Raw genomic sequence first — 288,358 nt, forward strand, 5'->3', positions numbered from 1 at the left:
CAGATGAGATCAACAAGCACTGGTGGGGCACTCACAAGGTAAAGCACCATTTAACAACAGTATTAAGTTTGTACCTAAGCAGGAGACCACAAGAAAGTAAAGTTCTTGTCATGGTCATTACCTCCTCAGCTGAAGTGAGAATGAAATTTATTTTGAACTCTACAGTGATAACCCATGACCATTTTCATCATTCAATTCCAAGCCAAACACAACCTAATTAATATAAAGCCTGGAAGGAATCCTAAAACCTAACAAAATTCTACAGATAATCCTACGCCAGGTTGCAGTAGGTGAGGCTTATCATCTAACAGGCTGAAGTTTTACAAAAGATAATGAACACAAATGCTTGGATTCAAAGTGGAAAAGAGAGGGATATGCCATTTCCTGCTAAAAATGTTTTGTCTGACTCATTTGCTGAGAGTCATCTGCAGGACTTGCTGCACTCACCGCTCCGTGTTTCAAACAATGCAGATCTCCCTTTTCTTAGGGAGGAAGTGGAAACAGGTGGCTTCAGTTACTTTTGTGGGTTACATTAGATGAATTGCTGCATTCTGCAAAAATCTAAGTATTGTATGTATGTTATAACATAACATACAATGTATACAATACAATACATACATACATACAATACAACAATGATGTATTCTAAAAATATAAGCTTTTCTTTCTGTTCTTTTTTTTAAAATAAACACTCAGCAAGTGCTGGATGACAAGAACATGGTATTTTTCCAATGTAGCTTAATTACTCTGAATTCTGAGAGAACAAGGAATCTCCTTTTCTCCTGTAATTTCAGCAATTTCTTGTCTCACTGAGCAGACACACCTACCATGGCTTTGCCTAGTTGTAAGTGCAGGAGAGGAGCATATCCTAAGAAGAAAGTAATTTCCTGCTCTGATTTGGTATAAGCAATGAGTCTCTAACACTTCACAGGTGGTTTTTATTGGTTGAACTATTCCTAAAGCTCCCCTGAAAGCAGCTTTGCAATACAGAGGTCTATTTCTGACTGAAAATGCCTGTGTGGGTAGGGGCCATTTATGGGGTTTGGCTGACTCATCCAGGGCCTTGTGAGGAAAAGTTCCACTTGCCATGAGTGAGGAGTGGGCAGACTTGGAGCATGTGGAGAACAGGGATGTGCTTCTCCCACCACCTTTACCCAGCCAGAGGTCAAAGTGGCTCCTACCAGAATTTATAACAGCACACAGGTTACTTCCAACTCAGCAGGGCAGGACCTGCTAAGTAAGTAATGGTCATGTTTCTAATTAAGGAACAAACTTCTCCTGCTGCTATGCTGTATTAATCCAGTTTTGGTGGTTCCTGTGCAAAGGGAATCACTGTCTGCCCTGATGGATAAGTCAACACCCGCTTGTCCTGACCTGAGTGCAACACAGACAACAGAAGTGCCTAGAGCTTCTGAACCCAAGGTTTTGGTTTTGAGTGAGGTCACAAACAGCCAGGTGAAGATTTCTCAGACTCAGCTGCTGTGCACAGATAAAGCTGGCTTGAGGTCCCCATGGGTCAATGGCAAACACAAGTGCTGATCCAGAGCCAACACATGTATACTGAGGAGTCCCTGGGCACCTCTTGACCCTTTCAAACAGCCCTGGCAGGGTGGCTGTGGGCTGTGGCAGTGGGCAGCTCATCACACAGTGCACCCAAGATATTGTAAACTGGATAGGACAGCAACATTTCAATCCTTTTTGGAGAGACTTGATAGAGGAACAGGTAATTCCTAAATAGTCCTAAAAGCCATCACTCCTGGACACCACAGATTTTGTAGACACAAAGCTGAACAAAGAAAATTCATACTTTTTATTTAGAAGACTTGGAAGATATTAAGCAGGTGTTATCAAAAATACGAAATAATTTAATTGCAACATATAGGTCTGATCCCAAAAGATACTCAAGGCATTTATCATCTTGTCATAAACTATCCTATTGTAATTACATTTTTTGTTGGTTTTGGAGAAACTACTAATCTGGCCCAGAAAGCAGATTCTCAGAGACAATTATTACCATTGATAATTGAATAGAAAATTATTTCATTAATAATAATGGAAAATTATTAATACAGTTTACTGAATTGAGAGACATAACCAATATAACAATAGAATTTTATATTGAAGATATACTCCTTGCATGAGAAGCTTCACCCTGGAGAAATGGCATGTTATTTATTAATAACATAGCACAACACTAAAACTACTTTACAGCTGATGTGATTTGGGATTAATTATCATTGCTATGAACCATAAAACTTCTGCAAGCATAAATTTTTATCAATGTGATAAAATAGGTGTTATAAAATATGTCTGTCAGTTGCCTGAGGGACATTCAGTGTCAGAAAAACATTTTCCAATTAAAAAAGGACACATTTTTCTGATTTTTTTCCTTGGTGAAACTGCAATGCAGATCTGCCTTGAAAAATGTGTGCTAAGCCTCATTTGTATCCTCAGTCTGTGGTAATCTGCATTCAAAATGGTGCAGTACTTCAGAGCCAGCCTTGATTTCCATCATGGCATACCCATTTCAATAACATTTCTGCTAATTCAAGCCAAATTAAGCCTCCCTGCAGGACAAAAGACTATTAATTCCTACACCAGGAGGGACTGACTTTGTTTGCTGAGTGATATTGTTTTCTCAGCTTCACTGGGGATATAATAGTCTGACTTTGCATTAAGTCTCCTGACACATCCAGAACAAGAATAATCATCAAGGTAGCAGCATTTTCTTCACAAGGCGTACTAGCTTTTGTATTCAGAATTATTATCTGTGTTTTACTTGGGCAGCTGCTTCATAAATATTTCTAGTTGCAATTTTACTCAGCAGACACCCAGGCTTTGGTAAAGGTATATAAACATGTTGCCAGCCCCACTCAGTAATGCTTACCTCTTGAGGAGAAATCTGCAGTCATAATAAACAACTTGGGATATCTGTGTGGAGCACCTACTGTGGACTGGCACCATACCAAGAGATTTTCAGCCACCCCAGCCCAGTGCAATGCTCTGGAAGGAGCTTTCTGAGAGGCATTTGGCACCAGCAGGCCCAGGGATGCAGCTACCAGTGTAACCCAAATTACTGCTCCCCTCACACTCAGTCCTTATTTGCGAGAACTTCCCACGTGAGGGACTAGCTTATAAAGGTGTTTTGCTTTTTCTTACATGTGAGCAAGCAAACCCATCTGCTATTCAATTTATCCCTCTGTTTAGCCTGTACTCTTGTGTATCTTTGGAGTTGAGATTTCTCTTTGCGAGAGAGCCAGAATAAATAAAGTTTTATCTGTTATGCTATTGTCCAATTAGCTAATTCAAGTATTCAGACAGAATGCATTTATTTTTCTTCTCTTTTGATCTTTTGTTCCTTTCTGAAAGCTCATTCTCTTCAATACAAGGAGTGGTACCCACCCAATGACTAGGGTATTCTCCTTGCAAGACACCTCTTTAGAACTTTGGCAGAAAAGTTTCTGTTTTCACCCATTCCTTTTCAGTGCTCTGTTGCACCCATTTCAGTGCTCTAAGGTCTCAGCCATGGTCCAGTTAAAAACCCTGGGTAAGGCTCCCACTGACTCACAGCAATGGCAACTCCTGACTTACAGAGATACCCCCAGTGACAGGGTTGGCTGACTAGTTCCATCCCTTCAGGGGTGTTGAATTGCTGCGGATCATCCCAGTTTTTACTGGCAAAGGGAAGCATCCCATCCCTCTCTTTAGACACCAGCAGAAGTGAGGTAAAACAACACTAAGTGTAGGAATAAAGTAAGCAGCAAGCAAAGGCCTTTGGACTGCTGTGGTCTGAGGAAGGAGACTGGCAGCAGATAAAACCAAGAAGGGAGAGGAGAGAAATGCAGCAGGTGGCGAAGGGAGGGGCAGAGAAAGCCAAGGAGTTAGCCAGAACAAAAGGATCCTCAGGATCAGTTAATCAGTATAACCTGCCATCTCCAAAATCTGTTCTGTGTCGGAAGGCATTCTTGAACTTCTCTCTGCCTGCATGCACAACTTAAATAATTAGCTAAATGTTTGTCACTCGCTTTGAAACTGGAGAAGGCTATGTAATTTTGATAACTTAAGCTGTGTTTGCAGCTGGAGAAGAATAATATTTTCATTTGTCTGGTTTCATTGATTTCCACTACAATATCAATTCTGAAAATCAGTTCCTACTCTAAACACTAATCCCTGTCTCTAGAGCTTTTAGGTGGGAAAATATGTTGTGACTCCTCCTAGTACTAGAAACAAGTGTTCTAGAAAATTGTTTATGACTTGCCACCACGAGATACATCCTAGCTGTGGAAGAATGAGAAGTTAAAGAAGTTTTTTGAAGTTAATCATTTCTTAACAGGTCCTCATAAGAAAAGTTGGCTCTGTGAAGAAGAAAGAATATTTTATCCTGCTGTTATTGCCATCCCCTAAAAAGTTTTGGTTTTTCTTAGAATTGGTACTTTTTAGGTAAAATAAAGAGAAAAAAATTTAAATTTCATTTGGAAAAAAAGAAGAGATTGAGACAATATGCATTCATCATGTTGCATTTTATAATTTTCTGTTAATCTATTCTGTTCTTGCTGTGGGTATACAGCAGCACTAATTCCCTGAATAAGAGTCTGTCTAAATTCCAGTTATGGTCATACAACCAAACCTCATATAATCAAAAACAACTTTTTCTCCCTGCCTGTTATTTTCCTTGACTTCTGGCCAAAATTGCAGCTGCCTGTCCTCACAAAGTTTACATTAATTTTGAGATTTGTTTGAACTGATGTGTGTTATGCTCCACACTCCAAAGCCTGGAGTTGTTTCATCATTTTGGACACTTCACACTGGGGATTTTGAGTATTTCTCCCACTTCTGTAGTGATACAAATTTCACAGAAGCACTAGAAAGCACAAAAGCACTATGATTCCTGTGCTCACTAGAAATGTTTGGTTTGCACCAGATACCACTGAGTTCATCCAAAGCCCAGGCTGCCACAGGCCTGTCAGGTTCTCCAGAGCAAGTCAGATAACCTACCGATGCCTTGAATGACTATGGGTGGCCGCTTCACGCATTAAATTCCCTAACTAAGGTCAATGCTTTTAATTCCTGAGTCTGGCCATCAAATTCAATGAGAGGCACCAGAGACATTCCACCCTCTGCATGAAGAGATGTGCTCTCCTACCTCACACTGGGATAACACTGCCCAGGCCAGTTCATTAAGTACAGGCCTGCACAAAGGATAAAGCTCAATGAAGAAAACGATTCAAAAATCGCACAAATAATTTACAGGAAGGCTACATCTAGAACTCAGGAATCTCATCTCTGTCTGCACTCCACCATGGATTTGTTTATGGATATGCTATCTGAACATCCTATGCTTTAAAAAAGGTACTTCAAAGGTGGACCTGGAAAAACTCAGAGCAATCTTTGTTGAAATCTCGCAGAATGCAACTGACTGATGCCTTGGTGTGCTGCCATTACACACATTGGTCATCTGTCCTTGCTGACAGGTGTCAGTCAAGAAGCTCTGGAGACATGTTCCACAGCTCTTCCTGGGGAAGAGCTAAAGTAAAATGTCAGTGTGCTACTGGAGTGACTTTGGTGGCAAGGGCCTGTTCATTCCATTTCACTGGTGCCACCTTTACCTTATATTCTGGGCTATCCTGGTTTTCAGAAGGTTCTGTATTTTATTCTACATGTCATCACATCTATTTTTTCCTATAGTCCTATTCAGTTTTAAAAAAAAGTATTGTTGAAGCTCACCTAGTTTGGATGCTTTGGCAAAAATCTTTTGCTTGCTTCTTATTCATAGAGAATAGTGGGATTAAAAGTGATATTAGCAGTGACAAAACTCACCAGTGAATGTCTCCCACAACTTCTTATTTTAAGAAATTCCCATAATCTCTTCCTTCAACCTGCTGCTAGGAATTGTAAGAGGATTAAGGCTTTCCTGTATTTTCTTAAATACAGTTGTCATGCTTATTTTGCAGAATTATGACTTTTCTCCTCCTTCTTTATACTTGTAAATACAAGGACTCAAGAAGTGTTGCCTGCCCATTGTTTTACTGGTAAACTCAGAAGCCCGTGATCCTGTGATAAAATCCCTGCCTATTCCAAAGAGCAGTGAAACCTTTTGTCCCAGCATGAGTATTTCCTGGAACCATTTTTAAGTTCAGAAATAAACAAATTTCCCATGAAAGTTTATTCAACTGCTATTCAAAGAACACTAACTCATATGGCTGCATCTTTCCAGTACTATGCTTCTAACTCATATAAACACTGTGTTCTTACTTCATATTGAGGGAAGTCCAAATATTATTACAATACAGAATGCAAGCCAAAATGGAGCATGTACCTCCACTGGTGATGCTTTCCCTGGTAAATATCAGACTATTTTCAGAGTAATAGCAGATAACTCTTCAGAAGTACTACAAATTCTTGTTTATATAATTCTTTGAAAGCTGGCAGGTTTTTAAATTGCTGTTAACAGACACATAAGTTTACAGGATTTGAAACACATGCTCTGATATAGCTAAACTCAACAACCATGGATGTTTCCCGTGTAAGTGTGAGATGTAGAACAGGGGTCAGCATCTTTTCAAGTGCACTGTGCCAGACTAGTTTTTTTCTCCAACTAGAGGCTAAGTGCACTTGAAGAAGCTCAGTGGCAGCTAGAAAATACTGCATCTGAAGGGATGACCTCTCCCCCACTTCTGTCACTTTATGTTGTTGACCCTTGCCTTAGATGGAAACATTTCAGCCACATGCAGGCCTCTCTCTGCAGTGAACCCTCCAGGCTGATGCTGAACCCTCTCCTATTAAATTTAAACCCATCAGTTACAGACTGAGATTATTCATAACCTTAAAATGAAACAAGTAACAGAAAACTAACCTCGCCTTTCTTCAGGTAACAAGTGTGGTAACTGCCTGGTCTATACATACTCCAGCACCTAATTTCCTCTTTGCTAATCTCTTACTTTTTCCAACCACAAAATCATAAAAAATGAAATGAAAGGAGAAGTACACTAGACTGTGACCTTCACAAAACCATACTTTTTTTTTTTTTTTTGCTGACCCTGTACATTTTCACAAGGTTTTGGGAAGAAATAGGTAGAATTTAATTGACTGTAGTGTACGGTGAAGGGTCTTGTACAAAACACTCCTATACTGCCCCTAATGAATCCCCAGCTTTCATCAACTCATCTGGCTCATGTGGTGCCAAGTTGCAGACTGATCAGAAAAGTGGTTCCATTAGTTTCAGTGCTCTGACAATCCTGGGAGCTCCAGATGAACCAGCAAGAATTCTGCAAAGGTCCCAGGTGTTTCTTGCCACCTCATTGCTGTGCCTTGTGTTCTGCAGAAAACATACAACTGTAGACAGCAGGAGTAACTTGTGATATAGCTGACTGGCAGAGGAGAAGACTGAAGAACAGTGAGAGAGCAACGGTTATGCTTTAATAATCTCTGTTTCTACACATGAGTAATGACATAAATATATTTGATTTTTAGAGAAAGATCATGAGCCTTTAAAAATATAAAAGTAATACTTATAAGGAAGGTTTTCATCACTCTGTCAAGTTAAATGTGCATTTGTGCCTTGTACCTTGACTATCATATCACATGAGAGATATGTAAGTTATATATATGAAAGACTATTTTTCTTCTTGACATATTATTTTTCAAAGAAAAGATAAAACTCTGTTCCTCTGTTATTTTCTGAATAGCCTAGAAATCCATGATCTAGTTTTGTAGTTTAACTTGTAGTAACATTGTGTACAAATCTGTAATCCACAAGCCTACAAACTAAGCTTGCTACATGATTCCAGTAAATTCATTCCATTAAAGGCAGCAGAACTATTGATTTGAATGAAAATGGAGCGTAAATATAAGAATTCATAGAAAAATGGGATCTAGCTGAGATGGAGGAATGGACTGACAGTGCCTTATGAAACTCAAAAATGACAAGCCCAAATTGCTGCCCTTTGGAAGGAAGATCCTCTTGGAGTGACACCATCTGGGGACTGAAAGCTGGAGAGCAACTCTGTGTTCAAAAGCCCTGGGGTCCAGTGGGCAGTGGGATGAATGTGAGCCAGCAGTGCCCTGGCAGCAGAGATGGCCAGCAGCCTTTTGGATGCATTAGAAGGAGCAGAGCCACTAGATCAAGGACTCACAGCAGTGCATGGCAAAAGGGCAAGAAACAGCAGGTGTAAGTTGGAACACTGCAGGTTCAACCTGGACACACAGATGAACATTTTGCCTGTGAGAGCAGCTGCCAAAAGAGGATGTGCAGTCTACATCCTTATGGGCTTTCAAAAGTGGGTGAGGAAACTACTCAGCTCTCGCAGCAACCCTGCCTCAGCACTTGTTTGGATGAGAAACAACCTGGAGTACCTTCAAGCCTGAATTTCCCCGTTTTTAAGATTGTATTATACTGACAAGATCTTGGTTTGCTGTGCTTTTGGAAAAGCAGCAGTGTAGGTTTATTCGGCAAATATGTGGCCTATTCAACACTTTTACTTAAGTACAACGAGGCCCATATAATTAAGGGCTCACATTTTCAGCCCCTCACCTCAGTACAGTAACTCTGAGGCAGGAACCTCCTGAGCCATCCCATGTAACCTATTCTGGGAAGCTTAAGAGTACCCTCTGCTGGCTTAACACTGAAATTGTGAAAATCTGCAGCACAACATACTGAAACGGCATGGCAGAGAGAAACTCCTTTCTCTGAGCAGCACAGCTGTGCATCTCTGCATGGGACAAACAGCCGTGCTGTAGCATTTATCACCTACAAAGGGAATGCCTGAAGCAACACTGCACCACAGGCCACAGAGCTCTTTCCCAAACAACTGGAATTCCAGAACTGTCCCATTAGAATGACTGTCTCGTTAAAGAGCCTGTAAAGTGCCATCTGTGTGAAAAGCTTTAGCCTAAACCAAAACTTATTCTAGGGACACTCTGTTTTGAACATGAACAGTGTGCAATTAATTGATAACAGAATTATGTCCTAAAAGACACAACAGCTTGTGTCTTAATGATTCATCTTTTCTCTCTTGCAAGCTCATGGGAAGAGTTTATCCAGTTTCTACAAGCCACACTGCAATAAAATTTCTTGTTGCAAAAGTTGACATCAGGCAGGAAGAATTTATTTTAATTGCTGCATATCTTATGATGCATAATGAAAATAAATTTAAAAGCTATGAAGTACTTCAACTGGCAGTTGTTTATCTATGGAACACAAGTCTATATATACCTTCCTATGAAAGTGTTTCTTTATGAACATAAGCATTTCAATGTAAGATGAGTAAATGAAAAACGGGAGTAGAGACAATTCTTTATTTCCTAACCTAAATACTAAGAGGCTGCTGCTTCAGTCAAGGCTCTTGGCCCCATTATTAAAGAGCTCCAAGAGATTGTAACTGAAGGTGGATACCTCACCATCCCTTTCTGGTGGTAGTTTCTGATCTTCTTTGCTTTAGTGCTTAAAAATGTGACACTGCTTATTCCAGAAACAAAACAAACAAAAAAACCCTTGAAAAACAACTAAAAGACTGCATGTTTTTTATGCTAAAAGTCAAAGATGAGTCTCAGTTCCCTGAACAGGTTCCTCTTCCACCTTTTGCAAAGGACTATCCTTTGTGTCTCTGCATTACCTCAAACAAATGAGGCATAATCACAGCTGCATGTGGAAGAGTTCTTCTTTACTGTGCTAGTAATTAAAAATAATTACTATCAAATGATAATATATTCTGATAGATAAAATAATGTGGAATGATAGAAAATACATTACCTCAGCAAATTTTTAATTAGATACTGCATTTCCAAATGGCACAGAGAGAATAATTCCACACTGGCGAGGGAAGAGCAAGATGACCCACAAGGTCTTGCTTGTTAGAATACTGACTAATTGATTCACATACCCCTTTTTTGGGCAGCCATTTTTATATATGAAGAAAGAAACAAATAACAAAACAAAACAAAAACAACTCAAAGAACAAAAATCCAAACCAAACCAAACCAACGTCCCCTTCCCCAAATAAGTAGGACACTTTATTTCTTAGTTTTAAAGTATGTATTCCATCTTCCTCCATATCATTAAAAAAACAAAAATAAATAATTTTTTTTTTAACTAAGAAATACTAAAGAAAATCAATGTTTGTTTGGTTTCTATTTACAGAGAATTTCTTACAGGTATGCAGCATGGGAAAGAATAAAAAGAACTGGACCAAATTCCTAGAAGCCACTGAAAAAACTAGTTTGAACCAGAACTGATTTTATTTAAGGAACTTTTTCTTTTTCCTCAAGAAGATAAATTTGTCTAGTCGAAGTATGATATCTATCAAAACTCCTCCAGAGATACAGAAGGATTTATGAAGTTACGAAATACACAATCTACCAAAATCATACACTATGCAGACATCACAATTTGCAAAACATGAAGCACCACCACCAAAGTATCCATAATTTTTCAATATGCTTAAAGACACTGACATAGCAGCCCCAATAAGTATTTAAAGATCAAACTGTTTTCTTTTTTTTTTTTTTTTTTCCTTTTGGTTTTTCTGTGCACTGTGAATACAGAACTCAGAAACAGAAACACATTTTTCTAGCTGCACAACTTTCCAGCTACTGCTCATGCAGTTTCTGCACTGGTGGATGCAATGCTAGATGTGAATCCTACACATCAAATGCTGTGATGCAAACTGGGGGACAAGATAGGGCATATCTCAACATAAAAAAAGATAACCCTTAGTCCCAAAGAGCCTACAGTGACCCCACTGACTAATACTCAATAAGAAGGGCTGGGTTCAACAAAAAAGCACCACTAAGTAGAGAGACAACATTTTTACCTCAGCAGTAGATCAAGAAATGTAATCAAGTACTATTTTGCCTTCCAAGCAGTAGCAGGAGTGCTTTACCATAACCCTTGATATCAGAATGGTAGACATGGGCAGTTCAGGCATCAGTATGAGAGAAAAGCTAAGGCAGACAGCCCTAGACAGAAGAGTCCAAGGCAGTTGGCTGATTTTCAGTGATCACTTTCCATGATCCTGATGTGTGGGAAATCAAGCAAAGGTGGCAGGAAGCTGACAAGAATGAACAATGAGCTCCTGCCTAAAGCCATAGAAAGGAACATACAAGGTGGAAACCGTGGCAAGTGACCCAGAAGGAATCAAGAAAGTCAAAGTCTGCTTGGAGAAGAACCAGCAAGGAACTTGAAGAGTATTAAGGGCAGCTATAGGTATGCCTGCAGCAAATGAAACCATGAAATTAGACAAGGTGTGAAGCTGCTGAAAGGGATGAGAAAAATTCCATTTTGATGCATGGAAAGGGGAAAAGAAAAGCACAGGCAGTTGCTTTGAATAATCTCATTAGATTCCTTTCAGAGCAGATAAAATACAGTCTTAGGCAACAATCCATAGCAGTGTGGTAGACAGAGGGCAGGGAGGGGTATCAGGAGGTCAGCTAGGACCATTATGGACAACTGTCCTCCATATTATTTCTACATGTGATCCAAAACTTCTTGGATTTATTAAGTCTTTTTTTGTTGTTGTTGTTGCTGGATGTTTTGTTGTTTATTTTTCTCTCGACACATTTTTTTCAGTTGGTCACTCGTTAAGGCAAATTTGAATTATTTGTGTGCCTGACTTTGTGCAGTATTAAGGATGGTCTGAAAGTAACCTGAAGGGCAGGGTGTACCCTGATCATCAGTGAGAATTGTCTCCATATATCCACATAGTGCCATATACACCAAGAACTAGAAGTATGATTTGGTGATTTTCACATTCTTGGTGCTTTGGAAGTTGCAAATGTCATTGTTTGACTCTTGAACTGACAACTGCCTGACTGTATGTTTTGTAGGGAACACCACTCTGATTGATGGTTCTGCTGTGGTAATGGAAAGCTGCAAGCATTTTTCTCCAGAACTGAAAAACAGTCTGGTTGTATCAGACTACTCATTACTTTTGCAGGTCAGGCAAGCAAGAATTTCTCCTCTTTATCACCACAGAAAAACAAAATCTTGAAATTTTTAGTTTTTATCAGTTCATCTCAGTTGGGCTTAACTAAGACAATTTAGTTAAGGCTTTCTATCCAAAGCTTTGGCAGGCAGGAAGCAAATGCTTCCACAATGTAGTTAAGAACCTCATCAGGTATCCCCAGAGCCCCAAGTAAGTTGAAAGGTATTTAAGAGTAGCAAATTCTTCTTCATAGGGAAGCATTATTTCAGGCTTGGAACACCAATAGAAGAGTTTGCATTGGACAGACAATTCCCTTGAGTATGAGCTGATGGTAGTTTCTAAAGCAACATTTCCTGTTATGATTAACGACCATTCATAGCACAACCTGCAACACCTGGGAGTTAAATGTGAGTGAGTAACACAGAGAAGCTACACTCCTGCAGGATCCTTAGGGCCTAATACTACTGTAACTGGCTACATCTGTACTAAAACTCCCTAAAGATCCTTGAGTTGTATTCCATGTGCTTCCCAAACTGCCTATTTTTCCTTCCTTTGATTTAGTACTCATTAAATACAATGCCTACCCTTCAACTTGCAAGATTTTGTAGCAAATAGGCCCATCTTAGACAATTACAGCTGAGAAAGCACTGAAGATTTCATACTCTGACTGGCAAGTTAAGAAACATCTAGACAAAACAGTTAAAGAAAACTGTTACAGATACTTTAATACCACTAGGTATTTAAACTACCATGCACAAGATCAGCTTAGACAGCTTTTAACCTAGGAACCTAACAGAATTGGATTTTGTACAATATTCACCTAGGTGAATCTATCTATCACACACACAAATCCTCCATGCACTGTTCACAAACTGAACTGAGACTCAGCTTGAACAAGTCCTCAGAAGTATATAGAAGATGTCTGACCTTTACTGCTCAACAGAGTAGGTCAATGCTATTCATAGCCTTTTTATGTCCCCTTACCTCAGAGTTTGTAACCTCTGCATAGTCAAGCCTAAACTGTGCTCTTCTTAGCTGTATTCTACAACCCCTTGTATCTACCACCACAATGTATTCTAAATTTTACTCACTTCCACCAGAGACTGTTCATGGATGGTCCTTATTTTAGTTACAACTGTAAATAAAAACAGTCCTACAGGATATATCCATTTTAGCTCTTATACTTGCCTTTAGGCTTAGAGACAACACATAGTAAGTTGTGTCTATGCTATGCTTATAAGCTTTCCCTCTGAAATGGCACAAGAGACAAGATGAAAAATTTATTGTAGTATGCTTGCTCTGCAGCAGACAGGAAGCTATTACACACAGCAGTAGGTTGTAGTCAAAGTCCTGAATTCATCAATCCCAGACAGCACTCACATAATAACTATGAGCTATTGCAGGCATGTGTTAGCCAAACCCATTTTTCATCACTTTCTAAACTAGTTTACATAGTTGATGCAAATATCTGTCAGAAAGACCTGTTTACCTGCCTTTGAAAAGTTGACATAATTCTTCCTTTAGAGGAAAGTGTGTGTGGGAGAAAGGGTGTTGTTGGGTTGGGGTTTTTATTTCATGTATATTCCAATACAATTGTTTGAATTCAGTGCTGAACTGAAATATGGTTTACACAGTTCAGTAGTTTTGTTTTTCTGGGGGCTGCTTGGGTTGCTTTTGTGGTTTTGGTGTTTTTTCACTGACTTAAAAGAAAAATAGGCATGACAACACATCAAGGTATTAACATCTTAAAAATTTTAAGGCACATTCCAACAAAATACACTTTTATTGAATGCAATATTAGGCATTCTATTTTGTTTAAGGGAACAGTGCTTCCCTCCCCCCCATAGAGATTCCCTTTGACAATTTCCAAAAGTTGTATTTCAATTACAGAAATATTTCTCATGATTAGAAACAACAAACTTCAGTCTAAATTTTCCTTAAATTATGAAGTGCAACTAAATTCTTCCAGCAGATAACAGTTTTCAGTAGGCACTAGAATGAGAAGCCTGCAAGTTGTTTACAGTTGCTGGGTACAGTGTTATGTTCAGTCAAATTTTATACTAACACATCTAGAGTGTTGTTTTTGAAAAATGATATAAAAAGTGGGATTTAAGAATAAAGAAATGCAGCTTAAAGAGCAGGTTGTCACCATTTACAAAAAAAGTCTTAATGGCAACCTGTGTATTTCATACCACTTCCACAGTATGTCAGCTAGCAGAGGCTTAGTCCAATAATTTAAAACTTCAGATAGGAATGTCTTTTGGTTCTGAATGCAGATCATAAGTCAACGTGTTCAGTATGTGAAGGCTCAGCTGTTTCACTCTCTACTTCCTCTCCTGTGAAGTTAAATAGCACAGTTAGAATCTACAGATCTACTATCAATTATACATGTATAATTAATTATATATTTTTAATTCTAATTTTGGAAATTAGGATTTTTTAAAAATAGAAACCCAAATTAACATATTTATCAAGACCAGAGAAGCAATTAAGTCATATATATATAACACCTATTTGCACCATTCTCCTAACCTAAGCCTGTATTTTTTTTTTACTATATGAAAACAAAAATTTTCAAATAAATTGGTATTATACTATTAGTGGAAGGGAAAAAAAAAATCAGCACAGGCACTTCTAGGCTTTTGTTTTCAGCTATTCACAGTGAATTTCCTCCTTTCCACACAACCTGTCAAGAGCAGTTTTGGTATTTGAAAAAGTAGGGCAAGTCTTATTCAAAATTGTTTTTATACTACAAACTGCTCAGTTCAAATGTTAAAAAAACTTTTAAAAAAGCAGAGCAATTTTATTATATTGGGAAAAGCATTATCTAAACAAAAAAACCTAAGTCAATTTGTCTACCTTTTATTTTACTTTTAGTTTAAAAATGTCAGACCACATTAACAAAGGTAACTTATACCCTGCACATCTATATTAGAGAAGATTCTAAAAAACTTATAATGGTGAGCACTGAGAGTAAAAGGAATGAACTGAGTGGCCTTGAGCAGCAATACAACATCCATCATTACACCTTTTTAGTACAAGATGAAAAATCAGCCTTGGGGATGGAAATGGGGGGGTAAAAAAAACACCCAAAGAAGCTAAGAAGTAGAAAGAAAAAGTATGAAATTAGGTGTCTCTCATCTATTCCCCTACCACTCCTGCAAAATAATCTCATCTTTCTCTTTGGAATTGTAAAAGAGGCCTAGATGGAGTAATGGAACATTTAATGTATGTAGTTCTGTCCATATGGCTCAACACATCCTAGAAAAAATGATAGTTTAATTTTTTTTGACAAAGTTATAATTTAAGTGAAGCTGAACAGTTCCCTATGACTGACAGATGAATGTCTTCCCCATTTTCCTCTTAACACCAGCTCTGGCATTTACATGATCACAAAATAAACAAATTCAGCATTTTTATCCAGCAAAAAGAATTTGTAATTCTTTTTTCAATTTGTAATTTTCAGAGATTTCAATGAATTGAAGATTGCATGCAATCAGATAAACCCTTAAGTCACTATAATTAATGATAAAGGAAAGAAGTGGGGAGGACATATTCATTTTTATGACATCAGAAATTTGCTACCTCATTTTATGTAACAAAGCCAAACTCTTAAGTGACTTAAAAACATAACCTTGACTTGAGCAAAAATGTAGCAACACAAGAACAGAATGTTTAAAAACAAACTATCTTTAGGCAAAAAACACACATCAGAGTGTGGCCTGCACTATAAACTATTGATACAGACCACAGCTGTGTGAAGATGAGAAATAATATAGAGGGATTTACAAGTAACTAGATCCTTAGACTTATACAAAACTTCAAGCTGTTGATACGGCATATTTTTTTAAATTGTCACTGAAAAGCTACTTACCTGATTTTACAGTTTGAACACATGTTCCATCCTTATCTTCAAACCCTTCTGAACATACACACTTGTAACTACCTGACGTATTAACACAATCTTGATTCTCTTCTGTGCAGACCTTTTCAGGAAGGCTACATTCATCTATATCTAGAGACAGCACAGGGAAAGAAAGAGTCCACTGCTGTTATTTTGTTATAAACCTTATTTGTGCTCAGTCATATAAACCAAACTCTATTCAAATATGAAAAACACTGAGGAGCAGAATGCTGCTGCAACAAATGTAACATCTGTTAAAATAATCTAATTGTTAATATTTGGACTGTTTCAAAGTTATTCAGATAACACCCAGTACTGCTGTTTTATAATGTTTTCCAAGTCCCTGTACAGAGAAATGTATTAAGTAGTTATGTTTGTCACAATTAGGCAATTTGTCTGAACCTACTGAACATTTCCCCCACAGTCATTTTCTATTTATGCCATCAAAGTATAGCTAAAGGGAACAGAGCTTGTAAACACTACACCATCACAGTTAATAGCTACTTCAGATTATGCATATGTCTTGTGCTTTTCCACAGAGGAAGTCTAATTTCACATTTTAATTCACTAAGAATGAATATAATTTGAACTTGGACATTGATGGATTATCACAATGCCTGCCTTTCTGCTACAAAATGAATAGAAACACAGATCTGATGAAATGGTAAGTAACTGACAAAGACTCATGTAGCTGTTTCCTGAAGTTACTATAAAATACCTTGTTCCTTCATACCAGTGATTCACTTTATGTCCTGTCAAGCATATCAGCTCAGTAATATAAAGTAATTTATTGAGAATGTCTTTGCAGCTAATATCAGAATGACTGGGCTCACTTTGACAGGCATGAAAGCTGAAGCACACAAATGTGAATGCACCCATGAGCTCCTCAGCATGGCTAACCATGAGTGAGCTGACCAGCGTTTTACCAGGTACTGCTAAATCCACCAACCTGTACACTTCTCATCTTCCTTCGCGTATCCAGATGCGCAGGTCTTACATTTTTCAGAACCTTCTCCTGTGCAACCTACACAGCTGGCATCACATGCTAAAGATAAAATATTTTATGCATTAAAAAAATTGTCTATCTGGGGTTTAAAATACCACCCTAAAGTCAGACAGCTTACCCACACAAGGAATCATAGAATGGCTTGGGCTGGATGTTGACCTTAAAGATCATCTAGTTCCAAACCCCCTGCCACAGGTTGGACACCTTTCACTACACCAGGTAGATCAGGGTTCCATCCAACTGGTCTTTGAACACATTCAGGGACAGGGCATTCATAACTTCTCAGGTTCAGTGCCTCAATACCCTCACGGTAAAGATTTTCTTCCTAATATATAATCTAATCTATTTCAGCTTGAATACATTCCCCCTTGTCTTGCCCACTACATGCCCTCGTAAAAAGTCCTTCTCCACCTTTGTTGTAGAACTCTTTAGGTACTGAAAGGCTCTGGAGCCTTCTCTTGTTCAGAATGGACAATGCCAGCTCTCTCAGCCTGTCCTCACTGGGAAGGTGACCCTCTTGATCAAGACTTTCACAGCTGTCCTCTGCACCCACTCAGGCAGGTCCATGCCTGCCTTACCCTGGAGGCCCCAGAGCTGGAGGGTCTCACAAAAGCCAAGCAGAAATAACCAGAAATCTCTTTATTTGCTCATACAATAGGTCTAAAGCCTCATCCCATGCCCAGTGAGGATCAGACCACACTGTACCAAATACCTATCAAGCACTTTCTAAGCATTACCTCTAGCATTAGTTTAGGATTCTAGACAGTAAAATACAACAGAAGATTGAAAAGAAACCTTTGCATGAGAAAGATCCATCTGTGTTCAAACAATATTGGTGATCTTTGCAAGGAGAAGCAACACATTCATCTAAATCTGAAAGATAAAAGGTGACAGGTTACCTAAAATAATAGTTATGATTAAATAGACAGATTAATACTTGAATGCTATAAACTGACTGCACTGAGAATAGTTGTTGCAATGAGTTTGGGGTCAGGTGCAACATGGGAAACACAGAACTAGCATGGTAACAGACACAGTTTTGTTCAGCTTAAACCTGTATTAGAAAATCTAAACTGATCCTCATACACTTTGTGATGACAATAAGAGATGTATCAGAAATTCAAGAGGTCAAATTAAATAAACTTTCAGGATACCTGCAATCCCTGCCATTTTCAAGTCATGCATTTATGCAGATATCATAACAAACAAGCAGACACACTATTGTTCTGGAACACTATTTTCTTCTGTACTCCTACACTACCAAGTTACAGAGCTTTTTATATGACTAAAAAATGTGTACTATTGCACATACATGCACCTCTTAGTATTCTACAGAAAGCAAACTGGAACAAACCAAGTTATGATTAGGACCAGTCAAGCTGAAAACCAATTCTACTGCAGAGTTAAAACATGCAAGCCTTATGATTTTGAGGAAAGGGTGCAACAGTATTTCATTAAAAAATTCAAACACAGAAAGGCTATTTTAGTCCCTCTCTTCCTGTCATTGCTGTCACTCTCCTCCTGTTGCTGCACCCATCATTCCTACTGATTACTCAATTGATTAATAGTTCATTAGTGGCAATAACTATCTGTAAAAACCTCAGCTGTACAGAAGACAGTACCAGAGCATCTTAAAACTGCCCTGGGAGTGCTCAGTAGTTGCCTAAGCAGGTATTGCAAGAGCTGTAATTTAAAACCAGCTCTCACTGGAACTTTGAAAAGGAAGCAGTGTTCACATAATTTCTAAGACACTGTTTCCGGGCATTATGTTAGAGTTCTTTAAAGGGTCAAATTTAACCACTTAAACATGCTACTCTCCCCTAGTGCATTCCTGCATTGGGAGTATTTTTAGTGTTTGAATTTTTCCTGAAGTATTTCACACTTATCTCCTCATAACCCAACTTAATTGCTAAGACAGAAACAGGTAAGAAATTAACAGAACCACTGATCTTGATGTCTCCTGGTATTTCTGTCCAACAACAGGAAAAGTCAGCATGCATGGCTTTTAGTGAAGTGTTTCAACTCTATTAGGGTTGAGCATTTATGACAGTTATGTGAAGGTAAATGTGCAATTAGTACAAAATATGTAATAAAGTCTATATGAATCTTCTACTAATTGACAAAAGAGCTTAAGTCAGAAGCAGGATATTGTTTAGCATACAAATAAACACCAAGAAAACTCAGGTCTGAAAAGAAACACCCCACTTGCTGCTCTATGAATCCCATTAAACTAAAAAGACATGCAGAACAGTATGATAAAGGTAACTATCATCACCAGGCAATCACTGGTGAGAAAATACTGCTTTCCTGCAATATGAAATAAGTGAGGAAGAGAGAGACTAATAAAACTGTAGAAATCTAAACTGACAGCTCATTTCCATAAAATACAATAAAACTTGGACGTGATGCCATCTAATCTTACTAGCCAGTGTTACTACAAAACCTGTTTGAAGTCTGCCAAGCATTACTCACCCACACAAGCTCCATCTTCATTTTTAATCCAGCCTTCTTTACAATCTTGGCAGTCCTTGTTACTTGAACCAGTACAAGTCTTACAGGCAGCATGGCAGGCTGAGAGGAGAAAACTTCAACCTGAGTTTTGTTGAGATCCCAAGACAAGTTTGGGCACACAAACTCTCACAGAAAACTTTATTTAGGATTCAGTGGAAGCCATCATTTTTTAGGAGCTTGAAACTCCCGTTCACAGGCAGTATACCTCCATAAGATCAAGATTTAATTTAGAAACATGCAGCTATCTCACCAAAACAACTGCCAAATCCCAAAAGACCACTGGAAACCAAACCTAGCAATTACAGTTATTTGCACCACTGAAAACACTGCCATGAAATTCTAGTGACTAGAAGTGGCAGGTCCAATTTCGAAAATATTTGGAAAAAGGAGATCAGAAAGGCAAACTTAGCTCAGCCCCTCAAGGTTGGGACATGAGTTTAAACATCAAACTCTGAACTTCTCCACCAAATGAATCCTCACACAACTTATATTTGCAACTAGCTATGAGAGCAATGTGTGAAGTGATTTAATTTTGAAGAATTCAGATGGAACTATACTAGAAATCCAGCTGCATATTGTATACATATATATAATATACCTATGTAACATTTGTATGTTATATATTCTCATCTAATACAAATCATAGAGAAGAATTACTACACAACCAGATTAAGAAAACCAAAAAACCCCAACAATATAGACTATATAAAAATAATCTTATTAGACCCCAGGGTCAGGAGGCAGCTGTTGCAGAATCTCATCAAGGGTCTAAGAAGAATTGAAAATCTGACCAATACATAATTTTATTCCTATGATCTGACTTTGTTTCAAAACTAAACTTAGGCATATCTAACTGGAATCTAAGTAGTCTGCAGTACAGATCAACTGTTTCCATTTATTCCATTTAAGCTTATCTGAGACATGAGGAAAATCTAGCTTTTAAAGCACTCCAGTATGTAGTAATTTCAGCTCAAAATTTCAGCAGTACTTTGGAAGCAGAGAAGCAGAGATATTTATAAATTCTTCTTAAAGCAGAAAAAAACAATTTAAAAATCAAAGGCAGTGTGGAAAGATGACTTGACAAAATCTTAGAATTGTCACTAAAGTGACTGTCAAAGCAAAAAAGTCTTTTATGCTTAAAGCTGGCCAAATTGTGTTTTGTTTCTGCATTTGTTAGTTTCAAATGTTTCTAGTTTTGCTTGCAAAAACTGAAGCAGTAACACAAAGATTTAAGCATGTGTTAAGACTTCGTTACCTGTACAAACAGAATGCGTCTCGTTTCTCAAGGAGCTGAAGTAACCACTAGAACAGTCCAAACAAAACTGTCCTGTGTACTCCTTCTTACAGCTGCATGAGCCATCCCCACCTCGGGTACCATCGCCATCACAGTGGCCATTTCCATGGCAAGGTCTTTCTGATCCACCGCGACAAGCTAAAAAAGGATCAAAGGTATTTTTAAATCAGATGTTTAAGGAAATAACTTTCTACTCTCAGACACAAGCACCCAAAGTCCCTCCCTCTTCACAGAAAATAAAATAAGAATTAATTTTAAATTGTCACACTAAAGTAAGATATAATTTCCAAGAGTCTTTTTCACCCTTGAGAATAACTAAAAGTTTTGCAGTAAGGCAATGCTTAATAATATATTCAAGCATAAGGGAAACTCAAAGCAATCTCCAGGAAAGTTCAGTTATCAAATTGATTTTGGATAAAGACCATGGCTCAAAATTTTATTTATTTTCTGAGTTTCCTGGAAAAAATTGGTATCTTTATTTTTTCTGTATCTCTGAGAAGGCTCATATTACATTTGTAAAAATCTACCAGCTATCGTTTAGATCAATATAGGGAATGGAGACTTAACTTTTACCAATATATTAAGTGGCCAAAATCAATCTCTTAATAAGGTGTGAAGTTTCAGAGATTTATAAATTTTACCAGCTTCAGAGGCCAAGATATCTCTCATCACTTTTGCAAAGACCTTACTTTCATCTCCCACCAACTTTTACCCAATTTTTCTCATTGCATTTTTAACTGATCCTCAGTTGCAAGTTCATTTAAACCCCAGCAGCATTTGGGTTGTTTTACTCTGAAACTGGCCAAGGATTCTTGTCTACACAGATTCTGCAAGGCCACCTTAATGACAGACTTCATTCAGAGAGCCTTTAAGGATGGGTCAGGTGCGGATATTAGCATCAGACTGATTGTTTCTGCACATCTTGGTACCCCTGACAGCTCAGTACATTACTACATGCCCAGAAGACTTTTATTCAGGCAGGATATTCCCAAGGCAGCCAAACAACCATGAGGCAGCAAGCAGGTACATACTACACAGCAGCCCATGTCTCATGCAAAATATCATACATCATGTGTTTGTCTGTGACAGTAAAGACTGAAACAAACAGGTAAAAAAACTGTATCTGCTACTGAATTTTTCAAAAGAAAAATTACCGAGACAATCAGGTCCAAAAGTTCCAGCAGGGCAGCAAACTTCTATTGTTTCAATGCAAAACCACTTAAACAAATCTGGATACTTCTTCTTTCTGTATATGAAAGATATTCATTCACAAACAAAAAGAACAAAGATTCTTTAAAAGCCAGCTCACACAACTGACCCAGCACAACACAGGAGAGAAACCTATTGCACATGACAGATTAGAAATCCAATCCTTCTGAAGATTTCAGGAATTAATTTCTAGAAGAAGACCTCCAATTTGAAAATGTCACTTTTAAAATACAATAATATTAACAAGCTCTACTCAAATTTTATAAATTATATTTAGGAAGAAAATGAAATAAGAGCAACAAATAAAATCAGTTCTTCTTCATACACACACACCCATCTTTTTTTAAACACCTTACTTTTAGGGAAGGTTTAGATACAGTTTATACAGTCTGAATTAAGTCTTTCTCTTATAAATACTTGCTGTATTTTTATCTCAAGTATACAGAAGACTACTTGGCTACTTGATGACTGGGTTAAAATTTCTCCTGTTTTTAGCATTGATTGAGTACTATTTTAGAAGACATTTTTAAAATTAAGAAGTTAGTTATGTGCTACTTGAGCACCAGCATACAGCCCCAATTAATTGAGTCCAGCTCCCTGCTCCTCACAGGACTTCCTACACTGACTGTGTGAGTAAGAGTGCCCTCCAGATGATTCCTGAACTCTGACAGGCTTGGTGCTGTGGGGAACCTGTTCCAGTGATTGATCACCCTCTATGGAACAACTTGTAAAAATGCCTAAGGTATTCATGGGTAAAGAAACTGTCTTTGGAAACTACCACAGAAACTGAATGACATTTGGATACTGCAGGTTAAAGAAAGGAAGGCAAACAATCAATTACATACACTCAAATGGTCTATTAAATACAGACACTTTCCAAAACCCAATGTATTTTATTAATAGTTTTTTTATTATTTTAGGAAGTTTACTATGCCAGATTTTCTAGTTAAGTTCTGCAAATTTTAGCCCAATTAAAGTCTCTGGGTTGCATAGTTTACCTTTGTGGGAGGCATGTCCTATGAGGAGCACCTAAGGACTCTGTGCTTGTCTAGGAGGAGGTGGAGGGGGTGGCCTCATTGCCCTCTGCAGCTTCCTGAGGAGGGAAAGGGGAGAAGGAGGTGCCGATCTCTGCTGTGTTTGATGACAGGACACAGGGGAAGGTTCACAGCTGCACCAGGAGAGGTTCAGACTGGACATCAGGAAACATTTCTTTACCAAGGGGGTGATCAAACACTGGGACAGGTTCCCCAGAGAGGTGGTGGAGGCCCCAAGCCTATCAGTGCTTTAGGAGTGGTTACACAATGACCTTAACAAGATGCTTTAACTTTTTCACTGACAGCCCTGAAGCAGTCAGGCAGTGGGACTAAGTGATCATTTTAGGTTCCTTCCAACTGAAATATTCTATTTCCTGCTCTGCTATTCTACTCTATTCCCTTCACTACGTGTTAACACATATACAATCCTGTATAGTTAGGTAAACGGCTAAAGCAGTCATTTAGAAGAAAGCAGAGCATCAAAAAGCCTTATCCAGTTATGAAACATTATAATGGCAGTTTACCCTGTTGAATTCTAGCTAATTAGGAGTGCTGACAGTTTAAATTAGTGAAAAATACTTAGAAGAAATATGATTTTAAACTAAAAACCCCAAACATTAAGAAATCTAAATGTTACACTGCCATTCATGAACTAATTATATTTAAGACTGGTATACAAAAAGCTTAGCTATAACACAAATTCCAGTCTAGCTTAAATTGCAGGTAGAAAAGTCAGCTGCTACTCCACCATCTGCAAGGGATTCAACTTCTACCCTGATTAGCACCAACTATTCTTTTGATTGCCAGGGGAACAAAATTGTAGTTTCAGGGAAAAAAAAAGCAAGCAAACAAAAAACCCACAAGAACCAGAGCCCTTTGCAGTTTTGTGACAAAGGAAAACATAAGGAACTAAACTTCAAAATTTTCCAATGTTAGTTTGCCTTGACACCCTACTGTCTACTACTAAGTGGACAGTGTAAAAGAAACAAGTGTAGATGCTTTGGTGCAGCACTGCTGGAACTGAAAATCAACAAGAGCACAGGACAGCAGCACATGATACTAAAAGTTAGCCTGAAACCAGCTCTACCCAATGGCAACTCTTGAAAGACAATGAATATATTACCCATACTGCTATTGTTCAGGCACAAGAGTTAACATTATTAGGTCATCCTCTTAGATAATTTATTCACACAAAGATCTCCACCAAGAAAATGATACTTACAATTTGAACCACCATTTCTCTATCAGCTCTTCATGTTCTTCTACCATGTTGTTACATTCAAAGTTACTACTGTCACACAGATTCTCTATGATCTCCACAAGACGAATTTCACTACAAGCAGAGAAGGAAAACTGTAAATTTAATTTAAATGTTCAATACAACTCAAGACCTGACAGAGCAGCCAGACTTCAGTGAGAATATTTCATCAGTTTATGGGGTGGCATGAATTAGTTTCAAAACATCAGAGTAAAGAACTAATAAACATTACTTCGGTCAAAAAAGAAACCCAGACCCAGAATAATGATCACAAGAATGTTGTGTCTTGCTTGCATTTACTACATTTCTAGATTGTAGGTTTGATAGATTTTTAGCTTTCCAGAAAATTGAAGTGCAGTACTTCAATGTTCAACAACAAATTTAATGTATTTTTATTTAACACAAGCCTGTGAATCTCACAGCAACATCTCAGTGCTCCAACTAAGATTAAAAAATGAATTTGAAATGCAGGAGAAAGGTATCAGGTTACTTTTCTCCATGGTTAACCAGCTATATGTATAGTAATCTGCCTTCTCTTTGGCAGTGCAACACTGACAACTCTAGGGAGAAGATACCGCCTTCAATTCTAAATCAAGTATTTCAGTACTCTGTACCTTTATGGCTAGCAATAAAATATTGACCATTATTAGATTCATTATTTTATGACTTGAATAGGTAAATAGAAAAAATCCTACTATAACTAATAACATGTGGAGGGACAGACGGTAAGAAAATAAAGATGGTGCAGAAGGCAGTCTCACCCCTGAGGAGTTGCAGCTGTACCAATCACCAAAGATTAGGAACAGGCCTGCCCTTAACAGGCCACAGCTGTGTCCAATAAGAAAACAAGTGCTACAAAAAGAGTGGGTTAGCTGGGTGAGGAGAGAGCTGGAGTTTGTTTGCTGTGCAGAGATGTCCATGAGAAATCACTGAGAATGTATGGCAGCTTTGCAATAAGATGACAACAACAACAGAATTAACTTTTGTAGTTTTCAGAAACAAGATGAACAGAGGCAATAATAAGGCATCGAGTTTTTACTATAATCTTTAGATTACAATGTTATATAACACTATAATCGTTAAGAATTTAAGGTCTGGACAAGAGAAATCTTAGCTGCCAAGTTCAATACTTAGTTCCAAACAAACACTGCTACAGTGAAGTTACACACAGTGAACACAAAAAGCAGCTAAATGAAAAGTACTGAGACAGCTCACCTGGACTCGTACTTTGACAGCGTCTTCTCTTCCCAAGCAGTGTTTCCACCACCAAAGTTTTTTTTAGCTGTGTCTGCTAAACCCTACAAATAAAAGATACCAGGAATTACATAGGGCTTGTTTCTAACAAAAAATAAGGGCAATAACAAATGCTTATATAGAAATTATGAAAAGTGCCGTGCATAAACTACAGTACAGCTCTCAAGCTGCAGCTCAAATTCCTGAGTGAAAGCAACAGCTAATGACAACATGAGAAGTGAGAAAGCGTATGTTATAGGATAACATGATTAAATTTTCCTAATGTATAAACAAAGCCATGTTACAGTCTTTATTTACAAAAAAAAAGCCCCACACATGTGAAACTTTACACCCTACTTCCTCAAGTCCTCAGGAAATTTATTATTTGTTATCATTGGAACAGAACCTCTACTTCATTCAGTTTTGATAACAGCCCGGTCTGCACCAAGTTGTAAGTTAAGCACACAACCGTACAAGAGGGCGATCAGCACAGCTGTCCCCAGTCACAGCCGATGCCACCAGACGACACCTGGCAGCACACCCCACGGTTCAAGTGCCGCGGCGAGCCTGCGGCAGTCGACACGCGTGTGGAGAGCACAAAGCACCGCTCTCCAGGGGCAGCAGCCCTCGCTGCCGGCGCACAATTTACTCTGCCACACGTAAGGCTGCTGCAAGTGGCAACAAATAGTGAATGTTTGGGAACGAAGCTTTCCACCAGCACTTCCTATGGAGCTGGACACGCTGCAGCGGAGCCAGCCTTTTGACACAAAAACATCTTTGGCGGCAGAGATGAAGGAGCTCTGCCGCCCATCCGCCTCAGCACCGCGACCGCTGCCGGAGCGGGACCCGCCGCTGCCCCATCACCGGGCCGGGCGCCGCCCGAACGCGGCTCCGGCGGAGGCGCTCCCGTAGCGCGGCCTCTGGGCACGGAGCCGGCCGGCGCTGCCCAGCTATAGGGCCAGCAATGGCCCTCGGCGCCGCAGGCGCGGAACCACCTACGCCGCTGCTCGACCCCACCGGGAGCCCCCGCGAACCCCAGACCCACCGCGGAGCTGTCTGCCCGCACCCCGCGGCCCACCTGGTTAAACCTGTCCACGACGCCCCGGCAGGTGGAGCATGCTAAGCGCCGCCGCTCGCCGGCGCCGCTCACAGGCAGCGACAGCAACACGGCGGCACAGAGCAGCACGGCCAAGGCCGCGCGTGTCGGTCGTGGCGCGGGACCCGGTGGCGGAGAGGGGCCGGGCCCCATGGCGAGGCCGCGGGACCCCTGGACGCGGAGCGGGGCCGCCCCAGCCGAGCCCCCTCAGCAGCGGCGGCCGCGCTGGCCCCGCCCCGGCCCCGCCGGCCCGCGAGCTCCATTCAGATTTCCGCGTCAGCCCCACGCGCGCACCGGCCGCGGGCGCTCGTTGGTCGAGGCGGAGGAGCGAAGGGACGTGGTCCAATCAGCGCCCGCCACGCTCCGGACCAATGGGAGCCCCCCGCGTGCCCTGAGAGCTGGGCGGGGGGCGGGGCAGAGCTGTCAGAGAGAGCGCCGCCGCCATCATGAGAAAGGGCAAGCACGGGCTCCGTAGAGGCTTCAGAGCCGCCCGCCATTTGTATTCGGCAGCCGCCTCGGAGACCTTCTGCTGCCGGGGGCGTGCCCTGCCCTCACCCAAGATGGCCGGCGGGGGAGGCGGTCACGTGCTCGCGGGGCTGGCGCTGCCGCTCCCGCGCTGCCGGCGCCCTCTGCGGGGCGGCCACGTGGGCGCGCGCGCGGTGAGTGCGGGAGCGGCGGCCGGCGCTGCCCGGGCCGGCGGGGCGGGCGGGCGGGCGGGGAGGGAGGGACGGGGCAGCGGGAGAGCCGCCAGCTGCCCGTGCCTCTGCTGCAGCCCGGCCAGAGGGCGTTCCCGGGAGCGCCGCCGGGCGCTGCTGGCCGGCCGCCCCAGCTCTCCGCCTCCCGGGCGCGGGAGCTGTAGCGCGGCGGGAGGGACGGAGCGCGGCCGGGCAGGGCAGGGCAGGGCAGCCGCCTCCTGAGGGTGTGCGCGGGGCGCGGTGCCTGCCCTGCCGCTGGGGCCCGGCGGCTGCAGGAGCGGCGCGTGGTGTTGGGCTCGGCCCGGAGCCCTCATGGAGCCCCCTCACAGGAGCGACCGGACACGGGCGGCGCTTCAAACCCGCCCCAGTGCTCACCTGTGGGGCTGGGCTGGGCTGAGCCGGGCTGATCGGGTGGGGGTCCGGGTGCCCCTGCTGGGACCGGGAGCGATGGCGGCGCGGGGAGGGTGGCCGGGTTGGATTTGGAGAGGTTTCACTCGAGAGCATTCTGCAGGTTTCTTCCCCGGCCCCAAGAGTGCCATTTCTTTCTCTATCGCCTCGTCGTAGCTTTGTGTCTGGTAGCGTCCCACACTGTATTTCCTGCCTCAGCCTTCTCTTCTGTTTTTCCCCTCTTAGTTTTTTGTGGTTTTGTTTTTCCTTGTTTTTGTTTTTTTTTTTAATCTAATCTCGAAACTCATGTGGACGTGTATATAAGAATAGTAACTGCAGTTTTTTCCCAATACAAGGAAGAGCAGTCCCAGCAACTAAAAGGTTTAAATCTGACCTCATTGATGTATCAGTTCTAGATCAAACTTGGAAGAGCTATTAAGACATAGGAAAAAAAAGCCATGGAAATTTAGGATAATACAAAATGGGTTTTGCCGAAGCTAGATCGAGCCCAAGAGGGAAGAGCTTGTGCTGGGGTGCGCTTGGTGGTTCTGCTTAGATTCCTCTGTGTGAGGAAGTGAAATCACTCTGCAGACAGATTTAACACACAATTTGACTGCCAGACTCTATCACATCTCTTCTGAAGCATATGTGAAAAATGTAAGTGAGCTAAATGTGGTAGGTTTTTCACGGGAAGAGTAAAAAATCTATGTGAACTAATGATACTTCCATTGAAAAAGTATAAAACAGCAACAAACCATTTTTGATGGAAGTTCCTCAGCTTTTTTTTTTTTTTTTAAATGAAAATCCAAATTTTTTCCCACCCAGTTTAGTTCCAGGAAGAGATGAATCCTTTGTGTTAAAGACCCCTGCTCTTGTATGATTCAGTCTTGATGTAGATTCCTGGAGGGAGTCAATGTGACTGTGTTTTAGAGGCCTGAGGAAGATTCTTCTGAAGTTTCCAGAATGTAATCAGTGGACAAACCTATGTGTATTGCTTATGATTATCTTCTAAGCTTCATTATTAAATTATTTTTATTAAGTGAAAAGCTGTTTCTGTGGTTTTGGCGTTTAAAAAAATAAAAAAAATGTAATTGCAAGTATATGCCTTTATATAGCAAATTTATTTTAATAATCAAATTCAGTGTCTACCTGTCTTGGTAAATTCCACTTGAATTTTGATGCTTGTCAGCATCAATTTTCAACAGAGCAAATTATCTTGATTCTTGACAAGACCACTGAATTTATTAGGCTTTATCTCAGAAACCTGGGTGTTGTCTTCATGCTTTGGTTTTTTATCTTCTAGCATGTTTCCCTTCAGGGAATTTCAGTATTTATAATGCATATAATTATCTCCAGGATATACAAGTCGTGCTTACTTGTTTCAGACATACAAAAGGATTGGAGTCAACAAGATGTAAAAAAAAAAAAAAAAAAAAAAAAAAAAAGCTTGTGATAAACTGTGTGTGGGCTCTGTAACTTCACTTCCATTCTGGTTTAGGAAGCTGGGGACTGATTACTCATGTGGTTATCAGCTAAAGATACCAGGAGCAGGCTGTGTTGTAGATCGGTCAGAGGATAATGAGTGCAGTATTTATAGGTGATGGTAACAGCTCATTGTTATGCAGATGATGTAGTTAAAAATGAATAAAAATAGAGCTTCTTGGCACTTGGGTTCTTTTATAAGGATTTATTGGGTCCTAAAATACCTGCAGCGTTTAGAAGCTGAGAATTTGGAGTCAGGAGTGCCTACCTTGCAGGTCACTATGCTGCTGTTTCACCTGATGCTTGAGCTGCTCAAGTGCTGTGTTGCTGTGTGCAGCTGTGGATTGACCCTGCAGTGTCTTCACTTTTCTCTTCAGTTAAGTTTGACCAGAATAATGAAATTCTTCTGCATTTATTGGGAGAATTCAGAGAGAATTTGTGTAACATAAATTGCCCTGTGCAGGGACTTTATTCCTGCCAGACACTTTTTGAGGTGTCAGTCCCATGCCTCTTTTCCTGCTCCTGTGGGATGAGGATTCTCTGCAGCACAAACCACAGTTATCCATTCTTATAAAGAAGTAATATTAGGCACAGGTTAAAAAGGCTGTTCCTACTTCCAGAGGTGAAGGGTTTGTTTAGGCTCTCTATCTGTCTTTGAGCTCAGGCTTAGAGCTTCAGTTGCAGCCTGCAGCAGAAGCAATCTTGAGAAAAAGAAATGCAGTCAGTGAGGTGTTTAAAATAATATGCAGATACATGCAATTTACAGGGAGTACCCAAATTTCAGCATTTATTGGTGCTCATTGTGAATACAAGGAACATGAGCTCACTTATTTTTACTAATGAGCAGCACAAACATCAGTTCAGGAAAAGGTAGCTCTAGGAGGCAGTTGCTAAGTGATCCCAGGAAATCTGTCAACTATCTTACATCTGTTTGATGGACATATTTAGACCAAAAACACAGGAGAAAACACCTCTAACCAAAACCCCAGCTGGATCTTAAAAGTGATGGTTTAGAATTTTTTTTTTCTGTGAAAACAGAGCAAGAAAAAACAAAATCTCTTGTCTTTTATTAAATTGTAAACTTAAAAAAAATGGGAAGCTTAAATTGAAAGAACACAAAGTAGATTTGCTCTGGCATCACCTGGACACATGATTTTATTGTAATGATAAAATACAACATAAATACTTCCATAAGAATGGCTCAGCAACGTTGTGAAGTGAAGCACCAGGGAGAGGGGCCCTTCATTTCTGGGTGGAAGTGTGGAGCAGGGGCACAGAATGTCTCCTGCCATGGTGACACGTGTGGGTGCCAGGGGGGATTTGTCCTTCTCTGGCCAAGTCCAGCCCGAGCTGCTGGCAAACTCGGGAGATCAGAGTTCTCTGTTCTCAACAATTTCTCATCCTCCTGGATCCTCTCCCACTGGTTTTGGAGCCCTGAACAAACAAGAGAGTGTTCTAGAGACCATCTGTAAATCCAGTGTGCAGTTCAAGTGAGGGGGGATGACAAGGCTGTCCCACTAATCACGGACACAACTGAGGTGACACTCAGCAGCGGGGCAGTATGGAATGCAAAGGGTTGTACTTTCTTAAATAGGGTCTATGTTGTCTTGAGGTTTTGTAGGTGAAAATTAAAATCATTATGTATACAGATGGTGGCATAGATTCTGAAATGCTTCTGAATATATTTTTGACCTTAATTCATTGAATGTAGTAAAAAATTTCCTGGACTTTTTGACTTACTAGTCTTTGTTAGAACTTTTTGACTGCTGTAGTACATTTTCCTTGCATCATCAATCTTTTTTTCTGGTGCTACACTTCATGCCATGTTATTTATGTAATTTGTTTTTTATTTTCTTTTTAATGATAATAGAATATATCTGAATTTCAAACCCAAGATGGCTCAGAAGAGGAGCTCAAGTGGGCGGTCATTCCCATTGCTGCTGCTGCTGATTGTGGTGGCCTTTGTTCATTTAACTGTCTGTCCTTTTACAAAAGTGGAGGAAAGCTTTAACCTACAAGCTATCCATGATGTGGTGTACCACCAGCTGGACTTGGATAAGGTAAATTGAAAATAGTAACTCAATTTTTGGACAGTGTTAAAGATGGCAGTTCCCTGCAGTAGCTGTATAAATGCGGTGTGAAAATGATTTATTTTCCCTTGTTTCTAATTTGCTTATTTTAAGTAGATTCTCCTTTTTGCAGTATGACCATCATGAATTTCCTGGAGTTGTCCCAAGAACGTTCCTTGGACCAATTTTTATTGCTGCTCTTTCCAGCCCGGCTATCTACATACTCTCTGTGCTAAGAATGTCCAAGTTTTATTCCCAGCTGATAGGTATGAGAACTTTGAATCCTCAGAGATGTCACCCATTAGAGCACCCGTTAAAACATAGTTGCTACATTTGGACCAATAGTTAAATTGTGATATTCTTTTGCTCAGTGAAGGAAAACCCACGCTGTGGTACTTGGGGCCAGCATGTCCATTCAGCTCCCTCTTTGGGAGTAACTAACAGCACCCAGAAAGGCTTTGCTAACAAATGTCAGGCAGTGTAGAAAAAACAAGTGTCTCAAGTCTCTTCAGAGAGTTCCCCCCCATGTACACTTCAGAAAGGGTTGTTAACTTTGGCATGGAAGCATTGACCTTTGTGCAGAACTACCAGAAGAGTTAAAAGTGGATTAGAACAGATAAACTAAATGGATTTTTTTTTGGCTTTTTGTTTCTTTGAAGGTAGTTAAATTGTGGTATCTTAAGTGTTAATCTTCAGAATGTCTTTCATTACATTATATAACATGGCTGTTCATCAGTGATCCATCTGATACTACTCTTTGATTCCTGTTTTTATTCTCCTGATAGTCCGAGGAAGTTTGGGGCTCAGTGTGATTTACACCTTATGGAGGCTGCAGAAAGAAGTTAGAAAACAGTTTGGAGCAACTACAGCATCAATCTTCTGTCTCATCACTGTTACTCAGTTTCATTTGATGTTTTACTGTACAAGAACTCTCCCTAATGTGTTTGCACTTCCATTTGGTAGGTATTTCATAGGAAAAAATTTAAAATTTAAAACTTCTTTTCAAATGTATCAGTAGTTAAAGCACAGGAAAAGTGTGGTCAGACCAAAGTGACATATCTACTTGATTGATTTGTGTGATAACAAGACTGAAAAGCTTGAGATTTCATTCTCTATTTTCCATCTATGCTTACGGTGTGTGTTCAATCAAGTTTTATTGAATCTGAGTACATGTAGGTTTTGTCAGATGGCTTTGATTAGCTAGAGGATTGGGTTCACATGTCTAATGCATGAAGCATAGAGCTATGAAAGGGGATGAGGTATACCTGCAGTTCAAAGAAACCCTGTGAACTTCATCTGCATAGGAAAGGACTTTCAAATGGGATTGTAGAAGAAACTCCTACTGCACCATCTTCACTTTCCTCTTCTGAAGCTGTGTACAAATTCAGCAATTTCTATACTTACATTTAAAAAAAACCTAAAAAACCAATGTCAAGCCCTTCTTTACATACACAGTTTTCCCCCAGAGCTGATGAAGAGGAAGATTAATCACATGTGACAGATATTTACTGAGTCACTAAATGCTTCAGTGCAAGTTGTTCAGCTAATAACATTGTGAGGTTGATGTAAGAACCTGTACGGATGAGAAATGATAAATAAAAGCAGATTAATTGTCAGATAAAGTGTCTGAATTGTCAGATAAAGTGTCTAGTAATGTCTCAGATAATTTTTGCATATTAAGAAATACAAGTTGTTTCATGATTTTGTACTTTAGTATTTCACGTTTTCCTTAGAATCCTGAGCACGTTACTATGTCGAGCTTTAAGCTAAAGGAGACAACTTCATCTGTAGAGATAGGTTGTGTCCCACCTAATCATGTGAATGAATTTATAGATCTTTCTCCCTCAGCAGTAGTCTGTAGTCTCATTTATGTGTTTGAAATGGGTTTGTGTTATCATGAATATAGAATATACTTAGCCAAGAGAATGAACTAAACTGCCCAGCTGATATTGAGCAATAATAATTATGAATCGTAGTTTGAGAAGCTTTTAGTACTCCCTTAAGATTTGTTTTTCTCCCCCCCCGCCCCCAACAGCTATTAAATACACTGCCTAGAAGGAGTTTCCATTTGTTCCTTCTGTGGTTACACTTTTCCTAATTACTTTAGCATCAACAGTATAAAGCTGTGCATTATTCCAAATTACATTTCTCTAACAAAGGAAGAATTTCTGGGCTAGAAATGCTAGGAAGACCAAGAGAGGCTTGCTGGGAAGTTAGAGGAACAAGAAGATAGCATTGATTGTTACCCTTTAGGAAATAAATAGTTCAGTATGTTGAGTGATGTGTTTTGGGGTTTTTTTGTTTGTTTTGTTGTTTTTTTTGCAGTGCTCCTGGCATTGACATTTTGGATACAGCAGAAGCAAAGGCCATTCATTTGGTTCTCAGCTTTGGCAATTATAGTCTTCAGATCAGAGCTCTGCATATTCTTGGGCCTCATGCTCCTGGTGACATTATTAACTAAAAGAATCTCCATTTTCAAGGTGCTTTCCCATGCTGTTCCTGCTGGAATGTTTTGGTTGGGTAAGTGTTTGCTTGGAAGAAAGCAAATGGCATTAAGTTCAAGAGAAGACTGGAGTTTTCACAGATTCATCTGTTGAGAGGCCCTTAAGGGGTTTTTATGTGAGGGATGGCAGTGGAGAGAGGGCTAGTGGGATGTTGTGAGTTGTTATTGTTTTAGTTTGATTCTATTCACTAATAATATGACGAGATTTTCTATTTCTTTGGAAGTTTTGGTGTGAGGAAATAGAAGTGTGCAGAGCAGAGAAAGCTACTGTGGCCTCTGTTTTTAAATGCTCACAGTATAATGTCCTGATCTTAAAGAGGCTGAGATATGCAAGTTGACTTCAGTACAATTGGCACCTGGCTGTAGCTACTTGTGCATATTATCACTTGTAGTATCTATTGCCATGGTGTTAAGCTGAGTCCCAGGGTAAAATACAACTATGTGACAGAGATACCAAGCAGGAGGGTTGTGGGGAGAGTTGCACTTCAACTCTATTCCATTGTTAAATTAAATTTAATAGCTTAAGTGATCTCCATGCTGGAGAGGTTGCAAACTTCCCTTGTCTCTACCAATCCATGGAAGACCCATGTGTATATGCACATAAATACTCTAAGCTGCTCCACCAGCCTCCCTAATTAAAAATGCTGTTGTCAGATATGTGATGATGGCCCCTGGCAGCGTGCTGTCCCTTGCACAGAGTGCACAATAGAAACACTAAACAGTTATGCCAGGTGCATTTGGAGGCACCTCATGATGTAAGAGTTGGGAGATCCAATGGGAATTAATCACTGGCACTCCCCTTTCCTATTTGAGCAAAATCCTTAAATACTAGAGCAGTTTGCACAGAGCCGAGTGGAGGAGATAGGGCTGACAGTTTTGCTGCTTTCTTTTTGCCTTTCATCCCTAATTCTCATTCTCCCTCCACTAGTAGCAAACTTTGTGATTGTTTTTTTAACTTAGCAAAAAACAATTGTAGCTTTACAATAAAAATTTATTTAGTACTATTTGAAGTTAACACAAACTTCTTATCGTTTGTTACATTTAACGCTCTTAGTACTTTTCTAAAACAAACCTCAATTAAAGGGTTTTTTTTCAAATCTGGGGTTGGAGTGGGGTGAATCTTAATTGGATTCATGTCTAACATGCTTCTTTAAAGGCATCTGTTCAGAAGTGCCTCCCTTCTCTGCACAACAGACATATTCAGCCTTCTCTGTGGTTTTGGGTGAGGCTTAGAATGCGTGTTTCAGTTTATGTTGGTCTCAATGTGCTGTATGTGTTCTATTTGGATGTGTTAGTTTGCTTTTCCCTGGTTTTTAGTTCATGCAGATTTGTATCTCTTTAAATCTTTTAGGGCTAACAGTTGCTGTGGATTCTCTGTTTTGGAGGCAGCTTGTGTGGCCTGAGGGAAAAGTGCTCTGGTATAACACAGTTTTAAACAAAAGTTCCAACTGGGGAGTATCCTTTGAAACATCCAGAGAAAAAGAACACTACCAGCCAAAGCAAAGTCTTGATGTGACTTACTCCTGAGACTCAGGGTGTTAGATTCTACTTTTCACTATTTAAAACTTATGAGACAGTGTCTGTCCCTTAGGTGTTTCTGCAAATTGTAAGTCTCCTCTGCTTTTTCTTGCCTCTTTGTGTTCTACCAGTATAAAGCCAGGTTTCTTCCCCTTGGTGTTTCATGTTGCCCATCATTAGTGCCATTTGATGTGTCTCTGTTGGGTAATGGGAATGTAATTAAGCAACTGCTTTTAGTTCTCCAAAGATGAGACAGAAAATGAAAGGCTGGAAGAATGTGTACACAAAAACTATACTTCATATTTGCAAAATTTGTGAGTACTAATGTTACTTAAGAATACTAAAGAATAGTTACTTTACTTGTTAGCAGTGAAAGTATCCTTAACTCTTTTCACCTTGAAGACCTCTCCCTTCCTGTGGTATTTCTATTCAGCCCTGCCTCGTGCTTTGGGGTGCAGCATAATATTTGTACCTTTAGGGGTAACAGAGAAGAGAACTCGGATTTTACTTTTGCCAGCACTGGGCTTTATTTTCTTGTACTCGTTTCTCCCACACAAGGAGCTGCGTTTCATCATCTACACTTTCCCTGTTTTCAACATAGTGGCTGCTAAAATGTGCTCACGAATGTAAGTTCAAAATCCTGTTTGTTGGTTTTTCCCCTCTGAAAATGCAAAAGGAAAACTATTAGTACTATTTTTATGCACTTTTTTCATCTTGACCTCTGGATCATACTGAAATATTCATGTGCTGTAGAAAGGCGTTTGAGGTCTTTGTACCCATTTGACTGCAGAGAGAAGTGGAAACACAGAAAAGCAAATGCTTTGGTGGGACTATTTGGGAAGTCTGGAGGAGAATTGAGAGTAGAGCCCTAATTTTACTGTTAGGTTATTACAATGCACTTTATTTACCAGAAAAGAAGACATATTCCAGTACTCCTGAGCTGTTAGCACAGTTTACTTCAGGAGTTGGTTCAATACACAAGTGAGGCTTGTGAAACATGGAGTTAAATATTTCTGTTTGGGTATATTGAGTAAACAAATTAAAGTTCGGAGTTAAACTTCTTTAAAAGAGAATATATTCATAGCTGAAGTTTTTAAACACAGAAATACTTAGGTGTATTGATAAGTTTGTCTTAGTTTTATTAATGAGAATATTCTAATTTAAATGTCACTAGAAGTTGATCTTCTAGAAATTGGTAATAAATATATGCCATACAGAGTTAATAAAATTTCTATTAATCTTTATTATCTAGAAGTGGAGTTTCTGTAACAATTGTGTCACAGTAGTCAGTGACCAGTGTGAAAGAAAATAACAGTTTATTCTTCCTTGTTTTTCTCTTCCTCAACAGTCTGAATAACTACCGGAGATCCTGGCTGTACAAACTTGGATCATTCTTTATTGTAATCCATCTTCTACTCAATGCTGTTTATTCAGGAACATCTTTATATGTTTCACATTTCAATTATCCTGGAGGAGTGGCAATTCAAAAGTTGCATGAGCTGGTACCTTCAACAGCAGGTATGTAAAGCTGGCTTTGAGGTATGTTCACCTAATCTTAATTTCAGTATATCTTTTCATGTATTGCATACTACTTCTTCAAACTAGGCACACACATCATCTTTTTTAATATTTTGTTAATTTATTATTAATCAGAGTGTACTTGGAAGAATTTTGAAACTGTATTCTATTTTCTTTATGTAGATGTCTCTGTTCACATTGATGTGGCTGCAGCACAAACGGGAGTTTCTCGGTTTCTAGAAATCAATTCTGATTGGAGGTATGTCCTGAATTTTCATCTGAGGCCAGTAGCCTGCTTTTTCTTTTTTTGCATATGCACAGGGACAAGTATTGCAAACACAATTTCTGGTACAGCATATTTATTAAACCAGTTTAAGAACAGTATTAATCTTCAGGGAATTTTTGATGTCTGCAGTGCTGCCATTTCAGAAATAAAGCACTGCAGGGTTTTTTCATTGTTTTGGTTGATTCTGATTTGCCTGTATAGCATAGAACATTTTGAAGGACAGGAGGAAATGGCCTCAAGTTGTGCCAGGTGAGGTTTAGGTGTGGTACTGAGAAAAAATCCTTCATGGCAAGGGTTGTCAAGCATTGGAATATGCTGCCCAGGGAAGTGGTGGAGTCACCATCCCTGGAAGTGTTAAAAGTTTGGATATGGCTCTTGGGGCCATGGTTTAATGGTGAATGTGGTGATGGTGCTAAGGTGACAATTTGGCTTGATGCTCTTAGACATCTTTTCCAACCTTAGTAATTCTGGTATTCTAAAGACATCAGAAACAGCACAAAAATTGTTAGCTTACCAAACTTTATGCCAATATGTTTAATGCAGCTAAGTCTGATACCCCACTAGACCTTGTGAAACAGAGCTTTCTTGGCAGAACAGTGTGCATAATTATTTGTCTGAATGATGTATGGCAATGGGAGGCTTGTGTACACTTTAATATTGAAAGTCTGGTTTTATGTGGAGCACCCCTCATGTAGATGGCATTGAAGCTGCTGCTGTGAACACATTCATTAGCTCTGAGGGAAGGCTGTTGAGTGCTTTGTTACTATGACCAGCAGTGATATATGGACACTTTGTAAAAAGAGTTAGAATATTGGAATGAATAGTAGGAGACATTGTGATGTGGCATCATGTGCTTTTCAGGATGAAAACCAAAAAGTAGGCACCTTTCTGATTTTTAAGCCTACCTCTTCAGCTGAAGCATAAGGTTTTAATTCAAATGAAAATTAACTTAATGAAAATGATTCATTAGAAGGTGACACAAAGCCTCCCTTCATACTGCACAAAACAAAAGCAGCACAAACAGATTTTGATTTAAGAAGTATTCTGAGCATAGAGTTCTTTTGGCCCAGTCATAGTGTTCAGGATCAGATGAACATAATTTAATTACTGGTATGATTAGAGATAAAAGTACTTTGGAAGTGAAGCAGAAGAAGGGGAGAATGCTTCCAGGGGAATTAGAAAAATCATCGATCTTGCTATGCCTTTTTATTTCCAAGCACTCTCATGATGATGGTACAGACTGTTAAAAGCCTTCACAATTACCTATCCACTGTTTATTTCAAATTGGTTTTTTGTATGCTGAATCTAGAGGAAGTCTTAAACCATTAATTGGGAGGAGACATTAAGCTGCTAGAGTACAAGGGATAGAATGTGCATGCTAGCTAAAATGTTTCAATATTCAGGGTTAAAATGTACTTAAATACACACACTACTCTAAATACAACTCTCCTCTCTCAGTAGTGCTTCATTCCAATGAGCTTTTTGAGTTGGTGAGTGTTGGATTGCTTTGGGTTTTTAAGGCCTGGTGGGATTGGAAGGTGAACGAATAATATCCCTGTCACTGATAAATGTTTTATGGTGTTACAGCTACAGAGCAGTTTCTCTCTCACTTCTAACTGTACTCAGCAAATCAAAGGCTAAAGAGAGGGCTGATTCAGCATAATGTTTCATATTAAAAAAGTCAGGCAAAATCCACAACTGAGCATCATACACAGGACTGCCATTTGGTCTGACAGTACAGTAGTGCAAAGTTTATTGGCACCAACTGTCCATTTTCTCATTGTCCAAGAAACTGACATCCTTTCAGATGGATGGAAACTAACTTAACCTCTTCATTGACAGTATATGTCAGGTGGAAACAGATTAGGGATGGGGTGGCTGTAAAGGCTGATGATTCATCAGTTAACTGCAGTCCATAAATAAAAGTGTCTTAAAGTTATCAGCTTTCAGTAGTGTGCTCAGATTAGATCTATTTGCCTCAAGAAAAATGCAAGCAATCTATTATTTTTCTTCAAAGGGTGATTGAAAGGAGCTTGATGCAGGTTCTTACATGGTACAGGTGTTACAATCTCGTCTTCAATTAGTGCAGTCTCTTTGAACCCTGAATAAATATGCTGTGTAAGCTTAAAGTATTTAAAAATAATAAAATTTAGAAATGCATGGAGCCAGATGAAAGGCCTTTTACTTGCTGATGAAGAAAATGTGAAATTAGTAGTTGGTAAGGTTGTTACACAGTAATGCTGTTCCTTCTGCCAGTTTGGATGTATCTACCAACCTAAGGGGTATTGTGATATTTTTGGAAATAGCAGGTGAAATTAGCATGCAATTCTTTCAAAAGTAGAAAACACCTGTTCAGTGTGCAGTCTAATTCTGCATTATATAGTGAATATAGTGACACATATGAAGTCTGTCAGCCTGGGGTCCTTCCGGAGTTGCCAAAATTTTAGTTAACAATTCACAAAAAACCTCTGCTTATCTGTAAAGTACTTCCTTCAAATAGTTTAAATGTTAATGGCTTCCCTGTCAGGCAGCATTATAAAAATATCAGCAGATCAGTAGACATTTTTTTCAGGGAATTCAGGCCAATGAGAGGCCAGGCCTGCAAAGATGCAGGGTGGATTTAATCCTGGTGCATTTAAGGGTATGTAGGGCTGGGACTGCACTGCTTCCTAACCTGTGTCCACATTTGCAAGGAAAGTCACAGCCTGAGTAAGATGCCTTTGAAATGTATGGAAGGATTCAGGGGCCTAAGAATGGGAACTCCAAGTGCTGGAGCTCTTGGAGCTCCCAGGAGTTCACAGAACAGAAAAGGTGAAGAAGGGGCACTGCTCTTCACTGAGGTTACAGAGCCTAACAGTGCTTTATGGAGTGTTTTAGAATGAACTTACCTCTTTCCTCTCCTGTCAAGTTGGTGGATCGAGGACTCAAACAGGCTGCCATGTCCAGTATGAATATCCTAAGCTTTAAGCTATAAATTGCACCTGACTCTCCTCAGTGAGTGAACAAATAACTATTGCAAAGTAGAACCATGTCCTCATGAGACAGTGAGGGAGACCTGTCTCAATTCCTAGAAGATTAAAGGGGCTCATACAGCTCTTAAGAGATAATGAACTTCAGTTTTGGGCTTAGATCAGATGACAACTGGCTGAAACTAGATCTTTCACATCACTGCCAAAAGCTAGATTGAACATAAATCCTTTTAAGAAATAACCCTAAATGTACATAATAAATAGTCCTAGAACTCAGTACTTTTTTTAAATTACATATATAATTTATATGTATTTTTGTACTTTAACAGTTTATAAAAGCTGACCCAAAGTGACCTGCCCAAACATGTAGTAGATCAGGGAACTGAACTTAGAAATAACAAGTGCCAAATTAGTACTGTAATTGCCAGGCTCCTCCTTTCCTCCAGCGTTCAAGGAGGTCTTCTCCCTGCTATTCTCTGAGGCTCCTACTCTAATGTATGACTACCAGAAGAAAAGGGTTTCTGCTTAAGTACCACATAAGGTATTTTTTAGAATTACTAATAAACCCCACAAACAAATAAAAAGCAGCAAAAAACTCAAACCAAAACAAAACCACCTCCACGTTTCTCCAAATGCATTTCTTGTAGAGTAAAACTTAAAAATTGGTCCAGTTTCGTACAATCTTAGGCTTTGGAGTCCTTGCCCCACTGAATTCAAATAGAGAACTAGTAAGAAATTTTCTAGGAGTCGTGATTTATATCACAATAGCAGCAGAAAGACTTGCATGGAATGACTGAGTCCCTACATTCTTCAAAAATACTATTTCCTTCTCTAGTACTATTTAATCAGGAGATGTAACTGAGGATGTTAGTTCATTTTTGTGTTTCATCTTGGATGCCTGTGCAATAATAGCCATCTTTAAAGGTAAAGCAAGGAATAAAAATAAATCTTCTTTGTTCTTTACAGGTATGACAAAAGAGAAGATGTTAAACCAGGAGACCAGTTGATGTTTTCTTACACACACATACTGATGGAAACAAATCCTCTTCAAATATCACATTACAAGACAACCCACAGGCCACTGGCAAATATACCCGGCATCAGTAAAATTGGGTTGAACCTTACTGCACTACCTCCTTTTACTTTAAACTTGAAACCAAAATTAGTACTGTTGGAAAAACTTCCTCTATCATCTTGACTGTGAATTTTAAGTCTTTTGATGTGCTTTTGCTGATGATTGAACTAGATAAGACAGCAGCAAATTGTCATTCCAGCACTGCAACTCAGCTTCTGTGGAGAGGCACAGAAAATCTCTGTACCAGCTGGTATTTACCTCCGTCCTGTTTCTTACAAATAATACAGTGCATTCCTAGTCAGTATATGCTCAGTATACTGAGTTGTATTGTTAGATATGTTTGAGAGAGGTTGCCTACAAGTTTAGTGGTATTAAGTAAAACCTGTCTACTTGGTTTGGTAGTCTGTTTCATCATGTAGCACAGGTATGTCCTAATTGTCCTGTATAAGATACAAAACCAACAGGTTTGTGCTAGGGCAATAATTTGGTATGTAATCTGTGTGTGCAAAGATGTATTACTTTATGTATCTGCTGGATTGTAACCCCCTCAGCTGTCAGATTGCCAGTGTGAAACCCAACGGTGTTATAAACATAGCAAAGCCATATTCATCCTTGCTTCGTCCTAATACCTAATTGTGCCCTGTAGGCTACCAAACTAATGAAACATTCACTTAAAAAGCAGTTGGACTCTTGACAAGCACTGCTCCATAACAGATTTGAGTACTAAGGATGATTATCTTCATTCCAGCAGTTCATGAAAAAGCAGTAACTTGGATTTCCTGGGAAAAATAATCTTTAAAATATTTTTTCCCCTCTTCTGCTGTAATGGTATCTTAATTTTCAGTGTAAAAATTACCTATGAAAATGCCCACTTTAAGATATGTGCTGTTTTCCTTTTTTTAATTAAGTTTGGAAAGGAGTACTCTAATGTGCCATGTGCTGCATTATATAAACTAGGGTAAGATTGCATGTTCTGTAGTTTCTTTATTAGATGTTTTTGTTAAGGATGTCTGCATAGATTGCTGAATGGAACAAGCAAAAAAGGTTACAATTCTGGTTAGGGCCAGTTGTAATATGACAGAAGTTCCATTAGTGTAAAATGTCAGAATCATTGAAAGTATCATGGGCAGAAAACTATTCCTTGCTGACTGAAAACTTGAGTAAAATATAATTATGGAATAAAGTGGTTTGGTGTTTGGTTTTGTTTGTTTTCTTTTTATTCTTAAATTTGCTTGATTCAGGAACTACCTTTACCTGTGTAGTTTCAGTTTTTAGGACCATGTTTTCTTTTTGTCGTCTAGATTATGTATCAGTGGAACTGATCTGGTGGGGTGGGGCCTGCTCCCTCGAGGGTGGCTGTTGTTGCCCAGGCTTCCTTGGCCTGAGCAGATCTGGCAAAAGCAACCTGCAGAACTTGTTGGTCCAGTCTCTGGCCGCTCTTGAAATTTAAATCATTCAAGTATTATCTATTTGACTTGTCTTTGGAAGAAAACCTAGCTTCCTCCAGAGCCAGTTTGAACATCAAACAATTCACTAGAGACAGAAGGAAATACATGTGCAAATCGCTGCACATTTGGAACCACACAAAGGCAAACTTTTAAGGATGTAGGTAGGCCTTCATGTTAAGGCTAATCATTTACTTCATGTAACTCCCCCACACTGGCATCCACAACTCAAGAACCCAACTAAAATTTATCCTGCCCAGGTGTATACAAATGTCTGTGTGGTTGCTCCAGCTTTCCAAATCCCTGGCTGTCAGAATCTCTGCAGGAACTTGCTTCTATCACCTACAGAGAAAAAACCTAGGGCCACTGTGCTTGCACAACAGGCATCTCAAGCTGTTGTCTGAAGTAGCACTGAAGATGTACACATGAGGCATTTGAAGAGTTTAATCTTGCTGAATTTCATACTCACATCATAGAATCCTTCCACAGACTTTGGTGTGTGGCTGCTACCTGTGGGACTTAAACCAGTGATGGTGTTCAGCTGTGGAGCTCAGGTCTACTACTGTTCACAGCCTCATCACCCATGGAAATAGAAGCAATCAGCTCAAACTGGGCTTTTACTCTGTTTAGAGAAAGATAAAATACATACAAGGAAACAGAAAAGAGATACTGGATTGCAGTTTTGAAGAGTGTCTGAAGTTTATTTGTGTCCTGTTACATCTTGTACCTCCATCTGTGGTTATTGGGAGTGCTTAGTTTGAAAATCTGTAACTTAGGATTTGTAGCTAAAAGGGCTAGATTGTGACCCAGGCAGTGCATGGAGCAGCACAGCACCTGTGGCTGTATGACCTCTGTAACAGCATGTATCAGGGCAGGTTCAAGTTGGAAAAGGTTCTTCACCCAAAGGGTGGCTGGGCACTGAACAGGCTCCCCAGGGAACTGGTCACAGCACCAAGCCTGACAGAGTTCAAGGAGTGTTTGGGCAGCACTCTCACACACATGGTGTGTCTCTTGGAGATGTCCTGTGCAGGACCAGGAGTGAACTTTGATGATCCTTGTGTGTCCTTTCCAACTCATGTGTTCCTTCCTAGCTATGATTCTATGGGTAACTGCCTCAGACACAGGCCATGAATATCATGGTGGCCCTCACTTGGAATAAGCAGGGACAGCTGGCAAACTGGGATGAAGATTACTGCAGTTTTCCCCTAAAGGCTGCTTGAATAAAACAAGCAATCCTTGGAACAGAAACTAAAGCCCTCTCTCCTTAAATTAATTTTCTTGTCTCCAACATCTCTTGTGTTGCCTTTCTTTAGCTCCACAAGAACAACAGAGCTTATTTTCTCCTTTCATATAAATTATTATTCAGAGTACTTGCATGGAAGAAAAAGGTGAGTTTAAGTTCCCTTAAATACAACAAGGCATAAAGGAAGTCTCCTGCTCCTTCTACAAACTTGGAATTGAGGTAGTACACGTTCTGCATTTGGGGGACATAGGAGGAAGCATCAAGTGGGGCAGGTAGGAGGACAATGACTGAACACTTGGGATTTTTGAAGGGACTTTAAAGTAATAAATTTCTCATGCTTATTTAACTTCTTAAAAGAAAAATACCTTTTGACTTGACTGATTACAATAAAGTTCAGCTTTTAACAAAAACAGAAATAAGGTGAGCATGTTGAATTAACCTGAATAAAGCATGAAGACAGATAGTACAGTTAATCTAGAATGCTGATATACAATGAGATTTATTTCAGAGTGTCTTGTTTAAACTCCCCCAGGGTCAAATGTTGTGTAGCATCATACATTGCTCTTTAAGTTTGACTTAATTTCTTGGAAGCAATGCTTGTTCCTGTAAAAAGTCCAACAGATTATTTGGACAAAAATATGTCACCATGCCATTTCACTTGAAGAAGGTGAATAATCAGTATCTTACAGCCTGAGATGTAGGACATTCTTGTTATAAAACTAAATAAAGTAATTGCATGAAAAAAATGTTGTGGAACTTGCCAATAGAGGACATTTCTGGAAGCTGAAAGTAAAAGCTGCTTCAAAATAAAGGTGAACAGATGACTTGCACCAAGAATCAAAATAACTAAAGATCAAGGAACAACTTCCAGTTCACAAAGTCTCTAATATCAAGAGCTGAAAAAAATCAGACTATATTGATCTTACACCTGCCCTAAGTACTTGCTATGGGTCTTCTCTCTTGATCTAAATTGGGGTGAGGAGACATGGAGAATGGTTGTATTGGATCTGACATCAAATACATTTATCTGCTACAACTGAGTGAAAACAGAGGACATCTCAGGTTGTAACCTTGTTCATCAGAACACAACCTCAATGCAATCTATTTGTGCAGTGAATTCTGAAACACTGAGCACACTCCTTTTTCTTGCTCCCTGGCCGTTTCACACATCCCCTTAGTGAGACAGGTTACACATTCAGAACAAAGCTTGAGATTGTGCTGCTGCTCCTGCAGTTACAGTTGTTCCAGGACCATTCTTATTTTCCTGGATATTTCTAGTTCTTCTAATGTTAAGAAACTTGGAAATGGATATGAGTTCTTAGCATTGGTTTGCTGTATCAATTTCAATGCAAGAGAGAGCGTTTCCCTTGCATCTGACAGCATTTTTTAGTAACTTACACAGAAATTCCAGAAATCATAGCCTAATGTTGCTTGCCTTTACTACAAGTGCTCAGACTTACATACTCCCATTCTAGCACCACCCTCAAAGAGCATTCCTTCGTAGCATTCAAAGGCTCCTTCTTGTACAAGTGGCTTCACTTTCTGTTTGCAAGAAAAGAAGAAAACTTTTCATCAAGCTGAGCTTATCACTGATGTAAGCAAGAGTGTTTAGCCACAACTGTCTCAGTGAGCTGCTTACATAATTAGTCTCAACTATGCCAAAACTAATGTTAAGAGGCTGTTAAACAGTGAGACATGAAATGCATCACTATCTGCTTAACACATGACACCAAAGATTAAAAGGATATTTGCAAAAATTCCTTATGCTAAATAACAAATATCTCTACAAAGGTTTTCTTCATTTCCTATTTATATATGTAGGATTTCAAAGTGTAACTGGTCCATTTTGTATGCAGCTACTTATTTTAGATCAGCTCTTTACATAACCATAAGCAACTACAACTACTTTTTGGTTGCTGATTTCAGACCTTTATGATAGAAAGGGAAGCCAGTGTTTCTTTTGAAATTCTACATCTTACTGTTATAGGCAGTCTTTCACCAATTCTGCTTTATTTCAGCTACAGCTGCCCGTGGTTCTGTACCAAGGCTTCATCTGTCAGTTTGTGCCAAATATAAGGTAAAAATGCTGCCTGAAATGGAGTCCACCTTTTCCTTTAAAACTGCCAACTTAGGAAACTGGAAGAAGGCATTAGTTCATAGATTAAATAAAAGAGTCGGGGACAGCTTAAGCAAAGATCCAGTCCTTAGAACCCAAGTTGATACCTGAGTCGGGGACATCATCCTGGTTACTATTTCTGGTTGGCATACTCATTTTATGAAATCACTTTTGGGTCAGCTTTGCAATAAAACCAGGAAGGTAAAGAATCACTGTTTCTTGTTGCTAAGAATAAAGTAAAAGATGAATATGTTTGTGTAACAGTAAAATGCTTAGTTTATAAAATCTAAGTAATCTAAAACTAGAAAGTGTAATTTGTTAATTGTATATTATATTTATGAGTGTGTCTGTATGTATTTCGTTTTCCTATGTTTGGAGGTAATGAAATGAAAATTTAATACGGTCAGGTCTGAATAATGGCAGGAAAAAAAGCTACTTTAAGGGAGAAATCTCAAAAACTGTAAACACCTACTCTGAGCTGTCATCAATTCAATCAATTACATCCTTACGCTGGTCTTGACACTGCTCTAGTTGAGCTTTCAGTTCTTCATAAATTCAGAAGCTGATTTTGGGAAGCAAGGGGTTTTGGTAGTAAATGCTCACTGACTAAATTCTGCAAACATGTTTTCTTCCCTTGGACTTGGTGAGCAGGGAAAGAGGCCCCATATAAAAAGAAGCAAACGTGGGGGAAGCATTATCTCAAGTTTCTGAAGCATAATGTACATCTCAATAGATACTTTCCATTATAAACCCTTCACAAGACCTGAGTTCTTTGAAAAGGCTGTTGCAGATCTCAACTTCTTCCCCTTCTGACCTTTATTACTACAAACTATTTTTTGTGTATAGTTGCCACACCTGCCTACTTTTAAAAGGAGCAAAAGCTTTAAGATTTTTATGATGACCAAGTATCATCTACACTTTACTTTCTATGCTAACACTGAAAAAAAGTCTGCTTACTAAATTTATTTCTGAAGTTGCTAATGTACTGAAAGTATCTGTTTAAGTATCACTGTGGCAGGGTCACCATATTATGCATCAGAGAACTGTCTGCTGCCACAGGGATTGGTGCAGCACAATCTCAGGTTGATGAGAACTCCCACTATTTACAGCTTTGTCAGTCTAAGGGTAAGCACTGTAAAAATTGCTTTTTACAATTTTTAAAATTTTAGGGGGGTCTTCTCTATTACAAATATGAGAAGGGTTGTAAAACCCTAAAATTTTAACAATCACTGAGAATTTACATTAAAAATAATAAGGCAAACCCAACATAAAACACAGTCACTAAATAACTTACCTCAAGCTTCAATGAAAGCTTTCAGCCCTTCTTTTGGAACCATTCTTTTCTGACAGGCAGCAATGCCTGATCTGAAGGACATGCTCCTGTAACTCCTATAGAAGGATCAAGGCTTACAACTGAAAACAGCAGCTTTATGTTCTCAGTTTCCCTTATTTTTATTTAAGAATTAAGTGCTTCAATTTTAAGGTCTTTTGGGCCTGCATATTATCTTAAAAAATTCTAACATAAGTCTTTAATTCATTCTTACCAAGCTGACACTGAAACAGTGTGGTCTTAGGAACTAAGCCCTTTAAAAATCCCAATGAAACCAAAATGAAATAGGGAAATCACAGGTATAAATAGCCTAACTTGACGAAATTTTACTTTTAAAAATAGTGACTAGTTCTTGTGTTCTCAGGATGTTTTGACAAAAAGCGTGACTATACAATTAATTATCTGTATGACTAAGAAGCTGATTTTGGACTACAAAATGCCATCAGTACAACTCTCCACACAGGGAGTTTGATAGGAGCTACAGCAAAGACTGCCTTCAGAGGAGCCAAGATTCTTGAGTCCAGAGAGCTGATTTTCAGATGAGCTTGTTCACTGCCAGCATTCCTGCTGGTTTGATGTGACTCCACAATGCTTCAAGTCATAGCCTGTATTTATGTTCAAGCCTTGCGTGAAAATTGTATCACTTGTTTATAAAGAAAAATGGTTTTTTATCCTCTCTCTTCTCCACTGGTTTGGAGAGATTAAAAATCTCCTCTACAGGGGTCAAGGTCATATTCACAGTTAAAATGTAGGAGAAAAAAACTGAGATAATAATTAACCAGTAACCATTTAAACATGTTTCCCAATATGCTGCTTCAAACTCACCTACTTCCAGCTACATATAAACTAGACCAAATTGTTTTATTACTGCAGGAAAAATGTGTGCTGTTCTCATTTAACTCTAGAAGAACAAAGAGATGCTGGCTGTTGATAGAAGTAAACATTATCTTTTAAAATACTGCAGGGAAAAAAGCAGTATTAGTCTTTCCCAAGTGCACTACATAGTCATTTACTTAAATTGTATCGATATAAACATAACACTTGAAATACCTGAAACTGTAAAATGTTTAGAGAAACAACACATGGAAACCAGAGCCACTTGGGAAGTAATTCAACCAATGTTCCTGAAGTTAAAACAGTTTTGGAAAATGAAAAGAAGCAGAATCCAGGCTCAAGTCCAAAGAGCTGAATGGAAAACCTGTCTTTTCAAATAGCTTGTTCTGTGGTATATTTATGATTACAATTGTTTGAATTAATTTTTAGTCAATGGTTGTCTTAAATCCATCTGAAAATAAAAGGCAGTATTGACTACCACTGGAAAATTGCAAATAAAATGTTTAATTTCAGAAACTGAGTTCACAATTTATAAATACACTAAAACATAGTAAATGCAAAATCAGATTAGGCATAGGTAGAGTATTTTAACAAAGCTACAACTTTTCTAAAAGGTCATAGGCAAATGATGACTTGTTTCCCAAAAATGTATTCAATGAAAACTGAAATTAAAAGATAAGTCTTTCTAGAGAAAAACTAAGGAGAATGTTCCTTTCAAATTAAAATGCTGGCTATTTTTTCCACCTTATTTGAAGCTTTAAGGGCTTTATATCCCACTTGCCTGATGGACACCAACAGTCAGGAATCAACCCTACTACATATAGTTCTAAGCAGTGCACCATATCCATAAGGCTATTACTGAAAACCAGAAGATCAGTTATTTCTGTACTAGGAGCTTTAAGAAAGGCTGTTCTACACAACTGAAATTACATTAGGAGTAAGGGCTCAATTTTTACAATAGGGACCTTATAGTTTTGATGCACTAAAGATTAGAAAAGGCTTCAGAATGACATTTAGAGTCTTCCTGGTAAGTTTCTTGCCTTTTTTGTATACAGCATTAAATAACAAGCATTAATTCACAAACTTTGAGAGAACTTCCAAAGACCTTTTATAAATACCCAGAATATTTCTGTAATTCACTTAAAATGTAAAGCCTGAACAGGAGAACCCAGAATGGGAAGTTTTACTACCGATTGCTGTATAAGTGACGTTCCATCTCATGTTAAATTTAAGATTTATTTTCAGATATTAAGTCAACAGTCTCCTGTAAACACATCTTCCTCAATAACTCTTCTTAATCCTTTAAGTACTTTAGGGCTTGCAGTTAAAAACATCATATGATAAAAAGACAGCTTGAACCCCATCTTTCACGTACAGCTTTCTTTTGACAACTACAAAACCTGTTTTCTTGCAATTAAAGCAATGTTCAACTAAAATACAGTACCTGGTTTATGGTTTTTACATAATAATTGAATAAAAAACTACAGAATAGAACTGTTTACATCTTTTTTTTTCTTTTTTTTTTTGCCATTCTATTAAAACAAATGACTGAGCTTTTTAAAGTTCATTTACAATTATGGATTAAAACCTACATAATTTTGTATAATTTGACGAGACAGGCTATCTCTAGTGTGAACTTTTAAAAAACATATATACAATATCTGGCCTGAAGTACTATGAATAAGGCACATGTAGACATATTGAAAGCTGAAAAAAATGAATCTAAAATTTGGAATTATAGTCACTGATTAGATGTCATACATGGCCCCTACTGGAGCAATTTAAAAATCCAAGTTATAGATATTAATATCCAGTGAGCAACAATAGATTTAGTCTAGCAGTTTGTTCATTAGTTTCAATACTGGAAGTATATTAAAGGAAGATTCACTTTCAAAAAGATAAGCTTTTCAAAGTGTTCAATCATTAACCTTGACTGACTAAAGTTGTTGCTTTCATTGGATGTATTGAACAATCTCTCTGAAGGAACAATGCTTGGTGGACAACCCAAGAACCTGACAGCCAATTTTGACAGTACTGGCCAAGATGACTTTTTAAAGTTCCAGTAAGTTAGAGGATCACAGTTATGCTCAAGCACTTCTTCCTCCAAATAAGAAAGCACCATTTCCTCTGGTAACTTTGCTCTCTCTTTCAGGTCTTTTGTTTTCTTCATGTCACCCATGAGTGACCAGAGATTATCTTCCCCATAAGAATTTGTAGATGGTGAACCTATATCACATCCATTGGAAACAGGTTTATCATCATCTGAGGTAGAACTCATTATTTCCAGCTCCCTGATTAAGTCTTGTTTATATTGTTCAGCCTCCTCTTCTGTAAATAACGATGTTTTATACCGGGGATCCAGAAGTGTAGCAAAAATGTACCTTGGATCATGAAGCGTGGAGGACAATCTGCTCACCATAGCTTCTTTCAAAGATTTCAGCATAGTATCTATGCCCATAGTTTCCTCAAAAAGCATTTCTATTTTCCTGTTAAGTATATGAATCATTGGAATCACTTGGCTGAGAGTCGACATGTGTGTACTCATCTCCCTACTTGCAGCTTCGAAAGGTTTGAGAGCGTGACACACTGACTGCATGACTTCCCACTGATCACAACTTATCAGCTCCCGGAAGCTGCACTCTATTGACATTTCATCAATTGCTCTTTTCTGTTCAATAAGGCGTTCAAGCATATGGAATGATGTATTCCACTTGGATGGAACATCTTGTATTAGCTGATGCTGAGGCAACTCATACTCTTTTTGCAGCTCAGCTAACTTCTCTTTTGCTTTTGCTGACCGATGGACGCGTTCACAGATCTTCCTTGCAATACTAAGCAAATTCTGAACCATTCTCTGGCTTTTAATAGCCTCATTTACAATTACATTAACAGTGTGACTAAAACATTGTACACTAGAGTGATCACCTTCATTTAAAGTTTTCTCTATGCTCTGATTATCAGTAACAGTAATCCCAATCTGAAGTCCAACTGAAGTAATCCACGTTTCCCACCAGTATTCTAGCTGCTTTTGAATACTGATTCCATTGTAGTCGCAGTCGATCTGTGATACATTTAATAGTGCTGAACAATGGTAATCCTCACACTGTGGTCGAAATGAAGACTCAAATGTTACCCAGTGAGCAGTCAGGGTTAGATATTCTCGTGTTTGGTTGCTCATCCATATTCCAGATGTAAAATGGATCACTCCACTTTCAGCTTCTTTAAGATGTGAAATAATTATTTGTTTTACGTTATCATACATATCTGGAATTGCTGTCCTAGAAAAGTAAGATGGAGAAGGTAAAGAATACTGAGGTTGCAAATATTCAAGCAGCCTGTTAAAGCCAATGTTGTCTACAAAAGAATATGGCTGAAGGTCAAGTGCAATCATTTCGGCTACAAGACTTGTGATTTTTTTGGCAACTGGATGAGAGTCACAAAACTTTTCATTGGTTTCATCAAAATTTGAAGATCCTAGTAATTCTGTGCGGAGTGGCATGTGATTATCCGTAGATGAGGATAACTCTGGCTCTGGGACATCAGTTTTCAATACATTGTTATGGAACCGCTGCAAATGTCTTAGAAGGCAACTCGTGCCTAGGTTTGTTGGCTTTTTCCCCCTACTTATTATACGTCCACAGTGTGTACATATTACTTTTGTTGAATCTGCAGAACAAATTGAAAAGTGATTCCACAGTTTTGAGGTCTTCTTACTATTAACAGGAAATATAATTTGATTATCATGTGTAACCATTGTAGGCAAGTCAGTCAACTTTGAGGATGAACATTCTGCAGAGGCCAAAGTGGCATAAGGTGAATTTGCCAAACTCACATCGAGAAAGCTCTTTTGGTTTCCAATTACATCAGGATGGCGTCTATATAGGTGTCTCATTAAGCAGCTTGTGCCCACATCTCCTTTCTTACCACGACTTATCATACAACTGCAGTATCTACATACTGCTTTTAGACTGTCTGCAGGTGAGAGTGAAAAGTGGTGCCAGACTTCTGACTTAAGCCTTTTCATAATCCTTTTATTTTGCTGAAACACAGCAGTAGGTTCAAATATTAGTGGACCTAATCCCTCACACTGTTTTTCAGGAGATGAAACAAAGGAGACTTCCCCTATATCATCAGAAGATGACAGCATTGAGTCTTCCACTAGAGTATCTCCAGAAGTGAGATTAGTATGGATCTCCTCGGAGATTCTGTCTGGAGAAGAGGAAACAGAAGTTGGTTCTTTCATTAGTTTTCCAGGAGAGGATGACATAGAATTCAGATCACTGTCTGATGGTAGTAAAGAAGGCAAGAGAGTAGGAGGTGCAGTGTAGAGAGGTGGTATGCTGGTACCACCTCCATTCTCTTGCAGGACAATGGAACGATGGGCTCTCCACATGTGTCTTATTAAACAACTCGTTCCTAGGTCTTTTCCATTTTTTCCTCTACTGAATTCATTCATGCAGTGGATGCAAACAGCTTTAGAATTATCTAGAGGTGACAAATAGAAGTGTTTCCAGACAGCGGATCTCCTTCTAGAACCTGATGCACTCTTTGGAATTACAACTGTTTTTTCTGCTACATTCTCAACAGTATCATCATATTGGTTGTTGGCTTGCTGTGGAGATGAACCAACCATGGCTTCTTCTTTGCTGCACTTTTCAGAGACTGAGAGGTCTGATATTTCTTCAGAAGAAACAACAGAAACAGATTCCTCAATTATTCGATCTGGAGATGGTATTTTAGAAGCCATTTTCTTGACCAGTTTTATGGGGGATAACATGGAACTGAGATCTCCAACATCTGCAGACTGAGGTGGCAGCAATAATGTAGATGAAGAAAAGGAAGATATACCTGGCATAGTTCCATTTTCTTGAATTAGTACAGTGGGATGTGCTCTCCTCACGTGTCTCATGAGACAACTTGTACTCAGGTCCTTTTCATTTTTACCCCTGCTAAATTCTTTCATACAGTACATACATATTGCTTTAGTGCTATCTCTAGGAGATATAAAAAAATGGTTCCAAGCAGGTGACTTTTTTCTGGAGCTTATGTTTCTGCTAGAAAGGAGGCTTTGTGTCACAGCTTCCATTGCTACATCATACAGCGTATTACTATACTGAGAAAAAAGAGATCCATAATCATCTTCATTTTCTGTAGACAAATATTTGCCAGAGTTGTTTGTAATGAAGTTCTTTTCTTTGTCTTCCTGTTCATCACTACTGTCTGCATGTTTGAAATCATCTTGTTCTGTCTTTATATCCGTTCTTTCAAGAGTACAGTTAATGCTGTTGTCTTCTTGCTCTACTTTCAAGTTATTGATTTTACCCAATACAAAAGTATCATCCATTCCGGGGAAATCTGCTTTACTCATGTCCATGGATGACAAATTCTTGCCAAGACTTCATTTATTAATAAATATAGACAATTTAAAAGATTATTTAAAATTTGATTAAAATTATGTATCTTGTATACTGAATGTAAAACAAAATGTGTGCATATGTTAAAATAATCTCTGGTTTATGAATTCCGTGTTGTGCATAAGCAAATATAATTAGTGATGAAAATGCATTTAAAAATTATAGACTTAATTAATGGAATCCCATTTTTTTTCCCAGGATCAGGACATTTCAGGTCATAGATGAATGTTCTCAAAGACAGCTACTGCTAAATGCTTCATGTTGTAGATATAATCCTAAAAATGGATGTTCTATTTTCTTGTCGAAGAAAGCCATTCTGTTCATCTTGATTGGGCAACTGAGATTCTTTTACACCATCTACAAAAAAAACAAAAACAAAACAGAAGACAAAGTTGACTAAGGCACATTAAAGAACTACAGTAAAAGTGACATTAAAGCAGGCACTAGGTATTCTGCATGTTTTGATTTTTTTTCTCTTTTGAGATAAAAACAATTCAATGTACTATTGAAAAAAAAAAAAGGAAAAAGTCCAACATTTATTCGATACATTTATTGTGGGAAAATATGTGTCTGCATATGCAGCTTTGGTTCACCTTTGACAAAAAGAGTCCAAGCATCACTTTCATATTTTCTCACACATACCTGTGCCTATCCTACATTATCATTCAACCACTGCACGCACACATACATCAAACTACACACACACACACACACACACACACACACATATCTAAACCCAAATACTGCATAGGTGTCTATATCTACTGATATATATGAACACAAGCAGGCATTTAATTATGTTAACACAGAAATATCTCCTTAAAACCAAATGTTGTAACACAGTCCTGAACATGTGAGCCCACCATTACTGACAGCAGTCTTTAAAAAGAAAACAAGTAACTTCTGTAAGGTTGTTCAGCATTGTCACACTAATCATTCTGCTTCTGACCATAGTCACACATTTGTGTTCATGCCACAACACTGCCAGACAACAATATGCTATAGAAACAAGCTACTTTTAAAGTTTCCTGATTAAAAACTAACAAGTTTAATTCAGGACAACGGAGCTGTATAAATGCCATACAGACAGAGGTCTTCCAAAAGTGTAGCAACATCACTCAGAAGCCAAGACACACAGAGCTGCATATGCTGGTGCCTAGTGCAGCACTGCCAGCTCAAGTCCCTCACATGCCCAGAGGTTGCACTAGAAAGCCCCTTTACAACAAGACAGCTAATTTCAGTTGTGAGGTAAGATTATTCACTACCAATTCTAGTACAAAGAGTAGGTTTTTGACGTTGCATATAAAGTTGCCTACAAAAGGGCAACAGTAGCCTCAAAAACTGGAACAGAGTAGTCCCTCACAAATATGAAGAAGCTGTCTGCATTTATCAGTCACTTTTTTTTCCACCGAACTATATTAGAATTTTAAATTTTGCCAAACCCTTTCTCATTTATTCTTCTGTGTCATTAATGCAGCTATTGATGCCTTCATTCAAGATAACAAACATTTCTGGCCATCACATTGGTGATGCTACACTATGCACTGCAATTTTTGCAAACTAAATGTTATGGAACTCTGTCTCCACAGCTGAAGCCAAAACAGAATTTTAAATTATTTTAAACATTTTCCACAACTTTTATGTGTTCCTACAACACAGGCAGAATTGGGGTGATTCTTGGGGTGTCTTGTGTAGGGCTAGGAGTTGGACTTGATAATCCTCATGGGTCCCTTCCAAATCAGCATATTCTATGATTTCAGCAAAGGTAAAATGAGCCACAGCCACAAAACACATTAAAAAGGCTGTTTTTCACACTGACATTTCCCCTTTGTATCAAGATCAATGTCATATTAGCTTTGTAACCTATTTTAACTAATTTTTCTCTGAAGTTTGTTAGCAAGAGAAACTAGAAACATTCACTTTCTGTGGATTTCTGATGTATGGAAAGCCTATCATTGTGATAACTTCCTTTTTTTTTCCAGTGCAAGGGAAGAGGCAGGGAAAAGGGGGGGCAATGGTCTTACGGCAGCTGTTTTAAGAGAAGGGAGATGAAGCAGTCAGAACACGCTAACAGGTAGGGAGCAATTCTACTTTTCTTTCTGTGCGAGTTTTAGTACTTGTGCCTTTCTTTCTTATTCTCAGGGAAAAAAATATCTGTTCTCAGTACCAAAAGATATGAAGGTTGAGCATGAAAAATAATGAAGGGAAAGACTTGAAGAAAAACCTTAGATTTCTAAAAGAAATTTACATTACACAGGACTTTCCTTTGGCTTGTGAAATCACGTCAGAGAACAATTCTGGCAGCCAGACTAAATTTACATGACTCGACATAAAATTGAATGAAACAGAAATTAGTGATCACACACATACTGATGATTTGGGACGTATGTGGAACTGGGACAAGAGACAGAGTGTAACAGTCAACTTTTTAAAACAGCAATCAATTCAAGAGGATTTTTTTGTTTCATCTTTACTTTGATCTAATCTGTGAATTTGGAGCTTGTACTGCAAACAGGAAAAGCAAGAAAATATAATAAGATGTTGTGACTTAAGATCACAGAATAGAAAGGCTCGCAAGCAAGTGGCTTGATGCAGAGCTTACAGAACATAAATTATGTATGGAGTGCCAAGTTACAGTAAGGACATGACAGATTCCTAGCTAGATACACACAAAATAAAAGTATATATCCACTGGCATTGGGTTCTAATGAAGCTGTGTGCAATTTCTTTGACTCAAAACAGGTAATCACATCTTTATCCTGTGATTCCTGTAATTTCTTAACAACGAAAATCCAATTCTAGGCTTTAAACAGAAAAATCTGCAGAACCGATTTAACTGTCCCTGTCCTGATAAGCAGTTACTGCTTAACACAGCGAAGCTTAAAGTAGCTGTGATGGGAAGATTTGAAAACCTGATAAATAACACCAGTTGCAAACTTTATAACCAAGCTTAACTAGATTGACATTCATTAACAACACATTGCCGGTGGTTAAGTTCTTAATCATTATCAGCCATTATCACTACATATTCAAACACTTAGGCCCTAATCACCTTATCCTAAATTAGCTTTGAGTACACAATACCACTGAGCTGATGCCATGCAGTTAAATACTGATGGCTGTGGTCCTTGACAGTCTTAGTTACTGAGGTAGAGGTAAAGAGGGGAGGGAGCTGTTGGGACTCTGAAGCAGGAACCACGGTGATAGACTTCTTTCTTCTGTATGTCTCCCTGCTGTCACTGTCTTTTTAATAGTCATACTCTCCTCCACCAAAAAATGTGGGAAGCAATCTCATCTGCTCCTGACCCTATTATCTTCATTTCTTTAGGACAAAAAAATTGTTCTTGGTCCACCAGAAATCTTTCCTGATTATTCTGTATCCTTGGTTTCTGATTGCAATTTTTACTGCTTGAATTGTTGATTCACATGGTTTTTGTCCTCCTTTGACCAATTAAACCTAGGTCTCCCTTTGCAGCTACATGTTATTTCCATATATATGCTTAGCTGTGAAAATGCCTGCAGGCTGTTAACAGAGTTATGCGATTAGCAGTGTTAAAAAGCACTTACAGATAGTGGTCAGTTACACTATTTTAGTGTACTTATGACAATGTAAGACAAGAAAAAAATATTTATATCTTGTCTACTCTATGGCTGTTATTGGTCTCTGGCTACATAGTATTTATTTTTCTAGACCTTGTTGCTGCCTTCTAGAAATGAGCAGAAATAGCTGAGATTAGAGGAGACAATCACTTCCTGGGAAATCCCCAAAGCTGAATGCCCCTTAGAAAATTCTGAATGTATTTTTTTTCCATTTTCTTTCAAACATCTAAGAATTATTTTTTTTGCTTTGAGAACTGGCCAAATGGCAGAGCTCAGAGGGCTGCAATCAGCAGAGCAGTCTGGTTAGAGGAAACCTAACTAGAACCAACCTGAAACACAGGAGGGACCATCTGAAAACAATGAAAAACTTTTCTTTTGACAGTGACAGAGCATTGGAAGTGGCTGCCCAGAGAGGTTTTGGAGGCTCCTTTGGAGATATTCAAAACCAGACTGGACAAAGATCTTGTCCAACCTGCTCCAGGTGAACCTCCTTTAGCAGGGAAGTTGGAGTAGATTACCTCCAGAGGTGCCTTCCAACCCCCATCATTCTTTGATTCTGTTATGGTGTTACATCATGTAAAATTCAGTAAAGCTCCTTCCCTTCAAACACGCTTGCATGTCCAACTGAAAGATTCTTTAGAATACAGTCTGAAAGATTCTTTAGAATACAATCTGTATTCTTTAGAATACAGAAACATAAGGATGTTTTTCATCTCCTCCTCCCATGCCAACTCTATTCAAGAGTCAGTCTCTTTTAATAAGGAACAAAAAAGGATGTTTTAAAATTTTATAGTTGCCTAGAAGGAAGTATGAATTTGACTATGACCACGTTTACATAGCTTACTTACACTCGGACCCAAGCTACTCAAAATTAAGGACTGCTGCTAAACAAACAGGATATTCAAGAAGGAAAATGTTTTCAAGGGTACAAAAAGCTATAGGCAGTTAGCTCAAAGTGATTTATGCTTTCACAATGAGATACAGAGACATTCTGCAACAAAACAATCTTCAAAGAAAATAAACACAACTAAAGAACAACTATCTACTCAAATGCACTACACTGGACTATTAGCTCCTGAGCAGTAGTTTGCTGTGGTAAGAAGCCTATACCACATTTTATAGGATTTTCCATTCAAAATGGGATTACTGAAAGCGTGCAGTGGTTGACAAGAAATGTCTGGAGAACGTGACTGATCCCAAGTGCCACAACAAACTGCCATGACCAGAAGAAATCAGTGCTGAAGGAAGGAGGCAAAAAGTGAAACACTGTTTCAGAATTGCAGAGACATACATTAACACACGGAGAAGTATGAAAAGTATGCAAGAACACCAAACCATAAGCTGATTATTTTTTGTAAAGCAGAGAGTGGCCTGTAAGTTTCAAACCATTTTAGATTGAATAGTCAGGCAATAATCATGAACTTGATTATATCACAGAATCCTGATGGAAATAATGGTCTAGAAAAAATTGTTTAAAACAAAAAAAATTTACATTATTATTGAAGAGCGTGTAGTGTAAATACAAAGACACACTTGCAAAATGCAAGGACAGTTTTTTCAAAAAAGATGTGAAATGTGAAGACAGTGAAACTAAAAGCATTTACTAGTTTGAAAAAAAAATCAAAAGTAGTGACAGATTTTGGGCATAAGATCTACAAAAAACTCATTAACAGCAATTTGCACAAATGGATGTCAGTTTTATAATAGCATTAATCTTGTTTATTTTTGGAAATGTACAAGCATCATTAGAAATACCTCAGAGCAAGCAATAAGAAATACATACTTTAAGAAATTATTTGCTTCAAGTGCAATGGCAGGTGCTTTGCTAATAAAGGAATATTTGCTAAAGCAAAATAATCAAACAAAACAGAAACACACACACAAAAAAAACCCTTCAAGAATCCAGAGAATACACATCCAAAATCATAAACAAATCAGCAGAATATATTCATATAAATGTATAGTCCAGATGAACCTTACTGCTTTTCAAAGTTTTAAGTCCCTTGAAGAAGGAAAACTAAAACCAGTGCATTTTATCTATAGAAATTTCCTATGATAAAACATCAGTACTAGCTCACCTGTATGAAACTAGAGAGATTTGCAAGATACTGATCATTAAAAAAGCAGAATTAGAAATGCAAAACTGGCATGTCAGTCACACTGAAACAAGGTGGGTCCTAGTCTCAAGGCTCACAGAAGCTCACAGGAATTGGCACAGATGTACAAACATGAACTAGAGGTATGCAACAGTTTAATCTTGAATAAAGTACAGAAAGCCAGGCTTAATAGAAGACACAAGTCATTCTGGACTTCATGGGAAGCATGATTTGTAGAGAACTGCTGGAAGAGAAAAGCATTACTTTTAAGTCACCTGAAAGGCAGGTCTTATGAAAACCAGTAACTGTTGTGGTTTTACAAAGGTTTTCTCTCTAACCTGTAAAACAACCTCTCACATCCACAACCCCAAATGCTCTATCTGGACTCAAAGGAATGAAGTGTGGAAACAGCACAACCATAATTGAACACTGCTCCTTGTTGGCATGAACAGTCTTCTGTGAGCTCCCCCGTGCACTCATGCTACTTGTAAGGACACGACTCAGAGACCTCTGATTTGCTGAGGTATAAAGATCACTCGTGTCCCTTCATGTTACTGGAAAACTCAGGGCTTGGTGTAAGCTGGGGCCTAAATCAGTCATTGCAGGCAGAGAAAAAAACAAGGTGTATAACAGTATAACAAGGTGTATAACAAGGTACATAACAGTCACCATTACACTCTGAGTACTCAACTCTAATTACAAATGGAGGAATTTAGCTGAAGCAGAGACTAAAAAGATAAAAACAGACACTAAATCTAAACATTCCCCTCTTCCTTGCCTCTTGCCCCACAAAACATCAAATAATTTTATGGTGAACACAAATGATTTTAAGCAGTAAAACAAATCTTCTAGGGCCAAGTTATACTTTTCTGGTTTAGTGGACTCTTCTCTACGTTTTCTATTTTCCCCACCATCTCTAAATTAATAATACCTCAGGAAGGTAGCAGCTCAGAAGCGAAAATTTTAGTCATTTGACTATTGTTAAATGGACAGCGTTGAGTTAAAATGAAACCAGCATACAGAAGACACTGGACGAACTCAAACTCCTCAAATTTAGCTTCTTACTCTTGAAAGATGTTTTTATTTGTACAGCTGTTTTCTTCTCTTGTTGCTGTAAACATGGGAAGTCAATGGGATGCTGTTTACTAATAATTTTCAAATAGTCCCTGAAACCTCAGAAAAGATTCAAAACTAAAAGATCCAGCTTTGTACAAGTATCACAACTCAAACTCTAAATCATCTTGCAACACAGTGTGCATGCCAGCTCTGCCTGCGCAAAACTACACTGGCTCATACTCCAATGTGTAAAAAGGTTGAAAATAAATCATGACAATGGTAAAACTGAAGACAAACAATATGATTTCCAAATTAACATAATTTAAAAAAAATACTTTGGAACGGAGAAAAAGTGGAAATGAAGATGTATTTTTTAAAACAATATTTATTTAAAAGAAGATCCAGTTCTTTATTCAGTCCTTACACTCACATATCTTCAATCATAAAACTTCTTAAAATAATTGAGATGCTTTTAAAATATGGTACATTACTATTACACAATATTATACATTTCATAATAATTAAAGTGTGATAGAAATAAGGATGTTCAAGCTAGCATATATATTATTTACATCGAGCGGACAGTTCTGGTATCCCTGTTTAGTGCTGTAGCAGGATGCTCTGCTTGGAATGCTCTGAACCAACTGGAACAATGTCTTTTGCAAACCTACAAGTGGTAAATGAAGAAGGGAGCACCATGCTGCTTGTGGTGCTGAATAACGCTGAGACCAGCCTGACTCATCAGTCCCAAAGCTAAACATCCTGATAGTGAGATGAAGGTGTGGTAGATCTGTTCCTGGATAAACGAACAAACAAGTGATACTACTGATAACTTGTCCAAAGCTGCTGAGCTGACACAGATGGAGACTTCTGACCTGACATCTTACCATCATCAGTCACTGTATAATATAAAAGTTCAGTCGCAATTTTTAATGCAGGGTTTTCTGACATAAGCCTTCTTGGAGTGTATGTATGGAGATTCTTCCCCTAAACAGGTAATATCCCTCTAGGTTACTCCTCTTACTCCTTGAGGCTGAGCTAAAGAGACTTGCCCAAGGTCATTGTTATGGGTGAGTAACATCAATCTACTTAATCGTTTTGCCAGCTTTGTTACAACTGCTTCAGTACAGCTGCTTCACAGTGCACTATAATAGTTGTTACAGTTCCTGCACTGTGTAGGAAATAATTCTGTAAATTATTTATATCTAATCATTAGCATAATACATCATATATATTTATACAAATATATATGGTTTGCCATCCTTAATCCTGCAGGACAAATTTGCAGAAGGTTCAATCACACCTCTGTGATCCTTTACACAAAACCCGTTGAAAATTCTGGGGCTAGACCGGATCCAGGCACACCCTGGCTCCTGTCTGAGGAGGAGTTTGGAAAGCATGGAGGTCCCTCCTGCACCCTGTGACCCCACAGGAGGGCTTCTTCAACAAACTTTGAAGCTCCCATTCAGCTCAATGGGTTTTGTAAACAAGCTCAGTACTCAAATGTTTTATCAGACTCAGTGATGCAGGCTCACTGCACAGCATGTGTAAGAATAAAGCAGGTGTCTGACACAGGCTACTGAGCCAAAGCTCAACCTTATTTCTGCAGAAATCAATCTTCATCACTTATCTGCCAATGTATTAAGCATATATCTATTTGAAGCATCATACTCCACCACCTGGACTTAAGTAACACTCTTAAACATATTAAAGCCCATAGCACAGAAATCCCCATTCCACACGGTTTTGAGCAGCATTTATCTTAAAAGTAAAATAAAAATGTAAAGCTACAACAACAAAACAATAACCCTGGTCAAAACAATATTACTCCAAACTTTTAGTAAGAAAACTAAGAAGAATGTTGCATTACCACCACACATAACGTTATGTATCACTGGAATTAGTAGAACTATTCACACCTACAACCACCTGATAAGCCTTTAATTGTTGCTATTTTTTTTCCTTAGTGCACTAAAAATACCATCAGATCTCAAATGGGGCTATATCCCTTCTCATGTCCTTTACTAACTTCCCATTGCAGCACTCTGTAATGAAGGACAAAAAAACCCCCAGGTTCTACACATGCTAATAATTTGTCCCAGCTTCTACTAAGAAATTACTCATAAAAATCAGATCTATCACACTAAGCAAATCATGTCAACATTTGTCTAGGATCCAAACTGTCTCAAGTGTTGAAGTGTTACTTCTCATTATCAGGCATGCAATACTTGCAGGATATGTTTCTGAGCTATTGTTCACACCTACCAAATGTCAGATCTTTCATTTGTTAAAATGCCAATGTTTTAAGCAATAGTTTCATGAAAACTTTAAGCAGTATTTTCCCAAGCCTTACTCATCAGTTCAATGTTGTTACAGCAAATTATACATTTATTTTGATATTTTTATCCTTTATAATTTTGAAAAATATCATATGCTGATATGATGGGGAAAATCTTAATGTTACAAGAAATAAGCTGTTTTTCTTAAGGAAAAAAAATTGGGTTTTTTTACACAGCTGAAGCATGTATTGTTTGGTTTAGAGCATTTTTAGAGCAGGACATCAAAGCTGCTTTTAGTATCACATGCTGTACAATTTGGGGCTGACAGGAGACAAATGAAGGTTGCAGTAACACAGCACAAGGGTAAAATAGAGAAGATAAAAATAAGAACAGAGTAGGAAAGATGCATCAGTATTACCACAGAACAGGAAAAGCACACAACCAAAACAGCAGTAACAACAAGTAAGTCAGAAAAGAATGAAAGGCAAAAGACTAAAGATTTATTCCACATTGCTAGAGAGCACAGCCTGCTTTCAGAAAAGCATCAGAAAATTCAAAGCAAAGCTCCTCTAACATCTCTCCTCTCCAAGTGACCAATTCTCTGCTCAGCCCATTAGACTCTTCTCTTTCTCCTCTCATGCAGCCCAAGCTGACCAAGTAAAAGGGACAGGATTAGGATAAGTGATTTTTGTACTGACTACCTTCCTAGCTTGCAACACAATAAAAACCATACACTTTTGTGGGTTTTATTCTTGTTAAATATCTATCTTTAAATCCACTAAGAGTGAAAATCCAAGCACTTTAAGGATTATTACAGTAAGAAACAAGGCACTTGTGAAGAGAAAAGCTGAATAGGCAGGATGATGAAAAACAAAAAAAAAAAAGCAGTTAGGAGAGACACACCATGTTTTGGGTAGTCTGTTTTCTTGCAACTCTTGCTGAAAATATCCATGTAAGTAGAAAGTAGAAAAAGACCTCGCAGAATGCAAACTGAGTCCTTTGCAGAATATCTTACATTAACTTGTTACAACTAGAATTTTTCTGATCTACAAAATGGAACTATTCGGAACTGTTAAACTGCTAAGACTACCATGCAGCAGGATTTATTTTCATGCTAAAGTCTGAATATGTCTGTTTTTAAAACTTCTCATAGCTACCAATCAACCAAATTCTGTGCTCACATTGATGTCAATTAGTTCTATGCCCTCACATAAGTTTCAACAATGCTATTGAGAGGCTTTCCATGATCTATATAAATAATATCTGTATATGTGTAACATGATATAATACAATGCTTGTATTAAAACATTTATATCCTGGAATGCTTGTGAACTTAAAGGAAGGTTAGAAAGAAAATGCAATTCATAGTACCCAAAACCACAAAAACATATTTTCAAGGGTATGAACAGTATTAGTATGAATAGTATGAACAGTGTGAACAGAACTTCAGAGGGATTTTTTTAAACCTAACCTTATTCTTTCTTTTGTCACAAAACTTTATTTCAAGTCAGAAGACACCTAATATGGAAAAGAAAAATTCCTTTGGAAAAACATTTCTAACTGAGGGTACCTTCTTTCTTCCTCATTGTAATAAACTGAAGAAGCATGTCTAGATTTTTTCTGAAGTAAGGAAAAGATCATCTCTTTACTAAATATACTAAATAAAATAGAAAACAACTTTCACAATACTATCCAAGGTAATTAAGAGCTCAGAAACACTCAGTTTCACCACCCTGCCAATGACTACAAGAACTGTAACAAAAAGCAAGAGGTAACCTTTAAAACCAAGCTTCCATATCACATGCAGGCATAAGGCACATGCCCACAATAGGGGAGAACATCTTATGCCTCTCTCAAGTATTTTTTGTCATTCTGTATTTTCTAAGTAAACTGTACATTCATCAGTAGCATCTGACAGTTTCACCTGAAATCACAGTTTAAAAAAACCAATTATCAGATCTCTCTCCCTCTCAAAACAAACCTTCCTATTCATGGAACAGGGGAGAGGGAGGGAGAAATGAGTGTGCACACCTCTGTATTCACTTGTCAACCAGCCTGTTCCTAGCCTCCATGACAAGAGGTATTGTCCTTGTAACCTCTTTCAGAGATATATTCTCTTTGTCTTCTTCAAGGTAAGGTGAGATTTTGCAAAGACTTAACTGACTCAGACAACCAAGCTAAGGGAAGCCAACACTGTTTCCAGCAGCACCACACTGAGCACTACCAGGAAGTACACTCTCCACCCCGAGACAAATAGCTCCAATAGCTTCTTCTCCCAAAAAAAATGATTTATTGAAGAACCATCCTACTGCCATAGACAGATCTTAATTTGACCGAATAAGGTTTTACTCAAGCAGCAAAAAATACAAGAAATTTTAAATTAGGAATAAAGCTTTTTGTAGTACTTATTCTAACCAGTGCAGTTCATAAACTTTAATTAATGCAATGCAACTTGATTTTTAAGTAAAGTTTAACACACTACACGAGTGTCCTATTCAGAGCAGGATCCACAACACTGTTAGTACAAGAAAAGGTAAAGAAATGGATAACCCATTCACTTTATTTCTATTATTATAATTATTTTAATAATCCTAATCTTTTCTGAGGAATAGAAAAAGGAAATAAAAACATTTAGAGAAAACGATGAGGAATCTTCCTCTTCTTTATGAGCATCATTGTATTTCCTGTCATAAATGGATTATGGTCTTCCCACAGTTCAGTAAGCCACTGAAGACAACTCAAAATCACTAAAAAAGGAAATGAGCAAAACCTCAATTTCTCCTGTTTCCCAGTACCAAAGCAAGGTTGCTGCTGACAGCACAATCTGCACACTGTTTAGCTCCCTGAAAGCTGACCCACTCTTCCCACTGTCTCAGCAGCTCTTAGTGCAAGTCACAGCAAGTGACAACCTCCCATGAAACGAGTTTTACATTCTTGTCTTTCAGTTGTTTTTTATTTTCTTCCCATCTGTACATACGCTCCCATATCATGCTTATCATGCTTCCACCTTTGATTAAGAATAAATAAGGGGAACCACAGAGTAAAAAAACCACAAAAATTATATGATTGCCATGAGCTATGCCACATTTTAGCACTGGGATTTGCAGTCTCAAATCTTATATTAAGAAAAGTTGTTGTGAGCTAGGAGCCAGTAGTTGGGTGTGAGACAAACAGGGAGCAGTGTCCACACTGCTTTGTTCTCTCCCAGGGCACTAGCACTACTAGATCCCTTTAAACAGCAATTAGATTTTCTTCAATGATCTAAACTGCACATAAAAATTACTGTATAGCATATGCACTGAAAGATGAATTCTTACAGTGGATGCTGGAGGACTTAGAAAGGTAACATTGCTGACCTACCAAAATTTAAAATTTTAACAGTAAAGGTAACATCTGAATATCAGAGTCTTTGTTCTCAGGATACTGCAGCTCTAGATAAGTATCTGTTTTTAGGGTACCCACTGTCAAGACAGTGCTGCTTTAATCAGAGATTAAGAAAGAACCTATCAGAACACTGAGCTTGCAGTCAACAATTATTTCATATAGGACTATAAATGAAGAAATAGTTCTTGAAGGTACAAAGAGCAGATACTCATTTTCATTCGACAGGTAGTACTAAGGTGGATTATTTTCATGGGAGTCATTTAACCTTGAAAGTCACAATGGAAAGGCACTTTAAGTATAATACACTACAGTGCTTGACATCATATAATGAAACTGTGCAAAGCATTCGGTGACCTTGAGATGAGTGTATTAGAATACAGCAGTAACTACATGGAGAGTGAACTTTTGGATATTCTGGAAAAAAAACATTGTCCCTTTTGTCAGATTTCTTTACAGTGGTCTAAAACTGGCCTGGGAGGCTGGTACAAACAACAACTACTCTCTCCTGCTCTTCAGCTCTCCTCTGTGTTTGGAAAGCACTAGCTGCTCATTTTTACTTGGACTGATGAAGAACAATCCACAGGCAGATTCAGTATGTAACAAAATCTCCCACTTCTTCTGTATATGTCACCTAAGAAAAGTTTCCTTCAAGCAATGAATCTGAATCATACTTTTAATTTTCTCTTCCTACAGAGACCAGAGTTTTAGAGGGAAAGGCTGTGAAAGTTGGGGTTGCTCAGAAGAGAAAGCTCCAGCGACTAGATTTTCAGGAAGAGGAGTTTGTAAGAAGGATGGGGAGAAACTCTTTAGTAGGGTCTTTAATAACAGGAAAAGAGATATGGTTTTAAATGAAAAGAGGGTAGAGTCAAACTAGATATAAGGAACAGATTTTTTACAATGAGGATGGTTAAATGCTGGAAGAGGTTTTCCAGAGATGCAGTAGATTCCCCATCTCTGGCAACACTCAAGGCCAGGTTGGATGGGACTCAGAGTGATATGGTCTAGTTGGAGATGTCCCTTCTCATGGCAAGGGGTTGGACTAGGTGGTCTTTAGAGGTCCCCTGTTCTGATTCTATGACCCCAACAAGACTTCCAAGCTCAACATTTTCTCCAACTTAAAACATTTTGTCCATCTCTTGCTTGCATGTATGTTAACCAGTAATACAGATGGTTTAAAAATTGAACTATTTTATTCAGGGCACAGAGAGGATGGGATAAGAAATGAATACAAAGTTCTGAAACACTATGCAAGAACAACATTTATTGTTACTCCACATACAAATGCTTATCTTCACAAGGACAATTTTTTCTTTATGGCATCTTACTCAGGAATCTCAGGCTTCAAAAAAATCTTTATTCAGAAACTCAAACAGAATATATAATGTTTTAATATTTTCAGATGAAATCCCTAGAAGAAAATATTAAAACTAACTCGCTCAGTGGAGACATAAAATCCGATTAAGACGCCGGTAATTTGAGTACAGCATGAATGCAGCATCTAAGTTATCTCCCCTTTTGAAACGGTGTAATTCAGGGTAAGGATGTATATATGCCAGCTGATACCACAGAGTAAGAGATGCCCCATAAATCATAAAATAGTTACTATTTCTGTACCACTCTAAAGATATCCAGGCTTCCAAACTTAATTTTTAAGGCTCAGGCACTCATACAAACCTCCTGCTGAATTATTAAGCTCCATACAAGTCACTGCACAGGCATACAATTATTCATTGCCTTTTTCAATTGTCTTCCTTTAAATTAATAAAAATAATGATACAAGACCCAAAACAAACAAGCTGCTCACTAGTTTATTGAGAAAAACAAACAAACTTACACATCTGTTCCACTGCAGGCAGGCGGCTTCATGTGAGGTTAAATACTTGCTACTCAAACTTAATGAGATGATTGTATCTAAGGAAAAGAAGAAAGTAATTACTTTTATTATTTTTTAAACACATTAACTGTCACAGTGGCGACTCATGGGATGTTTCAAATTTCTCTTCAGATGACAGCTCCAGGAGCTGCACTTACATGAACTCACCTTTTTTTCAAATCTCTAGCCCTCACAGCTATCAAGAAAAATGAGACATTATCACTTCTAGAGCTCCAAAGCAAAATAAAAATTAAAAACATAATAAAAACTCCTCAGATGATTGCTAAGACAAAATTTAAAAGTAAAATTTTTGTATTTATTTTAGCACTACTCCATTTTTTAATGCTCATGCGGAATGAAACAGAGTTTACATTACATGCAAGATTTCAAAGGAGCTTGCTGGCACCGTTCCATGCACTACAGGATTCACCTTGTTGCACCTTCTCTTCCTAAGCTAAACATATTGCTTATACACTGCACCAACCACGTGTATGAATCAACATGCAACAGCACAGAATCAACACAAGATTATCACTCCCCACGTATGAGAAAGGAGCGATTGCAAGTGGAGCACATAAGATCACGTATTTTGACTTAGCAACTAAACAGACCAAAGCAGTCTATTGCAGGACACCTTTTCTGAGTTTTGCAACTTCAGTCCCACTGATCTCATCAATGTACAGACATGAGTGCCATAGTGCAGAGGCCCCAGTACACTGAAAAAACCCAACCCAACAAACCAAGAAAACATTTTGCCACCTTAGAAAATCCATAATCGACAAGCATTCTCTCTGATATTACAGTGATTACTCTTCTTAACCAGACTGAGATGTTTAACACTACATAAATATACACACACACACATGCATATATATATCCACATTTAGGGTTTTTTTCTTCAGGAAGGAGATTACCTCTCAGAGGGCAAACAGTCCTGATGACTGGCTTAGTGTGCCTTATGAAACGAACTAGGTGTCACTTCTCTTACTGACATTTTTTACTTAAAAACACTCTTATAGTGTCTCTTAAGCAATTGAACACCTCCAGAGCTGTGCTGCTGGCTAATTTGACTGTTGAGATCCTGTAGCTATCCCTATTACAGCAACATTTAAATAATGTATGCAGAGGGGAAGGTGCCAGCCCAGGAGACACAGACCCACCGGGGGCACGGTGCTCAGCCGAGCAGTTAGGGAACTCTCCTCAGATGTGGATTAAGCTCCTCAGGCAAAGCAGGGAAATGAACCTGGCTCTCCCACATTCCTTGCAAGTGCCAGAGCCATCAGACTACAGGCAAAATAAAGTACAAATATGCATCTTTATGCTCCCTGATGTCTTCAAAAAATACCAGAACCCCTCAACTCTTCCATTTTCCCCCTCTCTAATTTGTTAAAGATGACTACAGTTTCAAGCCCAGCCAAACATTTTGTTCAATTCAAATTAATGTTTGGGTTTTCTTGATTGCTTATATTTTGTGAGAAGAATAACAAAGGAAAAGTAATTTTTTCTGGATCACAGATTATTTAGAGGCAGACACTGATTCAGCATATAGAATTACAGCAACAGGTAAGCAGCATAACTACTGAAAAGCCACTTAACCTATTTGGAGTAAAACAGGCACAAATTCTTTGATCATTGTCACATGAGAGAAATACATTATTAAATATCTTGTCCCATGTATTTTGCAAATAATTGCAAAAAAGTATTGCTAAAATGTTTAACTGTTAAAAATTCTATTTTCAGCCTTGATTTCCAAGCTAATGAGTAAACCCCAGAACTGGCTTTTATACTAAATATACAGAAATTCTGAACAGTCACTGAAAAAATTACTTTAACACATCACAGGAAAAACGTATCTGTAGGACACCAGTGAATGCAAACTAGAAGAAAAAAAAAAACCCCAAAAATCCAACAACCTTTCACACAGCTGTAACAAAAAAACTAGTAACCTTCTAAACCTTCAGAAAGGGATTGTCCAACCCTACAAGTTTTTAAACAACAAAGGGGGAAGGGAAAGAGCTGAGAGATGGAAAGGACGCAACCGCACAGTAATTGCTAAAGAGAGCACACAGGTTGTGAGTTTACATAAAGATTATAGTAATATAATAATATTTCTTATGTCAACATCCACTGAAAACCAGTCTTAGACTATAGAAAATACTCATAACCTCACCTTCCAATATGTTGTTCAATATAAAAAAAAATCACTATGTATCCTGAATCATCATACTGGAATGAAAAGAAGGGCCTTAAAAACCAAGTTATTTCCCTGTTGTTGCTTTAACAGCCAATCATATTGAGTTCTATCTCATCACAAAAATACAACAAACCAAACAACCAAACCACAACCCCAAACCTAAACCAATACTACCATGATTAAACTATATATCACACTAATTTGGGACAGAATTCCTTTGCTTCAGCAAACAAACAAAGAAACAAAAAAACCCTGAAACCAAACCAAACAAACAAACACACAAAAAATTATGATAAAAGCTTTAGTTTTTCTTACTTCTTGACCTGAGAGCTTTAAACTCTAGATTTCATTTGAAAGCTACCATTAGGCCACATATAAATTTTTCATTAACTGGCTGAAATGAAACAATTCCATAGCTGTAAATTGACCAGTACTAAGGATGCCAGTAACAAATACAAAATAAAATAGTCAAGGATGTGCAGAAAACAAGGCACATCTGTCATATAAGAACTCTTTCTTTGTGAAGTCTTTTTTGAAAGTATACACTACAACAGGTAGCACTATGTAAATTACATTAACTTATGTTGATACCACTAAAATACAGATCGTCCCTGCTTCAGAAAAAATGTCAGTCACGACGAGTTAAACACTCTGCTCCATACAGTGCAAAATTCCCCACGAAACTATCTATAATATTCTTTTCTATATAAAACTAAGCCAATACACATGTATCTTCATGTTATTTACATATGGCTGATTATTTTAAGTGCTCATTACAGGGGCAACCACACAGCAAATCATGCTCCCTTTGAAGATTAAACTCTTTTAAAATTAAAAGCAAGCTGCAAAAAAACAGGATTTACAAACCCCCCCTGTAAATATTCTTCACTGTGAATGGCAATAAAATGCAGCAAGCTGTTGGGAAATACAACATGTACATTCTTTAATTCAAACTTCCTCAGAGGAAAAAAAAAATCTCTCAGAAGTTAATGTATTTAGGAGTCTAAAAATGAAAAGAGAACAAATTCCAAGAAAAAGGGAGAAGCAGACAGAAAGATCCAGCAGGCTCAAAGGCTACTTCCTTCTATAATACCCAGTTGTTGAAAGTATTTGATAGGATATTCTACTTTAGTGGATGGACAGTTTTAAAAAACATATAAAACTCTGTTGCCCTGCTGTATTTTCCAAGGCCCTGTTATAAGTCTTAGTGATGTGCTAATACTTATTGAAGAAGACCCCCTCTGCACTAACCACCTGTGACACTGGCTGTTCTGCAAACACAGCTTCTTGCTCTGGACATTTACTGTCTCAGTACAAAATCAGCCATAGCAAGGGGAAGCAGTAGATAGAGAGGCTGCAGCAGACAAGGTAACAGAAAGTCAGCAAACCTTACTCTAAGCTCATCACCTGTCCAGCCTTCTGCTGTTCTACACTTTGCCTCTCACATTATCAATGAGGATGCTGTACCTGTTACAATTTTGCCTTATACTGACCTCACCAATGAGTGGTTTGGCTGCTTAAAGAAACACTCTCAAAGGTACTGGCAAAAGCAGGGTTTAATATAGATATGTGAAAATGCAACTTTACAGAGTTCAATGGCAAGGTTCACTCTGCTACTTACTACACAAACTAAAGAATGCAAAGGAAGATCAAATAAGAAGCAATTTGGAATGATTTACACAAAAGCAGTAAGACTGCAAAGGATATGGGGTGGAAAGATAAGGGTGCAGAAGGATTTAGCAGCACTTAATACTTGAGTACTTTGACAATTACAAAGTGGTTTGATAATTTTCACAACAACTATAACAATGACTTAACTATGGATTCAAAATATTAACATTGGTACCACAATCATTTCACATACACAGAGGTAAATGGTGTATACACCTATTTATATGTACATAAAGGCTAATATGAAAAATTCCTTTTGAATTCACTACAATATGTCAAATCCCTTTGCATTTCCCAACAGGCAATGGTTGCATCTTGAGGAACATGGAGATGGAGGGAGAGGGGCTGACAGTCCTTGAGTACCACAAACTTAAGGATTTGTGAGCTCTGGGAGGTGCTGGTCCAGGCAAGCCCAAACAACATCACAGGATTGCTGTTTAGAGGGTCAGAGGATGACTGACTTTGGCCATCAGTAACCCTCCTTCCCGACCATAAATCCAGTCAGTAACTAGTGAGCTTTTCTCCCCAAAGTGCAGTAACAATGGTACGGTTCCACTCGGGCTACAGCCAGGTAAATGGTTTACCAAGGCTACAAGAGGTAATTGCTTATCCTTTGTTTCCCACCTTCATCATGCCAGAGCTCCTGGTGTGATCAGGGAGTGCCCTGCAGCCCAACTGGTACAGTCAAGGGACACTTCACCACTCAGCTGGTTTGGTCAGGGCTCACCAGGAGCTTCCAAGAAGGCAGAGTAGTCACAAGGATGGGAGTGTTACACCACAAGAAGTAAAAGAGTTATTGTTATGTAACAGTACAAATGTTTAGAAAACTTTTATCCGAGATGCTTAGTTTAGATACTTCATTTTACTTATTCTCAATCAATTCTTACATTTGACTGCTCTAGAGAACTCCAATGGAATAAATTCCTCAACATCTGTCAAAGCTGCAATGTACTACAACATAAAGTACCAAAGGAGACACACATCCAACTGTACAAAAACTGTCAGTACCTTGCCTGTTGGTCTTATACCTAGTGGACAGCACCCAAATTTCTTAAAGTACACAAAAGAATTTCTTTTGTTTTGAACACATGTTTTTTTTCCTCTGCAAAACCAGTCTCCACAGTGAATAATAACGAGACTGCCCTTGCCCAGTATTTGCACAAACACAGGCATCCTAGCAGCAGCACAGTATTTTGGGGATAGTTGATAAAGTCTTCCAGACTTCACTGCCCCCAGTATGTAAGCCACTAATGTCCTCTCAAGGGTGCATGCCTGCTCTTAAAGTGAAACACTGCATTAGTGGAGATAACCTTTAGAAGAAAAGTGCTGTGCTCATGCTCTTGAAAAGCAACACAGATACACATGTATAGCGGGCCATAAAGACAACAACATGTAAGGGAAGTCTGGAAAGTACATTCATATTATGGGGGCTTGAAATACTTTATTTGCTTAGTATTACAGGTGTAGCATGACAGCTCATGCTAAATTACTGAAATTTCCCTAAGGACCCCCCCCCCCCAGAAACAGGACTGCTTCTAACACATAAGCAAAATAGAGAAAGGTCTCTACACTGCAAAGCCTAACTCTACCAAACTTAGCAATGATAAACAGAATCACCATTAATGCAAGACTCGTCAACCTTTCAGCACAATAATACATGTTTTTATACTTTTAGTAGGCTGTATATGCAGCAGACAACTTTAAGTGCATCGGACACCCTGAGAACTCCAGTAAGCATTCTAACACAAGCTCTCCAACATCAGCAGCTGTCTCAGTGTAGATCTAGACTCTGCAAAAGACATTTTTAAGCAAAAATTACCACGCCCCAAGCAGAAAACGAGAGCAGCACTGCATGAAAGCTAAATTCTGCACTTTTCCGAGACACCATTCTTGAGCGACTGTGCCCAGGAGGGATGGCTGGAACTTCACCGCACACACACAAGCACAAGACGCGGTGCTCACACCGCGGCCGAAGCCGCTGGCGGGCGCCTGTCCACCTCGTGTCCTGTTTCTCGGGGGGGAAAGGCTTTTTAGGAATTCCCGGGCTTTCCGGTCCCGGCACCCGTGTCGGCAGCCCGTACCCGAGGCGGTCTCCGGTCCCGGGCTCGCACCCTGAGGAGGGGGACGGGTTCTGCACGCTGTTGCTGCCCGGGCAATCCTGGGTCGGGATGGCAGCGGCCACATGGTCAGCGCTGCCTCCCGGGCCCGGCTCCTGCGGCCCCGCCAGGTGGGCGCGGGCGCTCAGCGCCGCCGGGTCCCGCCGCCCCGGCCCGGCCCGGCCCGCGCACAGCCCGGGGGTTCGAGGCGCTCCCGGCGCCGCGGCGGACACCCCTCCTCGGGCGGGGGGCGGCGGGGTCTGCCGGGCGGCCCGGGACGACACCGAACCCCCGGGCACCAGCGACCTCCGTTCACCGGGCCGTCCGGGCCCCCTGCGGGGCCCCGCAGACAATAGAGCCGGCACCGCGGGCCTGGTTCCCGGCTTCCTGCACTACCCCGCCGCCACACGCCCCCTCCCCGGCCTAGCGGCGCTGTCCCGCGGGCGTTCCCGGGAGGGACAAGGCGCCGCCGGGCCCGGGACGCAGGTCCCGAGCCGCGCAAGGCACCGAGGCCGCCGAGGCCAAACGCGGAGGTGGCGGGCACGGGAGGGGGAGGGGGGGTGCGGGACCAGAGAGCCGTACCGCCCTGCCCGGCGCCCTCCCGGTGGCGGAACAGTGCCACTCACCTCCCCGGGCGGCCGCCGCGGGGGAAACCGGAGGTCGCCGCTGCCGCCGCCCGGCCGGGCCCGAAGGAGTTAAGAGGAAGGGCCGGGCGGGCCCGTCCCATTCATTACCCGGCGCTTTGTCTCCGCCGCCGCCGCGGCGCTGAGCAGCTGCCCCGGCTCGGCCGCCGCGGGCGCGGGGCGCAGGCGCGGGGGGCGGCGCCACGCACGGCGCGCGACATGTCAGCGCGCCGGGCCGCAAAATGGCGGCAGCGGGGCTCTGTGCGCGGGGTGCGGGGTCCCGGGTCCCCTGGCATCCGCGTCCCGGCGGTGCCCCGGGCGGGCCGGGGCCCGACACCGGCCTTCTCCGCAAGGGTGCGGCCGCTGGCCGCTGCACTCCGCTTACGTTCTTGGGGCGGCTGAGGGCGGTGGCTCTGCGTGCGGCGAGCTGGGATCGGCGTGGTTCCTGCGGTGCTTCAGGCCCGGCGGTGCCTCCAGGGGCCTCTGCCGCGCCTTCCCCGGGGGCCGCGGGCGGGCGCTGCGCATTCCCCGTGGGCCGGCCGGGAGAGGCTTTCCTGGGCATCGCTCCGCTGGGGCGGGCACGGACACGCTGTTCCGAGCGCAGCCCTCGCCCTGTCAGGGATTTAGCCTCTGATGTTCGTATCCGCAGTTAAATCTTCCTTGATGGGTATGCGTGGTGTGAGGCACAGCGGGTTTGGTTCTGAGCGCTGCTTTGATGTACTGAGTCTGCCTCGGGAGGGGCGCTTGGCGTGGCGCTCGAGTCTCACCTGAGCATCTTAGGGAAGGATGGTCAGGGCTGAAGAGAATGCAATGCGCTGGTTCAGGGAAATAGTGCCAGCTCTATGCTTAAGGTCCTGTTCTGGATAAAACTCCTCCAGTTCCGGTATTCTGTTGTAGGTCGGTGTTTTTCTTCTCCGATTGCAAAACATTGGTTGAGGTTATCAATGGGCCGAGTGATCCAGGCTTTTCAGGGGGGGTGGAGAAGGGTGGTTTGTTGGTCCTTTTGATGTATGTCATTTCTCCGGAGAGCTGTGTGAGATACAATCTGCTGTGATTGTCACATTTGTTATCAAATTCCCAGTGGCAGTCGTAGATTTCACTTTCTTTGCCTTAAGTGTTGGTAAGGCTACAAGAGGTAATTGCTTATCCTTTGTTTCCCACCTTTACCACTTTACAGTACCGGTTTGAAAACAATGTTAAATTTTAGATTAAGACAGTGTTTAGAGAGACCGTGCTTAAGCGAGTGCTTGCTTTTTGATCTGAGTTATTTTCATCAATTAATTTTCTCTTTTCTTTCTTTGTAATTTGAACAGATTAAGTAAAGAGTATTTTTGTTGGAATATGTGACAATATATGAAGAGATCAGTTGATAGCTTTTGATTTGAAATAGTGGAGCTCTTCAGCATTCTGCCATATTAGGTGTATGTTTGTACTTAAGTACTGGTGTGATTCTCTAAATGGATTCTGCCAGTCAACATACAGTAAATGGTCTGTTGTGGTTAATACTTCTTTGGAAATCTCATGTCAAGTTGGTTTTTTTTATTTATTATTCATACACTACTCAAACTCCCAACAAAATAGTTGTTACACTGTGCAGGCAGTCCTTTGTTCCTTATTACTTTTTAATTTACGTTTTCTTTTTATTGGTAGAGTTCAACTGTATCAGTGTGTATATATATGTATATTCAGACTATATTATATACATACAGTATATGTATTAGTTACTATGGGTGACTGAGGCCAAAGGGATTTGAGGTGAAATTTCTTGGACTTGCTCAGTTTCCACTGCTCCAAAGTGCAGTTATATGAATAGAACTGCTTAAACATGAGGTTTGATCTTGGCTAGATCTGCCAGCTAGACACAGTAATAGAGGTGTGAGAGCTTAGTTAAGAAGTCTCTATCACCATTCTGTTGACAGGAAATTACAGCAGTGATGATAGCAACAATTGTTATTATTAGTATTGAAATACATCACCTTGTAAAGCATCTTTTAGAGAACTATAAAACTGCAGCAGTTGGAATGACATAGTTAATGTTTATCACAATATTATGGAAAGGTTAATTATCAGAGTATGTGGCTTTGTTAACTGCCTTTTTTAACAGCTGTGATTTTGGAGAATTTCACAATTTATAGTTGAAAATTTTACAGTAAATTAAAAAAGACTGGAAATTAATTTTGCATTTTTGCACTGCATGTTGCTCTTTCTGTAATCACCTCTTCTCTGTATCTCTTCGTTTTTTCATACATCCTATTCTGAAAATTTCCTTAAGGGTTAGGGAAGTTGAAATTAATGGAAGTTAATTATTTCTTTAAATTATCTTTTAGGTGGCTTGAGAACCAATCAGTGATCCTGGATATAATCTAGAGGTGTATATCACAGATTGAGTGAAATAACTGGAATTTTTCTGTTCTTCTTGTTTTACAAAAATACACCGGAAACTCAAGAAATCGGGTCTTAAAAATCTGAGCAAAGCTGGATCCAAGAGCATCTTCTCACAACCAACCAAGTTAAGTGATGAATAAAACAGAGGTGGTGATCTGGTGGCAGGCAAAAGAATGAGTAAGTAACTGAAATTCCTAGAGAAGGCTCCCGACTGCCGGCTTGTGGTGAATGTAGCAGCACTGGTGTGGTGATAGTCTAAAGATACAGATTTTCCATAAAGGTTGCAGTCTGAGGTGTAAGTGTGTAAAAGAACATAGTCATTTAGGAAGACAGATAATTAGTAAAATCTGCAAGGCATCATGACAGGAAGAACCCAAAATTTCCATTATTTAACTTCAGAAGAGTAATTTTTTTTTCCTCCATTTATGCATTTACAATGTTGTTATCTGTTTCAGATATTGTGAATAAACATCTTTATTTGCGTGGTTAACTGAACCTGGCATGAATTAAAAGTGATATGTTATTAAATGAATATAAAGAAGTAATTTCTCACTCCAGTTCCTGGAGCAAAGTGCAAGTATCTGGCTCTCCATGTTTTGTAGAATAGCAGAAAGCTAGGAGACTATGCTTCTGTGGAAATTGTTTGGGTTCTCTGGAAAAAAGCTATTACAGGTTCAGAGAAGAAAGAAACCACTTATGTAGCTCTAAGTAACCATCTCTCTGTCATTCTCAGTACTGAGGTATACTTTGACCTTGGAAGGCTCTCAGGGAGGCTATAGCAAGAGCCTAAAACAAGTTGGAAACTAAATTAAATTCTTGTATCCTATCCTACTGTGACAGAACTTAAAGTATGCCTTCAATACACCTATTTCAATATTATGTTATTAGCCAAATGTAGATGTTTAGTGCTGCAGACAGAGTTTTGTGTGTTGTGGTCCCAGGGTCTCTCCAGTCATCAGGCTGTTCATCTTAATCTAATTTTATTACTTCCTCCATTCCATTTCTTTCTTGGCAGTAAACATAATGTTGGTACTGCAGTGATAAATTGATGTAGTTCTGTCTTTCTCCTTTTGTATTCATTTGGAAACACTAAATGTTGATAATAACAGTGTAGTTAGTAGTGTTGATGTTGTTACCTTGTTTTAGCAAAATGGAGCACTTAGTATTTATCTCCAAACCTGCTCTGGTATGGTTATTTTCACTCAAACCTTTGGTTTCACCTCTAGTAACTTCTGCATCAGTGATGCATTTTCCATATGAAGTCATGAAGACAAAAACTACATTAAGAGATAACAGTTCTTAAATAAAGCAGAAAGAATTACAGATTTTTGTATGCACTGAGGTAATACATTTAATAAAATAATCTCCTTTCCTCCTTGTGTAGACTCCAGCCTCTTCCAGGATCCTATCCAGGCAATGTCAGCTTAATGATCAAAACCTTAAAATAGAGGTCAGAAGTACTAAATTTGGATGTCCAATTTAGTATCTGTCACAGGGGTATGATTTCTAAGAACTTGTAACATAGCAAAGTACTTATATTTAGCATACATTCCCATTTATTTCAGTGGGTACTTGGCTCTACTCATCAGATCCAAGGTGTCCAGGTGAGTGCACAGAGAATAAGGACTGAGCAATCACACAGTAGTTGGAGCAAGCATTCACTGCCAACACCATGGTGTGCATTTATATTAATTACCTAATTTGTTACAAACACAGCTGTTTAATCTGCATGATCCTCACTGTGTAGCACATCAGAGGTGTATGTCACTGACTTTTGACTTGGAGTTGAGCATATAATAGCATGTTGACAAGATTTGCTCATACTTGCCCTTCATGTGGAGTGAGCATGGTGCTGGAGTATATCTTTCAGGAGAGGTCAGTTTGAAGTTCCTGTTTTAGCATTCCTGTTGTGCCTACGGAGATTTTGTCTACCTGATGAAGCCATCAGTATCAGAACTGATTTATATACATGAGTTTGGAAGTTCTCTTTATTAGGCAGCATCAGGTCTTTGCTGAGGAAGTAGCAAGTCTGGGACAAACAAAGTTGTGTAGGGCTCATTAGTACTTGTTAAATGGTACACATGTGTTGGGTTTCTCTGTACAGAGAAAGATTACTGGCCATGTTGGTTGCTCTTCCCAGTTGAGGCTTTTTTGTGGATGTCATGTGTTGAGTCCTTATTTCTGACTTATTTTTCACTTTATTTTTCCTTCCCAGATTTTGATGTCACCTTCTTGTGTCCTTCCCCATAAAAATGAGGAGGCAAATTTTTATTCTGAATTAGCCCATCTATTTTTGGATTTCTTCTGTGACAAATGACTAGGGATTCTAACAGTTGAACTTCCTCCATTGCAAACCATCTTAATCATCTGCAGACCAGGTTTGTCCTCTAGAATGAATGAGGAAGAGATAGTAAAGTGATTAAGACTGGATTTGGGTCTCATTACTAATTGAATTTTAACTTAATCATACTAAGGCTGAAGTATTAACTCATTGTAAACATTGGAGATTGTTTCTTAGATACATGTTTGTGAGTGAGCTAACTAGGAAAAGAACTTCCCTCACATCTCATATTACATTTGCAGGTTTTTAAGCTGACACCAGAGGAATTGAGAAAAGGGAAGTTACTCTAAGGATTTCAACAAATAAAATAAACTTTATGTATAATTAAAAATTATGAAGGCAATGAGCAACTTGTTTTTGCTTGGATGAGTGCTGTGTAGAGAATGCTTTCCAGTGCAGAGGAAAGGAGGTAGGAAAGAGCGACAGTAGCAATGTATTTGCATAATATTGTTTACTTGGGTTATGCTATTTTACTAAGCTACTTGGTTTATCACAAACTCGGGTATCTTACGAAATCCAAACCTGATCAGGAGAACAGCCACAGAAACGAAAAGCAATTGTATTTCTCAAAAATCATTGTTTATCAGATACAGCTATGGAGCACACTTTGTTTTCCCTTTGCTATGGCTGCATTTGACAAAATTGTTCAGTTCAAATAGGTTCTTTTTTTTTTTGCATTATCTTTCTGTAAATTCTGCCTTATGTCTGCTACTCAGGTTTCCTCAGTGTGTCTTGTGAAAAAAGTGGTCAAAATCCAATGTAGATTAGCCACACTGTTTTGGATTTCTTTGCTGTACAAGTATGATATTTTTAGAACTTTTTGCATAGCAATTACTGTTTTGTTTTTTGAATCCTACCCATTACCACTGACGTTGTCTTTACCCCTAACTTGGCTCAGTTAGTTATGCTGTGTGAATTGACAGACACTCCACTTCTAAACATGCAGCTGCTTTTGTAAACTAAACTAATGATAGCTAATAACTGGGGATGCTGAAGAGGCACTCCCAAATCCTGGATTTACTTTACTGCTGCTCTCTTGTGCTCGTAATCATTTTCATCTGATCATGCAGGGAGGCACTCTGGGAGCTAAACAAAAAATGGGTAACTTGTTTATGAAGGGGTTGTTCTGATGGTAGTTATCCTGTGGCAGGAACAGCTTCCCACAAAGACCTTTGCAGGGGGAGTTACTATGCAGAACATAATAAAGGTGCCAAACTGTAAACACTAGGAATTAAATAATTGATACTGAAGAGACAATGATGGAAGAGAAAGGGAATATTATTCTCTTGATTATGGCTCTGTCTAGTCTACTCTTTTGGAAACAGCAATATCATCATACATAATAGTGTCAATAACTGTTCCAAGGGTTTGTTCTTGATAAAATACTCTCAAAAATAGTAGATGATAGCTTTGCTGTTTGGCAGACCTACAGGTCAGTACATGGGCAGGCTCTGTGCTTGTGTTGCAGCCTGTTGTAATTTGGATGCAGGTTTTTGTTGTCTATTATTGGAGCATAGCTTACATGTTTCCATGTACATCCTAATAATGAAGTTTGGTTTTGCATCTTTGCACTGTCCAGAGGAGTGAGCTCAATCCTCACCTTCCACCATGCAACAGTTATGAGCACATCCTATAGAGAGCTCCTTAAAACTGCAAAATCCTGAAGGTATCCTTTAATGATGTTAAAGGGTTCAAGATAGTGGATAAGTAAAGCAGGCAGTAGGTTTCTCTGTCAATTGCCTATCTCAGCAAAGTGCTTGGTGTATCTCTCCATCAGCAAGTGACAGGATACACACCTCTTCTTGCAGTAGGTGACCCCAAGTAGTAGTTCCAACAAATGCTTAAATGGAAATGGGGTGAGGGCCTTTGCATAGCAGCTTTACTATGAAGACCACACTGTCAAATGATCTTCAAGCTCATCTATAGATAACATCCCATAGGACTGCTTAGCAGATGCAGCTTACAGAGGTATTTCTTAGCAAGCACCCTGATCTAGTGTGACTTCTGGTGGAGCTCTGAGGATAAAAGGTCTCTGGACCTTCATCAGTACCATAAAAGGCACTGACACAGGTCCCAGTGTTTTTTAAACTTGTGTTTTGGTGAAGACTGTTCGTTTGGATTGACATGAGCTGTTCTGCAGGGTCAGACTAAAGGGTCTTAGCAATTCATAAACAAAGAACTGCTTTGGCTGTGAGAATGAAAAAGGTGGTATGTGCAGGAAGTAAGAGTTACTGAGGCTGTAAGAAACAAAAAATCCTTGATTCTATAGCAGTTGGTGAACATTATATACACCGATATTATTTAATTTATTCCCTCTTTTGTCATAATACAGCTAAGACTTCCAGATCAGAGGAGCGAGAAGGAAAATCCAGACAATTCTTCCTAACCAGAGAACAAGGAATATATTCAGTAAACAAGTAGGAGTGAAATGGACCAACACTTTTATATATTTGAAGCAAAAAATTTGATCTTCATTCCAGGATGGTCATCCAGGACTTTGAACCATATATCCCACTCAGTCTAGTACGATATACCAGTCTTTCATACAAGATACCAATGATGACTAGGAGATGGAGCAGTGATAATGTGTATTTTTCAAATACACATTATACAAATGTGTATTACACAAATACAAAAATTTGCAAAGATCACCCAGAAGATGCAGAGTGATTCTGCACCACCACCCCACGGACTGAAAATAAACAGCTGAAATCATGTGAGCACACTTCTGTAATATGTCTATTGATAAGATTACAATCTTTTCCACAGTGAATGCTGTTGTGGCTTCTGTGAGGTTTGGGAACAACCTTTCTTTTGTGAACTTGTGAAGTCATGCCCACGAGTATTCTACCAGTGCCACATACCATGGCTGATGAAGTGAGATCTAAAAGCATCCCCGTGTAGGATGAGAGGACCACGGTAATAATGTTGTATCTCATAGATGAGTGTGAAGGTGTAAATTGTATGATGGAGAAGCCAAACTTGAAAATTTACTGGTGATACATTACCTTAAGGCATCATACAGAAGTATCACATGCAAGGTTAGGCAGATTTGTCATCATGATAGGAAGAAGACCCACATGTGTATGTTATGGCAGTCCAAAACCTTTCTTGAAATACAGGTTGTTGTAGGTTCCGAGGAGTGAGTTCCGAATCTTTCTGGTCCCTTCAGCGGCCAGCTGTCCGGGCCCAGAGAGGGATACAAAGTTGCATCCAAAGTAGGTCAGTACGCCTGCCAGTATTTACAGCTGCAGTGAGCCTTGAGTTGGCTTTTAGTGATCTGTGAAACAAAGCTGATACACTTTAGAAATATAGAAATGTGTCTCATTAAGTTTGATTCTATGAGAAAATAGAGGAGGATGCCAAGGCAGATGAATAGTGATTATGTTTCTTTGCGTGATCTTTCTTGCAGTGATTCTGTTGAAAGCTTGACAACTAGTGGAGGTGAAAGCTAGTAGGCCGAAGATCCTCCTTCTGTGAAGTTTTCCATGTAGAATGAGTCAGCACTGGCAGTTTGTTTAACAGTTTGATGCTGCCAGGTAGGGGTGTGAGGATTCTGAAGGACTGGGACTGAAGCCCCTTGCACATGCTGAACTGGTGTGAAAAAAGGTGCTGAGGGGTCTGTTGCCATCACACTAGGGATCAGAGGGCTTCTTAATTTTGGCTTGAAATTGAACCATATGCTAGTAGAATTGTATTCTTTTGAGTAACCATGAGGTGAGGTAGAAAAGATGAAGGTAACAGATCTTTGGGGTTATAGGCACATGTGCTGAGGACTGGTCAGATGCCCCAGACAATACTACATACTGTTCTATATGGGCTAATGTACGTACACTTATAAATGGAGAGGCTGAGCATCCTGCTCTGGCAGCCTGTCATAAGGTCAAAGAGGAATGATTTACAAGTCTAAGACTCCAAATACAGAGCCTTTTGTTGAGCGTGCCCTGGTGTTGTGCTGTTACTCTGAAATACTACATGAAGGAATGACATGAGGTCTGTGTCCTAGCCTGGATGCTCCAGAGCGAAAACTGCACACACCAGCTTCTTACTGGGTGTAATTGGAAGAATCTAGAAGCATGAGTTTAGATTATAGAAAATTGGTTAAATGATGCAAATACCAATAAGGAATACCATGTTATCAAAGGGATGTCCAGGGACTATGGAATGCTGTAGCCCACCTGGCAGAAAAAAGCAACTTGCTGTGAAAAAAGGCAGACTTGCTGTGTGTCAGACACATTAGAATGTGGATGCCATCAAGGTTTCTGTAGAAAACTTGTTTCCACTTAAAAAGTATTTGTACAGCTGCACAGCAGATACATGTGAATTATCCCTTAAAAGATAAACCAATATATTTCCTTATCATAATCTTTATAGGTTTTTGACATTATTTCTATCCATTTTTAATACTCTGCACACTAATGTACATGATACGGTATGGTACGATACTTGCTCTTTAATACATTTCTATCACAGATTGTATTCCAGTGCAACAACAGTAACTTATATCAGCATGTTGTAAGACTTCTGAGACGGGTGGCAGGATCACTAAAACAATTTAACTGGAGAGTAGTTCCTCACAGGGAAGTACACAAATGACCAGATGGCCTCCATAGTTTGTACAAACTTTCTTGTGTTGGAAGTTGAAGGTACTTTGTGTGTCTGAGCCTAAGGATCTATTCCTACACTGAGTGGACTGCACGAGTGTTTGCTGCTTTAATAGCTTGTGTTTTGTTCAGAGATCAGTGTGCTAAATGGTCCCTGATGAGGAAAAAAGAATTTGGAAAGTACTTTTCATATTCTACAAGATTTTCACAGCCTAGTTGCTTAAGCTCTCTGAACCTTAATTAATTTTCTACAAGCAATAACAGGTGTATCTATTTCTGATTCCCTAGCCATGTATTTATTGTAGGACAGACTGGTTTTTGAGGCAAGGAAACCTTTTACTGCTAGAGAAAACATAACAATGAACTGGTAAGTTGTTTTGCAGCAATTTAGCTGAGTGGATGTGAAATACTGATGGATGAAAAGAATCATACCTACTCTAAATCACTTGCTTTTTACTTTATGCAGGACTTGTTCTGGATGATCAGCACAGGCAACTGTGTTAGGCTGGGCCAGCTAAAACATTGTTTTCTAAGTATGTGGGTGCAGCTGCCTTGCAGAAATGTACTGTAGTAAAATCCTTCAGTTCTTGAATATGGCTGTAATGGCTGTCTAAAAATAATACCTAACAAAGGGTGTCCTTCGCAGGGAAAGCCAGAAATAACCTTTTTCTCTGTCACAAGCAGCAGCTTGACCCAGAGACCACGAAAGAGCTGACTTTCAAGCACATTTTCTACGTTAAGGATTCTTGAGCTTGGACTTCCCCCCAAAGAGATAATAAATACCAGTCGCTTCAACTTTTTAGCCTTGGTTTTGTAACGAGCCGTGTCCCGCCTCCATCCGTTCCCTGGCGCCCGCGCTGGGCCGTTCGAACCAGGGACGTTGTACCGGGGACGGGCGGTGGGTTCGGGTTCGGGCGCGGGCCCGGCCGGTCCGGGCGGGAGCGCGGCGGTCGCGGGGCCAGCGCGTTCCCGCCCCGAGCGCGGCCGGTGCCGGCCGGGGGCGCGGGGAGCGGCGGCGCGCAGGCCCCGCCCCGCGGCGGCGGGAGCGGCGGGGCTGGGCGGTGCCTGGCGCCCTCACGTCCCTTCCCTCGCTCGCTCGCTCCCTCCCTCCCCGCCCGCCTCTCCTCCTCCCCCCCGTCGGCGCAGCGCTGTGGTGAAGCCGCATTGTTTGTGCCGCGGGGGGAGGGGAGCCGCTCAGCCCCGGGAGCCGAGCGCCGAGCCCGCAGCCGGACGGCGACGCGCGCCGCGCCTCACGAATGCGCCGCGCCCGGCGGCAGCAGCAGCCCCGCACCCAGCGCCGGGTGACCGCCGCGGGCAGCGCGGCCCTCGTAGCGCCCGCTCGGCCGCCCGCGGCTGCCGGACGCGGGGCCAGGCGGCAGCACCGGCGGGGCCTCCGCCATTAACCCGGCCGAGCGTCGGCCGCAGCGGCGGAGCGGGAGGTCTGTCAGCCGCTCCTTGGCGGCTCCCACAGCGTGAGTAGGGCCGGGTGGGCGGCGGGGACGGGCGGGCGGGGGCTGCGCGGCCGGGAGCCGGCGGGTTCCGCTGCGGCGGGACGGGAGAGCGGCATGGGGGAAGGAGCAGGGCGGACTGGGCACGGCCGCCTGCGGGGCAGGGCAGCGGCGGGCGGGCGGAGAGGCGAGGCGAGCGCGGCGGTCTGGGGGAGGGAGGGAGGGCGCCGCTGGAGCTGTTTTGTCAGCCGCCATATTTGTGGGCCGAGTATTTTCGCGGCGGGGAGGGAGTGACTGTTGGGAAGGGCTGGAGATGATGGGCCCGGGCAGGAACCATCCTGCCGGGGGCCGGGAGGGGGGAGCGCCGCGCCGGGCAGGAACCATCGGCGGCAGGGGAGCGCGTTGGAGGCTCCCTGGGCGTGGGCAGGAAGTGTTGGCGCGGCAGCGGCGGGGGCGGGCCGGGGGCGGGGCAGGGCCGCGCGCGGGAGGCTGGATCCCGGGATGGCCGCGGGCTCTGGCGGCGCCGGGCTGTTCCGCCGGGCCGGGAGAGAGCGGCTCTGGGCGTCCCGCGTGTCTTGGCCGTGGCCGCGCACGTTCGCTGGGCTCCGTGAGGCCCCGCTCCGGGCCGTGCCCCGGGGAATCGCTCCCGCTGCGCGGCTGGAGCGGCGGGTGGTGTCCACCCAGTGTGCGTGTAAGCGCTGTTTGCTTATCGTCCCTCGTTGTCTAGGACTAAAGAGTATCCCTGTGTCTTTCTCTTTTTAATAGTCTACATGAAAGTGCTATTGAGAGTGCAGTTCCCTAATCCATTGAGCAGGGATCCAGGGACTAAAGACAGTTTATTTGAAGAGGAGGAAGGTAACTAGGGCAGAGATTGTAATTTAGAAGTATATGGTACTGTACTTTTCGTGTTAGTTTTAGCTATCCTACACCTTGGTAAATAGCTTTTTTTAATTTTATTTTTGCCTCAAAGCACGTATTTCACAGAAACGTTCCCTTGTGTTATGGGGAGGAAAAACGTCTGCTGGTGATTTCCTTCCCAAGCAGCTGATGCAATTCTAGGAGATGAGAGCTGTGGATAACTTTCCTGGTTTACATCCCGCAGTCTGTGAGGGCAGGACAGTGCATTAAAATAATCTTGTGTGCGGTTACTGCAGTATCTTTGTGGTCGTTGAATGGAAATTTGTTTTAGTTTACGCTTCAAATTTACATTGTGGTCCTCATTCCTATTGATGTACTGGATACTGGGAAGGGGGGCAGGGATAGGACGGAGAAGTGCCAGCTGATAATTGCGTAGGAAAAGCAAACCAGTTGTGGGTCATGAATTTGCTATGCAGAACTCTGGTCTTCATCCGGAGTATTTATAGAACTTTTGCAAACAAGAATTTTGGAGAAACAAAACACTGCTTTGGCCTCTGGAGCATTTAAGTTATTCACACTAAATTTGCATGAAGGTCGGCCTGAGTACTACCAGTTTCAATTTTTTGTGCACTGCATTGTATTTGTAGGCTATCTAGTCTGTGTTTGAGACTGTAACTTCCTTCCTAAGTCAGATGTATTTATTGTTGAGTATTACAGTGTACCTAGGTGCTAGCTCAGTCCTTTTTTTTATCAGTCTGGTTCCTACAGTTCGTTTTACTTTTGCAACAGCTGTCCTAAATCTTTAAGAAAGATTAAAGATCTTGTGCTTTTGAGTTTTCTTCCTGTTTTTAATTCCTGCCTGAAGCCATGCTCAAGAATCTTGGGAACAGAGGGAGGTGGAGAGCTTGGAAACATAGCATTAATGTATTTTTCTGTGGTACTGGGCTAAGGTAGTGTGGACAAGTTACACATGTTTTTGATTTCTGAAGGTCACCTCTCATCCCTCCCTCTGAATTTTTCTGAAACAGTCTCTATCCTCAGGAGCCACTACAAACAGATACACAACCAGCTAAAATGTAGGAAGGGGCATTAAAAGTACCAAAGCAGGCTTTTGCTTAAGACAGAAGTGAAATGCAATTGTATGAGGTAAACATGCTGTAAACCTTGTTTCTTGACAGGTAATGTCATTCTGATCTGTAATAAGTTGCTGTACATGGACACATCAGTGTGTTTTAGCTGAAGAATCCATCATTACTTGTTCACAATAACAGAATTCAGGGCCATTGTAAAACATTTGGGTCTCTGAATTACAAAATCTGTATTGAAGCTGGAAACAAATTTTTAGTTTTGGTTAAATTACCAGTATGTTTTAGTGATTGGACCTTCTTTGGTGTTATTAATTGTTTACACTGTTTACTACAGTTTAGAAACTAGTATGATTGAATCCTGTGTTGTTTTGCAGAATTTAATTTTTAAATGCTTCTTCCAAAGTTGTTTGAAGAAATGGAACCTTTTATATTCTTCTGTTGTTTATAAAGAGCAGAACAGAGATTTGTCATGATTGAGCATTGACTGTTGTCTGAATTTCTATATGACATAGAAACTAGTAAGAAGGGTTGAGAATGAGTTGTGTAAAAGTCAGATTTATGAGAAGCACAATTCTTGCATGCAAAATAAAACTAGCTTAGGTTATGAAAAGAAGAGTGTGTTTGTGAGAGCAGACAGATCAGAGCCTTTGGGCACTAGTCTCAGGGTTAGTTGCCTGATCTAGTAGTGTTCTGTGAAAGGAGTTCCCTCAGTACTTTGAGGCCTTTAGAAACTGGCATCATAGACTTAAGCAAAAGGCAAGCAGCGTGGAGGAATTAATGTAGTTAGTTGTTCAGTGCTTGCTGTTTGCTTCCTGAAATGGGGATACTGGTCTTTCACAGCAGTTGTGTTTTGATTTCTCTATTTCTCCACTATTTTGGCAATATATGCTAACACTACTTGTGTTATGGTGAGCAGCCCTGACTTTAAATGCAGAGTTGAAATGGTGAGGCCTTAATAATACTTTAGGCAGTGATTAAAGATGAAGGGATTTTTATGTAGCTGAAGTTGAACGATGCTATTTATTAATGGTTTCTTGGGAAGAAGGAAGGAGTGGAATAGAATTTTAGACTTGACAATGTCAGTCAGGTTTATAAAATTTTCAACCCTTGCAGGAGAAAAACCCCACCCAGTGTGAACATGTCAAAAGGCATGAGTATGTATGGACACTTTTAAGTTAAAAGTTTTGTAACCATCCTAGTTATGGGGCTTTGGAGTGGGGGAAGAAAGCTGTCTTTTTGTATGGTACGTGATCTTTTTGCAATAGGTTGTAAACTTAAAAATTGTTTTAAAGAGCTTGGGAGTGGGTTTGTAAGCAGGAAGATTTCTATCTATCAGCAGTTGGTTAGAGAACAGCTCCTGAAGAATCTGTTGAAGGAGAGGACTGTGTGTACTTAAAAGCAGGGAACATATTTTGGCCCTAAGTCAAATCTGCTTTACAGGTGAAATATTTACTGGTTGCAGTCCATACTGCACCATATTGGGCACTAAGAGTTCTGTCATGTTCTTGTCATGTTGTGAAGAATAATGGGCTCACTAAGGATTGAGGAAAGTGAAAAAAAAGTATAGGGCTGTCAAACTGCCCACTTGCCAAATGTGGAAGTATATGTGCTTTTCTAGCTTTTAAATATAGCTATAGTAGTTGGATTGATAACATGAATGTTTCAAATTGCACTGGAAAAAAATTCACAGAAAACTATTTTTTCTTTCACAATTGCATTAGTTTTTTTGAAGAGAGGTCTAGAGGACATAGTCTGTAGCTGTTGCAAAAATTTTCAAACTGCAGGTGCCCCTAAGGTGTTAAGTATTGTATTAAAGGTTTTCTTACAAGGTAACAAATGCAGTATTTTTAAATCTCTGACACATCTGAAATGTTTTTGTTCTCACGGAGTGGTCTTGCCGACAGTGCTTCTGGAGGGTTTCTAGCAAGGATTCTGTATAGCTGTGTTTACTCAGGGAAGCTGTTATTTAGAACGTCTATTGATCTTCAGGTTAAGCTTGTACCAAACCGAGCAGTCCTGTTGAGTAAGAGTGACAGCTTTTGGTTTTGTTTACTTTTAGTTAAATATATGCATAGAGGGCTATAGAACTGAAGGTTTTTTCCCTTACTACAGTAAAACTAATATTTTAATATGATTATTTGAAGTTCATAGTATTAACTGTTGCTCTAATTTTAGGTAAACATTACCAAATGAGGAGAAAAGGAAGATGCCATCGAGTATCGGCAGCAAGGCATTCTTCTTCCCCATGCAGTATTAAGCACTCCCCGACACGAGAAACCTTGACGTACGCTCAAGCTCAAAGGATGGTTGAAATAGAAATTGAGGGTCGCCTGCATAGGATCAGTATCTTTGATCCTTTAGAAATTATACTAGAAGATGATCTTACTGCCCAGGAAATGAGTGAATGCAACAGCAATAAAGAAAATAGTGAAAGACCACCGGTTTGTCTACGAAGCAAACGCCATAAAAATAACAAAGTGAAGAAGAAAAATGAAGCTCTTCCGAGCTCGCATGGTATCCCTGCTACCACAGCTCCTCTTCCAGAACCAAAAGTACGGATTGTTGAGTACAGTCCCCCTTCAGCTCCTCGGAGACCTCCCATTTATTACAAATTCATTGAGAAGTCAGCAGAAGAACTTGATAATGAAGTTGAGTATGACATGGATGAAGAAGATTATGCGTGGTTAGAATTGATCAATGATAAGCGGAAAAGTGATGGAGTGTCAGTTGTTTCCCAAAATATGTTTGAATTCCTTATGGATAGGTTTGAAAAAGAGTCTTATTGTGAAAACCAAAAGCAGGGTGATCATCAGTCTTTAATTGATGAAGATGCAGTGTGTTGTATATGCATGGATGGTGAATGTCAGAACAGCAATGTGATCCTGTTTTGTGATATGTGTAATTTAGCAGTACATCAGGAATGCTATGGGGTGCCATATATACCTGAGGGCCAGTGGCTCTGCAGACACTGTTTGCAGTCCCGCTCTCGGCCTGTAGACTGTGTGCTGTGCCCAAACAAGGGAGGTGCCTTTAAAAAGACAGATGATGATCGTTGGGGACACGTGGTGTGTGCTCTGTGGATTCCAGAAGTTGGATTTGCCAATACGGTTTTTATTGAGCCAATTGATGGTGTCAGGAACATTCCCCCGGCCAGATGGAAGTTAACATGCTACCTCTGTAAACAGAAAGGTGTTGGTGCCTGCATCCAGTGCCACAAAGCAAACTGCTATACTGCATTCCATGTGACGTGTGCTCAAAAGGCTGGTCTGTATATGAAAATGGAACCTGTGAAAGAGCTAACTGGCAGTGGAACAACGTTCTCTGTGAAAAAGACTGCCTACTGCGATGTACATACTCCACCAGGCTGCACACGGAGACCGCTCAATATTTATGGAGAAGCTGAAATCAAAAACGGTGTTTGTAGAAAGGAGGGATCAGTCAGAACTGCTAGGTCTACATCAAAAATCAGGAAAAAGACAAAAAAAGCCAAGAAAACAGTGGTTGAACCCTGTACAGTTATGCCAACAGTATCTGCTCCTTATATTCCCCCCCAGAGGTAAGCAAACCATCAAAATATGAGAAACCTTTATTTAATCTATATCATTTTCAACCAGTGCTTTTAGATGCCACCTTGAAGTTTTTGTATGTTTTTTACGTGCTTTCTTTAAAGGCATTTTACAGAGAACTACTCTTAATTATGTACATTGCACTGTTGTGGAGTGGCATTAAAAATGCAGTAACTTCCTCAGAGAAATTACTAAGTGATCAAGTGATCTGTCTTGTCCTCAGAACGTTTGGTTTGAGTTTTTTTGTCAGACTTAAGTTCTGTTGTGTTTTCACTTGTCATTCATTGTACTTCTAAGAATTAACTGCTGAATTCGGAATAGTAGGTGCAGCTGATCTTCATATTAAGGAAAAAAGCCAAGCTCAAACTTAATTTTATTTGTAATTTTGGTTTCTGAGCTTCTTTTTCTAATTTTAAAGGATCCAAAATGAAAATTACAATTGTGTATGTAAGTTTTGAATCTTGTTCATCTTACATAAATAAAGAATAAACTTATCCATGTAAGTTTTACAAAAAACCTTCAAGGAAGTATTTTCCTTGTGTAGCAGAATAACTACTCCAGAGGTGTTTCTGAAATTTATGTTTGTATGTTTACAACACCAGTATATTTGTTTACCTGTTGAATGAAATTCTTACTAATTTAAGAGCAGTAGTTGGGAAAGTTTCTCAGATAGGCAGCAGTTCCATGTGCAGGCTCCTTTCCTGTCCTGTGACTGGACTCTGGATGCACAGAAGTGAGGGCTTTTAATGTAATGCAATGCCTTTTAAATAGCTGACTCCAAGTCTCAGGTAGGGAGCAATTAAAGCTGGTTAAATTAATCTAAATGAGTATGTGTTTGGAGACTGCAGTTATTTCCTGTAATAAGTTTTGTTAATGTAAGAAGCTACTTATTGACTGACTTTGACAAACAGCCTTCACCTCCCATGCAGTGTTTACAAACATCAGATTGATTGCTCTGTCCTGTTAGGATTGGCTTGGTAAAATGGTTTTTATGTTCAGTGATGCACTGCAGAAAAACTTTATTTGACAGTAGGCCACTAATACTGCTCTTTAAACAGGAACTGCTGTCCATGGAAGGAGAAGTTGGTGTATAATAGTTTGACTTTCTCTTAATTAGGATAGTCTCAATTGGTAGTGTAGTGTTATTTTGTTTTGCTTTTTTTGTGGGACACTGTAAGAAAGAACATGAACTAAGAGTTGAGGATTAGAAAGTGTGTTCTTAGTTGTGCCTCTGGCAGCTCCTTCTATTGGCAACTTTTAACAAAACCAGACCCTAAAAAGATGCTGTTGTCAGATGGCTTTTTTAAAATAGTCATTAGATGCCAGGATTACACATAAAAGGCATTTTATTCTTTCTTTTTTTTTCATGTTAATGATTGACTTTCTTTTCAAGACTGCAGAGAAATTCAGCATTCTTCTATTTATGCATCTCTTCATATTTCTAGAAACAAGTACAATTCCTGTGCTGTATGTCATAAGTGTAAAAAGTGTACAGTTCAAAGGTATTTTAAAGTTGAGCTTTATTATAAATTGTTTGTCTTTGGCTAAGAGAGACCCTGGCTTAAGTACTCTTTGTAACGTGAACATGTGCAGTCCTAGAAAACTGATCCCTGAATTAAAAGTGAAACAAATGGGCATATTAAAAGGAAAAGTGATTACACTGCAGACCCAAATCTCTAGTTTTAGAACCAAAGTTGTCCCATTTCCTTTGGCTGTTCTTCAATTTTTGTCTGTTTAGGAAACACTTTTGTGTTTCTGTAGGAATTAAGTACATAAAGTATTAAAAAATTATTTGGATCATTTCACAGTAGTCTTCATTTATGTTATTCTTTTTCTCTAATCTGTTTATTAAATACTCTTTTTTTCCTTTGGAGCTGAAGCATGACTTTTCAGAGGCCTTGAGGAAGAGCAAATAAGTGATTAAATTTACTAGAGAATAAATATATACACTCAGTGTTTAAACACTAGTGCTTTATTACCCGAAGAATTTGATTTTATTATGTTTTCAACATCTCTGGAAATTGTTGCACATGTGGAGAAGCTTGGTTTGGATTGCTTTGTTAGTACCTAGGGTGTAAGCCTCCTCTGCACATTGCTGGCTCTTCAGAGTTGGTAGTGGAAGAGTGTACACATAGGAAGAGCACAGTGGAGGAAAGTACATGCTGGATGCAGCCCCTGAGTACTTCTGGTGAAGCTTGAGGGAAACTAATTTGCAATTTGTGTTCAGTTTAAGGAGAAGGATTTGTATCCTTTTCTGGATAGTCAGAGTATATGAATGACTGAGCATTTTAGTAACACAATTTTTAATAATTCTGGTTTCCAAAGCAATTATCCCAGTGTCCTGGATGTTTTAAAAAGACTGGGTGTGGAACAGCATATTTCATAATTTCTTCACAACTTTTGTAGCTTACGAATTTCTGGATCAGCTTACCTTAGGTTGAGTTTCTGTGCTACTGCCTTGAATGACTTCTACCAGAATTTCTTCCACAGATCTCATATTCTACACTTTTTGCAGTTAAATTATATAGATAGTGTCATCCTCTAGGTCATTTATAATTAATTATATGATCTCTCAGAATTTAATCTGTGAACTACTGATTTAGGGGTGCAGATCAGTAGTTGCTAAGCATTGATCTTTTGATGATAGGAGATAAATGCTTACCTCCCCTGCCTCTTCTTTTTTCTCTTTTTTTCTAATTTATTTTTAATGCTGGGCTTATATCTGTCCTGTTGCCTAGGTATTTTGGAAAGTCTATACCTGAGTATCTACTTCCAGAGGTGCAGTAGTTCATCTTGGAGCCTTGAGGTGGTTTCAGTTTTCAGTGCTGTCAGTGCTGACCTGTAACTTGCTTAGCTCTGGTAATGATGTATGGGACTACCAGAGAACTGCCGTGCCTGGAGGTTGTGTGTCAGACCTGCCTACAGAGATGTGTTGTTTCTTTACTTGAAATTTCTGTTCAGTTCTTACTGAAATACCAAACTCTTGAACGTGGTGGCTTACACTGTACTGTTCACACTAATTAGTTTTTTTTTTCTTTGCCTGTTTTTGGTGGGCTTTTTTTTGTTTGTTTCTTTGGGTTTTTTGATTGTTTAAAGGTAGAAATGGGAATCATATAAAAGTTGTGTTCCTGGGAAGTGCCAGAGCAGCTGTGCTGTGTAGGAAGGAGAGTGGGAAAGGACATCCAAAACTTTTCCACTGTATGGGAGGGACAGACAGTGCCTGCTGCTCTTGGCAAGTGGTAGTCAGAAAGTGGCCTCCCACTGCCACCAGCTAGTTTGGCTGAAGAAAATGGCAAATTTGTTCTTGAAGTATGGTATGTGCCACTAGGGATGTGTAATGGTTGAATTTTGCTAGTGTAGAGATTCCCTCAAAAATACTGAAGGATTTTGTTTAGACTGCAGGTCTAGAATTTTCAAGTTAGGAAATCCTAACTTTTGGGGTTGTCTTGGCAATCTAAATCTAGCTGCTTCTCTCTGTCAGTTATCTGCACAGACTCTGCTCAATTTCTTGTGTGTTTTTTGTTTTTTAATCTGCTGCTGCTCATCCTTGTCCTTTGTAAATGTGACCTTATTCAGCAATCAGGATGGATATGTGCAGCAGAAGTGTTACAATGTTAGCTGGGAAAACTACATGGTTTCTCTTATTTTTGATTGCTTAATTCTCTAGTACAAACAGCATTGGTTTTGTGTAGCCTCTTAATTTTATGTGTCAAAAAAGGCATTTAAAAATATTTGCTTGTTAGCTAGTGTCAATATTTACGTTATTTAAAAATGCTGTGTAACTACAATATTGTAGCCATATACTTGGAGGGAAATAGAATGTGATATGAAATATTTAATCTACAGTATTTTAAAAGTATACACTGAGATACAGTGTAATCTGCTTTATTAAAATGCCATTCCTGCAAGTACTGCTCTGTTAAATGGCATCTGGCATTAAAAGCATATAAATATTTGCTTTCATCTTTAGTTTCTCTTTCTGCAAACATGGCATGTTTGTTATGTCTGAAATTAAGAAAACATTTGAAATGCAATACTTATATAGAAAGCAAAGAATAAGTAGAAAAGCCCCACTTTTATTAGAAGTAGGAACACTGTATGTTGTTTCATGAGGTTTGTTGCATCATTAATGTTAAAAGAGAATTATAAGATTGTTATGAAAGTAAGGTAATAGCCTTACTGAGAGCAAAAATTGCTGAGACTCTTACAAAAAACATTTTCAGCTCTTCTGACAGATCAGCATTTATGTGCCCCACCTTAACTGATTTCTTTATGTTGATCTTTGGTTTTATTAGGAGGAATACTGTTCCTGGTAGTAAGCTGGATTTCTGTTACTGTGTCTCAAGGCAAAACCAATATTTTCTTTTGGTTTATGATTTACCCAATTGAGCTATCTTGAACTTTCTTACCAAGTAATTAAATGTAGTCTTGTTATCTTAATACAGGAATATTGATTGTCTCTGAAAGGAAGTATGGACCAGAAAAATAATAAACAGAAAGTGTTGAAATGCAGTAGGAGGGGAAAGGAATATTAACAAAGCCTTCAAGACAGTGTTAGTCTGCATTCACAGATCATGCTTTTTATTCATTTATGTAGCTTGTGGATTTCTTTTGGGGATTTTTTTAAAACGTTTTTTAGGGTACTCTGGGTGTTGGTTTGTTTTTTTTTTTATAAGTTCAAAAAGTTTTCAAGGTGGGGGTAAAGAACAAGAAATGTGGCTTAAAATTCAGCATAAAAAAAGCTATTGAAAAATACTGCTGGGCCCAGCATTGCAAAGAACTTGGAAGCTGAATAAATCCAGACCAATGTCTATTAGCTCTTTAGCCTTGAATATACGTGTATTTATAATTTACAGAATGGTGTGAAAATGCTTATTTTAATTCCAGGGGAGCATGATGTAGGTACAGCCGTGTGACTGTACCTAATACTTGGATCATAGAATCACCTGAGGGGAATGCCAGAAATCTTCAACTGAGATTTCTTGTCTTGTCACATTGCTTGACTTTGACTTTCTGGTACATGTAGAAACTACTCCTGATGTTATCCTGATCTCTTTGCTTAAATAAAAAAATAATTTTCCCTAAATTAAAAAAGCTACTGTGGTGTTCGCTAGTTTTGCCTCAGCAGTATTTAAAAAAAGTAAAGGTAACTTTAGAGCATTATTTTGAAGCTAGTTCATCTTGACACTGGTTGGCTTATTAAATAAAGATTAATTAATGTGTTCAAAGAAGTGTAACTTATTTAGTAAATTGTAAAAGTAGATTTTGAGTAAAAATACTTTTTTTTTCTTTTGTTTATTTTACGTGTACAAGGCCAAGAAGCTTAAAGCAAATTAATATGTTACCTCTGTAAGGCATTTCATTACTATTCTATGTGCTTTCTAAGGGGCTTGGTCCACAGTGATTATATATGTGATATTGCAGTTGTGAAAACCAAGACTTATGTGATTTTGCTTTTCAGAACTTCACCAGTTATGTGAACTTCTGTTCAGGTTTTTTTTTGTGCCAAGTAGAGTATGTTGTGATTTGTGCCATAGCAAAACATCTAAAGAATGCATTGTCTGAAGAACTGTGTCCTGGCAGTTTTTTTATTCAATGATCAAGTTACGGAGAGGACAAAAAATTAGAAGATAAATACTGAGCTTTCCTTTTATTACAGATCAAAATGTGATTTTTGTTTAATACATCTGATATGAATTTAGCCTTTTGATATTAGATACCAAAATATCATGTGTGGTCATTATATATGTATAGGAACTTGCAGAGGTATATGTGCACATACAGTTTTTCTGAGAAGATATTTTTCCAGTGTGACAGAGTGGGAGGTTTTCATTGTTTGAGATGGGTTTGGTTTTGGTTTTTTATTTTATTTATTGTTTTGGGTTTTTTTCCTTATCCAGAGTTTTGGAATATGACCAACTCTAGTTGCTAGAGCAGGAAGAAGATAACAGAATTAACTGAAATAGCAGTTTTCTTACCTCTTCAGTTCACTGTTTTACTTTTCCTGTCCAAGTAAAATTTTACAAGCTGCTTGCTCAAATAGAAAAATAGGGGGTTCACAGTCATGTAAGCAAAACAAATTGCTTCCTACATATGCATTCAAAATTATTCAAATACCAGTAAATGTTGAATAATGAATAGGAACCTGGAGAGGCTTTCAGGCTCCAGAAGATATATCACTAGATTAAATACATACTGTTAGACTTCAACTTAGGAGAGGCAAATTCAGTAGCTAGATTTCTAAAACATAACAGTCCAAAAAGAATAAAACCTGCAAAGTAGTTCTAATTAAGAAAGTGTATTTGTTGCATGTGGATTCTGCAGACTTTTGTTGCAAAAGTTTAAATGAAATATTTTCCAGTCTTTCCAGGATTTGATATGCACTCTGTTAGGCACCTGTCTTACTTCTGCTTGGTATTGAAGGAGTTATCCTTTTTCAAGAGGAAATAAAGACATGCAGATGGATTCTGATTTTTACATAGTTATTCATTTGCCTGTGTTGTCTTTCAAGTTGGTCAGAGCAGTTTGAGGCGTTTTTTATTTTTAAGTTAATAAGTCATATAGTAAGTTTCATCTTTTATTGAAGAATAGGGTAACAAAATTGTGGTTTTCCTCTGTTTAAAAAAAAAGTGTATTTTAAGGCAAGTTTTACAATTTCATAAGTAGCTGATGCCACAGATTTCCATGAAAAGAGTAGAGAGAGTTTCATCTGTCCAGGTGGGCATCCTGATCTTCAAAAACTGAAGTTTGTGGCTATGGAGCCAGGAGGAATAGTTGGTAAGGCTCCAGAATTAATTTCAGTTCCCCAAATAAATTCTTCCTAACTCTGTATTCTACTTTTATGCTAATTGTCTTCCAGTAAGTGTCACTGGAATTACTATAATTAGAGAAGTCCTGTATCTTTTCTTTTTCTTACATGTCTGAGTACATTTTGTGGAACTTTGCTGAACAAGGATTGAAAATTCAAGTGTTCTGGAAACCCAGTTTACTTTGTTGCAGCTTGTTCAATAAATTTTTTTAGCATTTTGTTCTGACAGGTTTTTAAACATATCTGCTGTCTTTGTGTGGGCAAAGAAGGATATTTTATCTGCTCTGTAAAGTGGAACATAGTTTGATTGTTGATGGGTATTAGCATAGGTCAAGAGAAGCTGATATGTTAGTGATACTGAATGAAATTTTACAGGCTGTAATACAGTTTTCCTGTGTTGTGTGTACCCTTAGTAGTGCTATGCTGGATAAAGGACAATGCAAAATAACAAACTGATAAAACTGGAGACTCAGGACAGGTATGGTAATTAAAATACTAGGGTTCATTCATGTTCAAAAATTGTTTAATTTTAATGGATATATGATCTTCCTTTGGTTGTTTGATTAATACAGATTTTCATATTGAGTTCCTTGTGCTTGATCTACTATAGTAATGTTGTCAAAATCACATACTTGCTCAAGAAAACATTCTCTCCAGTTTGTATGTCAAAAACTTAAGAATATTGAGGTAAAATAATGCCTGTGGAATTAAAAAGCATCTATGGTCTGTGCAGTGGTTAGTAAAGATAGATAAAAGAGTGGCTGATTATCTCTCATTGGCTTTCTGAGGTTAAACTGCCACACTACCAAAAATACTGGTTTCACTTTTCCCTGTAACCAGTTGCCTTATTGCTGGGAGAGGAAGTCATGAGTCAAAGAAGGCAGCTGTGAGATTTGCAGTATGTTAAAAGCACATATCTTACATTGACAAAATTTCTTTTATGCGTTTCTGTAAAAGGTGAGGAAGCAAGGACTGAGTAACACACTCAGCTCACTGAATCCATTGACCAGTGCATTAAATGTCATCCTTTACAGGGCAGATTATCCATCCAGTGTCTCCATGTGAGGAGACCGTCGGTGCTGTTTCAGGGGTTTGGTTCAAAAGGGACCCTTGCCTGTTTAAAGTCAAGCAGGGAATTGTATGATATCCTCATTTGTAGTGCACTTCAGTGTTTTACAGGGCTGGGGCAAGGAAGTAATTCTGGCTCACTCAGTTGGCTGTGGCACAATTAAAACGGTTCTGAAAAGTGTTTTTGTCACCTGTGTAGTTTTGGCATGTAGTTCTGAATCAACAAAACCAAGAATCACTGTGACTGCTAGTGCTAAAACATCAAGAGGCTGCAGTGGTCATCAGCTTGAAACCTAACGTTTCTTTTATGAGACCAGCTAGATAGCAGCAGTCACTGAATATCATTGGAACAGTCACCTTTTAAAGAATTTTTTAATTCCTCTATCAATGTACTTTGTTTTAAATAACTGGTAAATTGGGGGAAGGTAATGGATTTTTTTTCTCCCAGTAGTTGATATGCTTGACTTGCCTTTAGCAAATAATACAGAAAGCTGGGTTTTTTTGATGTGCTTATACTGGAAAAAATGCTAGTGTGAACAGATTCCTTAGCAAAAAAAGCCTTTGCTGAGGTGTTTTCTGTAGTTCTGGGAGGTGCCCCAAGTTCTCTAAGCCTTGCCTCTGAATTGGGGATTTATCAGTGTACTGACTGTAGCAATTAATCCTGTCATATCCAAGTCAGATCCTGCATTGTGAAATGATGATGTTTTTAAAGAGCTCTACCTTACCTAGCCCAAATGCATGCCTTTTTTTATTCTTCAGGGGTTTTTTATTACATCTTTGATGAGGGGGAGAAAAAAAAGGGAAGTAGAATGTATGGAAAATTCATTTAAGTGGTGGGAGCTTCAAAATCAGTACCCAGTCTGTGCATCTTATAGGGTTCTACAGCAATGCTGTCTCATTTCCCCAAAATAGTTGTATTGCCCATCAAAATTTAAGGTGCTTGGGACAGTAAAAGTGCCTGGAAGTATCAGACTAGGCAAAAGGATGGTTGAAGAGCTGTGGTCTAGGTAGTGGGTAGTTAGAGTCTAACAGCAGATGTAACAACCTGCTAGCACTAAGTTCATAGTGTAGAGGCTGTGCAGATACCTGCCACCAGAAGAGTTTCAGAGCTCTGTATTTTGACAAGTATATATAGCTGCTACCCATGTGTTGTTGAAATGAAATACTTGGTTTAATTTAGAGATGAGCAGTTTCCAACTACTTTTAAAGTAGTCTCTGCACTCCAAATTACCTTCTGTCTATTTATATTTTGAAAATTGGAAAGGGTCTTCTGTGAACATCTTTCTTGAGCTTCTTTTAACACTCTGCTATTATAATTATATATGAATAGAATGGTTTGTTATGTGAATTGGCAAATGTACTTTAAGCTGTAGTTAAAGATGTTTGCTTAGTCTTGCCACATCTGATGGGCATGAAGCCAAGGCACCTTTCTTCATGTTATGATTCTCTGATCTTTCCAAATAGCTGTGTATTTGGCTGTGCTTTTTTTGACTTGGTTCAGTAGGTTTTACCGTTTCCAAGAGATTTGTGAAAGCAATTATTTGACTTTGATTGCATTCTATAATTAATTGTAATTATGTTGTTTGAAGTTTACTAGGGTCACATCTGTTCTGCATTGAGTAAATAAATCTTTGTGGAGCCTGTGTCTGCCTTCCAGTGAAAGATGTACAAGACAGTCTGAAGTCCATCTGCAGACCAAAGCTTTAAATTAAGCTAGAATTTTTCAAGAATGCCTAACTAGCTTAGTTATTAAGTAAAAAAAAAGGCCTTGAGAAGCCAAAGGACACAATGGCACTGTATTTTAAAGAAAATCTGGGTTTGCTCTGCCTTTACCTGGTGATGACTGAAAACTTTAGCTATAGCACTGAATAGACCTATTGCACCCTATCTTCTACACAGTTCGAAAAAACCCCAGGGATAGATGACCTTTGAAATTGAAGTACACTCACTTGTATGTTAGCCTGAAAAATATTTAGTTTTCCCAGATATTCTTAAAAAACCATTTTACCCAAAGCTTACTTCTAACTTTACATTTTCTTTAGGTATTTTGACTGCTTAACTTTTATCACTTACTTGCAAAACTGCTTTCTTCCTAATACAAAAAGGAGAAAGGTAGAAAAACATTAGTATGCATATACAATTGTGATTCTTGTTTAAATGTCTCATGGTGCTGCTCTACAAATCAGATACTTCTTGAGTTAATAGGTGCTTGGTATAGTAATAAATTTTGCAGAATATGCAAAAAACCCTCTGCTATCAATTGTACAGTTTTGCTGTGGGTAGTAGTAACATTCTGAGTGAAGAATTAACAGATTTCTTTTGTCATTGTTAATGTTTCTGTAACTGTTTTACATCCAGCTCTCTTTCCAGCTCACCCCTGCCCCCAGATGTAGGAAGCATCCCTTGCAATGCAGGGGATTGCTAGCTTGGGGCATCCTGTATTTATTTTACAAGGGCTGCCACTGGTTACAAATACCATTAACATAGAAAGTCAAAATATTTTCATTCTGTAACTATTAGCTTTTTCTAACTTCTGTTTTGCTGTAATTTCAAGCTATTGTAGGCACAAACACCTGAAGACTTGTTTCAGATAAGCTTTCTTTTCAATGTGTTTTCGGAAGCCACTGTCATGTTTGAGACTTGGTCGTCTAACATGTCATTATTTGAAAAATAGGAATCAGTATTGTTGTGTGTGATGTTCATAAAGCACTTTTCTTGAGTATTTGTAAAAAAGTATATGCATATACTTTTTTTGTTAAAAAAGCAACTTCAGAGAAAATACTGATTAATTTTGATCAAAATATTATGTTAACTGTTTACATTGTCCTCATGTCTTCTCTGTTTGGTTATTTTCTTGTATGTGTGGGCTAAAATAACAATTGTTCCTGTGTTTTATATTTTTTGTTTGGTTTATTTGTCAGAAATTTAATATTAACAGAGTAATACAAGGCTTTCATTGCATGTTTTTATGGAAGGAGTTTGAAGATCTATTGTCTGTAAAATAAACTACTAATCTTTCTGTGGATGGCAACAAATGATCTGATGATTTTCATAGTGACTTGGAGCTTTTTATCTGATTTCATTTTCAATAGGAAAATCAACTGTACATTCTCACCCCTAATCTGGGATTGCTCTTCCAATAATGGTTACAAAAAATTTGATTCCCTTTAGCTTTATAAAGTATGTTAATGTATTTGGTAGAACCTGCAGTGTCAGGCAGATGTACTTGGTTGTAATTTACTGCTCAGAAATAATTGTATTGGACGGGATCTTACTGAAAGAAGTTAGTAACATAGTGATTACTTCTGGTTTTACAGTATACATTCATGTATATATATATATATATATGTCTGATGTTTATCTTCCATAGATAAATATGTTTTATGCTTTGCTGTGAAAAATACAATATCAGTTTTTCCATGTTTTAGATTAAATAAGATTATGAATCAGGTGGCCATTCAGCGAAAGAAGCATTTTGTTGAACGAGTGCACAGTTACTGGTTGCTTAAAAGACTGTCTAGGAATGGTGTTCCACTCTTGAGAAGGCTGCAGTCCAGTTTACAGTCACAAAGAAACACACAACAGGTATGTGACATACTTTTTATTTCTAAGAAGAAATTAGAAATTTTCTCTTTTATTGAGTTAAAAATAAACTAGGAAGCCTAGCACAAAGTAAAAACTTTTTTTTACTCAGGACTGAATAAATTCTTTACCCTATTTTGAAGTGATATTACCTTTTTTGGGAATTGGGAATTACCTAATACTTTTTAATATGTGAGACATAAAAAAAATTGTGCGTCTTTTTCTTTTGTTTTGCTTAAATGTTTCACAAAAATGCTATCATCGCAAGTATCATAATGCCATTATTCTTTGATAAGTGTTGTAGTTTTTTGGAACCCATTAATAAGTGTACTGTCAGATAAAAAAATAAAAGTTATTTTAAATTCATCAAAAGATGCAAAGCAGATGTCTTATTTGACACTTGACAAAAATGTGGATGATAACAGGGTAAAGGGTTAGACAGCTAGTTTACAGTTTTCAAATTCAGATCTGTATTTGCCCACCTTGGTCATAACAAAATGGAAGTTATTGATGAAGTTCAGACCTGTTTCAGCTTCTGGTTTTGCTTTTGACACAGTTAAGTGGGATTGTAGACAAGCGTAAGTTTAGTTGTACACTCCTATGAGTAAGTTGCTGAAAAACATCAAAACACCAACTCCAGGTGGTCTGTTTTGGTTTCAAGTTACTGGATAGCTTCAAAAATAGTGAAAACTTCTGAATTGTGTGGGTCCTTGCATGTAGACTTTGAAGTGCTATGAAGCATTGTGATGTGGAAACTTTTACTGCATCCGAGTTACCTTTTTTAATGGAATGGAACGTGTAGGTGGGTGTGTTCTTTCCATTCTCCTGGCACTTGACTTCCTGTAAATAGCTTCTAAAATGGAAGAATTAATTTTATAATAATTTACTCGTATTAAATTGAATTTTTTTCCCCTCTGAAGTGGAACGGTTATTTTTGTTAGAATTGTATTTCTGTTTGCTGATTTTGTAGTCATAAAAAATACTGTGGTCAACACTGCTTCCTAATTATTTGATCTGTCATGTTTGTGTGTGTGTTTATTTTTTTAGCTTTTCTTGTGGAAAAACTAATTAATAATTTCCAGAATAATTGAGATTGGAAAGGTCCTCTGGAGGTGATCTGATACAATGCCACTGCTAAAGCAGGGCCACTTAGAACAGGCTGTCCAGCACCATGTCCAGTTGGCTTTTGAGTTATCTCCAAGGGTGGAAACTCCACAACCTCTCTGGGCAGCTGTGTCAGTGCTTGGTCAGGAAAGCACTGACAAGCTTTCATGAAAAATCAGGAGTCTTCAGATGTCTGTTCTTACTTTGTGCCCATTGCCTCTTGTGTTGTCTCTGGGCACCACTGAAGGAAGCCTGGCTCCATCTCCTTGCCTCCTCCCTTCAGGTATTTATGTGTACTGGTGGGATTTCTGCCCCTGAGCCTTTTCTCCTCCAGGCTAAACAGTTCCAGCTCTCTCAGCCTTTCCTCGTAGCTGAGATTCTCAAATTCCAGTTACATGGACTCCTTGTAGGTGAACTTTAAATATAAATCAACTACTTGTTTGTCTTGTTTTCATTGTTTCTATATCACTCTGTTTTGAAGTTTGATTAATTTTTTTTTTCTGCATGAGAGGTTCTGAAGAGTGATACCTGGCAGTGTACCTAATTAGTGTTACCTAATAATAGTTGAAATTAATTTATTCAGACAATGAACTTCTTTTAAAATGAGCATGAGTCCTTATAAAATACTAAAGGCAGGCACAGGAGTGTGGTGCTATTGTGGCAGTACAGAACTAGACCATTGTTAGTGTCCAAAAAATTACACAAGCCCATTTTCTTCTGGGATGGCATGATAAGGGTGCAACATTACTATAAATAATTACTATCACAATAAAAGTATTATTGTAATTGATGTTTGATTAAAATAAAAGTGGCCTTGATATGAGCATTTTAAAATTCAGTTGCCTGTTTATACTTCAGTACAAACAGTAGTTCTTTATTTTCTTTTCTAATTTGAGAACGATTCTTAAATAAGAAAATAATATATTCTAAATAAATTGGAAGCTGTTTATATTGGTCTGTTGAAAAGTTTGTTCTTCTGAAAAGTAAAATCTAGTTTCAAGGTGAGCTGAGTATTAAATGAGTCTGTTGATAAAAATAGGTAGTTAGCGCTTTTCATTGAGTAGCAAGTGTTCTGTGTATGACATTGTGTCTTTTCCAGAGCACTTTCAATAGCTGTTTATTAAAGCAGTCATAACTGCAAGGCAATTAATGTATTTTGTTACTCCCAAGCATAAACCAATTTGTAACCAAGACAATAAACAGCACTGGCATAGATGTTGTGAGAACATCTTAAAAATTTTTTAGATAGACATGATTATATTTTCATTTCAGTCCAGATGGGAAAATTCTTTTTGTTTTATGTGAGGGGTCAGAATATCAAGAAACCTACATAGATTTTTCAGTTAATCAAATATAAACAGTGGTGTAATAAGATTCAGGGTTTTTTTTAAATTGTTATTTAAAAGAAGTGTTATAATGACGAACCAAAACCCGGAAAATGGTTTCAGGATGTATGGTGGAAAGTAGTTTTGATCCCTCTCTGTTAGGTTACTAGAACAAATTTGGCAAAGGGAGAGGTCTTCATGATCTAGACTTACTTCCTAATAGATGTATTTCAGAGTTCAGTTATGGTATGGTTTTGAAGATCTAAGAGTTCTAAACCAGGCTAAAAGACCTGGACTGCCTCACCATTTGCAGGAGCAAGGAACGCTGTAAGAGAATGGTTTGTGCTCTCACTTCTCTCTCCACCTAGAGAAATTAAGGAAAGGTATTTGAGTACTCTAATACTACTTATATCCTCATTATTTTAGTTTTTTTCCCTGAACTTTCAGAACACTTGAATGAAAATGAAGCATGAAATATAAGTGTAGAAGCTTGCTGCTGCTGTAGTGATGTCAGTTTAAAGCCACTGTGAGAAGAAATAAAAGAGAAGGTGCTGATGACTTAAGATCACACCTGCACTGAAGATTTCATTAAGAACACAAGTTGCAGCCACTAAATGGTTTTGTCTGATTGCCATACAAGTCCAGCAGAGCATGCTAATAAAACTAATTGTATTGCTCAAGGTCCAGTTTCATCCTTGTCATTCTATTTTTGCTTGTATCATATTAAGTTACAGTCTCTCTGAGGAGTGAGGCTGTTCTCACACATTCACACCCAGCATAAGGAGGGCTGTGGTGCTACATTGCTGACAGTGTTCCTGCTGGTGTGGAGACTCTGGTAGCATACTAATGGTGAGATGAGTTCTCAGCTGCTGCATGTTCTTTGTGTAGACTTAAAATGTTTTCCTTTTCCTTCAGTATTAACAAATAGGTAATAGTCTAGGTAATACTTAATACTTATTCTACTTAATACATAATACTAGGTAATATTTCTAGGTAATACTATGTTCAGCAAGAACTAAGTCCATTGGAAAATAATAGACTCACAGAATGGTTTGGAGTGGAAGGATCCCTAAAGATCATTTAGTTCCCACCCGGCTGCCATGGGCCTGGACAGCTTCCACTAGACCAGGTTACTCAATGCTCCACCCAACCTGACCCTGAACACCATCAGGGATGGGGCATTAACAGCTTCTCTGGGCAATCTGTTCCAGTGTCTCACCACCCTCAAAGTCAAGAATTTCTTCCTAATATCTAATCTAAATTTCCCTTCTTTCAGTCATAACTCTTTGCTCCTTGTCCTGTCAGTACAGTTCCTGATGAAGAGTCCCTCTCCAAACGAGAATTTCTTTATAAATTTTTCTTGTGTCATCAGCCAAATGAAACTTGGTGGTTGTCAGGACAGTTGTAAAAAGAAGGAAGAAGAAGAATTTTCCTACCAGAAAGCTCTATGTCAGAAGGCTAACAAATTTGAAAGAAACCCTTTATATTTTAAGTTTTTACTGGTTGGTTGTTGGAAACCAGTGCATTGTGCTCTCTTCAGCTTTCACTGACCTTTTAATCTAATTAAGGTATTTGTTGTATGTCAGAAAATAAATAGGTTAGGGCAAAGGAGAGTTATTTAGCTATTAAGCTGTAAACTGTCTGCCAGCATTACTTTGCATAGAAGTGTCAAAAAATTGGAGGTTTGCTATTAATCTCCAAACCAGAGTGCCATTCAGAAAGGTAGTGTATGTGTGCAGAAAAAAAAAGAGAGGCAGGATGCTTTTGATATTTTGGGTCACATCTGCAGATTGACAAGTATGTGCCTATTAGAGAGAATGAAATTAGTAAAACAACTGATTCAGGTAAAATATTTTTATCTTATTTGAGTGCAACTGCACCTTGAGGTTCAGCCAAGTACTTAAGTGTCTGATAAACAATCCTAAGGCCTGCTGTAACATTATTTTTTCTTGCTGTATTTAAGTTTCCTGACCCACCCTAGAACTAGTACACTTTGTTGACTTAGCTTTCATCAGGCTGGGTTCTCCAATTTCTTAAATTATGCAGTTAAATAGGGCAAAAAGCAGGCTTTGAGTATTTGCAAGCAAAGGGATGACAAGCTTGCTACTTCTGGCAGTTTAATTTTGGTTCTGACAAACAGGAAAACCGAAAAAATTGTACAACTGAGAGTTGGGTTGCATATCCACACATGAGGTTTATACTCAGAGATGAAGGGGTTTAGGAGAGTAGTGTTTAGTGGCAGTGTAGACTTCCTATTTCAGTAGTCTCCTCAGAATTTTAAGGAATTGAAAATTACTGAAAATACTAATACTATTAACTGTCAAAATGTACTTAGAACTATTCTGACCTTAGCAGTTAAATTATTGTGTCTATGTAAAGATTTAACTCTTTAAAAGAAATTACAACTGTTGTAATAGTCATTGGGAAAGGGAACTAGAAGTTTCTAGCTCCAGTTTTTAGGTTGTTTTTTATTTTTTTGGGTTTTTTTTTCTTAATGAAAAGAGGAACAAACTGTTATTTCCAGATTGGTATATTCTAGTGTAGAAATAGTTGATATTTTAAGTATTTTCAACTTCAGTGAAGTCAGAGATTTGAATAAAACTAAGTTTTACCTTTACAAGTACATGAAGCAATAAAATACAATGCAGATGATAGAATTATAGCACTGGCAAATCTATTAGATAATGTTTTTAAGCTTCCAGTTTTTGTAATTCTATTTTTAGAGCCAACTATCTGAAAAATGGCACAAACTTCCTTTAGAGGACCTATGGTACTTCTAAATCATTCTTCTCTTAAGGAATTAGTGACTTTTGGTGTAATGATTTGTAATGTTGTTTGATGTGTATTCCTCTGTCTTCTATATATAAAAGCTGATGGAATTTACTGGTTTTGTTTTAGGTTTTAGAACACCCTCCTAGATGACTTAACAAGTATATATTTCATTATGCTAGTTACGGCCAAGCATGCAAAGTTTTGTATATCTCTCAGATATGCTTTTATAAAATACTAGTTTTTCAAATGTAATAATTTTCCAAAGCAGATGTTTCTTTTGTGTAATTGGTACTAATTAATATTAGGAATTCAGTTTCTTTATGGCCTCATTTTTGATGAATTAGCAATACCATTGGAATCCTGGAAGTAGTATTCTAGTATCCTTCCTTTTCCTTATGAAAAATAGTAAAGGCAAGCAAACACTCTGGGTTTTGTATGTACTAATCAATCTAAATACTACAAGTGTTGAGACATTACTTACTCTGAAAAATGTGTAGATTAAATTCTTTCATTGATTTTTCCAAAAGGGTGTATTGCTGAATTATTCATCTGCAATACCATTTGAAGTTACTATATTATCTAATAAACAGCTTTTCATTTCCTGTCCTTACAAGCCATAATTATTTTGTTTTGTTACAAGTGTGTCCTAGTTCTGCTGGGTGTGAGGGAGGTGGACTGTGTTGACCACATGAGTAATTTGTTTCTGCCAGGCTGGAACTTCTGAAGAAACTGGTGTTCACCTGGTTTGGATTTTGATGTGAAAATCCTGTATTATATTTTGCAGCGTGTTGTATTTCTCGGTTGCTGTTTGCTGTGTTGCTTCTTCTGATGTCAATAGCCATTGCCATAGGATTGCTTTCTAGTTTAGATTTTATTTTCAATTAGACCCTCGAGGAACTCTGGAAGATACCCTGACCACAGGTTTTCTGTTGTTGCAGCATGAAGCTTATGAGCAAGTGCCATAACTTGCTCACAGCAGATTCTCCTTTCATGTGCATACGTTTTGTAGTTGTATAGAACTATCTTATAGAAAGAGATATGCATTTTTCTTTTCATGAAAATCTTTTGATTCTTTTCTTAGAGAGAAGATGATGAAGAAATGCAAGCCTTAAAAGAAAAATTGAAGTACTGGCAAAGGCTGCGCCATGATCTTGAAAGAGCACGTTTATTGATAGAACTGATACGTAAGCGTGAGAAATTAAAAAGAGAACAGGTAAATACAGCACCTTTATTTTGGTGAAGCTTTTCTGAAGGAAAGATAATTTAAGTATTCTCACAATTTTTTCAGTAGGAGGACAGCTGTATTTTAATCCTTACATAGAGTCAAGTAACATGTACATGCATGTGCACTCAAACTATTTAAAATATATAAAATTTTCATAGAATGGCTTGGGTTGAAAGGAAGGATTAAGGTTTGTGTAGTACAACCCCTCTTCAATAAACAGGGACATCTTCAACTAGATCAGGTTGTTCAAAGCCCTGTCCAATCTAACATATTCTTTTTCCAGGAATAAGGCATCTACCACCTCTCTGGGCAACCTGTTGTTCCAGTGCTTCACCCTCACTGTAAAAAAATTCTTCCTTGTATGTAGTCTGAATCTACCCTCTTTTAGTGTAAAACTATTACCCCTTGTCCTGTCCCTGTAGGCCCTGCTAATCAGTTTGTCCCCACCTTACTTATAGACCTCCTTTATGTACTGGGAGGCTGCAATAAAGTCTCACTTGGGCCCTCTCTTTTCCAGCATGAGCAACCCCATTTCCCTCAGTCTTTCTTCAGAAGAGAGCTCCATTCTGATCATGTGTGTGGCCCTCCTCTGCACTCACTCCAACAGCTTTATGCCTTATGATGGGGGCTGCAGAGCTGGATGCAGCAGTCCAGCTGGGGCCAAACGAGAGCAGAGTGGTGGGACAGAATCACCTTCCTTGACCGGCTGGCCACCCTTCTTTTGATCCAGCCCTGGATGCAGCTGGCTTTCTGGGCTGCAAGCGTACTCTGCTTGCTCATACTGAGGTTTTCATCCACCAGTACTCTCAGGTTCTTGACAGGGCTGGAGCTATTCATCCCTCAGCTGGAACTGATACCTGGGGTTGCCACAACTGGAATTCGACCTTGTTGAACCCTGTGAGATTCCCATGGGGCCCACTTCTTGAGTTTGTCTGTGTCTGGATGGGATCCTGTCCTTCAGGTGTGTCAACTGCACTATTCATCTTGGTGTCATCTGCAGATTTGTTGAGGGTGCACTTGATCCTTTGGTCTCATGTCATTGTTGAAAATACTAACTGCTGCTGGTCTTAGTACAGACCCCTGAGGGACACCACTCATTACTGATCTCCATCCAGAGTCCAAGCCATTGATCACTGCTCTCTGAATGCAGCCATCCAGCCAGTTCCCCACCTGTGGAGCGGTCCACCCATTGACTCCATCTCTCTTCAGTTTAGAGAGAAGGATGTTTTTGAGGACCATGTCAGAGGCCTTAGAGAAGTCCAGAGAGACAACATCTTCCATTGTCTACTTAAAAGAGTTAATCCATCATAGAAGGCCACTAGGTTGGTTAGACCCCTGGGTTAGTTAGGCAGGACTTGCCCTTTGTAAGGCTGTGCTGCCTGTCCTGAATCATCTCCTTGTGTGCCCCACATGGAAGCTTTGCCTTGTGAAGTTATTCATAATGCGCTCCTGCAGTCTCCTACAACTTGTTGTGCTACTTTTCCAGATGTCAGAATGATTGAGTCCTCAGCAGGACAGGAGCCTGCAAAAGCAGTGCCTGTCTGTAGCTGGAGCAAGAAGGCTTTGTCAATAGGCTCCCCTAGATCTGAAATAAATACCAACCACAGGGTTTCTTCTCTCACCTTGGTGCTTAAGCTTTCAACCTGCTCCTAGCTTTCCTTGAGACAACTCCTCACAGTATATTCATTTCTCAGTGTAGAAGGCAACCCCAGTGCCCCTTGGTATGCTCTTGGCCTTCTGACCAACTTCTGACCGTCCATAGTCACACTTCAGTCATGGGATTCATCCCACCAAATTTCAGTAATGGAAAATTAGAGTGTAGCTCTCTACCAGCACTGTGACCTCCAGCTCCTTCTGTTTGTTGCCCTTGCTGTGTGCATTGATATAGAGAAAGTATTTAAGAAGACATTCTCTTAGACTTGGAAAAATGATTGGTTTCTGAAGAACTGTAGAAGATTTGATCTATTCAGGTTTTCTCAATACATGTCCATATACTTAGTAGCACTTTTATCCTTCTGTCACAAAAAAAGCAAAAATAAAGCTGCATCTGAAGTCCTACAGCATTCTACAGTTAACATTTCCAAGAGGAGAGATTTGAGGAAGTGATAATGCAGAAAGATAAAAGCTTACATGAAAACTGTGAACGCAGAATGTTTGCACTTAGGAGTTTTTAATGGTCCCTGTTTGTAAAAACACAATTTCATTTTTACTTTTGCAAACTGAACATTCATTGCAAGCTACTATAATTTGTCCTTCTGGAGTGCTTTCTGGAATTCTTTGCATCATTCTTGTGTATTCACATATCATTTGCTTTGCATATGTATTTATATATGTGTACTTTACATATGCATCTTTGCTTATACTTTATTTACATGTATGTATTATATATGTGTGCACACACCTTTAATCTTCCTTTAAGAATTTACTTTAGCTATAGCAAGACTGTTTCATTGTTGATAACTCTTAAAACAGCTTAATTTTTAAGCTGTTTTAAGAGTTATCAACTCTTAAAATTAAGAGGAATTGAAAGAGTGTCAAAAATAAAAAAATTCGGAAGAATATTGAAGTATTTGAAAATGTTAATTCTGGTTTTTGAAATAATTTTCTTGGAATTTATGTAGAACATTGTCTTTCCAATTACTTTTTATTTTAGTCTTTTGTAACCTGTAAATCAGATTCTCTGTTTAAACTTTAAACATAACAGTACAACTGAAATTTAATTTGAAACATTACCTTTAAATTCTTACTGTTTTCACATTGTTGGTGAATTGTGAAGCTGTTACTATGTAGCATCTTTTAAAAAGACACATTTAAAACTGGAACAAAATTCTTACATATAAAATACAAATTTGAGTTCTGGGAAGCTGGAGTTGAAGGAATGAGAATGATTTTTAAAATTTTTTTTTCCTTACAAAATCATGATGATATTAAAAGTAGTACTGAACTCATTTACTTAAATGTATTTGTATTTTATATCTTATCTAAAATACCACACTATTACTGCTAAACAACTTGAATCCAGTATGTTAAGGGAAAATGCTCAGTTGGATAACTGTTACTTCTTTAGGTCAAGCTGGAGCAGGTCACTATGGAGCTTCAGCTCATTCCATTCACTGTACTGCTGCGATCGGTTCTGGACCAGCTGCAGGAAAAGGATTCTGCTCGTATATTTGCTCAGCCTGTGAACCTTAAAGAGGTATGTTTGCAGCTGTGTTTCCTGGTGTTTACATGTGGCTTGGTGGCACTTAAGTACAGGAAACAAGTCATTACGTACAGAGGTAGAAGCAGTGTTAAATTTTAATCTTTATTCTGATAATTAACATTATGAGTTATGATCTCCTGCTATGAAAGCCTTTTTATGCTCATATAGCAAAATAATTTCTGGGAAATACTTGTATGGAAATACCCCATTCTTGTATAGAATGTTGGGTACATACTGATACTTTTCAGTAAGACGATTTTGGTAAGGCTAATTCGAAGGATATCAAAAATTGCAATGCAGGTACTGTGTTCTTACTTGAAGGTGAAACTAGATAGACTTAGAGTGTACATGTGTGCATTTGTGGATATACTGCATGCACATCTGTTTATTATATTTAGAATCATTAAGGTTGAAAGAGACTGCCAAGATCATTGAGTCCAGTCTTGGACCTAATACCAGTATGCTGACTAAACTGTATTTCAAAGTGCCACACTTCCATGGATGGCCACTGCGCCACTTCCCTGAGGAGTCTGTTCACTTCTTAACCACCTTTTCAATGTAGAAATCTTTCCTAATATCCAACCTGAACTGCCCCTGGTGCCACTTGAGGCCATTTTCCCTTGTCCTATCACTAGTTGCCTGAAAGTAGGAGTACATAAAACCACAGAATTCCCAAGAAAAAGTAGTTTCAGCATCTATTAGTAGAGCTCAGACTTGTTACCTGAGATGCAGAATATTGTAATATGTAAATTTCCGTTGGCATGCAAATGTTTGCAATATCTAGATGTGCAATTCTAAGTTACATCTTCAGTTTGTTGTATTGAGGTGTTACAAGATACATATAAAAAGTGGATCAGTTACTAACTAATGTTTCTTTGTCTGTAAGAAGACAGTTTTACCCATTTGTGTTTTAAATATTTATCCAAAGGTTCCAGACTATTTGGATCATATTAAACATCCTATGGATTTCTCTACCATGCGGAAACGGTTAGAAGCTCAAGGCTATAAAAACCTCACTGAGTTTGAAGAGGACTTCAATCTGATCATAGATAACTGTATGAAATACAATGCAAAGGATACAATATTTTATAGAGCTGCAGTGCGGTTAAGAGATCAAGGAGGTGTAGTTCTCAGGCAAGCCAGGCGAGATGCTGAGGGAATTGGCTACAACAGTGAAACTGGAATGCACTTACCAGAACGGCCTAAACTTGAGTCACCCCAGCCTTTCTCTTGGGAAGATGGTAAGATGTGTTTCAGTTATTTTGGAAATTTGCATTCTTCATTGCATACGGTGTCTATGTTCCATATAGTTGTATAGGATTGTTGCTGTCCAGTTTGCTAACTAGATTCTCCACCCCCCAATTAAAAGCATTGCTTGAAAGAGTCTGGTGTTTCTATTCTACCAGATCTGTCACAAGACATCAGTGCTATCTGGATTCTGATTTTGGCAGTGTCAGAGCCTAATTCAACAATTTACATGGAAAAGGTTTTTAAGTTGAGTGCTTTCTTTCACATGATCATATATGCTTGTAAGGCATGGGAAATGAATACCAGTGTTCATAAACTTCAGCACATTCCTGAGTAACCTACTTGATAAATTGAGCACATTTGTAATACTAAGAATTAAATAGGTTTTTTTTGACGTACACATGAGTTTTCTAAGGTTTGGCAGTGGAGAATAATTAACACATAATTATATGTGTTATATAATTTACACATATTATATGTTATATAATAAACACATGATAATATGGTTCTTTTATAACCATAATTTTGTCCTTTTCTTTAACAAGAAGCAATTAATCTGTTAAAGTGGGAAGGGTTAATTATGTCTTCTTCTGACCTTTTATTTCTTTGCTCTACTGCTTAGTTTTTGATCAAAATGCTGATTAAGAAAAATAGTAACTGTATAGTAGGAATTAATTTCAGTATTTCTGGCTATGATCTAAATAGTTTTCTGACAGTATTTTTTATTTTGGCATGCAAATTCAGTTTTGTCCTTTTGTTGTATTACTGTTCTGAGGATGTTCTGGGAAATGCTAACACATTTTCAATTGTACGTGTTTTGACTTCAGTGGATAGGTTACTGAATCCTGCAAACAGAGCACATATGTCCTTGGAAGAACAGCTGAGAGAGCTGCTAGAAAAACTTGATCTCACCTGTGCAATGAAATCCAGTGGGTCAAGGAGCAAAAGAGCAAAGCTGTTAAAGAAAGAAATCAGCATTATTCGCAACAAACTCAGTCAGCAGCACAACCAAGCTCCTCAAATAGAGTCAGGTATTGGAAGTTTCGAGGAAGAAAGTGCAGCATTAGAACAAGATGGAGAAGAAGAAGGTAAGATTGTAAACCAGGTTTAAATGAGTACTGGTCTGAGCTGCTTCAGTCAGGTGCTGTTATGTGAGTAATAGTGTGAATTGATTAACTAATATTAAATTTAAAATACTGATTTTAAAATTAAAATAATAGTTTGAAAATACGAAAATAGCTGCCTAATCACAACAAATATTTTAAGAGTAGGATGATCTTCTGAAGAAAACCTCCTTCCATTACTTTTCATGGTAGCAAGGCTTTAAAAACTTAGGTGTTAAAAAATGAAAGTGCAAACAATATGAGATGAAAAGCAGTTGGAAATGCCTGAGTGGAAAATATCTTTTTACTTTTGGAAATACACTTAAATGTCAAAATATGTATTGGGGATCATGTGAGCCTAGGTCAGTGGTAATGAAGACTCTGGCTGTTCTACTGTGTTTGTAGCCTTTTTTATTCACTACTCCAGACTCTAGGGAGGAGGGTGGGTAGTCTTTGGGGTTATTTGTTTATTTATTTATCTCTTTTAAATAAAGGTAACTATTGATAAGACTTAACAAATTTCACATTGTAGAATCAAGTCAGCCACATCTGCCTAGCTCTTCCCCTTTTGCTTCTCTTCCTCCTCAAAACAGTTGTCTCAGACTGTGTCTACTTTTGGCTAATTGCCATTGAATTCAGTGAGAGCACTGTGCTGGAAGGACTAACTTAATATTTTAATTAAATTAATATTTGCATTTTTAGCTTTTAAATCGAGTTTCTGAGTTTTTTATTGCTCATTTTAAAATGATGGAAAGAAAAAATGTCACTCAGATAAGAATTCTATTGACTTTGTTTCATGATTAGCTCTAAGGAACTAAACTTTTTCTTTAGGAGAGTTAAGGGATGTGTTTCATTTTTGAATAAGTGCCTTGAATAGGAGGAGGAAAGAGCTCAAGGGAAAGTGGAAGCATGGTAATAAATAAAGTAATCTCTATTTGCTGTGGCTTGATGCTATCAAAATTTTTGAAAGGTGAAGTCAATTAAAGGATTGTCCTTAACTGCCACTCAAACAGCAACTTAGTGTTTAGTTCCAAACTGAACTTGCTGGAGATTTGAGCATTGGTAGAAAAAGTGTACATGAATCAGCACATTTTCCTGTTCTGAGGTTTTTAAGTGTTCTCAAAATGTTTAATGGTTTGGATTTTTTAAATTTGGGAATTTTTTTGATCTTTAAGTGATGATGGTATTAAATACAGTTTCTTAGGAATGTGGGGTTTGGCATCTAATGAATCCACAACCTTTTTTTTATTTGTAGCTTAACATTTTGATGCCACAGCCTTTCACTTCAGCAGATTTTTGTGAAAAAAGTAGTGCAAAGTGAACAGTAGTGGTTTTCTTATATTTAGGGTAGGCTTTTAAAACAAAACATGATGAAAGACATGATCCAGGTTTGATTGGTATGGTTGTTATGGTTCTGATCTAGTGGAGAGTAATAATAATTAGTTCAAATTTCAGTTCTTAAAAGGAAAGTACGTGCAGGAGTAAAGAAAACAAATTGCCCCAAAATAAAAAGAAAAATACTGTGCCCAGGATCTCTACAGGGGCTGACTTTGATAGAACTCTGAATTACCCTCTTGCAGTTCTGTTTCCAGTCTTTGATCATGTGAAAAATATAGTACCAGAATAACCCCATGAAATTTAGGTTTTATTTCTAAATAATTCTCAAGTGGTTCTTTAATCTTTCTGCAAATATTTTCTGATTAGTTGTAAGAAAATCAGAATTTGTTCACAAAGGAAGTCACCATGGAGATTTTAAAGCACAGGATTTTTTAATGGCTGATAGTCTAAATGTGCTTTTCTGACTACATTTAATTCTATAGTCTTCCTGAAATATTAGTTACCAATTCTAATACCTGTGTGCCTGCAAAAGATGTAAGCACAGTCACACTGTATTTTAAAATCAGGTATTTTTAATATGGACTCTGCTATTGTTTCATTAAACCTTAAACAACAGGGTAAAGATTTTTTTTTTGCACTTAGAAATCGTTGATTTCCAAGTAAATGTTTCTGGGCCAAAACCAAACAAAATAAACTGCAAATAGAGAACTTAAACACTTTTTTTACAGGGATTTTACACCTTTTTTCAGGTGACATAGAAAATTTGACTAATATTAAATATTTTATGTGATAAAATAAATCACATAAAATAAAATATAAAACAAAATATTAATTTAGCATAAATAGTACATTAGTGTTATGCAGTTACTCTAGAATAAGTATTTCCTTTCTTGTATTTTGAAAGAGTCTTTTGGAAACTGGAAAGATTTTAGCATCTTTTTGAGTTGATAATTATGGGTTAGGACATCCTAGTTGTATTAGGGAATGCTGCAATAGTGGAATGTTTATTTTCTTTCCCATTACTTGTGATGAAAAACTGAAACTACTTTTGTACCTCACTGTCATATCTCAATTGTCTTTTCCTAGCATGGATTTAGTGGAATTGAGTGGGACATGATCATACTAAACAATATTAAAGTGTGGGGGAGAAGGGGAGAAAAATGTTGGAGGGTGGTTTTTCTGATTTCTCATATCAAATCTGCATTATCAAGTGTGTTATTTTTTGAGTAGAGGCTAATCAAGTGCATGATTTTGGGGATGTTGGGTTTTTCTTCTCCATTTTATTACTTTTTCCTAGATTAAATGGATGGTCACAACTGTAAAAAGGTTTTACAAATCATGCCCTTGTATAGATTTTGTAACACGTTTTAGTTCACTCAAGTAGAACAGGTTACAAGTACCTTTTTTTTAATTGATTAGCTAATAAAATTTTTCATAGGCAGGTAAACTGAATATTGATAAGGTGAAATAGATAAAACGTATCTTACAAAAAATTTTACTCAAATGGCAGTATAATTGCATTTAACAGATAATCATCCACCACCCCAACCTCCTAATGAAAAAATGTCAGTAGTTTTTAGTTAATGAAACTAACATAACTGCATGAGAAGAAGCAAGTACTTATCCAGGTATAAATTGTTAACACCAACTATAGATGTCTTCTTTTCTACCCCTGTTGCATTCCCAGTATAAAAGTAGGAACTACTAACTAGGACAGATTGTTGCTAGACAAGTTTTGGTTTTAAAATGTTATGCTTTGTTTCCAGACAACAATTTATTTGGTGGGCTGCACATTTATAGTGAGTTTTATAATAGACTTTATAACTACAGGTTTTCAAAAATCACACTCTATTTATAATTTTTTCAGGAGATAAATCTCCCCCTAAACTTGAACCATCAGATGCATTACCTCTTCCTTCAAACTTGGAGACTAATTCAGAACCACCAACCCTCAAACCAGTAGAACTCAATCCAGAGCAGAGTAAGCTTTACAAAAGAGTAAAATTTGATAATGAATTATATAGCACTTCCATTCAGAAAGAAATAAATGGACACACTCCAGAACACTTACTTGACAGTAATCTCAATGAGTCGACTGTTTCTGCTGTAGCTGAGTCATCAACTGATGTAAACAGACGTACATCCATTCTCTTCTGCAAATCGAAAAGTGTAAGCCCCCAAAAGTCTGCAAAGAACACTGAAACCCAGCCAACTTCTCCACAGCTAGGGACCAAAACCTTTTTGTCTGTAGTCCTTCCAAGGTTGGAGACACTTCTGCACCCAAGGAAAAGATCAAGGAGTGCATGTGGAGATTCTGAGGTTGATGATGAGTCCCCTGTAAAGCGCTTGGATACAGGTAAATGTTTACAAAACTTATTTGAATGGATACATCTGGAAAGTTAACATACCTGTTAGTTTTTACCTACATGTGATTGTTAATCTTCAGATTTTAGCACTTGAAACAGGTTGTCCTCGTTGTTGAGTAGTTACAGTTCAAAAAATTATTACTCATTTTTGTGTTGGCCCTTGACAATTAGACTTACAGAACCAGGTTTGGGTCCTTTAGTTTCATGATGCAGTTTTTAAGTACACATATTGGTGTATATGAAACCTGTAGGAAAGATGAATTGGCTTCTTTTTTGCAAATTCCCTCTTAGAACTATGTGGAAACTTGACATGTGATGCCAAAACTAGAAGGCTTGTAAGCAGGAGCATGAAAAATACCTGTGCCATGTATGATTTCATTTTGCTGAGTGTTACTCCAAGCATATTTTTATATTATGAAACTGATGACTGTGTATGAGGCACTTTGTATATCCATGTATTTTATGGAAATGTTAAAACCCCCACATATAATGACACTTCATGTGTTTTTTATTTTTAGTCTGTGCACTTTCAGTAGAATTGAAGGTGAGATTATGCTCTTAATGAGACTTCTCTAAAGGATATTTGAAAGAAAATGTTATCTTGATACATTAGGGCAGAACAAACAGCTCAAGACATTAATTATATCTCTCAAGACATTAATTATATCTTTTCTTAGCACACCATAGTTCTATTTATTTGAGAAATTCATACAAAACCTTTGAGGAAGAAAAGCAGCATCAGGAAATTACTTATGGATATTTCCTTAATGTCATCCATGGCCATTGCTATGACTTTAATATTACCTTTGAAATAAATAATCTGTTTCATTGTCATGTTGGGAACCCTTATGCAGGTATGAAAACAGCATATGGGGATTTGCCTCTATGAATGAAGAAGATAGGAGTTTAATTTGAACATAAGGTGTGAAGATGTACTTCCAAAGCTGGGGGAGGGATAGAGTTTTATTTGGGGGAAAAGGGAAGTATTGTTGATTTTTAGGTTGTTTCTTTTTCGTTTGGGGGAAATTTTTTTGTTTTGAATAACAGAATTTTTCGACGTGTGGGGCATTGCACTTTTTTGGTTGGTGGGTTGGTTGGCTGGCTGTTTTTTTTTTTTTTTTTGAATGATCACGTGAAGACACTAATGATTCTAATGCTGGAATCATAATATGAGAAGATTTTATGTAAGATGCAGTGAGGGGAATTGTTTTTCATTTATATTTTGGGGGTTTGGTTCTGTTTGCCTGTTTAGAAAGCCCCAACTTGCATTCATTTTCCTAAGAGCTTGGAAAGAGCATGCAGATTAGATCTGGTATTTTAGTTCTGAAGTAAGTACCAAGTGAAGGCCGTGTGATAATAGAAATTAGTTAATCTTTATTAATAAAATAAAAACCTTGGTTTCCAAATATCTTAATTTGCCAGTGTATAACCTAGATAATTTCATTATGTACCTGGACATAGATTGCATTTTATCATACACAATGAATTATTTTGTGCTAGATCACACTGGGAATTAGTCCTAATTTCTTGAAATTTTTGGGTTAAACATTGTGGATTTTTTCTATAGGGGAAGAAAAGGTTTTAATTTTGTACGAAAACTAACTTAATTCTTAAAGGGGAAAAAAGGCAGATACGAAACCAAAACCCACCAGATTTCTGAATACATTTAAATTCAGCCATTTTTCTTTCTTTCTGTGGAGTTAGGTGTATGTAGAGCAAATATGCTTTTGACTATCTTCAAAACTTAACAACCTAGTCACAGGAATAAAATCCAGAAGTTAAAAAGTTTTTCTATTGTTAATTTAAACCAAAATTATGTAGTCTTTTTCTGAAGCTAGTAAAGATATAAAGAGAGTTAAATTTATGTGGAACTAATACTTAGGGGACATTTATAGTTAGAATTTGTACTTGTTCAAGAAGAGTGAATTGAAACAGTTTGGCCAGTTAATATTCACCTGAAAATGTTCTGTGATTCTTTAATAGTATCTTGTGTTTTAAGCATATATGGTTCATACAGATGTGGCAGTTTATCAGATCTTATTCCTTTGATTAGTTTGCCTGTTGGCAAGTAAACATTTTGCTTTCACAGAGGAAATTTTATTCCTCATGTTATTTCCAAATTTGTCTCCACACTAATTCAAGTAATTTGCAGTTGGCAGCTATCTTGAGCTGCAGTTCAGCAGGAAGCCAGCACAAATGTCAGATGCTTACCAAGATTTAAAAACAGTTGAGATTTCTTTGTGCATGCAGCTGGTATTGATTCATGTAAATGTCTGTATTATGATAAAAATGCATTAGATGATGTATATAGCAATGCATCCTTTCTCTTTGGTTATTTTTTACAAAATTTAGTCTCGTGCTGTAGGTAAGAATGCTTTTATTCAGTAGAATCCAGCAGAGCTTTTTCTTCCAAAGCCATCTAATCATAGGAAAAGGCATGCAACAGGCTTCTTGTGTTCATTGACTGAGTTATCAGCTTTGGGGGAAATCCCTGCAGTTGAAAATGAATTATTGTTGCACAGTTTTCTTTGAATGGTGTGAATATTACCTATCCTTAATTTTACCAAATACAGAAAAAATAATAAAAAAGAACCACTTTATATGCCAAGGATTGAAATTTTTAGGTGGTTGAGAGCTGCACTGTCACATATTTTTTCTTTCTTACCTATTCATAGCCAGTATGAGGGTTTTTGACATTATTGAAGGATGTCTTGTTTCTGTCCCTTACTCTGCATTCTCTTCAGTGTTTCCCCCTTTCTTGTCACTCCTGTATTCTTACGTGACAAAATTCAAAGGAAGACTTCAAAGTTTATTTAGTTGAGTGAAACCACACCTATCTGGTTGTTTCATTATTCTCATAGACTGCTTTTATTGTGCTCTCTTGACTTACATTTGGGGTTGATGTTTTTCTAGTTATTTTCAAGAAAGACACACATGGAATCCACTGACACACTCCTGTGTAAGTGTGATGTCCCACATGCTGTTGGTTTTCATACGTAAGGTTACTGAAATGCCAGCTCTTTTTCAGAAGTAGGGGACTATGGAACAATGTGAGTAAGCCTTTAAAGGGAACTGAAAGCAGTTCATTTCCATACTGTGACCTTTCATATGTGAATCTTTAAAATATATGAAGCAGGAGAGTAGTGTAATCTTAAATTTAAATTTTCTAGTGTTCTACATTATCACAGAATACATCTGTCTTTGTAGTTGCTGTGTTGAAACTGACAGCTGCATAGTGGAGACATGTTTAAAAATTTCCTATACATATTTGATGTATTTTGAGTTTGCTTCATATGGTATCTAGCAACAATTTCCAAAAGAAAATTGTTGGTTTACCTAGGAAATTTTGGTGACATCAGAGATTGATGTGTGATTCTTGAAGGTTGGGCATGTCAGGTCTTAACTGTGACAAGTTTAATGACCTTTTTAAAATACCCATTGTATACTTACCTTGCTCTTTTGTTACTGAGATGAATCATTTTTTTCAGGGAAATATTTTGTGAAGTTATTATATCAGAGAAAAATGAAATTGATTAGCGAATAAAAGGTAGATTTTACTGACCATTAAAAATCTGCCTGTATCAGTTGTGTATTAGTAAGATAGCAGATGGAACAAATTATTGTTTCAAGAAACCCTTTTTAACATTGTAAAATACTAGCTTATGATCAGATGAAATTTGCCTGTGTACTTGGTCTTATTAGTCATCTCTAAGTTTTTGTAAATTTAGGTTTTAAAATTCCTAGTTGCTGTTACAGTACTCTCTATTTTAATTAGAAACTAAGTATTTAAAATACTCTATCCTAAAACAACCACTGTAACTTACCATAGAATCAGGATTTCAGACAGTGATTATTATAGTGCAGTATGTTGTGTTTCTATTATTTATTGTCCAAATGCAGTAGTAGGAAATTTCAGTGAAATATATAATTTACTTCATATTTTTGTTTCCAGCTACACAGAGTTTCTCAAGGTACTGAAACTCATGTTTAGATGAATATTTAGAATACAGATTTAGAATATGGATCCCTGAAGTGGAATATTCACACTGTAAAAAACACAGAGTGAGGGAATTTATCATTTCTTAATACATCCTTCACGTACAGTTATCAGTATACAACAAAGATTCCTTTAATAAGGAATCTCTTAGTAAATGTTGGGTGTTGTTTTTGCTCAGCTATTACAAAATGATGGCAAGTAACCTGTATACAAATTCCATTTGCATTTGATAGAATTTAATATTGTAGTGAGGACTGCTGTTACTTAATTTGATATGATTAGGGTAGACATTGTGTCTGGAGTGAAATGGAGCACAGTTCATTTTTTTAATTCTTGAGTACTTGATTTCTAATGAATATTTGCATCTCTGGAACACAGGCCCGTTTGGCTAAAAGTCAGGCTTCATATGCACAGCGTTCATTACCATTCACTAAATGGAGGAAGTGAAAGTATAACATGCATATCTAAGAAACTTACGTCTTTGAAGTAAATAAAAAACTAAAATAAAGGTTCCTCAGTGAAAAAAGCCCCAAATTGGTATAATTTCTCTTGTGGTTAGCACAGACAGGAATGACAGTACTTGTGTGTGTGTGTGTATAAAAAATTTATATTCATGAATGAGGTGCAACAATTTAACTAAATCTATTTACAGATCCACAGTCCTGGTTTGTTGTATTGAAATGCATAGTGATTGTTTCATGTGAAGTCTGATTTGAAATTTAATTATTTGAGCACTTTAGTGGTGTTCAAGAACTTCAGCTGCCTGACTCCAGGAGGTTTGGAAACACAAAAAATTTTAAGGTGTATTTGCAAACAAGGTATTAGAGATTGTGAGGAGGTTATAAAGGCCTAAAAGGAATTATTCTCTGGTTTGTTAAATTTGTCAGTGTAAAGACATGGGGAGTACAGGAGTCTGACTGTTCAGTTGTCAAAATATGTTTGGTTTATTGGTCTTCTAGCAGGTTGATAGGCCAATGGGAAATGTAGGACGATTTACTAAGAAAATAAAGCAAATTAAAGAAAGAAATTAGGAGGAGGAAAAGAAAAAAGAACCCCATTGCATTTCTTAATTTCTTTTTGGCCCACGCACACTTATGCCAGGAGTTCTGCCAGGCCTATGAAAATTTCTGCCAATTTAATTTCTGGGGACATTTTGAGAGATAGAGGAGGGGTTTTGTAATACACATAGAACAAAATAAGTGCATAAGGCAGAAAGAGGGGGTAGGAAGCTATTTTATGCCAATCAGCACTCACAAAGTGTTTAAGAACATAAACGTTCCTTCTGGTTTTATTTCATATAAATAATCATAGTGTTGACTTCCTGAGGATGAAAAATCCTTTTCCTAGTTCTTGATTTATGTTATTAAAATAAGGGGAATTTTAAGCAACATAGTTGAGAGTGGTGGGGGCTGATGAACACCTGGATAAATGGCAATGTGGTGCTTTTTTTAGGGCTTGTGAGATGTGTGTATACATAAGGTACATTATACACTAGTATTCTGGAAATTTTTTTTGGGGTCTTAAAAATGTTAATATCTTTGAAAGTAAAGTCTTTTGGGTTATTTTTAAGATATTAATTATTAGCACCCAATGTACAATTGCTGTGTTTTCTAAGATGATTATAAGTAAATCTTCGGTAATAATAAACAAATATTTCTGGAAGCCCTTCTGTTTTTCTTGATGCTGTAGGAATTGTGGAGCCTTTTACGGTATTCTAGTGCTGCTTTTTTTATTTTTCTCTTTTTTTTTTTTTTAATACTTAGCTCATTTCTTGGCCCAGGTTTGGCTTTGTAAAAAATTAAATGTCATAATCCCCTATGTGCTTCATTTGTGACATTTAAGACTATTTTTTTTTCTGTGTGGTACAGATGGTAAACAGAGCTGTGGGATTTATTGAAAATAGCTAAAAAGTTAGTGAATAGTGAATACAGATCCACACTGTATTTTTTGTAAGTTATGTTTTAATTTATTTAAGAAGATACTTGCCATGGTGCTGTGGCTTAGTGTAGGTGACCTTCACCTTCAAATTCACAGGCTTAGACATGGTGAAGTCCCTCTTCCCAGACATACAGTGTATCAACGTGGATCAAGTGAGCTGGGCTGTTGGAACATCATAGAATAGTTTGGGTTGGAAGGGGCCTTTCAAGGTCATCCAGTCCAGCCCCCACATACTCACCCACAGGTCTGATTTAAGAGGTGGACAATAGAAAAGGTTCATCCAGTGGCTCCAACAGCAGCATCAGGCACTGAACGTGGCAGGTTCAGTCACTTGTGGCCCTTTGTGCTGTGAGTGAAGAGAGTGGGACAGATTACACAGTGTGATTGACTGCAGGTTAATGTCTCTCAGAGAAGGTTTGTGTGTGGATTTATGGTTTGGGGTGGATTTTTTTGTTTTCCCTTTTCTCCATTCAGTTAGAAGAGATTAGAATATGCATTTGCCTGCATAGAGGAATGCCCTTCATAAGGAGTAATTATGGTAGCGTGCACTTGTCCTTTGTATCATACCCACAGCCCAGTATTTGGGGATAGTTTAAATTGAATAGCTCTCTGCTATGTTTCTCATTGTAGTACCCAGATGAAATTTCTTTGGCATGCACAGAGGAAGGGTTCACATTAAGAAGATATCCCACACAAAGAAACATGTAATACTCAAGAATAGGTAAAATTGGAGCAAAGTTGCTTTGTTTTGTTACAGTGGTCATTGGTCATGCTATCAGGTCATGTTTGACAGGCCATGCTATCCTAATATGGTAATGTTCCCACTTTAATTGCATTTTCTCTTCTCCTCCTTTTTATTCTATTTTCTTCCTTGACTTTTCCTTTTTCCCTTCCCTCCAAAACTTTCATAATGCTCAGAAGTTACTTCCTAACAGCATGGCATTGAAAAAAAATGGAGACAAAAGCAGATGCTGAGAATTAACCTTCAGTTGATAACCATGGCTAACTCCTGAGTTCTCCAAAAATATTCTGTGTTGAAGATAAAAATACTTTATGTCTGAGGGGAAAAAAGCAACTATAGATTCATCTGATTAGAGATACAAAGATACGAACATGCAAGTCAGCCTTATTTTAACTCTTTTGTTCAGTTTTGCCTAAAAATAGCAAATCTGGGCTGGTATTTTAATATTTTAATAGCTCTTGATTATCTTCACTTGAGGATGCTTCATGCACTGGCAGGTTGACTGCATGAGCAGTGAAACATCTCATTTGATCTTTCCAGATCCTGTCAATGAAGCCAGGAAGAAAATCTTAGGATAGCAAGCACTGTTGATTTTTGCTAGGCTGGAATAAATTTTTAGTAAGATGTTTCATTCTCAAAGGACTCAGGTCATGCACTTCCTCAAGTACTCTGCAAGCTGTCATAGAAGGCTTGCAGAGGCTGCAAAGCACTGGATCTTTTATACTGAATCACAGGAAGTTGTAAGCTCCCTGCATGAAGTACCTCTCAAGGTGAAAAAGGAAATTTAGGACTGGGAATGCAGCTGAGTTATTTTCTGAAGTCATTAAAAGATTTACATTTTACTGTGGTGTCCTGTATGTCATCTCAGGAGTGGCAGATCTCTGCCTTGATCTTTCTTTCAAGTAACAACTTCAGTTTCATTTTCTGTTCCCTATCTTAGAAAGAGGAACAAATTATGCACCAATTTTCCTAAACAGCTGTAAAAGGCAAGTAAATGCTAAATTATTTATTTTTAATAGAATCAGATTGCTTGACCTCCTTACATAGGAGAGCTCTGGAGTTTTCTGTCTGTCTGTTCCCTTTTCATTGGATAGCCTACCTAGAAGTTGTGTTCTCACAATTATAGGGAAACCCTTACTTTCAATGAAGAAAAATCTCAGTTGATAAAAGCTCTGTGTGAAATTACTAGCTACAGGATTTTCAAAAGTTAGTTCCATTCAGGAACATCTCGGTTTAGGAAATGGAGCAGCCTTTCTTTGTAGGTGTCAGGTCCTGCTGGGCTGCTCTGAAAGACTCCTAAGCACTAGGATTTTCATGCAGTGTATTGATAAATAATTATCATGCTTTTTCGTTATGCAACTTGTGAATTATTGATTTAAGTTTTTAAGAAATCTCTAAAGATTTTTTCATTTATATCAGAATTTTGTAGGTGAGAAAGTAAAAATCTTCAAATGGAAAAAGTTTAAATTTTTTTTTTCTTTCTTAAAGTTCTTAACTTTTTGGGCATAAATCAGTAAAAAATGTTTGGAAAAAAGATTCTGATCTTAAATCCTCTTAAGTAATTTTTGCCAAGGTAATTAGAAGTAAATGGTCCTAAATATTACTGGCTTTCTGTAGTCATTTCTGGATCCTGAATGACATGCTATTGGTCTGTATGTGATTCAGGCACTTAAAGCTTATATTTTGCAGTCATCTGTTTTACATGTCATAAACTGTATAAACCAAAGCTGATTCAGGAATTCAGTTTGTAAAGTTAGTTTTGAATTTTTTAGATTTTGAGTGTGCACTTTTTAATGGCATTTTCTACTCTACTGCCTCAGTCTATCAGTCCACCACTGGAACAGCTGATACTGTCTTAGAAGAAGTTGTAAATGTGTTTTTGGTTTTTTTTTTTTTTTTTGAGAAATGTTTCTTCTTGTATGCTATCTTTTTGTTTCAGAGTTTTCTGGAGTGTTTTCAAACTCCTTCACTAAGGTTGCCTCCCACAACATGCTTTGAAATGCCCTGAACACTCATTCTGCAGTACAGAGATCCTGTTGTAATACAGAGCAATGTATGATCCTTATCTTATGGAAGCTGTAGTTATTAAATTCTGATTAGTTTTCCTTTCTGTTGTGTAAATTAGATTTTGCTGTTGTATTAGAGCCTCATCTGATTTGCCAGAGACACTTCTTATTCTCAGATTTGAAGAAAATTAGTATTTACAAGATGAATTCTTTGGCATTCTTTTGGAGCCCATCAAACAGGCCATTTATTGAGCCACCAAACTGTATTTGTTCTGTGTCACTTAAACCTTTAAAGGTTAAGATTTTCTGGTTAGGATCTTGAAAGGTACTGCTGTTTAGTGTGTAGGTGCCACATCATGAGCTCATACTGAGCTGTCTTTGCTGCCTCTAGCCATGACCGAGTTTTTAAAAGCTTTATTTCCAAGGGGACTCTTCACACCAGGCTTTGTAGTCTTTGAGTAACTGTCTTCCATTTTGTCTGCATACTGAAGACTGTTTTAAGTACTGGAAGCTTTGCTGTGCTGTGATATTCATCTGTGTACTCTGAAAAGAAGAATTGTGTTTAATATTCCTACTGCACTTCAGAATTTACTGTTTGAAGTAACATTTAGAGGGTTTCTCTTAGGGTCCTATGCTCTTACATGTGGAAAAAAAGCTTAATGGATGCTTTTCTGTTTCTGAAGTCTGCCCATTTCCAAGGTTTGCATTTTTAAGAATGCAGTAACTTCTGATGATTTATTACCTTCAAGTATTCCCTTATCCTGTGTGTGCTTATCTGTATGTATAAATCCCCCTAAATCAGTGGCTGGCATCCCCTTTCTTCCTCTTACTGGAGGTATTTTTAGCTACATTTCTAAACTGTCTTCTTGATGCTTATCATGCACATGGAGGTTGTATTCTGTGTTTTCAATGACTTTCAGTATTTTCTTTTTCAAGACAAAGGTCTGAATCAAAGTGAAACTTACTTAGATAGTCCCTTTAGAAACCTTAGGTTTTAGTGATAGAATACATAGGACACTTGTGTCATTCTCACTGTCTCTGGACACTGCTGTAAGGATGGCTTATTTAATTGAAAGCTCTGTTTCCTTTCAGAGAGACTTAATGACTTTTTCACTGTCTTCCAGGTTCTCATATTAACTAATATCATGCTGGGTATTTATCTCTTTGGATCCTAATTATTTTCTATTATCCTCAACATGGAATGGAATTCAATTAAATGATCATTTTGGAACGCAGAAAGACAATTACATTTGAAGTAATTAATTTGGATCATGTTGGAGACACCAGCCATCCTTAGAACAAAAAACAAATAGAAATGAACACTCTTGGAGGAAGTCTTTGACACATATGAAACTATGCTCTTCATTCAATGTATTGCCCCATTTCCGTAAGTTACAAAGTTGTACGTGTTGTAGTATATGTGACACACACTGGTCGCAGAGTTTCACCAGTCCCAACATTCTTATTCCCAGAACATGTTCTGTGAGAGCAGATTAGCTAAGAATGCTACATCTCCATCCTCTTCCCTTCCCCAGAAAAACCAATCTCATTTTCCTTGGAGAAGTGAAACCTACCAGAAAAAAAATGCTTTTTTAAAATAAAATACACATTTTCCTCTACTGTATATATATTTTAATGAAGAGTAACATCAGTTTTCAGGGTAAGTGCTCAAGTCACAACTGAAAATGAGACTAAATAGTGTTGTGGAAGTGCTGGTGCACTGTGTGCAGTCATTGTTTGAATGCTCCCAGGTTTTTTAGTGGTTGAATTTCAGCCCTTCAGGTCTAGTTGTAGGAGAGCACTTCATCTTACATTTTGATGTGCTTGGTTTTGCATCAAGCTATGCGTAGTAGAGAATTAATTGCTTTAGAATATTTTTTTGCAAGTTCTGCTTCTTTCTTTTTGTTTCAGCAGAACTGTAAGGTCTATTACAGTCTGAAATGTACAATTCTGTATTCTGAGGCAGCATTTTGTACATTCGTGGACATGCTGTGCTGCTCTTTGGACTATACTGAGCTTTGTTCCTCTGTCATGTTTTCCAAACTTCTGCTCTCTTTTGGAAATTACCTTTTCCTGATTCCATTTATTTAATATGGACAAAAGGATTCCAACTTGCTTGATGTAGGTAGTCAGTGAAAGTTTTAAATGCAGCCTAAGAACAAAGTGGCACTGTTGAGAAGTTAAAACTTTGCCTGATAAATACAGTTTTCAGTGCAGTGAGAGAGACCTGTGGAAAAGTATTAGGCTGATCATCTTTGCCTTACTTTTTTTCTTCTTAGTTAGCATTTCTTTTTTTTCAAAATGGTTGTGTTGTGCTGTGATTTGCAAGGCAGTAAATTTTCCATGTAAATAGAAGTTGAGCTGAAGATTAGAAATGGAAGTAACCCTGCATTTAAGAGTGATAGCAGACTTCATTGTTTGAGAATTCCCTTTTTAATTGAAAAAGGTTAAGTTCTGCCTCTTGAGAGTGGACTGCTTTTTTGAAGAAACTTAAAAACAGAGTGGAAAAGTAAAGGAAATGAACCACTAATTAAAGGCTTTTAGTTTGATCTTTAGGGGAGAAGAGGAGGGTTGTCATTCAGTGGTATTGATGAGGAGGCAGTATGTGTAAGAAGTTTAGTCCTGACATAAAATTTCACTCCATGACTGTAGAGAAGGCTCATTTGATCTAACAAAATCATGAGCTTGTGGAATAGTTGTAAGCAGGATGAGTTAGGTCTCATGGATTTTCTTTATTTGGCCGTCTTAGTTACATCTACTGATTCTATAAAATGTAAGTTCCTTAAAGCAAAGGGAGATCTTTAATTTCACTTACTGTAGCAGCTACAGGACATTGGGTGTTTCATGATTCATGAGAAAATAGTTTTGTAATGATATAACAGAAACCAAATTGTGTAGTATATCTGATCTTTTTTTTCACATCAGTGCTCCTACCATAAAACACTTAGGTTTTATTGCCTCAGTTTTTTCTGGCAAGTTACAAGGTCACCTGTGAACCATTTAATCTATGACTAGATAGGAGTGTGTTTTATTTAAAATAAGCCTTGAGGTTTTCCTTTCTTAAAATAATGCCTGTTCCTTATACCTTCTGAAACATGAACTGTATAAACTGGAGTCTCATAGATGGTGTAAGCTCTTGTCATTTGGGGTTTGGTGCTAAGGAAAATTACTCCTGCTGATAGATTGCATGTTCTTTTTTTTTCATACTTCCACAAGCAAGAGAGAAATATGTCTGGGAAGCTCTAAATTCTTTTGCACTTTAGTATTCCTTTTTTGTCAAAAACATGTAAGTGGGGTTTTTTCCCCACTTACTGTAGTTTAACCCCAGCTGACAACCAAGTACCAACCAGCCACTCTCTCACTTCCCACTCCTTGGTCCTCACAGTGGGATGACAATATGAAAAAGGTAAAACCTCTGGGTTGAGATAAGAACTGTTTAACAATTGAAAAAAAGTAAAATATAATAATAATAATAATAATAACGTGAAAAAGGAATAAAACCCAAGAGAAACAAGTGATGTGCAATACTGTTGCATAGCACCCACTAACCAATGCCCAGCCCTGTGATCAGCCACTCCCAGCCAGCTCCCATCATTTTATCTATGGGGCATGGCACTCCATGGTATGGAATATCCCTTTGGCCAGTTTGGGTCAGCTGGCCATGGTCCCTCCCAGCTTCTTGTGCCCCTGCTCACTGGCAGAGCATGAGACACTGAAAAGTCCTGAATTAACTGTCAGCACTGCTCATCAACTCAAACATCAATGTGTTATCAACCTTCAAATCAAAATACATCACTGTAACAGCTGCTCAGAAAAAAAAAATTGCTCCATCCCAGCAGAAACCAGGACACCACTGTTAGTAACTATTCTACAGATTCATAAAACATTTTTTACTCTAATCTGAAGTGAATTAAGTGAGTCATTAAACTCACAGTTTATGTTTAAACTAGAATAGGGCTGGACTGTCATCTCAGAGAACTGTCTCCATTGCTATAGTTGCATGTTTCCGCTGTATCCCTTGTTTTTTAACTTCAGCAGTCAGGCAATCACATGCTTGCTTTGTCCACTGTGTTGCTGAAAACTGGCTCCCTACCATTTCTTGGCACTGACTTGATGACAAAGAGAAGCCACCATTGCCAGGGACTGAGAGTGCCAAAATGTCCATTTTGGTGACAGCGCAGTCATAAACTGATTGAAATAATAAAAATACTATTTTGCCCCTTTCGTCATAGGTGTGCATGTACAAAACCAATGTATGCAGAGATAAGCATCCAGGTCACATTTGGCTTATATATGGTTAAATGTTTTGCATATTCTCTTAACACAGGTACTTCTTTCCATTTTTACAGTCCACTGGAAATGTGAATTGTGCCCTTGTTCTGGCAGCAGTCATTACTTGATCTGTCTTCCTGTTTAAAATTCAGTCTGTGATCTGACTTGTTTCTGCTGATAGCTGCCTCACATTAGCTAGATGCCTGAGTGATAACTTGAGTAATGTGTCTCTGGCTTGTGGCAGGATGAAAACAAAACAGTTTATACACCTCACTTGAAAGATAAATCTGACAGGATATTGAAGAATAACAAGTAATTTTTGCAGAGACATAAGAGATGTCCTTTGCAGAATGGTTTTTTTAGCTTTTCATTTCAAATGCCATGTGAAATGTACTGTGATAACTTAAATTCCCCTATTCACTTTTTCATAAAGCACGCTCTGTTTCAGCACAGTCTAAGACCAAACTCCTCCTCAATCTGCAGATATTTTTATCAACTTGGTGAGAGTGAGAACAAGATTAATAAATACCACTGATGAATAGTTTGGTGTTTGTCGCTCAGGACAATGCTACCTTTATAATTTTTCTTCTGTAGGAAATCAAAGGCAAATATAGGAGTTACAAAACAAACACTCTTAAATGAATATTTACAGTGTAAGCTAAATGACAATGAAGGAGAATACTTATATGTAAATCTCTCAGAACCTTGAGTAAATATACTCCTTTTTCTCTTAAAAATCTGAAATTGTGTTGATAATCCAAATGGAAGGTCTCCTGGGGTGGAGTGGAAAAACTCTGTAAGTCACTATATGGAAATGCTTGAAAAATTACTGGATTGTAAAAAGTAACTTGCTAAGCTCAAGCTCCTTAGTTATCAGCCTCCTTTGTAGCAAACAGACTGGAAGAATTACTAAAGGGAGTTCTGCCATAATTGTTTTACAGTAAAAGGCTCTGTTGAGGGGCATGTGAAGTTACATAACCTAGTTTGACTGTGTCTGAATGTACAATGATCATGATGGCCTTCAAGTCTTTGGTAGTGATAAGGATGGCTGGGATGGTTAGGTCTTTCTTGTGTGGGGAGTGGCATGCCCAGAGTTGAATTTGTTTTAAAATGTTATTCTCTTTGTAGCCTACAGTTTGCAGTGGCTGACTGCAGGCTGGTACCATTGCCTTTAGCTGAGGGCATTTCTGATCATATTCTAGAGTCACTGTGGGATTCTTTCCTTATTAGTCCTAATGTCCACACCTCCACATACACTCACACACACTGGAAAGTCTTCAGAATGCTATCTTAAAACTTTTCATTTGTCTCTTTAATCAAGCTTAAAAATGGCTTAATAAGGCCAATACTGTTTGTATAGCAAACCCAGAGCAGGATTGGCAACAGCCCATCAAATAAGTGGATTGTAATATAAGAGCCTTTTTAATGTTTTCATTACAATTATGATATTAAAATGTAATATCCTTTGATGTATGCAAACTTTTGTTAGGGGAAGGCTAATTAAAAACAGTACCATGCATATTATTGATTATTGGTGACAGAAGACAGTCATCATAGTGTCAGTCAGTCTGAATTTACTAAATTGGAAACCCTACCAGGAAGAATTAGATAGTGTCATGGAGAAATCCATATCAGTCTTTACTTCCAGGATTGAAAAGAATTTTAATGATCATAGCATTGCATTGAAATAAGCCTTTTGTTGACTTGGTAATCTGCCTGATTTGTAACATTTTATTTTCTTGGGTTTTTTCTACTTAGCTTTTGCAGCGTGATTGTTTTAATGGTTGGAAACATTACTGCAAAGACTGATTTGTTACTCCTGTTAGTATTTCCCATGTTACAATCTCTGCTTGCCTTTTTTTTTTTTTTTAATACCTTACCTAAAGGTTCATCCTGTTTTTAAAATCTGGACAACAGGAACTTTAATACTTCCTTGAAATTACATATTTTGTTAATATTCACGTTCTTTTTCATCACACCCAAATATTTGAAGAGCAAAACAATAATTGTGTGCATTGTGTAAATACAGAAGGTTGTTAATGAAAATGGTGTGGTTTCCAGTTTGATGCAGTTTATTTTTTGTGTTATGCTGCAGGTCTATCAAATGGTTTTGGAGATGAAAGTAAGGAGAGAGCATTAGATGATACTCCAGGAAGAAAAGTTGAACCTCGTCGCCGCTGTGCATCAGAATCTAGTATTTCATCTAGTAACAGTCTCTTGTGTAACTCAAGGTAAAACTGTAAATATGAAATACAGACTTGAGACTGAATATATCAGTTTTCTATAGTGCTTGTGACCCACGTTGGAGGATTGCATAAATTATGGAAAAAAGAGTGTATTTCAGTTTTCTCAGTTATGTCAGATCCAAGTCACCTTTCAGGATTGCTGGGATTCTTCTGTTGAATTCAGGTTATTGCATATCCAGGCAGTTAGATTTTTAAACTGACTGTGCTTCTATTGCTCTGTAAAGATACAGGTATGTTTTTACATACAGTATCTTGGCTTAATTACCTTCCTAATCTGGAACACTAAAAATGTATGTGTTTATTTTTGTGAAGGCAAGAGAGAAGCAACTTACAAAGCAGAGTCTTTTACCCAAAAAAGGTAGTTTGATAGCCTTGGAACTGTAGGTTGTCAGTCTGTGGGTTGCTGGGTAGGTACTGCAGTGTTGATAGTAACTCTGTACCAGCTATTGACTTCTCCATGGAGTCTGCTGTTAAAGGCAGGACTGTCAGAATGGACCCTTCTGCCACCATTGATGTCTCCATCACCAGTGGTGTATCTTCTGAAAGAACACTGATTTCTGGGTGAGAGGTAGCTGTCTCCAGTCCTGGTCTATGAGGATGGGACATACAGGACAGTATAGGGTAAATCTGTCACACAGAAAAAGAGGACTTTATTCATGTGTTCAGGTTAAGGGAAAGGTGTTAATGCAGTCATGTCAAACAGGCTTTCAGAGACAAAGATAATTTACTATTGCATCTATTTTAAATGTGATATTCTAGATCAAATTGTCAGTATAATTGTTGTTCACATTCTATGATTTCTTGAAGAAAACTCAAGTGTGTAGAAAGCAAATTTCCCATTTTGAGAAGAGACATTTCACAATTGAAAGACTGAAATTTTTAGTGAAAAATTAAAGAGACAATAGTTGTGTTTTCTGAGTAGTAGACCTATTGGAGCAGTGGACCTGTCTTTTGCTGATAACCAGGCAATTCTGTGTTTGAAAATAATCAGAACTTTGGCTTTTATGTTGTTTGTATTTTTTACTCAAAATATTTTTAGAGCTTGCTCCATTGATTTTACCCTGTACTGATGAAATGTAAATTCTCGTTCAAAACTTTGATTTATAGTGAACAATGTTAATTATCAAGTAGTGATTTTAATATGAATACTTTTGTAGTTTTAGTCTCCCGAAGTGTGGTAAAGGTAAACCTGCCCTGATACGGAGACACACACTGGAAGATCGAAGTGAACTGATTTCATGCATTGAAAATGGAAACTATGCCAAAGCAGCAAGAATTGCAGCTGGTAACTATAAATAATTGAATTCTTAATAGTAGTGTATAATATTTTTCCATTTTTTAGACAGATTTTAACATTCTTATTTTTACTGCTTAAATACATTAAGCTGTCTCAAAGTGTTGTTGATATCCTTCCAGAAACTACTGAATTCTGCTTTTGACTCCTGGAAGTCTTTGTAAAGAATAGCATCTGACTCTGATTTTTGATTAATTTTCTCTTCTTGCTTGAGGAAATAAAGATGTTTTGAAATAAAAAGAGAAGATGAGTTTTCTTTTGCAGATCTTGTAAAAGAAAATTAGTAATCCTATGTGCTAGATTAGTAACCCCTTACTGTCATGTGGAATAAACTCTGACTAGGAAAAATTCTGAAACTCCTACTTGTATGTACACCTGAGAAGTCTCTGAGTCTGGCTGCATGCATTCTGTCAGCTCATGTATGATTTTCTATTCAGCATTAAAATACCATTTTCTTTGCAGCTGAGAATAGTGCAGATATCTTTCTTGTTAGATGTCCTGAAGAAGAGAACTTGAACTGTTTTTATATACCAGATACAGTTCTACATACATATTTTTTGAAACAGTCTGTAAATAAAGATGAATTAATTGAAACCCTCATGGCTCTTTCTAACTGACATGTGAATACTTTACAAACTGTTACTAACAGAGCAGAGAAACAACTTACTGTGCAGAATGACTGTACTAATTTTTTTTTAATGTGATCACTTTAAATACTTTTTTCTTGCTATTTCTACTTTTAAAAGATCTTAAACCACTTTTATGGTTTAAGATCAACAACAAACCCTGGAATGCTTTTGTAATGTCAAGGCAGAACACGTATGAGCATGCCACCTTTCATTATAAATGAGCAATGCCCATTTGAAATGCACTTTATCTAAGCAGTATTGCCTGACTGCTGAAAGAAAGTGCAGCTGCAGCCCCTGAACTGTATCTTGGTACCAGGTTTCCCCATACAAGAAGTGCTGCCTGACCTTTACAGCATATCAACTTGGATCACTTTTCCCCCTTTGATCAGCACCCCCAGTGGTGATCATCTTGAAGTTAACTCACTCTTCTGATCAGTCTCTGGACTGTATCTTAGGGACCAGTTGTGGTTTTGGTTGACTGAAAGGCTTATGCAGGTCTCAGGCTTCAATCCATTGCTGAGCAGCAGAGAAGAAAATTGAGGATTCTCTAGAAGTGCACAGTAACTTACACTCAGTTGTTCATTACCCTGCTTTTTGAGAAGAAGTAAAACACTAGTGCTGCTGCCTGGAAACCTGTTGACATTTTTGAACTTGACTGCAGGAAAGGGCAGGGCAGAGAGACCAAGAAAACTTGTTAAAAATAAATGGAAATCAAAATGCAGGTCAGAATTTAGGCATAAGAATAGAAAGGTGTACCAGTATTGCTAAGTTATGAGGTGCTAATCTCAGTGTGGGTATCCAGGTATCCAACACTTGGAAATATATACTGTGCAAATTGCATCTTGAAAATCATCACTTCTGTGACAGGATTGTCATCACAGTAAAAGAAACTATTTGAAGTACCATAATTTTATGTTTTCTTTGGAGCTTTTTCAAAGGGAAGGAATTATTGGAATTTGGCAAACGCTTCCTAAGAACTAAGATGTTTTAGATATGCCATTTCTAGAAGTGTCTAAACTCTTGTTCTTTATCTGTAAGCTTGGAAAAAAAGTATTAATACCATGTAAAGAGCTCTTATGAATGCTACCTTGTTTTTATTCGTATGTGTGTGAAAGTTGGTATTAGTATTAGATTCTAAGGATCACGAGCTATTGATTAGGAAACGAAGAACTGCAGATTTATCTGAGGTTTCATTCTGGAACATTTTAATTTTATGTTTCTTTGTTCTTAGAAGTTGGGCATAGCAGTATGTGGATTTCAACTGATGCTGCAACATCTGTTCTTGAGCCTCTAAAAGTAGTATGGGCCAAATGCAGTGGATATCCCTCCTACCCAGCTCTGGTAAGTGCCCACCTTCCCAGAAGTACAGTAGTGACTGTTTCTGGTCTGAAAACACCATGCACAGACTTAAGATAATTGGTAAATTCCCATTTAGGTTGGAGAAAGGTGGCTTGTTGTGCCCTCTTTACTATGCACTGAGTTTGTAAAGCTACTGGAGTACCAGATTTTAAGTCAATAATTTCTGCTACCCTGCCAGCCCTTGGAGATGTGCAGTACTCCTGTGTCGTGCAGCCTCCTGTGGGTGGGAGGGGAGTCAGAAGAGTGCAAGTGAGAAAACTCTTGGGTTGAGATAAAGACAGTTTAATAGGGAAAGCAAAAGCCATACACACAAGCAAAGCAAATTCATTCACCATTTCCTATGGGCAGCAGGTGTTCAGTCATCGCCAGGAACACAGAGCTCCTTTACATGTGGCTTGGGGACACAAACACCATCACACTGAATGTCCCTACCTTCCTCCTCCTTTCCCCAGCTCTATATACTGAGCATGATGCCATGTGGGATGGACCATCCCTAAGGTCAGTTTGGGTCAGCTGCCCCAGCTGTGTCCCCTCCCAACTCCTTGTGCACCCCCAGCCTCCTCACTGGTGGGGCAGGGTGAGAAGGGGAAGAGGCCTTGTCTGTGTAAGCACAGCTCAGCATTAACAAAAATATCTTTATGTTGTCAATGCAGTTTTCAACCCAAATCCAAAACATAGCCCCTTACCACCTACTGTGAAGAAAATTGTCTCTATCCCTGCTAAAACCAGCATACTTGTCTCAGTAGTCTTTGTTTCTGTGTTATATATTATTTCTGCTGCAAAATGAGTATAAAAATACCCTTGATGCTGCAGCTCATTAAAGAAACAAAAAACTCAATAGCTGGAATAAACTGACTGATTGCAGCCAATTGTGAATGATGTACTGGATACTTAAAGCTGTTTTTAAGCAGAGGAGATGCATATATGTGTGTGTTAATAAAAGAGAAACAGACATAGTTCTGCTTAAATCAAAGCTTGCAGAGAAAATATTGATGAGTTGTTTGGCTTTAGGCTTTTGGGGTTATATGAACAGTTCATACACTGACTTGATTTATATACGAGTCTGGACAATCACGATTTTAATACGTGTGTTCTAAAGACAATGTGAAATGTAATCATACAGAGTCAGGTGAAAACCTCTGGAGGTGGAATCAGAGCACTTGAGTTTAAGCACTTGAGTCAGTGGGTGACTCAAAGACACCTGGGTCAGATGCTGAAAATTTGATGATTGTCTCTTGAAAGATGTTAGCGCTAGATTTAAACTGATGAAGACCAAAGGGTTCCTTTTCTTCTCCTTTATGTCAGCATTGATGTGTCTGAGAGTGGGATAAGTTAATTTGAGGAGTTAAACCTCTGTTAAGAGAGGAAAATTCTTCTGATTTTTATGAGCTCCCCACAGTATTAGCTTTCTATTAATTTATTTCCCAAAGTTAGTTTACTGTGGATTAAGATTGGTGCCAGTGTGGATAGTGGAAAAGCAAAAGGAGTTCATAGAGTAGGAGATGGGTGGAACAGGCATGGAGTAAAAACCTTTCTTTGGGTGGAAGCTAAGCACTTCATAATGCTGTGAGCTGCCTGCAAAGGATTTTTCCATCAGGATGGTTTGTTTAACATGAGCAAACATGTCTCTCCCTCAATTTTGTTTAGAAAGACTTCGTGACTGTAACTGCATGTTTTGGCTAAGACTGAGTCATTAAATTGGATATGCAAGATATTTGAAAGTTGCACTTTTTTGGTTTTGTTTTTAAATTTTTGCTCCAGAGTTTGAGTATGGAGCATGTATTTTACTGAAATACTTATACCTTAACATAGGTTAGTTCTTTAAGGTATATTAATTTCAAACCCTAAAATTTGAGGCAAGTTAGAGCTTCTAGAAATCATGGTTTGACATTTTCATTCTAAACCTGCTTGTCAGTCTCAAAGTTGTACTAAGTGGAATTCAAATGGGACTTTTAAGAAGAACTAATATGAGTGAAAAATGCTTTTTTTTGGCATTTTCAGTCAAGTCTGCCACTAGGTCTCCTCTATGCCTGTTCAGTTTATGTCAAAAAGTGTGTGTAACACAAAGTCAATTTATATCCAGTGGCTGTTTAGTTTATTATTTATTTCTTATTAACTTCATTTGTAATACCTTCTTAAAATGAATTACATAATTTTAAAAATGAGGAACTGTCCTTTCTTCTCCCTTACAGATTATTGACCCTAAGATGCCTCGTGTTGCTGGCCATCACAATGGTGTTACTATACCAGTGCCACCTCTAGATGTACTGAAAATTGGAGAACAAATGCAGACCAAATCAGATGAGAAACTATTCTTAGTACTATTTTTTGACAACAAAAGAAGTTGGTATGTTATTGAAATGTATTGTTTGATGCAGTGACTTAAAATTTAAGAACCTGTGTCTTTGGTCTAGAAGAAAATTGAAACATTATATTTCCATGGATATAATTTCAATGGAAGTATAAACTGTAATGTTAAAATTTCATATTTGAGTCTGTTTTTGGACCAAGGTATATATCATCACTGAAAGATACCTTTTTATCGTCAGTTTGGAAAAAAATATTTTAAGTCATTTATAGTCTTTTTTATTTACAAGTGACTTTCATTTATTGACCTGGTGAAATTACTTCATTGCTTCATAAGTTTTTTAAAAGTAATAGTCTAACATTTATCTCTTTTATCCTTCATCATTGCTTTCTGAATTACAACACTTCTTCTCTCAGTCTTCTCAAGTGCATTTTCTATTTTTAACCTCTCTTTAACTCAATGCTTTATTAACACTTTCTTTCACTTAGCCTTTTCTATTTTTTTTTCATTAAGTCTTCCTTATTTCCATTTATTTTGGCATCAGCAATATGCTATGTAGAGCCTGAAGGGGGATAGTTCACACAACAAAACATTCTCTTTCCTTCCCCCATGGTCTTCAGTTTTAGGGCTGATGGGATTTTTCTGGGGAGGTAGGAGGAGACACCCAAGGTTTTTTGGTCTTCTTTTGGTTGTTAGGATTGTTTATGGTTTTGGTGAGTTTTTCCTAGACATGGAAGCTTCTCATCTACCTTTCATCAAACTATCTATTTCTTTTCTATGTTCTCTGTTGTCCCTCTCCTCTCCTAGTTTCCATACAGGTCAAGCTAACTGTAAATCTGTCCATGTCTCGTTTTTCTCTTGAATTTGCTTACTTTTAGCTATCAGTTTCCTCTTTAGATGATTATATGTGGCATTGAGCGATGCTGTGCCAGTATGCTATCACTTAAATAAGTTTCTGCTTAAAATTTATAACTGATGTTTACTCTTTTGCCCCTTAGATTTTTTGGCATAATTTTTCTGGTTTTCGGTTATTTTCTTAATTAATTGGTACTTCATCATAATTATCTTCGTTCAGTTGTTCAGGATTCCATAAGATCCTGCATTCTTCTGCCTTTGTTCGCAGAGAACATCTGCATTTAAACATATTCAGGCTTGTTTCTCATTTTTTTTCTCTTACTGGTGGTGCCAATGTAATGCATGTTTCCCCTGGTCAGTTTCTTAATAATTGCTCTGATTGCTTCTTGATCTGGGGAGTCCTCTGCAGCTTGAACTTTTCTGATTAGGCTCTATGTGCAGGTGGTCCTAAATCATGTAAATATTGTGCAAAGTTGTCTCTAATGGGTGCTCTGCATAGATGGACAGGAAAAGACTCAATACTTCTTCCAGCCCCTTTCCTCCCCTCCACCCTGACGCCACCAACTTGTTTTGGTAGTGATTCTTCTTTTGTGATTATTTTAGCATTCATAATTCTATCTGTGTTGTGTCTCTTGTAGTCTTGAACTCCTGTTTGTGATTTTCATTCATTTGCAGGGTATCTGTCACCTTCATTCTGTGATACCACTGTCTGTCCTCTATGGATTTTCATATTTGTTTCTTCTTCTTCCCTGCTTATATCTGGAGGACTTGCAAAGCTTTCTTTTAAAAATTCCTTCTTAAAACTTCCTCTGATCTGTATTAAAACTGATAATGGTTAGACTGATGCTTTTCATGCTGTTATCATACTGTCTGTGTCCTTGTACTGACTCTTCTCATTTTATTTCTCTGTGTGTGCTCAATACAATAGGGCTCTAGTTTAGAGTCCTTTAAGAAAATGAAAATATTTCAAGAGCCAATTTTATTTATGTAAAAAAAATGTTTGAAGATTTGACTGTCTGATCTCCTGTTGGTTTGGCTTCAAATGGTTTCCCTCCCAGACTAATGTTTTTATACAAAAGGAGGGCTTCTGCTTTTTGCAGGATTGGGATTGCAGACTACAGTAGCCTATCGTAAATATATTCATTAATTGACCTAATTTTTGTTTTCCTCAATGTCTTTAAGTTTGGAAAACAGGATTACAATCAACCTTTATGAAAATGATGTAAATTTAATTTATACTTTTAAAGTATAAAAGTATAAGTATAAAGTATAAATATAAGTAAGTATAAAGTATATATAAATATAAAGTATAAATTAAAGTAAATATTTAGAATGCTTTAACTAGAAGAAGATGATGTAGAGCTTATTCTGTTATCACTCCTCCATGCCCAGAATTTGAAGATATTTATGGAGCTTGAAACAGAAAAGTGCCCTGAATACAGAGCTGGTGGGATTTCATACTGCAGGGTAAAAGCATGCTAAAGCAGAACTTCCTTGCTAGCTGAGCTTTCCCCATAAAGAACAAATCGAGATGCCTGAAATGTAAGGCAAAAATCCATCATCTGAAAACTCCTTGTAATAATGGAAGGGAAAGAATGAGAGGAAACAATACTGTGTCAGGTGAATCTTGAGCCATGTCCATTGTTAGTTGCTGCTGCCTGTTCTTTTAACTGCGTCGGTATTTTAGGCTAAGATTTTTCTGTTGGTACTTAATCACTAAGTACATACCACTGAATACATTCTCTGTTTTACAGAAGAGATTTTCTTAATATTTCATGTTCTTTAAATATTTAATGCAAGTAAGCACTATCTTAAATGGTGTTTTATTGTTTTGTTTAAGGTGGTAAAACTGATTTGTGATATGAGAAGCATGGCATAGTAGCCTTGACATTTCTGGACAGACTTCTTGATTTTCTTGTATGTTTAACAGATTTATTTTTTACCCTTTTCTTACAGGCAGTGGCTTCCCAAATCCAAAATGGTTCCCCTTGGGATAGATGAGACCATAGACAAGTTAAAAATGATGGAAGGACGGAACTCGAGCATACGAAAAGCAGTAAGAATTGCTTTTGATCGTGCTATGAATCACCTGAGTCGAGTCCATGGAGAACCAGTCAGTGACTTCAGTGATATTGACTAACAGAGATTCTCTAGCAAGGCATGAAAAATACCACAGAGACTTGAACTCTACTCATGAACCTCTTTGTCTAAAAGAATGTATTGAAGATACAACCCCTTAATTGTTGATTCAGTGGCTGAGTTCTGCAAACTTGAAATAGTTGAGCAATTCTTCTAAATCACCATTGCCATATTGATTAATTATTTTATTGTGTTGTAGATTGGAGGATTTTCCACTAAACCTGTTAAAATGTCTTGTTCATAGTGTTCATAATTGTACATAAATGTATATTCAACACTTAACTTATTCTGATTTTAGAAGTAGCTCCTTAATTCCTTTTATAATTTTGTTGGGGAGGGAATTGGTTTTTGTTTTTTCCATGCTTTTTACTCTTTTTCTTTTCTTTCTGAGTTTAAGTTACCTAAGCGCCATCTTCCAGCTTGAGGTGTTTAGTTGATCTTAAAGCCTAATATCAAAATGGCATCAAATATATGTTTGCCTAAATCATATACAGTATGGTGCTGCTTGTATCATTTCTTCCTTGGTCTGTAGCTTCTGAAAAAGACTTCTGAATGTTTGTGTAAATTGTTGCTCTTTGCACAAAGTACCGCATATTTAAGATTGATGTAAATTTACAATTACAAATATGTATTTTAAGAAAGGAAGTTGCATTATTTTGGAGGGTACTTTGTGAGAAAGACATCAATAAAAATTATACTATGTACATCACTTGCAAATCACCAAAAACACTCCATTGTTGCCCAAAATGACTTAAGGTTCTTACTGTTTTAAACAAACCTGGCTTAAAGCCTGCAAGCACATTATTTCTTTCGAAACCATATCCCATTTATCTCCCATTGGTTTAATTTTGTTGATATGTGTGCCTCCCTGTGTTTTATTTATTGTAGAAAATGTATTAATTTGCTTTATAATGAAAAATAAAATTGACAAATATATTGATATGCATTTTTATACAGGCACATGAGAAGACAACTTGCTTTGGGAGAAAAATGTATTGGAAATTGTATAAAATAACTCGATGGTTTGTGTGTAATTCGGTTTTTTGGTAACTTGTAATCTTTTGTTTCCAATGAGGGGATTTATGTAACTTTTAATTTAGAACACTTTGGTAGCAATAGAAACTTTGGATACATTTTTGTATGGTACATGTGATGTATATAGAATTAGTACTTTATTTTTATTTTTAAGAAGTAAAGCATTATGTTTGGGCAGGGGGAAGAAGGAGGGTGGGTTTCCAGAACTGCATTTTTATATTAAAAAGAAAAAAAAATAAAGTCAAGATATTGATTGTTGTAGCTACTTTATTCCTACCTTCACTGAGATACTGAATTTGTAACAATGAAAATGGCAAGGTATGTTTGCAATGTGATTTATAATGGCTCCATTATTTATAAATGCACTGTGTTTGAACTCTTTTGCAGTGATATCGTAAATACTGTACCAAGTTATATAATATGAAACACCAAATAATGCATATGAATGCACGAAGTATTTATGCCCAGCTTTTTTATAAAGGATTAGCAAATACAGCAAAACCAATACTTTTTAAATCTTTTTTTTAAAACTTCATTGAATAGCATACTTCATTGTTAAACCTGCTTGAATCTTTATTTTAAAGGGACAATTACTTTTTAAATAGTTTTTAATGTTTTTATTCTCTATTGTTTGTAATACCCCCGTAGAAGCTTGAAATAAAATTTCTTTCTCAACTGTAAATTTTGTCCTGAATTTGGCCCCTGAGATTTTGCTGCAGTGCCCATTTTCTTACTCCATGACTGAGCTGCTCCAGAGGCACTGGACCAAGAAGCTGAATGTTCTCCTGTGGCACCCAGCATTGTCCTTACTGAGCCCTTTGCATAGGAGATATTGCAGTTAGCTGGGACTACAGTAACTGCCTGTGATGGACCCTGGTAATTAGGGATGATGACTTGGACAAACTTCACGAATGATCAAGCAAAGACTTGACAGCAGACACAGCTTTAGGGAGAGCAGTGATGGCTGGAAGGACCATCACTGAGGTGTGCTGCTCTGATGGCCACAACAGCTACATCAGGTAGAAAAATTAAAATCTGGTTGTTTGCACTTAATATAATGACTCTGAGGATCTGAGATATAATCATGCTCTTCTTTAAAGGGAATGGAACTTAATTTGGGCAGTGTTGAGACAGTAGAACCACTTGTCATCATGAGGACTCTGTTAAAGGTATTAAAAAAATACACTGCATCAGATTTTATTTCAGACTGGTTCTACAAAAGGTACTCAGATTTTGTATGTGTAAAACCAGATAATGATTCATAACCTCATTCTGGTGCACAGAGAAATGGACCTTTTTTCTGTCTTGGACCTTGGAAAGCTGAAATGCAGTTACACCAGAAGTTGGAAGATGATAAGGATGCTGATACCTGTGAAATACAAGTGCCATTAAAAAGAAAGCATAGAGTTGCAAAATGATCCTTCAGAAGACTTCCTACGTTCTCAGTTGCCTGCACACTAGCAACATTGCAAGGGGGAAAAGAGCTCATTTTTGCAAACAAGAGCATTAATTATTTCTGAACTTTTTTTAAAATCACATCACCAGGGAAAGCTCTATTTCGAATTTTGCTCAGATTTCTGAGTGTTATTTTTTGACTTTTCTGTTCAGAGGTGGTTTCATCAGTTCTTGGAGAAGAAAGATGTGCTGCCTTCATCTTACAGGGGACTGTATGCACTTATGAGAATTATCAGCTGGAAAACTGTACTGATTAAAATAAGCTTGTTCTGCGTCTTCTTCTGATGAAACTGACATGAAAGGCTCGTTTATTTTTGTTTGGTTATGCAGTGGAAACTCCCAGGAATTCTTCCCAGACCCTGTCGAGAGGAGATTGCTGCAGTGTCAGTTGCTGTTCCCATACTCTCTTGTGATGAAGTCCAGTATCATCCAGAGGCTCTTGAGATTGGGTTAAAGTTTAAAATAGTTACTCAGAAATAAATAAACAAAATAGAGTGGAAATTAGTATTCCAATGGAAAGTAAAACTGGAACACCACATCTTGGCTTGCCAGCTTCTTGGGGAGTGTTACAGTTATAAGTACAGGGTGTAAGTTTGTACATTCACTGCTCAGTTCTGGTGTGATCATTTCCTATTAATTGAAGTGTGAGACTTATATCATCAGTTGGAACTATGTGAAAATGTATTTTATTGTATTAAAATATGAGCAATTATTGTATAAATAGGGGGAAAATGTGACTAGAGAATAATGTTTTTTTTAAAAAAGTTTGTTATCTCAGTGATTTTTTGGGGAATGTTTGTTGTGATTTTCTGTCTTACACTAGAGGGAGCAATGCACACAGACCATCAACATCTACAAAATAAGTATTCAGTTTTTCCTTCTCAAAATGCTGCTATTAAAACTTACTGCTTGTAAACAGTAAGTCTTTTTTGCTTCTAGTGTTTCTAGTCCATGAGAAGTAGCTTTCTCTCTTGTCGCTGCAAGTGGGCTGATTCAGGAACGCTTAATTTTAACTAGAGCTAGTACAAAGGACAAAATAGCTCTGGATTTTCTGGCTCTCATGTCTAATTGCCAGTGGCAGATGAGTAACTTCTTACACTTTTATTTAGTTATTGATTTTGTTTTCACAGTTGCATTCTGTAGTGTTAGAAAATGACTCAGAGGTGGCTGCTGCTGGTAGCACAATGCAAGACAAACACATCAATTAACAGAAATACTCAAGTGTGGAGGTCAAGTTCCAGATGAGACAGTTGCTCTGTCCTGCAGCCTGGCAAGGGGAGGTTGTCTTGACGATGTGTGCTAGGGAATCAAATAAATTAATCTCAGTCCTTTGATCATATGGTAAAAGTTCTTGCCTATGTGAGAACAAACTTTCTCACCCCCACTATATCTGTAACAGAAAATACAGAAGTGAAATGTAAATGGAGGAGATTTACTGTCCACATCCAGCTTAGCAACTTTGAGTTACCTTGTTGAGAGTTTTGTTTAACATACAGTTGCTATGACTTGCCTCCTCCTTGAAAGATTTATTTCCTCTAAAACTTTTAATGTAGAAAAAGAGTAAATTCAAGGTAATGGAAGTTTGGAAAATAATATTTTGGAATAGCATGTAGTTAAAAAACTTTTAGAAAACATTTGGGAATTGGTATTTGATGGGAAGGGGCTGTAAATTTATTTTTACCTGCCTACTTATTCAGATTTTATTGGCTGTGCATAGAAAGTGCTATCAAATATCTGATGGTCAGGAAAGAAAATACAAAACGTCAGCAGCTGTACTTAAACACTATTAATGATCTTTTTCAATTGTTTCTATGTGTTAACCAACAGTGCTTTGATTGCAGTCACCCCATTCTATTTTTTGCTTTTACTGCATGGAGAGAATAAGAATTTTATTTTCCTTTTAATAATTTAAAATATTATTTAAATTTTTAATTAATCCCCGTGATATCAATATCTTCTCATCACACTGCTGTTCTGCTGCCTTTGTGCTGCTCTTCTCCTTTTTATTTTCACAGTTCTTCCAAGCCCTACTTGTTTTTTTGGTTGTTTTGATCTGTTTTGAAGTCTTCACTGCAGCAAGGCAGCACTGTCAGCAAACCAGGGAGGTCTCCACTTCCTGGGCTAAAGTGGCTGAAGTCTGGCTTTCCAGAGGGGTCTGGGGTAATGTGAATAATTTCCATGTCCAGTCTTTGGTTGCTCCTCTTTACATGAAATTTTATGTATTAATACCGACTTATCCCCTCCTATTAACTTTTGTTTCTGGTCTTGTCTCAGCTGTCTGGAGCCATTCTCCCCCATGAGGGGCTTCACCTTGTGAATTCTAGGGAGATGTAATTGTGTTCTCTGTTCAGCTTCCCTGGCAACCGTCCCAAGTAGGTTTATTCTAAGATGGCTTAGGAATGTTTACATGTCTTCCTCTCCTATGGTCATTACTGGGTCCTTCACTCCTCCAAACTTGGCTCTATGAGGAGGCATTTGCTGTCCACTTCAAGCTCTGAGGATAAGAATTTCCACATCCTTATTAAAAAAACCACTCAAAGAAACCACATAAAAATCTTATCTCAATACATGGAAAGTACAAGGAGGACAAAGGAGAATCCACACCTGTCATTTTAATGGGGAAACAGTTGCTAATAGATGGTGCAAAGATGATAAAGGATTGGAGTTGATTGATGATTTGGGCTTTATTTGTCACTGTATTTGAGATTGTGACAGTTAATTCAGACTCCTAGTCCTTGTTAAAAAAATGTTGATAATACCCTCTTTTGTAATTTTGCTTTAGGGCCATGGAAACTTGTTGCTCATGCTCAAGTAGCTGGAGAACCACAGGAATATGAGTCATTTTTGTCAATAATCAGGGAACTACTGAAAAACATTAGCAATTTTTTAGCATAAAACTTGTAGGATTTTGGGACTTTGAAGACTGTTTAATTTTTCAGTATGCAGAGTTCACAGAGGTGTTGTAGCACTGTAAATTACAGTTTGTAAGAAATTTACACTGTAAATTTCAGTTGTAAGAAAACCAATCATGTCTCCTTTTCTTAGGAGTTATTTAAAAAATAATTTACGATTAAGGTGTACATAAAGTGTTGCTGTTTAATATTTTGATTAGAACTTCTATAAGGAAAATATAAGGAAAATAAGATAAAATAATCTTAATTGAAAATAACCATAAAAGTTAATAATTAATGTAATAGCTATAATATAATATTTATAATATTAATCTTAAAATTATGAAGATAATATGTTGTAGAACAAAGGGATCCACTTTATTTACCACAAGGTTTTCTTTTCTAATAATTCTGATTTTTAATGCTGCTTTAATTTAATGCTGTCTGTTGTTCCTTAGCTGCTCCTCTTTCGTTGAGAATGACTGACAGCAAACCAATACTTATCAGGAAGCATGAAACAGAAAGCACAAGATGTCAGACAGATGAGAGCAGACATCTGGACGTTCCCCATCCAGGTGCTCAGTGCACCAGTGCTTCCCTTGCATGAATCACACAGTGCAGGACCGCATGGGCAAAGTGAGCAAACAAGCATCCTGCATGGATCTGACATGTGGCCATTGAAGCAGTGGGGTAGAGACAACTGGGCATTAAAATCCAAACAAAAAACTTAATAATTTTGTGACAGGAACTGTGTAATAGCAGGTCATTGTCCTTCATGGCCCGAAGGTCTCTTCAATGCTGTGGTGTTAATTCTTAGCTGCTAAGCTGCCTCATGACAGGTAAATATGACTTTTTACCTAATTTTCTTAAGTCTAATTTTACTATCAATTATTTTCATTTCTCTCCCTCCAATTCATATGTTAAAATAAAGTCAGAATAAATAATCAGAATTAATGGTTCCCAGGATGAGAGAAGCAAACATGATGTCTTTTTTGCTCTCCTTTTTGTTTCCTTACTCTCACATTCTGTTTATTATGTACTTCATGATATTTGGTACTGTTGTGGTGGTGTTTATACAAGCCATATCATTAAGAGATATAAAAATTCGAGTTTATTTTAAGATAATGATATTTTGTGTTAAAAATGTGTCATCCAATATTGTAATTTTTTTCTGTTTTTCAGAAGACCTGGAATGGAGTGAAAAACACTTCTCATCAAAATAGAGTAAGAGAGAATTGTTAGCAGTTAAGAGAAGTTACTGAATTTGATTTATCATAGACTATGCCTGTCAACCAGAAAATACAAGGAAAAGGTAAAGAAAACTGAAGAGGTAAAGAAGTGACAAAAGTAAAGTAGTTTTTATTCTAAAAGTCCTAATTTATAGGCAAGGAAAAAGAGGCTGCATAGAAAATGAGAGCAGGATTCTCAGTTTAGAGTTAGAATAAAAAAAAAAAATAAGGTCAAAGACAGTAACAGCAGCAGATAGTCACATGGCACCTCCTCCAGAGCCTTGCATGCCAGAGATTGTTGATGCTGCTTATTACTGCAATTGTTCAAAGTGTCTGTCAAGCCTCCCATGCTTCATATAAGCTATTTGCATAAAAATAAACCATTAGCATTTTAACACCTCAGCAATAAAAAGTTTTAGTTTTGAAAACTCTGGTCTTATTTTATTTTTAATATTCAGTAGTTTCATTAATCTTGGTTAGTGTGACACTGTCTTCTGTGTCCAAGGTTACTAGAGTTGACAGTGATGTATTCAGTCAGGTTAGGTGTAGCTAATGAACTACACAAGTCTGTTTTATTACCTGTCTCTCTCAAAATTCCTTTTGGGGACAGCCTGAAGCTCGTATTAGCTTTTGTATTCAACAGTCTTTAATGTCAGCTATATGTGCACAATCACCAGTTAAAGAACAAACAGCCTTGAAAGTGAAAACAGTTGCAAGGCTGAAGCTGAGCCTGTTTAGCTGCTGCATTTGCAGCAAGAGGACACGGGAAACCTTTGCAGTAGGTTTCTCTCAAGCACACATAATCAAATTACCATTTTCTTTTCTGATATTCGTGGGATCTGCTGTAAAAGAAGACCACAGGCTGTTTGGTAATAAGTTTAGACAACCTCTTACTGATTAATTTGATTACAAACAAAAGGGAAAACAGTTCCAGAGCAAGACAAAAGCAATACAGTGCTGCTGCTGCTGCTACCATTAAATTAGTTTTGGTAAAACTCCGGTTGTTGGAAATTGAGTGAATTGTCCAAGGACAGTAGAAATTCAGATTGTCCAGGGCCACAGAGAAAGCCTGTGACAGAGCTAGGAATCAAACTGAACACATCTCTGCCTTAGTGACAAAATTATGTCTTTTTAAATCAGTTGATAGATTTGGAATTTAATCACTGGCTCAGCTGCTCGGTGAATTTCATTAGGAAAGGAGTGTGTTGGGCCGACCCCAGCTAGCAGCAAAGCAAAGCAGAGCTACTCCATCTTTCCCTGTGGAATGTGGGAGTGCAGAGGAAGAGAAAAAGCAAGCAAACTTGTGGGTCAAGATTAAACAGCTTAACAAGTGAGCATGGAATATGCCTTTGGGCTGCATTTCCTCCCAGTCTCCTTCCCCCTCCCAGCAGAGAGGCAGAGTGAAAACCAGAAGGACTTGGTGCTGTACAAGCACTGCTCAGCAGGAGCCAAAACACTTTTATGTGATCAACACAGTTCAGTCACAAATCCAGAACATGAGACAATATCAGCTGCTGTGACATTCCAGCCAGACTCCATACAAAAGTTTAAGATTTTTTCAATTTGCTTTTGTTTTGCATCAGCATCAATGGTCTTGTTACAGTAATTTTTTTATTTTTATTTTAAGGCAGAAGTCCTCTAACCTCTTGTTAGAATAGTCAACAGTGCTGTAGGCAGAGCAGCCCTATGGGATATGGGAGACAGATTCCCACTTCATCCTGTGGACACTGAACATGGGCTGCTGTTACCCCAACCAGCCACCCATTCTGTAAATATGAAGCCTTGCAAAAAAAGCCTTGTTGAAATGAATATACATCAATGAAATTCAAAATTTTTACCAAAACCAGCTTAATAATTATATCAAAAAGTTTTGCTTCACTATGTTTATTTATCTTGGTCTCTTATCCACCCATAAATCTTGATTCTACCTTATTTCTACTCCTGTGTTGCAGATGTGAAACACAATATAAAATTTTCTCTCGAAAAACAGATACTAAGTGATCTTAATCTATTTGCTGCTGTTTGACTGCTGGTACCAGTTGTTCCCAGTCTACAGTCTATATGGGTATGCCATGACAGTATTGAAATAAAGAGAATTTCTACTGTGCATTTTGGGAATGCATTGGGGACTACTAAAGCAAATAGTGTGTGTAGTTAGAGAGTTTAAATTGATCTGTAATGTGTTTCAAGTTATGGGGTTTTACCAGTCTCTGCTTCATTTAGAAACTCCATTTCCATTTCTTTATGTGCTGATAAAAATATAAATGTTTTAACATTTAATTTAAGTTAATTTCATACTGCTATATCTCTGGGCAAAAAAAGATGACAGGTTGTTAAGTATTATTCCCTAAATACATGTTGAAGTAGTAAAAAGAGAAAAAAATTCCTTATTTTGGAAAAGTGGAGGCACCATGTTTAAATCAAAGGATAGAAAGAAATTAGCACAGTGGTCTTTGAGGGATTTGAGTACTTAATTCTGATAGATGAGCTGCTCATTTAGTACAAATATACTACAAAGAGAAAGGAGAACCATGTTAGGCATAAGTTTTCTTGTGAAAAACTTTTCTTATAAAGACCAGCTTATTGTGAAAACACAGTAAAACTATAAACTGCACTTTCACAAACATAAATCATTTTCACCTAATGAGTACAAACTTAGTTAAATAATTTTCCCTCAGAAGTAAAATATACATATCTTAATGGGCTGAATTTTGCCCAAACTTAAGGCTTGGGCTAAAATTCATGTGTCATCAATGAGAAATTACAGCCATGGACCAAAACTTTTGCAACAAAAATCTAAATCTGACTCTCTTCCTCAGTTAAGGTTGTTTACTTGTTTGTTTACTTGTTTATGTTTTGTTCCTCCCCCTCTCTCTGCTCACCCCTTATAATTTCTTATAATCTTTCCCAAGGGTGGAACTGTAAATGCAACTGCCTGGAGACAGAGATGAAGCAGACGTGGCTCTGTTTTCCATTTTCTGTCTTGCTTCATCTTCCAGGTTTCTTAGGGGCCCTTTTAAGAGTCATGGTCAGGTTTCCCTTGAGCTGATTTTCTTTCTCCTCCTCTGCTGTGAGAGGGGAAATGAAATTATTAACTGAAGGAGGTGAACAAACTGAGCACAGCTTCAGCATGGGGCTTTTACCACTGCACCATGTGAGATTAAGAGGGTGCACAAGAACCAGTTTATGTGGATCCTGCTCTGTGCACCCAAACATGCCTCTGAAGTAGGCAGGCTGAATTTTGGGCAACTAACATTTACAATTGCATGACAATACATATCAAATACGAAATTTTAAATCAGCTGCTTGGTTTCATTTCTTGTATTACCTACTTTAAAACAATACATATTACAGACAAATACAAGTCTGCAAAGGTGCTGATTTCCAGACAGTATTTTGCAACTAGCAGTTCAAACAGAAGAAATATACACAAATAATGTAAAGGTAGTTAAACCAGTTTATTCTTCAGCAAATATGCCTGTATTATGCATAGTAGACCTGACTCCAATTTGACATGTCCAATTTGTTTTGTTAAACTAATGCTTTTTAGACAGAACCCTCTTTTTGTATTATGGACCACTTGTAAAAAATAATATATAAAATCAATTCTCTCATTCAATTTATTACTATTTGCCATGGTTTGATTCATGCAGTTCACAAATGAGAGGGAGTTTGCTGTGTCTGTCCTTTGACTGTAACTGAAGTCACAGGGTTGACTTTCTGCTAGTGATGTCTCCAGGATAATGTAGACAATAGCAATATCAGTGGGCCTTTGGCAGAGAAAGATTATAATGTTCTAAGACTAAATTACGAAAGTTAACTGTTTAGAAGGTCATGGGAATCTCTAGGATGGGACATAATTAAATCCTGACTTGTTCTCAGAGGAAGAGTTGCTGGCAAAGGATAAATCTAGGGCATTAAGCTTTAAACAACTTTTCAGTTTTAAAAAGTTTGTTTTATCAAAAAAGATCACTTGCTGAATCCCATGCTTGCATGAAATAGAGAAATTTTGACACTGGCTTTGAAAATTAATGTTCTGGAGCCTATTTAACCTATTGGATTGGATTGGAGTGGAGTGACAAGGTCTTAGTAGCAGAGGGGCTACAGAGGTGTCTCCTGTGAGCAGATTCCAGAAGGTTCTCCCATGTCTCATGAAGACAATGCCCTCAGGTTCCCAGACACATCTGGTTCTGCCCAAGGCTGAGCCCACCAGTGATGGTGCTGGTGGTGCCCCTGGGATAACAGGTTTAAGGAGGGAGTGAAACAGCTGCACAACAGCTGGAAAGAGGAGTGTGAGTGTGGGAAAGAGCCCTGCAGCACAAAAGGAGTTGGAGGAGGTGCTCCAGGCAATGGAGCTGGATTCCCTGCAGGCCCTGGTGCCCATGGTGAGGGAGCTGTGCCCCTGCAGCCCCTGGAGGAGACTGCTGCCAGGGAAGGTGGACACTCAGAATAGGCTGTGACCCTGTGGGAAGCCCTCACTGGAGCAGGCTCACAGAGAGAGGAGCCCAGGCTGGAGCAGGTTTGGGGCAGGACTGGTGATCCACGGGGGATCTATGCTGGAGCACAGCAGGAAGGACTGTGGGGTGGGACCCCGTGCTGGAGGAGGGCGGGAGTGTGAGGAGTCCCCCTCTGAGGAGGAAGGAGTGACAGGGACGGGGTGTGATGAATTGACATGATAGCCCCCACTCCCCATTCCCCCGTGCTGCTGGTGGGGAGGAGTTAGAGAAATAGGGAGCAAAATTGAGCCTAAGAAAAAGGGAAGGGTGGGAAGGTGTTTTAAGATTTGATTTCTTCTGAACCTACTTGGATTAGATTAACAATAAATTAAACTAATTTCCCCAAATTGAGTCTGTTTGCCTGGGACCTTCTGATCAAACAGCTGAGTACCCTCTCCCTGTAACGGCTGTGTGATATCTCCCTGTCTTTATCTCAAGCCAGGAGCCTTTTTTACATTTTCTCTCCCCTGTCCAGCTGTGGAGGGGAGTAAAAGAGTGGCTTGGGTGCCCACTCAGATCAGCCCCCACATCTATCAAGGAAGCAACTCTGGCAGTAACCATGCAAGATGGAACTGTGAGAACAACTCTGTGCCCTGCTGGAGTTTGCCAGGGAATCTGAACACAGCCATGCAAATACTCCCACTGCTACCCTCATGTCTACAGTGCAAGCAGATACTCATGGTTTTCTTTTCTGGTGGAGCTGCTCAGCTCTGGCAAATTTCTAACTGTTTCCACAAAGATTCATTCTGTAGGCCAGGGAAAAAACATGAGATATAAAATGTCTGGATTCATTTCTTCATAAATATTTAATGGATTATTTAAAGTGGAATAACCTTAGCAGTGATAAAGACCTTTCTCCTCACAGGCAAAATAACTAACCATGAGGATTTAAGCTTACCATTTTGACTTTGCTTTGGAGCAAGAAAACTGTGCTGACCCAAACAGATCCTGTAGTCACCTGGCAAAGACTGTTAATTTCTGGGTTTCAGTCCATATTTTATGCAATATATTATGTACTGGGGGGCTTAAAATATGCTGAGAATGGACAGGTCTCCTTGCAGACTTTCTGAGGCTTTCTGGAGTGAAGGACATCTCAGCTAAGCAAAAACTCTATAGATTTTAAAGAACTTTTGGTGAAAAGCTTGAGTTTAAATCAGATATGCAATGTAGATACTTTCATTGCTTTCATTTATCTTACTTTGTTTTACAGTTTTGAAGTAAATAAAAGGCATTGAATTTTAATTTGATTTTCTCAAACTATGTGAATAGTCTTCTGAAACAAATAAACTTATTTATCTGAAAAATGTTGTTTTCCTAACTGACATTTCCTTGCAACAGAAGTCCTACCCAGGTATTCACTGAATGAGCACATGAGCATAGAAGTCTACCCATGGAAGGATTGCATTCTAATGCTTTAAGCTGCTACACTTTAAATGTAGAGCTGAAATGTGTTGCTGGATCACTCCTGCTGCAGAATCAGCATAATTTGGGAATGTTATTTGGTGACCTTTTTATTTATGTTTTCCAAATTTGTTTTGTTTAGGCCATTTGAAGAGTGCTATTATTTCCCACTGTCCACAAGCCAACCAGCTAGAACTAACTTCTTACTTTTCCTGATTCTGAGGGCTGCTGTTTCTGCATGCCAATTCATCACTACCTGTCCAATGTATCAAAATGCATTTGCTGGTTTTCTGTAAAATTTACTGAGAATATTGAGTGACTTTCCATTAAATCAATATTTACTGGACTGATGAGCTGTAAATCCATCTGTCTGAAGCGTATGTGACCAACACAGCACAATTTGGAGGGATCTGATGCTAAAGCAGATATTTCAAGGTAGTTGCTCTTCTGCTGTTAATGAAGACTTTAAAGTGAGAACAGATCTCAAAGGCTGAGTGGTGACTGTTTTATCAGTTTCAAAATAGCACAGCTTTGCTTTCATATTTAAATAGTCAGCTGGAATCACAAGACTGCAGAACTAGGTAGAGTAGAAAGGACTCCTGCTTCAAAGGGAACAGAACAAGCAACAATTTCAGGTACCTTGAGAGTATATGCCAAATGAATCCATGCATATCATCTTTCTGCAATTATTTGCAGCTCTGTTGTTGAGTCTGAAGCAAAGACTTTAAAAGTTTACTGAGAAAGAAACAGTATGTTGTTCAGATGAGTGCCACCTGTATAATTCAGCTTCTATGTGTCAACATGTGTAGGTAAACCCATATGATGTGAATGGGTTCACATAGGGAATTTTCATTCATGCTGAGTGCTCTGACATCTGAAGTGGATCAAAGCTAACAAATGGTTCAGACAGCCTCTGGCCATGTCCCAAGACCCTTAAAGAGGCCGAAGCGCGGTTTCTGTTCCCCATCCTCCTCATACATTGACATAAATGAGGGGTACTGTAAGACATAAGGCTACAGAGAAAAGCCAGCAAGGAATAGTTTAGTTGTTTTAAGCTCTGCTACCAGTTTTGCAGACACCTGACAATTGCAGCTTTTTGACACTGCTGGTCTGGATGATGGCCATGTCCTTCCCTTGCAGTGTGATAACACAAGCCTGACTGCAGGGTTATGGCTTATATAAATAAGGTTTGCAGAAAAAGAGACCATATATGCTTAGGATGAGCATTTGTAATAAGGTGAGAAACATCCAAAGATCATTTTCTCCTCATGAAGTTGCTCTTCTAGTCAGTTCTTTCCTATCCCTTTCTTGCTCTTAATTCTCCTAACAGCAGCAACAGGAAAAGACAAAGCAGATCAGCCCTGCTGTCTTCATTCTTTGGGAGGTTTCATGCAGTGTGAAGCTATGTCCATGCTCAGACAACAGGAAAGATTTCATTTTCAACAGAAAGAGGAGTATCTGATAGTCCAGCCTTCTGGTGGTGTTTAACTCTGAGAAGCCAGAAGTGAGCCTGCAACATATAAAAAGTAAACTAAAACAAAACCCAAACAAATAAAACAAATAACCCCCCACAAAAACAACAACAACAACAAACCCACACAACAAAAACAAACAAATAAACAACTTTTTTTCTGCAACAACTTTTGTGTATGAGAACTAAAAACAGGCTTCAATTGATGTCAAGATGTTTTGGGTTTGACATTAGGAAAAAAGCTCCCTAATACTGACACTTTCACAGCCCAGGTTTAGGTGGCTGACAGATTTTGTGGAATTGTTATAATTTTATATATTAGCAGAGTAATTAATTAAACTATTTCAGTGCATTTGTGGTTTTTCCCCTCTTTCTGTATAATTATATTTAAATTGTCTTTTTCTTCTAATTCCTTATGGTTAAAACTTTTACATCTGATGTGAACCATTTTTACGTTTCTCCTCTTGGCAGGAGGAGGAGAACTCCTCAGGTAGTTAAAGATAGAACAATATCTAAAGTAAAATGTGTCCAAATGGAAAACTCCAAAGGCACACATTAAAAAAGGACCAAGGTTTTAGAAATTTTCAAATGAAAAGACAAACTGTTTTACAAGATGTAATTACCATCAATAATCAGTGACAAGTGACACAGATAAGTAATATTCTTATTTTTGCTGGAGTTTTTGTTTGTGTTAAAAGAAGGAAAACATCAAAGCTAAATGACTCCATGGAAACTGCAGTTACTCACGCTCAAGGCATTTCACATGATCTATTAAACACAAATATGTCTTAATTCAAACACTATTTTTATGTTCCTGGTGCTATCCATATTTATAACATTGATATAAGTATTTATAACAAGTCTCATCACACTTCTTAGTATTTTAATTGTGAAATACTTAATGGTACTGATATTTAAAATAACGTAATCAGTATTAGAAATAATACTGAAATTAATAGACTAGTGGAAACTCTAAGAACATCTTTATACTTACAATGACATTGTGTAGCACTTTATTATAATTTTAATAGGAAATAATTTCATTATTATGGGTTTGCTATCAGCTCATAAATGTACCCTGAACAAGGAAGCTGTGTGTAGTTGAAATATAAATCTTTTATCCTGGCTTGATGCTGTAATTCTTGTTAGCAGTCTGATAAAAAATTTGCCTGGGAACATTTTGGAGGCTTACAGAAAGGAGAGCCTAAACTACAAATCTAGTTTAGCTGTCACCAAAAACCTTATCAAACCTTTCTCTTCATAGAAAGTTTCTTACATCTTAACATCTGTGTTTCTTACATCTTAACATCTGTAAGTGTGTTACATCTTAACATCAGGAGATTCCTCTGTTTTCTACCAGAAATTAGCAGAATATAGTAATTTGTGGGGTTTTTCCCATGTCAGTCTTAATTTAACTTCACATCCAAGTCCTATTTTAATCCTTCCAATGACCATGCCCTTTTTACTTGCACACAACTTTTACCCAGAGAACATTCCAGCTATGATTTGAGTAAAAACTCCAGAATATTGACAACTTTGAAGAGAATTGTGTGGTTTCCCCCTTGAAGCCTGCTCTTTATGCTGCAGATTCTCTCTTTGATGGGTGATACCACAGGGACAGTTTTGTTTCAGCAGAACGTATTGCCTGTTAAAATAAATCTAAATGAACACAGAGGTCACACTGAGCTGGTCCCAGATGTCCCTACAGACATATGTACAGACAGGTGGTTACACAACCTCCTGTCCAAACCAGATCTGGAGGGATTTCTCCTTATTCCTGACAGATGGTCAGTTCTTCTCAGAACCTGAGTATGTTCATTTAAAATATTTATGTGATTCTAAGATGGAACTACAGGTTCTTTGGGTGCAAAACCATGATCCATCTTTCAAAGACAGCTTACTTGGGACTTTGAAATTAATTTCCTTTTCATGCAAAAAAACCCCAAAAAAACAACAACAAAAAAAAAAACCAAACAAAAAAAAACAAACAAAAAACAACTACAAAAGTACTGAGGAGAAAACTTGAGTTATTTAGGGATAAAACAGCAGAGATTAATTATATTGCATTATGCTCCATATTCATTTTTAAAAGACCTCTGGGGTACTGGGCTGCATTTGCTCTCCTTCAAAGTCATGGCTGTTTGAGAACAGTGTATGATTTGGGTATCTGCCCATCCCAAACAGGATGCAGAGGACACCTCTCTTGTGCAGCAGCCCTGAGCCAGGAACAGGGAATCCCTCTGTGTCACTCGTGTTTCTCTGGCTGTAACCACACAGTGCTGTGTCATGCAGCCTGTCATGGTCACTGCAGCAGCTTCTCATCCTTCCCCTGCTCCCTCCCTCCAGAACAGGCTCTGTGGGAGCAGCCAAGGCTGCCTGTGCAGGTCTGGAATGCAGCTGGCACCATCGCTATGGCAGAAACCATTTTCCCTGGTGTTCTGGTCAAGTTGATTGTATAATTGGCCCCAAAATGACCATGGAAAATAACATCCACAGCTTTAACTCTGTTTCTCCATGAACTGCCAAGCAACTGAGAGGAACCCAGAATATTGTTGCACCAGAAAAACCCAGCAAGTGATTCATAAAAATGTCTGTTAAAAGTATGAAGCATATATGTAGTGATGCAGTATTAATATCTTTTCATCACTGGGTTACAGACAATTCCCATAATGTGACAGACCTGTGGGTGACAATGGCAAGGCTCACGGTGTGGCACTGCTTAAAATTATTACTGCAATTACACCAAGATTATCTGCTTGCACAGGTAGAGAAAGTAGGTACAAAAATGTCTAGGCTTAACATCCAGAGAGATTAAAAATGTGTCCTTTTACAGGCAAGAGTGGATAATCTGAGCCTTTGGGTCTTAAATCCTGGATTCTGCTAGAGAAATATTTTTTAAAGCCTATTCTAAACTAAACCCACTAAAACTTAAAGTTGGTTTGCAAAGAAATTTTGCTCGGTCAGCTTCTGCACAGTGATGGTTTAATGTCCTTATAAATACAGAGGCTCTGTTAAACTGAGTGAAGCAGACCAAGTGTCTTTACAGAAAAATATATTTCTGAGAAACAGCTGGGACATTTTTTAATCAATGGAGGTTTTAAAGTGAACTCCAGCACATGGCTGCAGCAAACATATGGACCAGGAGATGATTGATACATGTACACAGAAACTCCCAAGAAATCCCTATTGTTTTGATAGATGTGAAGGACTCCCAGTAAGCTCCAGACTCTATTCTGCAATATAATAACAACAACAACAACAACAACAACTTCTTTGCATGAATAAAATGTGTTAGGCGTAGTCAATTGGGAGAAGTTTAGCCCTTGCTGAAACATGCTGTTGGTGACCAAGATAAAAATCTAAAACATTTCTAATGATATTTGATGTTTCCCAAAGGAGTAAACCCCACATAACCTGTTTTCTAGTATTAGTTTAAACTTTTGACATTTGCAGATTACTAGTCAAATGTGCAAACAATGATTTTGCCCTCATATTCCTATTAATTTCATTGAGGAATTATTAACTGAGGTCCACAGCAGGATTCCGTACATATTTCTCTGTGCAGCACCAGGCAGAAGTGGAATTTTCATTAAGTGTGGAATTTTCTGTGTCCCTGTGTCTCTCTGGGTGGTGTCATAAAGTATAAGCTACAAGTGGCTTATCTCAGGAGCTCACTGGTTTTATTCCTTTATGTTTTTTCAGTGGAAATACTAGTCTCCATGCCATTAGTATTGCATTAGGCAGCTCTTTAAAAATAGATCCATTTAATGTTCCATGTTGAAAGAAACATTGGGATGTTTCTTTCAACATGGAACATTAGATAGGTAATTACAACTGGAGGAGACTTAGTGATTATGTCTTTAGTGTCAGTAGACACCTTCAGAATTTTGGATTATTCAGCTGATATATACAGGACACTGACAGTACATGGCCTCTTTAGACACCCATATGAAATTATCCTCTACAGGTACAATTTACTTTCCTTTTTATGATGTTTGATGTCACATCTGATGTTTTCTTCAAAACTGCAATTTAACAGAAAGGTGATAATATAAACATGTCAAAATACATCACATGAGGAGGATATGTATATTTGTTATTGTTATGACACAACATCTGCTCCTGCTCATGTGTTTTGTATGAGTATTTTATAATAATGAAAAGCTGCAAAATTTGAAGAGAAGATAAAGAAATAAAATGTACAAAGCTTACTGCAACAACACACACCACGAAGATATGGATTTTTTTGTTTGGTCTTATCTCTGCTTATGTCAATCTCGTCTGTGTTCACAGACTTAATAACAGCAGAATGGAGTCTGTGACCATCATTCTGCTAAGGTGTGAGTGTGTTAACATGGGAGTGTATTTTTTCAGCCAAATTCACACCTTAGGGGGAAGGGAGCCAGCCTGTTTGCTCGCCTTTCTTGTTTTAAAGGACTGAAATATTGCCCCACACATTGCTCTAGAGTGTGCCATGTGTGCTGTATTACAGACCTGAGATTTTCAGACAGGCACTGATGTCCATTGAGGCATTATGTTGTATGTTCTCAAATGCAGCAATCTTTTGTACATGGCCCATTCAAGGTATTAATGATTCTTTTTCAAAAGTGAAGCAGCATTTGTCTTCATTTAATCTAGACAGGAAGAATTTTAAAGCTTCTAAAAATAATGTATAAATAATTCCAACTTGGAAAGTCAAAATAAATGTTCACTGTTAAAATTCATCTGATTATCACAGACACAAATGGTGGAATACATTTGCATTTTTTCAGCTTTGTGATTGAAGTTGTATGTGTTTACTTGAATCTCCTCTGTGTATTACTACACCAAATAAAGAGCAGAGTAAATAGAGCTGAGACAAAGTTAACTGAGAATGAGTGATCATTATATAAAATATTATGGAAAATTGCGCTAGAAATCTCTTACAGTTAACTAGCTGATATTATATATTTAATGCACAGTTTAAAGTGACAGCAATACAGTATAAAATATTAAAAGAAAGCTTCCATTTACGAAAATGATGCTGTAAATTAAATGCAAATCAGGCTGATAGTAATTGATTGTTACTGGATTGCTACTATGTGATTAGATTTCAGACTTGTTATTGTTTCTCATTTGTAGCTCCGAAATAAAATGTAAAATGTTTAAAGCAAAGTAGTATATCTTCAATAATGTCCCAATTTGACACCCTCTATATCATGCATCCCCAATATGTTGTTATTATTGACCAAGGGTCCCTTTCAACACAGGCCTATTGGCTTCTCAAATGAACGTGGCATTTTGAGGTCTCATTGTAAGCTATGCATTAACAGTACAGAGAAGCTGCGCATTCTGCAGAGTCCTAGAAAACATAAAACAATGCTCTTAGCTTTTATCTTTGGATGAAATAGTTTCACTGGCAGCAGATGACAGAGCAGGGAGCAGGGCTCAGCGTTCCATAACGAACCTGCATTCTCCAGATGTGCCCTGCTGTAGGGAATGTCTGAGATTTCCAAGCCCAGCAATCCCAGTCCAGCAGGGCAGTGTGCTTACAAAGCAGGCAGTTTCAAAAGTATGACAATGGTAAACCTAAGTAAATCAAACACACATATGTACATCATATATCATTGGATATATGCTCTGTGGTCCCTATTATTATTATTTAAGATAATAGGGCTTAAAATCGTTCCTTATTATACTCATCTTTCCTTGAGAACAGAGTGTTTGTTTATGTGTTTTGGTATTTTTTTTTTAAATCAGCATTCTAAAATATATTTAAGTAGGATGCAGACATGTTAAAATATTTTAGATCCAAATAGTGAATAAATAAAATAATTTATGCCCACTAACTTTTAAAGAAATCAGTTGCCTGTGTAACTTGATAGGTGAGCAGTTTTCCTGTATTAAAGCTGCTTTTCTAGCTGAAGTCTTTTGGGAGAGAATATTACTTTACCAAGTCACCTTCTGAAAGGTTAAATTAAATTTTTATGTCTAAATTTATAAACCATTAATCATAGTCTTAGAATAGAATATTATGGGTTGGAATGGACCACTAAAGGTCATCTAGTCCCAGTCTCCTGCAATGATCAGGGACATCTTCAACTAGATTGCTCAAAGCTCCATCTAACCTGGTCTTGAATGTTTTTAAGGATGGGGTACCTATGATCCCTCTGAGCAACTTGTTCCATTGTTCCTCCATCCACGTTGTAAAAAATTTGTTCCCTACATCTTGTCTAAATGTAGCCCCTTTTAATTTGAAACATCATTCCTTGTTCTGTCACAACAGGCCCTAATAAAAATTGGTCCCCATCTTTTTATAATCCCCCTGTATGTAGTGGAGGGCTGCAATGAGGTCTCCAGGCTGAAGAACCCCAACTCTTCCAGCCTTTCTTCAGAGCAGAGGTGCTTCAGCCCCCTGACCATCTCCGTGGCCCTCTGGACTCTCTCCAGAAGGTTCATGTCCTTCTCTGCTGGGGACCCAGAAGTGGACACTGCATTCCAAGAGGAGTCCATCTGAGCCGTGTAGAGGGGCAGAATCCCTTCCCTCTCCCTGCTGCCCACAATGCTTTGGATGCAGCCAAGGGCATGTTTGGCTTTCTGTGCTGCACATTGCTGGGTCATGTCCAGCCTCTCATCCACCTCTCCTCCAAGTCCTTCTCAGCAGGGCTGTTCTCAGTCCCTTCATCCCCCAGCCTGCATAGATTGATAATTCTTGCACGCAAAAATTGTAATTGTAAAAAGTTGATGCTGTAAAATATTTATTATCAGATACTATTAATTTTTTGTAAACTGAAATTCCTGATCGTTTCAGGAGAGCTGAACATCCTTAATTTGATCTTAAAGATTCATTGAAAAGTAATAAATTTTTTTTAGAGTGAAATAAATTTGTCATTGCTGATCACAAGATAGCAAATATAAATTGTAAAAATTTTCTTCTGCAGCTGCAGTCCACAAGATGGCAATCTTGGACTGAAATTGCCTCCACAAATTATTCTGCTGATAGTTTTGCTGCTGTTTCCAACTCTGGGAGCATGTTTGAAGCCTGTTATCCTGTGCTCATGTCTGGGGCTGCACTGCGAGCAGCCCTAAGGCACGTTCTGATTGCCCCAGTACCCTCAAAACCGGCAGCTCCAGTAGTGCAGAAACATGTTCCTTTGGTCTAACCAGTCTTCACTGATAGTCACTTTCATTCAGGCACCTAGTTTTGAAACAATCCTTTTAGAAGTATAGAGGCTGTTTAGACGTAGGAACACCTCTTAACAGCTTCTGTATTTTTAATTCAAATGAAAGCCTTGAACATAACCACATATTGCGCGTTATCTGCTCAGTATACGTTACTCTACCCCACAGCATTAAAACCTCTGATAATATTTTGGAAAATATTAACCTAAAATGTGGTCCTCAGCATTAAAAAGCCACCACAGTTGCAGCTTCTCAGCTATGGGAACTCTTCTGTCTCCACTGAACTCGGCATTAGCACCGTGGTGTACACCATGGTGTACCTCAGAAGGAGCTGCTACTCTCGCTCCAAGATTTGAAGGCATTATGGTAACCCAAAATTGTCTGTTTAGCAGGGCATAGTTGGTAGTGCAGTCCCAGGGCATAACTCAGCCTTCCTGAGAATGGTTTCAGAAACAGGCAGCAGGAGGCCCTGAGGAGGTGTGCAGAGCATGAGCGTCACAATGTGTATGAGCCCTGGAATTCTGGTTGTCTAGTTTTTCCTCCAGCTTAAAATATTATTTCAAGACGTGGACAATGACAAACTCTCATTTGCTTATCATAGTGGAAAAAAACCCATGATTAATTTTGTAATTTTTCTGTATTCATTCAATGAACAAGATGCACCTACTCATTACTATTAAGGGCATCTCATCTTTCCAAGGCTTGAATTTGGGATATGGAAATGTCAAAATTCAAGAATTAAATAGGAGAGGGAAATTATCTGAAAAGAAGCCAAGAGAAACAAGATTAACAGTTTTATATTTTCTTACATTAGATTTTATTTATATTTTCTGACTTACTGAAGGCTTCTGAGCATTAAAAAGTGGTTCTATTACTTTTCTTTAGAGCATAAAGTGGACAAAGACCATTGTGACTTCTCTATCACCAGACTTAGTTAAAAGAATAAAGATTAGTGGAAAGGAAATGAAGAAATCCAGTTCGTTCTTCCATGTCCTTCAGAAAAGGAGACAAAAGCTGAGGTAGCCACAGAGAACAGTGCAGGCTGAAGCCATGGTCTGAGGCACTGCCAGAACAAAGGGGTGTTGGCAGCCTGGCAGCAGTGGGTGCTGCCACATGGTGACAGGACTGTGCCATCAGCTCTGATGTAAATGCTTTCCTGGTTTCTCCTTTTTTACATGTTTTGATCTGCATGAGTCCTACTCAGAGATGGGACTGAAGTGCCTTAAGTTGTCCCAATTTTTGATACCAAAATTCAAACTTAAAACTTGAAATTTCTTAAGATACCTTTTTTCTCTTTTTTTTTTCCAAATTTGCTTCTGATTTTCAAAATTTGTTGGAGGAACTTCAAACAAAACTGATTCTTCAATACTTCTTCCCACAAATCAAAACCTTTATATCTATCACTGTCATGTATTTATGGCTATTTGGATAGTTTCCACTTAGTAATATTTTGGTTATTACTATTCCAATTGAAATAAATTTTGCAGATATTAAGGTTTTATGAGACATTAGACAAAGTATTTAAATAAATATATCTTACCTTTTATTCATCACCTGCAATAATTTTTTGTTAGAAATGTATAAGAAAAATTGTATTTTGCACATTCCAGCTAGTAGTTCTGGGAAAAAAAAAAAAAAAAAAAGGAGCTTACCAGAATGCAATATTACTGAATTATAGTGTCTTTGTCTTCCACTGACAAAGCTGACTGTGAGATAAATTTAGAATAGGCTACAATAATTTTTCCTTAGTATCTCAATCTTATTAAAGAAAGATCTGATTAAAAAATGCAGGTTAGACCCAATCCCCATAATTGTGTAAAAAGTTCATAAAAAAGTTATTCTAAATACTGAGAAAACCTACCCATGTAGTTTCTCTTTTTATCTCAAATGCCAGCAAAACAACACACCCACATCACAGTGTAGAAAGTTGATAGAAAAATTAGAGGTCTTGTCTTAGTCTTGTGATTTAATGGGGAGTTTTTCAATTGCTTTTAATAAGAGAGAGATAAGGTCTTGAGAATGTAAACAGTGAAGAGTTGTGTTAATTGCTTTTATTCTTAAAAAGCCCCAGCAGGAGCTCTTTTTTAATCCAAACTGCCTGAGGAAACATTATAGTGTGTATACACAAGCAGAGTTTCTTTTCTTCTTTTACCATTTCTTAGAACATTGCATAAACTACTGGCTTATATTTCTACACTTAAAGCTGTATTATTTGCAGAATAATTAAAATGAGACTGTTTCTCTGCAGTAAACACTGCACGATCAATATTATCCTTTTATTTATTGCATACACTATGAAGTACAAGAAAAAATTATGCTTAAAATAAAAGCATTTTAAAAGAGAAATCACCTAAGAGGGCATGAAACTCTGTTTGGATTTGTAGGTTATCACAGGGAAACTATTATAATAAGTGTTATAATTAAATGTTTCCTTAAATTAATTACTGTGTAAAATACCCATTGTATTGGAAACTGAGATTTGTATAACAACAGCATGGAAAGCATTTGTTCTCCTGAACCCAAACTATAATACCACTTTGTTTTACTTTGTGGGAAGTGCAGAGTTGGGTGCAGTTGGATGTTCCCATTGCACTGCTGCTCCAAAGTGTCTCTTGGCAGCTCTTCCATACAGGACCTTGGTTCCTGCTGGTAAACTGTGGGAACTTTCTCTAGACAAGGAGGAAGGGATAAAAAAAGAAAATTTACTAAAAGATTTGTTTTTTCTTTTGAAGCTGGGGCAAGAGCTGAGCACACAAGGACCCTGTGTGTGTGCCATTTTGCTGGGAAGCTGCTCACCCACCATGGTGGCAGCCACAGCAGCACAGGCACCTTGAGGGGCTGTGGTGCTTCTGGGCTTCCAGCTTTCCTGAAATTCACCTCACCCTGCAGAGGTGAACCACCCACCCCTGTGGGAAAAGTTACGCGACACCCACACACGTGTGGGACTGCGGCTTCCTACAAAATGGAGAACTGGGGAGTGTAAATGTGACCTGCTCACCGTTTGCAAACAGGGAGCAGCTCGCTTTCAGGACCGTGGCTGAGTCAGGGTCTGGTGGCAGGATCCCATCAGACAGGGGGGATGGAAGCTGGTGCTCCTTTTGTTCCCAAGCAGTGAGTGTGGGAGCTGATCCTGGGCCATGAGCTCAGGCACTCTGGAGACCCCCTGACAGCAGGTGCTGGCTCATGCCAATGCATGAGCGTGTCCCAGAGGGCAGGTGCTCCTCAGCCTTGAGCAGTGACCACAGTTGGGCAGCCATGCAGCCCCTCTGCCCTCCTCTGTGTCAGAATTTTATCGACCTCCTGTCATTGGCGCTGCTCTTCCTTCAAACACGAGCTCAAGCTCATTAGTGGGGCAGCTTGTTCTGCTTCTGCCCTGGCCGTGGCTGCTTTTTGAGGAAGTTGCAAACTATTGATGAGATGGGTCTCATGAAGATTTATTCCTTGTCAAAAATAGAGGGCATTAGTACACTTTCTAATTAAATTTCTTTTCTCCTCTTGGAAAGGCTTTTTGCCAACTTCCAGTATCATATTTAGTTAAGTAATCTGTGAGGATTTGTTATATTATTTACACTGGCATAAATTACTTTTGCACAAATTTGGCTAATCATCTGTTGCTGAGATTTTCCACTGAGTTACAAGGCATGGAGAACTGCATGCTGGCTTACAGTGAGGGTCTCCGGCTTTCCAAAACAGAGCCTGTCACTACAATCACCCTGAAAGGACAAGGGTTGATTAGTTTTCTCTGAGGCAATAGCTGATTACATGATGATGAACTCTAAAAGGTAGACGAATATAATTTGAGCTTTTATCTGGAGCTTTTGGGAACCTTAGCGGTCCCTCCTGCCTCTGAACCCTGACATTTGGCTCGTTTTCAAAGTACCTCACCCTGATCAATCCAAAACACTGCTTCAGGTTCTTCAGTTGTGAAATGGGACTAACAGCTGCATTGCCAGCCTCAAAAACTGAAATATGATGAACAGCTTTCTGGAGAATTACTAGTTTGTTTTCAATGTTCAGGGGTTTTGTGGGGACTCTTGTAGGTTTTGTTTTCTTTTTAAATTGCCGTGTAAATTTTTGATGCCACTAAATATTACAGACATATTTTGTACTTTTTGTTGTAGTTAGAACCTTCCTTGGAAATAAGAAATCAAGACTGGACACCTTCATATATTCATAATATTTACTAGTAAAGTGCTGGAAAAAAATTCCAGCAATTATAGGAAGAAGATAGTTTGCAAAATTATCTGAGGACTAGCCTGCAAGAATCAAATTAATCCTTATTTACAGTCAAAATTTCAAGGTGCCAATTATGATAGTTTGACTTCCAAAGAATCTAAATGGTACCATGTATTTATAATATGGGTATACTTACTTTAGTGGTTTTAATATTTTTAGGTACTCTAGAATCAAGTGAAAAGTAAATTTCTCCTAAGCATACAGAGACTGCTGTGGCAGAAAAAATTCAACTGGTTTCAATAACAAGTTTCTTTTGCCTTCAGCAGAGTTTTCAGATTGACTCTGGTTTGGGATCTGGCCCAAAATGAAGAGGACTCATCCCAAATTAATCTGCTGTTTCAGATATTCTGTTTCTGAGATCTTCACTTCCCCAGTGAAGGTCAGGGCAGTAGGAGGTAAAATACCGTCATGATTAACAATCCCCACATCTATCTGGAGCAGAATGCCTAGTGCAGAAAACCAGCTGACCAGAGGGCATTGTTAAAGAAGGTGATGCATTCCTATAGCTAAAAGCACAAAGACTCTAGTGAGCAAACTTTTCTTTTGTAAGGAGTAAGGTTCAGGTCTCTGTCTGGCAAATTCTTATCATCTCACCTTATTCAGAGACAGAGGGCAATTGGTTTGAAGTAGGGTTTTTTTCAGTCACAATGAGATGTTGCTTAGTTTCAATGCTGAAAATAAAAAAATCTAAAGTACAACATGAGTCTCCTTAGTAAAATCATTAAAATTTGTGGGTTGTTTTGGGGTGTTTTTGTGCCTAGAAAATCTTTAGAATGGTAAGATTTTAGCATTAGTAGGTAATACTGTTATTAGCTTCACAGCAATGTTAGGAAAATGCAAAAATTATCTTCTATATTTATATGGCTTATTCAAAAAACTGCATGGGACTAAGTATAAGTTTGCACATTTTATCTGTGATTGAATACCACAGGAAACATTCTGCAGCAACCCTGGAAATGCCAAGACTCCACTGCTTTTCCTGGTGAAGGCTTCCTTAATGTCCATGTACACACCAAGTACTCCCCTACCTGTGAGCACCTCATGTGTTGAGAAACAAAGTCACCAAGTCACCTGTCATTTGTTTCCTTCGAACTTATTCCTTTCAGTGAAGTTTTTGATAAGAAATAAAAGAGTAATTCTCAGTTTTTCATTTAGTGAAGAAAATTTTAAGTATTTTAAGTAGACTATAAAATGCTCTAAACAAATACAAAATTCAAAAGTGAACTTCTTCAGTATTAACTTTTCTAATTTACTTTTTCCTCTGTTCCTGTTTCATAGGCTAACCAGTCTATTATCTAGATCAAAATGTCAGAGTTCCTAAAGAGTAGAGAGTTTCTAGTTCACATGAATGGCAGTTATCCTGCATTTAAAAATCTGTTATAAAGGGAAATCTGACCTGTGATGTCTGGAGAATAGCTGAATTGCAGCTCACTCGCTGCTTCTTTTCTCCCTTGTCTAAGTGGGGGAAAATTTAGGTCTGCTACAGTGAATGAAGCACTTTTTTAGGAAAGAATATGTACCAAAAAGTAATGTTTTCCCAACTAAAGCCACTGCTGTTAAGGTCAGTGCATAAAACACATTAATAACATTTTGATTTGTTCTTCTGGAATCTCAGAACAGAAGTTCCTGAGAACAGGAACAGAGCTAGTCTCTGGTGTAAGACAGTGCTCTGCACACTGAGGTTGGTGACAGCAGGCTGTTATGGGTTTCTTAAAGAATAATGGCTTGTGTTACCACTAGAGCAAGGGAGGGTAGGACCAGAACTTACAGTGCTCCATCACTGACAAATCTCGTGCATTAAATGTCATCAGTGACAGCCCTCACTCCTCCATACCCTCCTGCACCACCAGAGGGAAAAGACAAGGAAAGAGCTTTAGCCTCAATTTGTTTAAGTCAAGAAGAAGGACAGGAGCTTGACTGCCTCCCTGGAATCTTTGGGTACAAAGTAAAATGCAACGTAAATTACAGGACTCAAGATACCAATAAACATCATTTGTGACTATACTGAGCAAATAGTCTTTAATTAAATACATGGAAGACCAAAATGTGTATTTTAAAATGTTCCTCTGAGATCCTGTTTCTTCACATTCCAATTGTTTGAGAGGCTGCTGCTGGAGGAATCCTCCCCGTGTTTTGTTCACTGTAAAGAAAGAAAAAAAAAGTATCGCTGAAATTTCAGTAAATAGCTATTTAAAGGTTGACCAAAGCTGTAAGAATATAACTTTTATTTCTTTAATGGTTAGGCATATATTAATTACTTCAGTCATGCTAAGAGTCATTTGGAAATGTAAAGCACCAGCAATAATTTCAGGAAGTACTTCTAGTAGTAATTGTATATCCTCTCTATAATGATGCCGTTAACCTGAAATTTCAGCCCCTAAGCTTACCAGAGCTATTTATATGTTTATTTACCCCAAGGTACTAGCTGTGAAAATCCTTGAAAAAGCACCATCATTAGCACCCAATTAAAGAGAAAACTTGTGCTAATAAAGCCAGGAGTTGCTTTTTAATGCTATGAAAAAGAAAAAATATTTAATGACTGTATTTCTGGAAACCTTTTGATGTTCATGATAATTAGTTCAGCCTGGCTACTAAATTAAGGGCAGTTAAAGTATTAAACAGACATTTGAAGGTTGCTATATTCAGAGAAGACCTTTTGCAATCCTTTGGCAGTGAATGGCATCCTAACCAATATACGGATTTAGTCAAAGAATGTCAGCAGTGGAAAACCAACTCAGGGATTCTGTTTGGGTTTTAAGAGGCTTTGTGTAAATCTTAGATGAGGAAAATAAGTGAAATTATTTGAAAAGGCAGCTGCAGAAAGTTACAGTTCCTGCATCTGCAGAAAGTTACACTCTACATTCAAAATCATTGGTATTACCAATGCATTCCACTGAAGAATCCACAGTATACCAGTCTTGAATACTATTCAATAACAATTTATGACTTATTTCAACCACAATCCATTTCTGAACCATTCCAGTACTGTGAAATGACCTCTCTCAGTAAGGTGACTTCAAGTGTCTGGTGCTAGTTTCAGAGGGCTAACAAATACACATTTTTGAATAGTCTAGGTAAGCTTTTGATCTTCTCTCAGACCAGTTAAAAGGGACAAAATATCTCATTTTCCAGGTACCTAAGAGTTTGCTGTGGCAGAGGTGATCTGATGGAGTAAAAGAAACCATGTTGAGAGGGTATGGTTCTTTCCAGTCCCTGGATTGTCTTACAGTCCAGAGGATGGTCTGGTACAAAATTAGGGCTGAAATTGCTTTGCATTGTATTAACTTTTTCATGTCCCTATGGCAGCATTGCTCAAGGAGACTTGCAGAGATCTGGTCTTGCCTTCTTCAGTGAAGGCCAGGGGCTGCTTTGATCATCTGTTGCACACCTAACTCACCTTTCACCTGATACACCTATACACAACAGATGTAATTATAAATAATGATTATTTTTAGTATATAAAAATATGACAAAAATTGAGGATTTTCTTCTGGTTCACTAAGAGAGCATTGCTCTTCCTTATCTGTGTAAATTACCAACACTGTCAGCAACGATTTCGTATTTTGCCTCAAATGTATTTCCATTCTTGTTTTTTTCTTGTAACTTTTTTTGTCTTTGACTTATTATGTTAATTCTTAATGGGAACATCTGAAGCGAAACATTTACTGAGCTCAGAGCTGCTGAAGAATGCATTGATATGCATGAACTTGCTAAAGATACATCTTAACCCCTACAGACCAGATCCTTCAGGATCTACACAGTAGAGCTCCTAAAAACATATATATCTGTCCTTACAGCACAAAATGGTGAAAATGCCATCACCACTGCAAGTCATTTGGCTATTACAGTAAGGAAAGCTGCAAGAGTTTTGATTGTACATTTGTTAGAATATGCCGGAGTGCATTTTTGATCTAAGTCACTGCACTGAGCTAAAACATGCTGACCTTGTAGCCAAATTAAGAGATCAAAGTGTGAAAAGTGCAACATTTCATGTAATAGGTATATCTCTCTGGTCATGGACAAAATGATAAAAATTTCCAAAGATGCTTAAACAAAAATCAAGAAATTTCTGCCCAGCTGTATTCATGCATAGCCATGAGCCAAGGCGGCTGCTCATGCTCTGAGGGCCCAGCCCACAGTGAGTGCAAGGCCCGGCTGCAGCTGCTCTGTCACACACCCAAGCCTGTGTGGGTGTTGGGGAGCTGGGGTGTTGTCATTTTATTGCAAAAGTTCCAGACCTTCTCAGTGATTTCTCATGGGCAACTCCTCACAGCACTGACTCCTTCTTCCTCATAGCACAGCCAACAAACTCCAACTGTTTTGTAGCACTCGTCTTCTTATTGGACATAGCTGCGGCCTATTAATGGCAGGCCTGTTCCTAATCTTTTGTGATTAGTACAGCTGTAACTCCTCAGGGGTGAGATTACCTTCTGCACTTTTTTCTTACATTCTATCCCTTCACACTGGGGCAGCCCATTGAGCCTGTCTTGAGGTGTTTTTGTATGAGCTCTGTGGGCCAGCATGTGGCCATCCTGTCCCCTGCTCCGTGAGGGGCCCTGCCCGTCCCAGCCCGCTCACAGCTAGGCACAGCTGCATGGTGAAAATGTACTTAAGGCAGGGCACAGAAAGGCCATAAAGGCCAAGGAAGAGGGAAAAAGGTGTTAGAAACAGCTCTGCAGACAGCAAGGTCAGACAAGAAACTGTTGAATGATGTACTGCAGGTGCTCGATCAGATACTCCCTGGAGAGACCCCACTGGAGGTTGTTTATCCTGCAGGACTGCACCCCGTGGAATAACCCACTCTGGAGCAAGGATCATCAGAGAGGAGCTGTTATGTACTGATCAGTCCCCATTCCCCATCCCCTCGTGCTGCTCTAGGGCTGGAGTGTCATTTTAATCGTTTCTCACTTGCAAACCTATTTCAATTGTCAATAGATTAAATTAGTTTTTTCCAAGTTAGGTCTATTTTCCCCATGACAGTCACTGGTAAGTGACCTCCCTGTATTCATCTCCCATGAGCATTCTCATGCTATTCCTCCTCATCCTGTTGACGAGGGGCAGTGAGAGAGCAGCTGGGTGGGCACGAGCAGCAGATGGACAAGGTCAGCCCACCACAAAAACACAGCAGATGCTGCCAAGTGCTGCAGGTGCAGGAATGGTGGATTCACAAACACACACACTCCTCCCAAGGCTGCCTGCAGGAATGGATCTGTGAGGGTGCTTCTGTGTGAATGAGGAGACATCTGTTATGTAAGTCAGTGCTGAATTAGGGATCTTCTCCTGTGCTGTGGGGCAGTGCTGTGTTGACAAACATACTATGCTTGGATAGGCATTACATGATAGTCAGCACTGTGGTGGAGCACAAGCCTGGAAAGTAGTCCTGTGCTTGATGTGCTAGATTAGCTTCCTGACATAGAAGAATGTTGCAAATTATACTGCCTTTCTTGGATGGGGTTTCAGTAAAAAAAAAAGTGAAAAATAAATCCTTTAAGTGCATGTTCAGAACACAAGGTTGTGTAGAAAATTTAGGCAGAAGATTGCAGAAACTGAATAAATCACCATATAGAAAAGAAATGAAGTCTGTAGGAAGGTCTTTAAACTAGAATTGCAAAGCCAAAAAAGAAAATAGAGATGACATTAAAAGGGTGAAAATAACTAGAAAGGACAAAAGATAGAAATGGAAGAAGAGATAAAAAATGCATAATTGCATTTAGCAAAATGAGCAGGAATGGTGAGGAAGAACATGGACAATGGCAATAGGAAGAAAATTGGCAAAGAATAAGTTGCTTTTATTTGATGATACTTCTGTTTATTAGTTTCTGACTCCTTTTGGTAGATTATTATGTGTTGGGCTGTATTGAAATAGCTGAGCTGACTGATTATTCAGCAGAGTCATACATTGGGATTATTTCATCCTGATAGCTGATAGAAGCTGCATTTGTTTAGCAAACAAGGCAATCAGCTAATCACAAATTATATCAGAAGTATTTAATTCAGTTAAGAACAAGGAATGTATTGGCTTGTTTTCCTGGTGTTCATTCTATGTTTCATGAACTTTTTATGCACAGGAATTCCTCTCATGAATTCCAGTTATGAAGGCAATAAGAACTATTTTAAGTTTAGTCAAAATCTCTCTCTTATGTCAAGGAGACTTGTATTCACTAAGAACTAATAGCTAAAAACATTTACACTTTTGGTAACTCCTTTCAAACATAACAATATTGGAAACCCTTTTATGTTTAATATCTTTTTAATAAAGAAAAAGACATTAGAAAGCAGATACAGCAGAATATGAGGCTTTTCCTATTTCCCCCATCTTGAATGGTGGGTCTAGGCATGGCAGTGACTGTCATAGGACAGCTCCTTGGTTTGCTGTGCCAGGCAGGATGTAGCTTCAGATGAGAATGTAAGAGGAAAGTTTATGAAACAGCATCAACGAAACTCAGCCCAGTTTTAAATATCTGCTTCTCAGTTCTGAAGCAGCATCTGAATATAAAGGTAAAGAATCATCTTCCTTTCCCCTGTCTGACATGAGTAAATTGCCAAGCATATTTTATAAGAATAAAATAAATGAGATTTTCAGTATACATGAATAATTCTGAGGAAGCCTGCAAAAATCCGGATGCCCTTATTGCTCTAAGCAAGTTTTGAAAGCCAAAGTAGGCTACCTGTCTCCTCATTAAACAGTTATTTTCCTGATCCTTTGGAAAGAACTATCATTTTATGTGATTCACTCTAGCATAGTCAGAGAGGAATGACTCTCATCACAATTTTGTAAGAGCAGGGTCCTGAAATTGCACTACCTGAATGGACTGAGCAGAGGGATGACGTGAAATGCACACACATGAATGCCTTCCCCCGATCCCAAAGAAATCTGTCATGTGGATGTTTCATGTTGTAGGTCTGCCCTCAGTGCAGGAGTTGATATTTCTGGCTATTCAGAAACAGTCTCTGTAATGACCTTTTGTTATTTTCATGTTTCTTGCATTGAATTTGTTCACTCTGGAGGCTTAAGAGCCTTCAGATCTTATATTTTCATTGTATAGATGCTCTGTAGGTCTTTTTCAACACTTTTACATCTGCAGACCTTCTCTTTTAAGGATAGTCTGACTTGTCATTTTGTCATTAATGGTTCCTCTTCTCATACTCAGAGAAATATAATTTTGAACTGTAAGCCTGTTGCTTACAAATACAATATAAAGAATCTACATGGGACAAAAATAATAACTGAATAAGAAAAACCCAAGTTAAATCTTTTAAATGCTCAACCCAAAAATGTTGTTCTTAGAAAAACAGAACTGGCTATCTGCCTACCTCTTTATTTAGAGAAACAAAAGCTTTGGATTCTTCTATAGTTTATTATTTCACCTTCTTTCTACCTATGGAAATTCCTGGGGATCCACCATACAAATGTTCTCATGGGCAAGGTTTAGTAATTTTGAGGAATGTCTAAGCAGACAAAAGGAATGAATCCTGACACTTATTTGCTTTTTGAGGCACTCAAAAAAGATCATATTAGTTTGCAGAGCAAACTAATACGATCTTCCTAGAGGACTGAGATCCAAGGTACCCTTAAATGGGATTTGATATCTTGCTGGTTATCAGATTTCTCTACTGCCCTAATAGACTGTTTACAGTGGAAAAAAAGGTCCCTGAATAATAGAGGGATGAAAAATTAGCAGTCCCCATGATCAAACGGTTTGTATTGTACATTTTGAAAGCAATATACACCTGTTAAATTGGTATGTTTTGCTGCATAATTTTTTTTTTGTTTTCATTTAATGACTGGACCACAGAGAGGTAGTTGGGGAGATGAGGAATGCAGCAGGGAGGAGGAGCTCTCCCTGCACACAAGGGAGAGAGTGTGTTGCAGTAAAGGTGACTAGTCTATGAAGGTTTGGACAGATTTGCTGGAGCAGGCAGCAGGGCTCAGACAGCATTAATGAGATTGTTTGTTAGTACCGGATGAACAATTCTGCAACTCACTTGACAAACACCAAGCAAAAAGCACCACAGGGGAGCGTCCCACTGCCTTAAGCAACTCCATGATCTGTGGAACAAAATAATCACTGAAGAAAAACAATCTATTTTCCAACTATTGAGTTTTCTCTAACTTATGAAAGTGCTTCTATCAGAATTTAAAATCTAGGCTAAGCCTGCATGAGATCAGGAGCTTTGTTTAAAAATCAGAAGTCTGTTGTTAAAACAGCAGCACAAACCTCAAATGTTGTGGCTGACTTAATAAGCTGTATATGCTGTACTGCAGCTATTTAATTTCTGGGTTTTTAAAGTTCTTTGGTTTTCATTCTTAAATTCAAAAGTGTTACCTTAGCTACTGCATAGCATCAAATTTTCTTTCTACTGAAAACTGCTCTATTTTCCACAACTGTCTACTTTTCCTGCATGCCACAGTGTTTGAATCTGTTTGAAATGGATGCTTGTCAGGTAACTTCATGAGAGCCTTTTATTTTTTTTTTTTCTTTTTGAATACATTTCCTCAGGATCTGCCTGAACTAAGCTTTGTCTGTAGCAAATATGCTTTTTGCTACATGTGTACAGACACATTTCTATTCACATGAAAATGTACATGCATAAATATGTTGACATATACATAATTTTTCTCTTTCCATCCTTCCATCCATTTATCCTTCCACACATCCATCCATCTATTCACTCATCCAGTTTAAGAGCAATTTCTTATAGTATAGGATAAACAAAATTGCAGGGTTTTCATCTTTAACTTTTTTCATTGGTGATCCAAGATCAGCAGAAAATTAAATGAAGAAAGGCTGATTCTGCTTCTTTATTAGGTAAGTCTAGAATATGTGACTAAACTGAAAGGAATTGGTCACACTATGTCATTTATATTTTGAATTAGTGCCAAGAGTGGTTTATTCAATTGGTTGCTAAAGTGATTCTATGATTTCTCAGATCATTTGTACTCAAAACTGAACCTTAGGGATATACCTGAAGTCATACCACAGTGTTATAGTGGAAGATACACCATTTTGAGGGGATGTGTCATTACCATATTCCTTTTCTTGTATTATGCTTTCTCTCTTGTGATAACCAGAGGCTTTCTTGTTTATCTTGACTCCATCAATATGATCTGTCATTGTGATGATGATATGTTAAATACTGGGTATATTCTTCCTTTTCCTCTAGATCACCTGCTCCTTTCCTTCATCAAGAGACTCAGAAGAAAAGTTACCACATGAATTTGTACTCATACAATCTTGTCCTTCCACAACCTTGAAACAGACATTCTGGAATTCTCATTTGATTGCAGTTTTATGGGTTTGGATTTAAAATGTTTAGTACACCACAATTTTCATTGCTCTCTAAGGTTTAACTTCCCTGGACTCTCACAGGTACTGTAGAAATGAAGCATCTTTCTGTTTAGCAGAAGTATCGTAATTGCCAGCAAGCAAACTGTCTCTAGAAGGAATGTCATCCCTACAGTCAGATCTTTCAGTGAGTAGGAATAGATTTGCAATACCACCAGTGCTGGTACAGGGAAGCCATCTATCTATTTGGAAAGCTTTTTTTTTTATGTGCTTCAACATAAAGCAATACCATCCAGTAAATGCAGAAGGCTGAAACATCTGCTTAAATAACCACTTGGTTATTTATTAGGAATGGTAAAATTATATCTACCTTGGTAGAGCTGAGGAAGAAGGAGTCCCTATCAAAACAAACAAACTTAAGATTTTACTTAAACAAATTTCTAAATTTATTTTCTACTAAAAATGAATTTCTGCCTCCATGTGCAAGGAATGTCTTATTTTTGCTCATATGGATATTTGACTATAGAGAAGTAGAACTTAAAATGACAATAAATAGCAGTTATTGTTTTATGCAAATTCCAGGTTAAATGCTTTCAATTTAATGCTTTTTGCAAGGTCTTATGTGAAATATTTGTTGACTATTTAAAGCCATAGGCCTCATCATTATGAGGGTGGTGAGATCTGGATGGAACAGGTCACCAAGGGATGTTGCAGCCTCCCCAACCCTGACAGTGTTCAAGGCCAGGATAAGGCCTTGGGCAACCTGGTCTAGGGAGAGCTGTCCCTGCCTTGAAGGGGGTGGTTGAGACTGGATGATCTTTACAGTCTCTTCCAACACTTAACATTCTATAACTTTGATTCTATGATTTATTGAAGAGCTCTTAGATGTGGTCATCTCAGCCAGAGGGCCAGATGGGCTGTCAAGGCCCATAGCTGTCAGCCAGGTAACTGCACTGTGTCAGTTCAGCAGCACTCTGCAGGCACAGCTAATTGAGGATATGATGGTAAGGGCTGAATGTTGTGACTATGTCCTGATAATGATTCAAAATGATTAAAAAGCAACCACTGTGACTGTGTGTTGTTCATGAGCAGCAATCTAGTCAAGCCTTGTTTTGAACTTTGAAACTGGCCTGGCTTATCAGTCTCTTAAATATTTCTATCACAGTGATCTCTAATTTTCTGACTGGTGTGTATATATACATATATAAACACACCCTCCTGTATTTTCAGTTGTAATGCTAGTCCTGGACATCTAACTTAGATTTGGAGTCACCTCTCTGGAGTATCTACAATTCTCATCTGACTATAGAGAAAAGTTACATGAATTTCTTGGGTTTGGAACTGACTACCAGTCATTGCTGCACTGTTTCCCATCCCTGGAGGATGCCTCTTCTAGGTGCTTAAATTTCCTTTTAACTCAGGCTCAAGTTGTCTAAACATAACACAATCAACACAGATTTTTCAGGTTTATGCGCCAGCCACCTGTATCATGAGAAATATTAATGTATTTCAGTGGATGTTTTGCTGGGAGTTTTGAATGTAAGCTTCCATATCAGGGGTGAGGAGAAAGCTCAGTCCATTATCTAGTGTGCCTGCAGCTAGGCAGCTGTACTTATTTTATTGAACCAAGTTCAGAGATTCATAGATCATAAAAGCCAGAAGGAACCATTGTGATCATTTGCTGTGACCTCTTGCATAACAGAGCCCATTGGAGATTTTGGAATTAATTCCCACATGAACTAAAGTGTTCCATTTAGAAAAATAGCCAATCTTGAAAGTGTTTCCAGAGATAAGTCTGCCATAATCAGTAGCAAATTATTTTAATGTTTTATTAGTCTATAGTGCTTTACAGTTGATCTGAATTTGGCTTACTTCATCTAGATCATTTGGTCTCATTACAGAATTACCTGCTGCACTGATGAATCTGCTATTGTGAAGTGCCTGTTTGTCATGTGGCTATGGGGACTTAAGGTTGCAGCAACCCAACCTTCCCTTTATTAAGGAAGACTGAATGAATTAGCTACTGAAGGACGTGTATTGTAAGAGGTATTTTCTGATCAATAGAACTTGTATAAACATTTTCTACACTCTTCTAATAATGCAGGCCTTGAAGCTGGACAAGACAATATCCCTGTAGGTGTTGTACCACTGCCAAGTACAGAAATACAGATATCTTATCTACTCCAAATAAATGTTTTATTTAGTGAAACAGGATTTATGTGAATGGTTTTGATCTTGCTGTTGCATTTGAAGGTTGAATTAGCTATTAGCTGAACATGTCTCTTAATATCTATGTCTTCAGATAAAAAATAAGTGACAAATTCTTCTGTTTTTTAAGCATTGGCTACATTTGGATCTACTAAAAGCATTAAAAAGCACTCAAAGCCATACTGAATGCCTGCACTGCTGCTCATTTTAGCATGTGATCTACTGTTAGTGTTAGGGACCTATCCTTATTGTTTGCCTTTTATACATTGTTATGTCTTCTAGAAGTAAAGTACCTTATTTTATGTGCCCTCTAAGTCCTTACTTCTCTGCAATTACAAATACATCACGCAGCATTTATTAAAACACTAGCTGCTGTCCACTCTTGAGCAAATAATGATATTTATTTTACCATCTCTGTTTGGGGGATTAAATCTTTAGTGATCTCAGTTACCAGTCTCATAGAGTTCTTAACAGAATTGAGGGAGGTATTTCCAAGACTATATTTCCGAGGACATAAATCACATTTCTTCCCTCTGAAGAAGTTTCTCTTTCATTTTCTCTGATACCTACAGAAAGAACCAAGGGAACTAAACTAGCAGGTAAGGTGGATTCCTGAAGGTGGGAGCTGCTCATACTCATTTGTAAAATTATCAGCCAGTTTTAATTCTTTGATAGGTTTCATATTCTTTTTCCATTTCTCTGTTTTTGTAAGCAAAATGTGTTACGTCAAAGGCCTTAGTCTAAGAACACACTAATCAGTTGTAATTACTTCTGTTACTTTATGAAGACTTCCAACATGATCACAAAGATATTAATGAACATTCAAACATCATAATAAGGTTCAGCCAAAAATCAGACTGAAAAGAAAAGCATGATAACAATTGTTTTTGTTCATCAGTGTTATCTAGATTGCGGAACAGAGAAATAAAATTTAGAAACTAAAGAAAAGGGAAAAAAACAGAAAGATGATTACTTTTAGTTCAAGAAGGGTATTTAAAAAGTTTCAATACAGGGCACACTGAAACAATACAAAAAATAAAGACAATTTAAGGGGGTGGACACTCCCAAATTAGTTACCTGCACTTTTTTTTAACCACTCCCTTTTCACCAAAAAGGAGAGATAAATATGAGAAGATATAAGTTAAAAAAAAACAGTTTAGTAAAAAATGGAACAACAGGCGAAAAATAAATATGGTAAACACCAGCTACAAAGTTCTTGAATCTCACAGACTTGGAACAAAAAGGAAAAGAATGGTGGATAACCCCTCCCCCCAATATGATGCCCTTCATAGGCAACTGTGTATGAGCAGAGAGAACGAAGAGAGAAAAGCAACATGGCCAGAGAACCTCCACAATTACAAAAACTCATTCTTCTCCCCAGATAACAACCAACGGGGAACAAGGACAAAACAAAAAGAAAACCTGGAGTCCAAAATCTGCCAAGTGTCCCTCTCATCTCTCTGGTGGCCTGAACTGGATCGGTAGCTGGAACCTGTGGAGGGACTTCACCTTCTGCTCGGCAAAAGCAGCACAGAGCTGCCTGGGGTGACTGGGACTCCCTGCCCTCCCACTTCAACGCTGCTGGTAGGCTGGGGTGGCTGCATGGAGCAGGGATGTTCCATTTTCCTTGGCATGGTGCTGTGGCTGCTTGTCTGCCATGTGCTCACCGCCTCAGCTCTCCTGGCAGGAATGGGAGGGTGAGGCAAGAGAGCTCCTGCCTGAGCAACACCAACCTTAAAAGAGCAGCACCCCTTTGCTGACATCGTGGTTCTGTTTCTGGCTGCCAGGTCTTGAGGGAGGGCAACAATTTGGGGTACAGGTAGTCATGGAATACAATAACATTTTGGGTTACCCATGTCTGGAGCTACTCTCTTCTCATCCTCCTTCTTCAGTGACTGCAGTACTTTGTTAGCCTATCATAAAGGTCAGCAGAATAATTCAAAATATCTCAGTGCAACATGGAATGGGCCTGACTGTGCTGCCAGATAACACTTAGCACACACCTCCCTCTGTAACACCCTAGTGCTTACTTGCATGAAGGCTGATTTTTAGGGCTGAGCAGGCAGCACAAACAAAGAGCACAAACAGCACAAACTGCTCAGATTTTGTGATGGTTCTGTGCTTTTGCAGACAGAGACAGATCCTATGTTATCTGCATTTTGAAGGATGCATTATTAATGTTCTCACACTTGGCACCCAGTTACTAATGTGGCATCTGGGCACTAGGAGGGCTAATGACCCTAAGAGGGCATTCTTGTCTAATTGTGCCACTCTGAGGTGGAGCTGTTTGGTGCTACAATATTCATGATGTCTCAGCCACTGCAGACATCCTCCTCTCTGTTCTTTAGTCTCTAAAGAGGTTGCATTTAGGCAATCTAAAGTAGCCACAAGCCTTAAACATTCCCCAGTGCAGTGCAGAGACAATTCCTTTAGAGAATTAGTTGAGAGCAATAGAGCTGGCACAGCTTTCTTCAGTGTTTTTGATTATTTAATTAACTTTGAGGCTATTTATCTTACTGCATTTAATTATCACTACATTTTCTAGATCTTTGCAAAACCCAGTTGTCTTGCCAAGGTGATTTTTTTTCATTTCAAGGGATCTGCTTTTTTGCTCACTGCAGATTTCAATGCCATTTGTGTGTGTGACGACTGAAGTGGCATTGGGCCACTAAACACATGAGCACAATGATTCACATCTTTCATGTTTTTTGAAAGAAATCCAATTTAAAAAATAGAAACATCGATTAATTATGCACATAGAAAAAGAAGACGTAAAAGTTCAAGGTGGCTGTGACACAGAATTTTAACTTGACACTGAGAATTTCTTTTCACCTGCAGAATAAGGTTAGAGTATTGCAGCATGTATCCAGGCAAAGCATGCTTTCCTGAAGTAACAGTGTGCTTTCCTGAAACAAATTTTAAAAGTGATGAGAAAGTAACAAAAACTTATTTCTGATTTTGCATACACAAGCAAATCTTCATGAAAATTAAGCAATCAGTGAATAGAAATTTCATTATGTAGCATCTTTGAGCTCCTTAAGAATATGTATGGTTTAAGTTAGGAATATTCAACAGTCCGTAAAATACCATATTTAAAGACTCTTCTAATATTCCTGAATTATGAATAGTTCCAGGAAAGGTGGTGCACAGTGTAGAAGGGGAATCTACATTTGTCAATTCATTCTCAACCGAATTATATACTAATACTATTATACATAATTTGAATATTGCATCTTTTACTTTGTTCTTTCCTCCTTATGATCTAAAAGCATTTAAGAAATTATATTTCATGAAGTAAAGAAACCTGGCTGAGAATGAAATTTACAGCAGGTGTTGTAAACTCAATTTAAACCTCATAAAATAAATCTCTAAGGGGCAATTGCCATGCATGGCCATGTTTGAATGACATGGTAACGTATTCAAAAGGACACAATGAATGAATGGCTACCAACAGATAAAAAATGCTAAAATACAACATAATAATTGTCAGTGAAGAGGCAGTGTCTTCCAAATTAGGAACCTTGGTGGTCCAGGGAGTGAATTTCTGCATCTAGAATAGGTCAGAGTCATCTTGTGGAAGTCTTTGTTGTTAAAAGCTAATTTGCCAAACCCAGAAGTCTTTCTTGGAAACAGTTTCAACTGAAGTTTATTAGAAAGGTTTTAGAGGAGACTACAAATGTTCCAAAGAGAATAAAAGCCCAAGCTCTATTTCCCATATGGTGAGATAAACCCATCTTTGCCCTTCATGGGCCCTTCTTCAGATAGGAGAGACCCCAGAACAAGGAGCAAGAAGGGATGCAGTATCTGCTGAGATAAGGTGACAGAGAGGATTTTTCTCTTGCAAAAGCTGAAGAATGGCTCCTGGCTACTCTGGATGCAGAAGCCTGAACTCTTGATCTTTCATTAAAGATCCTTCAATCTTGCACAGTTATGATCTGCCCAGATTTTCTTTTGCTTTCCCCTCAACCCATGTGAACTCTGGGGAGCTGCCCCAAGGAATTGCAAACAGTGGCATCCCCTTTAGCTCAGTTAAACTACTGAAATTTTAATATTGTGAATAGCAGTTTATTGTGCTGTCTAATAACTGTAATAATTCTCAGCACTTTCATATAGCTATTCATCTTCAAAGAGTATCACTAATATTAGCTAATTAATTTTCTGGTTTTCTTCTAAGACACAGTATTGCAGGCTGTGATCATTCAGACCACCCAGGTAATTATAATTTTCTTTGCATTGAAGATTATTCCAAAGACAATTTCTGTTATTTTAGCAAATGCTAATTTGATCAGATAAAAGTTAACACTAAAGTGATTAAATTATGGAATTTTTGTTTAAAAACTTCAAGAGTGGCGTGCTGGTAAATCCTTATTGAAAAAGGATTCCTTCATCTAAAACTTGACTGTTAAGTATTGAAAAATAGCGTTAAAGGATTGGTTTTGACACAGCCCAGGCACAGGAAGAATATATGGGAATCTAACTTTTATACTATCAGAAAATTATTAAATTAAAAAGTTCAGAGCAGTCTTTTGATAATGTTTTCCACAATGATTTTCAGCAGAGCAGTAAGTAGAAATTGCTCCTTTTCACTTAAAAGAGGAAGTATAAAAAGATGCCTTTTGCAACAAATAATTTGGTCAAGATGTATAACACATGAGCCACTGTTCCACTGACCACTGTTTACTTGAGTCTTGACTGTTTTTATTTTTCTAGTGATTATTGCTTCTTACTTAAGGGACAGCAAGTGGTTAAACTAACAGAGGTAACTATTTTTTCCACCCCTCCTCTAAGGTACTAAGAATTAAATAATAAAAGGCATTTGAAATGAGCGACAGAGCAGATTCCTTAAATGTCTTCTGTCTCCTCTCTCCAGGGACAAGCACAACAAGGTGAATCTCATCATTATTTGTCTTTTCAAGGGCAAAGCTGTGATAGACAGGGCTTAATGTGTATCTTGGTGGAATTGGATTTGATCCTCAGGGCTGGGCCAGAAGGCTGCTTTGTTAGATTTGTTAGATTTACTCTCTCTCCTGTGTTCTCTCTCTACCACAAACAAAATTACCTCTTGGAGGCCTGCATCAGCCTCAGCATTCTGAGACTATCTCCTCTTCTTGATTTCAGTCACATCTAAATCTGTTTAAACTGTCAACGTGATGATTTGTGGAGAGACAGGGATTAAGCAGAAGGGAGATTAACACAGTTGCCTGTCTTCTTTGAAATAATATACCTGCTGCCAGTAAGGGCATTCTTCAATTTACATAACTTAGCTCACAAGGAGGGCGTTACGGTTGTTATTGGGTTGCTTTTTTGCTATCAGCACTACAAACTCACCTGCTACCTGCACATTTAAAACCTTGATAGTCCATCTCTTCAATTCCTCTAAGACTGAGACATGCTCTCTTCTTTTCCTAGACTGAATGAGATTTTTTGGTATTTGAGTAATATGTATTCAAATAGATTATTTAAGAAATATGTATTAAATTCTTCTGGACTGGATATGAACTTCAAATACTCTAAAAAAACACCTACATTCCAGTAGAGTCAAAACTCTGAACAATTGTTCTGAAATGGAATAAATATCTCTGCTTTTATTTCATTTGCTGAAAGAAGTTGGCAGATTACTTATTATTCTACTTGTCTAGGAAAACAAAAAACCATGCAGTATCTTCTTTAATACTCACCAAGATAATTTGCAACAGCAGTAACTAGAATTGCTTATTCAGAGTTTTGGGCTAGGCCTTATTGTGGTGGGGAACAAAGGACTGCAGAAAAGGAAAAAGAAAATTCTATCTAAAATCAGGAATAAGAGTATCTATTTTTCTCACACTTTATACCTTTTATCTTTATTCATTTGTAAGGGATAAGGCACAGAGCCTTTTCTTCTGTATACACAGGACTTTGTAAAAGAAGCCCTGTTTTGAATTAGGAACCAAATTACGAGGTAGCACTATGGGAGTTAAGGCGAAGCACAAATTTTAAGCCAAAAAATGGATAAATGTACTGTCACAGCCACAGAAGCTGGAAGAGCTGCATATGCAGGAAAAAAAAGGAATAATTACATGAAAAAAAAACAAACTAGTAGTCTCCTAGGTGTGAAACTTCTTTTTTTTGGTACTTTATATTTTTATATGAAATCTCACATAAAAGCTGCTTCATGATTGCCAGGTAGTGTGCTGTTCTGTTAGGATGAGGAAACTTATGTAGTTTTCTCCAGCCTTGCTTCTCTGGGAGTCAAAGCATTTGTGAAAACATCTGTTGCACCAGAACTAGGAAAGTTTTTCGTGTTACAGAGCTTCAGCTTCTTGCTGAGCGCACTGCAGAGGAATGAAGGCAGAGGAACAGACAGAACTGGTCTTTTCATCCCCCTCTGGGTCTCACTGAAATGCTAAACAGTTCTTAACATGCTATAGGGTTGGGGTGTTGTTCAGTATGAAAAAATGAAGTAATATGAACAGCTACAAGTGATGACATAAATAAAATGTATGAATGAGTCCATTTCTTAACCTATTTCCTGGGTCAAACATGTTTTTGATGTCTGAAGAATTTGCCTATTTTTCTTTTTGGTTTTGTTCAGACCTTTTACTTCATTATTATCTTTTAGTGTCTTCAGCTGTATCTATTAACCATGCCTCAAGAAACAGATTATTTTCTTGGACTTCCCAGCTAAACCAAGCAGCTGTAAGTCATTCAGATTTTTAGTCAAAAACTTTCAGATAGGCATCCAAACTTTGAGGTTCTTATAAGGCTCTAATTGCATATTTCAGATTTATCCATTTTTGGTAGAAATTCCAGCAGATGCTGCTTTTCTATCTTTATGTTAGCTCCATCTTTTAAACAGCTTTTGTGACATGAAATTTTGGTTACTTGACACTTGTAAACGTCAGGATTTCTTTGAGGGAATAGAGACGCAGGCTCAGACCTCAGGTGTGCAAAAGTCAAGACACTGAGTTGAAAGAGATTATCCTAGTGATGACAATGTGAGGAGGAGTAGAGAACATTATCAGCAACACACACCATTATGCAAGAGCCTCAGTGGACTCCATATTCTCCAAAACCACACAAAGTTTCTGCAAATCTTTGCGTTGGTTTCACTAGCTTCTGATTAATACCAGCACCATTTATGACTACTACTATTTTTGTTTTACCTATAAACTAGTGCTGGGCTGCTGGTAGTAGAAAAAGAATCAGATGTGAAAAGAAAGGCTATATCTTACACAGGCTTAGAACAGGTATGGTAGAGACAGATAACTTTACAAGAAAGGACACACAATGATTAACAGAGGGAGAATACTTGATGAATAGATCCTTGCAGTAAAAGAGATTTGGGCAGCTGTATGTTTTCCAATACATTCTATCTATAGTAATTGTAGTTGCTTCTGTAGGTCAGATCTTATTTTTAATTAATTGAATTGCTGGATTGCTGAATTGGATGTTTTTAAGAAGGACAGTCTTAATTCTAGCCTTAAAATCTTTAAAGGCTTACTCCTAACTAAATAAATTGGTGAGGAAGAATAGGGCATCTCTATAAATTATCTTGGCATTCCACTTATGGGAGAAAAATTATCTGGAAATTACCTTTTATTGCCACAGATACAAGAAGAATCAGAAGTGCCAAAGGGATGCTGAGAAAGACTGCTGTACTGTCCCTCTCTAGTTTAACCCATTAGTTTGCTTAGTTTCACTCTTAGACTTTTCTGAAAAAAAAAAATGAGAGAAACATCTGGACAGAAAAATTCATTTTTTCCTTTTAGTGTGTGAAATTATGTCAGCTGTTGCCATCAAATCTATTATGTGAGAGGAATTAATCTAGTTTACTTTCTGAAATGTTTGTTTTATTTTGTGCAGGTTTAGAAATATACAGAATTTTGTTTATGCTTGCAACACCTAATCCAAAACGGAGACAGAAAAACATTTCCTCTAAACGCATTTTGCAAATTTAATTGCTCAAAATATTCTCTGTGGGAATAAAAAAATTTGCATGAATGCCCAGCATGAAAAGACACTGGGATTAGATACTAAACAATTCACCTTACTGTGACTTCATATGAATGGGTTAAACATGATAAACAGTTTATGTATTCACATCAATTTAAGCTGCTGGGTGTATCAGTGGAATGAATACATTTGCTGTTGTTTTTTTGGCGCATCAGTAAATCTAGTACAAAATCTGATGCTATACCAGTTGGATTTATATTGCTGCAACAGATAGAGATTATTACTGATGCCAATAAGACTGATTTTCTGCTGATTTGATTAGGACAGTAACTGTGCAAAGATACATATTAATATATTAGAACACTGCAGTCCCCTGGAAGCTTGCAGAAGGGAATTTTGTATTGGATTTGGAAAAAACAGATCTGTTGTTTCTGTATCTTACTGCATCTATCAGAAAATTCATACAAATTCTTTAATCAGCCTGTTCATGTGTGCTAGGAAATGGGCTTTCCATATTAACCAGGGAAATGTCAACTCAAGGCTATGGGGGCTGGTGCTAATAAGGTTAATGAATAGCTGGCCTGAAAAGCAACAGATGGGCCTAACAGAGCGGGAGTCTTAATGGCATTTGTAATGCCTAGGGTCAACTGCAGTTTATCTTCATTTTTTTCTCATTTAAAATATTCCAATGGAATAATAAAATAAGTTTGAATTTTCCCCACAGGGAGATGAAATTTATGCAGCACTGTTTATTGAATATCAATGTGTTTGGTTATAAACAGAGGACTGCTGCACCACTGCTAGAACTGTAGTTGTTGTATATTTGCATTTGCAGAGGAATTTTTCATTTAAAACAGTACCCTCTTTTTTATCAATTGCAGCTGCAGAATTTTTTTTTTTTTTTAATTTGGTTTTGTTTTGCTGGCTTGTTTTCTGAAGACAGCTAACACAGAAGGTCAATCTATGGTTGTATACTGCAGCTAGATACATGACCTTTATGCTAAATTTGCATGGAGGAATTGTAAGGGTAGAGTTTGAATGTCCATATTGTGGTCTCCCCTAGGATGACAGAATTCATGCTTATTATAATAGAATGTCATATGATAGAATAGGGTAGAGATGACAAAAATATATACTAGAAATCATAAATGTTTCTGAGTAAAGCAGAAAATGTTTCTGATCAAAATATATTTGTCGGATCTAAAATAACTTCTGTGACCTTGTTGTCCTTCATCTCAGATACACTAGTCTGTAATCAGAAGAAATAATCTGCACAAGAGGCAATTGATATAGTCCTCTCTACTCTAAATACAGGCTCAGGGTGATGTTAAACTATCATTATAGCACATCTATTGCCTGAATTTAGTCCACAAGATTTAAGCTGTCATATCAGCTAAGGCAGGGAAATATAATGTTGAGGGAGGTTTTAAGACTTGTACTAACAAACAGTTTTTTGAATAAGCATTGCTCTTGGGGAAAAAGAAAACACTGAATTCTTATTTAGCTTATGCCTTCCCCAAATAGCTTCAAGTAAACATATGGATCCACTGTAGTTTTATTTATGAAACATGCTTTCATACTTTGTAAATGCATGGAAATAGTTAAGAATGCATTTGAGTTTTGGGGCAAGACTTTTTAAAGCACTTAATCCTGAGCTAATGCTGCCAGGTTTACCATATCAAATGCTTTTGATCACCCCTCTTCTGCTTCTTTAGTGCTCCCTTCAAGTCAGTTTAAAAACTTCCCTTGACTTTAATGGAGGCAGAATTAGGCAAATACTGTGGGTTTTTGAAAATTTCTCTTTACGCGGATTTAAAAAGTATTATTAGATTATTCATGATGAAAACCATAGATTTAACTGCAAGTTTGGGCAGTTCAATGATTTCAAAGTATCTGATGAAATTTGTCTCATCCAAGTTTAGATGTTGGAAAATTAGGTGTCCAAGTCAAGGCCAGCCAACATGCTATTCAAGACAAATCTTCCTACTGAAGTTGTCCAGAAAAGAACAGAAGACACAATTAATTACTTAATATATAAATTAATTCATATATATAATATGAATTAATTTTCCTACTCATTGCAAAAAAAAAAAAAAAAAGGATTTCTCTTATGATAATCTTGACATTTTGAGATGCAGGAATCTGCTTTATAATATTGTCAATTTAAACAGACACAAATGATCAAAATTTTCAGATGTTGGTTGAATTAACAAATAACTGTATTTTGCTTAAAGAACATAATATTTCACATACATTATAGAATGTTTCAAAGCCAGTATCCTGGAAGAGAAATAAATATATATATTAATAATTTACTAATTGTCCTACTATGTCTATACATTTGGCAAAAGTAAGAAAAGTACTACTGAATAATTTATATAATGAATTTCATAGAATTAGTCAAGTAATATTTAATCTGATTTTCTCACAGATAGCTGTGGTCTGGAGTAAAACTCATCACATAAATTCAGGACCAGAAACATCTAATTTTATCATAGAATGACTTAAATCTGCATATTGGTTTGTGGTAGACCTGTACTACTTACTGGTCTGGGAATAGCATCATCCTTGCACAATACTTTACAGTTGCAACTAATTGCAAGTTCTGTAGAGACAGCATAGAGGAGTGGAATCTACTCACTTTCCCCTTGAGCACCAGAAAACTTGTGTGCTTATTGAAAACGTGATTTTTATATTCTTTCATGTTTACTGCCACCCAGTGACAACCAGTCTGTTCCAAGTCTGGTTTAATAGAAAGCAGTTCCACTTGAATTCTGAAAAATGTCATTGCTTTGTTCCCTGATGTATCTTAAGTCACAGTTTTATTTAATTGTACAGATGACATCAACTTTTCCCTGCCTGAACCTTCTGTCTTGAGAGTATTGCCTCTCCTCTGACTCACGTGGACATTTCCTTTATTTGAATTATTTTAAGTTTAACTTAAAATAATTAACTGCACAAAGCAGCTTAATTCATTAAAGGAAGAGGAAACTGAAACTTTCATGTTAAATTGAAAGTCAGGTACAATGTAGAGGTCTTGTAGTTCTAATTGCATTCAGCATGAGTTTGGGGAATTTTATAGTAGGTCAGCTTTTTATATTTATCCTGCCTGACGACTTTTCAAGAGAAGAAAAGACACATTTTTTGCTAATGGTTATTTTTCAAATACTAACTTTAAAAAATTGTGCTCATTGATCTGTGTCTTATTTCATTATTTTAGATGGCACAGACTATATTTGTAAGCCTGTTAGGTGGTAAGTTTCAGAGAGGATTTCAAACTTCTTATTCCAGAAAATCAGTTGACAACCACATGAGAAGAAAGGATAACCAATTTGCTGAAAAAGAATGTAACCAATTGCTATCTTGTAAATAGCTGTAACGTTTTTAAAAGATAAGCTTTCCCTTTTTTAATTCCCACCCTCCACCCTGCTAGCTTTATGATTACCTAGAACTCTGCATGCATTAATTTAATGTATAAATGAACAGTGGTATGTACACTTTTCTGTAGTTCAAATCTGGAAATCTTTTCGCAATAGAAAATAACACGTTGCCATATGGAAAAATAAAATGCTAATGAAATCTGATAGATGGCACTGTTGGATTGTTGATAAACTAGGAGTCTGACTCCTGTATTACTAGTATTCAGAGGATGCTATTGCTTTTTAAAGAACTGTTGCTTTAGAAAGTTTGATATAAACACATTTATTTCAGCCTGTATGTGCTCAGCAGTGGGACTCAATGTACTGGTCTGGTTGTTTGTCTGTAATTCTCTACTTTTTATTTCTTCTAGGGCATCTCTGTATCCCATGAAGACTTGCTATGCTTATACCAAGGGTGTGGGTGTTTCTTACCTCATGGCTTCTGGTTAGAGCAGAGATTTTGGGAACTTAAACTTTGATTCTTTCTTCTTTTGTTATAAGTCAGAGCATTAAACATGTCATTAAACATTCATTTCATCTTCCATTTATCCTTTTCTTTGAGGTCTTAAGAATGACAACCACCTCCTGTGGGATTGTTGGGTACTTACAGATGAATTGACTATGATTATCTGAAGCAAATTAAAGGCTAACTTGTCTACCTTCTGCACTAATTTAAGATCAGACAAATGCAAAAGCACTGTTGGAACTAGTCCAGGTAAATCCATTGGATTTCATTTGAACTAAAACCTAATGCAGCTTTTGCAGGAATTTTAGAAGGAGAATTTTCTTGATGTATCATCTGACAGGCAACTTGAACTATAACCAAAAAAAAGATGCTAAACAAAGAGCAGCAATGAGATGATTCATCTATCCTTAAATATATAACAATGTTGTTGAGTAATAGCTACATGAAAGAGTTATTTTATGCACAAGAGGGATTCTGTTATTGAAAAAGTTTCATACCATTTGTGAATTCTATGATTGTTATGGCGAAAAGCAAAGCTAGACAGAGGTTGTTGAACATCTGTTTTGCAATATTCATTCTGTTTGTGCTGTGTCATTTATTCTCACTCTTCTTAGCACTGCAGTGAATAAAATTCCACAATAAACTTCTAATATAAGCATGTAGTATTATTAAAAAGTTGCTCAATTTTTTCTGTTTTAAAATTGACTACAATTGTGCAATTTCCGTGATTGCAAATAATAGTGAATATACCTAAAATCAGTAAATGCACTCATCCACCTTAGAAGATCTAAGCAGCACACTGAAGGATGTAATGGATTTAGGAAGGCAGAATTGCTATAATTACAAAACTTGGAATGTATCATGCACAACTAAAATTTTCCCTAATGATAATGAAAAAACAATGCAGCAACAACATTAGTGATTTCAGGTCTGAGATATATGGGAAATATGGGGACAGCTCTTCCCTATTGTGAAGAAAAATTGGAAGAAAAATTGAAAGAAAAATGTAAAGCAGAAACTATCCCTGCAAATTTTCTCCTGGAATGCTTTTCTCCCTTTCATTTCTTCAAAAACCAAAAGGTTTGTTCTGCTGGAAAACAATTACAGGGGCTGTTAGAACTCTGAACTTGAAAGCTGTTGGGAAGCCAGGTTTGTCTGTGATGGTTCTTTGCCTGCACAATTTCTCTGTGTACTGAGCACCTTTTGTTCTCTGTCAGCAGAACATCAGCCAAACTCTTCTTGCCTGGTAGCAGCTGCTGGATCCAAGGTCTTGGGTCTTAAATGGTTTAGAAGCCCATGAAGGTGTAAATGGGAAGAAAGCACTATTATTTTCCTGTGAGATAGGAAATGTGATGCTCTAAGTCTTGTTTTAAGTCAAGGCTGCCCCCTGGCCTGTGCATTTGGCCTTTGGTCCCATACAGGTTTTTGGCTGTACACAGTACCTGCGTGAGAGCTGGAGAATTCAGATATACAACAACTTCTGCCAAGGCTTGTCCATTTCTTGTCTGTACATCCCTTTACACAGAGTTCTTAGGGGAATGAACTAATACTTAGTTATTTTAATAGATATCAGAGATTAAAAAAAAGATGCTAGTCAGGTACAGGAATAAATCATGAGGACTGTACAGACATCTGAGTGAAGTACAATTTATTTCCTCTGAGTCAAGTCACCTAGAGAGAAGTAAATTTTATTTCAGCTAGAAGTATTTGTGCAGAAATAGAATATGACTATTATTTATGTCTTAAAAGCATTTATAATTTCATGGCTGCAACAAGTTATCAGGCTATTCCAAGAGTACAAAGAACTGCACCTAATTCAGTGATTCTATTCCAAGAAAATCCTCTAATGGTACCACTTGATATAGCAAAAATCAGCTTATAATGGAAGGTTTGAACTTTGGATGAAATTAAAAATAGTTATGCTGATGAATTTTGCTCCTTTTATTTCAGGGGATATTTTTTAATAAAAAAATTGGTGTTTAATAGATAAAAAATTGATTATTGAGGGAACATCCACTGCATGTGGTATAACTCCTTAATATAACTTTTTAGTGGATCAGACTTGTTCTAAAGTAATGAATCTAAAAAGTAAATCTACTGATTACTTAAGAAGTAATAGAAAAAATATGCAATTTTATCATTTAAGAGTTTGGTGTTTTGAACATTTGTGCTTTTAGAAAAGTAGTCTGAGAAATGCCAGTTTGTGTCTGTTTTTCAACTGTGTGAATAAATTCCAAAAAAGGATATTAGTAGACACAGATTTTAATCTCCACAAGCATATCTAATAGACACCTCTCACCTGAATGTATTCTAGATGACCAATTGCACCATTTGAAAGGCACTGATGTCTCAACTGCTTCCATAAGCAGATGCTTAATGTTCAGGAAAAAAAAAAGTTGTAGTAGTTTAAAAAAAAAAATCAACTCATTTAGGTAGAATAAAGCAGGTTCTAGGAGTAATTGGGGACCACTTCAATGCCTGTAAGAATTCATCAAGGCAATCTTTTTGCCTAATGATCCAGCCATGGTTGTAAATTATAGCACCATTGTAGCTTCAGCTAGCTTTATTTTTAGCAAAAGAGAAAAAAAAAAAAGATGCCTTAGTTAGAAAATTATTTGGTATTTAAAATGATGTTTTAGTAATTTAAAAGATTTGAATTATATTTACTTTCCATTGATATCTCTACTTGTCATCTCAAAAACATTTCATCCTTCCCTTGAAAGCAGACAAAGCTTGAGATGTTTTTCTCCTGTACTTTAAAAAAGGGAAGATCAACTTTCCAGTACATTATGTCAGGGATTCAGATGATTTACTAGAGATTGCATGTAAGAATTTCTGTTTAGAACTTTATTCAAATAGTCATGCAAAAGTTTTGTTTACCTAAATGAAAGAAAATGGTAAACTTAATACCAACATTATAAATGTGTCCCATTGCATATGAATGGAGATAACAGATATATGGTAGAGATTATAAATATTTCTAGATGAATTTATTGAAAGAAGATATTTTTGTCAAAAATGAAGAGAGAGGCTCAAAAGATGGCAAAGTTTGATGGTGCCAGGAAAATCATTGCTCTGTTGAGGACACACAAAGCTGTAAAGCACCTCAGTGAGAAACAAAGTGGAACTGTTAGAAATATACAATACAGCACACCACAACAAACCATAAACCAGAATTAGGTAGAAATGAATATATTTTCATTATTTGAGCCCTCTACAAAACATAAATAGCCCTTTCACTGACTGAAGGAGAATACTGAATGTGAGAGAGCTTCTTACAAAACTCATGATTTTGGGAGGATGAATGTCCAAAGACTTGGATATTCTAATATACACTTGATTTGGAGATTATCTTCCCCTTGAAAAATATGAAATGCAAGAAACAATTTCTTACTATTTCAAAAATTGTATGCCACTTGAATGACTCTAAAAAGTACATCTACTGATTACTTAAGAAGTAAGAGAAATAATTTGCCAGTGGTAAACTGTATTCTGAAAAACTATCAGCAAACATTATAGACTGAAACATTACCACTTTAGCTCTTTTTTTTTTCTCTTAGGAATGCACTCAAGAATGCATGAAAATACTTTAAAAATCACTTTGGTTAATCCATGTTCTTTTACTAACTCCTCATTATTAGAAAAATGTGTATGAAAAACATTCGCAGAAGACATGTCTGCAAAGGCTGAAGCTTGAAATAAAAGCCTCTATTATTTAGACTGAACTGAATCAGACGTAGCATCACACTTGCTAAGTATTTCTAGATTTTTTTACTTTCTGCCTCGATATTTTAGTGTCCACTTTCCCACTGAAGATCCAGGGAATATAACCACTTCTAGAAACAAGAGATTAAATTGGATTTTATTATTAAACATAAGCTGCTATAGGGTTGAATGATTAGCATTAAGAATACTCAGATGAATATTTAGTCTAACCTTGCCATGTGTTGCAATTTATTTTAGCAAAATTGTTGAATGGATTAGAAGATTTCTGCTTGTGATATGATTGGTTGAAGCAATAGAAAAAGCTGCTGAAAAGTTCCATGTCAATATTTTTTTAGTAGGAATAAATAGCCTTTGCGTAAGTGTTTCTCATTTTCACCATTGTTTACTTTATACTTTTATACACTTATATTTAGTGATTCTATTTAGAAATAAAATTATGAATACTCAATGATTTTGCCCTTTACCCAGGCCTAATAAAACTACTTGGTTATTGAAAATAGTTTTCAATAGAAATCTTAGAAAAAACATACCATATAAAAACATAAATAATCTTTAAAAATAGGTGATTTTTTTCTGTGAAAAGGGAAAATATATAAAATATGTAAAAATATAAGATTTTGCAATGTTACAAGATTTGTTCTATGAAAAGATGTCATCTCATTGTAAATAATGTCTCAATATGTCTTTCAATTAGTGATGCTTCAGTTTTGAGTATTAGAAAATCGATTGTATAGTGCCTCATCTCAGGATTCAGAATTGAGAAGGATATATTTGCTGAGCATTAATACTTCAGACTCTATTACTTTTTCATATTTTAACCTTTTATGACTTTTCCATAAGAAAAAGAAAACCACAGTTGTTAAAAAATAAGGTATGGTCCAAAAAATAGAAACTCATACATGACTGAATATTTGACACACATTGTCTTTATTTCTACTTAAGCCAGACTATGGAGTTTTTTTTTTTTTTTTTTTTTTTTTTTTTTTTTGTGTTTTTTTTTTTTTCTGTTTCGTTTGTTTGTTTGTTTGGGTTTTTTGTTTTGTTTGTTTTGTTCATTTAATAACTCTCTTGAAGCCAAGGGAATATTCTGTAGGAGAAAATGGCTGTGCAAAAGTCCAGGTTCCCATCATCCATTTGTGAGTCAGTTCTTGATCCTTGCTTTGCAATAAAACATTTAGTCACCTTTCTCCCAAAGCTTTACCAAGACAGGTTTGATTTTGGTGTAAATAGTGACATTATTGAGTGGCAAATAATCACTGTGACTCCTGTGAAACCTGAAAGTCAGTCATTTCCATAGGAAGGCTGATTGATGCCTTGTTTTTTTCTGCATCCAGAAAAAGTGGCAATTATTCCCACTTGAACACACACACACACACACACACACACACACACACACAGACACACGCACTCATGCTACATCTCCTTTTAGAATTAGAAGACTACAGCATTAAATTAAAATTTAAAAGAATTAACTACAGATTAATGAAACAATTTGGCATGGAATCAAGATAAATGTGAGAGTTTTGAGATGGAGTGAATAGACCTGTCTGGTGAAAGTGAAGGAGGTAATGTTAGTGTGGGAGACACTTTGGGCTGAAAGAGGCTGAAGAAAAGTGGCCCTAGCCTGGGAATGGTGAAAGACCTATAGGACAAAGCAGGTCAGGGATAAGATTTCAGGATTTGAAGGAATAATATCTTTTGGAGCAAGAAACTGAATCCTAGACTGGGTTGAGTTGTAAGTGACTTACAGCCCCACCCTGGGTTAGGGCTGGTGTTAGGGCAGGTTGTTCACAACTTCCTTGGTCTGAAAAGATTTACTCTGGGCCCTTCTCACCTGGATGTGTTGAGAAGTGAAGATGAAAAGCCCCTTCTCCCCTGCAAGGGACTGTAATTCCTCCCTTACTCCTCAGCAACCCAGCATGTATGAGCACTTAGCACTCTAGCCTTGCATGGTTTCTTTTGCTAGAATAAAAAATACACCTTTAGTTAGAATCTCATAGAAGTTTTGCAACGTTAAAAATACCAAAATAAACCTCAAACCAAAATGATGCATGAAACTTCACCAGTAAATACCTCACCTTTCTAAGGAAAAACATATTAAATATCTTAAAGGGAATTGTATTGAAATAAAAGGTCTGACTTCCATGTTTTTGAAAACTGCAAGAATAGAGGTGATGGCAAGAAGTTGTAATATAGCTGCCAGGAGACCAAACTACTCTGAAGACCCCCAGATTCTATGAAATAACAACAGACACACAACATGAAAGAGTCATAGCAAAGCTGACAGATACACAATGCAGGGAATTTACTGATTATCTGGGAAAGATAACAAAACACCTGCTGCTTACTAAAGTCCACTAGCTATCAGCATTAAAGAAAAAAATTCAAAATATTCTCCTCATCTGCCTCTATTTTATGATTCACTTCCCCATAATTTTCACAGAGATATATCTAAAAGCAATTGTATACATGCTTTTTTGCATACAGAATGACACAAATGAAGGTTACTTAAACTTGCTATTCTGAGAAAAAAAGTCCTTAATTAAAAATTTGTTTTAAGTAAGTTCCTCTATACAGAACCATTTTAAGTCTCTGATCTGCCTCTTTTGGTGATAGCAGGGTACATTTATCACAACTTAAATGAAGGGCGTGCTTATGGATTTTTCTTTTAAACAGCAAAATTAGAAGAGAACAAAAACGGGCTGAAGTAATTTGTAGGGCGGATTTTTGTATCCACATTAATTTCAAGTCACACTTTTGTTCATGAATCTGAGTGCTGCTGGAATTCTTTTAGAACACTGCTCTGTACCTCACATGTGAATGAAGATATCAGCATCTAGACAGTGCTCAATGTGTGTGAAATATTTTACTTTAATATGTTTAAAGCAGAAAAGCATAGGAAAACACCTCAATAACTAGCTTGCATGAGTAGAAACTGCAAATGCTTTTTGATCTTGAATACTACCGTTTTTTGTAAGTGTCACTTTTAGGAAACTGTCTAGCCCAGCCTCATAAAGTCGATTTTCTATTCTGATTTCTTGTTCCTTTTTTTTTTTTTTTTTTTTTAATCTGATTGTTAGACCATATGAATTGAGTGGTCTCTGATATCTCTTTCTATTCTAATAGAGTGTCTTGAAAGCCATTCAGATACAGGTGTTTTACAGACAGTGGGTTGCATTCTACTGTTTGGGGAAAAAGTATCTTGTGTAATGTGTGTATCTGACAGCATAAGTCAATCATTTGTGATTCTTCTTCTGAAAGACATTGTGAGTTATTGTGAGCTAGCTGCTGCATCCAAAATGGACCCTCAAATATTAACCAAGAAAATCACAGGGTATGAGGTTGGATTAAACATTTCCTTAAGAATTCTTTTTCTATGAAATCCATTTTTAAAGTTTTTTTGTCAAAGTCTTTCACAAAGATAAAGCTTTTTTATTAATAGTAGTCATTTAAACATGGTTGTAAATATGAATTCATTTATGCACTGAATTTCATCTGTGCTCTTGAGTTGTAGCTTGTATCCATGAAATCTGAAATCACACTGATTTTAAGAACAGTAAAAAATTCCCAGTTAGACTAGTGAACAGTAGAACCACAGTTGTATTAATAGCATTCTTGGCTCTTATGCTGTGAGCAATATGATGAAACCCAGAGCCCCTAACTGGTAATTTTCCACAGGGGAGAGTTCTGGTGTCCCTGTCTCCCACCCGCAGTGGGAGCTGTGGGACAGCCCCTGTGAGGAGAGGATGGGGCTGCCCTGAGAGGATTCCAGGCTGCCCCAAAACAGAGCTGGCACTGCCCACAGCTGCCCCCTCAGCAGCGCTGGTGCTCTGTGATAACATGTTTAACAAAGGGTAAACCCACTGTGTGTCAGCTCTGCAAGAGGAGTGAGAAAATGTCACACAGCCATCGGTATATCGAGGTCAGAGGAGGAAGAGTAGGAGGAGGATTTTGAAGCTCTGGAGCAGAGATTTCCCTGCAGCCCATGGAGAGATGTCTGTGAAGAAGGTTTATCCTGAAGAACTGTAGCTCATGGCTGGACCCACACTGGAGTAGGGGAAAAGTGTGAGACAGAAGTAGCAGCAAATAAGAGCTTTAAAGACTGCCCCATTCCCTGTCCCCCTGCACCACTCAGGATGGGAAGATGTTGAAGAATAAGAAATGGAGATGTGAAACTGGATGGGAGAAAGGTATTATTTTAATTTTTATTTTTGTTTCTTGCTACATGAATCTGTTTTTACTTGCAACAAATTAATTTCCCCCTAGTCTTTATCTCAATCCTTGAGCTTTTTCATCATGTGTTCTGTGAAGAAGGGTGAAGGTGCATGTGGGTGGGCAGGTGCTAGTCATTGTCAACAACCGATTGCAGTAATGTTTTCAAGTTTTTCTTCTAATGTTTCTGTAATTGTTGTGGTTTAACCCTAGTTAATTGTGCCTAGTTTTTAAATTTAGTCAATAGCATGGAGCAGTCTTCCCACATTTGGAACTCACAGGTTCAAATTACATCTGTAGGCAGAGTGACAGGGCAGGTCTCTTTCTCTCGGCAGTGTTCAAAGTGCCTTAACACCTACCTGTCATTATAGCTAGGCCTCACTGACTGCTTCCTTGACTGTCATGGAAATTTTAGATGCATCAAGAATAGAAAATTAGCATTCATTTACAATGAAAATGCTCTTTCTCATTTCCCCAAATGTGTTAGTGGGATTTAATATAATTCTAGCTGCAGCTGCAAGCAGAATCCCTTACAATGATTGACTCTGCAGCTGGGTTTCACATGCCCTGGGTAGGAGAGTTCTTACAGAGTTTCAATTAATTTTTTTAAAGGTGATCATGGTTTTTTGGCACACAGTTATGGAAAATGCAAAGTGGCTTTTTGGTGTCACTGTGGTTAAAATTAAATAGCTGCTGTTGAATGCTTTTATATTCTGGCCCAAAGTACTGGGTGTAGTGCTATTGTACTTGATTCTGTGTTATTCCTGCCTTGGCAGTGCCCCCCTTCTATCAAAACAGGTGTATGCTGTACATTACAAAATGTAGTTTCTAAAACTGGCTTCAGTGAAAAGATTGTCTTAGGTAATGTGGCCCTTATTCCACAGGCTCCCCAGCACAGCTGTTACCTCATTTGTAATATGTTATCCCTATTATTATCCCTATAATTCACATTACAGTAGGGCCCAAGAGCCAACAGAGAAGAGTTTTCTTTGTTCCAGATGTGATATATAGAATAATAGACACTCACTTGAGGAGCTCACAGTAGGGATGGCAGAGGCCTCAGATACCCTATAGGAGGTATGACACACTGTCCCAATCTGAGATACACCGAGAGTCAACCCAGTGATCTGTCCCGTTCTTCACAATAAGCCCCTGGCACTGCACCTGACACTGCTGTGAATATTCAGTCCAATTCCACAGCCAAGGGCAGGAAAAGGCACAGCACACACGCAGTGGTGGTGTTAGTAGATGTTCTGTCCTGTGCTCTTTGTTGCTTTTTCACTCTATTTCAAAATAGAAACAAATACATACGCATAGGTAGACACTTTAAACTGAGAACATGTTTAAAGGAATTTCTTACTGTATTCTGTAATCAACAGGAGTTCTGACATTCATTGACTAATATTTGAGCAATGTGAAGTCCACAATGATGTATTTCTGACATTCTGGATTTAAAAATAATACACTGTAACACTGAAATATTTCTGTTTGCTTTTTAAGTAATAACAAGAACAGTTATTAATATTCTGGAAAAGCACAACTGTGGAAATTTGGAAAAATACATAAACAGGATATTAAAGGTGAGAATTATTGATGTCAATAAAGAAATTCTTCATCAGCATTACCTGACTATTTATAAATCTGGGTAATCATTTTCAAAAGTACTTTTCAGATAAACCACCTAAATTTAGGGTTGATTTATTTTCTGCCATATTGGAAATACAGAAGAGATCATTCACAATTTTTTACAACTTAAATGGTTATTTAATGGAGAATGCACAAGATTAAAAGCTTTTTTCCACATTCTCCTGGGCATATTGATAAATCATGCAAGTAGTTTTATATCCTGTAATTTTCTACAGGGCATGTAGAGTCACTTTCAGTTTACATTTTTTTTGGCAGTTAAAAATTACATTTTTCTTCATGGTTAAGTGTTTCTTTCTCCCTCCTTCCACATAAGGTTACTGGAAGTAATGGTTTTATCTAAGAATGACAGTCATCCATTCTAAGGTGAGGAATTGCCCCTAATAATGGTTATTTTACATGCAACTCAATTTTCTTATTCATAATAGCAAGCAGAATAACAAGAATAACAAGATCTTTTACAGCAGCTGCCATAAAAACTGCTAGCTGTTAAATTAATCAAGGAGAAGACAGAGAACAGTTCCAAACTAAAAATGGTTCAAGTGCATGGAAAATTTGAAGAATAATTTTTTTATCAATTGTTTTTGCAAATGGAGGGTAGGGGGTACTACACAAGATTTCTCTGGAGGAGCTATCTGAATTACTAATGGTTTTTTAGTTTGGTTTGGTTTGGTTTTGTTTGGTTTTTTTTTTTCAAAATGATTATCTGTAGTTTTACTGAGTTTTTTTAAGAAATATATTTGATTTATTATTCTTCACATAAGAGTTAAAGATTTTGTGACCATCTGATAAATCTGTTGATAAGCAATACAAACCTTAATGCAGCAACACTTATCAATACCCTAACATGTTTAAATTAAACTGTTCAAAGGATGTTCTGCTCTTGATGTCTGTGTTGAACATGAGAGTAAGGGGCAACTCTCATTCCCTTCTTTCTTTTTAGCTCCAGGTCGGTTCAGCTCTTACTGTATAGGAGGGACATATATTTTTTCATAAACTAGAAGTAAATGTCAGATGATGTGTTTGTGTCACGTAATCCTTCTCTATCAAGTCTAAGTTTTCTCCTCTCCTAAGGGAGGATTCATATATAACTACTTCCTTATCTGGTGATTCACTGATATTGGTTGGAGAACATTATTTTATCTTTTCCATCACATTACTCGTTGTTAAACAGTGACATGTTTTGTAAGGCATGGATTGTGTTTGAATCAAAGTGCACAGCATATTTTGTATTTCCATGAGATATAAAACAAAGCTCTGGGAGATCAAATTTTATATAAAGTCTGTCTGGGGAAACAAAGTTTCTCTCTATTAATTAAATGCCAGTGATTTGGCTTTGAGGAAAAATATCTGGATTTTGCAGGAAATAGTAGTAACCTGCCAGGTCAAGCAATGTTACAGTAACAAAAAATGCTTATTTTTTATGGAGTTATTTAAATGTAAAAGAGAAATTAAGCAACTCAGTTTCATTATAACATACACATAAACACTTTTAAAATAATTTTGGGAAGGTTTTATTTTCTCTTTATTTAACTTTTTTTGCAGTAGGACGCTGAGGACAAAGAACTAACTCAGGCAATGCATAGAATGCAGTGTGCAAGACCCTCACAGGGAGAACAGAGTACAGAACCTCACTGACCTTACCTGGCCTTTTGTGAGAGTTTCCCAGTGTGTTGGTTTTAAGAAACACAACCCCCAAATTTCTAGTTTGTTTGAGCTATTTTATTAGAGCTTTTTTCTGAGGTTAGGTGAAATTCTTAATTTAACCATGAGGTTAAAGTACCATGATCTCTTCAAAGAACTATTGTAATAATACTGATGGGGAGGGTAAACTAGTCTTTAGATAGGCTATCATCTATGGTGGGTGCTACTTGCTTCAGCACAGGAAGGAAGTTAGGACAATGAAGAAGTCTAGAAAATGGAACAAAATCAGGTTTAAACACACTGTTATGTAAAAGTGTCCTGTTTTACTCCTTAAGAAGACTTTTTGTGCTTTTCTACTAAAAGAAGCAGAGAAGATCCAGCGTTAATGGCACTCAACATTTTTTCTCTAACTTCTTAATATACAGGGAATCCCCACTCAGTTTCAGAAGATATATTTAAAGTACTAAAGTAGTGGTAGACTGCCTGTGTTGCTGTATCAAAGAAAAATAAAGAAAAAAAAATATTTTGTGTAGGTATACAACATACTTTTGACAGTTGGCGAAGCAGAGTTCCTATAACTCAACTTCTGCCTGTGTTCAGACTGATTTGAGTGCACTTGCCCAAAGCTCTCCTGATAGGGTATGAAAGTGTTAATTCCTGGTTTTGTTGTCCTTTCTGGGGGGAATAGAAAAATCACAGATTTGGTTCCAGTGTAATGTTGGATCCATCTTTTTCCTTTGTAAACACTCAATCATATCAAGTGTATAGTATTTAAAGAGACTATAGATTCTTTTCAAAAGTTCAAAGCTTCAGATAGTTGACTTTTTTAATAGGCTTAAGCTGTATTTCATAAAATGTTTTAAGTCAGAATTTCTATATACAGCTGCAACTGCACCTTGTTCAAGACTTTAACCATTTAGGGCTTAAGTTGGAATCTGGTGGTAAAATGATGATGCATAGTCATAATTTAAATACATCAGTCTTTCAAATTTTCAGCCAAACACCTCTGATTTCTACCATGTGCATTAGGATAATTCTAGCAGAGCCTAATGAAAAGGAATGTCTGAGGTAAGTATTATTACCCCATGGGGTGAGAAGCTACAAATCACTGCTTTATACAAGAGCAGTATGTCAATACACAATGTCACTGCAAGGTTTCCAACCAGGAGAAATTGAGATACATTAGTTCTTGTATAAACAATATGTTGTTTAATCAGACAGTTCCAGTTTCTGCTGGATATTTTTGTTGCAGGGCAAGTGTTTTTTTTATGTATAGTACAAATCCCAAGCCAGTATGCTGCACAGGGCACAGCAGAATTCCTGAATCATCTTGTGTTTGTGTGTAGCTACAACTTCCCCTGCATTCCCAGTAGTGTTTATGGCATGGATGTTTGTTGATGCATTCTGTTTGGAGCACACTAATTTGAGACAAGCTTTGAAGTGCAGGTTTAATCTTCTCATCTTGCTGTTAATTTTTTTCACCCCAGAATGGCTACAGTATAAAGCTGTATTCCATAAGTGAAAGGACTTTGTTATTCAGGATGGAAGTTCTGAATTAGACGAGCAGGAAAGTTATTAGGAGCAGCATGGTTTCACATGGGAAAGCCTGAAGCTCTGAAGCTATTGTCTGACTTTTGTTGTTATACTTTTTCTAAAGGAAAACCCGAAGACTTTTGGAGAAAAAAAGAAGTGAGGAAGTGTTGGGTGTTGGACTGGATGAAAGACGAAGGATGTGTATGCAACCTACTGAGGCTACAGAGTAAATAAACACTCTTGCTTCAAGGCATGGTGAATGATGAATATAAATATAAGAGTACTGTGGAAAATAGAACAGTACTCTTAGAGGATATGATACTGAAGATTGTTAGCCTTAGAAATTGATTAGTTAAGAGGTTATCAAATTGTGACTTTAATCTTATCTAAGAATACTAAAGATATCCATCTAATCAATCTAGTCTTCAATTTTTGCTATTAACAGTTTAATATCTGATAATCCTTGCTTTGGGAGCTATGTTTTTGGGGCTGGTACTGGAAGCTAGTTCTGTATAGTCTGTGCATTACATTTTATTAATTGCAGTCCTTCCAGAAATGGGGAAAAAAGTAGCAAAAAGATGAGCTATTTAGGAAGAGAACCAGCCTCACCACTTGCTGTGATCTGTTCTCCATGTAGGCATTTTGGCATCCACAGCTGCCATGTTACAGATGGAATAGGATACATTCCTTACTATTGCTTACCTATATTTGTTTCTGGATTTGCTGCTCAGGATTTTTTGCACCTTTCCAAACTGCTGATGCTGTTTTCAAAACCTCCTCTGGTTTTGAAATCTCTACATTCCATAAATTTAATACATTTTGAAAAGTAATATGAGTTTCATTCTTACATTCTGTTCAAAGGAATATTCTTTTACTTGTTTGAAATTGAACTCCTACTGTTTTTATCAAGTACTCCCTGTTCTTGCGCTGAGGAATTTAGTCAATTTTGTATTTGTCTTAGCCACTGACACCCTGAGTCTTGTAAACTTTGATCATATTTTTTTTCCATCTGCTTTCCAAACTGGAGAGTCAGAATCTCTAGTCTCTCTTTGTAACATAGCTGCTTTATTGTTTTTAGCACAGCAGCTAATCTCCAACATTGCTATATCCTCATTGACATGCAGAGATCAGAGCAACACACCATTTGGGATATGGACAGCTACTTGTTTTTTTTACATGACATGCAAATTATGCATTTGTCTTGCTCCCAATATTCTTCCAAATATCATTTTGGCTGCCATGGCATACAGATATCATGATTTTGGTGAACTGTTGATGATCTCAATGGCTCTCTCTTGAATTGCAACAGCTACTTTTGTGGTCAGAATTGCACAGGCATGGCTGCCGTGGAAAGTTATATACAGACATGAAGAGAGACGGGGCAATCCGAACCAGTGTCGTGAGCTGTTTGTTTAGCACATCAGTCTCAGGACAATGGAAACAGGATGTTAACAGCTCTCTGATCCAAATGGAATGCCAAGGAAATGTCACATTACAGGGTAGCATAAAGCTATCTCAGCCTAGGTTTCAGTCAATCACACATAGAGCAAAACATATTGACAAAAATTCTATCCAATCATATGAAACACACCTAATGGTAGTTAACACAATAGGGACTTATTTTCTAACACAATGGCTCGTTCATGAGAGACAAAGCACAGAGACTCATTCATACTAACCTTCTAAAGATATACATTAAATAACCTTGTTGCAATCTATAAGGACAGATTACAGAAGTCAATTGTGCTATTTCTCACATCTGCTCTACTGCTTGGAAAATTTTTCGCTGTATTAGCAATGTTCACAAGTCTGCTGTCTGAGGCCTATCTTTTTAACCACTTTCTCAAAACCCTCTAATTTTATGAATCCCAGCAATGGCTTCATTTATTTTTCCCTAGATATAATATTATCTTCTATTACTCTACACTGAAGATTATCTAACACATCTATCGCAATAACTTCATAGACAAACTCAGGAACTGTGGACAGGATGAGTGGACAGTGAGATGGATGAGAACTGACAGAATGGCAGTCCCCAGAGGCTCAAGATCAAAGATATGATCATGAACAAGGAGCAGCTAGGGGCTTGTCACTAATGGTGACCTCCATTATTCAATATTGGACCAGGTACTGTTTAACTTATTCCTGAATGACTTGGATGAAGGGACAGATGTCTCCTCACCAAAGCTGCTGCTGACAGCTGGGAGGAGTGGCCAATACCCCAGAGTGCTGTGCAGCCCTCCAGGAGAGCCTTGAGAGGCTGGAGAGATGGACAGAGAACTGAAATTCAGCAAAGGCAAATGCAGGGTTGTGCACCTGGGGAAGAATAAACTCATATACCAGCACAGGCTTGGGACTGACCTGCTGGAAAGCAGCACCATGGAGAAGGAGCTGAGAGTCTTGGTAAACAACAGACTCTCCATGAGCCAGCCAGTGAAATCCTACCCCAGGGAGCATCCAGTCCTATTCTGTGCTTACACTGTGCTTCACACGACTTGGAGTCTGATTCTTGGCTGGACAGCAGGCACTCTTTTAATGGTAGTATGTATTTAGGAAGATGACTTGAATCATGAAAGTGTGGCCCAAGTTGTCAGCCTACATGATCTCTCTGTTCACTTACAGCACTTCTTTAATATGTTTGTGTTTCAGTCTAGTGGCTTGACTGTACCACATGCAAACATGTCAACTCTGTTTTAAAACTAGCTTGCCTGGGGGCAGACAGCAGTTTAGCCAGGATAATTGGGGCTTTCTGTACTCAGCAGCACCTCAGGTGTGCCTTTCATATCTCTTGCAGCTGAATCCTTTGGTACCTGAGCCTGTCTCAACCAAAATTTGCTACAAAATTTCTAGACAGAGGTGCAGAGTAGACTACTGGAAAAATAAAATCCGGGTTGACCATAATACATTTTTGTCTGTTCTTTAACTCTGTGGAAGCTATTTTCATTCCTTTTGCATCTCAATAAGGCTTTTAACATATGCTTGATACATAATTGAGAGCACTAAAGGCAATGGCTGCAACGCATATAATAGCTAACCTGGCATTATGTGCTGGGGCATTAATGTGCAAGAATATCTAGCACTAACAGTTATAGAAGGCAAGCAGTCTTTGTTTTAGATGGAAATTGCAGTAAAATAATACAAGGGAAATGTTCCTTAAATAAAAGTTTTATTAGTTTTACCAGCACTCCACATTTAAATACTGTAAGTGATAAATTTGGAAAAGACTTAATGTTTTTCTATTAAGACGTTATGACTCCCTTCATCTTTTCACAATGTAACAGTTTGCAGACAGAATACTAAAGTCAACTGTGGATCATTGCTAATTCTGTTAACAGGATGATTAAAATGACAGGAACATCTGCAAACAACTGTTGCTAGTATTATTGCTGTGCCTGAAAGCTCTACTGTTACTAAAGATCTGTCAGTGCTTCCATTACTAAATCTCATTGTAATCCTCATTGGGTTTAAACCTGGAATTCATATTCTCAGTCCAAAAGACAGTTTTTTGACAACATCTGGAATTAGCCATATTTTAGTTACAGAAAAACAAGAGATTCACAGACACTTGATATTTTTAAGATACATTGTATATTCTAAAAGGTTTTTAATGTTCCTAAAATGATTCAAGTCGGAAGGTTTTTATGAATATCATGCATTCTTGGTTAGCATGAATAACAGAAAAATGTGACCATTTGAAATGACAAAACATATGAAGCATGTGCACATAGATTCTCCAGATACTTACACCTGTACTTGAATACTCAAACATGAATACACCCTCCCTGTTGATTTAGTGAAGCTGTTCAAGCGCAAAGTTTAAATGAACATGCAGATTTTTTTGGTAGTCAATAAATTGCCCTGTTGTCCCTGCAGAACTTTATTTTAATCTCTCTGGAAGCCAAACTGTCTGCTAAGAATCATGCTTAATAGAGTCCAATTGCACACACTGATTAACCTCAGTAGACCCTGATTTCACTATCTAGATAACACAGATAATATCAATGTTTTTCATTTAATAACCTACAGAAAGCCAGTGCAGAAGCCTATAAATGAAGTGGTGTCCTTTTTTGAATTACAGATTTGTATTTAATGGACTGTACAGCATAAAGGCATATGAATATTCTTTTGATACATGTCAGAACTGTCAATTTCCCAAGGACATTTATATATATATATGGAAATATCAGACTTTCCTTCTTTCTTTGGAGAAAGTAGGCATTCTTATTGGTTTTACTAATCTAGCTGTGAAATGCTGGTCATCTAAATTAAAAGACAATATTTCCAGAGATTCCTAGCCCATGAGCCAAAATAAGACTAGAAAAAAGACAATAATTTTTCCATTTCATTATTGACGCTTTGCAATAAAACATAGTTTTTCATAATTATTTTCAGCTAAATTGTCACATTCAGATTCAAAGTATAACCTAATAAACGATGCAAATATAAATATATGAATTGTATTATAAAGCACTTTGTGTTAATAATAGGAGATAGAAATCCCTTACCAATTCAAATTTGTGTGCAATACTGCTGCAGATTTATTTTAAGACTGAGGATTTTAATGGATGACAATTTGTATCCAGTTCAAATGATAGCTGAGTGCAGCTGATACATACAGAAAAAATATAAAAACTATTGTTCTAGTCTGGTCAACACATTGACTTAATCCATAAGAGAGTGAAAAATATTGTTACTATATGGTTTTGAGTCACTAACTCAATTTTATTTGCCATATTTTAAGTATTAAGACAAATGACCCTCAGCCTTTTCTTAAACGTAAGCAGCCATGAGTATGATTTTATAGGGGAACTGTAGCTAATCCCTCTGCTTGCAGTTATCATCTAATCCTGATTCTTCTCAACCCTACATTCCTAGGAAGATGCTGAGCTTGCATACTTGTACTTTAAAGTATTAGAACAGCCTCCAGCACTGTCCCATAGTGAGGAATTTTGTCAAAATTGAAAAATTGAATCTAGTAACAGGCAGATTATTAAAATAAATTTTATTCCAGGTGAAATTAGAAAACCTGCAGTGTTTTTTGTAGCTTTAGATTTTTTTGCCATTTTGTGTTGCTCCAGCGACAGGAATTTAAAATCACACCTAAAAACAGTTGAATTGGTCAGATTTTCTTGTATGTTATATTTCAAGCTGTTTACCACTTTTCTTTCATGGGCTTAAGATGTATTACAATTGTGTGATCATGAATACTTTTTCATGTAATTTCTGGATCAAGTTTTGATAAAGTGTACTTTTGAAGTTTCCTCTTGACTCACTTTTTTTTTTAAGCTAAAATGTCTTTAATAAAGGTAAAGTTAGTGCGGAAAATATCTAGAAGAAGAAACTGTAACCAAATTTTGATTCTTTTTAGTTACCACCATTTTCTTCACAGTTTCCAAAGGGTGCTTGCATTCCAGTGCTTTCCTATGCATTGGTCCTTGTGCTTTGACCTTGGCTTCAAATGCTTCCTACCAGCCTTTGTGTAACTTGAAACAAGGATTACAAGCGTATTACTAAAATTTTCATTGGCAAGCAGAAACACATTGATGATTCTGAAATCTAAGCACAAAAATTGTTAGGAATAATCCTCTCTACAATGAAAAACATCCCAGAGCTGTTTTTTCTAATCTGCTTTCTTATTTCCAGGACACACTGTAAGTAGTGTTGTGCAAACAGAATGAAGGTATTCAAAGAAATTCTGATTTAAATTATCTTACTTAATTCAACTGGGTCACTAAGCTGCTTGGCCTTCATTTTGTTCCAGTCAGTTGTAACAAGATGACTGCAAAGCAGCTTTCTCATTTAATGCGGAAATAGGGGTTTCTGGTCATTGCTCATTTGACTAAATTTGCTCTTAAGTGTGAGGAGCTTGGTATGTATCTTGTCACAATCCAGCTTTTTGTATTGGTGGTTTTTCTTCAGTGGAGCAGGAGGAAATGACTACTATGCTTTCTGGTGCAGAGGAGAGGGTGGACAGGCTAGAAAAAGGTAAAATCAGTTACTGAAATTTGAAGTATCCAGGATAAACCTGTGTTGTGACAATCCTACACAATCTGGGTAGCGTACCAAATATGGGCATCCTTGAAACTGAGTTTGACATCAAATAATTTCTATATGGTTTTTTTGTTATTCTGTAGTTTGTTTGTCTGATTTTATTGATTTTTTAAAAAACTGAATTATTCTGGTGGAAAATCTCTTAGATAATAGTGCACACTAGTTCAATCTGTGATCAAGATACATTTACTGTTGTCAAACACTGCTTTTGGGATTTTGGAGGGAAAAGTGCTTCGCAAAGGTAGGCATCATTTAAATAGAAGAAGTCTATTTTCTTTGTAACTACTTCCTTTCCCTGTGTAACTTTTAATTTCCTTTTTTTTCTTTTTTATTTTATTTTTATCAGACTTAAAGTCTGATACAAAACTATCAATACAAGGGCATTGTCAGAATTGGTACTGTATTGTCAGAAATATTTATATAAATGTATTGAAAGTTTATGCAACTGATAGTTGAAGTTTTATACATATAATCCTCATTGCAATTAAATGTAGACATGTTAAATGTTTTATATTTACATACATACAATAGTATAACAAACGAAAACACAAAAAATATGTTCATTTCTAAACAAATGCAAAATTATTTTTGAAAAAACAAGTAGAAAACTATTTAATACATTGTGTTATGCTATAAGTAGATAATCATCCTGACTCCCAATTTGAGCTAAGCAATTTTTCACTGCTTTTGAATATGACACTTGAAACAAGTAATAAGTGAAGAATGAAACCCAAAAAGAAATCTAAGCTTAAACTCATGCTGATCTATATAGAGAGTTAGGAGCCTTTATGCTTTGATGTTGCTTTAATCCACTTTTCTCCAGTTGTCAGATATAAAACATCACGGGGCACATCATGAGCTCATGTAATTTGTTATAGTGCTATTGAAAGTTAATGGAGCTGAAAGGCCAGCTGAAGGGCTGGCCCTGTAACACTTCAGCTAATGTACACAAATCTGTAGAGCTGAGCTATTACAAGTCCCTTCCTCAGGAATGCCTCTCTCAAACACTTTCCCACTTGCATTTACAATGGATACATCGCGTCAGATTTGAGGAAAAAGGGTGATGTCTTCTGCTCATTAGCTACCATAGAACCAAATGACACCTGAATTGCAAAGCGTAGAAGGTCAACTTCTCCAATGCCTATTCTGGCATTCACAGTGCTCCAATTTATCTCATTTAGCAATCAGTAAGAAGCCAGCTTTAACTTGAAGTTAAATGAATGAAGTTTCATAGTGCTAGCAATGGGAGTTGGGCAATAGCTTGTAACAAATCACTACCTACTACCATACCACTGTTTTTCATGAGTTAGAAATTGTGTCACTGCCTCCAGGACACTGAAGACAGCAGGAATTCAAAATCCATTTTAAACTGGACTGACAAAGAATCATAAGTCAGCTTTCTGAAGAAAGCTGGTCTTGTATCTGCTAATGTAACCAGGAGTGCTGTCTTTTTCCTAAAAATATACTTGCTGTACTATTAGCAGACATAATTTTCTTGTATTTCATTAAATGAAATACTGAGACCAACAGTGTGAGGCTCCACTAAACCATGTGCCTGATCCTGCACGTGTCACAAGAAATGTAGACAGGGCCACTGGCTGGGGGAAAGCAGCCCAGCAGAAAAGGACCTGGGGGTGCAGATCGACAGCAGCTGAACATTGGTTAGCATGAGTCCAGGTGGCCAAAAAGGCCAATGTCATCCTGGCCTGTGTCAGCAGTTAGTGTGGCCAGGAGGACCAGGACAGGGATTGTCCTTCTGTACTGGGCACTGGTGAGAGCACGCCTCAAGTGCTGTGTTCATTTTGGGCCCCTCACTACAAGAAAAACCTCAAGGTGTTGGAGTGTGTCCAGAGAAGGGCAATGGAGCTGGGGAAGGGTCTGGAGCACAAGTCTTGGGAGGAGTGACTGAGGGAGCTCAGGGTGTTTAGCTGGAGGAAAGGAGGCTCAGGACAGACCTTGTACTGCTCTCTACCAGAACATGAAAGGAGCCTGAAGCCACATGGGGATTGGCCTCTTCTCTCAGGCAACCAGCAAGAGGACAAGAGGATATGGCCTCAAGAGGGAGGCTCAGGAACAATTTCTTTGCTGAAAGGGTTGTCAAGCATTGGAATGGGCTGCCCAGGGAAGTGATAAAGTCACTATCCCTGGATGTCGTGGTGTGTTCAGTTAGTTTATTCCGTTGCTCCCCTATTTTATGTAATGGTTCTGCCCCCGAGAGTTTTCCCGCCTCAGTTATGCCCGTCATGTTGTTGCCATGGTTTTTCCCGCCCTGAGCTGTGTCAATCCCTTTAGTTATATAATCCCCCCCTCCCCTTATTTCCGTATATGTAAACTTGCCTCTCCTCCCTGGGCCCGGTCAATCACTCCCTGGCACTCCCATTTTTCCAGAGAATTCTTCACCCTGGGAGTCGGGATTGGCTGTGGTGCCGGGGCCCCCCCTGTACAATGTATCCATTGGTTTGTCCTCAATGTCTATTATTCTAAGTTCACTCCCTCTTCTACCCCGATTGGTTCTCTGTAAATCCCTCCCTGTTTCACCCTCTGTCCGTAGTCACGCCCTGGTTGACCTTCGTTGGGTATTAAAGCTGACTGTCCCCAGAGAGTGTCCTGGCTCTTTTATCTCGTCATCCTCGCAGCTTCTCTACTTGGCCATTCCGGTGATCCCGTCCTGCAGGCACAGCCCAAAGCCTCAGATGCTGAGGGGTGCCTGGATTGCAGTGGGCTGTTGGCCGCCCTTCCTGCTAGCCGGACATAAGACCTAAGGCCTCGGACTGCTGCACCTGGAGGTGTTCAAGAAATGGCATGACCTTTAATGCCATTGTCTAGTTGGCAAGATCACAGGTTGTGATCACACAAAGGCTGGACTTGATGATCCTGGAGCTCTCTTCCAACATAAGTGTTTCTGGGATTCTGTGATATTTTATTCTCAGGAACCTTAGACTGCCAACATGTCTGAATTAATATAATCTGTGGGTATATTCTTTGCACCCCTTCCCTCCTGCTTTGCAGGACATTTGGGTGAGTCCCAAGTATTGTGGTTTATAATTTCATCATTAGGACCTGATCTTTGAAGTCCAGCTTCATTAACGTACAAGTGTGTTTTCCCTTTGACAGGAATATAGCTCCTGAACTTCATATGTGCTCTTTAATGAAAAGAAATGTTTCCATTGAGATTGTAACTTGATTTAGAAATTAATTTTTGATGAGATTATAACTAGAAAATATAAATTGAAGGTTTTTTTAAATAATGTTTCTGAAGACCATTAAAACTTTAATTACATAAATTTAGCATCATGATTGAACAGAGTCATACCAGCAAAGGGTTGAGTAAGGTTGTTTGGTCTGTGTCCCATGTTCATTATCTTTAAATACATGTGATGTTTCTGAAGGTGAAACAGAAAAAAAGAGCCAAGCTCAAGTGTTGTATATGTCTTGTTTCTCAGCAGCTCTCAATATTTTACAGAGAGAATAACATCTTGATAATTAAATTTCTTCCACATCTGTGCAATGGTGTCAGCAGGATATTGCCATATTGCATATGTTTAACAAATTACACATAATTTGTCTTTATATTTTCATTATGGAAATTGCATTCATATTATTCAACAAGAAGTACCACCATGTAAGAATGAGACACGGAAATGAAACAATAAAACTGATTTTGAATACTTGCAAGGTACATGCATTTTAACAAAGACAATAAAAATCCTGCTTTGGCAAGTTACAAGAGAAATAAACAAAGCTGACATTCTGACTAAACTTATTAATGAAAAAATTATTTACTTTTGTACTGTTGGAAGTGTTTATAGCATTAAAAGATAGAAAAGAAAATGCAGTCCAATGGGAATGCAAAACTTCAAGGTTTGATGAGGAATGAGACTTGATGGAACAGCAGTGAATATGCCACAGAGCTTAGGGGCATAATTTGAGTTACTTGAAATTGCAGGTTAAATTTAATTGTGATTGTTATCAATTGTTCAGTGAAAACTGTTTTTTGATAAGTAAACCTCTATGGGTTTTTTGGATGGGGAAGAGAAGTAAACAAACCATCCCAAGAATAATTTCAAACAGTGATTGGTTAAAAAAAATATGGAAAATAGTATCTCCTCCTCTGTGTGACGTAATAAAACTGTTTTTCTTTCAAGTAGCTTTAGTCAATACCCCGTGTCTGTAACAAATAAAGAAATTTTAATTTTTTTCTGTTGCTCAAAGCTAACAAAGTACACAGAGCTGATACCTAGAGGTAAGGACAAGAACACCTGAGAATACAGTTCCTTATAGATTAAGGCAGGTTGCTCTGTTTAAATATTTGCATGACTGCATCCTCTTAATTCTTATTCTATCAATTTGCATCCAATTTAGAGTGGTGCCTCAGGTGCTCATCGATTTCTGTTCTCTGTTACCAGTCTCCTTTCATTCTGGTACTAAATACAAACAGAACATAAAAAATGAAGTGTTCCCTGCAGCTTTTCCTAGTAAATAATTTTATTACTTGGCATTAATCTAGACTTTTAATTAGAGAAGAAGTATACTGATGAAGGCGTCTCTCTCTTCATACAGCAAAAGATGGGTAGATACCACAAAGAACAGAAGCTAAATTTGGTGGATAGAGAGGAATATCTCTGATTTCTTTGAGCATGTATATACCTATGTTGACAGGCTCCAGGCAGCAACACAGCTTGACAGCAGATGATGACAGATTCTGGTCTCAACAAGGGCACCTGCTCAATGATCAGCACTTAGAAAGGGAACAGGATTGCAAGGCCCTTTGGAGAACATGGCTTGGCATGAGATGGAGTCTGCAGGAGTTATGGTCTCTGCACTAAGTCTCTAGTGCCCCTCTTGGAGACACCCTTGCTCTCTCCTCTTTTAGGAAAACTATTACCCATAGAAAATTACGGGTTTTGCTCATTGAATTAATTTTTTTGATCTTTGGAAAGCCCCAGTATATTAACCTTCCTTTAATTTTGCACTTAGGAAAATTGTTCATGAACCATAGAAGAGATAATCTGGACTTAGCCAATGGTGGTGCCTTTTCCTATTTTATGGTCCTGGGCCTAAACTCTGGGAATGGTCCTTTGTTCCTTTTTATTTATAGAATTTTTCCCATAAGTTGCTATGACACATTAACAACTGGGTACTTAAGAAAACAAATGGAGTGGCCAAGCTCAGGGGAGGAGAGCATCTGGATGCACTTCTCCTATCCGGGAGTTTCTCTCCGAGGAGGGAGATACCACTGGAACTGAGCAGGTAAAGGATGGGGCTGTGGCAGCTGCGGGCGCTCTTTCTCTCGGCTCCGGAGGAGGATGGTTGGAGCTGCTGCTTGGGGAAGGGAATTCACTGCTGCTGCCGGAGCCCAGCCCAGAGCTGCTGCTTCTGTCTCTGCTTGTGAGAGCAGCCACGGAACTGGGACCGTATTAACACCCACCTCACTAAACACGGCACTTGTCCCCATCTGTCCAGGATCCTGAGCTCACCTCTCCCTGCCCTGCTGGGAGCTGGGCTGCCGCTGCTTCTTCAGCTCTGCTCTGAGGTTTTGCTGCACTGTAGCCCCTCACTCCCTGCCTGCTGAGACATCCTGCCAGCCCAGCGTGCTGTTTCCGAGAGTCCTGCTGGGGCACCGGGACCGGCTGCCCCAGGGTTTGTGAAGCAAACATCCCATCTCCTCCATCCGCTCCCGTCTGGGCCCAGCCGCCATTACCGTGTGCGCCACGGCGCCCCCTGCAGCCGTGCCCGGAACTGCACCGAGGGGAACGCGCCGCGGCCCAAAGGCCGGGCCGGGGCTCCGGGCTCTGTGTGGGTTCAGTGCCAGAGCTGTTGTTGTTTCTTTGCCTTGTTACACACACTACTAAAGAACTGCTATTCCTATTCCCAGATCTTTGCCTGAGAGCCCCTTAATTTCAGAATTATTCAGAGAAAAGGAGATTACATTTTCCATTCCAAGGGGAGCTCCTGCCTTCCTTAGCAGTCACCTGTCTTTCAAACCAAGACAGTCCTCCTTCATTTTGTGCTTCTTTGCTAATGTAAAGTTGCCATAGCACTGCTCTCTCTCTCATGAGCATTGTTTTTTCAACTCTCTAGGGGGAAAAGGTGCATACCCACATCATCCTACTCCAATGGAGAGTTATGATGTCAGTGGGGCCGGTGGTCAGGGCCTGCACAGAACTTCTGCCTATTCATGCCTCTGTATTCACAGAACAGGGGGTTCTGTGTCCCGTCCTGAGCTCCCCACACAAGAACGGCACTGAAGCAGTTCCAGTGAGGAGGGTTACCAAGAGACTTAGGCAAGCATATGATGTGAGAGGACTGATGCTTTTCATTCTGAAAAAGACAAGGCTAAAGGAAGAGTGCATGTCTTTAACTCTTGAAGGAGAGGTTATAGAGGAAATAAAGACAACCTTGGCTCAGAGGTGTACGGTAAAAGGACACGACACAGTGGGCACAAGCTGTAGCAAGACAACATCTAACTCAAGGGAGGAAAAAATACATTCTCCAAGAGAATGGTTAAGCTATGAAAAAGGTTGTCCAAGGCTGTGGAGTCTACATCTTTAGATATATTCAGAGAGTAACTTGACAAGGCCCTTAGAAACTGAATAGAACTTTTAAGTTGATCCTGCTTTGTGTAGGGAATGGATAAGATGACCTCCAGATGTCCCCTCCAGCAGAAATTATTTTGTTGTAGCGTGACCTTTCCCATTTCCCAAGCTGTGTAAGGACAGAATGGGGATCTTGCTGCCTGCCTCAGAGTACATTCTTCCTCCCCCTCCTGGGTAGATTGGTATCCCACATTAAGTTCCCAGTGGTACTTCACCAACAGTTGAACAACAGAGATAAGTGAAAGATTATAAAGACCTGATTTTTAACAGATAGTCATCATTATTAATGAGCACAGCCTAAGGAGAGGAAAAAAGAAAGTCTTTTAAATTCAAACTGAAGTATAGAAATATTTTCACTGGCTTTGTTCTTTTCTTTTTGTGGGGAAAATAAAAAAAGTGAAAACCAGTGCTATAGCTATAGCTGTTTTCCCCTGCATATTTAATCCACCATTACCTGCATATGAATTGTGCACAAATAAAGAAATGAGGGACACGAAGCACGATTGTTAACACTTCAAAGAAGATTATTCATCACTATGGGAGGCATCAGACATATTCCACTTCTCCAAATCCTTGAGAGTGAAGATCTGCAGCTTAGAATTCAACCAGTGGCTTTCAGCTTTTGACACAGACTGCCTTTATGAAGTAGAATTGAAGGAGTTTGAATGCTTGTAATGGATCCCTCTGAGAAACAGGATAATTGGTATGGCATTGGTCTGCTCTATTCCCTCTGCCTTTAGGGTAACTACTACATTCTCAGATTTCCCTTAAGATGAAAGGACTTTGGCTGACAGATGCCCTATACATTGAATGCATTGCTATAATCCAAACCTGTATAAGGAGGAAAAATTTTCAGTTCCCCTTGAGTTTTAAGAACTGTGAATCACATATCTGAAGAGAAATAACACCTGTCTAGCTGTAACTCAAACTGATTTCCCCTTTTCTTTTATTCACTACTGTTAAATCAACACCTTATAGAGGAAGAAATTGCTAAGAGCTACATTGCTCAGATGGATGTTCATGTGCATCACCTTTTGTTTCAATGGTGTTTGGATGTTTAGCTCCAATTTTCTCCATTTACCCAAAATACTGTTGTCTGACTATTGCTGCATTAGGCTGTGAGAGCAGCTGAGCAGCACATGGAATATTTAGCATCCTTTCACTTTGGTAAAAAGTATTTTCTTCTTTTCCGTACTTGTCTACTTTTTCTTAAGCTCCATTATGTTTATCTGGTTATCCTTCAAAACATATTCTTCTTACTAGTTCTTATTTACCCTTTTTTTACTTTGTAGTTTCATTTCTATCTCCCAGTCAGCTTTTTGTCCTTGACATTTGCATGTTGCATTCTGACCTTATCTATTTATAAATTTCTTCTTATTCATTCCTTTGTTGCTGTTTTTCTTGTTTTATCTTAATCCATCTTTGCACCTGCCCTTTTTCTCTTTGCTGATACTCTAATATATTTTCTCTTATTAATTCTAACCTCTCCTTCCATGCAGAAAATGCCTATTTGGTATTTCTCTTTGGAGTGACAAGTCTATTTCATACCCTACATCCATTTCTGTTTTGCCACATAATGTTTCTAGGGAGGATGAGAATATGTCAGTTTCTTGCTTTCAGTTACATGTGCTCCATATCCATATATTAATTTCCCATTTTGCTATTTCTTTACTACTGCTGTCTTGTTCATCTTCTCCCCTGCAATGAATGAAATTCCACTGTAAAGTCAGCTATCAATAAGAATTATATACTGATTATGGTATCATCTTCAGTCTGATTTGTTTCTATTATGCTTAAGTCAAAAAGGTCAGGTAGAAATGCAGAGACATTCACAGATGAGCAGAATGTTGTGTTTTTGCTCTATACACCAGTATAGACTTCAGACTGGAATTGTAGCCTACATAGATTTTGAATGATCCAAGGTACTGAATAATTAAATTAGCCTGGCATTATCACGAAGAACCTTGAGAAATGCAAAGGAAAGCCAACCAAAGCAAGAGTGTAGAGTGCCTTTTTGAAGATAATGTTTCCTTCCCTGAAATGTTATTTTATACAGTCAGGATCTCTGCTGGGTTATCTACATGAAATAAAGTTTTGTTTGCATCTAGCTCAGACTAGGTCACTTTTTGAAACAGATGAGAAGGGTTTGGGTTATCTCAAATGTTCTAAAATGTGTTTAGTATTAGAGTAGAAATAACAGTGATCTCTCAATATATATGAAGTTCTAATGTCAGGAGACCAAATTCTAAATCCAGTCAAGAAAATAATTTCACTTCACTGCTAGTGATTGGATAATCACAGTGGAGTTCAGAACAGAAGTTAGAGGCAAAGAAAGAAAAGAGGTATAGAGGGAGAAAAAGGAGATGGCAAAGAGCACATTTCTATGTCTTGACAGGATTTTTCTTTGTCGATTTGTTTTTCCTGACGTAGAAGTACTCTTTTTTGTGATTTGAGTTTCTTTATTTCTTTCTTGTAGTTTCATTGTTAATTATAAGGCAAGCATTGTTTTGATGTTCTAAAAAAGTACTCTGAGCAGAGAATGAGAACACAATTACACTCTTCTGTCTCTGTAGACAAAAGTACGCTTGACATTATAGCCTAAGTGCCAGAAAACCTATACTCTGTTTTCTCTTCAAACATTTAAAGGATTTCTACATAGCAGTTTGCATGGTGCTATGTTTTGGATTTGTGACAAAAACAAATCAGAGACACCAGTGTTTTAGCTATTGCTGATCAGTGCTGACTGGGTGGGGCCTTTTCTGCTCCTCATGCTACTGAGGAGGCTCGGGGTGCACAAGGAGTTGGGAGGGGACACAGCCAGGACAGCTGACTCCAAATGTTCCAAGGGATGTTACAGGCCATATGGTGTCATGCTCAGCGTATAATCTAGGGGAAGATCATGGAAAGTGTGACATTTGGAGTCGAGGTGGTATTTTTCTTCCAAAGTAACTGTTATGTGTGGAGCCCTGGGCATGGCTGAACACCTGGCTGCGCATGGGAAGTGGTGAATGGATTCCTTGTTTTGCTTTGCTTGGGACCACAGTTTCTCCTTCCCCCAATAAACTGCCTTTATCTCAGCTCACGTGTTTTCACACTTGCACCCTTTTGAGCCTCTTCCTCAACCCACTGAGGGGGACTCAGTGATCATCTGTGTGGGGCTTAGCTGCCCTGGTAAAACACAGCCAATACTGCAATCACAATGCACTTCAAGATGTGGTTCCTTTATTGAGTGCCTGAGAAACAAAAATATGCGGTCCTTTCACAATTTAATTATAGTAACCTGTAATAATTGTGGCAAATAGGCTAGTAATTTGAACTAAATTACAACAGATAGTCACATAGTCAAGAGACAAAGGCAGAAAAACACAGCGGAAAAAAAAGAAAGGAAAAAAAATGTTGAAACACTTCAGAAGATATTTCAGTCTCCTCTCCCTGGTGCCTTTGTTTTCCTCTCCTTCCATTATCTTTGGTCACTTGTCTAGATCATGGCTCTTAGAGATGTTCAGACAACTGACAGGTCCATTAATTCCTTGAGACCATTGATTCTCATTCTTTCTTTAAGGGCACTGTCAGGAAGGTATAAAAATTGGAAAGATCTTTGGCTCTTGAGGTGCTGGTTTAATACATTCTTTTAGAAGATGTCCAGTTAGACGTTTTAAATTTACACCTACAATACCATATAAGAAAAGTTTGAGCCTTAAGCTGTTTTTTGTTTTTAATTTCTTCCTCCCTGAGTGGCAAACAAAAATAACTGTTAGAAGAACTGAGAAAAGTACAGACCACTGAATACTCCCTCTTTGTGAAGTCTTATAGACCTCTGTCAGATTATTAGTATTTTTCTTTAATAGGCACAGCAGTAAATGTATTTTACATCATTATTATTATTATTATTATTATTATCGTTGTTGTTGTTATGATGTTAGCATCCTTGAAATCTCTATTCCATTGATTAGATTTGAGCAATAATTTTGAAAGTTATTAAGAAAGCAGTAGCTACAGAACATGAATATGCAGCCATGTGGTATGATGTGAAAAATTTGGAAAACCTGTCTAAAGAAGACAATATTTCAAAGCTCACAGAAACTATTTCAGATCTATCCAGCTACTTACTACAGGAACACTTGGTGTTTGTTTCAGTACCCTATTTGAAGCACATCAAGAGCATGCTGTCCTTCCAATTTCACCCAGCTCAGTTGTACAGTGTGACAGCTCACTCAAGGTCAGGAACACAGTGTGTGCTCTCTAAAGTACAGGGAAAGGGTTGGAGAGAAAGGAAAGGAATAGGGAGACAGATTTCCTGGTTCAGGTTTGCATAGAGGCTTCTGACACTGGGATGATTTGGACAAGTAATGTCCTGGCCTTGGTGACAGGGAGAAGCAGCATGGGCTTGGAGATAAGAACTTGGTCAAATGTGACTGTACATCCCCAGGCTCAGTCTGTTGTCAGTTTGTTTGAAGGTAACTTTAATGTATACGTCATGATCACTGTTTCAGTAAACTGGAAAAAGATTTCTCTCTTTAATTTTGTCAAACTTTCCGTGTGCCCTGCAAGGTCTTGTCACTGATCCAGTCCTAATCTTAAGTATGGAATCCTTCAATCATATCCCAAAGTATATTGTTGCCCTTTTGATTCATAGTATTGTATAATTTTGGAATTGCATACAAATTATATAGCTTAGGACTGTGATAATAAATTATTGCTGACTGGTTTTTCATTTAAAACTAATGTTACAAGTGGCTTAGTTACAGTAGAATTTGTATTCAAGTGCTTAAAAACATTAATCCTAAAATAAAGAGCTAATTTAATAATAGATTAAATGAACACATGATCTGCTTCAGCGCAGTAGGTGATCAATGTTTAATACACCCTTGCTAGGTTTATGTAAAGTCTAGTCACACCCTTCATTAGGATATGTTGACAGAGAAGTTCATTTTGCTGGACAAATACCAGGATTCAAAATCCAACTCTTAATTATGTTGTATTATATATGGTGAGTGAATAAGAGTGTGGACATTAGCAGTGAATAAGACTGTGGACAAATTGATTAACTGCAATTAAAATGCTTGTGCATCTGTAAGTCTATCCTACTTGTCTGAAAATGAATACTGCTTTGATGTGCAGCAAAGCATTTACCCATAAGCTAACTGTATGCAATGCACACTGTAATTAGCAAAATGCATGCTTTGCTTTAATTGCTTCAAACACTGGATCAAACTGCAAAAAATATTACCTGAATGATTGTAATATGTTCATTTTCTTCATCATAAATTTTGGGTTGAAAAATAATATCTCATCAAAGAAACTGAAGATTGGAAAAGAAAACAAGGGCTACTTTCTTACTGTACGTACTAACCTGTGGTAATACCACTAAAAATATCACGATAGCAACAGTTTTATTCATAGGATCTCATGAAAATGCTACTTTCTACAAAATGAAGTATTATTAGAAATGTCAAATGTGTAAATGGATTTCCATTAAAACACCTCATAATTACACAGAATTAGTTTCTGTTGGTAATAAATATGTATCTGTATGACAGAAAACTGTAGTGTTTGGGGAGAGCTCAAGTGTTGCATGTGTGCATATGTGTGTGTGTGTGTGTGTACACTTCAGAATAAAATCCTGACTAGTGGAGAAATGAGGCACTAACTGCAGCTTCACTATTCAAATAAATAACAGCTATCATTGCATTAACCCTTTTGATAATGGCCACCAATTCCTTGGACAAATTGAATATTGCTGATTAGATTCAAAAGACTGCAGTGTAATTAAATGAAATTTACATAAGAGCATCTCTACTGCCGTTTAAACTGCATGAGAATTAAAGAATAAGGAGGCAGACAGAAGCTTCTCAAAAGACTTGTAGATACAGTTTTTCCAGACCTCTGCATTTAAAATAAGGTGAATGAATAAAATCCCTTGACTAATACAAATTCACCCTGTCTGCTTGGGAGAGAAAGAGGCACCAGAGACTTGTCATATCTATTGTGCATTAAGTGAAATATTTCATCACTTATTTCTGGGTAATCAAAAGAGCTTTAGCCCAAGTGTAAGTTTGCCTCATTTGTACCCTCTCACTTTTATTCAAAGCACTTCCTCTTTATCTTCCCCTTGTAATAGAAACAATAAAAGAAAATGTAATTTATGCAGGAACGTAACATTTACAAAAGTTTTTAGATCAATAAATTTAGTTTTCATGACACAATGTAAAAGGGATTTGCTATATTGCATGCATGAAAAATGCATTGTTTAGTAATCATTCTGATATTATGTTGTTCTAAATGCAAAGCTTGATGCAACTGTGCTATTAAAATATATTCCAAAGAATATCCCAGGGGTCTCTCTTGTCATTTTGGTTCAAGCTGGTGCATAAATTTCCAGTTGTAAAGAAATATTCTAAGTTAATCTTCTCAGGAAGTAGCTGAATGGTCCTCATGAGTCCTTGCAAGGCTTATAAAGACAGTTTCAGGAAGAACTTTTTCCAGCAAGATGTGTATTATATGAATTCAAACACATAATTCCACCTGTAATTAAGTGAAACTGTATTCACAAGTCCAAAGCCCTAGAGTATTTCAATGTAGGTTTCACAAATCAGAATGGAATCCTGAAAACACAAGAAATAGAACTGAATGGATTAATTCTATTTGAATTTTTATTGTAATTCAAGGTGTATTCAACCTAATTAATTATCTCAAAAGAAATCTCCTTCTATATACAAAACTGAGCTTTATCTAGCAAGACACACATCCTCTGAAGTGAAGCAAGATCTCTACTGGTGTAAATTTGGAATGTAAGTTCTGTCTTAGTGTAATTACATAGTTGAAACTGCCAAGAATTAATTATTTATCATTTCCCTGTTGCATTTTGTCTGTGGGAAGACACAAATAGAAAAACTCTGGTCATTTTAGCAGTACTTCATCACCAGTGAAGAGTATCAGGCAGCCAAGGATTTTCACACTTGGCAATAGTGATCAAGGAAACTAACACCAATTTATACCACGAAATATCACAGTGATACTGTGAGCCAATAGGCTTGGGGTTTTCTCTGAAGACAAAAACTGATCCTCTTCTGTGAAATCCTTCAAAGAATAGAAAAGAGACAAATATGTAGCTGTCCCTACAAACATGACATTTGTTTTGAATCTGCTCAGTCTTTGCATATATTGGTTGAATATATTGGTTTCTCAAACCCAGAACTATTCTATGAAAGCCTAATTCAAGGAATAGATGAGCCATTACGAAAACTTATAAGCAGCCCTTTTTTATCCCCCTTTAAAAAATTACTTTATTTTTACTTCTATTTTTACTTTTTTTTTTTATATTATCATAGCACTGTTTTCCCTTCCTGAAAGGTTACAACATTTCATGCATCTAATTTCTTCCACCTCCACCCTGTAATCCTTTTTAGGCACATATATGCCCCTTTTCTCACAGATATTCCCTCTAGCATGGATTATTTCCTTTCCCTTTAATCCTCACAGGCTCAGATATTGCACTTAACAGTCTTACACATGTTTGCATAGAAAGCCTCTGTTTAGTTGATGTTGGTCACATGGCTGCCAGGCTAGTTGGACAGAATTCAGGCTGGATAAAAACTGTGTATTGTGTAGCAGGGAAAAATTACTAAATTCACATTGTCATCGCAAATGAGGATTAAAGCCGTTTGATTTATAAATGACGTAATTATGTGAGACTCAGAACTATACGGTCAACAAAACAAATCCCAGATACACAAAGACTTATGAACACCTACCTCTTGCTAATACATCAAAGTTATTACTACCTCCAGCTCACACTCACACAGCACCACGCTTAGTTACTCCCTGGCAGCTGCTTAATCCATTGATTGTCCTCTTGCTCTTGGAGACATGGTCTGTCTCAATAAAACAACCAGAGATTATTTAAAAAAAAATATTAAAAATAAAAATGAAACACTTTAAGAAAGGAAAAAATGGCTATTTGAGAAGGAAAGAGAATTTTAGAAGTCATGACTGCCTATGTCATAACTGCTAATGCCTTATTTTATTCAAATACATGCTGAACTCATTAAAAATAGAGAGTAGAAATTGAGCCATCACAAAAAAAAAAAACAACAACTGGTTGTAATTTATGAACCCTATTTCTTAATATATACACACTCTTTTTAAAATCACACTTTACAACAAAATTGTAATTGTAACAAGACACTCCTGTGTGGGAAATATGAAGAATTATTTCATACTTTATTGCACCAATGGCACTTGTCTTTAACTGCATGCCAGGCAAGAAATGACATTCCATTATTCACATCTCACAGTGTCATCTTACTTATCCCACAGTGTCTTTAGTTCACATATTTTCCTGCATTCTCAGCATTTCACAGGCCACTCTGAATACAAAGGAACAATGCAATGTGAGTGCTCAAAGCTCTCATTGGAAGAGCATTTTAGACCTCATCCTGCAAGTGTTTTGCTCAGGTTTTTTTTTTCCATAGTTAGACTTAGAAGAGTTGAAAGCTTATCAACCATTTTAGTGTTTGTCCACTAACTGCTTTCATTGCACAAGACCCTTTTTGCTGTTTTTTGATTTTTTTCTTTTTGTGTGTGTTTAGCTTGTTTGTCTGTTTGTTTTTTAATCACAATGTTCTGGCCTGTTGGGATAGTGTAGAGTGCTTGTGAGGCTTTTCTATCAGAGTGTGCAGATGATGTGCAGGTGATAGAACTAACCTCACTCTGAAAGCCTGGTCTGAGGAATACCGCCACACCCTGAGCACTGACATGCATCAGAAAGATTTGTCATATTCTGAAGTTTAAATATAAGGCATTGAGTTTAAATTTGGAGAACTCATCTGTGTTCTCCAGATCATTTGTGAAGAGCAAATGCAATTTATTTAACTGGTAAAACCTTGCAGATCTACAGGAACAGAAGCAATAGCCATACAGATATAAGTGGTAACAAAATGTGTTGCATGCAAACTGATTAAGAATTGGTAAATCTAAACAGTGTTTTAAGTTGTCAGTATTCATTTAACACAATTTCAAAGAGATTTGGAGCTAAGCAGTTCATGATGTTGTTTTTTGAAACTAAGTAGAACTTATTACATCTTTGCCCAGTTGCCCAGTTCTTTCCAGAGATATGTAATTCTTTTTTAATTACTTAGACTTTTTCTCTGCTTGAAAGTTATGTTAGAAAATATCTATTGAATTTATGGTTTTGATCTATTTCTGTGCAGTTACAGATACACAGTACTGCTGTATTTGGAACACAGTTGTGTTTAGCTGAAAACAATATAAAAATAAACTGTAAAGTTACTTCAGAAGGAACTTTTTAACATGAAAATAATATCCTGGGAGATCTGTTGAATGAGTCAGAAGCAAGATAACACTTGGTTAAGAAATGAAATGGAAAGGCTTGTTAAGGCAAACCTGTGTGTTGGAGCTTGGTTTGAAATATTACAAAAGCAAGAATAGTCAGACAAAAATATATACATTTGACTAACCCAAGGATCAAGTAGCTGACTAGCTGGGACATGGATAGATGATATTGTTTATCTTATGAACATAGGAAGAAATATTCCAAGTAAATCATAGAGATTGGTTTGTTTTCACACTTTAGCAATCCACAGCAGCAAGAGACATACAATAGTATGTCCTGCTTCTTTCCATCAGGAATATTTTATTTTCATGGGATAGACCACAACTTCTGTATATAAAGATCTCTTTTTTAACCTTCAACAAATTTTAGCTCATAAAAAATAGTTACTTGGATAAATATGAAATGCTATGTTTTAATGAATGTGACTTAAACCTTCATTTTTTATTTTGTTTATCTTCATATTTTATTCTGTCTTTAAAAAGAAATGAATAATAATATTATTAAGATTATTTCATCCAATATTTAAAAAACATAATTAAACAAAAGGGATAATGAAGATCCAAATTAATTTCTGTGTCTGTTGTATTTTAAAACCAATGAAGTGTAGCACCAAAGGCCAAATCCTCTGTGCATTGATGGTTGTCCACTGTGCTCAGGACTTCCTGAAGAATAGTTCATAGAGAAACTTAGCACATTAATCTTTGTGGAGGGATAGAATGTAAGAGAATAGTGCAGAAGACAGTCTCACACCTGAGGAGCTGCAGCTGTACCAATCACCAAAGATTAGAAACAGGCCTGCTCTTAATAGGCCGCAGCTGTGTCCAATAAAAAGACGAGTGCTACAAAAGAGTGGGTTAGCTGGGTGAGGGGAGAGTTGGAGTTTGCTGGTTGTGCTGTGAAGAGGGCTGGAGTTTGTTGTCTATACAGAGAAGGAGTCAGTGCTGTGAGGAAATGCCCATGAGAAATCACCTAGAAAGTATGGAACTTTTGGAATATGATGGCAACAAGTCTTTGCCTAGTACAGGAGTCTCTGCATTTTACAGTGAGACATGCACAAATGTTAGTGTCTGAGAATGATAAAGTTGAGTTTTGCTAACAATACCTAAGAATGTTAATTCTTTTGGTGGCTTAAGATCTCTTAGTTACTCATGTAGCCAATTAAAAAGATATTTTCAACTGATGCCTGTATGTGAACAGTATATGAACAGAGATCCAAAGTCCCCAAACTCCAGCGCTGATCATCTGCTGATAGTGGTTGCAACAGAATCTGTGAAACACAATCACAGAATCATAGAATCATAAGTTTGGTTGGAAGGGACCTTAGAAACTGTCCAGTTCTAAACCCCTGCCATGGGCAGGGATGTTTTTTATTAGAACGAGTTGCTCATAGCCTGGTTCAACCTGGCCCTGAACACTTCCATGCAAGGGACAGCCACAACTTCTGTGGGTCTTCTGCTGGAGTCTCATCACCTTCATAGTAAAGTATTTCCTCCTAATATAGAATTCAAACGTTTCCTCTTTCAGTTTGAAGGCACTCTTCCTTGTCCTATCACTACATGCCATTGTAAAATGTCCCTCTCTATCTCTTTTGTAGGTGCTTTAGCTGCTGGAAGGCCATTCTCAGCTCTCCCCAGAGCCTTCTCTTCTCCAGGCTGAACAGCCACAACTTTCTCAGCTGTCTTCATAGGAGACGTGCTCCAGCCTTCTGATCTTAGTGGCTCTTCTCTGGACTCACTCTAACAGGCTCACATCCTTTACTTGTTTGGTGTTCTGATCTGGAACAGTTAAGAAGCAAGCTCTTTATTTTCCATGCTAGGCATTTGGAAACTTTGTTTACTGTAGTTTAATATCTATCATAGTCTGGGGATAAATCTTCAGTAATAAGTAGACAAGAATTTTTAATGAGCGATTATGTTATTTTTCTGCAAAAGCTGTAAGGTTGTTAAAACTGAAGTTGTTCATAGATTCTGTTTCCACAGTTTTGATAGGCTGCTTTCTCAGCTGAAAATCTTAGTGAGAGACATCTGTTCCATATTACTCAGAAATACAGCAGCATAATAATGTAATCAATAATGAGTGGCTTACACATAATATGTGGGAAATTATATGACTAATTTTCCTTATTCAATAGTCCATTGAATTTATTACTTCTGATTTGGAAAATTCATGCTCAGGATTATGGCAGGGACTGGAGACCAGCCTTATATGTTTCCACTTTACTGTGATAACAACCAACAGAGTGTGATGGCTGTAGCCTCTGCATTTCTTATGTGCTTTACTTTGTATTTAGTGTGATAAGAGTTTGGGTTTTTAGAGAAATTGAAAATATTTTTTGAAAAATCCCATTTTTTCTGGGGATGAATTCTGAAGTACATGAGAGAGAAAAGGTAGCAAAACAGGTAATTAATTCTACCAGTCCCTCTGACAGTAATAAATTTCCAAGAAGGAGGAAGATAGCTCTGAAGATGTTGCTATGCAACTGCTTTCAAATGTATATAAATCTGTTAGTTGCTGTTGTTTATTTTTGCAGCCAATATTCTCCAAAGGCAAAAGTAAAAAATCTAGGCTGGAATTGAGAAGTGTAGCCCACTGCTACCATTTGACATTATACATATCAATTTGACATTTGATATTATGTGGGTGCTCTTTGAACCTGAGCAAGCTCCATGTTGAAATGGTTTCTCTGGTCAGAAACTGCAGCCACACTGTGGCATTGACTTCTATGACCTTTGAGTATAAAGCACAGTGAATTTGAATTAATTTCACCTCAGTTTCCCTTTCCCAAAATGTATTTAGGCAGGCTCACTCAGTGTCCCCAAGCAACTCATTCAAATGCCCTTTATCACTAAAAAGAAACACTTTATATTTTGTTTTTTTTTACTCAGGGGACCTCCTCTGTCTCAGCCTGACCTGCCTATTGAGTACAATAATACCCTTGAACTCTCTCACCCTGTTTCAGCCCATCTCTTTTCTTCATTTCCACAGCACAGTTGTATTGCCTGTGAATTCCCATTACTGTTCTTGGCTGAGATCTGCAGTTTCACAGACACTGCAGGGAGAGGCATTGAAGAGTGTAATACCAGATTTAATGTCACTTAACTACTGGGAAAATTAAAGTATTGCTTTATTACTGCTTCTACTGCCAGCCCAGGGCGCACCAGGAGACCTCCCTTACCTCACAGGTGGAAGGAGTTTTGGCTGCTGGGACTCAGGACCAGCTGAGAGCTGGTGCTGCTGAGGGTGGCACCTTCCTGCTGTGACCCTGGGACATGCTCCTGGACACCATGAGGTGGCCGTGGCCAGGGCTGTCCCTCAGCCCAGTGGGGACACTTCCAGCTGAGACTCTTGCCTGTTGCGCCATAGCCATGGGCCTGGTCGGGTCTCTGCCTGTCCCTGTCCCATCCCAGCTTTCTCCTTCTGCCCTGATGGCCCTGCTGCTGATGGACTCTGGTTGCTTGGCCCTGCCCCGAGGCCCCTGGGGCAGTGGCTCCCAGGCCCTGGCCTGGCCCTGGTCATCCCAAAGAGCAGGCATTGCCTGGGGGTCACAGAACAGCTGCAGGGGAGGTCACCACATCCAACCCTCTCATTCTGGCAGGACATCCTGGAGCAGGCTGAGGTCACCACATCCAGCCCTCTCATTCTGGCAGGACATCCTGGAGCAGGCTGCCCAGGGCTCTGTACAGCTGGGGCTTGAGGGTTTTAATACCTCCAAAGGTGCTGGTGGCACAAACTCTCTTTGGCTGCCCTTGCTGTGTGGTTTACACCTGGAAGTATTCAAACACCTTATATTCCCAGCATATGTCTGGGTGCTGAAAATTAATTTAGACTTCCAAATGAATAAAATCTGAGGATTTCATTGTAAGAAGTGTACTCTCCTCACTACTGTCTCTTCAGAATTTCTTACATTTCAGACATGTATTTGCTGTGACTTCTGCCTGCTTGCTATACCTCAGAGGCCAGAATATTTTTCTTGCCTGGAAGCAAAGAATCTCCTTCCCCAAAGGTATAATTTTGATCCCCATCTTAACCTTTTGATCTTAGCTGCTTCACTTCCATGGGGTGATTTTTTAAGAAAATCACCGTTGTGGTTTTTATATTTAAGAATTTGTTTTTATGGGCAAGAAACAGAAATCTCTAAAGCACATCTGTTGGATCAGTCCTTTCAGAACATACAGTGAAAAAACAAACTGTATAAACCCTAACATGGCTGGGTTAAGCTGTTGCAGAGCTACTAAGATTCTTCTGTATATTTAGAACACATAAATAAATAAAAAAATCTCTAAAATCTGTATTCTACAGATTTTTAAGTGTTCTTTACTTTTCAAACTTAAATTTTTAAATTTCACTTTAAAATATATACACACACATACATAAACATATACACATACATATATTTTTTTTCCTTCTTATTTCTAATTATACTATGAACTTTTCAGGACAAGATTCTTGAGCCTGTGTGAGATAGTAATAGCAAGCACAGAAGACTTGCAGAAAGACTTGCATGGTTAAAGGTGGTAACTGTGAAAGCTGATCAAGTGGGAAGGACTTTGCTGGTCTTTCTTAGCTCTTATGCTGTTGATGTCTTGGTGGTGACTGTGAGTATCTTAAACTAGTCAATTAAATAGCATTACTGGTTCCCATAATTTAGTCTTTTTCTCTTTATTTCTCCATAAAGAAGAATTATGACTATGGGACAGTATCTTGGTATTTCTTTCAGTTTATATGTTCACAGAGAATTTTTTATGGATGCAAGATTAAGTGGATTTTTTATTAAAAGAAGTAAAATCACAGAAATTCACCTGATACTAGTGTTAGAGGATTTTGATGCTATCAATAGCTTTTGAGCCTGCTCTTAGTTCCTGCCCTGAGGGATCCTGATAAAATTGTTTTCTGAAACAATGAACTTCAGTTGTTTTTCTCTGTTCCTCATTAGAAAGATTACTGATTACAGATTTCATGACAGGGCATTAGTGATATTTTGGATTACTTTTAGATAGAAATTGTTTAGATTTTAGATTACTGAGGTACTTTGTAAACCAGACATTTTTCCATAGGAAAACAGTGAATAGAGAGGTAAGGCACAATTTTTACTTTAGTTTTGATAACTAGAAAATACATTGCACAGATAAAAGCATTCTGAGTGATCCTAGTAGTAATCTCTCTGGATAAGGGTATTCACAGATGTTGATTGTTGCTCTAGAAGAACTCTGCTTTGTTAGGAAACCCATTGAGTAGACTAATTGTGGAGTAAAGTGTCAAACTGAAAGACTGCCTCATGGCTAGGAAAATCTGCAAAGTTGTTTTATCAGTTAACTAGTTAAAGACGTTCAATGAAGCTAGACAATAAACAATTAGTGGAGCTGTGAAGTGTATGGTCCTTGTACTAAATTCACATTGTCACTTTTGGCATCTTTGTTAGTTGAACAAAACAAAACAAAACAAGAACAATCCCACAAAAATACCCAAGTCTCCTCTCCACATGACAACTCCACCCAAAAAATCCAAACCCAAACCTCTTAGTAAGAATAGCAGAAAATACATATCTTAATACTACTCCTTTTCCCCTCCAGTAAAGTTCTGGTTGCTCCACATAAAAACTTAAAACTTTTTTCTTACCTTTATTTTAATTTTTCATAATATTGATCTCACATGTCACTATAACAAGTGAAAAACAAGTTAAAATGAACCTTTTCCAAGTGTTTCAAAAAGAAACTCTTAGAAGAGAAGAAGCTATAGAGCCTGAACAAGAGCCCAAAGCACCAAACATAGCTCTCTGATCTTCAGGGCTCTGCAAAAATTTAAGTTACAGAGCATCTGCTTCTTGTCTCTTTCTTACCTCTCAATCCTCACCCAAAAGCAGCCCAAACCCTTAAGTGTATAGCTTAAGGCTGAGATTACTCTTATCATCTGTGCTGCAGCCACAGGAAAGGAACAGACCTTATCACTAAGGAGAACTTGGAGATACCACTTATGTTTTTGGCATCTTCCAGAAAAGTCAATGAGAAAATTTTCCTCTATCTACAGAAGAGGATCTATCTACTTTGAATATTCTCAGAGGTTTTCAAGATGTGAACAGGCAGGTGAACAACGTTTTTTTGCATTATTATGTCCTGTCTGTTCTTCCTGTGGGAGTAATTTGTACAATAAAGAATATCTTCATGTGTTACAAAAGTTTCACCTGTTTCTTATCATTGGCAACATATGAAAATACTTGTTTGCCACTTTAGCAACTTCAGGTAATACCAAATAGAAAGTTTGCTTCAAATTACCAGATAATGGCTCATCCTGGGAGCAATCCAAGGTGTAGTCTTTGAGTCTTTTCATTCTTTCTTGAAAAGATGCTATAAGAACTTAATTTTATCACCAACGTCAAGGTATTCAGAGTATAACAGATTATAGATAATAATTAAATTTTCAAATTATGGTTAATATTCCTATCCTTTTTTTTTTGCTGTGCAGCTGTGCCAGGTGATTATTCCATTTTTGCTATTAGGGAGGTTATACTTAAGAAAATAATTGGCTTATATGATAGCACGTTACTGTTTCCTGAGCCACAAGGTTTCTTACTATCCTGTGTTTCTCTGATTCTTATGCTCTGGTCTAAGACATTTCTCATCTGACTAGAGGACTGGAGTCTGTTCCTCAACCAAGGTCTGCAGGAAGCTCTGTATCTTAGGCAAGTTATCCCTGAGATATTACTTAAGTCTGTATAAAGTCCCATAGCACTAAAGCTGTGAATGTCCTCTGCTCCCTCAAAGGATACTAGGGCTTGTGAAATATGGATTTAAATGTAACACCTTTGGAATATTACACTGTGCAGAACATAACAGCATCAGGTTTTCCTGCGAGTGAAACTGCTGATAAAGTCTCAGAGAAGAGGTAAATTTCTTCCTTCCTCCAGCCTCCATAAGCTCCTGCCTTTGATGTCTTTTCTGAACTGCATACATTGACTTCAATTGCAAATCCAGCTCATTATGTGCTTTGAGCTATTCCCTTCAACAGAGCCTTTTGATTAACCAGAATAAGAGTGTGACTCTCCCTGGTGTTCCCTAATTCATGGTAAGCATTAAGAACAAGTTGCTGCTGTAAATGACAGTGGATCAGACAAAGCTTTTATATACATCAGTTACCTAGTACTGCAGGCCTTGTTTGAAATTCCTAGTGCTTCACAACATTCTACCATGCAGCCTTGTGTCACACTGTAAAGGGAGTATCAGGATGACTACACAGATGTTCCTGCAACCCCAGCAAAACCCAGGCCTTTACCACAGAGACCATCATCTTCCTTAATGGATTCTATGCATAATAAATACAGACTTAATGATGAATATCTAAAATCACTCAGGGTGATAAGGCTATTTTTCATCCTCTGCATGTTGTAAAGGGAGAAAATTGAGAGACATATGCCTTTAAACTACAGAGGGAAAACTGCTAATTTCCTGTGTGTGCAGAATATTTTCATGGTTTGTTTGCTTTTATAAATATTTGTTAGCACCTGAACATATTTGAAGGACTGGACATGGACAGTCATTCCAAATAGATAAGCCTATTTACAATAGAGATGGTGAATGTTGTTCTATTTTTCTATAATATTGTGTTGTACTTACCTTGGAAGAATTTGGTCATCTAAACATTACCATAATGTATGAGAAAAGCTGGAAATTTTGAAAATTCTATTCTGTTGCAAATGCTGAAATTTTTATTTTGATAGTAAGTAGTTGATGAAATAGTTATATTAGTAATTGGATTAGAAATTGAACTATTGTAAAAGAACAATATTACTTCAATTTATTTAATTTGAGGAATGTGATGTAAATAATAGACTATGTAAAAATACTGGACAATATTATGTTGTGACAAAAAGTGTCATATTTTATTTCATTATATTAATTTGACTTGACATAATGCACAGATGATGTGGTTTAACCATTACAGTACATTAAATTAGTATAAAAATTTGCACATTTTGACTTTGTGGAACTAAGAGTGTTTCATAAGGTATGAAACAAAGTATGTTAACACTAGCAGAATGTGCTACTTCTCTTATTTCATGTACATTTAAAAATTACTCAGGTAAAAACCTTCAATTCCATAAAATCATCATTTTCTAAAATGATGCAGCAAAACCTTTTCTAGCAACGGTAAAATACGTGTGAGGACTGTTAGGTTAATGAGCCTCATCTCCTTTGTTTTTATCCAGGCAATACACCTTTACAGCAGCTGAGGGTCTGCCCTAACGTTCCTGTTCATCCTCTTGACACTCAGTGCCTTTCCTTTCACCATGATGTAGGGAAAGTTAGGTCGAACATCTCAGCTTTACATTTTGGTTTTGGTCGCTCGGATCTGTCACAGCAAATTTCTTAGCCACAAGCCAGCTGCTGAGAAAACTGTCTGACACTCTCTGGTCTTTCTTTGATTCCTGACATTTCCAGTTCCCCAGAGGAATGCAGTTGTCATGGGAGGTCATGGTCAGGGGAACCGGGAGCATCTATTAGGTTGCCAGGGCCAGTCACATGCTGGCCTTTAAAGAGAAGGACTGAGACATGGAGCCTCAATTGTATTGTGCTGGGGGCCAGCACTGAGAGCAGGGATGCAAGGATGCACTTTTGATGGTCGGGTCTGCCAAGCACTTACAGCTTGTTGCATTCTGCAAAACATGAATGTCTGGAAAGAGAAGGTGAAGAAAAAATAAAGACCTGAAACACCTGATTGTATTCTAGTGATCTAGTTGTATGCTGCCAGGGTGCCCTTGAGGGATGAAGCCCTGGGGAGGGGAGCAGGGACTCCAGGGGTGGCTAACACGGGCTGTTCAGTCAGGGGCTTCCCCATGCAGGGCCTGTCCCACCCAGCCAGGGGCAGGGAACACGCGGGACACTGGGACAGCCCCAGGAATGAGGCATGGCCTGAGGTAGGAGTGGCACATGGGCCCATGGGCAGGGCAGGGCTATGGGGACTGGAGCTCCTGCTGCAGCATTTCTGGGCAGGGAGAGACTTCAGGGGGCTGGAATGTGGTTCTGGAGCATGGGGCAGGATGGGGAGAGCCATGAACAGAGCTGGACAAGGACAATCGGGTGGCCTCCAGATGCTGAGAGTACAGCACTGTGATCTGTTACTGCAGGTATCTCTCTTATTAATTGGAAATCTTTATCCGATGACTATGGGAGGAGAAAATTCTGACTGTGGTCACAGGGGTTTTCAGGTGAAAGGAGAGACGAGAATGTTGACTCCATGTTCAGAAGGCTTGATTTATTATTTTATGATATATATATATTACATTATAGCTATACTAAAAAGAATTAGAAGGAAAAGGTTTCCTCAGAAGGCTAGCTAAGCTAAGAATAGGAAAGAAAAGAATGATAATAAAGCTAGCTCTCTTGGACTCTGTCTGAGATAGCTCGGTCCTTGATTGGCCATTAATTATAAACATTCAAGATGGCCCAATCAAAAATCCACCTGTTGCACTCCACAGCAGCAGATAACCATTGTTTACATTCTTTTTCTGGGAACTCAGCTTCCCAGAAGGGAAAATCCTAAAGAAAGGATTTTTAGTGAAAAAGATGTCTGCAACAGAAAATGAAGCTTTAAATCAATGATAAAACCTTATTTTTCCTGCAAACTGACCTGAGTGAATTATACAAACATTGGTGACAATGAAAAGAAGGCTTTCTTTAGTACCATCTAGATGTCCTTAAGAGAGATACCCAAATATTCTAAACAAAGTCCAAGTTTGGTCTTGAACCAAAGACCTCCATGCATTCTCCTCAGAATTTTAATTGAAACACAAATTAAGACAATGCAGGAAACAGCTACAAGCTGCCCATGAGGCCCTGAGAATCAACTGTGGTTCAAAGATCATCCTCTGGAGCTCACTGCTTCCAAAACGTAGGTGGTAGTTTAGCAAAATAAGGGTTCCTGGGATGTACAGTAGATGTCAAAAAAGACATACAGAACTGGAATTTTGTGTTCTTTTCTTTCTAGTAGATTTATTAAAATATGAGAGACTGTATCCAAGAGCATTTCATACAATCTCTCAACGTGATACAAAACAAAAATAAGATTTCCAAGAAACCAGCCTAAACTGGTTTCTAACTTCAGTTGATGGTAACTACAGGCAAACTCCTGTTTAGTGAAAGTTGGCATTTCTGTACTTATTTCATGCAAGGGTAATTGGGCTTCATGCAGAGTAAGACCAGGGCAGCTGGCAGGGTTCCCTTCACAATGCCACTGCCCAGGAGACAGACTCTCAGTTGTTTGATGCAGAATAGCTGTTGTCTCTGTGGAAACAAATACAAGTTATATTCTTGTACAAGTAGGAGTTCTGGAAACTCATTTAAAGAGTTGTCCCTGTGCTTTAAAAAGGAAATATTGATCTATTTTAAACTTTCAAAATTAAGTTGACTTTAATAGCAGTGATTTTAGTGTCACATGGAAAAAAATTACTTTGAACAAGGTTTGAATACCTCTTTGTTGTCAATAATTTATGATTCATAACTGAAATATACTTCTATATTTAATGCTCAGAATAAATATGGGATCTCTAATAAGAAAAAAGAACAAATTTGAGGAGTGAATGGAACACACTGTTAATGTGGTACAAAGAGCTTAGACCCTTGGGAACTATTTTTCAAGCCTAAAAATACCAACAAGGCGGTGTGATCTAAGAGTTGTAAAAGCAAAATAAATCTAAGAGCTTGGAACTGACTTTCTAGTCTCCAAGAATATAAATTGCTGCAGCTTCTTGTGTTGACATTTATTTACCATTTTGCAGTATGAGAAAGAGCTTCAAGATTAGAACAGAGAAAATTAAATTATGTTCCTGTTCCTTTGGCTGCTGGGAGGATTGTGTTTTAGAGATAGCTTTAAAGGTACATGGTCACTCTTGAAAGCCAGTACCTCACTTAATATGGTTTATTCATAAATAAACTGTCCTGGAATCACTCAGCCAGGACTAAAGAAATAGACCAATTTTGTTGCCTGCTAAATAATTGCTTATTCCTGAGGAACATTTAGAAATAGAAATAGTATGTAGATGATGTTGTCACTTTAGGGGCTGATAAGAACTTCATATTAAATTCCAAAGTCCCAACTGAGGATGCAGCTAAGACATGCAGCAGTTCCATATCCGAAGCAGCGCTGTTTTAAATTAGGTGAGATTTTCCCCAAATAGCACTATAATGAAACAAAGATAATTTACTGTGTTCTGGCTAGACAGAATTTCCTGTATACAAAGATTCATTGTAGCTCTTTGCAATGATAAAAGCCTTAAACATCTTTTACTAATACTGCTTTAGGTAGAATTTCTATATAATATTTAGGCATGTAAATATTTGAGCAAAGATAAGGGGGATAATATGGTAATAAAATACATAAGATTTTTAAAAGGAGGGCTGCTGCAGAGCTTTGAATTTATATTAAGCATTTAGGTAATAAAACATTTATACCCAGGTTTCAGGCCTGTAAGACATGACAGTTTTCATAGCTTGTTTCACTGACAGTGATTGATCCAAAATACACTGTTTATTTTATCTTGATACAAAATATATTTTGTTTCTTACAAGTCTTGCTGAATTAATAGATTTTTTTTTCTTTTCTGTCAAGTTTTTATAGTCTAAATTTCCCTGAGAGAAGACAGAGAGGAATATGTTAAAATTACCAAATAAAGCATGGAGGTGGAAAATATTAATTAAATGTTACAGAAGTGACATATCATAAAATTAGTATGAAAAATGAGTAATACAAAAGGAAGCGCTGTGCAGCATGAAGTAATTTGAATACTTTGAACAGAGATCAGTGCCAGAAAGCTCTAACTCCTAATAATAATGTAAGGAAGATTTAGAAAAAAATGGCATCTGCAACTGGGAACCACAGACATTTATTCTGTGAAAACTGTGGTAATTCTGGTTTTGAAGTCTGGTTTGCCACTGAGAAGTGTGGTGTTGTAATTTAATAGCTGATTTTTCTGGGAAAGGCCACCCAGCAACCGCAACTCCTTCCTCTTCACTGCCCCAAAGGAAAGGGCCTTTCCATGCCAAAGGGCAGGGACAGGCATGGTTGCTGAGTCTCGTATGAGTCATGGTAAGTAAAGAGCTTTTTCAAGGCCTCTCCCAGGCATTCTCTGGGACCGTGATTGCAGTCACACAGAGACCCACTGACATCATGGGTGTTTTCCTACAAGTCCAAATCTGTTTCTTCTTAAAAGAGTTTCCAAAACCATGTTTTATGTGAGAAGCACAGCTTGCACATCTCCCTAGCAAATCTTATGGTATGAGCTTTGTAACAAACTATGAAAGAGCACAATCACGCTTTTAGTGTCTGTGTGTCAGAAAATACCTTTATATTGTTCTTTGCATTGCTGCCATATGTGATGCTTATTTAATAGGGGATACAAAGCGTTATCAAAGATAAGCATAGGATGTCTTGTGCAGATGTCTCATTTTGTTGATTGCTGAGGAGGGTTCTTGGGTAAGGCAGCTCCTGTAGTCACTCTGGAAGAGCAATTACCTTGAGCTGCAGTCATTCAAATGGGGCTGTAGTGCTAGTTTACATAAACAGTTTAGGAGCAACAAGAAAAATTGCTGTGTCTGGAGCAGACTAAATGACCCTTCAGTCCAGAATCATGTCTTTGACAGGAGCCATCTCTAGAAAAAGATGATAAGGAAAGGCTTCATATAGAGAGTGGTGCTTCCCTTGATAAATGTCCTTGCTTTGGAGAAACTGTAGAGCAAGTATTTCCTGAGGTGAAAGCTGTTGTTGCATCTTTTGAATAACAGTCCTCAGCACACTTTTCATCCATGATTTGTGTTACGGTCTTTGCAAGCATTTATACTTTTGACATGCACAGCACCTCATGACAATGTGTTCCACAGGTTTATGACCTATGTGGAGAGGTTTTGTTCCTTTGTTAATTTCATACCTTCAACTTATTTAACAGGAGGGTATAAAGCATAACCGCAGATCAATATTGCAGACACAGGACCATAATGGATCCTCCTAAATACAACTGAGTAAAAGTAAGGTAGAAACTTAGAATATGATTAAGTGATTCATGCCATTATAAATAATCTGTTCTCTCCTAAATTATTGTCCCTAAGGAAAACAGGATCCAAAAATAAATTGAAGCATGTTAAACACAAATGTACACCAGGTCAAATATCTTTCTTGAGTGACCCCATTGACCTTCCACTTAAGCTAACAGAAAGATCTCTTAACAGGCAGCCCAAGAACTCTAAAATTCCTGTCATTACTGATACTGTCCAGCCTTATTTGTAATTGTGGTAATAGAAAAAGTTAAGTGAGTTCTCTGCAGCTCTATGGATAATTGAGCTCTTTTCATTAGCTTATGCTGATAAATCATGGTAAGTTTGTGGCAGAGTACAAAAGTGTTCCCTGTTGTGTACTCGAGTGTGAACTCTGAGACTGTCTGAACAGGTGCACCAGGACTTTGGGCTGTTAAACCTTGAGACTTTTTTTCTTGTAAGAAGTAAAGAGGATGCAGAAACAGCTCTTTCTGATGATAAATCATGGTAGCTTGGATGTTCTCTGAAAACTGGAGGTTTACTGATTCAAGAGGGTTTGGTTTCTTTTATTTGTAACTTGCTTAGAGAAAGGTGTATTTTCAAAAGCCTGTGTTAAGCTTTTAGAACGTGGTGAGTGTCTTTGTGTATGAGCAAAAAAGACATCTCCTTTCTACTACTGAAGAAATAAGTAAGCTCCCTCTCCAGTCTGCTGCTTAGAATCTTGTTTCCTTTAGAGATTTCTTTCACAAAAATTGTTTGCTTGAGCTGTGAGCCAGAGTTAATAGTTACTGTGTATTGATATTTTGAGCACCTGGTTTTTCAAAGCTATAAAAGGAACTGCATTACAATCCAGCTGCTGCATTTTCCAGGGCTTGACAGAATGACATTTCTCACACCTTAGCCCCAAGCTTTTATACCTGAATGTTCTAACTTTCTGATGTTGACAAAAGCAATTAACAAAGCAGAAGCACTAAGTTACACATTCCTTGGTGTCTGCTCACCCAGGATCCTCACACGCAACTCAATGGTCTTTGGCTTTGTATTTCCCAGTAGCTGGGGCAGCACAGTGGAGGATCTTTCCTGTCAGCATTAGAAAAGAATAGAATAGATAGTTAAGCTTGCATATTTATCACAACTGTGGTAATTTTCAAAGTGTAGCATTATTTATTAAAATACATGTTTACATTACCAAATTTTCTTTCATTTCATTAATTACCCCAGGCACTTCAGGAAAAATGGGGTAGAAGTGCAAGTTTTTGAATTTCAGTGAGTTTCATATAAAGGCAAGTTATGGTCGCCTCTCTAAAAGGAGAAGAAAAGGAGGGAGAAAAGCTTTAAGGGAGTTTGCAAATAAAAGCTCTTCTTTCCTTTTCTCTCCATGCTGGATCTTTGTTTAATCCCTAAACATCTTGCTTGTACCATAATGGTTATTATACATTTAAGTGTAAATTGCAACTTATATAAACTTAAAACTAAGGGGTTCTCCTGTTTAAAGACAATGTGATTTTCCTGTCATGTGCTAAGTGCATATAACATACTGTCTGTGACATCTGAATATAGAGAGAGATTAGAAGAAAGGTTTCCTTTCTCTTCCTTCTAACAATTAATCTAAACCTTAGTGGTTTTTATACACTGTTTTTATCAGTATTGTTGCTATCACTTTTTGGTTTTCCCTATCTCATTTCAGTTTTTCTAGTAAATTGTTATCTCAACCCATAACCTCTGCCTTTTTTTCCCTTTCTCACCAGATGGAGTGGGGGGGAAGGGAAGCACCTACTTGAGGCATAATTTCCAGCTGGTTTTAAACCACAACAATTTTAAACTGAAATGTTTTCTATTTATTCTTTTAAATAAAATTCTGTAGGAAAATATTGATGCTGATGTTAACTAAAAAAGAAAAAAAGTATATGACTACCAAAAGCCTAAGCTCCTTGTTTGAACAGGGTAATAAGAAGATCTATTTTAATTATCCCCTGATACTATTAGTTATCAATTGTAAAATACATTTCATCTGCAAAGCATCCTGTATTATGAGAGCTGGTGTTTGGAAGCTTGTAGTAGTTAAATTCTGATTCTTAATAATGAAACTTTTAATAATGAGGATAACTAACCAGTGGTAGAAATTAGAAATGTGGTATATTCTCAGCCTTTAAATCAACACTGGATAGTGTTTAAAGAGATACATTATGTCTTACACAGAAATTATAAGATTGGTATAGAAATTGGTGCATAATTTGTCTGCTGTAAAATAAATAAGAATAGATGACAATATTTTCCTTTTGTTTTAACACACATAAACTAAAAATAATGTGGTTTTTTTTTAATCTCAATTCTTAATTACAGTGCTCAGCATGAGTTGCTGAGATCAGAAAGACCAAGCCAGATTAGGATTTAATAAAATGCAAGTTAGAGCACTGCTTTCAGATTTTAGGATTCTACTGTATCATTGTTAAGGTCAATGACTGAAAATATTTTGATATGGTAAGGATTTTATTAATTGAAACTTAATGACTAACATCCTTACCTATTAATTTGCAGCTATATATTTAAATTTATTTTAAATTTTTCATGTTTCCATCCCCACAACATATATATAGGAAAGACAGTAATTTTTGGTTCTAGTGAGTATGACTGCTTTAACGACTTAATAAAATCAATTCAACAGATGTCCCAAATTTAGGATCTCTTTTTGTGATCTATCAGCCAAAGTAAAATGGGAACCAACAGCATAGTGACATAAGAATCTTGAATCCACAATGTGACATCAAATACATGACACAGAGATGCTGAATAGCTCTTTGCAAAGAATATTTTCTATTTTCGGAGAGAACAAGAGAATTCTTGACTCTTTCCAGACTTGACTCTGGATATCTTTGGTGACTGTGTAACAAGTATCACTGTGAATTTTTTAAGAAGAATTTCCAAATCATTGCATTTATCTGTTATCAAGTCATAAGAGCAGATAGGATATATGAACATAATAGGCCAGGTTTGATTATGATGAAGACTATACATGCGTGAAACTTATTTAAAGTGAATAAGTCCTAGAGGTGTCCAACTTTTGCTCCCTTTTCAGGTGTGCTGAACCTGGGTGCAGCTTACCCAATGTCCAGCTCTGGGTAGACATGGAAAACCTGACTTTCAGACTCCTCTTTATGGCAATGTAGATGCAGCTAGTGTGTCTGAAAGGAATGGGTGCAACAGAGAGATGAGCACAGCCTAACAGAAGCTGGACTGTTGAACAGTAAAGCAAACAGAGCATGATCATTGAAAGTTCCTGAGTGAGCTGGAGAAATTCCTTCAGTTTGAGTAAGTCCTGAAACAAAACTTGTCTTTGGATTTCTCCAGACATAATTATGTTCTGCACACCATTTTCATGACTTTGCACAGGAACAGTGTGATTCCACCCTGCTTCACTGTGAACAAAGAGCAGTTCATTTACTAAATATAAATTTTCATTTTTGCTTGAAAAAACATCTGTGGCTATTTCACATTTTTTGTTCCAGTTTAAAATATGTGTACAAACTTCTTAAGACCCAAGAAATATGAACGAAATTTAAGTGATTTTTCTATTTTCATCAGTTAGACTTGATCAGTTCATTTACTAGAAAGTTAATGTGGATGATTTGAACACTCAATAATCTGAACAGTAAGCTGAAGGAAAGATTCTGGATGTAAATGGAAAATTACAAATTTCATTTTTAATAAAAGGATATATTTCCTTATGGCTTAGAAGCTCTATTGGTGCAAAGGAAGAAGAAAGAAGCTTTATGTGCTTGCAAGCCAAGCAAGTCAAAGTCCCCTATCTGTTCATTTGCTAATCAGCTCCTGCCCCTGTTGATCTACAAACATCCATACATGAATACAGATTTTTATAAAAAGTGGGACAAAGATGCACTGCAGAGTGAGTTTATGGTCATGACACTTTTGATCTTGACTATTTCTTATGAGAGATTTGTATTTTCCAACATTTGTTAAGAAAGACAAAACAATGTAATACTACATTTATCAAAGATCTATTGTCATTAAAATGGTATTAATAACTAAATGAATTCTTCTGCATTTAAAATTAGATCATTGAAGAATGTAAGGATGCAAATTTGTCAAATATTTAGCTTAAATATACTTAAAATTGATAATGAATTCTTCTTCCTTTTTCTTAGCACTTCATGATGCTTCTTATTGCCAGCTAAACATGTAGTCCATACTAATAACAGAAATTTGTCGACTTGTTAGTTAAAATTCTCCTGCTACTGTGTCTTTCTCTAGGGACGACACTATTCAACAAAATCTGAAGCTCCCTCGTGTTAAGGAGATAATTCTACCCAATCTATCCACTTCAGTTCCCTCCCTCAATAAAAATGACAATATCCTAATGCATAACACTTGAGAATAGAAATTGAAATAATCACTTATAAATTTATCCACAGCTGACAGCTTTATTAATCTCTGTAGCTGTTGTCATTTGATAAAGAACAACATATGATAAAAATTGTGCAAATTGCCTAATTAGGCATTCTGCAGCAGAAGATCTGCTATTATAACAACCAGTAATCAGGTAGAAGACCAAAACAATAACATTTGTCTTGGAAGAGAAAAGCTCTTTGAGAATCTTCCTCATTTACGATGATCTAGCTACAATCAAGGAAAGAATAATGGTTCTTAGTCAATGGCAATATTCTGGCATGTAGCTATTACTGCTAACAGATGAAGAATAATTCTTGTGTTTGACAGGAAATCCCTCTTGCAAAAATACAGGAGCGCATTTGTTACAGCATACACAGAAATGTATCCTAGAACCTGAAAGCAGTCTTCATCAGGAGAGCAGGACTTAGAGGAAGGAGATCAAGAAGACTTTCTTCTTTCCCCTGTCTTTTGAAGGAGAAACCTAACTAATTTCAGTAGAGATATCCAGGGGAAAGCCTTTAATGCAATTCCTTTCAAACATTAATAATGCCTGAGTCAGTAATGTATTTTGTATAATGGGGATGGTTTTTATGAGGTCATTGTTTGGCATCTTAGTATGACCTAGTTGCCAAATATTAGTAGAAAATGGGGCTTTGGTGCTTTGAGAAACTGTGACTAAAAATGTTTATTTTCTTCAGTTGACAGTAAATGGAGCCTAGGCTAAGTAGTTAACACTGTAAACACCTGATGTTATGTGTGATACCTTAGAATGTGTTATGCCTCTGTGTTTGCTGCTGGTGTATATATATTATCTCATTGTCAGTGAGTCACAGATACTGTAGTCCTTCAATTAATAATTAAATTCTGTGGAAATAAAATCGCTGCAAAGTACTGAAACTTTCATAAATCTGCTTTTTTTTTATGTTGGCTCTTTTATCTTGCCTTTATTTGTGTAAATGGCATCTACTTTTCTTATTAAACTACCATTATCTCAAACAGTGAGCTTTTAAATCTTATGTTTTCCTGTCCTCTTGAGGTGTGGGAATGAGAAACAGAGAGGTTGAGATTTCTTGCAGACAGCCAAAGTCGACCCATCACTAAATCAAAAGCTGGATGACAGGAGAGCAGTGGATATTTTGTCTGGGCTTCAGTCAGGACTTTGAGACCATCTTCCATAAGATCTTCATAGAGAAGCTGTTCATATGTGGGCTGCAGGAGCAGACAGGGAGGTAGATTGAAAACTTGCTTGGCTGACAGAAAATTATATTAATACCCCATACAAGTATTCAACAAGAGACCATTAATATTATTTCTACAATAATAAATTGAGTATTTATTTTATAAAAGTATTTTAACTTTTCCAACTTAGGCTTCTAAATACATGTACAGACATGAGTAATACCTTAGAGTTAGAAATGAATACAAGAAAAATAGGTAATCTGCTTATAACGGATTTTAGTAAGAGATGTGGATACAAAAATAATATCAATAATTATATTAATAGCAAAATTCAGGAAAATGTACCTGACACAGGTACTGGGTTCCTCATGACTAACTCAATTCATACATACTTAATGGAAAAGCAGAGAACATAATAAACTGCATTACAAATACATAAGATGATGATTTTCCTTAGGGAGAGGCATCTGAAACCACATTTTTTGGGCGACTTGGAAGTGTCCAAGGCTTTCAAAACATGCCTTTATCACATTCAGAAGTATTTTATACCTTTTGAATTTCTCTGGACATAATTTTGTGGATCTATATTTTTCTAGATTTCTTTGGAACTGGAAAAATCCCATTATATTCTCTCATAATAGTCAAGTTTCAATTTGCTGTTTCTTAAAAGATGAAAAATACTTTGAAGATCTTCTGTGAGCTATTGACTTTTAAGTTCTTCTGTTACCTGTTGACACTTCATTTAGGAAATATGCCAGAGAAGCAACCCCTACCATAACTCTACAAAACTTGTATTTTCTTTCAATCATGTATTTTCATTCAGCTACACAGCTGTGCAAAATCCTTAGCAATTTGAGAAATCCCTTTGTCTTCTCTATTGCTGCTAGTTTTTTGAGTCCAAAATAATGAAATTTTATGAGTAGAAAATTGGGGAGGATTTTTGTTGGTTTTGGGTGTTATTTGTGTGTGAGAACAGCCTGTGGCAACATTAAATACAATACAAAAAATATAAGATCTAAGCATAAACAAAATCTCAAAATAGATTTTTCATAATTTTGTACAGTAAAATGAGTACAAATGACATTAGTAAAGCCTGCAAATATGATCTTTAGTAACAATTACATTACAGTGCAAAACATAAGTATAATTTAGAAAGAAATGAGAGACCAAGATGTCATATAAGATTATCTCATATTTTTCATGATTTTTTCTTCCTTCTTGATAATTCCACCTCTCCAAAGTTCTCTTTTTAAACACTTTGTCTGAGAAAGTGTGTACCAAAGTAGTTCTTATCCAATATAACACAGAACAAATGAGAAATGTAAAATAAACTAAATATTCCCTTAGATAGAGTTTGTTAATTTTTATGTAGTGAAATTATATTTAGATATGAATTTCCAAAGGCTACTGTTATTGTAGTACATTGGTAATGTTTTGGAGCCAAAATGGGTAATCCTTTTTTTTTTGTTTGATTGTTTCTAAATCTGTTTCCACACTTGTTTGTGCATTTTTCTCTGATATAACTGTGCACCTCTATTTCAAGCTTAGTTTAGTTAAAATCTGAAATGCATTGGATGATTGATTGGCTTGCTGGACTTAAGTCTACCCTGAAAATTGGCATGACCTGACCTTGTAATGTTCTATCTCTCTGCCCTGTCATAGCAATTTGAATGAGACCCATATTTTAATAGCCATTTATGGTGCTCCCAAATGCCAAAGCTTGTCAGCTTGGCTATGGCCTTTGCAATTATGAGTAGAATTGCTTCCTTGTGCTCAGGAATGGCTTTTATGCTATGCTGTAACCTGATATAGATTTTGCCGTATTTCCTTGCTTTTTAGAGCAAGAGTGAGAAAACACATATCACATCAATTATAACTTTATTCTTCTTCTATCCTTACCTCCTCCCACTTACACTTTATGGCTTGATTGTTAGGCTGTTGGTGTCTGGGCTTGTAGCAAAGTTAGGTGTTCCAGATTCTGCTTCTCCCTTTCTTGAGCACTAATATGGAGATTCTGTTTCTTCAGTGTCTTTCAGAAAGGTTTGATACCAGAATGAATAGCAAGCTGGGAAGGAAGCCCACCCATTTCCTTTGCTTTTGGAGGTACTGATAGAAGACACTGAATGTAAATTTTAATTCTGGTTCCTTCCTATCAAGAAATTCTACCAAGAACTTCAGTTACAAGAAGGCTGAAAAGAATAATACTGCCACTAAGAAGTACTTGTACTACTAATATATCCTCTTTCCAGTGTCTTTTTTCCAGATATATCCATTTTGCTGGCCTCTGAGAAGAGGCTGAGGCTGCCCCCTTGCTGGACACATCCAATTCCACCTGGCTTCAATGAACCCAATGCAAGGCACAGCTGACCTTATCAGCAATGATAGCGGTGCCTCTGGGAAAATGTATTTAAGCAGAGGCAGAAAACACCACATGGGCAGAGGAAACAACAACAGAGGGAGCATAAAAGTCAAAGGAGGAGTCAGTACTCCATGGGAGGTTAGGTTTTCCTTGTGGCCTGTGAGTGACCTGCACCACAGCACATTTATCCTTACACTTAGTCTAGCTTTCTTTTCAATGAGAAAATACCAACGTGAGCCAACCTGGAGTATTTTACTACACACATGTGTTTAATGAACATGATTGAAAAGCATGAGAAAGAACAGGAATTTTGTGGGATCTGAAAGTAAAAAATTATAAAAAGTGAGTAGTGAAAAGCCTGGAAATTCCCAGTGTTCAAAACAGCAAAAATAATGGAGTGAAATGCTAGCTCTTGTTGTCATGCAATCATTATCAGCTCTCTGTGGGTGTTGTGTGAAGCTCCAGGAAGCTGGATCCCATTCTGAAAATTCCAGACATGCTGAGGCAATGTGCATGCAACAGGTCTAGTTTGTATTGGGTGAATTAGCTAATCAGCAGGAGATGCCTTGCACACAGAGTCAACTAAGAAACTCAACTATCAGGTTTCCTGAAGAAAACTTTCTTTGAAATTCTCCCACTATTGTGTTAGAATTATTGTGTCTTTGTGTTACTGACCTTCTAGGTGTCCACATAATATGTCCTCTGGCTTGTGTTTGAGCTTAATCTTGGAAATAAGGCTGATTACGTGTATTTGTATCAGTTCTGAGCTAGGATGAGTATAGCTTCTGCTGAAATAATGCATACCTTTCAGCATTTGCTATTTCCCCACTCTGCCATGGTACTTACTGCACTGTTTATTTCTCTCCAGGTCACATTAGAATGAAATGTGCTGTCGTCAGAAGCCATGAAGTGCATCATAAAATGCCACATGTTGGCCCTACTGGTAATAGATGCAACTCCAGGACTTCAGCAAGGTGTCCTTGCTCAGAACAGAGTTGGTGCCTTGAAATACTAAGAAAAATCATCTCATAAAAAATTATATCAAAAAGGAAAACAGTAACTCAAAACTAAAATTTCAAATTCAAATAAAAGGGTTCAGTAAGCCTCTCTGTAATACCTCTGGACCCAATTTTGAATTTTTCAAGAAATATAGCTATAGGTAACCAAACAGATACTAGATTTTGGTTTCTACAGTAAAACTATTTTCAGCTCAGGGAAATATATGAAAGCAAATATGTGAAAGTAAAGACTTCAAACCAAAACAGACAGAAGGTGTGAGCTATTGAAAGTATAAGGCTATTACTTAATTTCAGGCTAAGATTACAGTTGTGGTTGTATGAATTACAATAAGCTACTAGTAGTAAAAAAAATTAAAATAATGTAATTTAATTAAAATAGTTGCTTATCTCATGGAATTATATTAGCTAAAAACCTGGAAGTTTTTTTTAAGAACTTATCATTTTTTCCAAAATATTTAAGAATAAACAGAAGCTGCAAAGCTTTTACTGCAGGATCCTGTGGGTGATGATGACAGAAGCCCTCTTTTCAAGGGTTGTGACTTTCATGAGTGCCAAACCAAATTTATTTCAGTTAACATAAAATTAAATTAAAGTAGATAATAAACCATGTGTAGAAGAGGATCTTGATGATAGACTGTGATTGCTGACTTACAAACCAATGCTCCAAAGTTTATTGTAGCTGTAATTCTCCAGGAAGAATGGCCAACTAACTGTTTAGGCTATTAACCTGCATGTGTGAAGTGCAAATGCTTCAGCAGAAGTCCTCTGCGAACACTTCAGGAGTGTACATAGGTTTACAAATTGTAAGGAAGAGATTATTTTTGAGAATGTTGGCATGGGCCATCTTGCCTTCTTGGCAAGAGTCACGGAGTAGGAAAGGAGCTGAAATGTGGTAGTCACAACTCATTTAATCACAGGACCACTTTCTGATGTAACATAATCCAATAAAATGTGGTATGACTCCACTGCTGTCTATTAAGGAGTTGGTGGGAAGGTTCCACAAGAACATGGGGAAATACTTGTATTAATAAACTGAATTAGATATGATAATGAGAATGTCTCCTCTGCATCTAACAGTATGATTTGTTGATCCAGATCCAAGGACAAACTTTATAGAAACATGCACAAAAGGATTTCTACATAGAAATCTGCAGTATTTTATGGAGCAGGATTCTGTCAGAGATCACATTTTATACTCCTACTGTATAAAAATGGGCACTTTGGACAAGTTAATGAATGAATGATTAAAGACACTACTAAAGTAGCAAAGCACAGTCATATTTTAACAGTACTTTTCTTGACCTCTTAGATGTAGAAAAAAGTTTTATTTAATAGAAAAAGTGAGTTTATTACCAGAAATGTTAACATTTTAGAGGGATGTCATCAATCTTGCTTTATAATCAACCATCAAATATTTGTCTTGACACTTCTATAAATTGTCCTGTTAATGCAAAAGTTTACGTTAGAAAAATACAATTAGAACACAGTTTTTAAAAGCATGAAATTTAAGTCCATAATAAAAGTAATAAAACTGTTAAGACTGTATTGAAGTTTTTTATTTACAACTCATTGTTTAATTTTTTAAATTATAGGAGAAATATATGGACTAAGATTACAAATATCAAATTTTATTAAAGTAAGAGGTTCATATTATGCAACACAAACCTAGTAAGCTACAAAATTATACATTTTAGGTGTCCTAGTTTCTGTGGATTTATGTAATATTTGCCTGGATTTTCTTATATTTTTGTCAGTGTAGAGTGTTGTTTAAGTTGAAGTCATCTTCTCTCTTAAAGGAAAACAACTATATATCTTAAAAAGTAGAAAAGTAATATTCGTACAAAAGCTTCCTCAGTCTGCTGTTGAGTTGGCACTGGAACATGTGCAATAAATTTCTGTTGGCCATCTTCACCTTCTCTCTCCTTGCCACCTTCCTCATCAGCCCCTTCTTCATGGGTACCATTAATGTTTTCTTCCTCCACCTCCTCACCTCTTGCAAGGGGTTCCTTTCAAAAATCTCTCTAACTCCTGGCAAGTCCTTTGCAGCCTCAAAGTATTTGCAGCCTCTGTCTCCTGGAATTTCTTTCCCTTCATGATCTAACATTTTCAGGCCAATCCTAGCAAAATCAGGACCTCCCAGCTCCTTTATTCTGTATTCCCAGTGTCCTTTCTCCCTCAGAAGCTTGTTAATTTCATCATTCAGGTCCCAAATTCTGAATTCAAGCAATGCAGCATTTTGGATGTGCCACTTTCTTAGAAATCTCCCCAGTGATCTGTCTCCTCCATTTCTCAGCTTTGGGCAGTTCATGACACTCTGATGCAAGCAAGGGCTCCTTGGCTTTTCCTTCCTCAAGCCCTGCCGAATGCGCCGTGCATGCAGCAGCTCCACACCCCAAAACTGAACCCGGCTCTGCTCCAGAAGTGTGCCAGTGAAACCCCCCTGGCACAGAGCAAGGAGGCAAAGGCACTTTCAGGATTGTAGCATTGCACCACACCTTTATAACTGGATGATCCTGCACAGAGTCAAAGCCACCCATTTCTTTGGTGGGGCTTTTCTTCTATTTCTCAGGCTTTTCAGTTTCTCTGGCTTTTTGTTTCACACAGCTCTTTGGCTGTATTTCCCTGACAGCTCTGGCTGTATTTTTGCCGCTTTTCGCTGCTGGGTTGGGCTCACATCTGGTCTTTCCCAGCTTTTAGCTATAGGGACAGGGTCTGCATGCACTGTCCTTGGTCTCCCTCCACTCTGCCTGCAGGAACTGGCTGCTGTCCTCACACTGAGTCACCACAGGTGACAGGAGGGGTGGATCCGAGACAGAGATGACACACACCCCAGAATTCCCATGCAACAGCAGTGTATTTTATTCTTTCTACCTCTTTAAACAGGAGAATTTGAACCTCCTGGTCCAGACAGCTCATTGGTCTGGCTTAAACACAGCTCCTGTGCCAGTGACATACCTGCAGCTTAGGGTGGAATGTGACTGGGTGAAGTCCCTGTAGGCATTAAAATCCATCCCATCATAGCTCAACCCAGAGGCTGGTTTATGGAACCAGGCTGGGTTTCTTGTTTACAATCAAATTAACTGCCTGGTACAAGCTAGCTCGTACCGCAATATGCACCTTTATCCACATTCCAGGCTGTATGTTTTCTGTCCCACACCACAGGACAAGTGTACCAATGGAAAAGCAGTGGTTGTTAATTTTCTAAAGAGTAAAAACACTGCTCATCATCACTCAGTTTCTTCAATATATATGGTGTTAACCAGAACTCGGTGATCCTCCCTGCAGGAGGTGCTCTCACCAAAATACCTTTGCTCCAAACCTGGCCTGACTAAAGGATATGATTACTTTCTGTGGTTGAGATGAGCATATACAAGAAATAAGAAAATTATTTTAATACCTTAAAGTAATTTTAAAAAGCCTGCCAGTTTGGAGTCTAAGCCACATTTCCTAATGTCAAATGAAACCCTGCTATAGACATTCACACACACACACACACACACACACACACACACACAAATCCCCTTTGATTGCAGTCAACTTTGAATGTGACCTTAACCCCACAGAGATGAGTATTTCAGTGTATAAACTTCAGCAAGTTGAAAACAGTTAAAATATTTCCCCAGAAACATTTTCTATGAACTGTAGTAATCAAAAGGTTTCCTCTGACTTGCTATGTAATGAATTTCCTATCTCAAAATAAAAGTAAAATTTAGCTCAATCATGCACTATATTAAACATGAACAATTTATTTTTTCCCTTGTGGTCTTAAAGCAGGACCAGTATCCTAAGATTGCTTTTATACAGTATTATGACTTTACCTTCCTTTAAAATAAATAGAATGCTAATATCTTAGCTACATAATATAAATGTAGGATTTTCTCTTTTTTTTGGTCCACAAATGTGTTTTATTAAATGCTATTGTTCAGGCTATACATATATATATTCCTGGCTAGCACTCATTGTCATAGCATACTTATAATTATATTTTTAATTTAACTATATTTTATAATTTTAGACAGACAGATTCAATACTGAATAAGTTTTATTTTATCTTCCTTTCCCCTTTCCTCCCCTGCTTTTATGCTAGTGAGTTTTCACTTTCAGGACTTATGCTTCTAAAATGGTATACAGCTTCAAATCCTGGAAAAGTCAATGGCAGTCTGCAAGTCATTTTAACTTTTCTCTGAATTAGAGCATGTGTTGGTGCCACAGTGAAGGCTGAACCCAAAAAACAAACAACAATGGTAGCATGTGCTTGATGAAATTTACTTTAGTCTCCTTGCTGTTCTCTAGGAGGGCCACTTACCCACAGAATGTGAACCTTTCAGTATGGAAGGAAAATACAAGGTTTGCTTTTCCACCATATCGTGGTGGAATACATGATGTTACAGTCCTGGCTTCCAGAAATTGTAGTCTCTTCAAAAGAAGCAAGTGGTTCATATCTTGGCTGCTTTCAGGGATCTATAGTTTCCTTTGCTGATTGAGAAATGGCTCTAAAAAATTGCCAGTGCTACAGGCTGTAAAGCCCCATCCAGAGAGCTGCTAAGTGTCTTCCTTTGCTGCTGAATCCATTATCGTGGAGGCACATTTAACATGTCCTTGGCTGTGCTTGCAGCCACGAATCACTTGGGAAAAGTCTTTCTGAGTGGTCAACAACTCTCCTTAATTTACCAGAACTGCTTGGACACCCTGCTAATCTTACTTAACACACATTGAAAAGTTACTGACTTTTGTGACTTGCTCAAGATTTCTCATTTGTATGTTATCCAACCTGTGTTCAGTTGAACTTCTCAGTTCTGGTGTCTTTATTATTTCCTATGCATATCTCTATTTTATTCTTCCTTTCCTAGTATCTTGTGTTGTAATTTTTTGTTGTCTGTCTCATATCAAAATATATTCCTGGTTTTTTTTCAATTCATTGTATCATGTCTTTATTAATTAAAAAATGAAGTTTTGTATTCTTTATCCAGGTCCTATTTCCCCAGCCTTTTACCTACTCTCTTCATTTTTTTTCTTATTTCTTCTGCTCTTTATATTTATCACATCCTTGTTGCTGCTGACATACCCACAGACTATCTCACATTTGCTCATCTAGGCATGTTCTCATGAAGCTTATCTCTTTCTGCCACTGTCAGTGTAAAGACTCTTACCTTCCTGCCAGTGCCTACTTTTTTTTTGCACACATTTTGAAATTCAGTTCAGTAGCTCCTTACATACAAAGATAAGCTACAAAAATGTTGCTAAAAGTATATAAAAAAGAAAGCAAAAATCCACAAATCCAAGAGAAATCACTTTTTGACAGGTTTTGTAGCATCTTAGGGTTCTATCCTGTGCATTTTTGCCATTAGCATTCTTTTCTGAACAGTAAAAAGGAACAGTGTCAGATGGAAACATTACAGAAACTTCAACACTTAAAAAAAGAGGACTAATTAGAATAAAATGAGAAGTGTGAACTATTTTTATTAACCAATTGGGCAGTTTTATGCACAAGTGAATTGACTAGATAATGGAAATATGGTCAATCTCATGCAAGTGGAACACAACAAAGTGAGAGGCGTTGAGTTACTTGAGGGAGTGACCAGCAAAAGTGAAGAGGACAGATGGAACAAAAGAGCAGGGAAAAAATCAGCTGAAGTGGGAACAGGAATAGTAGAATGCCTCATATATGATAACAAAAAGGAGTTGGATATTAGGCCTGTTATACTAACAATTATTTGTGTAAGTTATCTTTTGAATATAGCATTGTATTAAACAATAAAATATGTAGCTGCAGTTTGATGCAGCTATCAAAAACCACTAAAGTGGTCTTTGGGGTATTTCAAATATTCCAAGGAATACTTTTCCAAGTATTTTAATTATATGTAAAGAATAATTTACAGAAGGGATATAGATATCTTACCAAACTACTGTACACAAATCTGATCAGCCAAGTTGAAGAAACAATAATTATAGAAGCAACAGATTGACTGATGCAGCTGAAAGCATCTCTCTTGTTAGAACATGCTAAAAGGGCTTGTTCTGCTAAATCTTCAGTGAAGGCTGAAATAAAACATGATCACTCTTTTCCCATAAGAATTTTAAGGCCCATATATCTGGGCAGTGTGAGGACAGAGAAATAAAAGGGTCATGCTTGTATGACAACAAATGGCACATACTGATCAACAATAAATACATGGTAGAAGTATTACTGTATTTTAATTACTGCTGTAAAAAGAAGTAGAAAGGCTTAGAAGCAATTGATTTTAAGATGAAATTTGCTATATTTCAGCACAGGTTTTTGTGACATGATAGGGAGCAGTATTTGCTGAGCTGTGATGTCCTGTCCAATTCAATATCCTCAAGGGTTATGCAAGCTAATGCAATACTGATTCTTCACCCTAAACTTGTAGATTTATTTTTCTTACTGCAGATCAGAGCCATGCCAGATTAGCTCCAACTGCTCATCCAGTTTGTATTGCAGCACCAGTTTATTGAGGCAAAAACTGAAGTGTGAACTTTTAACATGGTCTGTTGTTCAAATGCATTATACCTTAAACATAATGGTCACTGTCTTATAGGAGCAAAGTAGGATATTTATACTGGCCTGTATAGGAAGCATATTTTGACATTTGCTTAAACCTTGCCTTCTGTAGAAAACTGTAATGGCGGAAAAGTAACATGAAAACAATTTAGTCTCAGAGTCTTTGGAGTTTTGGTTGATCTTTTTCTGTCTCTACAGAGACATCAAATCCAATCATCATCAGGAAATGCAGTGATGGAAGCATTACATACCTCAAAAATCCATTGATTACTTAACTTTTCTTATAGTTGCAGCCATATAAACAAAATGCTAATGAAATTCAATATTAATCTATATTGAAATATTTGAGGATAAACAGTTGTATATTCTTAAACATTTAGATACACTTATTTCTTCTTAATAAATTCCTACATTCTGAGAACTTTGGTAAATCATTGAAGATCCCCAAAACTGCAAATGAAAAATAAAGATGTGTAATTTTTTTCAGTGGTTACAATATTGTTTTGGCAAGTGGAAAATTCAAAACAGAAGTTGCTAGCTAGCTGCACAATATAGAAGAGTTCTCAAATTTGAGAGATGCTGCTGGATAGGATGAATCTCTCAGTGAATGAAAGTATAATGAATATATGAGTACTCATAATTACTAAAAAAATTAGTGAAATTACTCTTTTTCACTGTAGAATTCTAATTTTGCAATATAATTTTTTCTTCATTTTGTTCAAGTTGAAAATATTTCTGTTTGCAGTTCTGAAAAGAGATATTTCTTCATACAGTCAATTCTTAGAACACCATGAATATATGAGTGGAATCATTCTTTTTATAAAGGAAAGGAAACGTATATGTGCCATTTCAAGGGGATATTTGCTTGCACTTGCCACATCTTATCCAGATATGGATGCTGTGAAAGGACGTTTTTGGACCATTTGCATTGCTACCTTTCTCCAGGGGTAGCACAGTTAACATTCTACTAGTGAAATATGCTGGTCCTTTTTGTTTGAGATTCATTCTTGGGGAGTTGTGTGAAATCTTTCTGAATATTTCAACTGCAGACAAGTAAAATATTTTTAAGCCATGTGAGTACTTCATAGAACATTAGGAGATAGAGTATTTACACCATGTATTTGAGTAAAAAGAATTTGTTAGGACTCTTTTGTGTGCTGAACTGCCTGCAATTCCTGTTTGGAAATAACATTGCCTTTTCCAAAACTCCTTACTATATCTGTCTCTCTTGTAGGATTATGTCTTTTCCTAATGTGACCTGATTTGCATCACACCTATAAATTGCAGTTAAGCAGCAACACCTCAGAGGAGAATAGGAAATGGCATTTTATCACTTCTGCAGTTGTGTATTGTAAGGTCAAGGTTGGAGTGTGCCCAAGGGAAAAAGCATTTTCCACTCACACTTTGTTTTCGTTGTGACCATGTAAAAGGACTTCTCTCCAGAGATATATTTAAAGCAATTTACACAGACACTAAATCTGTGCACGTGGAACTGGTACAATGAAGAATAAAGCTACAAAGAGAACAAGGCAAAGCTTTTGATTTTTGTCTGAGTTTTTGCCCCTATGGGGACACCTTCCATTACCCAAGGCTGGGGAGAAATAAGAAATTCAGGTCCTGTCTACCTTTTAGTTTTGTCAACCATAATTGGAATTTGGAAGAATAAGCAGCACTGTAGTTAGAAATCATTTGTCAGGAAGTGCATTTGTAACCAAAGTATAAACCATAGAGGTCAACTGTTGATCTTTGTCAAAAGGTAGCAAAATAGAATTCAGAGCCTTGAGCTAAAATATTAATCTTTCCCTTTTTGGTTTCTTAGAACTTCCTTAATCTGTGTAATAACTTAAAATAATAAGAACTTTTTAAATCAACACTACAACATTTTAGCAAGCTAAGAGATGTTTTCTAACTGCCTAAAATATTAAATGAAGAAAACTTCATGGAGATATGTGACTTCCACATATGAAGGCTTGTTAAATCAAAAAAGAAGCAACACTTGTGTACATTCACATTGCATCAATAAATGTACAACAAAATAAAAGAGAACAAAGCTCATTGCAAAACATGCAGATGCCATTCTAAATGCTTTGAACAATACTATGATTCCTGGACTTTTTGCAGCTTGAAGAAAACTGGTAATCTACTGTATAATAACAAATGCTGAAATGACATATTCATTTTTGTACACTTCATCATGATAAAACATCCAGAACACAGAATTACAGCTAAGGAAAACCAAATCCTCTCAGTGGAGAGAAGATGTGACCTTTTAAACGACAATTAGTATTATCTTTCAGAGCCAAACAACATTACAAATAATCTACCTTTGGTATATGATCCATCTTGTATTTTAAAGAACTATTTGTTATTTACTGAATTTGGTCTGCTGATGAAAAATATAATTATGCCAAGAAGTTGCATAATTAGCTACAACTATCTGTTCTTGTAATGTTCTCTACAATGGCAAAACATATATTAGTGGAAAATATAAATTAACTATAAAGTGCTCAATGCTTGAAACATCAGCATTGACAAAACTGGCAATAAAAATTAGAACCATTCTACACTTCTCAAAAGCTGGATGGCCTGCTTTTTTTGTATGGGTGAGAGAGTTGTGACAGCTGCCTAGTGCTAAAGTAATGTAAATAAATAGAAAAGACCACACTGGGTAAGTTAAAATAGATCCTAAAAAAATCATATTGGATATGCTCTCTGGATCACTGAATGATAGTGCTCTGCCTGCATCAGCAGAGACTACCAGTTGCAAGAAATGGTATAGACAATTACAGAAAAATGTGCTTAGAAAGACATTCTTTTTGTATCATATTTAATTAGTCATTGGTTTATGCCCTGAGGTATAAAGGCTTGAATTCCAATTATTTTATCCTACTTAATATTCACAGTTGTGATTATTCTCTGTCTTCATATCAAATGGAATCTTTCTAGTATTTTACCGAGTTAATATGCATCTTCAGCCATCTGCCTTGTGTTGACTATTAACTTCTGATAATGAGTGCCATTGCTGAATTATGTACTTGGTAAAAAAGCACTTTCATTTATTGCTCTTAGAAATGGCTGTAGTTTGAATGAATACCCCCTTTTCTTAAATTAAGAAATTACGTAGGCAAAAACAACCTTACTTTTCTACCTTTATGAAGTTCCTTCTAATTATTTTTTAGCCATGTCTGAATGCAGTAGATTTTAACTTTTCCAACAGATAGTCAGTTTCACTATTTGTGTCTTACTTTTTTCATGTCTGCCACATTTTTCCTGAAATCCTAACCTTGGAAGTGAATTTTTTACGAGTGGATATTCTCTGATTTATTCTGTGGTACTATAAAATATTAAAGATTGTATGTCCTCCCATCTTTGTGTTTCCCAACTTTTTGTCTTTATCACTGGTAGGGGCTGATGAATCCTGCAGTCTGAAAGAGCCAAGGCTGCTGCACCTCTGTTCCCTCAGATCCAGCCAGGGGTGATGCTGAGTGTGTTTTCCCAATGACTGACAGGGAGGCACCCATGGTGCACCTACACATGTGCAGTTCACTGGCCACACAGAGAAAAAAACTAAGCAATCACACAAGCATTCAACAACACTAAAAGCCTCATCCTGTTTCCCTCTCTGGCTAATTAGAATAAAGGTTTATTAGCAGGAAATGTAAGCATATATATATATGTATATATATATATGTACAATGTGTATGTACAACACGCCCAATGATTACTTTGTCATTGTTTCCCTGGATCCTTGCTCTTCTCAATTGTCTCACTCCCAGATGCAAATGCCCATGTACAAATGAGTCCCAGAAGATTCCCCAAGTCCCAGTGCCTCAGCAGTTTTCCGGAACAAACCCTGGTGTTGGTAGTGCTGAACTCCTGCTGTCTCCCTGTGAGTGACACACTCGCCCTCCTGGCTCCTGGGTCACTTCTCTGTGCTCTGGATGTTTGCAAGAGGTCACACTGTGATGCACACACCCTGATGTCTCCAGCTGCTGGCACCCCAAACACACAGGTCTGTGATGGGTGGTTTCACTCCAGCCCTGGCATTCGGACCTAGGCACAAACAAGCACCAGCAGAAAGATCCCCTCCACTCAGGACAGCACTTAGAAAGGGAGTTTAATGAAAAGACACATCAGACTGCTGATATAGTGCAGGGGGTGCTGATAAGGGCTACCTGTGTTAACCCTTTATCTTCCCATATTCCTGTGCTATGTTCATTCCAAAACCACCTAGATACCTCTCTTTCTCCACCATTGGTTCATCCCTGAAACATCCCACAATAAGTCCTGTACAATCTCAAAGTGCTTTTCTCTGCCATCCCATACTGTGTGAAGGCACTTTCCCCTGGCTCATGGGGCCCTGATGGCTCATGGAAATGGATTTGTAGATGGTGCAGGGTGTTTAGGCTCCCCCACTCTTCTCTTTGAATGTAGAGATGAGCTTTAACTCGCATATCCAACTAAGCACTACTTCACATGGAGCTCTGCTTTCATGGAGCTGTCAGAAATGACACTGAAGTGTTTTTCTTAAGTTCTTTCCATTATTTACAACATGTCAGTAAGCATAAATAAACTAATTAAATTCTGAAAATCTGCCAGTCAGAAATGGAGCTACTAATACATATAGACAGATTTAGACACAGATTCAAAACTGCTCTAATAATCAGGACATATGATAAGTCATCCACCAGATAAATTTGTTTCTGTGGTGTATATTTTAGCTCAGTTTAATTTTTATTAATGTGCATTAGACATCTATGTTTTAGTTCTGCTACAACATGTAGACATTCTACCTCCGGATATTTAAAAAGATATGGTTTCAGGAGACCTCCTCTAAACTAACAGAGCAACAAGGTAACAGTACCAAACAAGTTTTCCACATTTTATTTCACATTAATATGATAGCAATTGCCTTATGTAATTTTATATTTCTTTCAGGTAAATTTTCTATTTGTCATTAAATATTTTTCTTGGTTTAAAAAGTATTATGAACATGTATAGCAGTAATTGACCTTATTTCCCAAGACATCAGTGGTCCAGATTAGCTTCTTTAACTGGCAATCACTATGCCCTTTGGTAATAAAAATTATGTTGGGAAATTTGGAACATCTGTAAGTACGTGAAAATGAATGAAAACAGGAAAGGAATTTGTATAAAAAAATCCCTTGTTTATATCCTAAGCATACACTGAAAGACAGAGGCTTGTTGCACTTAATCTACTGTAGGTATCAGATGTCACACAGAGTAGCCTAGCTTTTTTGAGGTTGATGGTTAGTGCTGTCAGAGCTGGCTATTTTATAAAATGATAGGATTGTCAGAGTCTAAACTTAATTTTCCATGGTCTTGGAATAGACTGGCTGTAAGATTGTAAAAAGAAATAGAAAGCCCTATTCACAGGCTGTTAAAGTTTCATTTCTTTTGTGAAATTAGAGATTATTTTCTAGGAAAAAAGAAAAGTCAGTGTTGGCCTGGAAAGTGGCCTTTCCTACAGCATTTCTTTGAAGTACTTCCTATAACACATCAGTTAATACATTATGTTCCAATTTTACTCTTGATCGTGGGTTGTGGTCAAAATGATTAGCCTGAGAGGATTCCACTTACAGATGCAGTTAATGGCTAAAAAAATTGGGTTACCACTATGCAATATTATCTTTCAAAGTGATTTTTCCAGTCTAAAGGCTTGCACTTACAATAGAGCACGGTGTCCACAGAAGAAATTTCCTATTTCTGTTTATTTATTTGTAGTGAACAGTTAGCTCTTTTCTTGACACATATCATAAAACTTTAGTGTCAACAATCTTTGTATTGGTCATTCTTTACAGACCATAGGACATTCTTCTGGGACACTTCAGTAGAAGTGTTTCTTCAGTAGAAATTTTCAGTTAGCGGCATAAGGAAGAGTTTTCTGGATTGACAACAATAGATTGTCCAATTTGCACTTTAAAATGTAATTTTTGAAAATGCTCTCCCCCTAGAATTTATTTATTGTTATTACAGAGATCTAGTACTTTCTTGATTTCAGAACACAGGCATTTAACAATATTTTTATCAAGAGAAACTGTCATATGTTCTCCTAAATCTCCTCCCTATTCCATGACAAATTTATTACCCTTAAAAAATTGTTAGTCTTGTATGGATCAAAATGAAGCAAAAATATGACTTTTGTCTTGTTCTCTTGTCTGTCATGATTTTTAAACAGGTGGCATTTTGCCTTTGTCATCACTTGCTACAAAATATACCTCAAAATGATTGTGCAACAGATGGTTTCATTGAAGTATGTGACTTACTTTTCTAGTCACTGGTACATAAGTTGTAATGGAGGGAGAAATCTTCTATGCAAGAGTTTAAAATTCCTCAGACTGAAACCTTCAAATGTCATCTACATATGAAAAATGACTGAAACCAATAATGTGAACAAATTGATTAGCATGTTCAGTGACAGGTTTTTGGATCTATATGTTAATTTTCTTTGCCAAACATATTCTAAAAAGTAATATAGCAAAACAGACAATACGCTAGAACATCCCAGATGATCCTTAGACTTCCTAACATTATCTGTTGTGCTGTTAAAAGAGGTTTGCTCAGGCTTAGAAGATATTATTTGTACAGTTACTGTCAAAGCAAATAAGCTGGAAGAGATACACTGTCTGAAGAGTACTGGAGTGTGCATCTCATCTTTTCCTTCTTCTTTGAAACAGTTGTACATACCAAGTGTGCTTATTTCCTGTGATCTGATTTGTCAGATGGTATTTATTCATTGGGAAAGATGAAAGAAATGAAATAAAAACTAGAAAGATATGCTAACCAATTAATGAGGATAATAAAAATGATGATGAGAAAAACCAAAGATTTTTCTATGATGTTACACTTTTACATTAGCCTAAGTTATTTTTTAATGAGATCAGTGTCTTTAGAACTGAATTCCATGCAAGTGTTCAGTTGCTCTCACTGTGAGAAGAGTGAGTCCTGAGATGCTCCTTTGTGGTAAGGAGATAGTGATATTTTTATAATTTAATTTGGAATTGGTGAGAGTCTAAGGAACAAAGAGAAAAGTGTTTTATAATATAAAACACAGAGACAAGTTGAGGTGTTTTCAGCAGTTCAATAAGAAACATCTTAAAATGGCATGAAGAGTCTGAGGTCTGCTTATGTTTCTGTCAGGAACAGCTTTGTGTACCTATTTGGAAAGGGTAAGACTGTGGTTTAGTAGGAATCTTACAGGAACAAGCAGAAGTAGAGTGTCAGAAGAACTAAAGCTTGGTCTGAGAGTGATGTCACAAGCAGGAGAGAAAAACAGCCTAAGAAAGAAAAAAGAAAGAGAAAAGAGGGTATAGCTATTAAGGGTTGAATGAGTATTAACTGCAAGGGAAGCAAATGAAAAGACAGTAGAAAAAAAACAAAAGCATGATGGAACGGAATAAAAAAATGTAATGAAAATGCAGAAGCAGAATTGTACTGAAGTATATGACATATGGACATCCTGAGATATTTCAGAGGAGCATAGCTTAAGAATGCATTCTGCTTTGTGTCAGACTGTGCTGCATAAAGGGGTTAGGGAACACCTTAGGGACAATGCAGCAGCTTCTCTTCTGCCTCACCTGCCAGGCCATGACTGACATATGGAGTCTAGAGCAGGGAGCCAGCTGCAGCCCTCCCATGTGTGTGTGAGACAGGAGTGCCATGACAGAAAAATGTGAACATGGATTAATGGGTGAATTTAATGCTATGGACCTGGGTATGAGTGAATTATTTAATTGCCACATACCTATCTCATAAAATAAATTGTGCAGGATGTTAAAGGTACTCATATATAGAATTTAAGATAGCTGTCCAGTAGGACATCTTGAATGGTAATGTATCAGATCCTTTCATAAGTCAGAGTAGCAGACAATGTCTCCGCTGCTTGACTTCTGGCACTGAACCTGATGGAAAAGGCTGTGGTTGTTCCATTGCTGTGCTCTCCAGATGGGTGGCTAAAGCTGGACTGCCTTTTGGAACACAGTGGTGCCAGGAGCTCTTGGGAGGGTGCTAGTTGACACAAGTGATTTGGAGGCTGTGCTAATGTTTAGGATAATTGTAGGGCTGTGCCTAGGTTCTGGAACTGTTGTGTTTACTTGGGAAGGTCTCTGATCCCAAGTTCATTCCAAGTTAGGTCATGAACATTGCATCATGGTGCTACCACAAATCATGCTCAGAAGCCTGCCTAGCAATTCTGGCAGCAATATTAATGTGCTGCTTGTGATTTTTATATCTTTCTTTTCAAGTACACTTGACTTTATTTCACCCTGAATTGCAATTGCAAGGATTTTCAGGGAAGATAGACACTGTCAGGGAAGAAAATGATGTTGAGCCTCAAGGGAGCACAATGAAACAGACACAGTGTGGGAAGGATCTGACCAGACTAGAGGGAGCAGTCAGTCCAAGAGAAAGTGCTCTGAGAGCCCAGGCTGTCACTTTATTAATACCTCAGAGAAACCAAACCAATGCTTTATCTTTTAGCAGTTTTGCTCTGACAACTATTTTCTTGGGCTCAGAAAGGTTGGTGCCACAGGAAATCCCCAGCACAAACTAAATCTGTTCCTACTTTGCAGGTGAAAACATGGAAAACACCGAGCACATTGAAATATAAATGCTTTTTCTATTATGTGTTGTTAGCTCCTTTAAAAGCTGGGAATTTTACCCAGTAGCAGGTGTTGAGGCACCTGAGAGCACCTTTTCCCCTCTGGTTTTGGTCCCAGAGCCAGGTGAGCACAGTTGGTGAAGAGGGGAGAGGCTCCAGGTGCTATTTGGCAGCCATGGGCAGGGCCAGCCCCTGGCCCACCGAAAACATTCCCAGGGGAATTTTTTTCTTAATGCAAATATCGCTGGAGTTTCAACTTCTTTTATCAAAAGCAAAGAATAAAGTGAAGGGAGACCTTCATCGAAGTGTGACATGCACATGTAATCACTTCTGGTGCCTGAAAGCTGAAAAGGCTTCTAGAATCTGTGATACTTTTATCACAATTCCAAAAATGTGACTTTTTAGTGTTTCTCTATTTAGTTAATGTGGTTATTTTCTCTTTCTTACTGAATAAATGTAAGAAGTGATCCTTGGGTTTAACATTAATAACTTGGCTACTCATAATTAAACTGTTTTCTGTCGCCCTCCATAAGGAAAGCATGTAAATTTACTCAGGGAGTTGGGATGTGCTGGTTGTGTTGAAACATTTACCATTTCTTTTACTAATTTTTTTTTGTAAGTTTACTTCTATATTGATTATATGAGAAATGTTCTTTAGGAATGATACTATAATAACATTTTTCTAAATATTTTTTTAAACTTTCTTTTCTTGATTTTGTTCCCTTAATAGGGTTTAATAAGCCTGAACTGCCTGAACTATTTAACTACTGTGTCTAGTGAGTCTGTGATGTCTCTGAAGCTGAAACACGATGCATCAGAATATGGCTTGTGAAATAATTGTCAGTTTCTAATTCTTCTTCATGTCTGCTGGCATCTGTAGTTAGAGGACTCTGGACTTAACCACTGTTTTAAATTAAAATATTAGTAACTGTAATAACAAAATTATATTTTGTTAAGCAATAACATTCATTTACATAAGTAATAATTGCTTTATTTTTTCATCTTTCCCTCTTTTGTTGAGATGGCTTTTTCATTGGTATGAATGATGCACTATAAATTTTCTAAGCTTCAAACAGACTTTCAAAAAAGAATTTTAAATAGGAGTAAATCAGAAACCTCAGTCATTCACCAGGCAGCATTTTTCTTTGAGACTTGGAGAAGAAATACCAAAATTTTGCTTAACTCTCTCCTGTAGTTGCACTGTTTTCAGACTACCTGTAAAACAAAGGACTTAATTCCTTGTAGGAGAGGATGCTTAAGGAAAAATAACTGGAAAAGAACATAAAAGGGCACCCTGCCCCAGCACCCAGACCATTAATGAAGGCGTTAAACTGGACCAGGCCATGCATTGACCCAAAGCTGCAGGGGGGGCTACAATATTAGAAAATAAAGGTGGTATAGAAACCAATCTTACCCCTTAAGGAGTTGCAGCTGAGCCAATTATTAGAGATTGGGGACAGGCCTGATTTTAACAGGCTGCAGCTGTAGCCAATCAGAAGAGTGTTATAAAAGAGTGGATTGGTTGGTTGATGGGACTTGGAGTCAGCTGGCTGCTGTGAGGATGAGTCAGTGCTTGGAGGAGCTGCCTATGAGAACCATCGAAGCGCTGTGAAACTCTAGCAATATGGAACCTTTGCAATAAGATGACGATAGAACTCTTGCACTATAATGACAACACAAAGTATATTGATAGTTATGGCCTTCAACTAGATTTTGTGCTGCTTATCACCCCACTCTGGGGCTGGTGGTGTGATCTGTGGCCCATTCAGACAATTTTCAAACCACCTTGCTGTCTGCTTGTTCAGCCCATTCTTCATCAGCTTCTCTATGAGGCTCTTATGGGATGCTGTCAAAGGCCCCGGTGAAGACAAGGCAGGCAGTATCCATTGCTCTCTTCTCATCTTCTGAGCCAATCCTTTTGTCACAGATGTTTATCAATGCTGGAAAGCATTACTCCCTATTGGTGAATCCATGCTAACTACTGCTAATGCTTTTTTCTTCCTTCATATACCTGAAGTGTTCTTAACTTCTGATCTTCCCCACCAGTTCTATTCCAGCATTTACAAAGAGCTCCTCTCACTGGCTTGTTCTCAGTGAGATGACACAGGCTGCCAATCACCCTCCCGGCCACTCCAGCTGCCCAAACCTGCCCTGCTCCCTGGCTGGGGGCAGAAGAACAGACGTGGCTGGTGAGGCTCCTGCCCTGATGGATCCCCTGTCTGTGCAGGTGCCCTCCCCAGGGAGCTGCTGACCCTTGCTGAGCCAGGACACAGCTCTGCTTGGTGATTCTACAAGGATTTCTGGAAGGAATTTTGCTGCTATGGCTTTAGGCAAAAACTTTATTACTAGTTTTTATTCTTTTCACTGAGTTTGTTTTTCAAACTCTTGCTTAGCCTTCATAGTACTACTTTTTACACCTACACTGTCAAAATTTATCAGGCTTTTCATTTTCTTTATCTCTATACAACATTTTAAAGAATACTTTCTGGTTTCTGGTACTATATTTTGCTTTGCTGAATAGCCATCCTGGCTTTATATTTTCCCTTTCCAAATCTTTTTTAGCAGATGATATGCACTGTTTCTGTATTTGCTGTATGGTATCCTTCAGAAATTTTCATGCTGCTGGGAAGGTTTATGTATCTTACTTATGTCTTCTGTTTGCAGACAAGGCTTTCTCTATGCTCTGAAGTTAGGCACAGTGGTAGTACATTGTTTGGTGTTTGTTGGTCTTATTGAGATGTTGAAACTACATATAAATTCATATCAGGTTTGGAGAATGGTATTGCTTTAAGCTTTGCACTGCAAAACTTTCACTACATTTTGCACATAATTCACTGACAAGATTATTGAATATTTCGGTTGTTTTTTGCCATGCTTTGAGGAAATATCACACTAGTTTGAATCCCCTTGGGTAGAAAAGGAGCTGAATTTAACAACTCCAGAGTATGGATGAATTTTCTAACAATCAAGCTGTTGTATAAAGATGTGTAACAATTCCCTCTCTATAAAATGAATGATCTTTATTGCATTCTTTTAAAAAAAAAAAGTGGCCATTTTTTTCCAGGATAGGATTGTCGATGGAGTGTACCTGGTAAAAAGATACTTTTGTGGAGCCCTGACCCACTATCTCAAGTGTGAAAGGTGACACTGTTTCCTATGCACTTGTGTGTTCATTCTTTCCTCTCAGCTTGCTCTAAATGGCTTTGTGCTTGTTGCAGTAGCCAGTAGCTACCTCAAATAGCCATTCCCACCCCTCTCAGGACACTGGACAGGGATTTTAGGATGGACATTAAACTCTGGGTTCTGGATTAATTGATGAAACACAGACACCTAAAAAAGAGGCATTTTCCCCCACCAATTTTAAAGGTTAAGTGTTAGACTGTTTAATTTTAAACTCCACTTTAGCCAAGAAGTAATTGAAGGATATTGTTATCCCCAGGCAAACATTACTCAACTCCATTAAGAATATTTTTAACAAGTTTTCACACTAAGATGTTTTAATTTGTGTAATGTGACTTCTATAGCATTTGAATCAGAATGACAACGGTAAGTATTGTTTACCTTCCTCAATGTTGTGATATATTTGGCATTGCTAATGGCAACAGTTAAATAAAAAACAAGATCTCTGAAATTGATACTAGGCCATATTTACTGGCTGTCCTCTCCTGTCAAAGGTTCAGTCATAATGTTTCAGGGAAATCTAGATCATCAGCAACACAAGGAAGGCTTAGGCTGGACATTAGGAAATACTTCTTTACTGAGAGGATGATAAAGCACCGGAACAGGTTTCCTAGACAGGTGGTTGATCCTCTAAGCTTGTCATTGTTCAGGAGTCATTTGGACAATGCTCTTAATATGCTTTAAATTTTCAGCCCTAGCAGTGGGACTAGATGATCATTGTAGGCTCTTTTAACGTGAAATATTCCATTCTATTCTGTTCTACTCTATTCTAGTCTACAAACCTAAAAGCAACAAGTTGCTTCTTCCTACACACTGTCTTCCCAAATGTGAAATACAGAATTAAAATATGAAGGAAGTTCCTGACGTTAAAGAATCTGACAGAAAGAGGATGTGATTTAAAAGCTTCTGAAATATGCTGTCATTATAGGTCCCTGAATTTATTTACTGTAGTTTACTGTACACCAAATTTTGGATAAGGCTATTACTGAGGGTAGAATCTCCAATGAAGGTTTAATGGGTTTTGGATTTTAGGAAGTGCAGCAAAGTAATAACTTCTTAGTCTCATATTGTGTTTTTCTTCAGTGGCTTATTTCAGTCTAACCAACAATATAAAAATTCACACATCCCATTATATTTGTGCCTTTGTTTATTGATATCTTCCTCTTTTCCAATCCTCTTCTTTTTATATTTTCATCTCTCGAAAAGTTTTTTTGGAAACAGTTATTGGATACAGTGCTCTGAACTGTGAAATAAAATTTCATCTTCATTTGGTTTATGCTGCAGTATTTGTTTACTTTGAGTTCAAGAGCCCTTTTTTGCAATATTCTAAAATCTATAAATGCAATGTTTCATTTAATTCAAAACATATTAATGTCTTTTGTTTCAAAGATCAGTACAAAAAATTTTAATTAACAGAATATATTTCTTTGCAACTGAAGTAATTCACACTCTGTGTAAATAATATCTCCACTATTAAATAATGGACTCTCAAATACTTTCCAAAGAGTGAAGGATAGGCTCCCCTACTCTCTTTATTTTTAATAATATGAAGTATTCTCAACCTGTAAATAAGTAGTGCTTGAAATGGAAAGAAAGAGAACAGAACATTTACAAAGTATTATTCCTTTAGGAACAGTGAAAATGAAATGCAGAGAATTTGAAGGAGCTGCTCCAAACCCAGCATCACAATTATGGCTGGAAAGCACAGTGCTCTGCCTGCTCAGTCTGCAGTACACCAACTCCTCCTGTCAGGAGAGGTAAATCCTGGCTCTTGCCTTCTGCTTATGAAGCACTTCATAAGACATCAAAACCCTCTGAAATGACTACCCAGGGAAGAAGTTGCTCCGCTAATAATTTCAGTTTCGTTTCAGCAAGGCTAGCTGTGAGTAAGGTCAGTCATAGAGCCATAGAATTATAGAATGTTCTGGATTGGAAGGGACCTTAAAGATTACCTATTTCCAGCCTCCATATCCGTATTTGTGTTAAGGAGATCTCCCCATGCAGCTGTCCAGCAGATGGACTCTGGCAGTGCCACCCACCTGCGCTCCCTCTGCAGCTCAGCCCCGCACTCCCATGGTCACACCGGCTCTTCTCAGACATCCCAAACCCCGGTTCCTGTAGGAGAGTCTGCAGTACCCAGATCTCAAATAATTTATCGTGGAGCAATAACAAACTCACAGCTTGAGCTGGGCCCAAGGAAGGACTCCTGAACAAAGGAAAGGCTGGGCTTTTATACTCTGGCAGTCTAAGACGTGAATGTCCGGAGTGCTCAGCTCCTGACACGTCTCTGTGTCCCCCAGCTGGGCCGGCGCTCCATGCCCGCGCCCTTGGCCATGCTCAGGACCGTGCCTGCCTTGGGCTCCCCCACCACAGCTCGACCTTTAAATCCCTCTGTCTTTGGTCGCTTAGTATTACACTACTCAAAGGCATATTCCTTTTCAGTAGCTGTCTTTTATACTACTGAGCTTTTTCAATCCTCGTCCTAACCTGCTGTTGAAGTCCATTCCCCTTGCAGGAGGGGGAAGTGCTTTCAGTGAGATTCTTAACACAGCACGTGGTCTCCTGTGCTGAGGGGTCTGGGAGATCTGGGACCCCACATCAACAACCCAATTAGCAGAGCTGCTCCACTGGGGCTATAGCATTTCTAATGGATTCAATGACCTTTATGCTATTAGTTTATTAATAACAAGAAAATCCTGCTTTCTGACCTCTCAAATGAACTGTCCTTCTGGTAGCTTGTCATTGCTACTTAAAAATGAAGTCTTCTTTCAATGAACACAATTGCTTGATAGCACTTACATAGAGTCCTTTGTCAAGAAGTGAACAATGACTATAATATTTCAAAATTGTTTCTGTGTTCAAAAGCAATGGATAAGAAGGGAAGAAAATGGAAGAGAGACTTCCCCAACAGCTGGCCCATCGCTACAGTTTATGTGTGCAGGTGAAAGAAATGTCTCTGAGTGCCTCTATTTATAGTCTTCTTTTGAATCCACTAAAGGACAGTCATACTACATACAGGTAAAAATCAAAATAAAAAATACAAAAATAACTGTTGCATAGACTGGGCACACTTTTAAATATCAGTTCAAAAATGCAAAGTATTCTGGCCCAGTAATGCTCACCTTATGATTAAGCAAAAGTGGTACAAATGTAAAAAATTGAAAGTAAAGAATTTGCATGTTTTCCAGTCCAGTGTCCAAAATATAACTGTATTACCACTCTGGCATTTCCTTCGCTGTAACCATGTAAAGGTGTTACCAAATTTTGTGACTGGTGTGTAATAAGAATATGCATTCTTTCAAAGCACAGATTAAAATTTAGCTGGAAAATAGCTGGAATTTAATAATCCAGTGATGGAAATCTTGCACAGCACAGGCAGGAAAAGTGACTGAAAAAGAAGAGAGGATATTTTGCCTGCAGAAAGGAATGACATGAGTAGCTGAGCTTCTACCATCAAGACAGCGCTGAGCACAGTGAAAAGATACAAGAAAGGTATAATCAGAGGAAAGAACTATAATTTTCCAGAACAAGATGAGGATATTGAGACAGGACCATTTAACAAGACAAAGGAGCACTCCATCTCAGTGCCTGGTGTACGTGTTCATGCACAGATATTATCTCCTTGGGAGATGGCTCCTCCTGCCAGATTGTTCCTGATGGATGGGGAAGGGAAGGAAGGCATCCTGTGACAGAGCAATCTTGCAGCCCCCCCTGCCACCACATCACAGCTTTGGGCAATGCCCACACCCATTGCTTGTCTCCTCACCCATTCCCACAGCCCCTTCTCTTAGAAGCAGAAAGATTCTCCCATGAAGTTAGCACAAAGTCTCATTTTCCATTTTTTTTGGGCAGATCATCTAATCCCTGCCTATGCTGCTAAGCTATACCCAGCCCTGACAGGCTCCTGGCCTTGGAAATGCTGTGCCTGATCCATCTTCCTACTGGCTACCTACTTACTGTCTCTTTCCCTCTGGCATCTTCCATGCTGCCTGTAAAGATAGACTCCTCTCACTTACTGCAGGGTGAAAATATGTGGGGATGGTGATTTTAAGGAAGTCAGTGTGAATATGTAGAAGTGTCTTGTAGACTCTCCTTCAGAGCCATCTTAGAGTACCACTAAATTCAGTAGGTGTCATCCTGTGATAAGATGGTGTGTCAGGTTGGTTCTGATGCTTTTCTCTTAACAGGATGAACTTGGGGATTGTCTTGTGGTTTTAGTAGACAGTAAAGGAATAGAAATGCATTCACAATGACAGATCTTTTAGGATAGGCTGGAACATAAACCGAAGAAAATTTCCAACACTGACTACCAGGACATTGATATCATTACAAGGGAGTTAATGTTTGTGGACAATATTACCAAATCAGAGCTCTTTGCCATTATAGATGGCTCCTAATGTAAATAAGGAGCTGTTGATAATAGCTAGCAACTACTAAACCTATTGCAAAAGGTGGGTTAAAGATGAAAATGTGCAACAACAGATGTGTTCTGGGAATGATTTTAGAGGGGAAAAAAATCATTAATTTGTAATATTCAGTTTATTTTCAGCTACGAAATTGCAGTAAATTTTCAGACAGCAAGTTACTTATAGGACTCTGAAAATGCACATTGGAAAAAGATGATATATAGAGTGGTCATGTAAAAGATTTTTTTGGCTGTGAAAGGGTAGGAGTGCAGACTGGAGGGGGTAGAAGCTTGAATAAAGTCAGTCAAATCACAAATGAGATTCCCCAGTAATTTCTCATTCTACAAACATACATTTCTCATCCTACTTAAAAAGTAGATCATACCTGTGACTGTAAGTTAATGTTTTCTGGTATACTGTTTGAGTAAAGAAAAAATGCCAAAGTGGTTTGTGGTATGACTCTTGGAATTAAATGAGTTTTGAATTATCTTCCCTGTTTGTCGGTCTGTATCCAATGATTTCCATGTTCTAATTGTGAGCTCTGTTTTTTGACAATTTTACATCTTTCTTCACTCAATGCTTTGTTACTGCCATTCCTTTTTTATCTGAGTTGGAAGGATTGTTATATAAGATTCCAGTTTCTAAAGCTCTTTATGTGTCAGCACAGCTAGTACTTCTGTTTTTTTTTCTCATGATTGACAGAAAGAAAAAAGATTCTTGATTAACTGTATTCCAATTCCTTATGAACATTTTTTTTGCTTTTCTCCCTGTAGTAGCAGCAAAATATTTTTCTGTCAAATTACATGCCAAAGAATATCTAATTAAGTTTAGATGCTAGGGATAAAATTCAGCACTAATGTGACTGCATAATGCTGTCATTTTTCACTCCTTACTGTGGTATAAGGCTTAGATTGTTCCCTATAAATGTAGCTAAATCTCAAAAGATCTGCTGGAACAACTTGGCTAGAGACAATCCATTCCAGTATTTATTTAATGTTCACTGTGCTAAAGTGAGTTTTACAAACAAATCTTCAGAAGGCCCAGATGAGTCAGACTGGTAAAAGGTGTATGGAATTGATCTGTCATAAAAATGAAACATCCAGTAGTGTGTGCACAGTGCACTGCAAATAGCTGGCTCCCCAAAAAAACCCTTTAGATCTTCAGTTCACAGACTGTTCTTTATGCACCCATTCCTGTCTTTTCATATCTCACTACTTTTCCCTATTATGTCAATGACAGTGATTGAAATGGGAAAGCAGAATGATAAGTGCAATGTGGAAAGCTTGAGTGATAATAATTTTGAAGAGAAAGTCTCAATATGCTGGATTCTGCCATATCTTCTCATAGAGAATTAAAAAGTGTCCTAACATTATAAGATGAGAGGTAGAGACAAGTTTCTGGTAGACCCAGCTCTCTGTTCTTTGCTGTCTCTTTCATTCCCCCAAATACCAGAATCATTTCACCACTGCTCCACCTCGCCCTTACTCACCAGTTACCTGCAATATCCTTGAACCATTAGATGTGCCAGTGAACCACATTTTCTTTCACTGAAATTTTCTGCTGAATCTAACCCATGCCCATCTTAAGTCTGGAGACTTTAATCTACATACCCAGCATTGAAAAATGCTTTATTCCTTCAGTGAAACCTTTCCTGCTGCACTACATTCCTTCTGTGACCTGCCTGTGTCAGCCAGCCATCTATCTGGCTTTCCTAGAGGAGGCTGAAAATCTCTTCTTTCCCTCAGGTTACACTCTCTGCTTAACTCACTGTCACTGTATTTATTGCAAGGTCAGAAATAGCAGAAACAACCTGGAAAAGACTGCAACTTGCAGGGAACTCAATATTCAGTTTCTCTGGGATTAATGGAGTTCCATGAAAAACATCTCCCCATCACAGTCTGCACATCTGGGAAAAATGCATGGAAGCAGTTAAATATTCTGAGATTTGTCTGGCACAATCACACCAAATCCATTGTTGATCCTTCAGGTTACTGTCCATCAGCCACATTGCCTTGTGTTTGCAGGGCATCTGCCATGGCAGGGTTTCAATGGTGCTGAACCTCCCTTGCTCCTTGCATTGGGCTCAGTCCTTACATTTAATTGCTGGGGAACATATCAATTTATCTAAGTTTTCCATCTGCTGAACTAAATAGGTTCAGCTTGTGGCAAAGACTGAATTTATTTTTATGCATTTTCTTGCCTTTTCTTCTCACCACTATGTCCTTGAAGGGTATGCAAATGCAAAGTCTGGTTGCAAAACAAATATTCTATCATTGCATTAACAAAATATAGATGAGCATTTAAAATATAAGCAAATGTAATTCAATCTAAAGTGTAGCCTTTAGATTTCTTCTCTTTTCTTATCAAGGAAGTAAAATAATTAATTTTATTCTGCAAGGTAGCTATTTTAAAAAAATTGGCCCAAATTAATTTTTTCATATAATATGAATTCTACTGAATTTAATCCTATAAGCTTTCTCATTTGGTTAGAAGGACAAAGTCTCATGGTCAGAATTATTTTAGGATAGCTGTTCTTACATAACTGCATGTTTAATGTCTTTCATGGTAAGAGACTACTTTTTTTTTGCTTTTTGGTAATCACATTTTCATAGCTCATACTCTGTTGCACAATATATATTCCAGTGTTAGCTTAATGTATTTACCATAATTTCTTGTCTTGACTTCAAATCTTGTTTCCAAATACAAACGTTTGCCTATCTCACTGCTAGTTCTTGTTGACTGTGAACCTTAATTCCTCATTCCCCTGATGAACATTATTCACCTGAGCAGCTTCACTGAAACCAGTGTAAGGGCACAGAAATTGCAAAATACCGAATGTTTTCAGGGAATCATATTCTAAAAAGAAAAGGACAATTTCTTTCTCTTCCAAACATGATTCCACATGGAATATAGTTGAGAGGAAAATGCTGAAGATAGATGAATAGCATTCTTCACTCATTGCACCCACATCTGTTGGGCTGTCTCATCATTAAGTTTAAGCTTTTGCATTATATTGTGGCCCAAGGGCATTACTGAAATCACATTGCCAGAGGAAGACAATTTTTTTTAAGCATCTCTGAGATGTGTGAGATACTTTGAATTTGGTTTGGAATTAAATCAAAATCTATTACTAGTGAATATTATTATTACCTATTTTGTTCCACTGTAAGAATTCCACACGGCAGTTTGCAGATAGGAATCAATTCAGAGAGGTTATTCTGATGTCTTTTCACTTGAATTGATTCATCAATTTAAGTTCACATGTTTTCTCATTAATAGAGAGTCTGCTGTGGTAGTTCTGGTTTTACTTTCCATTCAAATGTATCTTGTTATCTACCAGAAATTTTAATTTTGACTTTGAGATTAGTCCAGGTGCAGTATTCATTGAACACATTTAATCTGCTAAATTATCTGATACTGATCTGCAGAAGGAGAAGCTTATGTCTTTTGATGGAAATTTATTTATTTCAATTAAATTGATTATGACCCTCATCATATCATACTGTTGACCAATTTTTCCCTACTTTAAGGGACAGTACATAATCTTGATAATTTTTGCATTATTAAGGTTCAAAGAAAACTTTGTCATTGCTAAGCACTGCTTCTTTCTATAATAAAAAAAATTATATAAAACATAACCTAGAATAACTGCTTTTGTTCACGGACCAAGATTTAGCACTGTTTTCAAAAGATGCTAACATATTTTTTAAAAAATAATTACCCTTCATGAACCGTTTCACTTTGCTCACAGGAACAATGTGTTTGCTTCAAGGTAAAAAACACAAGGGGGCAGTTTAGTATAACAAACCAACATTAGCATAGTAACAGATACCAAAAAGTTCTGTGTTAGAAAACTAGCTTTTGTGAATCTTCAAATTAGGGTTGCATAGATGCAGAGATTGCCATTAGCACTCAGAGACTTCTGGTCCAGACTTAAAGACAAGAACTCTAATAACACAGAATGTGTTTTAATATGGAACAGGCCTTTAGTCAGAGAAGGCAAAAGAGGAAAGAAAGAGTTCATGCCAGCTGAACTTGGAAGGAATTATCTCAAACCTGTTTTACCTTAATTCAAGAATTTACATACATCAGTTTCTAGAATGGGTTAGGCTATCTTTCAGTTAACAGTTTTAATGTGATAAGGATTAGCACAGCCCGCTGCAGCATAGCACTGGGATAGAGTTAAACTGGGTTTGTTTTTAATTTACTGTGTTTCCTGCAGAAAGTCTCAACCAAGCTTTTGCAGCAGATTAAACTGATATACTGAAGACTGAGCGTTATGAATAAGGGCTTTGCAAAAAATGACTAATGTGCCAGTTGAAACTTTCTTCTTGCTATTAATACAAAGAAAAAAGATCTTCTCTTTTTCTGTGGAAACCTCAATGTTCTTTTTGTTGCAAGTTCTAACTACTTAGCCAGGAGCAGTTCAGAGTGATTCACAATTCAGCAAAAGCTTGCAGATAGCTTGCAGTGCGCCCTTGCTTTGAGATAATTTCAAGTGTACAGGAAAGGTAAAACCTACAGGAGGGATGACTCTTGGTAAATTGAGATAGGAATTTTAACATAGCAAACTATGTGCCAGGCTTGCCTTAGTCCAAATCACCCTCCAGTGTGTTGGAAGAATTAAAGGAAGCAAGAATCCCCAGGAGGAGTTTGAACCGACCTGACCAATAGCCATTGTCACATCTCCTGTTGCAGCACTCTAGGACCAGGGGGCTGTAGCACCAGAGGAGGTCCTACACAACTTTTGTGCCCCCAGGCCAGGCTGGCTTCAGCTCTGTGTTCTTTTTGTGAATTCCTCCACTGAACCAATCTGTACTACCAGCCACTGCCTAGAAATTCTGGCACAGGCACAGCTGGAAACCTGAATTCTTCCTCTGCTTAACGGGTGGCTCCTGCATGGTGGGAGGAGAAATCCTGAACTAACTTCAGGCACGACTCTGCACAATCAGGTTAGAAGATTGGCTGAAGGTGAAAAATTAACTATTATGTTATTTTCTATGATCTGAGAGATGGTTGCTGTGGCTGGATTACATTTCTGTGGCAGGAAGCTTCTCCCCCTTTCTGAGGAGAGTGGCTTCAAGGCATTGGGTTCTGTGTGAGGCAATGGAGCTGGTGGCACACAAAGATAGCTCTCTGTTTGAGCCCGTCACAGTGTGACTGCATTGTTTGCACCATTTTCTGCTGTTCCCTGTAATCTTTCAAAATTACTTAGAAAACACGTTTATAACCTCACCATGGGAATTTTATCAACTAGATTTTTTTCTCTTGCTGATTATAAACTGCATAGAGCACTGTACACATATGCACAATGGACCTCTCCCATTCTTAAATATTTATTATATCAGGTGAGACACTAGATTGAATATCAAACCATGATTCTTTTTTTCTCAGATTTGCAATCTAGGTTGCTGCCTGATGATTTTGTCAAGGATTCATTTAGTAGCAGTCTGTGCTGTAGTGTCACTACTGTGCAGTAAAATCCTTTAAAATAAACATTTAGATTAGCATTATATTTAGATAGGATTAGAATATTCATCAGTAATATAAAAGCATATGACTACTATGCACTGTGAACTTCTGTCAAATTTAGGAGTCTCAATCTCATATATTCATTTCCTGATTAGTCTAATCAGATTTTCCAGTTGGAAAGTTGAACCATCTCTGCATGGTATCTTGCAAAACAGGTGAAGTATCTGTCAAAGAAATTAATAAAACCAAACTAAAATGAATTTGATAGCCAGTAACAGCAGGGAATTTTTGTCAGTTACAGGGTACTTTCACTGCACTTGGATAATTTTATTTTATACCTAAGAATGGGAGGAATATTAAAAATGTTCAGTGTGGCAGTTTTTGTATTTCTTTCAAAGCATAAAGTTCTCTGCACATTTGCTACCGCCTACTCATGGCTTATTCTCTATCTGACACTTGAGCAATTGTTATAAGCCATTTCCATCTGTGATTTACTTTGTGTTTTCTATTGCAGGTGACAGTTAATGTATCTTGTCTGCTGCTATGAAATTAAAAAAAAAAATGGTCTGAAAATTATAAGAATAAACACTTGCAAAAACAGGGATAGAAAAAAAAATGTTTTTATGTTTTCAGAATTCATGTGCTTTGGAAACCTCTCAAACCACAATGCAATCATTGTTAGGATACTTAAAGTATCTTCATTTAAACAAAGAAGGAAGTGAGGATAGGCTAACACTACTTGAGTATTTCTATGGTAAATTCCTGCCACTACAAAAGTGATGCAGTATAGACATGAAAGAAAGATTTGATGTTGCTGATTTCCACAGACTTTTAAAGTTTACTCTTTGTTTCCCTCCAGACCTCTTCCAGCTGAAATCTACTGACATCAGTAGAGTTATATCATAAGAAACCTGTTTCACCTGAGGTGAGCAGCAGAACCTTAAACTAATAAAACTTGATCACCACTAGAAGGACAAAGATATAGCAAGCAAGGCTAGGGTAGGTAGTGCTAATTCAGAAGACATCTGTAGACTAGAACTTTGCATTTGAAAATGGTACAGATCAGGAGGTCATACACCCAGCTCAAAGAGAGGGGAAAGTAGGGAACAACCATACTGTATTTGGAAAAATCACATGTGTTTTCTAAATTTAATGCCTACCAGAAAACATGCAAATGTTACCTTCATTTCTGAATGTACTGTGTTTGAAAGAGGACAAAATATCTACGCAACTGTTTCACTTTCTAATGTACATAGTCTGCCAATGTTAAGAATTATTTTTACCTGTCCCTCAGCTGCTTAATTAGATGCATTTTCTAATGCAAAAGGAATTTTTTGATTTCATTATGACAACTTCAAATGTTCATGAAGGTATAGCTTGTTCATAGCCAGGTGTGTCAATAATCACTGTAGTTTAAATCAGTGATTGCTGAATAATGGGTACAATAGAAAAAACACACTGCCTGCTATTGGGACAGATAATGTCAGGTGAGAAAACAGTTTCAGGTGGTGATGACATAGGAATTGTCTGCTCTACATGCAGATGCTGTGAGTGTACATAGGAATTGTTAGTCTATACCGGTCCATGATATTTACTGGATTTAGGTATTTCCATGCTTAAGCACCTAGCTTAACTGAAATCTTACAAAGAATTTTTTTTTTTTTTTTGTGAAAATTCCTTAGCTCTGTACACCTTGAAATGGCTAATGTAGTTGAACATTCTGTAGCTTGCAATGAGTTAACACTTAGGAACAAATATATCATTTGCAGCCTTGCAAAACTCACACGGTCCTTAAGCTGCTTTTTTCCTCTTTCTTCCTTTACCTGTTCATATATATTACAGGTGATTTTAGATCATTGTGTAAATTATTCCAGAAAACTTTAACAAATGGGAAATTGTGATTTAGTTGTATTTTTCTGAGGGAGACTGATTAAGAATATTGTCAAGACATGTTGAAGCAAAGTCTATAGAAAAGGCTACTGTAGAATTAAAAGGACTATTCACAATATTTTCTAGATATAAAGGGTCTTTTTGCCCTAGAACATTATCTAAGTCCTAGATTACTAGATAATTCTGGGCAGTTCCCACTGACATTGACAAGAATTTTGGGTGTTCAGCATGTCACAGTAGGTCCACAACATATGTTTGGATTCTGCCCTAATCTTCAGTTTTTGGTCACATGCTTAGTCTTAATATTTTCTCATAATTTCATCCCTTCCATCTCAGATTTTCAGATTCCTCTAACTAAAGCCTCAGTCATTGTGATAGTCTCTCAGTTTGATGAATAACTCAATTTCTCTCATTACTGAACACACAGTAATAAATAAAACTGCCCAAATAGCAGTTCATTTCTGGAATGCAGAATATTCTTCTGGTATTATCCAAATGTTCTCCAAACAAGATAAATTTGCTGTGCAACCTTCCATGTCTTGTATATACCATTATGTCTTCACAAAGGGTTGTGTTCTCAATGTTTCTCTTTAATATGTTTTGTCAACTTTCATATATCAGAAGAGGGGAAATGAGAAACTCTTTCCAATAAGACTGAAAACTGCTGCCCTATTTCTTATTTTATAATTTGGTAGGTAAAAATAATTTTGCAAGGAAGGCATTCAAGAGTGGTGTTTATCCCAGTTTCTGTTCCATTTCATAACCATGTCAGAAAGGGACAAATATGTATTCTGTACATATAAATCTTTGTCTCTTCCCCCACCTTTATTCAATACATTTGTGCTATTTATTTTCTAAGTGGCTTTAAAGAAGTGAATTACTTTCTTTGGAGCTTTGGCCTCTTAAACCATGACAATATTTCTTTAATTTTGGAAGTGCTTATGTAGGAGGTGGAGTAAGACTGCTTTCCTGAGCATATTTCCATCATTATTTAAAAATTATAGTAGGGAGTATCACACCTTTGAGATATCCAAAACAAGTAGCTTCTCAGACATTGGAATGACAAAGAGATGGTGCTCTGGCTGAGATGCTCTCCAGCCTGCAACTAAAGAGCCATAAAACACTGCTGAAAAGAGCTGCTTTAGAGAGCACATTTATACAGAGTTATAGCAGAATGAAGTGAGCTTACAGGACTTGCTGAAAAACAGAAATAAAATTAGGCCACAGCATCAGTTATTTGCAACTTGCCATTAACAAAGATCCTTAATTTATTCAGTGTTATGGAAATCAAAGCATATGCTGCACTTTTATTAACTTTTGTCTCATGTAAGACAAAGCATGAGGCTGCTGTGCTGCAGCCACTTCTATTTGCAATACACTGTAAGAAAATGGCTATAAAGAGGTAACTTCCAGATCAGTAGCAACAAATGGATGAGATTCCTTAGTCACAGCTAGACTGGCATGTCTGTCTACATCACACTCTGTCATTATTTGCATTTTGCAGATACATAATGTAAGTTTGAAGATTCAGTGTTTACACAGACACTCCTCTTGTGAAGGAGACATAATTTATGCAAATCACTCGAAAATTATGTCCTGTCTTTATTAATGACTTAAAGCCACAACACTGCAGATTAGCCACATATCTCTTCCATTGTTAATTCATGGACATAATGAATTATATTTGAAACAGATGTATAAACTATAAAAATCACCATGCTTTAACAGGCCATAATTGTGTCCTGTTTCCAGCAACTCTCTGTGTGTAATCAGCTTCATATGTTGATTACTCTGAAGTAACATGCTGTAGGATTTTTTCATGAAGTACATTAAGCCAAGACTGGCTGAAGCACTGGACTCAAGATTTATATTTTTCAGGCCTATGGAATTCAGTTGAAAGGGTGGCCTTAGTGAATTCGGGAAGACCTTTTAAATCTCTTTCCACTAGTATCTCTTTCCAGCAAGAAAGTTGCAATTCTTCAAAGCTACTTAGTTCAGTAGCTCTTACTGGTGTGAGCTGGGAATTTAAAAACCCTGAGAGCAGGAGAATTTATCTTCTAAACAACATTGCCTCCTGCCTCCCTAGCAGACCATTAACCACAGAAACCTGGACACAATTTTGTAAGTTCAGACAAAGCAAATTTCAGCTGTGATATGGAGCAGGATGGTGTCTTCAAGCCATAAGGACACCACTGTGTTGTGTCTGGGGAAATGCAACTCTGCCAATATGGTACTTAGGGAAGATTGCCTGTACCTTAAGTAATGCTGGCAGAAATCCATTTCAGGTACAAATTTCCAGTTTGGAAGGTCCTGTTTGAGTTTTGTGAGCTATTCAAAATGCCTGTAAACAATTCATCTTACAGGAAAATTCTTCAGGAATCTACAGCTGTAATAATTAGATTATATTCAGCGTGGTGCTTAGTAATGCTTGATAATGCTTGATTGAACGCATTTTTCTGAATTTCCCAGTTGTGAGAGATTAATTGTTCTCTAGGTTCTTATCACATTAATTTAGTTGGGCCTTTTGAAGTCACAAGGAAGAAGGTATAAGAAAAGATCAAAAGACATCTGAAAGCATCAATTAATGTGTTTAGCATGTCAAATTATGGTGCACAGGTTTGTTAGTCTCTATTTAGTTTTAGAAATGCATCTGAAATGAGTAGGAGTTTTCAGAGTTAGGAATTTAATTTGACATTTGAAACTAGAAGTCTTTCCCCACAGCTGAGAGAGAGAAGGAAAAGAGAACATGTGAATCAATCTCCCTGTGCTCTGTATGTCTTGTAAATGTGAATCTCTTTCCACTGACCCAATGACACTTCACTGTAAGACCCCTAAATCAAGCACCTTTCCTTTCATTTGGAGGTCATAGCTGAAAGAGAAAGGGGAAGAAGAGAAAGGAAGAGTGAAACTCAGGTCCTTGGAAAGAACTAAAAGTCCTCGTGGTGTAACAAGGGCTAACCTTACATTCTCTATGTATTATTTACAGGAGAAATTGTCCAGTTCTGGTAGGAGCAGTTTTTCCCAGAGACAATCCTACATAGCGGCTGTGAAAAAATACATTTTGTCTCTGAAACAGTCATGCATTGCATTACAATGCACTCTTCCAGAGAGCCTCTGTGATAATTTAATTTTTACATGTCTACAGTCAAGTGGTTCATGTCCTTAGTTCTGTTGGTCAAGGAGGATTGTTCTTTTCAGTAAACATTTAATAATGGCTGTTAGTACTCTGAGGCATTTTTTCCCCTTCTGTTCTGTGGATATTCTCAGTTCAGTCAAAGGAAGAACAGAGATAATTTCTCCCAGGTTGAGCCTGGGAATCTTAGACAAAAGAATTAAAACAATTATTATCTATCTTGCTGTAACTATTGTTTATAGTTATGGTTCTCCACAGCATGCTATTCATAGTCACCAGTAATGTGAGATGTTTGTACACTGAGACCACTCAGGTCCCAGCTTAGCGAGTGAGACATTAAAGTTCTTAGAGAAGAAGTTCACAACTTCTTGCTAATAAAGGAATTGCTCTTTTGCCTTCTGATCCACCTGAAGACTGGAGTCTTTCCATCTCTGACTCAGCAGCGTCACTGTTCAGCGACCAAAGGAAGAAGTTCTTCCCCACAAGTCACCAGAGAGGACAGTGTCCAATCTTGGCTTCCCTTAATATGCCGGTTTATAAACTGTGGTAGTTCAGCAGGTGTTTTGTGGGTCAAACTTGCAACAAGGTGCTCCTAACAGCAGAAACATGATACCTACTCAGGTTTGGCTAAGTCCAGTCAACAGTCTTGCATAATAAGGCCTTTGGGTTTATTTTAGAACATTCACCTCTAAAATTAGCGTGAAACCCTTCCCCCCTCCCCTTATTTTCAGTTCAAATTTAATTTAATTTCACATCACTCTGTGTCAGCAAATCGCCTGGGTTGGCACCATCACTTGCTGTGACTCAGTTTCTGTGCACAGCTCTGTCAGGTGGATCTCTGTAACCCCTGGCAAGTGGCTCTGGGACCTTGCAGAGTGTGCCCTGTGGCCACAGGCTTCTTGGCTCTGGATTGCCTCTCTGCCCTGCTCCCTGCTTTTCCTAGAAGCCTGGGGACAATTACAGAGGAAGAAACAGTTTTTAACACCGAAAAAAAAAAACCACAATGAATTTATTATTTTCATAGTCATGAGCACTTTTTGATCCTTAGGGGGATGTAAATGAAGTGTTTCTATCACTACATGTACAGGTGAGAATCTGCTGAATAAAAATTTGTATATTGTATTGCAAACACAAATGCTGAAATTTGGTACTGGTTTCCTTTAAGTAAAATTCCTGTAAGTATTGATTTGTTCCACATAAATTTCCCAAATTTAATTTTAAATTTATAATGCAGAATAAAAACAGTGTCTTACGTGAGATAGCTGTGTGGCATAAACTTTAGATAAACTAAAATTTAAAGAAATACTTCTTTTGTGTGCCTGAATAGTGTGGTGTTAAAAATAATATCTTATGGACAGTGTTATGACTATCATGCAATTGTTTTATTCATCAAGTTTTGTCATGAAACATAAACTGCAAATCTCATCCTATGTACAAGCTCAGTTTGGGATTTTCAGATAATTAGGTAAGGAGGTGGAAAAAATATGCAGACATTATATCAGATAAAAACCCTTTTAAATTAGGGAGGGGTCAGTAACACCAGGTAAGAGACTACTTCAATGGAAAAGATTTAAGTTCCACTCATGCCAAGTCACAGAGCTTAGCAGGAAGAGCAGAGTCAAATTGCTTCACCTTGCAGATTCCAATGTCTCTAACTCACTCTTTAATTCTTGATTCTTTCAGTAGTGTTTCTTAGTTTTCCAGTTTATAAATTTGGTAGTAAACAAGTCTCAACCTATACACATGCAATGGAAACAGAATTTTAGTGCAACGAAGCTGAAAAATTGTAGATATCTGGCCTTCAAATTATACATTATTTTAACATATAGTTTCTTTTCAAATTTCTAACACTTTTAAATATTAAAAGAACTGTAAAAAATTGTCACTTTTTGATAAAAAAAAGATTAACTAAATAACATTTTTTTTCCTTTTAAGTCACAAAAAAATTAAGAAGTTAAAAATGAAGACTTCAAAATAAAGAGTCATTGTGTTTATAATAGATGTTCTCAGGAATGTTCTTATGTCCCCTAGAGAGAGCAATAATCAGTTTTAAAAACAATAGGTCCAGTGAGGCTGCATTTATGTGTATTAATGTAATTCATACCCAAGAGAGTAAGGAATTGCAAATCAAAGGATTTTTTTCCAATAGACTTCCTGACATTCTGAGTTCCTCACTTGGAATTTTTGAGGAGAAACCTGGAATGAAACTCAATTTAAAATAGAAATTTAAATAATGTATTATTAAGCTAAACTGACAATTTTGGCCCAAATTGGGGTCTGGAGAAACGGTCGCCTCTCACTGTGACATTTTTGCATGAGGATTTCAATTATAGCTATGTATTTTGAAGGCTGTTGAATGTAACTGGAAAAATTCTCTTGAACAGACTCAAAAGTACTTTTCTGGGTGTAAGTGGAGAACTGAAAACTTAACAGTATATACAATTGTGATTTTTATCAGTCTCAGTACTTTGATTTCCCAAAAGTCACAGCATTTAGTTTACTTCATGACTGAACCATCTAGCAGAATGCCAGACAGATGATAGTTTTATGTCTCAGCAGTGGTGAGAGCAGTTAGTTATGGTTCTATGTGATGCTTCTTAGATGGATTGCAGGATCATGAAACATAACTTTCATGGCTAATAAGGACTTGCAGCTCTGCTATCAGGATGGCTCACACATTATTATCTCTCTTGGTTGTGTGATGTCAACACTTCATGTCCAGGATTACTTAATTAATAAGTTATTTGTAATATGTGTTTTGGGAGTATTGTCTTGTCCCACAGAGCAGGATAGTGCACTAACAAATTCCTACACATCACAACAGTCATATCTGAAACCAAAAGCTTTTCTGTCTCTGGGCACTTGAACTCACAAATATGATAATGTCCTTGTCCCACCTCTTCATGACCTACACCTAAATCACTGTGTCTTACTGCATTGTTATTGAACATCACTGACATGGCTAATTTAAAAGCCACAAACTTATCATTGGTTTCCCTATATCCTTTTGTTAGAGACTATTCATGAATGACTTTTCTGCTTTTTCAGGTCATAGTTTATGAGAACAATTGATTTAGCAATACATAGAAGCATCAAACTTTAAATAGATTACACAGTTCATGCTTCATAAATCATTGGTCACGCATTCTTAACTTTCACAGAAAGCCCAACTTTGTATTTTCCTCTCACAACAGTGGATGACCCTTTCATAATTACATTAAAACTCAATTAGTTTTTGCAGATTAACTATAGACAGATTTTAAATGTGAAATTGTATTTACAAAGTCTTTTCCTAAACATTCTTGAAATGAAGCGTATCAGCAGCATTTCACACTAAGAAACACTACTATTTTTACAGCAGTATTGCTTTCATAACAGCACTGTGTATTCTGCAAAGTGTTTGTATACTTCACATTCTATCTGTTGTGGATGATGTAGTGAAAGTGGTATGTTATATATTTATTCACACTTCATTTTGGAGCTGACAATTGTAGCATATACTTCCCTTCTCGTACTTTACCAATTACCTTAACCCTGACCTGCATGAATGTAATTTTCTGCATTAATGAGAAGTAGCTATCTCTGGGAAGAGCCTGAGCTGAGTAAACACTGTCAGCTGTGTCAAATGGTGGTGATAAACAGATTTCACTCTTTATTTATGGCTGCCAGTGCTGATGGAGGAATTCAAACTTATTCAAAAGTCTGTTTATTTGTAAGCCAAGGACTACTGTGAAGTCCTGAAGACTAAGGAAGTGTGTGTTCTAAAAATATTTTGGGGTTATATTGTTACACAATTGCACAAATTTTGTTTTCTGGGAAGTCTACAGCTCTTATACTGCCATTTCTGGTTTGAATGGGAAACAACAAATTTAGAAGTACATATTTGAGCTTAACAAGCATCTGAAGCTATACTTCATTCAGAAATTAAAATTAATCATTTAGTCAACACTCAAAACATCTGCACCAATTTTTATTCCCAAAATTATAATTGAAAATTTAAAGTGTTTATAATTCCTGACAGAACAGAAATTCTGATACTTTTCCCATTTATAGGCATTTAAATGTTGAGAAGAACAGCCTGTGAAAGAAAAGGAGACATTGCCAATGGTGATCCTCTTGGAGTACTCCATTCTTCTTTAGGCTTTCAAGAACCTATAAACTCCAGTGCAAGCTACCACCAAACATACATACAACCTGTGTGAGAACCAGAGGGATCAGTTTAAAATAGAAAGAAGAAGGTACTTTACAGAATGGCTAGTGAATTTGTGGAATGTGATGTGAAGGCAGATGACAGTAGATGCTTTAAAAATTGACAAATTCACAATATTATTAAATGCATAGCGTTAAGAATCTAACACCAGGGATGTAATATCTAACATCCCTTTTGTTCATCTTGGTGGTGTTTGCACCCAACACTACTTGCAGAAAAATAACTGAGAACTAAGATACTGTTTTCTGACATGGGTGCAGAAAACTTTTTTTATGTAATACTATATTATTCATATGACTTCATGCTGGGCAATGTTCAAATGCTCAGCTCCAGAAGAAGTCTATGTGAAAATTTCCTTGTGATCCTTTGATATTAAAGTTGCTTGCCAGCGTAGGATTTGTCTTAAGTCTGCTCAGGTACTTTGAAATTCTCCTATTGATCAGGAATTATACAGAAAGGTTAAATTTCTAATGAGCAAAACTGGCTATGTTAAATTTGGGCAGTGTGTGAAGTATTGGAACACTACTTTCATGCATATTCCTATGCAAAGTTTCCAGGAAAACATTGACTAAAAAGAAGGTATTCTGGGAAATCAGCAAAAAAATGGTTGGATAATTTGGCTCAAATCTGGCTGTATCTAGCCTGACTTAACATCTTGAATATTTCTGTCCATTCTTTTCAAAATACCTGAAGAAAATATTTAAAGGTAATAGCAATTTCAGATTATAAATGGAGTGTTTTTCCATTTGGTTTCCTAGTCTGCCTACTTCATTAAACTTCAGCTTTAGAACTGCACTATTGCTCTTTAATTAGGATGCAGAGACACAGCTTCAGTGGAAAACTTGGAAGTTTCTCCCAGACTGGCTGCTTTAGTGATTGTATCACCTCTGCTTGAAAAGTGGGAGCTGTGACTTTGAACTCCTGTAGTCCAAAGTGGGCATAAACCTGAGGCATTTTTGATTTCTTTAATATTCTGTGGTGGGTCATAGAAAGATGATCAACAGCTTCATCTCAACATCTATTGACACTGGCATTATCTTAAAAGTACCTAAAATATGAAACGTTGAGATTTCTGAAGATGGCAGAAATACTGATGCACACAGAAGAAGATCAGATTTGTTTTGGTGCTGTTTTCACTGGCAATCTCTTTGTGTTCTTACCTGTGTGATGGGAACTCTGATCCTCCTCTAGGAATCCTTCCACTTCCTGCTGTCTGCATGTATTAGGAGGCTTGTGCAGCCTCTCTGGGGTTGTATTAATGCTGGAAGCTGAATGATGCTTGAAAAGAGGAGTAGCTTTAAAAACCAGATTTTAAAATAATTTTTTTTTTCTGATATACTCATTAGTTAGTTAATATTTAGGGTATCTGCCTTTAGATATAAAGCTTTCACTGTAGTCAGCGGTGATAATGTAGCTGAAATTCTTATGACTCACAATGATTGAAACTCTTGGGGGTTGTCTCTTTAGCTTGTATGTCTAAAGAAGGTATACTAACATTCAAAGCTCTTGAGAATATTTTAAACAACTGTATAATTATTGTTAGCTTTGGCTCTAATTATTTTCCTCTGTTAAGCTTCTGAAATATCTTGACTTGGTTACTTAACAAATCTAAAGCAGCAGGCAGATGGCTTTTCATCTATTGTTAAATTTCAGGGGCTTACTAGTGCTAATTATTTTGAAATGGATTCCTAGGATATTATGCATTATTTCAATGAATAATGCAGGACTGGCAATTTATTGGCAGAACATTCACAGGAGTGCCATAAATCTAGAAATAACATAAAAGCAGAGTGGATACATATTTTAAAAGCACAGCTTGGGGAATCGCATTTGGGCAATGCTACAAACCTTCTTATGAGGGTGCATATTTTTAAATATAATCAAATCAAGAGATTGTCAGTGAGAGACTGAAGTTTATTTTACATATTATTATGACAGCTAAGAGACAGTTATTGAAATTGAATACTCTACACTAGATCCTGTGCAAACTCATGAGGTAGAAAGAGAGAATCTGTACTGTCAAGAACTTGCAACACAAATATAATCCCATGCACATCACCTGTATACGGTCACACACAGGTGAGAAGTAGCAAGAATAAGTACAAGAAGTAACCTCATTCACAGCTGAGGTCATAGCCTGTATTTTCCAGGCAGCAGCAGCCCATGTTTTTTGTAAGCAAGTCTTCAAAGGAAAGAGTGAGAAAAATGGTAACAGCTAATGAGATAGCTGAAGCTGTTCAAAGTAAGCCCTTTCCAAGCTTGAAGAGCAGTTACAGAACTGAACAGAGAGATCCCCTACTAAATACAAATAGAGGGGGTAAAAATAGAAAAATATTTTTATTATTTTGTTTAGAATTAAGTATGATTTTATAAAAGACATTTTAATCTAGGAATGCTGACAGTCATGAAAATAGAGTTGGATATGTTTTGGTATTTAAAGCAGCATCAGCTCTACCTCATGGGAGATATGAGAGGCTGCTCATCCCTCCATTTGGTTGCAGTGTAGGGCACAGGGATTTGAACAGTTATTTTCACTCTTGCAATAGTACTTAAAGACATTTAAATTATCTAATAGCTACTATTGGAGACAGGTGGTACTAACTATTGGTACTAATCTGGGTAAACCTTTACTATGCTGCACTATGAGCACTTTTATGTTCCTTCCATTAGATTTGCCTGCAATATGAATATAAACCTTTAGGACTGATTCATAACAAGCCTTAGTGTAAGACAAATGCAATAATACAAGTAGATGAAATAGATATAAAGGGATGTACTTTTTAAAAAGATGATGATATACATCTAAATAAAAATGGCAAGATAAAAAAGAAATCCTAGATTTGTACAACAAAACAAAGGAATCATGTTAGCTTTAGTTGTAGAAATATAATGACAAGTTTGGGCAATAAATTAAATATTTTAAGGAAGATAGCCACTACATTCTTTCAAGCTAATTGATTACTATTTTTATCATTAAGGAATTAAATTTAAGTTTCCCAGTACTTTTGAGCACTTGAATTTACCATACATGTGTAGAAACCATACCACTGCAATGGATTGTAGCAGCAACAGCACAAGGCCTATGGCCTTTCCAAGGAATAAAACAGTTAGTGAGGCAGAATATCATCAAGGTGAGGTAGCAGAAGTGAATATTTATTAAATGAAAAATTTATTTTAATTTTTAATAAAGATTACAGTATTCATGCACGTTTGATGCCAATTTACAGAATGCAGATACTTTAACCTTTAGTACATGGGCTTTTAATTTTTAACTATACAAATTCACACCAGTAAATGGAAAATGATTAAGATAAGTTTTTTTAGAAATTTCTGTTTGTATTTTTATGGCTTTCAGTATGTTCTGCTCTTCTGTAAATAATGTCATTCAAAATGTACTACACTTCAGAATGGCCTGGTAATTTTGGATGCTTATATTCAGAATTTTACTTTGTCCTGATATACTCAAATTTTATGTAGAGATGCATATGCAAAATGGTAATTAGGAAAAGCTAACATGACCATTTGCCCTAGTGTCTAGCCAGTCTGAGTTTTTTCTGGGGTAATTTTTCTAATTTTTTCAAAAGAAATTTTGAGATTGATAGGCAAAAGTCTTTGTCGGTTATTAGATTTCAGCAATGCCTTTCAGCTGCTGAAGAAAATGATTTCGCAGGGCTGCTTGCATTTGTCTCCAGAGGATGAGAAAGACTTTTCAGTAAATATTCTTCCAACCTTAAGATGCCTTAAAGGTTAGACTGTCTAATGATGACTCAGTCACACAGAGCTAACAGTTTAACCCTAGTGCTACTTGTACTTCCAAATCAAACCTACGTTAGCTTCACTTCCAAATTAATGGCATCCACTCTGAATGAATTACACCATGAAACAAGTTTTGAACTCTCTTAATCAATATATACTAATTTTTGTTTTTCCTCTCCTGAATATATGTATAGACAAGACTTTGGCATTTGTGTTTCCATAACTTTCCCTGAAATTCACTTTTAGTCTAGTGTTCTTTCTTGGTCTTATGTTTTCTTTCCTGTTGAGTTTCTTTCTAAGCCTGAGAG

General features: G+C 37.7%; 5 protein-coding genes and 1 long non-coding RNA gene across 10 annotated transcripts; 3 read left to right on the plus strand and 3 right to left on the minus strand.

Annotated features, from left to right (window-relative positions):
• Positions 1-13,682: 13,682 nt before the first annotated feature.
• On the minus strand, positions 13,683-26,659 carry CRELD2 (cysteine rich with EGF like domains 2). The gene is made up of 10 exons (XM_058023513.1): positions 26,446-26,659; positions 25,350-25,432; positions 24,099-24,209; positions 21,788-21,879; positions 20,595-20,771; positions 19,301-19,399; positions 17,624-17,701; positions 16,772-16,867; positions 15,793-15,933; positions 13,683-14,254 (listed from the first exon to the last, which is right to left on the minus strand). Exons 1-10 carry the CDS (start codon positions 26,614-26,616, stop codon positions 14,196-14,198), a joined length of 1,107 nt encoding a protein of 368 aa, XP_057879496.1. The 5' UTR covers positions 26,617-26,659; the 3' UTR covers positions 13,683-14,195.
• Positions 26,660-27,056: 397 nt separating this feature from the next.
• Positions 27,057-42,162, plus strand: ALG12 (ALG12 alpha-1,6-mannosyltransferase). The gene is made up of 10 exons (XM_058023617.1): positions 27,057-27,122; positions 30,898-31,087; positions 31,230-31,362; positions 31,882-32,055; positions 33,422-33,616; positions 34,951-35,054; positions 35,520-35,743; positions 36,466-36,635; positions 36,819-36,894; positions 40,857-42,162. Exons 2-10 carry the CDS (start codon positions 30,923-30,925, stop codon positions 41,086-41,088), a joined length of 1,473 nt encoding a protein of 490 aa, XP_057879600.1. The 5' UTR covers positions 27,057-27,122; positions 30,898-30,922; the 3' UTR covers positions 41,089-42,162.
• Positions 42,163-49,232: 7,070 nt separating this feature from the next.
• ZBED4 (zinc finger BED-type containing 4) lies at positions 49,233-74,326 on the minus strand. Of its 2 annotated transcripts, XM_058023607.1 has the most exons (3): positions 74,223-74,326; positions 67,597-67,673; positions 49,233-53,704 (listed from the first exon to the last, which is right to left on the minus strand). In XM_058023607.1, exon 3 carries the CDS (start codon positions 53,305-53,307, stop codon positions 49,789-49,791), a length of 3,519 nt encoding a protein of 1,172 aa, XP_057879590.1. In that variant the 5' UTR covers positions 53,308-53,704; positions 67,597-67,673; positions 74,223-74,326; the 3' UTR covers positions 49,233-49,788. The 2 variants fall into 2 exon arrangements, with proteins under 2 accessions (XP_057879590.1, XP_057879591.1); XM_058023608.1 differs by lacking the exon at positions 67,597-67,673.
• A 191-nt stretch (positions 74,327-74,517) lies between these two features.
• LOC131083090 (uncharacterized) lies at positions 74,518-84,344 on the plus strand. The gene is made up of 2 exons (XR_009114396.1): positions 74,518-76,781; positions 78,820-84,344. It is a non-coding gene; the product is annotated as an uncharacterized LOC131083090 (long non-coding RNA).
• Positions 84,345-84,941: 597 nt separating this feature from the next.
• On the plus strand, positions 84,942-144,747 carry BRD1 (bromodomain containing 1). Of its 4 annotated transcripts, none has more exons than XM_058022168.1 (13): positions 84,942-85,021; positions 89,119-90,499; positions 101,814-101,970; positions 108,250-108,381; positions 111,461-111,589; positions 112,524-112,836; positions 113,671-113,931; positions 117,152-117,640; positions 132,701-132,836; positions 134,009-134,136; positions 136,006-136,115; positions 138,326-138,480; positions 141,253-144,747. In XM_058022168.1, exons 2-13 carry the CDS (start codon positions 89,133-89,135, stop codon positions 141,434-141,436), a joined length of 3,561 nt encoding a protein of 1,186 aa, XP_057878151.1. In that variant the 5' UTR covers positions 84,942-85,021; positions 89,119-89,132; the 3' UTR covers positions 141,437-144,747. The 4 variants fall into 4 exon arrangements, with proteins under 4 accessions (XP_057878151.1, XP_057878152.1, XP_057878153.1 ...); XM_058022169.1 differs by having other exon boundaries at positions 117,536-117,640; XM_058022170.1 differs by lacking the exon at positions 117,152-117,640.
• A 103,906-nt stretch (positions 144,748-248,653) lies between these two features.
• ISY1 (ISY1 splicing factor homolog) lies at positions 248,654-249,400 on the minus strand. The gene is given in 3 exon segments (XM_058023299.1): positions 248,654-248,862; positions 248,865-249,106; positions 249,108-249,400. Coding segments are annotated over 3 exon segments (744 nt in total).
• Between the last annotated feature and the right edge of the window lie 38,958 nt (positions 249,401-288,358).

Source organism: Melospiza georgiana, chromosome 4, assembly GCF_028018845.1.
Source record: "Melospiza georgiana isolate bMelGeo1 chromosome 4, bMelGeo1.pri, whole genome shotgun sequence".
Taxonomy (NCBI): domain Eukaryota; kingdom Metazoa; phylum Chordata; class Aves; order Passeriformes; family Passerellidae; genus Melospiza; species Melospiza georgiana.

Excerpts from the sequence above, each read along its gene's own strand:
- ZBED4 (XM_058023608.1), bottom strand. The coding sequence starts at position 53,307 with ATGGACATGAGTAAAGCAGATTTCCCCGGAATGGATGATACTTTTGTA.
- CRELD2 (XM_058023513.1), bottom strand. The coding sequence starts at position 26,616 with ATGGGGCCCGGCCCCTCTCCGCCACCGGGTCCCGCGCCACGACCGACA. Across the intron at positions 24,210-25,349 it reads CTGTCAAAGTACGAGTCCAG|TGAAATTCGTCTTGTGGAGA; the intron begins GTGAGCTGTCTC and ends CTCTGCTTGTAG. Across the intron at positions 16,868-17,623 it reads TGGATCTTTCTCATGCAAAG|CATGTGATGCCAGCTGTGTA; the intron begins GTTTCTTTTCAA and ends TTTTATCTTTAG.
- ALG12 (XM_058023617.1), top strand. The coding sequence starts at position 30,923 with ATGGCTCAGAAGAGGAGCTCAAGTGGGCGGTCATTCCCATTGCTGCTG. Across the intron at positions 31,363-31,881 it reads GTTTTATTCCCAGCTGATAG|TCCGAGGAAGTTTGGGGCTC; the intron begins GTATGAGAACTT and ends TTCTCCTGATAG. Across the intron at positions 35,055-35,519 it reads ACAAAAGTTCCAACTGGGGA|ACCTCTCCCTTCCTGTGGTA; the intron begins GTATCCTTTGAA and ends TTCACCTTGAAG.
- BRD1 (XM_058022168.1), top strand. The coding sequence starts at position 89,133 with ATGAGGAGAAAAGGAAGATGCCATCGAGTATCGGCAGCAAGGCATTCT. Across the intron at positions 134,137-136,005 it reads AGCAGCAAGAATTGCAGCTG|AAGTTGGGCATAGCAGTATG; the intron begins GTAACTATAAAT and ends CTTTGTTCTTAG. Across the intron at positions 136,116-138,325 it reads ATCCCTCCTACCCAGCTCTG|ATTATTGACCCTAAGATGCC; the intron begins GTAAGTGCCCAC and ends TCTCCCTTACAG.